We start from the raw sequence: 288358 nt of genomic DNA on the forward strand, positions 1-288358 counted from the left end.
CCTTCTAAGAAGTATTTCCTGAAAACCTTTTGGCATATCTATCCTACATTCCACTGGTGAAATCTCATTCCAAAATTCAGAATTCTTGACCCTCACCTAACATGCTAAAAATGCTAGTTCCAGCCCTTTTGCCTGGATGTTGATGAATTAATTAACTTACTCTTTTGTTAATATAGATTATAGAAGACCCATGCAGGACCTTCCATCACTCTTATCTTAATTTGCCATACCACCCTCGTTCGGCAACGTATGCTACTTGTGCAAATGACTTTTTTCCGGACATGTTATCTCTGTTACAAAATAACATTATTATGTAAATTAAATTTGAAATACCCAACATACCAAAAATACAATACAGCTTGAGAATAATATTATGAAAATAGTTTATCATAAGAATTTTTCAACAATGCTTGAGAAACACTTTTTTGCACAAACTTTTCTCAAATCTGTCCTTTGTTGACAAATTTGTTTTGATTTTTTTGTGAAAATTGTCAACAAAAAATTATTTTCTTTGGTTAAATTCAAAATCACGCGAATTTAGGACCCATTTCCGGACGAAACTCTAAGGTAATGATGAATAATAAAGCTGGGAATCTGTAGTATAAATTATTTCAATCTCATTTCAGAATGGAGGCGTCAAAAAGTTGCAGGAATTCAACAGAAGTGAAGAATAAGTGGAGGAGATACAGGAGCTCAAATAAGGGGAAAGAAAGCATCTAGGTATCAAGGCAACAGGATGCAGTGACAGCTGGGATGGCAATCAATGAATGAAATGTGTAAAATAATTAAAAAATGAATAAATAAATATTTTTTACCATTGAAAAAATAAGCTTTATAAAATATTACTTTCGTAAGCTTATTCTGCAATTACAAGAATAAGCTTATGAATAAGGGTTCCTTTTCGATTATTCTATAATTGTTAAACAAACATTTCTCAATACATTCTCAAGATTTTCTCAAGCTTTAGGCTTATGTTTGTAAGCTTATTAAAATATTATTCTCAAGTCAATTTGGTATGTTGGGTATTCTCGAACTCACACACACACCCACACCTACAAATACAAACACACACAATATGTCAGCTAATGCGTTTGTAAGTGTTCGCATATTCAAATAAGTGATGATTATTTTCACAGAATTATTGCCATCATATGGCATGGCATGGCAGGCCATGAAATAAAACAAAAAGTTAGAACAATAGCAAAACAAAAAACATTTCCCACATAAAAAGTGATGTTATTTGAATAAATTGATATCACAAATGTTTTTGACATTTGTTGTTTTTATTTTTTCGTTTTCTTTTCATTTTGTTTTTGTTCTCCAATAAAATGTAGATGATAACTGCATGGGAGTCGATGCCAAAATGAAATGTCATTTATTTGATGACAATTTTTGTGGTCTGACGAGAATTAAGTGTTAGAGAGCCAAATCAAAGCATTGTGACAAAAAGTTGGCTGTAAATGAAGAAAAAAAATTTACGATAATCTAATGATGATGGAGATTGAAACCATCAAAAAAGGCACGATGGCTTTCTTATATTCATTTGTGGTATCAAGTTTTTTCTAATATGGAATTGTGCAGATTTTTTAACAACGACGAGGGCAAAAATTATACTTTTCTAAAGATATACTTTTAAAAAACATACTGGCCAAGAATCGTTGAATTATTCAAATATTAAAAAAAAAACTTTCCTGCCCAAAAATCGCGATGTATATATATATATTTTACACAAAATATATATTTAAAAAAAAATCGAAAACATTAAACAACTTTCTGTCCAAGAAACCTAGATATTTAAAGCATATTTTCTAACAATCGTCTGGGCAAGAATTACGGGTTTATAAAATATATTTGTTAAATAAGATCCTGGCCAAAAATTATGAATAAAAAAACTATTTATTAATAATGCCCTAGACGAGGATAATGGATTTTACAAAAGATCATAACCAAGAATCGTGAAATTAAAAAAGTATATTTTTAAACAACGTCCTGCCCGAAAACCGTGCGTTTATTAAATTAAAATAAACAAAGACCAATTTAAGAACTTAGAACCTAATTTTTTATCTTTTTATTTATTCTTTTTCGAAAACTTCTTGGTTTATAATCCTAGATATTTAAAAAAAAGGTTCAATGACTTTTGGGTTACAGAGTGAGATAAAAAAAAACTGCAACAAAGTCAAACGCCATATTTTTTACATTTTTTTAATTTTTATTTAATGAAAGCAAAAATGTCGGAAATATCATCAAATTTTAGAATCGAATTGGTCACCTTGGCACGAATGATGACCTTCATACGGCCAATGAAACGGTCACACGCTGCCCGAATGTTGCTCTGCGGTATTTTGGCTCATTCCCGGCAAGGCGCTTTTAAGTCTATTTTCTTTCTGTTGCGGTGTACTCTTTGGAATTTCAATGGGTTTATCCCGAGCTCATTTTTCAATATTTTCCGAACGGAATATTGCAATATTTTCAGCTCACGAACGAACTTTTTTACTTTTTGAACCATTGCTGCTGATGATGCTGGTTTCTTCCGTTCACTTCTTTGACGTCGGGCTACGCTACCAATATCACTGTAACGAGCAATGGTACGAGACACAAAATATTTATTCACATTTAAATGCTGAAGTGCTCTAACGACAGTAACTTGTGGTTTTCCAGCCCAATATAAAGAAATCACACTACCACGCTTGAATTCCGTCACAAATAACCTTTTTTCTGGAAAATTCTCACCAAAATGCTTTTGTACGCTTGTAAACAATATAATGAGCTGTCACTGGAATAATTTTAACATCTGTCGGACGAGTGACTTATAAATGACAGCAGTCAGAAGTTGGTTGAAGATTTTTCATCTCACCCTGTATATCATTCGACACGGCCAAAACGTACCTCATCGAAATAACTGTTTTAGACCTTTGAGTGGACATTTGGTGCCGATCTAGAGGTATCCGTCCGTTTGTTTAGCTGGTGCAGACGATAACTCTCGAAAGAAGTTTTCGATTTGGTCCAAACATGTTACATCCTAATATTATTGTCAAACTTAGATGGTTCACGATCCACTTTTTTTGGTGCCTCCTCCACAAAAGGGTAACAATTTTGAATAATTGAAATATGGTATCTTATAATATTTATATCAGACTTAGGTCAGATGCATAATGAACAATATTGCCCCATTCTTTCGGAACCAGACAATTCTCTCTCAGGGTGTAAAGTACTCACAAGGAGCAACTTGTGCGGATTTTAAGACATTTCCATTGAAAAATGTGGCTAACATAATCAAAATACCGAATATCGGGGGGTACAGTTATTTTTCATTTCTTTTTCTGGGGGTTAAATACTCACAAGGGACTCCGTTTGTGAAATTTCAGACACTTCCATTAAAAAATGTGGGTACCGTTATATGGGGGCTATACGAAGGCGTGGACCTGCACAGACAATTTTCTGGAATGGGCTGAAGTTTCCACTACGAACTTCACATCCGAAATTTGAAACAATCCCGGTAAATAATGTCGCTAAAATCATCAAAATACCGAATATCGGGGGGTACGGTATATGGGGGCTATACGAATACCTGGACCTACATGGTCCATTTTCTTTTGTATGCGGAAGTATCTATTACGAACTTCAAATACCAAATTTAAAACGATTCCGTTCAATAATGTCGCTAAAATCATCAAAATACCGAATATCGGGGGGTACCGTTATATGGGGGCTATACGAAGACGTGGACCTGTACAGATAATTTTCTGTCTTAGGTTGTAGTATCCACTACGAACTTCAAATGCCACATTGGAAACAATTCCGGTGAATAATGTCGCTAAAATCATCAAAATACCGAATATCGGGAGGTATCGTTATATGGGGGCTATATGATAACTTGGATCTACATGGCCCATTTACGAACTTAACCTGCCTACTGGAAAAATATACATGTGTGCAAAATTTTGGCCTTCTATCTCAATTTGTTCGAAAGATAGCGTGATTACAACAGACATACAGACACACAGACACACAGACAGCAAGACGGACATGGGTAAATCGTCTTAGAATTTTACGCTGATCAAGAATATATATACTTTGTTGGGTCTGACATGAGTATTTCGAGGAGTTACAAACGGAATGACAAAATTAATATACCCTCCATAGTATGGTGGAGGGTATAAAAAATGTCAAGAAAAAATTTTAAAGACAAAACATCGTGGGCATGTTCGGAAAATAATTTAAAAGGACTCCTGGCCAAACGTAGTTTATTTTTAAGAAACATTTTAACATAATCCCTGGAGACAAAATTGTGATTTTTTTAAAGTCTTTATTTCAAAACAAATATTTTTAGAGAACACTATTGAATGATGAAGATCCTAAGATTTTCTGGATCATATATTGGACTTTCTAACGACCTCCGTACCAAATATTTTGAGTATTTTTAGATTTTTTTCATTTCTAAATATTGCCGATTTTTTCAGGATATCTAGATCAATTATTAAACTTTTTACTTAACATTGGGTACATTTTTAGGCATTTTTTCAAATGCCAAATATGGTTTCTTCTTCTAAATAAAAGGCGTTTTCAAGGACGTATGGATCAAATATCTTGGACTTTTTAAGAACTTTTTTATGAAGGACATACGGACTAAATATTATGGATTTAAAGCAGAATATTTTTTCAAGCACCTTCGGACCAAATGCCGAACTAAATATCGTATTTCTTTTTTTTAAAAATAATTTCCAAAGGCTTTTGCCTTATGAAACACCGTGGATTATTGAAGAAATTCTATTTTCGGACCCTTGGACTAAATATAATCGATTCTTTTTAAGGATCAAAGGATCAAGAACAAATTCAAGAAAAAAATCAGAGGAACTCCAGATTAAATATCACGGATTGTTTTCCATGATAAAGTTTAAACGACCCCTCTACCATGTGCCGCGGATTTTTGTTTTTCAAGAACTTCTCGGCTATTGTGATGGATTTTTTAGAAACATTTTTCTCGTCGGAACAAATATCAAGGACTTTTAAGAGAAAATTTTCAAAGACCTACAGGCTTAATGTTTGGATTTTTCCTCCGCTAATTTTTTTAACGACCTCCGTATCAAACATCGCTGACTTTTTTAAGAAAACGTTTCAAGCATCCCCAGATCAAGTATCAAATTTTGCCACGGACATCCGTACCAAATATTTTGTACAAATATCAGTGATCTACGGATCAAATGTCATACATTTTTAATGTTTTCTTTTTGAGGACGTACGGACCACACATTGGGAATTTTTTGAAAATTGTTTTCCAGATAATATTTTCAAGGACCTTCGTTTTTTCATGCCTGGATTTTTGAAAAAAAAAATCCTTTTAGAACCTTCCGACAAAATCGTTGGTTGAAAATATTGTGGATTTTTTAAGATAAATTTTCCGAGTACTTTTTAAATTTTACCCTTGACAAAGGGCGCTTTACTGTCGAGGTGACAATTAAGGACGTATGTTATAAAGTGGTGGCAAGTTTTAACGCAATCAGGTACTTTTATTCATCGCATTGGAAAAGAGAATTTCAACAAAATGGGAAGAGAGAGAAAAATTTACCACTTTCTCATTATTTAAAGATTAAACAAAATATTTCGAGGTTTTTTACAGTTCCGGACTAAGTATAGAGGCATTTAAAGGATATTTTAAGATTTTCTGTCAAAAAAAAGACTTTTACAAAAATATTTACAAAAATGTATAACAAATGAATTGTCGAAGGATTTCATGCAATATTAAGAAGGTCTTCTCATACGAAACTTGATTTTTTTTTCTGGAAAATCCGAACCAAAAATCATTTAATTTTTCAGATCCTGTTTTAAAGACTTCCAATAATCGGCCAATGCAAAAGCCCTTTAAAATAATTGTTCTTACCGACCCATTTCTCATAATGTTGTAGAATATAAAGAAAAGTTGATTTCGACATTTTAAATACTTCTTCGAAAATTTCATAATAATTTCCGTTTAAAGTAACTCCACATTATAATCCCCATATTCCAATTTAGCCATATTTTACTAACATCCAACTCAGACCTCTATCATCTAGTGATTTTCATTTCCACAACACTTTCAAATGTTATAAATAATGTCAAAGTGACAACTTGACAGATTTACTTTACACCGCACGCTTTGATTTCATTCAGCCATCAATCTTCAGCTTTTTTCCAGCAACTTTATGCTTTAAGTAACAATTACACACACACATTTCCCGACAAGGACAGAGGGGCGGAGGGCCTGTAACCATCAATTGAAATATTCAATGTTAACAGCAGATGTTATCTCGCGACAGCGGCAACTGCAAAAACAACAAAAATATGTTGAAAAATAATAACAACAATAACAACGACAGCAACGCCCAACCCCTCGCTGTTCAATAAAGAACTTTTAACGGTATAATTTTAAAACATTTTATGCCACTTCAATTTTCCAAAAAGTACTTTTGAATAATTTATTATAACAAAATATTCTCTCTCTGGTCGCTCGTTCCTCTTTGCCATGGCAGCCATGTAGAGGTAAAAAATACACATATACATGTATATACACATATACATGTACAAAGGAAAAGCGACACACCTGTTTATGCCCACACACACACAAATAAATGCAAACCATTGCAAAATTCATATTGATGCCGACGACCTACCTGCCCAACAGCAGCATCACAAAACTGCCAGCGAGCCACCTTTTGACTTTGGGCCACAGTGCAAAACGCCAGAAAATAAATTTAAAATATAAAAAATCTGTGAACAGTGTTCTGCAACCAATTTTAATTTTCGTACCCACATTTATGAGGAACAAGGTAAATAGTATCAATCAGATTTGCCGACAGATGTATACCCCCAGCCTTGGGTTATAATTCAAACGGGTGAGAAGGTTCCGAAGCAGTTGGCCGATATTGTTCAATTCAATTAATTACATTTTTATATCAGAATTCTGGATAAGGAAAATATTTAGATTGAACAAGTTGTATAGAATCGCCGACTTTCATTGCAAGTCATGACAAATATTACTATTGAAATTGTGACCCTTTGTGTAAATATCATCTTCACAACAGATTTTGTGTTATCAAAAATGTTTCGATGTGTGAAATTTGAAGAGAGTTGGATGCTTATTTCCTGTATTGTTTTTCAACATTTTCACCCTTTATGGGGAGGTACCAGAAGGAATGGATCGATATATCACATTTTAACAGGAGATCTTGTGATATAATGGGATGTGTGAAATATGAAGAGAACAAGGTGCTTATTTCGGCATTAATAATATTTTTGGTTATTCGAAACTTTGACCCTTTGTGGGGAGGTACCAGAAGGAAACGTCCGATCTGTACCATATTTATAAAAGATCGTGTGTTCATAGAAATACTGAGATGCGCCAAGTCAGAATGGAATCGGATATCAATTTTACGTTTTATGAGCTTCATGGATATTCAAAATTTTAACTCATTGCGTGGCAGATACCAGAAGCAGTCGACCGATATATTACAGAACTTTAGTTTATAAAAATAATTGTGATGGGTATTATTTGAAGACAATTATAATAATTATTCAAAATTTTGACCCTATGAGAGGGAGGTACTTAATTGAGTAGACCGATATTGTCCATTTTTGCACCTGACCTAGTACTGATGCAAATATTAGGATTTGCAAAGTTGGAGCAACATCGGATTATTCCTTCTCTTTCTGTGCAGTAAAATATTTGCTTTGAAAATTTGACCTTTTGTAGGGGAGTTACAAGAAGGATTAGACCGAAATTGCCCATCTCTGAACTCGATCTTGGTTTGATAATAATATTAGGATGTACCAAGTTGGGACCAAATCGGATACTCCCTTCGTAAATTATCGTGGGCACTAGCCAGGCAAACAAGCAGACAGACTGACGGACGGTCATCGTTAGATCGACTCTAAATGTCCTGAAACGGATTGGGTCCAGAGACCTAGGGTCAAAAACCGTTATTTCGATGAGGCACGTTTTGGCCTTTGATATATACCCTCTCTAGCCATATGGCTGAGAGTATAAAAAGAGCACTGAAATCCGACAGTTATTTCAATGACTGATCTAGAATCAACAACCAAAAGAAACGGCTGAAGCAAGAATCTTGACATTTAGCACTAGGATCAGTCAGGAAACTATCTACTAATTGTACCAAACGTACTATATTTGGTTGAAGTGAAAGAGATAAAAATCTGAAATTCGATATGTAGATTAATGATGGTATCTGATATAGATGCCACTTTTGGTGTCTGCGGCCAAGACATGATGTGGTTTTGGAAGTGTGTACAGTAATCGTACGAAAAATACTAAATCGTACTAAATTTGGTATTGGGTGAAGGGATAGAGCTGAAATCCTGAAATTTTTTATTGGGGTATCTGTTGGTATCTGGAAATTTGATATTGAGGTCTCTGTTTGAATCTGGTATTGAGAAATGAACGTGATTTTAGAAATGTGTACTATAATTGTTCGAAAAGTATCAAATGGTATTAATTTTGGACTGTTGGTGTCTATTTTGGAGAGAGGTAGATCGTTTTGAACATGCGTACTGAATGTTACTAAATTCAGTATTGGGTGAAAGGATAGAGCTTAAATTCTGAAATTTGATATTGAGGTCAGTGTTGGTTTCTAGGATTTACATATAGAGACGTTGAAATAGTTTTGGACAGAAAAAATTAATAAGGGTCAAAATGAAATGGAAAAACATTCTCCTATTATTTTCCTAAAAAAATCGGAAAACTATAGTATGAAATTTTGATTAAATACTTGTGTCAAACAGGACTACAATCATATCTTTTTTTAAATAGTCTTCAAGGACTCCTGGCCAAGAACTTCTAAACTTTTGGACCAAGATTTTTAAAAAATATTCTTCAATTTACATAGTGTAATGTTAATCATTAAAGTGGATTTTTTATAAATACTTTTAAAGTCGAAACTGAACTGTTAAAAAATATTTTTCAACGACTAATTGATTTTTTTTGAAATTTTCCAAATTTCAGACTTTTTAGGAAAACATATATTTTTTTAAATTAGTTTTCATGGTCTAGTCATGGTTTTTTCAGTGAATTTGAATCAGGACTTTTATTAAAAATATTATTCAACTATTTCCAGGCAAAACTAATGAAATAAGCTTGATTTATGATCAAATCGGCTATTCTCCAAATTCCTAATAATTTTAAACTTTTTTTAAATTAGTTTTCAAGGACCAGTCATGGATTTTGGGCTGATATTGCATATATTTTGGGCAAACAATAACCGTAAAATCCGACGAAGATGTATATCGATCTGATCTCGATAAAATTTGGCAGAGGTATTTTCGAGCTGCATCTGATATCTGATATCCGGTATCAATTATCATTGTTGTGGAGTGCATATTAAGCATATTACGCATGTTGTGGAGAGCATATTACAAATGTGACGGATGGAACTTATATATGGGAGCTATAGCTGAACCGATTTCCTCCAAATTTGATGTACTTGCTTCTAAACTGAATTCGATCAGATATGCCAAAATTCAGCGGATGGGATAATAAATGACACCTGCATTTTTCCCAAAAATACATGGGCAGACGGACGGACTGACATGCATAAATCGACTCAGAAAGTGATTCTATAACTATCCTCAAAAGAAACTTTGCTTCCTTCCCCATGTTACAACCAAATGCACAAAGACATAATACCCTTACCACTATGTGATGTTGGGTAAAAAAATCCAAACCGAAGGGGGGTTTGAGGATAAGTTCAGGTGATGGAAAGTTTCCAAGAAAGATGTGGAAGGAAACTACATTTCGCTAATATTTCGCCTTTGGATAAGTCAACGTTTCCAGACATAACGTGGAAGAAAATAAATGTCCTTTGAGATTCTCTCGTCGAAAATTATATTAAAAAAAAGGTAAGCAGGATAAGTGTTTCAGAGTGAGTCTATTCAGATATCCTGTCCTTGCGACTCCAAGATAAAAAATTAACGATCCCTGCATGAGATAATTTGAAATAGTTTAATGCAAATAGTAATAATAAAACAATATGTGAATAACGTTTTTTTTTTACAGAAATCAAAAAATAAAACAATTTCCTGGCCATCACAAGGATATGGGAAAATGTCTTCACTAGAAAAGTAATAGACTCAACTGCCATGATAATAAGTCAGTTTCCTCAAGCTCTTTTCCAATTCCACCCCATTCTCAAACACCGATCACACTGTGCCTGCCACCATTGTAATGCCACACCTTTGGCATCGTTTGCCCATCAGCATTGTTGGTGAACTTTATGTAGATTTGTTGTTTTACCTTTTTCGTTGTTGGTTACTTTAAAATGTATGATTTCGACATATTTTTAGGCTCTTTTACTCGTGATAGCTCATATTTCAGTTCGTGGCCCTCCGCTCACCTCTGCTGTGTATTTAGGATGTGGATGATAACACAAATATTCCCTTTGCACTTCGACTAATGCCGTCGAACAAAAGCTTCGGCACGCACATTTATCTGGCATATATTTTTTTAAAAGCTGTATGGTGGTATAGCCACAGCTGATGTTTATGATGTTGGTGGTGCTGTTGTCGTTTCTCCTGTTGCTTATCAATTTTGTATGCCTACCAGTCAAAAATCTTCTGCTGCACCCACAAACGCGCACACACACACACACTCATATCCATTGCAAATAGCCTGCGGCAGCAGTTGTTGCGGTAATAAACACAACGATTGTAAATATAAACACACGGCAAATATTTTTGAGAAAATCAAATCAGAGAGAGAGAGAGAGAGAGAAGGGGTAAAGTCGGCAATAACGAATTTGTGTTAATTTTGAGAGACCCGTAGAGCTTTTTCTTTGATTTTAAGGACATTCCACTAATGTTGGGAGGCAAAAAGCGGCGAAGTTTAAGTTAATGTTTAAGAATCTTAGACGAAATAGTAACTAATGTTTGCATTTCCTAAATGGTATTTATAGATGACAATGCCACATCCAAGCTCGAACTTTGATAACTGAAGAAAAGGAGTTTGTCGCAGTAAAGAGAACTACGACCCTTGTTTGCTGACAAGATTTATTTATATGGTTTTAAAAAATTTAGATTTTTCACACTTTTTTAATAAATCCTTATTGTTATTGGGAAATGTTTGAAAATTAACAATTTTATTGGAGATGAACTCCTAAACAAATTTCGGTCATAAGGTCTCTAAAAATAAAGATTTTTCGGCCGAATAATTTAAAAATCAAATACTTTTTATCAAGATGTTTAAAATAATATACGATTTTTTAGCCAGGCATTTATAAAAGGATCAACATTTCCGGTCAGGTTATGCTTAAAAATTTAAAGATATTTTACATGGAAATCTGAAAAAAGTCCACGACTTTCTGTCAGAAGATGTTTGAAAAATATAAGTATTTGCTTTTTTATCTTAAATAAGTCCACGATTTTTTGATAAATAGTTAGTTTAAAATGTATATCTTTTTAAGAAAGAATTCTTAATTCTGTGATTTTAGGTCAGGAGATGCTCCCAAAGAATTAACGACTTTTTGACCAAAAATCTTAGAAAATTTAAAATTTTTGTTTAAAAATATTTGTATGGGCAAGATTACCTGAAGATTGAACATTTATATCCAATTTTATGCGAAAATATAAATTCCATATCCACCCCAGGTTTCCGCTCGAGAAAAATATTTTGATATAGCAAATTGTAAAGAATCGCTGTCTTGTTTCGCAAGTTATGACATATATAAATAATATTTTGAGATCGTTTGTGGGTGGGGTACCAGAAAGGGGTTCGCACACATGATATGATATGACATGATATTCACAAATGATTTTTGTATGTGTGTAATTTAAAGAGAGTTGGAAGCTTATTTCGATTTCTTTGAGCGTTTCGTTTTTCAAAACTCAGATCCTAGTTGGGGGAGGTACCAGAAGAAGCGATCCGATCTCTATCATCTTTATAACAGATCTTGTGTTGGTGGAAATATTGAGATGTGCCAAGTCTGAATGGAATCGGCTGTTAATTTCGCGCTTTATGAGCTTCATGGTTTTCCAAAATTTTGACCCTTTGGGTTAATAAAAATACAGGGTGAGATAAAAAACTGCAACAAAATAAAACTCCATAATTTTTACCTTTTTTTTAATTTTATTGAATGAAAGCAAAAAATGTCGGAGATAGCTTCAAATTTTAGAATTGTTGGAAATGGCCATCTTTGGCACGAATTATAGCCTTTAAAAGGCCAATGAAATCGTCACACATTGCCCGAATGTTGCTCTGCAGTATTTTGTTCCATTCCCGGCGAAGCGCTTGCTTGAGGTGATCAACACTCTAGTATTTTTTAGTGCCAACCTTGCTTTCCAAAATACTCCAGACATAATAGTCCAACGAATTGGTATCCAGAGATTTTGGTGGCGGATTACGCGTGCTGAGTCCGTTGGAATGTTCAAGTTCTGCGGCCAAAACGTTTGCGTGCCCAAGACTTTCTACACCCTCCAGAATATTTTCGCGATTATATTCGGCATTTATTCTAATGACACGGTCGATTAATACGAAGGCGGCCCACACCATCATCATGGCCGGCGCTTGAATTCTGGAGGCCAACCAAAGGTGCACATTTTCAGCAGACCTCTTTGGCAAGTAAACACCATCATCACCATAATTTTTGTTTGTTTACAAGGTGCTGGACAACGAATGTTGTTTCATCGGAGAAAACCAAATTCGGCAGATAACCACTTTCGGCCAAGTGAAGCAACTCCTTACCTCTTTAGAGTCTATTTTCTTTCTGTTGCGGCGTAAATTCTTCCACTTTTTGGAATTTCAATGGCTCAATGAGCTCGGGGTAACATTTTCAACATTTGCCGAATGGAATATTTTGATATGTTCAGCTCACGAGCCATTTTCGGCCACTGCGACGCGGATTTCGATCATGTCGCTTCTTTACTTTTCGAACCATTTCTGCGGATGTTGCTACCAGTATCACGGTAACGAGCGATGGTACGAGACAAAAAAAGATTTATTCACATTTAAATGCTGGAGTGCTCTAACGATAGCCACTTGCGGTTGTCCCACCAAATATAAAGAAATCACACTGTCACGCTTGAATTCCATCACGAATAACATTTTTTCTGAAATGTTCTCACCAAAATGCTTTTGTACGCTTGTAAACAATATAATGAACTATCACTGAATAAATTTAACAGCTGTCGGTTGAGTGGCTTAGAAATGACAGCAGTTGGTTGCAGTTATTTCATCTCACCCTGTACGTGTGAAATTTGAAGAGAGTTCCAACTCTTTTTTGTTTTTCAAATCTCAAGCCCTATGTAGAAGCGATCCGATCTCTATCATCTTTATAACAGATCTTTGTGTTGGTGGAAATATTGTGATGTACCAAGTCTGAATGGAATCGAAAGTTAATTTCGCGTTTTATAAGCTTCATGGTTACTAAATTTTTTGATTCTTTATGGGGGAGGTACCAGAAGGAATGGTCCGATACATGTCATCTTCCCAGCAGATCTTGTTAATGAAAATATTGAGATGTTCCAAGTCTTAATGGAATCGGATGTTAATTTTGCGTTGTATGAGCTTCATGGATTTTCAAAATGTTCACCCTTTTTGGGGGAGGTACCAGAAGGAGTGAACCGATATATACAGCAGATCGTGTCTTAGTAAAAATATTGGGATGTGTGATATTCGAAGATAACCGAATGCTTATTTTGGATTTTATGATCGTTTTGGTTATTCGAAAATTTGACCTTTGTGGGGGAGGCACCTGAAGATATTTTCCATCTTCACTCCAGACCTTGGGTTGATAAAAACAATGTGATGTGCGAAATTTGATGAGGACAAGATGCTTATTTCGGATTTTATGCTCTTTTTTTAATTTAAAAATTTGATCCTTTGTGGGGGCGTTACCATAAGGAATGGTCCTATCCATACCATCTTTATAACAGAACTCGTGCCGATAGAAATATTGAGATGTGTCAAGTCTAAATAGAATCGGATGTTAATTTTTCATTTTATAAGCTTTATGGATATTCAAAATGTTTACCCTGCGTGGGGAATGTAACAGAAGAAATGGACCATGACATCCCATCTTCACTAAATACCTTGAGTTAATAAAAATATTTTGATGTATCTAATTTGAAGACAATAGGACCCTTACATCATATTTTATAAGAGTTATTATACTTATACTTGATGAAGTGTACCGATATTGCCTATATTTGCACCTGACCTAGCACTGATGCAAATATTAGGATTTGCAAAGTTGGAGCAGCGTCTGACTATCCTTTTTTTTTTCTGAGCAGAAAAGTATTTTTTTTTTTTTTTTTTTTTTTTTTTTTGAAAAATTCGAAAAATGAAAATTTCCAGAAGGAGTCGACGGATATCGCCAATCTCCGCACTCGATCTACATTTGATAATAATATCACGAAGTACGCAAGATCGACTCGAAATGTCCTGAAATGGATTTGGACCTAATGGATTTGGGTCTAAATCGTTATTTGGATGTTGCACGTTTTGGTCGTATCAAATTATATGGCTAAGGGTATAGAAGTTGTAAGAAAGTTCTTGAAAAATATTTATTAACATGGACGCAATTCTTGTCTTCATTTTTGGCGATGAAATCCTTGAAAAGGTCTCGTTTTAACATTACTTTATCGAAAAATATAAAAAATTCGGAAAAAATTGAAATTTATGATTTTTTCACATATTTTACCATTTTCCGGGACGATAATTTAAACGAGTAAACCTATACATTATCCTATTTTGGTAAAAAAATATGATATAGGTTGATTTAATATATGTATCCAATATTCTATCACAGATATTTAAGTAACTTTTTCAGTTACAAACAATTCCAAATACCTCATATACCCATCAATAAACTACGAACAAACAAACTACAATTCCCCAGCGGTACTTTAAAACATACGAAAAAACATTTACCCAATCTGCTGTGGATGTGAAATATGAGTGCGTGCATGTGTACGTGTGTGTGATTAGTCCCGTGGAGCGATGAAAACGTGTTTATCTTTGACTTTGCCACCGTTGAGCCTTTCAAAAAATATGTCAAAAGTAATTTTTTCTCCAAAAGGGAAATATCTGTAGGCCTCTTAATACATACGAGCACATGCGAATGTGTGCATATGTGTGTGTTTACATATGGAATGATGTGGCTGCGGCTGTAAGCATTTGCATAAATAAAGTCGAACTTTGTTGCTAGCTGGTGGGAGTAAAAGTTAAAAAGGCACACCGCAGGACTCGGTTTGAAGCTGTAGGCAGAACACTAAAAATTGGGGAGTGAAGAGATCTACTCCAACTTTATGAAATTCGAATGGAAATGTTTCTTTTCGTTGTAAGTGGCAGAAATTCTCCTAACAACGATTACGGACGAAATGAAGTAAGTAGTCATATTCATGTTTGGGTTTGAGACGTCAAACCTGTCAACAAGTTTTCATGTTTTTAGGCAAATGCACAAACACACATGATTTTACCTTAAAGTTTGTTTTGTTGGTAACACCAAATTAAAAGTTGACTGCTTAGTTTTGTAGCAAAACTTTGGGATGTTATTAATTTTTGATTTGGAATTAATTGTACCCTCAGCCATACAGTGTGAGATGAAAAACCTGCAACAAAGTCAAATTTCATAATTTTTATTATTATTTTTTTTTTTAAATTTTATTGAATGAAAGCAAAAATGTCGGAATAGCATCTAATTTCAGAATAAGTTAAGATTTGTTCGAATTTGTCACCTTTGTCACGAATTATGGCTTTCAAACGGCTAATGAAACCGTCACACGCTGCCCGAATGTTGTTCTTCGGTATTTTGGCCCATTCCCGGCGAAGCACATGCTTGAAGTGATCGACAATTTGGTATTTTTTACTCCTGACACAATAGTCCAACGGATTGGTATCCGGAGATTTAGGTGGCAATTGTGCGCTGGAAATGAAGCGAGGAACCTCATTTTGTAACTTCTTGGATGTGCGTGCTGAGTCCTGTTGGACTGTCCAAGGTCTGCAGCCAAAATGTTTGCGTGCCCAAGGCTTAAATACGCCCTCCAGAATATATTCGCGATAATATTCGGCACTTATTCTTATGCCACGGTCGATTAATACGAGCGGAGAGCGAACATCGGCTGTAAGGGCGCCAACACCATCACCATGGCTGGCACTTGGTGGCCATCCGAAGGTGGACACTTTCAGCTGACCTCTTTGGTCACGATCACACGATCATTCTGTTTGTTTACAAACTGTTGGATAACGAATGTTTTCTCATCGGAGAAAACCAAATTCGGCAGTTCACAACTTTCGGCCAAGGGAAGCAACTCTTTAGTTCTAGTATAGTAATATTAATACGATGTACCAAGTTTGGACCAAATCGGATACTCCCTTCTGCTACCTCCCTCACAAAAGGTCGAAATTTTCAAAAAAAAAAAAAATATATATATATTTTACTGCACAGGAAACAAGATGATCCTACTTTGCAAATCCTAATATTTCCATCAGTGCTACGTTAGGTGCGAAAATGGACAATGTCGATAGACTCCATCAAGTCGTCCCCCACAAAGGGTCACAATTTTGAATAATTAAAACTCTTATAAAATATGATGCAAGAGCCCGATTAGCTTCAAACTTAACACATCACTATATTAGTATTATCTCAAGGTCTGGTGTAAAGATGGAATATATCGGTCCACTCCTTCTGTTACCTCCCCCACAAAGGGATCACCATTTCAAGTATATATGAAGGTCATAAAACGCGAAATTAAAATCCGATTCCATTCAAATATGGCATATCTCAATATTTCCATCAAGACAAGATCTTTTAAAAAGATGGTAGAGATCGGACCATTCCTTCTGATACCACACCCACAAAGGGACAACGTTTTGAATAAGTAAAACGGTTATAAAATCCGAAATACGCCTCCGGCTCTTTTCATATTTCACACATTCCATTATTTCTACTAACACATGATCAGCTGTGAAGATGAGATCTATCGGTCTACTACTTCTGGTACCTCCCCCACAAAGGGTCAAAATTTTGAATACCCATGAAGCTCATAGAACGCGAAATTAACATTCGATTCCATTTAGACTTGGTACATCTCAATATTTCCATCAACACAGGATCTGTTATAGAGATGGTAGAGTTCGGGCCATTTCTTCTAGTTCCTCCCCCACAGGGGGTTCAACATTTTAAAAAGAAAAACGCTCAAGGCAAGCGATATAAGCATCCAACTCCAATCCAACTTCACAAATTTGGTGCACAAATCGGTTGAAGATATATATGTAAGATATATCCAAATCTGAACCGTTCTTGATAAAATTAGACAGTGGTATTTCTGTGGTAGAGTTCGGGCCATTTCTTCTTGTTCCTCCCCCACAGGGGGTTCAATATTTTTTAAAAAACAAAACGCTCAAGGAAAGCGAAATAAGCATCCACCTCCAATCCAACTTCACAAATTTGGTGCACAAATCGGTTGAAGATATATATGTTAGATATATCCAAATCTGAGCCGTTGTTGATAAAATTAGACAGAGGTATTTCTGGACTGTATCTGATACCAAACATACAGCCAGTTCCACGATATCGAAAGAACACGTTCGCACAACTTTTACACGACAAACAGCTGATTTCCGTTCCACTAAAATCAACAGAACGAAAATTTGCACGAAAATCAAAGCGAACAAAAATCAAAAACGTAAGCATTTCAGTGTAATTTTGCGTTCCACTATATTTTTTCTTTCGTACGCATGCGAACACAAATGTCAAAATCAGTCACTTGTGTGTTTGCTATCGTATAATAACAATTAAGGAAAATTGTTTGACCATAAACATTGCTTGATTGAAAATGGAAACAAAAATGTAAGTAAAAATAATAAATGCAATTTAATATGTGAACAACAAATATATATATTTTTTATTTTCTCAATTCCAGCACGAAAAAATCATCAACTACACAGCTGCGGGCACTAGTTGAGTATATGGAGGAGAATCCTGTGTTCGCCAGAGGAGTGCCAATTTTTGGAAGCAGCAGAAGAAGTTTTATATCGGGGCGGATTTGGGTAGTTCTGCAACCGGGCACCCACTTCTCTTCCATCATATCCAAAAGAGCCCGAAAACTTCTTTCGACACACGAAAATTGGCCACAAACCTAGAAAAAATCATTTTTTATTATTTCAAAAATGTAAAAATACAATCATACTTACTGGTTGTTAGGTAGGTATTTCAAATAAATTCGAAGCATCTCTGAAATGCCTCCGTGGCACATTTTGAACCTCCTCCACATCATCCATAAAAAAATAGAGCTACGGAAATATTCTTTTTTTATTTTCTAAGAGCACAAATAGTTTGAACACAATCACTAGAAATTTTATTTTGTTTGTTTATTTACAATTTGTTTGTTTACAACTGAAATGTCAGTTGAGACAGAGCCACTGCTGCTTTTTCGCGTTTAAATTAGACATTTGACGCTTTTTTTTTGCCTTATTTCGCGATTAATTTTTCCAAAAAAATATTTAGCAACACTGAATCACGTAAGGCTATGCGAAAGAAAGAACGAAAGTTAGTGGAACGCATTCTTATACGAAATGGAACGTATATATGGGAGCTATAGCTATATCTGAACCAATTTTCACCTCATTTGTCTTACTTGCTTCTAGACTGAATTCGGTTTAATATGCAAAAAATCAGGTCGTTTGGGCTTATATTGGCCATTTGGTGTACAATTAACTCAAAATCGGTTGAATATATATGGGAGCTATATCTAAATCTGATCCGATTATCACCAATTTCAAAAGGGTTCGTCCTTGGGCCAAACAAATATTGTTTCCAAATTTCATCTCAATCGGATAATAAATGCGACCTGCATTTTTTTACAAGAATACATTTACAGACCGACGGACGGACAAACAGGTGGACTGACATTCACACATCGGCTCAGAAAGTAATTCTATGAGGTATCAGTAACTATGGGTCTATCTCGCTTTACATGCCATGTTACAAACACATGCGCAAAGACATAATACCCTTACCACTTTGTGTACAGGGTATTAAAATGAAATACTTCGGTCAACCTCACGAACCTTTTAACATTTAACTAAAAATTGTCAAATATATAGTCCAAACCTGGTATGCCGCAATATTTATATCATATTTATTTAGGTCCGATACGGAATGGACAATATTGGCCCATTAGTTAAGAACCTGCTCCATACAGGGTGAGATGAAAAAACTGCAACCAACTTCTGACTGCTGTCATTTCTAAACCACTCGTCCGTCAGTTATTATTAATCCAGTGACAGCTCATTACATTGTTTACATGCGTACAAAATGACTTTGGTGAAAATTTTCCAGAAAAAAAGTTATTCGTAATGGAATTCAAGCGTGATAGTGTGATTTCTTTATAATTGGCTGGAAAACCAAAGTGCTTATCATTAGAGCACTCCAGCATTTAAATGTGAATAAATCTTTTGTGAGCTCGGGGTAAAGCTATTAATATTCCAAAAAGTGCAGGAACTTATACCGCAACAGAAAGAAAATAGACTCAAAAGAACTAAAGAGTTGGTTCGCTTGACCAAAAGTAGTGAACTGCCGAATTTGGTTTTCTCCAATGAGAAAAAATTCGTTGTCCAGCAATTTTTAAACAAACAAAATGATCATGTTTACTTGCCAAAGAGGTTAGCTGAAAATGTGCACCCTCGGTTGGCCACCAGAACTCAAACGCCGGCCATGATGATGCTCTGGGCCGCCATAACAGGCGATGGTTACTCTCCGCTCGTATTAATCGACTGTGGCATCAGAATAAATGCCAAATATGATGTCAAAAATATTCTGGAGGGTGTATTAAAGCCTTGGGCTTCCTTCGTTTCGAGCCATCAAATATTGGGCTGAGAACCCAAAGCCCTCTTGTGGTTGGGCTTTATTTATCAAGTACCGTAATACCTGAGTGGCTTTTGCACAATCAAGCGCTGAAAGCTCAATATTTCCAAAGGAAATATTTTCTGGTTGAGAACTAATTTAAATATATCCTCCCCCCGTTCCTCCGCACTCAAATTTCACCCACTTTACACATATTGCCAAAAATTCCACCAAAAATTTATGGGAACATTTTAAGCAAAAAACCGAACACCACTTACTCTGGCCAACCAAAATCTATTATCGAGGTTAAGTGCTTCAGATATATTTTCTTTCCGACTTTTTTTCTGTGGCAATTTTTATTCATCCGGCTCTATGGCTTAGTTCAAAGCAAAAACATTAATAAATAAAAATGCTTAATATACCAAACTGTAAAGCAGAAGGCAAAAAAGAACCTTTTGAATAAAAGAATCTTTCGCATACACCAATACTCACACCCAAACACATACACTCTCACAAATACATAATGAAATGGAAGAACACACCATAAATTCAATGTTGTCCTTCGGGGATAACCAATATTTACCTTAGAGCTTTACGGATAAACCGCATATAGATAGAGGCAGGATCCAGCATGCACACATAGATGGGAACACACACACATACAAAGCGATTTTCACAGAAGAGGAAAAAAACCTAAAATGCTCACTTACAAAAGGCAATGGATAATGGACCACAAAAAGACGAAAGCTAACTAATAAAGTCTATAAATTGAATGTAAAGGAAAATTATATGCATGTCTCCTCCGCACACACACACACACACATATTTACACATTGACTTGGCAAGACAATATAGGATGAATTAGGTTTCAAAGAAATGAACAATCTTTACTCTGACTATAATTTAACAAACCTGTGGTGGTTTTTGAGGAAGAAACAATTTAAGCTGCAGAAGATACACAGGTGGACGGAGTAGACTTTCGGAGGCCTTAATGAATCGTTGGATATTTTTTTCTAGGCGTACATTTTAAGCTGAATAGGTTCTTTACATTACTGCAAGCCAACTCTCTTAGACGAAGGGATAGTAGTGCGTTACTCCAATTATAACAAGTTAAATAGTATCAGTGGGATTTGTTTATAGATGGGGGAAGTTCCGAAGAAGTGGGCCAATATTGTCCATTTCATATCTGACCTAAGTTTGATATAAATATTCCAACGTGCCAGATTTGGGTCATATCGTATACTTTCTTCACATTTTATTAGGTAAGTGAACATTTTTGGAAAATGTAGAAATATGCGTGAGGAGCCGCATATAGTGAACCGAAGTATCCTGCTTCATCTAATACTGACAAAAATATAGGTGTGTGCAAAATTTAAAGAAAATCGAATATTTGTTTCCAATTTCATGCGAATGAATGATAATACAAATGTTCAACTTTTGTGTGGAAGGTACCAGCAACATGGAGTGAGGCCACAGATCCCTTATTCACATCAGATCTCTGGTTGAGAGAGATAATTAGATATACCAAGTTCGAAAAGGTATAAATGCTGACAATTTTGAACCTTTGAGGGGGAGGACCGATATCTATTATCTTCACGCCTGATCTTGTGTTAGTGGAAATATTGGAATGTGTGAAGTTTAGAATGAATTAGACGCTCTTTCTTTTTTATAAATGTTTTGTTATTCAAAATGTTGACCCCTTTGTGTGGCAGGTTGCAGAAGGATTGAGCCGATATTTATCATATCCATAACAGATATTGTGTTAGTAAAAATATTGGAATGTGAGAAGCTTAGAATGAATCAAATGCATATTTCGTGTCTTATAATAGATATAGGTATTCCAAATTTTAACCCGTTATGGGTGAGGAGCACGACGGAGTAGAAGCATGTATCCCATCTTTATACCAGGTCTTTTGTTTATAAAAATATTGGGATCTGTGAAAATTGAAGAGAATCGGGAGCTAATATCGCATTTTCTGAAACATATGCAAGGTGTGATAACAGAAAACAGCAACAAAGTCAAACGCCATAATTTTTACTCTTTTTTCAAAATTTTATTGAATGAAAGCAAAAAATGTCGGAAATAGCATCAAATCTTAGAAAAAGTATAGGTTTGTTCGAATTGGTCACCTTTAGCACGAATTATGGCCTTCAAAAGGCCAATGAAACCGTCACACGCTGTCCGAATGTTGTTCTGCGATATTTTGGCCCGTTCCCGGCAAAGCGCTTGCTTAAGGTGATCGACACTTTGGTATTTTTAGTGCCAACCTTGCTTTCCAAAAAACTCCAGACACAATAGTCCAACGGATTGGTATCCGGAGATTTTGGAGGCCATTGTGCACTGGAAATGATGCGAGGAACCTCATTTTGGTTCGGGTGGCGCGTGCTGAGTGCGATGGTGCTGAGTCCTGTTGGAATGTCCAAAGTCTGCGGCCAAAATATTTGTGTGCCAAAGGTTTTAATACACCCTCCAGAATATTTTCGCGATAATATTCGGCATTTATTCTGATGCCACGGTCGATTAATACGAGCGGAGAGCGACCATCGGCTGTTATGACGGCCACACCATCACCATGGCCGGCGCTTAAGTTCTGGTGGCTAACCGAAGGTGCACATTTTCAGCTGACCTCTTTGGCAAGTAAACACGATCATTTTGTTTGTTTACAAACTGCTAAGCAACGAATGTTTTCTCATCGGAGAAAACCAAATTCGGCAGTTCACCACTTTCGGCCAAGCGAAGCAATTCTTTAGCTCTCTTGAGTCCATTTTCTTTATTTTCTTTTTACCCCGAGTTCATTTTTCAATATTTGCCGAATGGAACATTAGGAATATTACGATATGTTGAGCACACGAGCCATTGTTCGGCCACTGCGACGCGGGTTTCGATCAAGCCGCTTCTTAACTTTTCGAACCATTACTGCTGATGTTGCTGTTTTCTTTCGCCCACTTCCTTGACGTCGAGCTACGCTACCAGACACAAAAGATTTATTCACATTTAAAAGCTGAAGTGCAAAATATAAAGAAATCACACTATCACCCTTGAATTCTAACACGAATAACTTTTTTTCTGGAAAATTCTCACCAAAATGCTGTTGTACGCTTGTAACCAATATAATGAGCTGTCACTGGAATAATTTTAACAGCTGTCGGACAAGTTGTTTAGAAACGACAACAGTCTGAAGTTGGTTGCAGTTTTTTTCATCTCACCCTGTATATAATTTAGCTTTAGTAATTGATGGTAGTTATATATAAAGTCTTGACCCAAGTTACTTTCGTCGGAACTTGTACCTCTACTTAAGTTAATTTGCAGTGAAGTGAATTTTGTCGTACAGTGTAATTAGAAGCAGGTTAGTAGTTTGTGACACTTTTACCACTTTCCATGTCACAAACTACATCTAAAACCAAATAAACATAACACATTTTTGCAGTAGGTCACAAAAACTCGAGTAGACACTACTTCACCAAAAAAAATGGAGTACATGAATGTGACATAGATAAGAGATATTTGACTGTTGTTTCTTCACCACACAAAAACACACAAATAACAACAGCAACAACAAAAAATGACAGCAGCAGCTACATGGGCCGCAATAAGCTTTCAAAACAACACTAATTAATTCAAAACACACTGCTCTTAACAATTTTCTTTTACACACCATTTTTTCTTTGTCATGGATGTCTTTTTTGGGCAAACATTATTTTGAGGGGAAAGGACAGTGAGCAACATAACACAAAATTCGGAAATTATTGTACAAAAGTAAGGTTACTGAAAATATAAATAAATGCATTTCATTGTACCTCCTATTTCTATTTAGTTCTATTTCTGTTAGTCTTTTCCTGATCTATGAAGTACAACTCATGGCTCTCCTTCCTTGGAAATTTGCTTGGATCCATATTTCGATATACAATGTTACTAGCAAATAAAATGATACAGATTTATTTTACCGACTGTAACCATAAAGAAATGTCGATCTGGAGCCAACGAAACTTTATCTCCCCATAATACAACACAGCCACATTTTGTTACTCCCCTAAATAGGCTTAGTGTATTTCCCTTTTTTTGCTACTTTACTTGGTTTTTGCTTTGTTTTTTTTTTTTTTTTTTTTTGACGGTTTTCTTGCCTTGTTTATGGGCTCCACTCTCTAATGAATGAACAATGGCCAAGAAACACAAAACACACGCACAAACAAACAGAACAACAAAAAAATCTTAAAATGAGTTTTTCATTAAACATTTTATCATGTGGTTACCAAACAACAAGAACGAATAGCCAGGAAACTAGTAAACAACAAAGTAAAAGGACACCACCAACGTTCTCAAAGATTATGTTTGGGACTATGCTGAGATAAAAGGGCTATACGATAAGGATTCAATGTTTTTAGTTTCGATAAAATTATATTGGGAAGCGCAGCTCGAGGGCTGTCAAAAAATAAAAATCTAAGACTAAGGTGCACCCAATATACAGGGTGAGCTACAAAAAACTACAACAAAGTCAAAAGCCATAACTTTTACGTTTTTTATTAAATTTTATTGAATGAAACCAAAAAATGTCGAAGATAGCATCAAATTTTAGAATAAGTTTAGATTTGTTCGAAATGGTCGCCTTTGGCACGAATTATGGCCTACAAACGGCCAATGAAACCGTCACACGCTGCCCGAATGTTGATCTGCGGTATTTTGGCCCATTCCCGGCGAAGCGATTGCTTGAGGTTATCGACACTTTGGTATTTTTTTAGTGCCAACCTTGCTTTCCAAAATATTCCAGATACAATAGTCCAACTGATTAGTATCCGCAATTAGAGTGGCCATCTTGCGCTGGAAATGAAGCGAGGAACCTCACTTTGTAACCATTCTTGGGAGGAGCGTGCTGAGTCCTGTTGGGATGTCCAAGGTCTGCGGCCAAAATGTTTGCATGCCCAAGGCTTTAATAGACCCTCCAGAATATTTTCGCGATAATATTCGGCATTTATTCTGATGCCACGGTCAATTAATACGAGCGGAGAGCGACCATCGGCTGTTATGGCGACCCACACCATCACCAAGGCCGGATTATATGAGATAGAGGGTGAGATGAAAAAACTGTAACCAACTTCAAATTGTTGCCATTTCTAAGCCACTCGTACGACAGCCGTTAAAATTATTCCAGTGAAAGCTCATTATATTGTTTACAAAAGCATTTTTGTGAGAATTGTCCATAAAAGCACTTATTCGTGATGGAATTTAAGCGTGATAGTGTGATTTCTTTATATTTGGCTGGAAAGCCACATGTGGCTATCGTCACAGCATTCCAGCATTTAAATGTGAATAAATCTTTTGTGTCTCGTACCATCGCTCGTTAGCTCGTTACGTGATACTGGTAGCGTAGCCCGACTTCAAGGGAGTGATCGGAAGAAAACAGCAACATCAGCAGAAATGGTTCGAAAAGTAAAGAAGCGACTTGACCGAAACCCGCGTCGTAGTGGCCGAAAAATGGCTTGTGAGCTGAACATATCGCAATATTCCATTCGGCAAATATTGAAAAAGGAGCTCGGGGTAAAGCCATTGAAATTCCAAAAAGTGCAAGAACTTATACCGCAATAGTAAGAAAATAGACCCAAACGAGATAAATAGCTGCTTCGCCGAAAGTGGTGAACTGCCAAATTTGGTTTTCTCCGATGAGAAAACATTCGATCTCCAGCAGTTTGTAAGCAAATAAAATGATCGTGTTTACTTGCCAAAGAGGTCAGCTCAAAATGACTACCAGAGCTGAAGCGCCGGCCATGGTGATGGTGTATGTGTCTGGAGTCTTTGGAAAGCAAGGTTGGCACTAAAAAATACCAAAGTGTCGATCACCTCAAGCAAGCCCTTCGCCGCGAATGGGCCAAAATACCGCAGATCAACATTCGGGCAGCGAGTGACGGTTTCATTGGCCACTTGAAGGCCATAATTCGTGCCAAAGGTGACCAATTCTAACAAATCTAAACATATTTTAAAATTTTATGCTATATCCGACATTTTTTTGTTTTTTTTAAATAAAATGTAAAAATTATGGCGTTTGACTTTGTTGCAGTTTTTTATCTCATCCTGTATGTGGTAATTTTTAGAAAATGTTAAAATCTGCGTGACCTGCCAGATATAGTCGACCGAAACATTCCATTTTGATACTTCATCTAATATAGATAAAAATATTGGTATGGGCAAAATTATAAGAAAATCGAAAATTCATATCCAATTTTATGCGAAATCAAAAATTTCATTTGAGAAAGTTGGATGCTTACACGAACAGTTTGAACGAATCTGAATTTTTAGGGTGTGACTTTTTGCTGGAGAATCTTGCAACGATCTCGTTTAATGGGAGTTTTTAACCATATTTTGAAAGACGGAGAAGACGACTCGCATGAGGGTTAACATTTGCGACCAAAATAATACTTGTATTTTTAGCTGTAAAATTGCCGAAGACACTATGTTCCTAAAATTTACGGTTCTCAAGGAATCTTAGCCCGAAAATTTCAAAAAATGTGGAGGAGGGGAGACCTTGCACCTCAGAGGTGTCTTCTATATTTAGCTCTACTATGTGTGTTTCCATTTTATTACCCTATTCCTCATTTTGCTTTAATATTTGTTGGCTTGCATTAGTTATCCTATTATAAACCACAGAACATTGCACGAATGTTGGAAAACCCAACAATGTTCGAGATGATAAGACATTTTGTTGCAACTCTCCGACAAAACATAAACTAATTATTTTTACACAGGCTACTGCACTGACAAATCTAAATATTTGCTTCCTTATCAAAAAAGTCAAAAGTTTAATGGAAGTGAAATATTTAAACATAGATAAATATCAACATACATTTTGACTTACCAATTTTTCTGGATAATATCTGGAAAAACAATAAAAAATAAATTAAAAATATAAAAAAATAAAATAAATTAAATTTAAAAATAATTCAAAATTAATTGCAAAATTTAAAAATAGTAAATATTTGTCAACTTTGCTGCGGAAATCATAGAATGCAAACATAAAACTAAGCCTTGCAACAGTAGAAATAAAAAAAAATATTTCTCTCCATTGCTACAATAAATTAAATAACTTCCTCCCGATTTTAAAATCTGCCATTTTCGAAAATCATCTTAACTCAAATTGCTTTATTAATTACTTTATTTTTAAAAATATTTTTTTTTATTTCGGAAATAAAATAAATTTTCGAAATCCATTTATTTTATGGCAAACTAGGTGGAGCTACTGTTGGTGTCCACGTCCATTGAGACCATGGGACACAAGCTCTGGCCGATTCCAAAAATCCTTGATTATATGGACAAAGTTCCATGGTAGCAGCCACACCCACTTCACTACATCTCCAGAAGGCTCGTTTATTGCGGAAATGGCGATAGACACCAACGGTCAATTCCTCATTAGTTTTACATCCAGGCTGTCCGGAATATTGTGGGGCGAAATAAGCGTGTACTTGGCCATAGGCCAAAATCGCAACTAAAAGCACAGCGAGGAGAGTAAAGATTTTCATGCTGCTTCTTTGTGAATGAAGTTCAACAGTCAACTGTTGCTGGTAGAGATTACCAAAGGCGTTTATATATATTATTACGATAAAGTGCGTGGCCTACATTTTGTCTGCATGATTCAGCGATAATAAAATATTTGAATTCCGCGAAAGATATTCTTGGAGAATAATCATAGATACATATTTGATGTTCTATTAAATAATAATTTTCTAAAATTGCTTAACATTTTATTATAGCAGATTATCTTTATGGTAATATTATATACTCTGAGTCACTTCATTCAAAAATTTTTACTCATACGCAAAATACAAAAGTTAGCCAAAAATCCATGAGATTAAAGCCATGAGACACCCTAGGCAATATGGTAGGTCAAACTGTCTCCATATATGAGCTGGAGGACCAGGGAGTATCCATGCGCGAACTGAAGCCCATATGGTTACCAAAGACGACCTGGTGACCACAGTGAATCCTTTGGCTAGCTGGAGAGCCAGAAAATCTCCCTATTTAAGCTGGAGGACCAGAATGTCTTTATAGAAGAGCTAGTAGGCCACGGGGTCTGCATAGAAAAAACTGGAGGACCAGCGAGCCTCCATGGACGAACTAAATACCAAGAGGTCACCAAAGACAAGCTAGAGACCAAGTGGTCACCATAAAAATGTTTGAGGTCCACTTGGTCTCCGTAGACTAGATGGAAGTTTTTCTATACTAGCTGGAGGCCTACGGAGATACGTGCTGGTGGGCCAGGGAATCTCCATAAACGTTCTGGTGGGCCAGGACGCCCCCATAGACGTGGGCCATAGAGCATCTATAGACGGACTATACACTCAGAAGTCTCCATAGATGAAATGAAGGCCAGGAAACCTTCACAGATGAGCTGGTGGGTCGGAGAGCCTCTAAAGACGAGCTGAAGGTCAGGGAGACTCTAATGAACGCTAGGAAGCCTCTATAAATGAACTGAAGGCTAGGAAACCTCCACAGATGAACTGGAGTCCAGGGAGACTCCACAGACGACCTGAAGCCCAGGAAGCCTCCACAGATAAGCTGAAGCGGGAGCGTGTAAAGACGGCTTGAGGCCAGTGAGACTCCTTAAACAATCTGGAGGCCAGGAAACCTCCATAGACGTGCTGAAGGGCCAGGGAATCTCCATAGACGTACTGAACGGCCAGGGAGTCACCATAAATAAGTTGGAGGGTCAGGAGACTTCATAGAAGCTGCAGACCAAATGGTGGAAGTAGAGAAGCAGGAGACCCGCGAGCTGGCCGCGCTGAAGGCACATCGCTCAATTTTGACGAAATAAGTCCCGGTAGACAATATTGAAGATCTGAAGGACCGCTAAACAATATAGACGAAGTGAACGTCATTCGGTCAATAATGTCGAAAGACCACCTAAATAACATTGACGGTCTAAAGGACCGCTGGTTTATATTACCGACCTAAAGGCCCGCTGGTCTATATTGAGGATCCGAAACGCAGCTAGTCAATATAGAAGGCCCGTTGGTCAACATTGTCCAGTTCAATATCGGACAGCTGGAGACGAGGTGGTTCATATTTATGAGGTAAAGATCCGCTGGATCTGTAATCTAGCTATTCCGTTTTGATAAGCTAAAAGCCTGCTGGTCAATATTGTCGAGCTGAAGGACCCCTGGCTAGGTAAAGGTCCACTGGTCCATATTGAGGAACTAAATACCAGGTGATCAACAAACTGATGGCCCGCTAGTCAATATTGTCGAGTTGTTTAATATCACCGAGAGGAAATCAGCTGGTCAATATTGACGTGCTGAAGGGCCGGGGAATCTCCATAGACGTACTGAAGGGTCAGGGAGTCACCATAAATGAGTAGGAGGGTCAGGAGTCTTCATTAGAAGCTGGAGACCAAATGGTCGAACTAGAGAGCTGAAGGCACATCACTCAATGTTGATGAAATTAACGCCCGGTAGACAATATTAAAGATCTGAACATCATTTGATCAATAATGATTTATATTACCGACCTAAAGTCCCACTTCTATATTGAAGAGACGAAATGCAGGTAGTCAATATAGAGGGTCCGCTGGTCGCTATTGTCGTGCTTAATATCGGACAGATTGAGACCCGATGTCCATATTTATGAGCTGAAGATCCGCTGGTCAATATATACTACCTGAAAACTAGCTATTCCGTTTTGATTAGCTAAAAGCCTTCTGGTCAAAATTGTTGAGCTGAAGGACCCCTGGCTAGTATTGGTAAAGGTCCACTGGTCCATATTGACGAATTGATCAAAGGCCCCCTGGTATATATTGTCGAGCTGAATGAAAATTGGTCAATATTGGCGATCTAACGGCCCGCTGATCAATATTAAGAAGCTAAGGCCCGCTTGTCAACATTGACAAACTGAATGTTCATGGTTTAATATTGACGAGCTGAAGGCCCGCTGGTCAATATTGATGGCCTCTAGGCCCTCTGGTCAATATTGACGGGCTTAAGGCCCGCTGGTCGATGTTAGCGTGTTGCATGTCCGTTGTTCAATATGGAAGATCTGAAGGCCCAATGTTCAATATTAACGGGCTTAAACCCTACTGGTCAATATTGATGAGCTAAATGCCAGCAGGTTCATATTGAAGAGCTGAAGGATCGGAGGTTAGTATTGACGAGCTCAAGTCCAGCTTGTCAATATTGACGAGCTAAAACTCCGCTGGTCAATGTTGAGGTAATGAAGGCCCAATGATCGATATTATCGGGCATAAGACCTACTGGTCAATATTGACTAGCTAAAGGCCAGCAGGTTCATATTGGGAAGCTGAAGGACGGTAAGTCAATTTAGACGAGCTAAAGCCCGCTGGTCAATGTTGACGTGTTGAAGGCCCTTTGATCAATATGGATAATCTGAAGGCTCGAGTCAATATTATGGGCTTAAGACCTACTGGTCAATATTGACGAGCTGTGGGCCAGGTTCATTAAAGAGCTGAAGACCCTCTGCTCAATATTGACGAGCTCAAGGATCAGAGGTTAATACTGACGATCTGTAGTCCAGCTTGCCAATATTGACGAGCTGTGAGCCGAGTGGTGTTTGACGAGTTACAATCCCTTTGGTCAATATTGACGATCATTATTCAGGAGTTGAAACCCCTCTGGTCAATATTGACAAGCTAAAAGCCTACAGGTAAATATTGCCGAGCACCAGGAAGTCTATAGAATACCTGTATTTCAATTATTTTCAAAATTGGAATTGTTAAGAACCTTTGAAAATTCATAGATTAGGAAGTGTTCATAGGTTTTGAAACAGAATGTACAAGCAAAAAGATTTTTGTGGTTTTTAAGTTTTTTTTTTATTTAAATTTCATTAAAAAGAACAATAAATATTACATGAAGCCAATTTTTGTAAACTATAAAATAAATCAAATATCAACAAAAAAATTAAATATCAACAAAATCACTTTGAAATTTCAGATCACAAATTTAGAAAACAATTTCCATTATTTCCCTAAAGCCGAATATGAGAAAATAGGTAAGCACGATCAACCAAAATCTACTGAGGTGGAACATCGGTGACATCAGCAACTGGATAACTTGGTGGGGCAACAGTGGGTGTCCAATACCATTGAGACCATGGAACACAGGCACGCGCAGCTTCTAGGAATCCTTGAGCAACGGGACACAATTCCAAGGTGGCAGGCTGACCCAACACTGAACATCTCCAGTAGCCTCTCTTTACGCGGAAATGAGGATAAAGTCCAACCGTTACTTCCTCTTCAGTTAAACATCCTGGTTGTCCGGTATATGTGGGATCAGTTGGGTCTTGAACTTGGGCCAATGACACGGCAATGATGGCAAAGACAATCAATACTATGGCGAATACTTTCATTTTGGACGAGATGGGTTTTTTCTTTCTACTGCAATTCGTTCGATTCGATTAAAGAGTTGTAGGAAAACTGATGCCAGTTGCAAATTTGTTACATCTTTTTATAGTTCAGCTGTTGTTTTTGTTGACCTGAATAGATAGGGGTTTTATCTTGTTGTTGAGCGCAATAATAATCTGTAATATTCCATGTCAGGGGGTTTGTAAATCTTCAGCCGTTTCTTTTCATGACAACAGAATGCATTAATTGTTTGTTGTACTCAAAACGTGAAAAATACAATAAAATATACAGGGTGAGATGAAAAAACAGCAACCAACTACAGACTGCTGTCATTTCGAAGCCACTCGTCCGACAGCTGTTAAAATTATTCCAGTGATAGCTCATTATATTGTTTTCAAGCGCACAAAAGCATTTTGGTGAGAATATTCCAGAAAAAAAGTTATTCGTGATGGAATTCAAGCGTGATAGTGTTATTTCTTTATATTTAGCTGGACAACCACAAGTGGCTATCGTTAGAGCACTCCAGCATTTAAATGCGAACAAATCTTTTGTGTTTCGTACCATCGCTCGTTACCGTGATATTGGTAGCGTAGCCCGACGTCGTGGTAGTTTACGGAAGAAAACAGCAACATCAGCAGAAATGGTTCGAAAAGTAAAGAAGCGAACCCTATGTGGGGCAGGTAGCAAAAGAAATGGTGCGATCTCTACCAGAAGGAGTGGACCGATATATTCTATCTTAACACAAGAACTTGGGTTAATATAAATATTGGGATGTGTGAAATTTGAAGACAATCGAAATGTTACATTAAATTTGTGGGGGAGGTACCAGAAGGAGTGAACCGATATTGTCCATTTTCACACCTGACTTAGCACTGACGCAAATATTAGGATTTGCAAAATTAGAGTAAATTTAGATTATTGCTTCCCTTTCTGTGCAGATTTTTTTTTTTTTTGCAAAATTTGGACCATTTGTAGGAGAGGTACCAGAAGGCGTGGACCGATTTTGCCCATCTTAACAAAAGACTTTGGGTTAATATAAATTTTGGGATGTGTGAAATTGGAAGACAATCGGGCTCTTACATCACATTTTATGAGAGTTATAATTATTCAAAATTTTGACCATTTGTGAGGGAGGTACTTGATGGAGTGGACCGATATTGTCCATTTTTAAACCAGAACTGGCACTGACGCAAATATTAGGATTAGCAAAGTTGGAGCAAAATCGGATTATCGTTTCTCTTTCTGTGCAAAAAAAAATTGAAAATTTCGACCTTTTGTGGGGGAGGTACCAGAAGGAGTGGACCGATATTGCCCATCTCCGAAGAAATTTGACAAAAATATTACGATGTACCCAGTTTGGACCAAATCTGATACTCCCTTCGAGAGTTATCGTGCGCACCAGCCAGCCAGACAGACTGACGGACGGACATCGCTAGATCGACTCCAAATGTTCTCAAACGGATTTGGTCCAATTTCGTGCCGTTATTTCGACTAGGCACGTTTTGACCGTATCAAATTGTATATACCCTCTGTAGCCATATGGCTGAGGGTATAAAAATGTAAAAATTATGGAAGTTTTTTTTATCTCACCTTGCAGATTGTTTTCCTGCTTACTCAGTTTTCTTTGTTTTTCTTGGTTGGTTTATGTGGACCTAATATAATGTATGTTGAAAATATTAACCCAACTTTTAGAAGTCTGTTATGTAGATTTTTCTCATGAACTAATAACTTCCTAATTTCCTCATTTCCCAACCATTTGGTTACACCGCCAAACACATCAACGACACACAACACTGCAAACATTTTAAATATTTTGTCAAAAATTTCCTAACATCAACTCCACCAAAAACCACACCACAACCTCGAAAACCACATCAATCAGTTTAAAAGGTGGTTTTCCATTATTCTCGGTTTAGGAGATAAAAATGTTTACATTAAAATATAATTAAACTTAACCTTTTGCCACCTAGAGCAGAGAACGAAACACACACACAACCACACCTTGAAATACCAATGTGCATAGCAGTTAATCACCTAAAGTGGCCTAATTAAAACTACTTACGGCCAAATTCTTTTGGCCAATCAACCACCAGCCATTCATAAACACAAACACACACACATACCCACACACACACATACAATGACGACGACAAATAAATAAAAATAGTTAACATTTCTTTATTTGCTCTACGCTTAGATTATAATCTCGACAAATTTTCAAAATTACCTACCGTCCAAAAGCCGATAAGAAATGACAATAATAATGAAGCAAGTTAATGGCTAACCACACAGAAAATAAAGATATCAAGCCGATTACATATGTATGTGTGTATATGTAATACAATGCGGTGTTACATTATTGGAAATGCATATGTTTTGGTCTGTCCAACAGAGACAATAGCAAACAATACACTTGAGTGTAATTATTTAGAAATTACAAGAGTTGTGTTTGTTCTATTGATGAAATGCGGTAGAAATTGGAAAAGCAATTGGTCAATTGTCTGTTATAACAATGTAATAACCGGAAAGGCATAAATTTGGTGCGGCGGGACAAATATATGATTATCACAGGCTTAAAGCACTTAGGTTTTTTATTTTTGTTACATGCATCGTCAATTTATTATACCATCAGTCATATGGCTACAGAGAGTATTTATCATTTTATACGGTCAAAACGTGCTTCATCGAAATAACCCTAGGTCTCTTTTGACCAAACCCATTTCAGGACATATGGAGTAGATCTAGCGATGTCCGATTTCGTTCCAACTATGCCAATCCAAATATTTGCATCAGTGCTAGGTCAGGTGCGAAATGGGTCAGAGGGTCAACATTTTGAATAATTATAACTCCTATTAAATGTAATAAAATAGTCCAATTGTCTCCAATTAAACACATCCCAATATTTTTATTAACCCAAGGTCTGGTGTGAAGATGGGATATATGGGTCCACACCTTCTCGTATCCCCCCACAAAGGGTCAAAATTATGAGTACACATGAAGCTCATAAACGAGAAACTAATAACCGATTCCCTTCAGACTTGCTATATCTCAATATTTTCATCCACACCAGATCTGTTATAAAGATGGTAGGGATCGGACCATCCCTCTGGACATACGTATACAGGGTGAGAACAGCAAAAAAATCAAACGCCATAATTTTTACATTTTTTATTTAATTTTATTGAATGCAAGCAAAAAATGTCGGAAATAGCATCAAATTTTAGAATAAGTTTAGATTTGTTCGAATTGGTCACCTTTGACACGAATTATGGCTTTCATACGGCCAATGAAACCGTCACACACTGCCAGAATGTTGTTCTGCGGTATTTTGGTCCATTCCCGGCGTAGCGCTTGCTTGAGGTGATCGACACTTTTGTATTTTTTAGTGCCAACCTTGCTTGCCAAAATACTCCAGACACAATAGTCCCACGGATTGGTATCCGGAGATTTTGGTGGCCATTGTGCGTTGGAAATGAAGAGAGGAACCTCATTTTGTAACCATTCTTGGGTGGCGCGTGCTGAGTGCGATGGTGCTGAGTCCTGTTGGAATGTCCAAGCTCTGCGGCCAAAATGTTTGCATGCCCTAGACTTTAATACACCCTCCAGAATGTTATCGCGATAATATTCGGCATTTATTCTGATATCACGGTCGATTAATACGAGCGGAGAGTGACCATCGGTTGTTATGGCGGCCCACACCATCACCATGGCCGGCGCTCGAGTTCTGTTTGCCAACCAAAGGTGTACATTTCTAGCTGACCTATTTGCTTACAAACTACTGGAAAACGAATGTTTCCTCATCGGAGAAAACCAAATTCCGCAGTTCACCACTTCGGCCAAGCGAAGCAACTCTTTAGATCTTTTGAGTCTATTTTCTTTCTGTTGCGGTGTAAGTTCTTGCACTTTTTGGAATTTCAATAGAATGAAATATTACGATATGTTCAGGTCACGACGCGGGTTTCGATCAAGTCGCTTCTTTATTTTTCGTACCATTTCTGCTGATGTTGCTGTTTTCTTCCGTCCACTTCCTTGACGTCGGGCTACGCTACTAGTATCACGGTAACGAGCGATGGTACGAAACACAAAAGATTTATTCACATTTAAATGCTGGAGCGCTCTAACGATAGCCACTTGTGGTTTTCCAGCCAAATAAAAAGAAATCACACAGTCATGCTTAAATTCCATTACGAATAACTTTTTTTGGAATATTCTCACCAAAATGCTTTTGTACTCTAGTAAACAATATAATGAGTTGTCACTGGCATAATTTTAACAGCTATCGGACGGGTGGCTTAGAAATGACGACAGTCCGAAATTAGTTGCAGTTTTTTATCTCACCCTGTATATACAATGTCTCGCTACCGAAGATAAAACCATTGCGAACCACAAATACCAATTTTTAGACAAATCCGTGGAGAAATGTGGAGAAATGTACACAGAATATCGGGAGGTACCGTTATATGGAGGCTATACGAAAACGTGAACCTATATATACGATGTTCCATTCCGAACTACAAACACCAATTTTAAGACAAATCCGTGAAGAAAAGTAAATGCTACATTCATCAAAATAGCGAATATCGGAAGGTATCATTATATGGGGCTTGTACCGCCACCGGAGCCAGAACCTATAATGAACTACGAATACCATCTTTAAATCGATTTAGAATTTTATGCTGATTATGAATATATATACTTTATGGGATCTACAACGAATATTTAGGGATGTTACAAACGGAATTATAAATATAATATACCCCCCTTTTCAAGGTAAAGGGGTAAAAAATATATCATAATATTTTTAAAAGTGTTTTTGAGGGTTACTAGCCGGAAATCTTTATAATAAAAAAATTTATTGAACTTCTTCATACCAAAAATAGTTTTTTTTCTTATTTTGCAAGAACATTTATTTTAAAGCCTCTTGGCAAAAAATCGTAAATATAAATGAATTTCTTAAAAAAGAGATTTTTTTGTACTTTTTAAATAATACAATAATTTTCGTTCATATTTTGTATACTCGTAATGCTTAGGGCATATCCTTTGATAAGTCCATTAAAGCTTTCGAAATATTTCTATACTAACACAAGGTACTTTTGATAAATATCAATTCAATATTATTTTATTTAATAATTTTGAACTATAAAAATTATTAATATCGTGTTTTTTCTCATAAAATAAAAAACAATATATATTTATTTTTACAAAATTTGTTACCAAGCCAAGATTACAAAAATTTAATTAACGAATAGCTGTTAACTTTTTGCCGGTAATAAATTTTAAATCCTAATTCTTTATTTACCCGTTGATCTACAGTAAATGGTTAGTTACACTCTTGTTTTCAATTGTAATGTTGTTTTTCTTTCTACCATCGTTGTAACTGCAAATATTTTTACATGGGATTTTCCAGATCAAACGAGGTTGCGGATGCAACGACTCACGTGTAAAAAGTAAATAAACAAATTCATAAAGATAACCCAAAGAAAACAACAACCACCCACAAATAACACTCCTCTATTTTGGAAACTATAAAAAACAAAGGTGTGTCCGCAACGATATCAGTCGAAATCAAAACTTTAAGCCTAACAATATTCCCACAGAGAAATTATATTCAAATATATCGATATGAAATTCGTTGTCGCCTTAGTTGTTGTTTTTGTGACCCTTGTGGCATTGATTGAAGTTGAAGCGCAAGGAAATCCCTTGTTTACCGGACAACCAGGATGCCTGACCGAAGAGGAGTTATCTGTTGGTGTTTATCGCCATTTCCGTAATAAGCGTGCCTATTGGAGATGCAGTGTTTTGGGTGAATCAGCTACATTGGAATTTTGTCCACTTTTGAGTGGATTTTTGGATGAGGCCAAGGCATGTGTACCCTGGGCTCAGTGGTATTGGACACCAACCGTTGCTCCACCAAGTTCCCCCGTCGCACCCACTGCTGCTGCTGCTGAAGGTTCGGGACAATAAAATCTTGAAAAAGATTTGCTAAACCCCATTAAAGGAATTTCTTTTGTAAAATTGTGGTAATAAAAGTGCTTTATAAACGCAATATACCGTTTTTTAGTTAAAATCCAAGTGAAAAAGTGATTCATTGAGTTCTACAGAAATCAACATGAGAAATGTTGATATCTGTAGATATGCTACTCTTTGAGTAAATAAGCGATATGCATATAATACCGTATTCATGGAAATGGAAAAGTGAAGATTCAGGAAAATAAGAGTAAAAACTTCGAAAAATTGTATGAGAAAAGTGGGATAATGCAGTATTTTTCGAAATATGTACTTTATTCTGCAAAAAGTACTAAGGGTACTAAGTACTAATAGTACAATGTTGTTATAAATCAACTTCTAAATTTTGCGTGTAGATTACTCGTCGGATAGGGAAGATAAAAAATGCAAGGGGTTTGAAACTTCGCTTAATCGGATGCTCATTTCGGCGTTTTATGAGCTTCATAATTATTCAAAATGTTAACTTCTTTGTGGGGGAGGTACAACAAAGTGTGGGCCGATATATCCCATCTTCACACCAGATATTGTGTTAATAAAAATATTGTGTGAAATTTGAAGAGAATCGGATGTTTTTTATAAGGTTTATAAATATTTAAGATTTTAAACCTTTTTGTGGGAGGTACATGATGGAGTGGGTCGATATTTTCCATTTTCGCATCTGACATAACACTGTCACAAATATTGGGATTTGCATAATTTGCACAAAATTGGATGATCCTTTGTTATTCTATGCAATTTTTTTCTCTTAAAATGTTAACTTTTTTGTGGGAGGTACCTGATGGAGTGGACTTATGTTGCCCACCTCCGAATTCGATCTAAGTTTGGCAATAATATTATGCGGTACTAAGTTTGGATCAAATCGGATACTCCATTCGAGAGTTATCGTGCGAACCAGCCAGACAGACGGACACCCCTAGATTGACTCCAAATGTCCTGAAACGGATTTGATCCAGGGTTTGAAGCCGTTATGTCGAGTAGGCAGGTTTGGGCGGTATCAAATGATATTTACCCTCTGTAGCCATATGGCTAAGAGTATACAATCCGTCCTTTTTGGAACCTTCAAATTGGCCTAAAAGTACTCTATGTGAAGGAGTAGAGTAAGGGTTCAAATATTTGCCATGAGTGTTACTCTTCGTGTAAACGGCTCAAAATCCTAGGTACTATCTAGTAATTTCTTCGTACATGCCAATATTGGTATTGAAAAGATGATGGTAATTTTTTAGAAAGTTGTACCAAAACAGTACATGAAAGTTTTAGAAAGTGTCTATCATTTTTTGCTTTTAAAGCTTTGAAGCTTTTCATGTTGTTCATTAAAGGCGCGGGACACAAGATATTGCAGTTTTTTTTTTAATTCTTGCTAAGAAGTACTATGTACTTTGCTCTTATGTCGAAAAGTTTTTTTCGTCTTATGAAATTTGAGCGTATATATTTCACAAAAAGCAAACGGAGTATACATATCAAATATAAACAGACCCCTCCTTCTCATACATTCTCATTTTCCAATATCTGTAGTAAAATACAAAATTCTTAAAATTTTACAAATTCTAATATTCATACCAAAAATAAATAATAGATCACATAGGAAGCGAAGGAAAAATTTTGAATTGGTCCAAATTTCTCAATTTATAATATTTGAATCACACTGCGATAATGGGCAAACACAGTACACTCCTTTTGGTATCAGAATATACAGGGTTGTCCATATTCGACGGACCCATCTGGCAACGCCATAACTTTTGACAGAGATGTCACATCGCTTAATGACATACCGCGTTTGAAGCGTCAGTCCAAGCAGATTTTTACCATGAACCAATACACGCCACGCGAAATAGTTGAAATTTACATTCAACAGAAGAAGTCAATTGTAAAAACTCAACGTGATTTTAAAACATTAAAAAATGTGAGAAGTGCGCCTTCCAAGAACACCATTAAGCGTTTATACGAAAAATTTTCGACTGGTAAGGCTCTTTCTAATCCGAAGAGGCCATATAAAAGTCGACCAAGGCGATCGGCCGAGAATATCGCTGCCGTACGAGCCAGTGTTGAGAGGTCCCCAAGAACATCCCAAAAACGCCGTTCTCAGCAGTTGGGCTTGGCTCGGTCCACTTTACAACGGATTATTCGCATTGATTTGCATTTGTTCCCGTACAAAATTCAATTGACGCAAAGAATGTTGCCTGCGGACAAGCCTCGTCGATTGGAATGGGCCCAAAGAGTCATGGGTCCGTCGAATATGGGCAACCCTGTATGATAAATCCCCCTATTCCAATATATCCACAGCAACGGTTAAATTAAAAAAAATCGGTTTCGTCCAAAATGATTTTGTTTTCAAAAGTGCAAACAATGTTGAAATTTTAAATTAAAAAAAAACAACAACAAACCGTTTATGAATAAAATCCAATAACTCGTGTATTTCATTTATTTCTTAGTACAATGAATTCTACTGCTGGTTGAATACCGGTAATTGTGACACAACAACGACCGGTGAACTTGGTGGAGCAACAGTTGGTGTCCAAACCCATTGATTCCAGGGAACACATTCTTTGACGGTATCCAAAAATTTATGAGTTTGGGGACACAGCTCGAAAATGGCAGCGACTCCTAGAACTTGGCATCGCCAATAGGCACGGGTATTGCGAAAATGACGATAGACTCCGACGGTAAGCTCTTCTTGGGTTAAGCAACCAGGTTGTCCCGTAAATAGAGGATTACCTTGTCCTTGACACAGGACGGCAAAGGCGATGAGAACTAGGGCCACAGCGATTTGTGAATGCATTTCTGTAAATTTTAGTTTTGAGAGGTGTTGCGGAACTTTCTGCTGTTTTGTTGTTGATTTCTTTTCTACAAAGACACACCTCCGCTTTTATAGGTTGTTGTCATTCTTACATGGAGATTTGTTTATTTTAACTTATCTTTATTGGATTGTTTGTTTTTTTTTTAAGGGGTTTTAGAATTTATTTTTTACATGGAAAATTTGTTTTTTTTTTATTTCTGTAGAGATGAAAATATGCCTCCGCTACTATGCGGTGTTTATATTTGTCTTCATCTCTTTCCTAGAGATAGAGAAATAAGGAAGCGGAAATCTAAAGGGATTAGACAGGCTAGGCACAAAACGTTGAAAATCACAACATGGGTAAAACTATCCAGCACATACATACATATGAATTTTGAATCCATTTCATGGGGTTCAACCTTCACAAATTTACGAATTTTCAAAAATACAAAATATATAAAAGAGTAGTGAAACAATTGACTGACTGACTAATAATCATCGCCCAAATATAACGGCTGAAGCTAGGACCTTGAAACTTTTTGAACGTGGGTCAGCCAGTTCGTACTAAAAGTGTACGAAAAGTACTAAAAATTGAATACTTTGTAATTGACAAACGGAATAAGTCACTTATGGAGTGCAGGATAGATGCAGCAAAGGGTTTTTGGAAAAATTGAACTTTAAGGTTACAAAAAGTTTTAAAATGGTACACAACTTCTAAAATATTTGGTATTATTGAAAGGATAGAGCTAATAACTTGAAATTTGGTATGAGAATCAATTTCGGAAATGTATACAATTACTATACGAAAAGTACAAAATCGTACTAAATTTGGAAAAGTTTAATTTAGGATGAACGGCTGAAGCTGGAATTTTTAAATTTTGTATTTGAGTCCCTGCTGACGATAGGTTTGTGAAAAATAGGTTGTTTTAAAAATGTGTGCTGCAAATACAAGAAAAGGACTAGATCGTACTATGTTTAGTACAATTTGGAATTGGGCGAACATATACTGCTTGAAATGTGAAATTTGGTATTAGAGTCGCGGTTCATGTGTAGCCTGGACATATGGGGGTTGTTTCGGAGATGTATACTAAAACTGTACGAAAAATACTAAATTTGGTATTGAGCTAAGGTATAGAGATAAATTCATCAAATTTGATATTTAGATTACTGATGGTATCTGATTTTTAGGTTTGGCGGTGGTTTGGAAATGCCTCCTATTTTTGTACGAAAAGTAATAAGTGGTACTAAATTTTGTATGGGATAATAGGGATAGGCAGAAATCCTCAAATTTGTTATTGAAGTCTCTGTTGGTAGCTGGAATTGGGATATGGGGGTGATTTTGGGAATTTTACTAAGTTGTACTAAAGTAGGTTTTCGGGGAAGACATAGAGCTGTAAACCCAAAGTTTGATATTGAGGTCTTTTTTGGTATTGAGATATGGGACTGCTTAAGTAGTACAAAATTTGGTATTAGGTGAAGCAATAGAGCTGAAATTTGATATTGATGTCGCTATTGCTGCCTATGGTTGAAAGAAGTAGCTGTTTTTGGATATAAGTACCACAGGGAGAGATACGAAAACAAAGTCATACGCCATAATTCTTACTTTTTTTTAAATTTTATTGAATGAAAGCAAAAAATGTCGGAAATAGCTTAAAATTTTAGAATAAGTTTAGATTTGTTCGAATTTGTCACCTTTGCCACGAATTATGGCCTTGAAACGGCCAATGAAACCGTCACACGCTGCCCGAATGTTGCCCCATTCCCGGCGAAGCGACACTTTGGTATTTTTAAGTACCAACCTTGCTTTTCAAAATACTCCAGAAACAATAGTCCAACGGATTGGTATCCGGAAGTTTTGGTGGCCATTGTGCACTGCAAATGAAGCGAGGAACCTCATTTTTTAACCATTCTTGGGTGGCGCGTGCTGAGTGCGTTGGTGCTGAGTCCTGTTGGAAATGTTTGCGTGCCCAAGGCTTTAATACATCCTCTAGAATATTTTCGCAATATTATTCGGCATTTATTCTGATGCCACGGACGATTAAAATGAGCGACCATCGGCTATAATGGCAGCCCCTACCCTCACCATGACTGGCGCTTGAGTTCTGTTGACCAATCGAAGGTGCACGTTTTCAGCTGACCTCTTTGGCAAGTAAATACGATCATTTAGTTTCTTTACAAACTGCTGGACAACGAATGTTTTCTCATCGGAGATAACCAAATTCGGCCAAGCGAAGCAACTCTTTAGCTCTTTTGAGTCTATTTTCTTTCTGTTGCGTTGTAAGTTCTTGCACTTTTTGGAATGTCAATGGCTCTACCCCGAGCTTATTTTTCAATATTTGCCGAATAGAATATTGCGATATGTTCAGCTCACCAGCTATTTTTCGGCCACTATAACGCGGGTTTCAATCAAGTCGATTCTTTACTTTTCGAACCATTTCTGATGATTTTGTATTTTCTTTCGATCACTTCCTTGAGAAGATTTTTTCACATTTAAATGTTCTAACGATAGCCACTTGTGGTTTTCCAACCAAATACAAAAAAAAATCACACTGTCACGCTTGAATTCCATCACGAATAACTTTTTTTTCTAGAAAATTCTTACCAAAAGGCTTTTGAACGCTTGTAAACAATATAATGAGCTGTCACTGGAATAATTTTAACAGCTGTCGGACGAGTGGCTTAGAAATGACAGCAGTCTGAAATTGGTTGCATTTTTTTCATCTCACCCTTTATCTATATATTCATCTAAATACCTATCTAAAGGCCTCTCAAAAGTTATAATATTTATAGTATTGTGCAAGATATTTTTGAAAGTTCTGTCAATATTATTTATTGGATATCAATCATAATGGGTTTCAATTAACTTTTTTTATTTAACAACAGTATTTATTTCTTGAAGACACCATTAAAAATATTATACAAATTATAAAAAAAACACATTAAAATTTTCCACACTTTTTTGAGGTGAAATCTAAACCACCAAATTTGGTATGCATTCCACTTCGAAATCAGGACAACTTGGTGGCATTTGGGCAATTTCCCATTGCCAAGATGCAAACGAGACACAAGTTTTAAATTTCGGTTGAAAGCCATAGCCATTGGGACAGCGCAGTGAAACGGCATCAACACCAATTGCCAGACAACGCCAATAACGTGTCGAATCGAAGAAATTCGCATAAACATTACCGACCTCCCCCTGGGTCTTGCAGCCGGGACGACCATTGAAACTGGTAGTTTCGATATTGCCGCGGTCACACCAGCCAAGACTGGCCCAAACTCCGACCACCAGCAGAAGGATATCTGTGTGAATGCGAGCAAATGAAATAAAAGAAAATTGCCTTAGTTGATCTGCCTCCTTTGCTTGCCATGCAACTTGGACTTGGACAACTTACTGAAGTAGCGCATGATGACGACAATGAAAATAGTTCCGGCTGTGCTTGCGACTGGACTGAATGGTTTGGTTGGATGTTGTTGCAGTTTAAACTTGATTGATTTTAAAATAAGAAATGACATTGATTTATATACTCGATACAGAGTGGAGTGTCGTCTGATGAAGATTCTTATCATATCGATGTGGAGATAAGATGTTAATCTTGCAAACTGATTGCCAAGAAATCGAAAGTTCAGGGTTATTTGAAATGCAATTAAATGGGGGAATTTTATGTTCGCTAGGAAATAAGACTATATTATCAGCAAATATATCTTTTGTACTTTTTCATAGATAAGTTATAAGTTTAAAGGCTCTTCTCTCTTGTAGAGCGAATTATATATTGACCATATATTCTATATTGACCATGTTCTACAAGAGCAAGTAAAAGAAAAGTATCAGTCGGTTTAGCCGACTCATGTATGCCCTCAGCCAATGCTCAATTACTTAAAGATATTTGACTTTTGTTATTATTTTTCAAATTGTTGACCCTCTATGGAGTAGGTTCCGAAGAAATGAGCTAATATTGTCCATTTCATATCGGACTTATATAAATATGCCGACGTGACAGGTTCTGCATATATTGGCTAATCCCTTCACTTTATATGAGATATGTGATCATTTTTTTTAGAAAATGTTAAAATGTGCATGAGGTACCAGATATAGTCGACCGAAGTATTCTGTTTTCATGTTTCATCTAATACATATAAAAATATTGGTATGGGCAAAATTACAAGAAAATCGAACATTTATATCAAATTTTATGCCAAATCATAAATTCCATATTCATACCAGGAATCTGGGTGAGAGAAATATTTAGGCATATCAAGTTGTAAAGAATCGCGGACTTGTTTCGCAAGTCCGCGAAACCCAGAAGGGGTTCGCAGATATATATCATCTTCACAACAGATCTTGTATCAACAAAAATGTTTGTCAGTGTGAAGTTTGAAAATTTGTGTATAAAGAGAACCTAATGCTTATTTCGCGTTTTATGACCTTCACGGATATTCAAATTTTTGACCCTTTGTAGGAGAGGTACCACGAGGAGTGGTCCGATCTCTACCATTTTTATAACAGATCCTGTGTTGATAGAAATATTCAGATGTGTTAAGTCTAAATGGAATCGAATGTTAATTTCGCGTTTTATGAGCTTAATGGGTATTCAAAATTTCGACCTTTTGTGGGGGAGGTACCAGAAGGAATGGACCGATGTATTACATCTTAGCAGCAAATCTTGAGTTTATAAAATTATTGGGATGAGTGAAATTTGAAGACAACCGGACTCTTACATCACATTTTATAAGAGTTATATTTATTCAAAATTTTGATCCTTTGTGGGGGACGTACCAGAAGGAGTGGACAGATATTATCCATGTTCGCACCTGACTTAGCACTGATGGAAATATTATGATTTGCAAAGTTAGAGCAAAATCGAATCCTCCTTTCTCTTTCTGTGCAATAAAATATTTTCTTTGAAAATTTTGACATTTTGTGGGGGAGGGGGGGTGTACCAGAAGGAGTGGACTGATATTGCTCATCTCCGAACTCGCTCTAAGTCCAAACTTAATGTATCAAGTTTGGACCAAATTGGATATTACCTTCGAGAGTTATCGTGCGCACCAGCCAGCCAGACAGACGGACGGACGAACATCGCTAGATCGACTCAAAATGTCCTGAAACGGATTTGATCCAAAGAGACCTAGGGTCTAAAACCGTTATTTCGACTAGACACGTTTTGACTGTATCAAATGATATATACCCTTTGTAGCCAGGACCGGGTCTAATTATTGTTACCCTTCAACATAAAGGAATAAAAATATCTAAAAATAAGTCCGAATTAGTGTTGAAAACTGACTTTTGCTCGAAATACAGGACATTCTACTACTCCCTAGCACTTTTTGGTTTTTGTGTTGTTGCAGAAGACATTTAAGTATTTTTCATCATTTTTGGCCTTGCGGTAATGCAGACGGACCCAGTGACACATTGGTAACCCCTAATACTAAACTACGGCCAAGTTGCCCTCGATTGCCTTTACCTTGCGTGCCTTCAAAATACGTGAAAATGGAAAACACCGTTACATGGATATTATACCAAAGGTATATTAAAATATCGAAATATTTCACTAAGAAAAAAATATAGCGAATCCCGTGGGAAAATGTGGTCAAAAACAGGAGGTGATATAGTCCCTTCAAATCTAGGTGAATAGATCAACATTTGTATAACCTCAGTCGTATTTGGTACATAATCAAAACTTGGTACATCGTCATATGTTTACCAAAATCGGAGATGTTTATTAAGGTCCACTCCTTCTGAATAATAACTCTCGGAAAATGTAAAATCAGAGAACACTTTTAAACCTAGAAAATCCTAATATTTTTGTGTTAGCTACACCTAGTAACATATGCAAAATATTTGAATATATCGGTCCACTCTTTCCGGCACCTCCACCAAAAGAGTTCAATACCATTTGTACAAAATACTTTGTACATACTTTTGAGTGAGATTGAGGCGCTGGGAAAATCCAACAATTAAAAATAAATATTTCCAAATTATCAGTTTCCCAGCGGTCATAAAATATCACATGTGTAGAATTAAGTGATCTTGTGCGCTGTCGCATACGATAATGTGTAAGATAATAAAGGTCATGACCCACACACACAGTATCGATGCGTACAGTGGATAGCCAAGACCACTTGAATGAAGGGACAAGCACCCATGCAATGTTTCTTTTAAATCTAATAATAGATAAGAACAATTGTGTGGCTGCGACTAGGTTAAGTTAGATTAGTTTCAGTAGTACGTAAGGAACATATTTTAAAAATAAAATTAGAATTGAAATAACACCCTAACGAAGCGGTCGTGTTTCTTTTCTCAGTGAACACAGAATAGAGTTGACAGTCGAAGAGGGAGATTGGACTATATTCTTATCATTAAAAACATTGATCCTCCGAGCAGGATCCAAAACAGAATTGAAATAACGCACATACGATACGGTCGTGTTTTTCTCTTCTCCCGCTTACATATGGTCAATCGAGCCTTCACTTTTTTATAAAGTGGAAATAACTAGCGGCCGTAAAAAAAAATTGTAGGAGTTTTCCCCCACCAGTGGTAAGAGACTCACTACAAGCAGAAATAGATATTCGCCAGAAATAGAGGAGAATTTCTACAAAAAACAAAGTCCGTTAAGGCATTTTAAATATAAGACCATAGGGGCATTTTGAAATAGCCGAAGGGACTAATTTGAATAAAAAAGCCATAGGGGCAAAATAAAAAAAAAGCCATAGGGGCAAAATAAAAAAAAAAGCCATAGGGGCAAAATAAAAAAAAAGCCATAGGGGCAAAATAAAAAAAAAAGAGCCATAGGGGCAAAAACAAAAAAAAAAAGCCATAGGGGCAAAAATAAAAATAAAACGAAAAGAGGACAACAGAAGTCCCAAATAAAAAAAAAAAATATATATACATAGTTTTGAAAAGAGGACAAAGAGTCCCATCTAAAAAATTTTAAATTCATTCAAAAATGTTCAAAGACATAGAAGAAGCTGTCACCACTTTGGCAGACTATTTCGAGGTGTTAACGTCGACGTCAACCTTTGAAAAAGTGAAACACGTCGAGGCATGGAAAGTACTGGTAGAAAATACATATTACCAGTTACGACGGTACTTGAGGATATACCAAAAATATCTTCCAAGCCATATGAATGCATTACCATGTGAGGTGGATATGTGTTTACTGTCGGCAATGAAACTTCTAACAACTCGGAGTCGGAAATCCACAGATATGTACATCGATGATGAAATCGAAGAGTCGATGAAACCTCCATTAGGATGGATGCTCTCCGTAAAATGTGACTATTCAACTTGGGAAGAACAATTGGAAGAAAGCAGACAATTAAACTACGTAGAAAAAAAGGAAGATTACGACAGAGAATTGGAAGATGGTTTGCACGGACAAATGCGAGCCTATGAACACAATTTACAATCTCTGCAGGGGCAAGTAATCAAACTGCGTTCTCAAATAAAAATCGAAGTTGAAAAAAGTGAACGGATATTGAGAAATGCGAAGGCCCACGAAAAATATCTGCTCGCCCAACATGAAGAAAACATGCGGGCCAAGGATGAAGAATTGGAAGAGAAATATCGTGTTCATAAAGGTCAAGTGCGACATCTGGAAACCAAGTTAGAAAATATGAATGAAAAATTAGCTAGTTTGGAAGGAGCGCGGCAAGTCGTCGAAGCTGAGAGAGATGACCTGCCCAAACAACTGACAAATTTAAGAGAGGGACTTAATGCTGATAATCTAAAACAGATTCGCTGCTTAGAAGGTAATATTGTGAAGTTTTTCCCGCCGGCAAGTCCTCAATTTGAGGAACAAGATGATGGAGGAAATTCAGAGGTCGAATCCGCCCCCACCAATGAAGCACTCGGTGAAGAACGAATGGATTTTTACGATGACAACGAGAAGATTGATAATGGGGACTACCTAAATATACATTTGGTAAGAGAAGAAATAAATAATCTTGTTGCAGAAGAGACAAAAGAAGGAAAGCCGTTATGCACAAAAGGCCCCAACATTTACGGCGAATATAATTATTACGACAACGATTCTAACGGAAAAGAACGCATCGAAGAAGTGGGAAAAGCCGAACAAATTTCTCTGGCTCCGGTTCCGAAAGAAATCAATAGCAAACCGTCAATGGCCATTAAAACAGAAGACGACAAACCGAAACTTACCATAAAACCATTGCCAATACTTTTCTACAGTGATGATGACAGTCTGCAACGATGGACTATCAAATCGGCAGCATGGACAATGAAGCCGGCAGATAAAGGTGGCGGTATCGACAAGAGAGACTGGGCAAAGAAATGGAGTCGTTTCCTGAAAGCGGTTACTTAACGAGACATTCATATTATTTTACATAGTATATACATGTTTATATATAGATTATATTTCATATTGTTATATTTGAATATTTCGTGCCAATCATTTTATAAAAAAAAAAAAAAATACAGTCCACTATAAAAATATACACATTTAAGCCGCCCGGGAGAATGTACAAAATACTTTGTACATACTTTTGAGTGAGATTGAGGCGCTGGGAAAATCCAACAATTAAAAATAAATATTTCCAAATTATCAGTTTCCCAGCGGTCATAAAATATCACATGTGTAGAATTAAGTGATCTTGTGCGCTGTCGCATACGATAATGTGTAAGATAATAAAGGTCATGACCCACACACACAGTATCGATGCGTACAGTGGATAGCCAAGACCACTTGAATGAAGGGACAAGCACCCATGCAATGTTTCTTTTAAATCTAATAATAGATAAGAACAATTGTGTGGCTGCGACTAGGTTAAGTTAGATTAGTTTCAGTAGTACGTAAGGAACATATTTTAAAAATAAAATTAGAATTGAACCAACAGCCATACGATACGGTCGTGTTTTCTCTTCTCCCGCTTACACCATTGTTAAGGACCGAAAATGGGTAAAGGCAACACTGGTCAACACATTCCGAAAACATATTACACACCCACCCACTCCTAAAGCGTAAACATTTATGATAAAACCCTCTTAATTGGAAAAACAGTGTTTGATTTTCCATATGCCAATATTTTTGTCTACATTAGAGCTAGCCTGAAAATAGACGATCGCACGTTCTGGTGTGAAGATGGTATTGATCCACTCACTCTAGAACCTCCGTTACAAAGCTGTAAACATTTTGAACAATGTTTATGCTCATGAAGCGCGAAATGAGCATCCGATCACTTTCCAGCTCGGCACATGTCAATATTTATACTAACACACAATCAGCTGTAAAAATTGTATATATCGGACCTCTCTTTTGGCAGTTCCCCAACAGCGCGTCAATATTTTGAATAAACTGATCCTCATAAAATGTAAAAAAATATTCCATTCTCTTCAAACTTCACAGATCCCAATATTTTTATTGGGATACCCCTTCGGGCAGCTCCCCCACAAAGAGTCAAAACTTTAAATACTTCAATCTCTCATAACTTGTGAAACAAGTCAGCGATTATATGCAAACTTGGTATATCTAAATATTTATCTCAACCAAAGATCTGATGTGAAAATGGAATTTATCTTCCCACTCCCCCACAAAGGCTTAAAGTTTTAATTAACAATTATTCGCAAAAAATTGGAAATAAATGTTCGATTTTCTTTAAATGTACACGCCCCAATATTTTTTCAGTATTAGATGAAGTGGAGTTATTCGGTCCACTATATCTAGTACCATTACCATTTCAACATTATCCAAAATATCTCATATGAAGTGAAGGAAGTAGTCGATATAGCCCAAATCTGGCACGTTGTAATATTTATATCAGAGTTCGATGAGAAGAAATGAGAAGTGGATAATATTGGTCCACTTCTTTGAGATCTCCTCTCCTAGGCTGAGGGTATACATCAACATTTTTTAAAATCCATACCGGTTCGGTTTAAACTTTGCATATCTCAATATATTTATCAACGCCAAATCTAGAATGAATATGAAGCAAATAAATTCGGTTCTCTATATCGAAGGAAATGTTCCATTTGGTTAAGACTTTTAACATCATTTGGATTTATATCTCTCATACTGTCAGCGCATCCACAAGAATCACAATTTTGAATAATTGCCAAATCTTCAATTGTTCCTCGGATTTCCTAAAACGTGGCAAATTATAATATTTCTTCCAACACAAAATCAGAAGCGAATATTAAATATTGGAACCTTCACCCATTAAGCTAATACCCTTTGACCACCCAATGAATCAAATATCCCCCAAAAAATCATTCATAAATTTCGTGCTAAACAACTTAAAGATATAATATCATCCAACCGTATCATAACGAACTGACAATGTGCTGCTTCTTTCCTGTTTCTCTCCACCATTCATTTGTTCCAATCAAACATCAAATTATAATTTTATTGATAAGGGACCAGCGGATGAGCTCAGCTAGTTGCTCTACACTATCATCCTCACAGCACATTTATTCGATTGACTGCACTTGAACTTTCCGACTTGAAAGTTAATCAACTGCTTTGTCGATAATGTTATCCTCTTCGTTTTCGTAGTTTTTTTTTTTTTTTCATGCTTATCTGATCTGTTTGTTAGCGTTTTATATTTTTATTTGACTTATTCGTTGTAAACTTATCTTAACCAATTTGTAAAGAAATGATAAAAAAAAGAAGCGAAATGAAAATTCTGACTGATGATTTCAAACAAAAGTGGCCTCAAGCGGCAATGCATTTGCAGTGTTGCCACATTGGTTTTGGGTTTAAATATGACCAGTAAAGACGAATAGAATTCCGAGAGAAGGAATCAGAGAATGCATTGTATAAATACCAAATCGCGAAAATAATATAAAAGTCTCGCACAGTGGCGTGAGTTCTTCAAAAATGGAGATTAATTCATTGAAGCATTCTTTCATTTTCAAATTTTGATCAGATATTTATATTTCCCCTGGTATAGGACATATCGGTCCACATTTTTCTTTGCTAAATTTTGTGAAGAAAGGTCCACAAATAATGGCACTTCTAAATTTTAAATATTTTGATGATCTCTCCCTTCAAAATTTTGTAAAGATAAGTCCACTTTTATATAGGCCCTATATAACTTTATATTCCAATTCTAGGTATTTTGAGGGTTTCAGACAGAGATTTGATTACAAACGTATTGTTTAATATTTGGTTTCTCAATGGATAAAAACTTCAACAATTGTCAATATAAATCCACCCTTAAGGTGGGTTTTTGTAGAGCCCAATGGGATTATATCCCCAAAAACAGAGATAAATTCAAAGGAAGCATTTCGTTACTCCCAATCATTTGTTTCCTTCTCAATGTTCTTATATTAATCATTAAAAAGATAACAAAATTTGAGTTAATCCGGAAAAAAAAACATAAACTTTGGAAAACCTGAAGCTGAAGACAAAAGACTATAGATTTTTATTAGAAAGGGATAATTATACAAAAAAAAAAAAAAACAAGTTAAAAAGTATCAGTCGGTTTTGCAGATAGATGTATACCCTTAGCCAATGTTTGATCATTTAAATATATTTTGACTTCTATTATGATTATTCAAATTGTTGGCGTAGGTTCCGAAGGAATGGGGCAATATTGACCATTTCGTAGAAGAAATGGTTCGATCTCTACCATCTTTATAACAGATCTTGCGTCGATGAAAATATTAATGTATTAAGTCTGAATGGAAGCGGATTTATGAGCGTGTTTTATGAGCTTCATGGATATTAAAAATTGTGAGCCTTTGTGGGGGAGGTACCAGAAAGAGTGAACCGATATATCGAATCTTCACAATAGATCCTGTGTTAGTAGAAATAATGGGATGTGTGAAATATTTTCACATTTTTTAAATATTTTGGTTATTCAAAACTTTGACCCTTAAAATGGGGAGGGTACCAAAAGAAATGGTCCGATCTTTAACGTCTTTATAACAGCTCTCGTGTTGATGGAAATATTGAAATGTACCATGTCTGAATGGAATCGGATGTTAATTTCCCGTTTATGAGCTTCATGGATATTCAAAATGTTGACCCTTTGTGGGGATGTACCAGAAGGAGTGGACCGATTTATTCCATCTTTATAGAAGATCTTGTATTAGTAGAAATATTGATATGTGTGAAATGTGAAGAGAACCGTATGCCTATTTCGAAACTTTAACCCTGTGTGGGGAAGGTACCGGAAGGAATGGTTCGATCTCTATCATCTTTATAACAGATTTTGTGCTGAGAGAAATATTGAGATGCACCAAGTCTGACTGAAATCGTATGTTAATTTCGTGTTTTATGAGCTTCATGAATATTCAAAATGTTGACCCTTGTGGACACTTACATCACATTTTATAAGAGTTATAATTATTCAAAATTGTGACCCTTTGTGGGGGAGGTACTTGGTGGAGTGAACAGATATTGTCCATTTTCGTAACGGAGCTAGCACAGATCCACATATTAGAATTTTCAAAGTTGAAGCAAAATCGGATTATCCATTCTCTTTCTGTATAGCAAAATATTTTCTTTGACAATTTGAACCTTTTTAGGGGAGGTACCAGAAGGAGTGGACCGATATTATCCACCTCCGAACTCGATCTAAGTTTGATAATAATATTACGATATACCAAGTAGCCAGACAGACTGACGAACGGGCGAACATCTCTTAATCGGCACCAACCTTTTGGACCTTCTTTCCGGATTTGGAGAAATATGGACTTATTTTGAACTAATTTTTAAAATGTTTTACAGCACTGCCTTTAAAACCTTTTTATTCTAAACATTGAACTACCTGTAGTCGATTTTTCCATTTTAAGATTATCACTTTTTAAGATTTTGGTTTAGTAACATAAAATTGCCCACTCTTAGATCTGCTCATTTCTCCCAAAGTAAATTGTTGTCAACATTTTACGAAATTATTTTCCATACCATTTCAAAATTATCCTTTGATATTTGGCAATCCTAAATAAATAGTTGAAAATACATTTGTTATTGGAATTAATATCAGTTTGCATTCAAGCCAACAAACAGAAAGACAGACTTTGATGACGAAAAAGATATCGGAAGCAAATTAACAGTACTATCCATTTCATATTGTGTTGCGGATGATGATTATTTCAAGGCCATAAACACCAAAAGTCTTGCTACATGTTTGTATCAAAAACAAGTAAAGTAGTATCAGTCGGTATTGCCGACAGATGTATACCCCTAGCCTTGACTTATGATTATTCAAACTGTTGACCCTTTATGGGGAAGGTTCCGAAGCAGTATTTTTCAATATTCATATGTGACCTAAGATTGATAAAAATATTACAACTAGCCAGATTTGGACTATATCGACAACATCCTATACTTTATATGAGATATGTGCATTTTTTGGAAATATGCGTGAGGTAACAGATATAGCGGACCAAGGATTCCATTTTTCTACTTCATCTAATACAGATAAATTTGTTGAAAGTTGAATACGTATTTCGCTTTCGTGGAGCGTTTTGTTTTCAAAAATATTGAAGTAGTCCGATCTTTACCATTTTTATAAAAGATCTTGTGTCGTTGGCAATATTGAGATGTACCAAGTCTGTTTTATGAGCTTCGTGGATATTCAAAATGTTGACCCTTTGTGGGGGAGGTACCAGAAGGATTGGACCAATATATCCCATCTTCACACCAGACCTTGGTTTAATAAAAATATTTTGATGTGTGTAATTTGAACAGAATCAGATGCCTATTGCGGATTTTATGATTGTTTTGGTTATTCAAAACTTTGACCCTTTGTGGGAGTGAACCGATATTGCTCATCGCCAAATTCAATCAAAATTTGATAATAATATTACGGTGTACCAAGTTTGGATTAAATCGGATATTCCCTTCGAGAGTTATCTTTCGCACCAGCTAGACGGACGGACATCGCTAGATCGACTCCAAATGTCCTGAAACGGATTTGATCTAAAGAGACCCGGGGTCTAGAACCATTTTTCAGATTAGGCCCGTTCCGGCCGTATCAAATGATATATACTAGCCATATGTCTGAGGGTATAAAAAAAATAAATTAAAAAAATGTCTATTTTGGAACCCCTGACTTCATCCTGTCTTTTAATAAAAAATTCGAAAGCTGTTTATTTGAATAATTGACTACTCGAGTCTTAAGTAAAAATATATACTCCTAATTTACATCATTGTTTCAGCATTAGATGTACCTTTTCGTTTCCGGTATAAATCAGCTGGGGAATAGGCAAAAAAACGAAGGCTTAAACTTGGCATTCCGTCATTATGCATAACTTAAGTCAGGTCCTCCGGGGGCCAAAAAAAATACTAAACAAACTTTCCGATTAATACTTCCCCCAAAAGAGTAAACCTAACAATCAACATGTCCGTGCTTTGACATTTCCATAAATATTTCAAATTCATCGAAAATCCACAATAAAGTATCAGAGAAAATAGTTTTATCGTTAAATGCGTCACCCAAAAACCTAAAGTAGCACAAAAACATATAAATTATGTATTTTCTTCAATCGAATGAGATGTCCTTTTCTGTGTGGACAAGGAAGAAATAATGCTTTGCTTAGCTCCAGAATGGTTCGTGCCATTCGTTTGGAAACCAAAAAGACAGGAAAATCAACATTTGGCCGGATAACATTGATTCTACTTTATTTCAAACATAAGTATTACGTTGCGAAGCAGAGAGGAGCAGCAGTGCGGTGCAGTTACGTACATATGCACTCCAAGGAATTGCAAGGAAAGAAAGAAAACATGGGCAAACTGGATAGTTTTCTTGTTTATGTGACAAACTTTAATATACGATGACGACGGACGGACGGACAGGCGACCGAACAATGCAATAGAACAATTCCATTTGGGTATGTTTTCTTTGGGATGCTGTGACATTTTTTCCATTTAGTTTATTTGGTAATGAGGGAGGCTGAGATGGTGTGGTAATTTCGTGAAAGAAGGTCCTTTCCATGAGAAGATCCTTATGTGAAGACCCGGTATGAAGAGCTCGTGTCATTCTAGTGAAGACATTCTAGTCTTCTATGAGAAGACCTTCTCGTCTTCTATGAGAAGACTTTCTCGTATTCTATGGGAAGACCTTCTCGTCTTCCATGGGAAGACCTTCTCGTCTTTTTTGTGGAGACCTTCTCGTCGTCTATGGGAAGACCTTCTCGTCTTCTATGGGAAGACCTTCACGTCTTCTATGAGAAGACCTTCTGGTCTTCTATGAGAAGACATTGTGGTCTTCTATGAGAAGGCATTGTGGTCTTCTATGAGAAGACATTCTGGTCTTCTATGAGAAGACCCTCTAGTCTTCCATGAGAAGTCCTCCTGCCAATTTATGAAAAATCCTCCTGCTCTTCTATGAGAAGTCCTCTTGCTCTTCTACGAGAAGACCTTTCTCGTCTTCTATGAGAAGACCTTCTAGCCTTCTATGAGAAGACCTTCTCGTCTTCTATGAGACGTCCTTCTTGTCTTCTATGAGGAGGCCTTCTGGTCTTCTACGAGAAGGCCCTCTGGTCTTCTATGAGAAGACCTTCCGGTCTTTTATGCGTGGACCCTCCGGTTCTTTTCATAGAAGACTATGAGAAGACCCTTAGCTCTACTATGAGAAGATCTTCTGTTCTACTGTGAGACGACCTTCTCATAATCCACGTTGTCCTGAACAAACCACCCCTCGTATCATTGAAAAGTATGATACATCAGAGAATTGGACATTTTGTTTATTTGCCTTTGTTCGGTGGTATTGGAGTATGTTCTTTTTTTACAAAATTGTTTACTTCGTTTCTTGAAGGGATCTCATTTTGAGATTTCTTCTATTTTTTTTTCCATCCTTCTTTCTTTGCTGCTCGATTTCTTTTTTTCTTCGAATACCATTCACTAAATAATGTCAAAAGGATGCAAGTGAAATGTATATAACATGGTGCCGGCGTATCAGCAACAAGAAAGCAAAGAAAAACGTTAGCACACCCATAGAGAGAGAGAGAGAGAGCGAACATAGAAACCCCAACACGTAGACAATAAAATCTATGAACTGGACACAGATGGATGCAATGGTGCCCCGGTTGAACAAACAACCAAAGGGATCCACAACAATGGTCAAAACGGGTCAAGTGGTATATTGGTGTTTATCGACAATACGTATGTACATATGTAAGTACACAACACATGAAACAAATGCAATTGTTCCATTTTCGTAGCGAGTGGAGGTGGTGGTTAAATGCAAACAAAATTTGTGGGGACAAAGAAACAAATCAAAGAAAAAAACTTGTGAAGTAAAAATAGAAATTGTATCGGATGGCGATGCCAATAGTTTCCAAATGAAAAAATCCAATATTGAATTTTGAAACCTTATGGACATTATAAGAATTTTATGTATGAAGAGTTGATATTAAAACTTGGAAGATTTTTGTTTACTGCAATCCGTCAATCTGCAACGATTTTACCAAAAAGAAAAAAATACGAATAAAATCGTTCTTAAAACAGTTTAGGGAGAGCCGAAAACACAGAACCTTCTTTTGACAAATGCAGTTAATTGGTTTTTAATATGAGAATGTAATATATGAAAGGTATATCTAAATCTAAACTGATTCGGGTTAATTTCTGTGACGCAAGGTCGCCAAAAATATTTAAATCACTTACAACTATCTTGTTTTCTTACAATGTGAAAAGGGAATCCAAAACGAGCAGCTTGGATTCCGGATTGACTCCGAACAACATCTCAATATTTCATTTTCAGAAATGAAAAAATTAATTTCAGAGATCCAACATTCAATTGGGTGCCTTGGCATCCCTGAAGCAGTAAATCATGGTAGGAAGGTTTTTTATTCATGGTATTTATAAGCAAAATCCCACAACTGGTTCGGCTAGATTTGTCAAAACGGTTGCATTAGGAATACTTCAGTATAGCGAGAAAAATTAATTTCGGAGGTCCAACGAGCAATTGGGTGCCTTGGCATCCCTGAAGCAGTATATCGTGTTATTAAGGTTTTCTTATTCATATTATTTAGTAACAAAATCCTAGTAACAAATTCGGCAAAACGGTTCCGTTAGGTACATTTCATCATATCAAAAAAGGATCAAATTTCTATCTCTCTGAGACATACATATCTCCCATGAACAAGGCTCTGGCATCCATTGGTTGTATTTATGGGCTTGATATTATTGGCTTGATATTGGAAAACTATTAAAGTCTCTCACCATGTAATGGACCATTAGATCATTGACCATTTAACATAGACCAGAAAGGATCAGTGAGGACATTGCTAGGATGACATCAAAGAGGAGTCATACTGACCGATATTACTTCTGTCAGCACTCTTAAGTCATTGCCTTCTCCCCATCATCAGAGGTAGCAAGCCAGTGGCTGCACATAAATATGGGCTTTATTACCAATCAACAACTAGAAGACTCATAGAACAGCGTTAACGGTCATGCCACATTGTTCGAGGACGTCGAGGAAAGCCGCAATTAAAAAACCGCGGGGCGTAAGTCGCAATCAAGAAGCGCTTGAAATAAAGCGAAGTTTCGTTCCGGTTGTAGTAGTATGCAGTAAATTTAAATGGGAATTTTCTGTCAAAGGAAGGAATATACACTGCAAACTTTAAACTCCGAATTTGAAAGAATTCTGTTATCAAGACACCCAAAAAACCTTAGATCTGCCGGTACAGTTATTCAAAGATCCCATATAGCCCTGCAGATCTAATACACATATGAGTAAAATTATATCAACCTATTTATTTGTGAGTGATTTTAGTCTTCTATTTAACTGAAGAATGCCTGTTGGCTTAATATCGTAGAATGAAAACAGGTCGTGATCTACCTTTAAGTTTCCACCTCATCTCGACACAGCGAGTAGGAATCGGTGTTGTCGTCATCTGACTTGGAAGTCATGGCCCTTAAGTTACAGTGATCTTTGATTATTCCCACCTTAAGTGTCGGGAAATTTTTTTAGAGGCATTACATCCCCTTTCATTTGCCAGTTATGTTAGAAATTGACGGAATATAATTATTATCACTCGGAAAAAGTTAACCAAGGTTTATTGTCGATCTCCAAACGCATTCCTACACTGCAAAACAGCATAGAATTAATGGTACGTAAAGTTAGAGCTTTCAGGGTCCCTTGAATATCAAATCCATTTGCCTGGAATATGCTGCAGTTGTTAAGTTTGACTGGGGTTCGGACTTTCAAGAAGAAGCTTGCACCCGTTTCTCTCTCTATATTTGAACCATCGGTATAGATGGCTATACCGTTTAAAAGTTTGCTGTTAAGGGTTCAGATGTCCCTGTGAAGTATTTTGTTGTCAGTAATTTGAAGTTCAGCCTTGGTGATATTGGTTTTGAATCCATCTTCTATGTGTTCCACATGCTTTGTTTGATTGTTTGCGGTTGCAATACCAATCTATTATTCCCACTGACCAGGAAGTATATGGAAATGAAAGCCTTTCTAAATTTGGAATTAAAACCTAAATGTAATTTGCAGAGCAAACATCTCAAATAATACCATTTATCGAATTTTTACACAAAGCCATTTGATTTTATTCAAAAGGCAATTTAATCAAGTAAAAATGCCGTTTAATTCATACATTCTAACATTTGGAAAGTCGATCTTTGGAAAATTAAGTGTCGAGAGATATGGTTACAATAATAAAATACCGCACAGGCACGGAAGGTACTGTTATATGGAGACTATACGAAAATTAGGAACTGCAAAACAATTTTGTATCAGAGGTTAATAAATCCATTAACAATTTTGACACACATGATTAAAACACCGAATATTAGGAGATTTCGCTATATGAAGTCTATCCGAAAACGTGAATCTGTATTAACATGTTTCTGTCGTAGGAGGCGGTACCCACTTTAAAACAGTTCCGATGGAAAATACGTATAAAATCATAGAAATACCGAACATCAGTGATAAAATTATAGGGGACTCTCAAGAAACTTATATAAACAATCTAATGCAAAAAATGGTATTACCTATCGCGAATTTCAAATTCCATCTTAGAAATAATTCCATTTAAAAAAAGGGGTAGTCATTAAAATACCGAATATCTGGAGGGGCCGTTGTAGAGTCTATAACCCAAAATGGACGTGTATGAAGCGTTTTTCAAATTAATCTGGTATACATTCCAAAAATACTTTAAATCGGGCGGTAATAGTATATAAGTTGTCTGGGTTACAATTGTTACTTCGGACAGTTATAAGCGGAATGGCAACTTTATATATTCTCCATACTATTGTGGAGGGTATTATGCTTGTAGTTCTCTTGTCCTTCATAGACATCGAGCAGTAATTGGTGCATCTCTACCACAAAGAGACAAGTAAGACATTAAATTAATTAAAAAAGGAGCTGCGATATTCCAATCATTGTGGATACATAAGATATTCTTAAGGATATGCTACATTATATAGTGAAAGAATTCTATAAATCAAGTATTTTTATCATAGTATTTAATATATGACAGACTCAATTACGTGCAGCGAGAATTCGCAGTCCAAATTAAAACTATTTGAAAGTAGTTCTTAAAGGAACCCAATACCTAATAGCACGTTGGAGTTTGATCTGACCAAATGCGTGCCAAGGTTTGTCGGTTGTACAAAAGTTTTATAGAACGTGGCAGAGATCGCTTATAGCAAATGACAAAGTTTAAAAGAAATGTATTTTAATCGAATAAATGAAGGGCCATTGTTTCTAGTTTTGCATGCAAACATCTCCAATTTGCAATCAAATCTTCTAGTAGCTTGATATTAATATCAACTCCATGAAAGCTTGAGATGTAGATAAAAATCCAAATTTTCAATATCTATTTACGCATGCGCAGGCTCTAACACCGTCAATAATCTGAAACGGTATTTCATTATTGTTAACCCGCGTTGAAATTGTATTAATTTTATAACATAAAGCGGAAATTATATAATTAAATATATTAAAAAAGTGGAAATTGCTTGGAGGCTGTTCCATTTCTGCTAATTTATTGCATTTTAACAAGCAGTTAGTGTGCGGAATTGGATATGTATATATTTTTACAAACAGCACTGAACAGAACCAAAACCACGGTTCGAACTGCCTTAAAAGCCATTTCAAAAACCGAACTCTGGTTCAAAGTAATATCTGTACTATTTCATTATCATCAGAGGTTTTCCCCCAATATATTTGATTTTTTATTTGTTCCCGTACAAAATTCAATTGACGAAAAGAATGTTGCCTGCGGACAAGCCTCGTCGATTGGAATGGGCCCAAAGGGCACAAAGGTCCGTCGAATATGGGCAACCCTATATAAATTATTCCATATCATGCTTACCTCTGCTCCCGTAGAAAGTGTGTATTTCATTCGCCTGAAAGAAGAAATCATCGATTAGTCTTAATGTCATTTTCATAATAATATATACTTCACCTTCATGCCACAGGACCCGCACTGTCCTCAATTTCAGGTAAAAGAAAAAGGTGCGGCCTTTAAGGGAAGCATATAATGGGTAAAGGAATAAGAACGTATTAACCCTGTACACATGTATATTTTACAAGTCCTTGGGGCATAGTTCTTAAATTGTTTATCCCTTTGAATACTCATGAGTCTCTCCCTTGGAAGGTAAAACGATTGATACCTGGACCTAATAAAATAAACAAATACGTGTTAATAAAAGTAGCCATAGATAATGATGTCCACTCACCAGAAATATATATTTGTTATTCTGTTTCCAGCACCCACTAACAAATAAATTCAAACATTTTTCCTGTTAATATGTTTTTTGCACAATTTTTTTTTTGTTGACATTTCAGTGTCGCATTAATCTGTTACAATTTCCCTTTTGCAAACATTCAATTGCAAGAGACGCCGCAAAACAAAATCTTGTGCAACATATGTATCACGTAAAAATATGATTAACACTTCACTTTCCCGGTACCATTGTTATGCGTAAGCATTTCCTTCTACATATTGCTTTTTTTATAATTTTATAATTAAAATTTTCCATTTTTTACAAGTTGACAAAATTAATTTCTGCGGACAACTTCACCGACCAAACGATAAGGTCACACTAAGCACGAAATTAGACTAACAGTCTGTTGGTTGATCTATTCCAATTTTTTGGATAAAATTTCAAACAAACCACGTCAATATATGTTAAAATCATTACTTTTTCAGTATGTATGATAATTCATAATTTTTTAAGTAATTTTTCTTCTTTATTCTACTTTTTCTTATAATTGAAAATACATTATTTCTACAATTTGACGAACTATTTTCGTTGTCAATTTTACCGGCCAAACAAGAAGGGTGTACTAAGCACGAAAACGGCCCATTGCTCAGTTGTTATAACGGCTCTTTAAATTATTTACTTAAATGATATTTATTAAGTCCTATATTTAGGAAAATGCGTCTTAAACTTTAAAAGAGGAACTTTCCGTTATGTGGGGTCTGTACTAAATAGTGGACCTGTAATGAAATATGGAAGGGGTGGGGATGGTGAAGACACCAATTCGACAGGTTGAGTTACTAAGATATTGACATGATGGGTAAATCCATGGTAGAAGAATACAGGTAGATGCATCAACACTTAGGAACATTGATTGAACATTGCTCATTCATTTTTAAATAACTGACATTTTTTAGGCATTCTTAGTATAATCATTAAAAGCTGCCATGGTCACATTTAACTTTTAACACAAAGGGTAAGAACACGAATTCGAAGTGTGGCTTTACTTTTAAAAACTTGCATTATGGAGATTATTGTATTTTTTACGTGATACAAACCGCTGCTTCTAGTCGTTAAGATTTCAAAGGTGTGTGTCTATGCTATTCTTGTTATATGAGGAGTGTGTCATGAATTACTAAGTTGTTATTGGTAGCACTTTTTGTAGTTCTGCTTTGAAGTATTTTTCTTGCTTACTCTTGTATATCGATAGTCAAAACTCGATCTACTTATCCCTAGAACTGTGTACAAAATTGAAGGCAGGATTAATAATTTCCTCATTTCGTATTTCGGCGGAAACAAAATAAAGTTATTTCGTTGCACACGGAAAAAAACTACAAAATCCGAGAATTAATTAAAAATTATAACTAATTACAAATAGTATCTAAGCAATCGAAACAAAGAAAAAACCAAACAAAAGTCATTTGTCATGCCTTTGGGAGCGACCGATGAAAAAAGAATATAGTTGTGCAAGAATTTAGCATACAAAAATGATTATTTAGTGAAAATTCAAGAATTTCATTGAAAAGCAATTAATCCAAAGCTAACTTAACAACGAAATGGAAGTCTTTCAAACGGATAACTTCTACATTTTTGTAAAGCGAGAGAAGAGTCTTTGGTGGAATAGGACAACATCGGAATTTGCCATTAAAGCAGGTAAAGACATTTATTCTAAACAAAGATTTTTTAGAAGGGAAAATTATACCCTATGCACACGACTATAATTAAGTAATAACATTTATAAGTTACTCTACAGAATACAATAATAAAACATTAATTCCAACATAAACAAATGGAAATATGACCGCTTGGTTAATAAGAAACTGTTTGCAGATTTTATTGTTGCATGACTCACACATATTGGTGGCAAGCCAAAGCAAAAGGCAGCTTGTGTCGAGATTTTTTTTGTTGAACTTGCAAAACGGGTTGTATTTAAAACAGCAACAACAACCCAGTATCACAAATAAACAATTTTGATTGCTGCCATCCAGACAAACATTCAGTATTCTTTTGTTTAATTTATTTGAAAGGCGTTAACCCAATGCCTAATTGTTTTCAACCACAGCTTTCATCCATTGCCTTTGTTTTGTTTTTGAAATCAGTTCCACATAATAAAACATAGAGTATTGTATATACAAATGTTTTTTGATGACCATAGTGGCAGTGTTTTTGGCGCATAATTGATTCATTCGATTAATTGGGTGAAATATAATACCGGATACCTATTATATGGAATACATTTCATTTCAAACTCAGTAACAATTCATGATGCTACCCACGAGCTAAACTAAACGCCTTAGTCTTAGATGATACTTATTTATAGATAAGTTGAGATGTTGAGGTTGAAATTGCAAAGTCATGTTGCAACTTTGAAAAATTAGTTAACGCTTGTTTGATGATATCGTCCAATGAGGAGAATATTGAACATAAGATTCTAATAAAATCCCTTATGAATTTCAAATAGCTTCCCAGCAAATCATGTTGGTTCAACCACGGTCAACTTTCGAAATGTTTTTCATTGAAACTTTTTTTCTCCTGATTATAAATTATTTTTGACAGTTAGATGTCGGAAACTATATAAACGGAAAAGGATGTTGGTCCCGTCCAATTTAACCTTTACTTACTCTTTTTCTTCACTTTATTATATATAACTTCTAATCTGTGGTGTGTGTGGCTAATAGTTGTGTTTGGAACATAATGATTAAAAAAAATCTTGTGATATATTCATAATAATTTATAAATAATCACGAGAAAAGTTGAAACGATTATAAATACAGGGTTACATAAAAAAACTGCAACAACTGATTTTGTAACCATTCTTGGGCGATAGTGCTGAGTTATAGCAGCCCACACCATCACCATGACCGGCGCTTGAGTTCTGGTGGCCAAACGAAGGTGCAAATTTTCAGCTGACCTCTTTGGCAAGTACGAATGTTTTCTCATCGGAGAAAACCAAATTCGCAGTTCACCACTTTCGGCCAAGCGAAGCAACTCTTTAGTTCTTTTGAGGCTATTTTCTTTCTGTTGCGGTGTAAGTTCTGGCACTTTTTGTAATTTCAATGGCTTTACCCAGATCTCATTTTTCAACATTTGCCGAATGGAATATTGCGATATGTTCAGTTCACGAGCCATTTTTCGACGCGGGTTTAGATCAAGTCACTTCTTTACTTTTCGAACCATTTCTGCTGATATTGCTGTTTTCTTTCGTCCACTTTCTTGTCGTTGGGCTGCGGTACCAGTATTACGGTAACGAGCGATGGTATGAGACACAAAGATTTATTCACATTTAAATGGTGGAGTGCCCTAACGATAGCCACATGTGGTTTTCCAGCCAAATATAAAGAAATCACACTATCACGCTTGAATTCCATCACGAATAACGTTTTGCTTGTAAATAATATAATGCGTTGCCACTGGAATAATTTTAACAGCTGTCGGACGAATGGCTTGGAAATGACAACAGTCTGAAGTTTTTTTTTTCATCTCACCCTGTATGTGGTTTATATTTTTTCTTATATATAAAGAATAATGTTCATAACCAATCAATGTACATTCTTTGATTCATATATTTTGCTACTGTTACCTTTGGTTTTTAAATTTAAACATCTGTACTATTTTTAGAAAGTTTTCTGCAATTATTTGAAAATAAAAAAAAAAATATATAATGGCCTTATGTGTTTATATCCTTACCTTCTCTTGATATTCATACTCACACGCAATTGCAATTATCCATTTTAAATTTGAATGCTTTCAGCTTTCCATCACATCACAGTGACGGGCAGCATGAAAAGTGTCAAGCAATCATAAAGGCTCAACTGCAATTATTGTCACGATTAGTTAGGATATTTTGCATATGAAACAAATGCTATGGGGATATTTAATATTATTTTTTGTTTTTGAACATAATATCAACTTCATAAAGAATTATAAATCATTTCCTTAAGAAATTTTATCAAGCTGCTATGACTAAGCTCATGGGAAATTCTGTTTGACGTATGATAATGCAATATATAAGGTCTTGTTCAAATACATATATGATACAATCTGCAATAATAGAATGCGTAAACTTTATTGGATACAAAAAGAAAACTGCCATATATGGATGAATGATTGTATAAGTTAAACAAAAGTTTCTACAGTCATACTTCTTCAAGAACAATGTTGATTTTTTTATATATTTACAAAATAACTTTGGAGGTTTTTAAATTTATGGTCATTTTGGTTTTCACTTTCTTGTCTATCTCTCTTTTTTGTAACATTTTACATTTCATCATATTGGCTATGTGCCAATTATCCTTTTGAATTCTATTCTTATCCAAATTATAGACAATAGATTTGCTTGCGTAACGTGTGCTTTATAAATTATGCGTATGAAAATCATTTGTTGGAAGCAGTATAGACACCATTAGATGACGTCGTCTGTTGAAGGCATAATGACGATATCATGGAAGTAGTATATAAGGTTACGGTTTTTAGGCTCAATCAAAAAGCCCAACCATATATTTATACCCTACACCACTAGATGGTCAGGGTATCATGTCTTTGTGCATTTTTTGGAAACAAGATAGACCCATAGTTCCTTTTGATGATCTGCATAGAATCACATTCTAAGTCGATTTATGCATGTCTGTCTGTCCATGCATTTTTGTAAACAAAGTACAGGTCGCATTTATTGCCCAACCCAGATGAAATTTTGCACAAATCATTTGTTTGACCCAAACCCTATTGAAATTGGAGATAATCGGGCAAAAATTAGATATATATCATATACAGGGTGAGATGAAAAAACTGCAACTAACTTCAGACTGCTATCATTTCTAAGCCACTTGCCCGACAGCTGTTAAAATTATTCCAGTCACAGCTCATTATATTGTTTACAAGCGTACAAAAGCGAGAGATGGAGAGAATTTTCCAGAAAAAAAGTTATTCCTGATGGAATTCAAGCGTGATAGTGTGATTTCTTTATATTTGGCTGCATGACCACAAGTGGCTATGGTTAGAGCACTCCATCATTTAAATGTGAATAAATCTTTTTTGTCTCGTACCATCGCTCGTTACCGTGATACTGCCAGCGTAGTCCGACGTCAAGGACGGAAGGAAACAGCAACATCAGCAGAAATGGTTCGAAAAGTAAAGAAGCGACTTGATCGAAACCCGCGTCGCAGGTGGCCGAAAAATGGCTCGTGAGCTGAAAATATCGCAATATTCCATTCAGCAAATATTGAAAAACGAGCTAGGGGTAAAGTCATTGAAATTCCAAAAAAAGCAAGAACTTACACCGCAACAGAGAGAAAATAGACTCAAAAGAGCTAAATAGTTGCTTCGCTTGGCCGAAATTGGTGAACTGCCGAATATGGGTTCCTCCGATGAGAAAACATTTTTTATCCAGTAGTTTGTAAAAAAAACAAATTACCATGTTTACTTGACAAAGAGGTCAGCTGAAGATGTGCACCGTCGGTTGGCCAACAGAACTCAAGCCCGGACATGGTGATGGTGTGGGTCGCTATAACAGCCGATGATCTCTCTCCTCTCGTATTAATCGACTGTGGCATCAGAATAAATGCCGAATATTAACGCGAAAATATTCTGAAGGGTGTATTAAAGTCTTGGGCACGCAAACATTTTGGCCGCAGACCTTGGACATTCCAACAGGACTCAGCACCATCGCACTCAGCCCGCGCTACCCAAGAGTGGTTATAAAATTAGGTTCCTCGCGTCATTTCCAACGCACAATGGCCACCAAAATCACGGATACCAATCCGTTGGACTATTGTGTCTGCAGTATTTTGGAAAGTAAATTTGGCACTAAAAAATACCAAAGTGTCGATCACCTCAAACAAGCAATTCGCCAGGAAAGGGCCAAAATAACGCAGAGCAACATTCGGGCAGCGTATGGCGGTTTCATTGGCCGTTGGATGGCTATAAAGGTAACCGATTCGAACAAATCTAAATTTATTCTAAAATTTGATGCTATTTCCCACATTTTTTGCTATCATTCAATAAAATTTAAAAATATGTAAAAATTATGGCGCTTGACTTTGTTGCAGTTTTTTATCTCATCCTGTAGATAAGGATAGAGCTTTTAGGCTCGGTCAAAACTACTATTGGCTTTGTGAATATGATCCAAACAGTGGACTTTGTTCGATTTCGAATATTATATTTTACTGGTAACTCCCCCCGTCAGTGCTTTCATTAGCTATGTGTGAGTTCGACCATATACCTTATACTAAAATATAATTTTTTTTATCAATTTGTTCCTAATTACCAATCTGCCAGATAGGGCAAGCATTTCCCTGAAGGCAAATAATATTCATTATACGTGCCTAATGTAATTGTGTAGAGTATTAGAGAGCCAATCCTATGCTGTCTGCGTGCTTTCTTCTTTCATATCTTTCGCCAATTTTAATATAATTTAATCTGTTTGTTCTAAAGACATGAACTTCTGCTCACTTTAAGTGTAATCTCTGCATTTGACGGTTGTAGAGCAAACCACTTTAGGATTTTTTTCTTATCCTTGGTATATGTGTATGTCGTACAATGTATGGACGAAAGAGTAGCAACGCATAGCAACTATTAATGGTGTTGTGATTTTTTCTACTATCATTTTCTAAATAAAAACATATATGAGGGTGGTCTGAAGAATCATTTTCCTTGAAATTGAGAGAAGAGGATAACACATTTGTAGATAGCAATTTATTTAATAACTCATAGTGGAAATTCTCAATTTCCGTTCAAATTATAAAATATAGGAAATTTATTTTTCGTAGCAACCTATGTTATAGACCAAAAAGCTATCAACAAAACAACCCTTCTCCATGTTCCTTCAATATAAAATGACCACCATTTCGCAAGCTCATATTATTCGCTAGAATGGATGCAATAAAAATAGAAAACATTTTTGCAAAATATTAAACGCATAAAGTGAACTTGTGTGCAGAGGTATAAACCTTGAAGCTGGTTTGTGGAAAAAGGGCTGCTATACACATAGCAATCATTGCAATATTCTTACACTATTGCGGGCAGGGATTAAAATGCGAAACTATCTGTATTAATTAACAAATACAATGTTAAAAATTTCTTGCAGCAATAATTTTTTAAGGGTTATAAACTAGACATTTTTAACTTTCGGGTAGCAGATGAAAATTAAACTTTATCACTTTTGCATTATCTGGATTTGGACCTACGGGTCGAATACCTTGAAAACGATGGATTTCAAGATAAGCAAGAGTATCTACTAACTTGGATGAGTATGGCGCATAAACCTGGAGAACTGGAATCCAAGACAGTAGCTCATCATATTATCACAGGCTTACGGACAGAGTATATTCGAAGTAAAGTTTAAGTTATTTAGAAAAAATAGCTGAAAAGCCGAATATCTCATTCATTATCTTTTAGCTTAACAGCCAATTTAAATTGGATAATTGCAGCCCATGTCAAAGAAACCTGCAGGAATCCGCATCTGAATCAGTCTTAGAAACCAAATATCTGCTATAATTTGAGGATTGCTAGTTGCTTTTTGGAAACGATGTCTAAAATTATGGCCAGCAGTACGTTTTGATATTCTAGTTCTATGAGGCGATTATTAATCACTGTTCGATCTGAAAGTCAATTTTGATGGGGTCATTTTTGCTGGATCGAATGAGGTCGCTAAGGCGTCCACACCGAAATCCGGCGAAGATGAATTTGTATTTTTTGGAAATGTTTTCAATTTATTTTTGTTTTCTTGGGGAATAAGGTCGTCCATGGCATAGCCTCCATACCATGGCATGGACTCCGAAACTAAATCTCATACCCGTCCCAGGCACCCAGGTATCACGTAACACCTTCTGAATACAGTCGGTACCCTGACTGCAAACCTGCAACACTGATAGGCGGTCGCAAAACACCGCAGCGTTAGTGGATCCTCTTTATGTGGGATCATCACAGAGACTTAACTACAACGTGAGATAAAAAAACTGCAACAAAGTCAAACGCCATAATTTTTACATTTTTTTTTAAATTTTATTGATTGAAAGCAAAAAATGTCAGAAATAGCATCAAATTTTAGATTAAGTTTAGATTTGTTCGAATTGGTCACCTTTGGCACGAATTATGGCCTTTAAACGGCCAATGAAACCGGTACACGCTGCCCGAATGTTGCTTTGCTGTACATTGGTCCATTCTCAACGAAGCGACAATCGAAAGTGCACATTTTCAGCTCACCACTTTGGCAAGTAAACACAATAATTTGGCTTGTTTACAAACTGCTGGACAACGAATGTTTTCTCATCGGAGAAAACCAAATTCGGCAGTTCACCGCTTTCAGCCAATCGAAGCAACTCTTTAGCTCTTTTGAGTCTATTTTCTTTCTGTTGCGGTGTAAGTTCTTGCACTTTTTTGGAATTTCAACGTGGTAGCCGAGCTCATTTTTCAATATTTGCCGAATGGAATATTGCGATATGTTCAGCTCACGAGTCATTTTTCGGCCACTTCGAGTTTTGAAATCAAATCGAAGACAGCAGTGCACAAGAATGTCAGCGAAGCTGACTCTTACAGGACGATGCTGCTTTTGTCGCAAGTACCCAAGTCTCACGAGGCACCACACTTTTCTCGCTTCAATGTGGGTGAATTTACCTCCTTGCTTGGGTACCTCTTAGGAACAGTCTCCATTACGTGATTAAGGCGGCTGCAGCTTTGATGATGTCGCGGAGAAACCTTTCTGATACCCGAACATTAAAAGGGTAGGGTTAAAAGGGTAGTCCTCTCTGAAATCTCGCCAATGAGCATTTTTATTTTTAAGGAAAGTCCGGCGTTTAAAGGTTGTGAGATAGTCTCATTCAAGAGAAATTATGGTTTGCCAAGTCACGTAACGAACTGTGACACTCTCCTCTTATCCTCATTTACCGTGTCGAATGACGGCAATCAATATGCTCTGCCAACGCTGCCTGTTGGTCGTTTACCAGGAAGAATGCCTAGCGGCTATTGCTTTCCAAAAACAAACTACTGCCATTTTTTAGTGAATTGTAAACTTTTCAATGCATTGTTAAAGCGTGTATTTTTCTTTTTGTAATAATGGTGTATTTTCGACTTGTCAAATATCGGGTAATTCGAGAGCAACACCCTTGCTGGCAAGCCTTAAATATCAAACGTTCACTTGTCACTCAGTTAATTATTCATTTCAATATTAATTTCCAACCCTTTTGAAAATATTTTAGTCAATATTTAACTTTTTGAAAGCGTAAATAATTTCTTTGATTTCCGAGAAGACCAATGTGTGATAAATTTATAAATACATTCAGCAACAAATGTGTTGGCTTCAAAAAACCATTAACTTAATTTGAAATATTTGAGGTGGTGAAATTAATATTTTATTGCTTTTAACTACTGTCGAAGAAAACTAATTTATAAAGCCCTCGTTGCGTGACAGCTTTGTTTTTTTTTTTTTTTTTTTTTTTTTGGGAAAACAAATAATCAACAAAATAATGTTGTGATTTCTAATAGTTTCAAATTAAGCAGCCAATTGTTGGCCAGTTTAATGGCAATAAGAGTCCAGTAATTAGCAGGAAATTAAAGAATTAACCCACTTATTATTGAGCCTCAAAATGGAATACTTGGTACTACTTAATGCTCCCAAAAACCAAATGAAGGCAAAGACCAAAATACTGCTAAAAGTCAAACGCCATAGTTTTTACATTTTTTGTTAATTTTATTGAATGTAAGCAAAAAATATAGGAAATAGCACAAATTTTAAAATAAGTTTAGATTTGTTCGAATTGGTCACCTTTGGTACGAATTATGGTCTTCAAACGGCCAATTAAACGGTCACACGTTGTATGTGTGCGGTCTGCGGTATTTTGGTTCATTCCCGGCAAAGCGCTTCCTTGAGGTGATCGACAATTTGGTATTTTTAAGTGCCAACCTTGCTTTCCAAAATACGCCAGACACAACAGGCAGTTCACCACTTTCCTTTCAGTCTATTTTCTTTCGGTAGCGGTGTAAGTTTTTGCACTTTTTGGAATTTCAATGGGTTCATTTTCTATATTTGCCGAATGGTATGTTGCGATATGTTCAGCTAACGAGCCATTTTTCGGCCACTGCGATGCGGGGTTTGAACCATTTCTGCTGATATTGCTGTTCTCTTTCGTCCACTTCCTTGACGTCGGGCCATGCTACCAGTATCACGGTAACGAGCGATGGTACGAGACACAACAGATTTATTCACATTTAAATGCTGAAGTTCTCTAACGATAGCCACTTGTGGTTTTCCCGCCAAATACAAAAAAAGCACACTATCACGCTTAAATTCCATCAATTACACACCAAAATGCTTTTGTACGCTTGTAAACAATATAATGAGCTGTCACTGAAATAGTTTTAACAGGAAATTGAAGAATTAACCACCATGTTATTGATCTACAAAAGCTTAACCAGAAATATCTATATTTATTTCTGATTAAGCTTTTGTAGCTCAATCACATGTCGGACCATAATATTTGATTAAATTTGTCGCCGTTTATTACAGAAAAAATAGCTTCTCTGTATTTTAGATTACCTATATTCATTTTAATTAAAATTGTAGTTTGCATAAGATGATATGCAAACTTTTATTCCTTTGGGAATAATGATGGAATGTTCAAAAATGTGTACCTTACAGTAGTTGCCTGTCCCTCCCTCTTGAGCCTTTCGTTGGCTTTAATAATCATTTGTCATTTAAATCTTCTTTTGGAGCAGCATTCTTAATTTCAATATTCAATTCTCACCAAATTAAATATTTTAATATTGTTATTATTTTTTTCTTACAGGCTGGGATCTCTCCTCTGTCGATGATATTGAATGCATTGGCATAACGCATGGTATTGTAGGCGTTATATCCCTACCGAATGTCTATGAACCGCATCTTGTGATAATTAAGGAGGCTACACCAGTTGGTGTACTTTATCCACCACATTTAGTGTATAAAATTAAGTCAATATGTATTTTAAGTGCTGACGATCCGGACACTAGCCTTACACCATGTACACGCCATTCAAGGAGTTCCAATACAACGCCGACACATTCTAGAAACTCTTCAACATCATCGTCATCAATTGCTGCGAACAATGCAAGCAATGCGAATGTCAATTCCGCGACATCAACATCGTCGTCACGAACCAAACTATTTGAGGGCAATCAGCTGATGAATAAAACCTGGGGTGCTGTCAAAAGTGCTGGAACAACCATCAAGAATACAACACAACAAGCCGCTGCGTTGGCCTCAAATCAAGTTAAATCTTCGGTGGGCATTAAGGATCCATCGAGAATTGAGAAACGTATTACAGAGGAGTTACACAAAGTATTCGATGATACGGATAGTTTTTATTTTTGTTTTGAGCATGATATTACCAACAATTTGCAACGTCATTTGCCGGCCGGCTCAACAGATCAGCAGACGCCGGATGAGAGGTTCTTTTGGAACATGCATATGTTGGAAGCAATTATGAAATTGAATGTAAGTAGAAAATATTCTCTTAATATACATGGAATTGTACTTAATATATTTTCCCTTTTCATTTGTTACAAAGGACAAAACATGGATCTTGCCCATTATTCAGGGTTTCGTGCAAGTCGAGACATGTGTCATTGGCAATGAATGCTTTAACTTGGCCTTGGTTTCGCGCAGATCAAGACATCGTGCTGGCACGCGTTACAAGCGACGTGGTGTCGATGAAAATGGAAATTGCGCCAACTATGTTGAGACCGAGCAAATACTCACATTTCGCCATCATCAATTGGCCTTTACTCAAGTTCGGGGATCTGTACCAATTTATTGGTCCCAGCCAGGCTATAAATATCGACCTCCACCTCGTTTGGATAGGGGTGAACAAGAGACCCAAGAGGCCTTTGAGATACATTTCAACAAAGAACTCGACGTTTACGAGGGCGTGTGCATAGTAAATTTGGTCGAACAAAGCGGCAAGGAGAAGCTAATTGGTGATGCATATGCTAAGCATGTTTTGAAATACAACAATGATCGTATTGTCTACATAACTTTTGATTTTCATGACTATTGCCGTGGCATGCGTTTTGAAAATGTCTCGGCACTGGTAGAGGCTTTAGCCCCGGAGGCTGGTGCAATGGGTTTCCATTGGCGTGATCAACGTGGTGTTATTTGTAATCAGAAATCAGTTTTTCGTGTTAACTGCATGGATTGTCTGGATCGTACAAATGTGGTGCAAACCGCTTTGGGCAAAGCAGTATTAGAGTCACAATTAGTTAAATTGGGTATGGCTCCGCCGTATACACCCATACCAGAGGCTTTGAAATCCCCGTTTATGGTATTGTGGGCGAATAATGGTGACATTATAAGTCGTCAATATGCCGGAACAAATGCATTGAAGGTAATAAAAAACAACTTAAACTGCATAAGAAATAAAGAAACCATATTTTTCTTTTAGGGTGATTACACACGTACGGGTGAACGTAAAATAAGCGGCATGATGAAAGACGGCATGAATTCAGCTAATCGGTAGGTTATCAACTGTTTAAAACTTATATGTTCTTTATTATTTTGTATCTGTTTAGTCATTCTTGTTTTGTTAATAGTTTAGAAAAAAAAAAAAAAAAAACAATTGTTGAAAATATTTTGCCAATGCTTTTTCTCGTAAAAATTTAAATGGGATTGTTGACAACATTTTGTGAATATTTTCGTTGGGCTCTATCACTTTTCTTCTTCTATTCCATTTTGTTCCACTAATATTCTACATTTATTTACAGCATGCTTTTCCCAAAATATTACTAATTTTACAATAGAATTGTTTTCAAAGACATGTTTATGGATATGTGGGTAGAATAAGATCATTATACATTTTTTAGAACTCCATCAAAAGACTTATTGCAACACTTCCCAGTTGCCAACGAACCAACGCCTATTACATTTGTGAGACAACAATCAATTATTTTTATTCCCTCCACCATACAATACCTGACCTGTCCAAATGTTCGCCGGAGACCCGATAAAATGTATTTTAAATTGTATGTATTATGTTAAGTATTGATAATGACCCCTCATTTAGCGGTAACTCTTGATTTTGACAATTTAAGCCATATGTTCTAAAGTTCGGGATTCAGTGTTCGTGGTGGTTTCTTCCACCTCTGGCAAACATTTTCTTGCACTCCAGTATTTCGATGTATTTCTGCAAATTTGTCAACAAATGTACAGGGTGAGATTAAAAAACTGCAACCAACTTCAGACTGCTGTCATTTTTAAGCCACTCGACCGACAGCTGTTAAGATTATTCCAGTGACAGCTCATTATAATATTTACAAGCGTACGAAAGCATTTTGGTGTGAATTTTCCAGAAAAACTGTTACTCGTGATGGAATTCAAGCGTGATATCTTTATATTTAGCTGGAAAACCACAAGTTGCTATCGTTAGACCACTCCAGCATTTAAATGTGAATAAATCTTTTGTGTCTCGTACCATCGCTCGTTACCGTGATACTGGTAGTGTAACCCGACGTTAAGGAAGAAAACAGCAACATCAGCAGAAAACTTGATCGAAACCCGCGTCGCAGTGGCCGAAAAATGGCTCGTGAGCTGAACATATCGCAAAATTACATTCGGCAAATATTGAAAAATGAGCTGGGGGTAAAGCCATTGAAATTTCAAAAATTGCAAGAACTTACATTGCAACAGAAAAAAAAACTCAAAAGAGCTAAAGAGTTGCTTCGCTTGGCTGAAAGTTGTGAACTGCCGAATTTGGTTTTCTCCGATGAGAAAACATTCGTTGCCCAGCAGTTTTGTGAACAAAAAACAAAGAAAATTATCTGCTTACTTGCCAAAGCGGTCAGCTGAAAATGTGCACCTCCGGTTGGTCACCAGAACTCAAGCGCCGGTGATGGTGTGAGCCGCCATAACAGCCGATGGTCGCTCTCCGCTCGCATTAATCGGCCGTGGTATCAGAATAAATGCCGAATATTATCACGAAAATATTCTGAAGGGTGTATTAAAGTCTTGGGCACACAAACATTTTGGCCGCAGACCTTGGACATTCCAACAGGACTCAGTACCATCGCACTCAGCACGCGTTACAAAATGAGGTTCCTCACTTTATTTCCAGCGCACAATGGCCACCAAAATCTCCGGATACCAATCCGATGGACTATTGTGTATGGAGTATTTTGGCACTAAAAAATACCAAAGTGTCGATCACCTCAAGCAAGCGCTTCGCCGGGAATGGGCCAAAATACCGCAGAGCAACATTCGAACAGCGTGTGACGGTTTCTTTGGCTGTTTGAGGGCTATAATTCGTGCCAAAGGTGACCAATTCGAACAAATCTAAAATTATTTTAAAATTTGATACTATTTCCGACATTTTTAACTTTCATTCAATGTGTAGCTCGAAAATCATTTAATCCCGACCTCCCAAGCTCCTAGAGACATTAACATTCAATGGCATGTTAAATTCGAACGTCGACTGCCTAGACCAACCAAGGTAGCTTTGGCCTAATTGGTGTTGCGTGCGAATTGGTAAGGATGTGCTAAATGGCTGTCTAACGTGTGATACAGGTCCGCACAATACGCTGCACCCTTTTAATTGTCCATACAAACCTGCCTACTTCACTACTAAAAATGTAGGATGTAGCCTAAATCCTGAAAGGGTAGCCGATTTTTTTTTTGTTACAACAACAGTTTTTTGCTAGGAGCACAGGGACTTCTTATGAATACTGTGCTTTGCTGTTTTCTTATCCTTCCTGTTCAATCGGATCATGGCCCTTTGTGTCGCATGGAGTTTAATCCCAGTTTTGAGTAGGAGACAAAAAATCACCTTCTTGCCATACATATTAACGATTATCCTCTTGATATTGTTGGTATTTTCCTGAACCTTCTATATATATATTTTTTGGTTAATAGCCAAAAAATATAATTTTCAAATTAAATCAGACAATTACGTTGTCAAATATTACCAAAAATCTCTTTGAAAACAATTCTATAAAAAATATCATTTGTAATATAAAATAATTACTAATGCCTTTACACATTATATCGAACATATACTTCTCTATTAACCAGCAATGAAAACATTTTCACAGACATAATGCCACATGGTTTCTCAACACTCAATGTTTTCTTGTTTTTGTTTTTCGTTTCGATTGTACACATCCTCAAACTCTTCGTATCTTTGTTCTTTCTCTTCTTTTTTTATTCGTAGTTTTTTCATACAAAATTTTGCCGACACATTTCGTCAGTGCATGATTGATTTAATGCAGGGCCAACTGAATGATGCCCAGCAATTGAAAGAGGATGAAGTGTTGACAACAATACTACAAATCTTGTGTCCCTCGGTGCCAGCGCCAACAAGGGGCTATTATTATGCGGGTGTTTTGCAACCGGAATTGCAATTATTGGAAAACGTCATTTATACCAGGTGGCGTAGCAATAACAATCACCATGGCGAAGATGGTGGTGATAATCACGACATTGATGCTAGTAGCAAACTTGTCGCCAACAGCAATTTTAAATTGCAATTAGATATTTTCAACAATTCCATATTTCAACATTTTTTAGTTATGCCTTTCGTTTCAATTTGTTTTATTTTAACATTGCAAAAGGTATTGATTATTTTTGAAGTTATTTGTTATTATTTTACATGAGTTTGATTTTGGCAATTCTTTAAATCGTATCTTTGTATTGTCTCTTGTAGTTATTACTTGGCACGTTTTAAGGACAGCTATCGCCAAGCCACCATAGATTTAATGTTAGGAAATCCCGTGACCTCTGAGTCTTTAAACGCATTGGGGGGTCAAGCGGCCCCGGACGACACCGATGCTTCGGAAGGCGCCGAACACGCAAAATTGCTTGTGGAGGATTGCCGTAAACTGTTATTGGGCTCAGCTCAATATCCGGTTGGTGCATGGGGTCTGATTGATGCCGATCCAGGGTATGTTATTTGAATAAATTACATATTCGTGTTATTTTAATTATTTTACATTTTGTTTCAGTTCTGGTGACATAAATGAAACCGAAGTTGATAGCATATTATTGTTAACTGATGATAGTTATATAGTAGCCGAATATGATTCACATTTAGATAAGATTGTACGTTTTGAAAAGGTGCTTTTGGAAAACATTGTTATGATTGAATTGGGCATGTATCAACAATCGAAAATGTTCCAAGGCTCGACGCCAGCAATGCTGTGTCTGCGTATCAACTACACAGTTGATGGTGTTGATGGATATTTCCATATGTTTAGATCGGCAAATATTCGATTCTTTAACAATATGGCATATCCGATTAAGACACAAGAGGAAATATCTGGTAAGTTGCTTTTGTGAAACACTTTGAAAAAGATATAAATACGTTTTTTCTTTGCCTTTGCAGAATCCATGCAATCGATTGTGGAAATGTTTCGCATAGCTTTGGATACGGCTGGCCGTCCCGATGTGAAATTTATTACAGGTGGTGTCTTACAAAGACGTAAGAGTCGAAATCCCCTATTGGAAGTACCAAAGGTGAGTAGATGTTATCAAGCATTAGGAGGAGCAAAAGTCAAACCCAGCATCCACAATGCAGAAGACTCCAATAGTGCATATTATAGAATATAAGTATTTCAAATAGCCAGCCAAAGTTTAAAAGACCTTCTAAAGGTCTGTTATAAAATATAATATCTCTAAAGGTCTTCTTTTGATTTGAGAGCTTTGAAACAGACAGAATAGAAGATATTCCGAATTGATACATAATGTTTTTTTTAAAGAATAGAAATAGACCGAAAGTCACTCTTAAGAAGGTATAATACAAATGCAACGTTTAAGTCGATCTCGAACCCTGGAAAAGAAGCTGGACTGAATAGTATTCACTCTAACGCGGTCTCAGAAGTCTTGGAAGGATATATAATAGTGAATACTGTACTATGGGACCATCCCCTTCCCATCGAAGCAGAAGAGCGGGAGCTGCCCCGACAAACCCGAGTAGTTTTCGCTCAGTTGTCCGGATGGTGCAGCCGTCTTAATTCCTATTGGTCCGGATTGACATCGCTGTTAAGAACAGGTCCACAAAACACACTGCACATATTTCGAAGCCCAGCCAAACCAACTAATTCAAGTTTCGTTTTGGATCCAACCCGTAAAGGTTGCATTCTTTTTAAGACTGAACCCGATTGAGAGAAGTCAGAAAGAACACAGCAGCATAAGCTGCTACATATTAGCTAAGAAATTGAGAATTTTGAAATATTTATTTTTAGTTGTACAATTTTTCTGTCGGATCAACCGTACTCAAAAGCATGTAAAGAAATCATTGTACAGTATCTGTTATCACCATCACAAAAAAACCAACTATTTACTGTTTCTTATTGTTTTAGGGAATGCCTCGCAATCTCTCCGAATCTCAATTGCTGCAAATAAGTTCAAAAGCGTTTTCCAATGTCGCTGGTCAATTCTCGAAATTAGGGCAAACGCTCAATCCAAACAAAAATAAGACATCGAATGCTCCAAGCACATCAAATAAAACCGCTCAAATTAATCCTCAAGTAATGCGTCAATCACAAACTTCCATAGACAAGTGTATGGAAGCGACAGAGAAGCCAATATTTACCGTGGGTAAATCATCAAAACTCTCCACCAGTGGTTCGGATTCAGAGGAAAATGATAACAGTATTTTTGAACCTGATGTAGATTCTGATACCGAATTGGCCATATCGGCGGCAACAAATTTCAATTTTAACAACGATAACAATTTCTTACCCTCGGTGGGTATTGTCATGGGTAATGCCCAAGAAACTGTGGAAATACAATCGCCCGGTTCAGATAATATGCAACAGTTGAGAGATAAGGATAATGCCGTCAAACATACGGAAAATGTCAATTCAATTTCGATTTCATCGGTGGCTAATAATGTCACTTTGCCAACAGGTCTATTGGAAAATGCTCCACCGTTAAGACCCATTACACCCAATCCACAAATATGTATACAAGATGATGTGGCTTCGTCGTCGTCATCTGTTGCGCCTGAGAATCAATCAAGGTCGGTATTTTATATGTGATTTTCTCTTTAAGTTTTATCGTACCCAACATATGGTGGTGGCTAGCGTGCCGTTTAAATTGTAATGTTTTTAATTTTAATTTATTGCAAAAACAAATTTATTATTCCAATTTTTTAGTTAAATTTTCTCCGACATACCTCATACAATGTAATGTTGTTTTATAGTCTTATCATTATGTAGTTTTAAGTTGAGTTAAGTGTTACATATAACAGAATTTTAAAACACCATTAGGTTTGTCCTTTTACTCTTCTAATAAAATTTAACCAGTGAGTTATGTTCATAAATTTAAATAGTAAACTCTCATAATCTAACGGAAACTTTCAACTTAACTTGTTTTTTTTTATAAACAAAAATTAGAAAAAAAATCTTTTGTTAAAATTTGATAAAAAAAAAATACATGTACAAATTGCTATAATATTTTGAGTACAGACACACAGATTCAGAATCAGAGTGCCTTTCTTTAGATGTTTGATTTTATTTTTTTTTCGTTTTTGGAAATTTACAATGAAATATTTATTTGTGATTTTATTATGTGTGCTATCTATAAAAAAGTATGCAAATATTTATTTAAAATATTTTATTTTTTATTAAAAAACTTTTTATTTGCATTCAATTTCAATTCATTTCCATTGAATAATCAAAAACTTGCAGGAAAGCTGAGGAATCCACGTTCGTTTGTATGTGGAACATTTAACTTACATTTGATCCTTTACATCTAAATTAGACATTTTTTGTTGTGTTGAAGATGTATGTATGTATTGTCACATTTGCTGTTGTTAATGGTTATATGTGACAATCCAGCCTTTTTTCAATTTATTTATTTAGTAAACTCTTTTTGACCTCCGAATATTTTGTGACCGAATCAGCTCCAAATAAAACTCACTTTCTACTGCTTGGAACCTTGCTGCCTTTGTAAAAATATAGGGATCTGTTGAATGAATGAAGCTCTGCGTTGACTGTGATTTGCGTTTTTAATCTATGAAGTTGGGAGGTTTAACTTTCGGGTATTTTTGGGTTCACCATTGATAAGGCATGAACAATCATTGATACCAGCTAAGATCGGTGACCTATCACACAGATTTGACATTGAAATCGGCAAGAAGTAATGTTGGATGCTTGAGACTATTTATTTTGAGTAAAAGGTATTTAACCTTTTATCTATTTTAGATGGGATCAATGTGACAACAGTATTGAAGGGCATTTTAATATAGACATGGAGGTTGATCTTATTAGTTCGAGGGTTTTCCTAAGATTCTCCTGAATACACGTTTTGAGTTACCTTTCCGATTGTTTGGTTTGATTCGATAAGGATGAAGCACCGTATTCAATTTTAGATCTATTTAAGGCTTGGTAAAAGTGTAATATAACAATGTAATTAGATCAGTTACTGTTTGGGGGCGTGTATACGACAACAATGCTGAAGGTATTTTTAATATTAATAATAGAAATACCAATTAATTCGTTTTCATTGTCCAAATTGATTGATGAGAATTTGTCGATACCTACAACACCGTAACCATGATTCCTTTTCTTCCCGTAAAAGTTGTAATTGCAAAGATTAGTTGCGACATCGATTTGTTTGTTCTCATGGAAAAGTTCCAGGAGTTTTTTGTTTTCTATTTTAATTATGCTTTTATGTTATATTGTAGTATTTTCAGTGTAGGGAGTAGAATAAGGATGTATGGTTTAAAATACAAAGGATTAGCCAAAAGTCATTAAAATGGTCAAAAACTCATTAAAGTATCAAATTACAGTCTGTCCGTCCGTGTATGTGTCAACACGTGCGCTTTTGTTTACAAATAGTGTGTGTGTGTGATCCTCCGTTCTGAGTATGGCAATTTATGTATGTGCGTGTGTGTGTGATCCTCCGTTCTGAGTATGGCAAAGTATGTGTTTGTGTGTGTGTGTCTCCGTTCGCAAACTGTGTTGATCGACGTGTGTGGGCGCGCTCTTGACCTTGAGCATGCCAATGTGTGTGCGTGTGTGTGTGTCCGTTCGGTTTAATAATATTAGGGATGGCAAACTATGTGAGCATGCGCGGAGCTTACCGAAATGTTTACATTCATCACGCAATGGTAATTTTGTTATGGAATATCCACCACATCCCAATTCCTTGACCTCTTCATCCCCCAAAGATAGAAACCTCGATGGCAAGTATAGTATTGCGTCATCCAATTTCAGGACAATCCTTACTCCATATTTCGTATGTGTCCTGTAGGCTCCATTAATTATATATTCCTGGCTGTCATCCATCTCCTTCACCCTCATAATTTTTTTGTAGTTGAAGGAGTTGAACAAGTTTACTAAATTTGTATTTGACATTATTCCTTAAGTATTTATTCCAGACTAATTTTCATATGAAAATTAGTCACTATTTATACCAAAACCCTACCCCATGAATTCAATTTGTATTTTTCTTCCATTTTTACTCTCCCACTCTCTCTGGAAAATAATAGTAATTACATTTATCCCACACACATTACTCAATCATCAACTATCAACCAAATTAAAAAGAAAAAACAATAAAACGAATATTTTTTTTTTTTATTTTTTTATTTAGTCTTTATTCTTTATAAATGTTAAAAAAATGTTTTAATTTTTTATTATCTTCACAATTATCGAATTTAGAAACTATTCTTAAATATGTTTCTATATTTTCTTCAATATGTTTATCAATATCTCGAATTATTTCTAGTAATTCGGGATTATGTATTACTTCAACAGAAAGTATTGTTGGTTGATCGGGAAAATTTTCCCGAATTCTATTAATCATCATACTATCAAAATTTTCTCCTGCCGTTATAAAAATATCATCGTCGACGTCGTCCAGGAAAAAGTCCATGGTATCGTCCCGTTGAATATGAATTTCCCGGATGTCATCCTTGGCATACCTTTCTTCACTGATAGCAGTAACTTTAAATAAAAATTGATTTTCTCCAGAGCTTTCAAGCTTACTACGTTCCTTTATTAAAGGTGACTCCATTTTATTATTTAAAAAGTTTGGCTGAAACTGAATAATTTCTTCAAGCCTCAGCCCGTTTTAAAGCCTTTAAATGTTTACATTAAAATCCTTCTGATAAGGAATGTATTAGAGAATACTGCGTGCAATAGGAAAACAAATAAATCTGCTAACTCAACATAAACATTTTAATGGATTTCTTGTATTTAATTACCCTGAATGCAAAAGTGGGTTTTGCTAGCTCAATATTAAATTTTCCATTTTAATCCCCACACAATGGTATTCATTTACAAAGAAACATTGAAACAGTGAATGGCAACAATTATAATCATTCTTAATAGTATTATATTTTTTAAAAACTAAAGTGAGTTTCCTCCCTTTGGCGAAACTCGCGTTAAAAAATAACACGTCAATTAAAGTTTGCTGCTGGAATAGAACTAAATCTTTATTTGTGAATGAGTGCAATATACATAATTGTTTATTTTAATTCTAGATACATCGTATGATTATTTATTGGTCTTTTGATTCGATCGTATGATTTGAAATACGATCGATTGTGTGATTTGCAAGAAGGGTGTGGCTTTTTTTTCTAAATGACAGATGGTACGATAATTGTAATATGAATACGATAATTGTAATATGAATATATTGCCAAGTCATTGGAAAGGCATTTTGGTTTGGGTTATAACACCCCCGGACGAAGACTCTTTCCCGTGTTCCAAAGGAGCTGAGGGGAAGGGCATAGTTACTTTTACTTTTACTGTGCTTGATCTATATTTTACATACAGATACAATGCTATAATAAGTATAATTACAGCTGTCAAGACTATTACTGTGTAATTAGTTACTTTCTGTTCAAATTTTATTTCTGATATGAATTCGGTATTTTTAATATGATGATACTGTATTTCCTCTAAAGAATCATATGAATCATTTATCATATGTATGTCTCTGTAGGGATTTGGAATTATTAACATGTTTTGAAACATTACTTTATTGTACCATTTGTCCAATTTTACTTTGCAATTTTCTATGATCAGCATGTGATTTCCAGATAATTTTAATGGGTATTTGTTACATGTATGATTAACAATTTGATTAGTATTTATAGCAATTATAATATTTAAGCCAATTTCGACAACTTTTGGTTTAGTATTTTGTATATAATGACATTTCATGAGCTTATAATTAAACAGATTGGATATACAATCATCCTCAACTTCCCTTAGATTTGGTGTTTCATTAACATCATAATAAATTTTATTATCTTTTGTGATATACAATTTTTCTGCAATATTAATTTGCATTTTTTCTTTATTAGGTATTGGTTGAATATATACTTCTTGGAATATTTTAGGATTATATTGGGGTACTTTTAAGACAAATACTATATTATTTTTGTAAAGGGCTAAATTCATCTTAATTTCTTTCATTTTATCTATGGTTATATTATATATTCTAATTTCTTCATCACTCAGGATATCTCGAGTGAGAATATTTAATTTGGAAGCCAAGATTAGGTCTCTTACTTTATCTAATAATTTGCCCATATGATCAATTTGGTATTTAAGACGGTAAACTTTATCAGCTTTTGCTGTGTTATCTTTAATTGATTTAACGTTTGACATGCTCTTAATCAACAGTTTTGTTTGGTCATTATATAATTTTGTTAAGTTAGCTAATTGATTGTCAAATTGTGTATTTATGTGTATTTGATTATTAGTTTGCGTTATTATATTATGTTCATTCTTCTCCAAATTTTGCAGTTGTCTTTCAATCTCTTCTCTATCATTATTATCCATTGTACCATATAGATATTTTAATCCTGTACCAAAAAGATTAATTAAACCTCTTCTATTTCTAGCTTGATGGGGAATAATACTTTTAAGTCGTAAATGTATGTGCTCGATTTCATGCGATAAAAATGAATCATTAATATGCGAAACTTCCTCTCCCAATTCATTCAAAAAATCCATATATTTTGTGGTGTTAAATATGTGAAGAATTTTAATATAGTCATCTATTAACATTTTGTCATTAAGTTGTATCATTGCATATCCGTTGCCTTTATTCAAATCGACTACCTCGAGCTTCTGCGCTACCACTGGGGATATCATCAAGAAAATCGCCAGCAAGGACTTCCAGAGACCTGGAAAGACATTTCCTTTTAATGAACTGGTCTTTATGAAGTATTGTATTTCGGTTATCTAATTTATATTTTTTGTCATTAATTTTCCGTGTAGTCAACTGTTTTATTTTAGTCTCGGTCTTATGAGGGATTGCTGTTCTTCCAAATTTAGGATTAATATCTTCATCCTTTCTTTCTTTATTTCTGTATTTTAACATCTTTTCCTTTGCTGTTTCAATTTCATTATAAACTTTTTCCATATGAATATCTGAGTTATAAAAATGAAGGTCAATGGGTTTCTGTTTCGTAGAAAGATGTAAACTATTGTTGTATGCCTGTAATGCCTGCAAAGGTAAATCATAGTTGTATGCTACATCATTATTTTCCTCCCTAATTTTTAATATTCTAATATTCTCATTTAAACTGCTATGAAAACGTTCAATGTCCGAATTACCAGTATGTCTATGAGGTGTTGTAAAGTGATACTGAATATCATTATCTTCAAGGTGTCCCGTAAATACTGGATTAGAAAACGTCGGGTCATTATCCATAGTAATCTTTTGGGGTTTCTTCATGATGAGGAACAATTTATTTACAGCTTTTATAGCCTGTAATGGTGTTTTGTCAGATAATTCTTCCATTGCTGCATATTTTGTAAATTTGTCAATCATGGTCAAATAAAATATTTGGTTATTAAGATACCAAATATCCAAGTGGTAATGAACATAAGGTCCATGTGGTGTTTCCGTTTTCTCGAATGGTAATTTGACGGGGTTTCTTTCTATTTTGAAATTACATATAACGCAGTTATTTATAATTTTAACAATTTCCTTTTTCATATTCGGATAATAGTATTTCCTTTTTAATTCAATATATGTTTTATCTATTCCTGGATGATTGTTTTCAAATCGGTGGTGTCTATTTATGATTTCTAGGAGTTCTTCGTATCTAACATCTTGCAGAAATTTAGTTGTTAATATGATTTCAAATTGTTTTGTATTTAAAGGATTATCTTTTGTGGTTTTATATTTTTCCTGTAATTTCAATAAAATTTCCGTATCCTCACAATACAATGCTGAAAGATTATTTTCCATGGCTTCATTCAATATTCGTGATATTAATTCGTCGTCGAATGTTTCATAAGCGTATATTTTCCTATTCCTATCAAATATCCGTTCATGTGTCGTCTTATTGTCCTTGGAATTGTCAATTTTTATTTGGTTCTTGTAGTGCTGAAGAGGTTTCTCTGATATCTTAAAGAAATTATGGCCATCTTCGTCAGCACTGTGTATTGTAGAAGTAGGTGAAGGTGGTCTTTTCTTTAAATGTTCATCCAAATGTTTCCTAAGCAGATTCTTCTTACTAAACATTTTATTACATATCTCACATTTATGTTTTCTTTTAGCTGTGATTGCATTAACTTCTCTAATTCTTGAGAGAGCATCAGCTACTTTATTATCCTTTCCTTCTACATGTTTGATGTCAAATTCGTATTCATTTAACCTTATTTTCCAACGGATTAGTTTGGAATTAGGGTCCTTAAGATTTGCCAGCCATATAAGGGGTTTATGATCGGTTCTTAGTTCGAATTTCCTACCGTAAAGATAATGTCTGAATTGCTTAACTGCCCAAACAATTGCAAGTAATTCTTTTTCAACTGTGGAATAATTAATCTCATGACGGTTTAAAGTGCGTGAAGCAAACGCTATTGGTCCATTGCTTTGTGACAGGACGGCTCCTAATGCATAATTACTAGCATCGGTAGTCAGAGTAAAACTCTTTTCAAAATCCGGGTATTGAAGTACCATATCGGACATCAGAATCTGTTGTAACTTCTTAAATGCTTGTACATAGTCAGCATCTTCAGTATTAATTATTGCATCTTTTTTAAGTCTCATGGTCAAGGGTTTTGCAATTTTTGCATAACTTGGGATAAACTTTCTGTAATAACCCGTTAATCCCAGAAAACTTTGTATTTCCTTAACATCTTTTGGTATGGGGAACTCCTTAATACATCTTATTTTATTCGGGTTTGGTTTTATCCCATTATTAGTCACTACATGTCCTAAAAATTCAGTCTCTTTTTTCAAGAAGTCTGATTTATTTAAGGATACTTTTAGATTTGCAACTTCTAATGTTTTCAAAACTTTTCCCAAGTTTTCCATATGCTCCTGTAATGAAGTCGAAAATACTAAAATATCATCCATGTATACCACACATATCCTGTTTATATGCTCTCTGAGCACGTTGTTCATCATTCGCTGAAAAGTTGCCGGAGCATTCTTTAGACCGAATGGCATTCTTATAAATTCATAATGTCCATTTGTTGTAGAGAATGCTGTTTTTTCCCTATCTTTTGGATCTACCTCAATCTGATAAAATCCCTTTGTTAAGTCCAATGTTGTGAAATAGTTAGCTCGACCTAGTTTATCTAGTATGTCGTCAATTACTGGTATTGGATATCTATCATCTTCAGTGATAGCATTCAATTTTCTATAGTCTATAACAATTCTCCATTCCTTGTTTCCTACTTTATCTTCCTTCTTGGGTACTACCCAGATAGGAGAATTATATGGAGATGAACTATGCTTTATTATACCTTGTTCTAGCATTTCATTCATTTGTCGATCTACCTCTTCAGTATGTATTGCTGGATACCTATATGATTTCGTATATACAGGGCCATGATCTCCTGTTTCTATCTTGTGCTTTATCTCATTGGTAAAGGTCAGATCATCTCCCGGATGGTAAAAGGCATTTTCATATTTAGTTATTAATCTTTGGAGCTCTGATTTTTCTTCTGTATTTAGGTGGTCTGTCCTTAGCTGCTCAGTAATTCCTAGTATGTTAATATGATGGAGTTCTGGCAATGTTTGTAGTGAAAATTCGTCATCTTCAGAATCTCCTTCAAAATATATCCTGAACTTTTGACCGTTAATACTTACTTCTTTTTTCCTATAATCAATTACAGAACAATTTTCTTGTAATGTTTGGTTGCCTAATATTCCATCGAAGAATTTGTGAAAGGTATACACCCTAAATGTTGTACCTGAATTAAGGGGAATCTTAATAGAATTTTTTGGAAAATGGGCATTGCGGTCAACCGTAATGACACCTGCTGCAGTTTTAATGTATATTGGAGTGTGAGAATTTTTTATATACTGTGGAGGACAATGATCTTTACATATTAGATTTTCTGTGGAACCCGTGTCAATTAATAATCTTGTTTTCCTTGATCTTCCTTTGAGTATGATATAGGGAAGTCCGGTGGCTCCTTGTAAGGAACTAACCGAAAATTTTCCGCTTTGGCTTCAAAATTTTCATTAGTACCATACTCATATTCAGAACTGTATTGATCTTCTTTATTATCCTGATATACACTGTCTTGATACAAATCATATTGATACATTTCGCTTATCTCTATTTTATTGTTAATACCTTCTAAATTCTTACATGATTTCTGCTCCTGGTGGTGTGTCTGCCTTTTTGATTGTTGAGATGCATCAACATCCATTGATTCATGCTTTTGTTGATATGATGTTGGAGGCTGTTGTCTGATTTGTGGTTGCTGAGGCTTGTAGTAAGGTTGTTGCGATCCATGTTGCTGGAAATTTGGTTGTACAATTCTCGGCTGCCAATGTTGTTGTTGTTGGTAATGTGGCTGCATTATCCTTGGTTGCCAATGTTGCTGTTGTTGGTAATGTGGCTGCATTATTTTTGGTTGCCAATGTTGTTGTTGTTGTTGGTAATGTGGCTGCATTATCGTTGGTTGCCAATGTTGCTGTTGTTGGTAATGTGGCTGCATTATTTTTGGTTGCCAATGTTGTTGTTGGGGACTTGGTTGTGGTTTGTCTTTCTTCTTTTCGTTATTCAGGAATCCCGCAGAGCTCAATTCATGCAAAGCTTCCTCCATACTTTGTGGTTTTAATGTGCATAATACAGTCCTCATATGGATTGGAAGACGTGTTATAAAAGTCTTCAGACCAGTTTGGATATTCCTATCGACTTCATCCAATCGATTCTCCTGACCACATTTTTGGTTAAGAATTGCTAGTTTGTGTTGGATGTGGTTGTAGAAATCCATAGTATCTCCTTTATACTGCGCTGCTCTCAGTTCCTGATATAATTGGTCCACAGTGGCAAAGCCACCAAAGTTGGTATTTAGCATCGCTTTTATGTCAGTCCAAAGGGTCAAATGGGGATGAACCTCCATTGCTCTTCTGGCGTTTCCAGTTAGTTTTGATTTTACGATGTTCATACACATTCTTTGAGCTTGTTCGTTGTATAACATTAATGTAGGAATTATGTCATCTACATTTGTTATGAATGTTGTGAGGTCTTCCTTCTTCCCATCAAATTCCCTTAATTTTTCAATATATGTAAGGGGATTGATGTCTAGCGTACGTAATTGTATGTTGTTTTGCGCTGGGTTAAGGGCTGGTTGATTTGCGTTATTCATTTTGTTTCAATTTTTTTATAATCTTATTAATGTTCCAAATTTCACTTCGTTGCTATTTTTTTGGCTATTTGTAAGTCTTTTAATGTTTTTTAGTTTTCCTCTAATGTTTTACCACTTTCACTTTTTAAGTTTCGTAATTATTTCTTATATTGTAATTATTTGCTTTTTTAAATTTGTAACAATTTGTTAATCTTAAAAATTTATTTCTCTCTTATTAGGATGTGATGTCCACTTTTAACTTTTCCTAGTTTTCTTGTTTAACGTAATTTTGTTAACTTGTTTCTTTTTTACTATTCACTAAAATGTTTCTTTAATCACTAAGTTTATTGTCCCTTTCCGGAGGACTTATCCTTTTACGTAGGATTTCGTTTCACGGACTACCAAACGATCATGATTATCCTACCGACTGCGCCAATTATAATCATTCTTAATAGTATTATATTTTTTAAAAACTAAAGTGAGTTTCCTCCCTTTGGCGAAACTCGCGTTAAAAAATAACACGTCAATTAAAGTTTGCTGCTGGAATAGAACTAAATCTTTATTTGTGAATGAGTGCAATATACATAATTGTTTATTTTAATTCTAGATACATCGTATGATTATTTATTGGTCTTTTGATTCGATCGTATGATTTGAAATACGATCGATTGTGTGATTTGCAAGAAGGGTGTGGCTTTTTTTTCTAAATGACAGATGGTACGATAATTGTAATATGAATACGATAGTTGTAATATGAATATATTGCCAAGTCATTGGAAAGGCATTTTGGTTTGGGTTATAACACAACCATATTTAATATGATCATAAATAAACATGACTATGTTTTTATTAACATACATTTTATTAGTTTTAAATTCCATAATTTCAATCAAAATATTACTAACAATCAAACCATGGGTCGTTGGGATCTAATGTCCATAAGGATTGTCCTTCTGGTATATATGTTGCCAGTACATAATCATCTGCGTATTCCCCCGCCTTTAAAATAGCATTATCACTATCCTCATCCATTAAGTAATCCATGTAATTGTCACCTTTCATATTTCTTTCACCTTTGCTATCATCGACCATATCTTCATCATTGATAATAATGTGGCGGATACCATCCTTTAAATATTTCTTTTCTGATATCTTCGTTACTCTCACTAAAAATATATCCGCGGCTGCATCATACGACATGCTTTCTTTGTTGTTGATTCCATTTTATTCCAAGTCAGGTTTAGTTAAAACTGAATAACTTCTTCAACTCTAACTCCGCTTTTAAACATTTCAGAACAATTTACATTGACAGTGGACTATATATCTCAAATCTTCTTGTAATAATTGAACTTGATTAAGAAAAATAATATTTTCATGTAGTTGTGGAACACTCAATCAATATACTCAATCCATATATTCGTTGCAAACAAATCATTGAAGCTGTCCTCCATATTCCTCTCCCCCTTTTCCTCTTGTAGCCAAACATTTCGTAAACACATATTTGTTCCTGTCTTTCCCCTTTTTACTCCTAATCATAGTTGCATAAGATTGCGAAATTCATTATGCTGTTTATCATATTTCTGTCCAATGGTTTTTATCAACAAGTGTTCGCCTCTTTATTTTTGGCGCCCATCAGTGTTTAAAATCATACAAATCCATGCGCCTGTCTCCTAATACCGCTGACCATTTTTACCGATACAATTGATGCATGTATGTTGTTGTTTGTTGATATTCTCAATAGTCCCTATAGTTTGTTTCCCATATTTGCCCCCTTCCCCTTGTAAACATTTCAGAAAGCTCCGCGCATGCCCAACACTCAACAATGCACGATTTAACATAAACACATTGGTATTGATATGATCAGAAATAAACATAACTACGTCTGTCTCTTCATGCCGCTGACCATTTCTCTCGCTAACCATGCTGTTGTTGTTGTTATTCCCTATATTTTGTTCCACATATCTGTTCCCCCTTCCCCTTGTAAACATTTCGGTAAGCTCCGCGCATGCCCACATAGTTTGCCATCCCTAATATTCTTAAACCGAACGGACACACACACGCACACACATTGGCATACTCAAGGTCAAGAGCGCGCCCACACATGTCGATCAACACAGTTTACGAACGGAGACACACACACACACACACACAAACACATACTTTGCCATACTCAGAACGGAGGATCACACACACACACGCACATACATAAATTGCCATACTCAGAACGGAGGATCACACACACACACACGCACTATTTGTAAACAAAAGCGCACGTGTTCACACATACACGGACGGACAGACGATTTGTTTACTGTAATTTGATACTTTAATGAGTTTTTGACCATTTTAATGACTTTTGGCTAATCCTTTGTATTTTAAACCATACATCCTTATTCTACTGTAGGGGTAATTTTATGTGTCGGAGGAGATAATCTCCTGGATAATACTAGTATTTTTTAGACTTCCTTTCGGGGTTGACGAGAATAACATTTATGTTGAGAATTTCATTCAATAGTTTATCTTTAATTTTTTTAAGGTTGCAGTCTGAACTTCATTCAACTTTCCAATTTATTCCGAGGCTAGTTTATTGATGTTTTCAAGGACCATGTTCAGAATTTCTAGAGTTTCGTATTTCAGATCCATTGGGAGAAGAGAAAATTTCCCCCTTTCTCCAAAATATCTTTGTATTCTCTCATGTTTCTTTTGGTGGTCTCTTGCTCTCTAATTCGGTTCTTATTTATTTTCGTAACTTTTGCATACAAAGTTTTGGCATGAATATAGCCAGCAGACTCAACATATTTATTAAAAGTGTTACTTTTATCGTCGCCGATGGGTTATACAGCTCGTCTAATAGGTTTTTTTTTAAAATTGGAAAAATTTTATCAATGTCTTCTGCTAATATGCTGTATGTATTGAAGTGTCCTGCATATTTGTCTCTGGCTTTCTTTTTCGATATATTCTCAATTGTCATAATACGTTTTTTTTCGAAGGCTCTCTGTCTAGCAAGACAATTCCTTTCTATTGAAGTGACCTGCATATTTGTCTCTGGCTTTCTTTTTCGATGAATTCTCAATGGTCATAATACGTTTTGTTTCATAGGCTCTCTGTCTAGAAAGACAGTTCCTTTCTAAGGGACTTTTATGAATGGATAATTTAAAAAAAATGTAATTCTTTTTTAATTGGAGCGTCTTTATTTATCAAATTCAAAAGTAGAACTAAAACTTAAATTATTACAATTTTATAAATGCTTAAAACAATGCTCTTTTGAAGTTTTATGGGAACGAAAGTTCCACGCTCTTAAACGATAGACATATCGTAAGCATTTATTCGTGTTATTAAGGTGTAACTCTCTTAGGCTTTCTATCGTCAGAATGTTTTATAATGTTATTCTCTGATGGCGTAGGTTGCAATATAGCTGGAATGGTTTATAATTCTTCATTAGTCAATAGAATTTTGACAACATATAGTATAATTGAGTTTCGATATAAAAAATTTACTGTGGCATATTCCATTGCCTCTTCGTTTGTTGCAAATGCCATTTTTTCTTTATTTAATTTCTAGTTTATCTAAAATTATAGACTTTATTATACCTTTTTTTGAATGGCATAATGTATATTAATTAGTTGCTCATTTATGACTTTGCAAAATTAGAGCAATTTCATTATTTAAGTAACTATTCTTGCCTATGGCATTAGATATTTTATTAACTATTTTTGTTACATTATTTAGTCTATCATCCAATATTTGGTTAATAACGATTTGTATGTTATTATTTTGATTTATTTTATTTATATTAAATTCCAGCATTTTGAAGTCATCATGGTCTGGAGTGTCAGCGATGTACTTCCACGCAGTGCCAATAATATTGAATGATCTTTTATTTCTCTTATAGTTACTTTTTTCATTTTCAACATCCTTATTTTCATAATTATTATGAGAGTTATTATTATATTGAGAAACAATAGTTTGAATTAAGTCCAAAGCTTGAATCTTTTCCTCAATTAGGATGGGATGAAAGGGATTGGTTTTTGGGATATGCCGTTCAACGAATAAATTGGTCTCTGTCACAAAAGCGTCATATTTCTTCATATCTATTGGATGAATTATTCTAAAGATTCCATTCTGGATTTTACTTTGTCCGTCGTTAATTATTATTATATGAGCAGATGTAAAATCAATTATTTGAAATTTAGCTTTACAAAGTATTGTAATGGATAATACAATAATTTTCTAGAATATTATTATCAGCTCCTTGCAGCTCTGTTGATTGTGATTGTTTCTATTTACGATGCAGCGTTATTGTCCTTTTTATCTTAAAGTTAGAGCCTTCCAATTGAGAGCACAAAAAAAATAATTTTTAAAGGTGCAAATCACTGCACCGGAAAAGCTTTTATTTTATTTATTCACTATTTAATAATTATTATCTACAATTGTACAATTTTTAATGACTTATTTAACTCCAACCGAACGTGTTAACTACTCGGCCAAGACTGCCTGTTCTTAGCCAACTTTGTTGTCTCGTTAGCTTCATGGATCATGTTGCACCAACATGCGTCAGTATGCAGATGCTGATCACGCAATTTTTTTCCACTCGTTTAGGTAATTGGATCGGAAGCGCGAGATAAGTCGTTAATTATGTTAACAATTAAAACAATGTATTTTCTTGGACATTTGTCCATTTACAACTTGTTTATTCAATGTCTGAATTATAATTATTACAATTCTTTAATATTCTTACTTATATCTAGTTTTAGTATTGTAATATGAAGACTTAGGCTGAAGACATGTGTCGTCTGAACCTTGTGAACTTGTTGCCGTTGAATGTTGGTGGGAACATGCCTGATCAGCATGTTTATGTTGGCGTGTGTGAGGTGGTCAATGTAACTAACCTGTTGCCGTTGAATGTTCGTGGGAACATGCCTTGTCCCGTGAAGTGGCTGATGTGTAACACCGTCCTTTTTCCTATTCTCGATAGATACTTAGGAGCCTCGTTCTTCACAACTTTTTTCGCGGGAGTTCCAACGGCGCGGACACCGATTTAGCACTATGAATTCCTTTAATTCAATTTTCGAGTTTAATTTAATTGGGTCCCTGCTCGGGCGCCACTTATTAATGGGAAATGGTGAATTTTTTGGGAACGGAAGTTCCACGCTCTTAATCGATAAACATACCGTCAGCATTAATTTTAAAATTTTTTTATTTTTGTTTTGTTTGTTGCTTTGCAAACGCAAGTATTTTGATCACCACATGGTTGATTTTGTTCATGAGTAGAGAAATACTTTTTACACGATTCAATTTTCTGCTTACAGTGTTCAGCCGTATGTTCGTGCCTATAGCATCTGAAGCATCTACCCAATTCTATGAAATGCTGGACTTCTTTTTTATAATACTCGTATATTTTCACTGTTTCAGATAAATCAAGGTCTTTGAACCATATTTTGACTCCCTGCGTAGGCATACGTGTACCCTCAAACATCCTGGTCACTCTCATCATTTTAATTATTTGTACTTCTGATTTGATGGCAGCAGTAAGTTCCTCGAACATAATTAGCAAATACAGCATGTTAGCAGTTAGCTTACCTTTTTAGAGGAATTTTGCGACGGCCAAAGCCGATTTTTTTTAATATTGAATGTCTGCATTAAAAATGGTTCGTAATACACGGTCACTATCTTGTTTGATTTCATGTACATATACCACATAGGGATCCTTATGGTCTTGTTTATAAAAAAATTGATTAATTAAAACTATTAATTGTTGATTGTTGAGATGCTTCTAGAAGTATTTATGTGTGATTCACTAGGGCTAATAGCTAGTGCGTCGTTGTATTTCGTTGACAATCTTTCCTGATGTTCGCCATCTTCCAAACGTTTTTGCTTATTGACATCGATTCTATTTCCACTTCGGCTTTGATTTTGTGGTTGTAGTTTGCCTACGCGACGACAAAGGTGGTGATGCTGAAATCCTCTTTGCTTTGTTTCTTGTAGCTTTTCTATATACTAAGGCTGCACTGGTCCCGTTGCTTTTACAAATACAGCCAACAATTGTGGCTTGGGTGATTAAAAAATGTCAACACGTGTGTTGCAAAAAAATTGAAATCAAAATAATTTATTTATATAAAAATCACACTCTTTAAAAACGTCACTTAGTAATTGATTTGTGGCGGCATTGAAATAAAAATTACGAGGACTTTCTCCGAGATAATGTCTCTTGATTTTTATGATTTTAGTTACTTTGGCGTATAAACTTTAAGCACGAATAGAGTTTGCTGAGTTTGTACAGTTTATGGTGTTTCTTTATCCATTGACCTCTTGCTTCATTCTAGAGAGATTTGCTATTGTCATAATCGTAATGATACTCGTAAATGTGTCTTCCAACATCTTTGTAACTCTATTCGTTTTAATTTTTTACAGTTCACTTTGTACAAAACTTTTTCTTTACTAAGTTTCTTATATTACATCACGGCCGCTGATCTATTTTGAGACCACCGGTTTACCTCTTGTTTTCTGAGAGGTTACTAAGGCGCGATCCGCGATCTATTTATTGTTTACCGGAAAACCCTTTTCCCGATGCCTTATTTTACGAATAAGAACCTTTTTAAGGGTCTCTGCTCGCGCGCCAATTATGATTTTAAAAGTTTTAAAAAAATATATATTTTTTATGTTTGTTAACTTATGGTTAACAAGACAACCTTTTTATGTTTCCGTCGTTAACGTATATAAATTAAAACTTTATTTGTAAGTTTTTATTAAAAAAAATATGTTGTCTCGCAAGCTAGCGCTTTTGAGCAACATCCGTTTTATTTGAGATTCAAAGTTAAAAAGCGAATAATAACTAAAACTACCCTAAACTTATACTCATCGCACTGCACCGTTGCTACTGCACTTTGCATGTTCCCACACCTGTATTGTTATTGGACACCGGCTCGTGTGTCGTCTGGAATACCTTCTGGTCATTCTGTGGGAAACTGCATGTCAGCATTATAACACGCGCATTTGATTTAGTTATTGCTGTTGTTGTTGTCGTTGCTGTCCATGATGATACATTTGTGAGTTTTGAATATTTGTGGTGTTAACTCCTCCCCTCTTAAATACAATCGTCCCGATTGTCTAGAACGAATGTATGTTGTAGATGCTTGAAGCTTTGGAGTCCTTAGAAGTGGTAGGTTGTTTTACTTCAGGACCTTCCCCATTTTCTGTCATCTCGGTCTCATCTGGGGTAGCGATGGTTTTTCTGGTAGGTTTATGAAGTTTTCCTCTCAGCAGGAATATTGTTATTATCATCAGAACAGATACAGCGAAGCCACATATTCCAATTGTTGACAGATTTCTTACTTCCAGGATATCCAATCTTTTTATGTTTTTGGTGTTAAGTTGTTTGAGAAGTTCCAGAGATATCACTTCTTCCACCCTTTCGTCAAAACTCTTTGGTTGTAGGAATGCAGGAAGGGGTTTGTTACCAGTAATTTCCTTTGAGTAATATTGTCTGCCATCTATTTCGATTGTGCTGTTGAAGTGCTTGATGAGATACGTCCCGTTCAAATAAGTCATCTCTTTGTTTAAGCTGATGGTGCCTTGGTATTGGTTTAGGAGTATTAGATCCGTTCCGATCTCTTCGACCGCAGGAACATGCTCGTTGTTGACTTGAGTGCAATTCCCTATTCTATTTTTAAACAAACTAGTTATACAAAAATCATCTCTTAATTCTATTAGGTTATTTCTATGACATATTGTCAGATCATAGTATTTTTTTACATTTATCCTTTATAGCAAATATTGAATTGTTACATTGTAATATATTTTGGTATTCTATTTTATCTATCAGATTTCTCGACTTAACTGCCTTTGCTAAATAAACGTTACAAACATCCTTCATAGTTATTGGAATACTTAAGATGTATAAAATTTCTTTTTTATTTGTTACAATTTTTACGCTTCCAAAAGTTAGTAGTTCTTCTATATTATAAACTGGGATATTATAATTTTTGAAAATGTTATTAATTTCTTCTATTTCAATCTCCGAAAGGATAAAAGTGTTAATTATATCGGCCTTGGCCCACGGAATAGCTAATTCAATATTTTTTAGTTCTTTTTCTATCAAAATTAATTTTCTTTCAAGATTATTGGCAGTTTCGTCATTCCATCCTTCCTTTTTTCTTTTTATGATTTCATTTGTGACATTTGTAATTTCTGATATTCTTTCTGATACGAGCCTATTTATAATTAACTGCCTGTTATTATTTTCCAAAATGTTCCCGATCTTTTGCTCCAAGACTTCGAAATCGTGGCTATCGGGAGTTCCCGCAATCAATTTCCAAGCACTGCCGATAAAGTCTATCGACCGCTGCTTCCTGCTTGGACTAAGGCGATTTAGGATCCCATTGATATCATTTATCTGTTGCCTTATAAACGGACGAAGCGGATGATTATATGTAACGTTTTTGTCAAGCAGGTATTCAATATCCAAGGTAAGATTCTTGTACTGCGTAATGTCGATTGAATGGATGATCTTGAATGTCCCATTTTGTCTACGAGCAATTCCGTTCTGAATAGTTATTAGTCTTGCGTTTGAATAGTCCATAATGCTGAAGTCGCCCAAGGCGCGTCCAAGTAGTAGTCTGTAATAATTATTGGTGGTATTAGTTCCTAATGTGGTATTTGTGAATAACCCTGCCGCTTTCGGTCAAAATAGTGGTATTACGGTTTTCTTTCACTACTTCTTCTCCAAACCGATCACTCAATTTTGTACCTAATCGCTTATTCCTTTTCACATAAACTACTTGTCCAGGGACATATTCCTTTGCTGGATGTCTGTTTCTATTATGATATTCTAAATCCTTAGCCTGTTTCGATTCCAGTCGCTCAATAGTGTTCCTCCTTACGGTTTCGATATCCTGTGGTGAAAAATCTACCGTTCGTCCGAAATACAAATCAACGGGTTTCCTATTCACTGTAGAGTGAACAGAGTGATTGTATTCGTTGACGGCCCTTTCCAATAGCTCTTCAAAACTTCTAGAAGTTCCATCGCTTTTCAGACAGCGCATGATTTCTGTGAGAGTCGAGTGGAAACGCTCTATCTGACCGTTTACCTCACTTTTATACGATGGGGTAGTGAAAACATCTATTCCCATTTCGTCTCTCATCATGAAAAGTATCGAGCTGGAATTCAGTGCGGGTTCATTATCCATCACTACATGCTTTGGTACACCATAGGAGAATAAGAGTTCCCTAAGAGGTTTCCTTATGGCCTCTGTTGACCTACTGTCCAATAATTTCACCTTGACGTATTTAGAAAACTTGTCAAGCGATGTCAGAATTAGTCTCTTGTCGGTGCAAAAAATATCAAGATGAACAATATGTCCCGGATATCGAGGTATGGGAGTCTGACCCAGACAAGGTTCATTGGGATGCCTCTCATACTTGCTCTTCTTACATGTAGAACACAGTTTAATAATCTTTCTTATTTTGCTGGACATTCTGGGGAAATAATATTTTTCCAATATTTGAATCTTGTTTTCTTTATCATTCCTATGTGCTCTGTTATGGGTATCGATAATTATTCTTTCCTGGTCCGCTTCTGAAATAACGTCGTCCACGATTCGTTGAGTGAATCGGCATTTGTACTGAAGGAAGTGGTTTGGATAGACGTTTTGAATTCTTCCCATCACGTTTTCTGGTGTTTTAATACCATTGATAACTGATGGATTCAAGTAACGTTTGAGAATATAGAGCATTTTCTGTTCGTCATAAGAAGGTTCTGTAATAATATGACGATGGAAGCCTGGGAAAACAATCTTAAATTGGTATGTCGAACAATCATCAATGTTCAAAAGTATCTGATTCTTGAATACATTGATGGGTGACTCTACGCTCGGTATAAGGTTCTCGGGAGAGCTCTCGGAGCTATGCTGAGTAGGTGTCAAAGTGTTAACCTGGGAAGTCTGTGGTAATCTGGATAAGGCATCAGCCACGACGTTCTGTTTCCCTGGTTTATATCTCAGTTCATAGTCATATTCTTCGAGAATACACTTCCATCTTTGAATTAGTATTCCTGCTGCTCAGCGCGTAAGTCAGGGGCTGGTGATCGGTATAAATGATCACTTTTCTGGTACCGTATAGGTAATTTCTTAAAGAAGATAGAGCCCATATGATTGCCAGCATTTCCCTTTCATTTGTGGCATAATTCTCTTCCGATTTACTCAGTGTTCGTGAAATAAATGCAATGGGTTTGCCTTTCTGACTAAGCACTGCACCCAAAGCCACATTAGAAGCATCGGTAGTTAATTCGAATTCTTCCTGAAAATCAGGATACGACAATAATACTTCCTGTGATACTAGTGCATTTCTTAATTCGTTGAATGCCCTTATAGCATTTTCACCCAAAGTTACGGGAATTTGGTTGGAGGATGCTTTAGAAATTCTTCCTTCCTCCCCTCTCAATAGTTCGGTCAATGGTTTGGCAATATCTGCATAACCTTTCACAAATCTCCTATAATATCCTGAGAGGCCCAAAAAAGAACGCAATTGCCTAAGTGTTCTAGGTATTGGAGAATTAAGAATTGCCTCGACTTTCTTGGGATTTGTCCGGATACCTTCCCTGGACACAACGAATCCCAGAAATTCTACTTCCCTTCTGAAAAATGTGCATTTATCGAGTTGGATCTTCATGTTGGCCGACTCTAGGGTCCTGAAAACCATTTCAATGTGTTCGACGTGAGACTGCTCATCCTTGCTGAAAATAATAATATCGTCGACATATACGAAACATATATTTCCGATCAATTCTCTGAGAATATCATCCAGCGTGCGCTGAAATATCGCCGGTGCGTTCTTTAACCCGAAGGGCAATCTATTGAACTCGTATTTTCCATTATTAATGGAGAATGCGGTTTTCTGTTTGTCTCCTTCTTTCAACGGGATTTGATGAAATCCGCTTTTAAGGTCTACGACGGTAAAGAACTTATTTCCGCCGAGATTTGATAAAACCTCGGTTATTTCGGGAATGGGATATTTGTCCGAAATTGTAACGGAGTTAAGTTTCCGAAAATCGACCACTAGTCGATACTGTTTGTTTCCGGAACTATCATCCTTTTTGGGTACAACCCAAATCGGTGAGTTATAGGGAGATCTAGATGGTCTTATTATGCCATCATGTAGCAGACGGTTTATTTCTCCCTCTACGACATCTTTTAATGCCAAGGGATAAGGATAACTCTTTGCATAAATTGGGGACTCGTTATTAGTCCGGATCTCACCCACTACCATGGTAGTGTACGTCAATTTTTCGTCCGGTTCTGAAAATAGATTCCGGTGCCGACTTGCAATCTCGTAAATGGATTTTTTCTGTGTCTCAGATAGATCATCCATCTTCAGCTCTAAATTGTTCACATTTTGAGACATACGTTGTTTAACAGCAATTTTCTTACCTCCCTTTACCACAAAATAATCCTTTGAAGTATGAATTACAACTGACAGTTCTTTCATACTGTCATTGCCTAAGATACCATCAAATGATTTTAAACCGGGCAATAGGAAGAATTTAATCGGAACATCATCGATACCAAACATATTTATGAGAGTATGTTGTGAAATTTCCACATCTCCTCCCACGGATTTTACTTTAAATTTATCAGCGTTTGATTTAGGATTATTCACCAGTCCGGGTTTAATATAATTTTTACTACTTCCCGTGTCTAATAAGAAGTCTAAAATTTTCCCGTTCCTCGTTTTAGCCTGGAAGTACGGCAACGAGGAACACCCTAATCTAAAAAATGAATGTCACTGAAATTAGCGGGGACGTCGTCTGTTCCTTGGTCCTGGTAGTCCTCTGTGGTAACGTTATCAAGGCACTGCATGAAATACTCGTCGCAACTTTCGGTCCTGGTCTCGTAAGGTAAGTCTGTATTGTCACTGTCAATAAGTGAATCATTTTCAGGATATCCAACATTCACATGGAAGTTTCGTTGAACTTTGTTCACTGGAGCCTGGATAGAAAACTGTGCTGATCTCTTATAAGGTTGGATTTGTTTTTGTTGAGGTCTCATTTGTGTGGACCTGTCGACGTCCATGGGTTCTGGACGTTGATTACTGTAATTGGGAGTTTGACCTCCGAAATTATTTTTATGGAAAAATTGCTGTACTCCTTGAGGAATAGTCGCTAATTCAGGATAAAATTTCATTCCTGTATTCAGAGACTGTCTCGCGTCCAGTTTCATTGCTCCCTTGTGGGCGTATTCCCGTCTAAAACTCATATTATCCAATTTCAAGCAGAGGTGTAAGGCCTGTGGTAGTGAAGTTGGCTCTTTCACACTTAATAATGTAGGAAGGTCTCCATTCAATCCCCTAATAAACGTGTCTAATGCCTTTTCCCCATATGTGTCAGTCATTGCTCTAAGACTCTTTTCCTCCAAATCGAGACACGATACTTTATCCAAAATAAGGGAAAGTGTTTGGTACACTTGTTGATAGAACTCTGTTACGCTCTTATGTCCTTGGCACAGGACGTTCATCTGGTACTCTAAAGTACCGATGTCCCTTTTATCGGAATAATGGACCATCAAACATTTGCGCATCCGCTGCCAATCGAGCGGAGTTCGATATGATTCTAAAGCAGTATCTGCTTCGCCTACAATCTTTGTACGTATTGTGTGCAAAATGGCATAATGTCTGCCGGTTCCCTTGAGGGATGAATAAAGGTCTAACACCCTATCTACGGACTTTCGCCATGAACTAAATTCGCCTGGCTTTCCAGAGAATTCTCTAATAGATTTTACAAGATCTGGGACCTTATCTAATTCTTCCAATCTTGGAGACACAGTACCTATCGGAACATTTGAACCTTCATCTGAAACTGAATTTTGGCCTGACAGTAGGCCTGAAACAATACGAACAATTTCCTCACGTTGACTGTCGTTGAGTCCGGAATTTCTTGAACTACTGGTTGGATTCATGGTAATATTATTTAGTTTCAATGTCAATTCTTCTAATTCTTCATTCATAATAGAGAATTACGAAAAAATTTTAAACGATTTTCCTTTTTATCTTTTTTCTTTCAAACAAAATTCTCAATTATTTTCTTTGCTTTCTTTTTTTCAAACACGATAAAATAATATTATTTATAAGTTTATAGCTTAATATCTAATTCTTACAAAAAAATCAGCATCTTGTTGATTAATGGTGCGTCCAATCCGTTGTTGTGTTATCAGGTTGGCTCTTCTTATTATGGATTTCTTCTTCTGATTATGGATTTTTCTCTTATTATTATAGATTTGTTCTTCTTTTTATTGTGGATTGTCAACTGGTTTATTTACTTATTTTTCCTTTTTTTTTAATTATTAACTTTTTCACCAGTTCCAGTTTTCCTTTTTTAGAAGTGTTCATTTATTTTGTAATTTTTATATTTAAGTTATTTTTACTTTTCTTCAAGTATCGTTTGTTAAATGGTTCTTTTCTAATTTAATTTTTTTCCTTTATTCACTTTTTCACTTCTTCTCTTTTTCTAAGGAGTGTTTTACTGTTCACTTATTTTAATATTCTAGTTACTTTTCCTTCGAGGATTATTTATTAAATGGTTTTTCTTATTTTTTTTTTTTCAAAAACTTTATTCTCTTTTTTCTAAGGAGTGTTTAACTGTTCATTTATTTTTTTCACTTGTCAACTTTTTAATATTTATATCTTTTATTTTTTATTTAAACTCTTCACTTTTTCATTTATATTTATTTTTATATGTTCTTATTCAACTTATGTTCTTCTATATTTTCCACGTCACAGGCTTCGGGGGCTGCAACATAACGTTGCTCCTTTTTCACAGTTAAGGTACTAAGGGGCCCTTCCGGAGGCTTTATTTATATCACTTATTATTTTTCCGCGTCGCGGGCTTCAGGGGCTGCAACATAACGTTGCTCCTGTTTCCACCGAAGGTACTGAGGGGCCCATCCGAAGGCTTGACTTAATACTTTAATCTCGAATCGGGTTCAGACCAGTCTGACGCTGGTCCCTGCTCGGGCGCCAATTAAAACTTTATTTGTAAGTTTTTATTAAAAAAAAAATATGTTGTCTCGCAAGCTAGCGCTTTTGAGCAACATCCGTTTTATTTGAGATTCAAAGTTAAAAAGCGAATAATAACTAAAACTACCCTAAACTTATACTCATCGCACTGCACCGTTGCTACTGCACTTTGCATGTTCCCACACCTGTATTGTTATTGGACACCGGCTCGTGTGTCGTCTGGAATACCTTCTGGTCATTCTGTGGGAAACTGCATGTCAGCATTATAACACGCGCATTTGATTTAGTTATTGCTGTTGTTGTTGTCGTTGCTGTTCATGATGATACATTTGTGAGATTTGAATATTTGTGGTGTTAACTTATATTGTTAGGTACAACATCTTCAGTTGCTTCAACCTCGAACCATGTGTTTGTTTCCTTAGATGTTTTTCCTTCATCAGCTCCCTCGGAGGACATTTTGGTCTTCGTTACGGGTTCCTACTTCAACCATCCATATTTTCTAAATCCAGAGCTAAGGTATGGATAATTAATCCTCTGGCAGCCGAATCCTTATCCAATTCCGCTAAATTTTCTGTCACTGTTCGACATCTCTGCGGATGTGTATTATCACATAGAGTAAACGTAGTGCGAAAACCATGGTTTACCGAATTAACTGCTCTGATGGACAATTATGTCGACCGTAAAATGGACGGAGCTTGCGGTGAACTTCCCTGTGAGTCCTTTCTAATTGTTTTTTGTTCTTTATTGTTTCACATTCACTATCAAATCCTTCTTCGGATTCATATATAAAGTCATAAGTTTCACAGATTAATGTTTCCATAGTATTTATCGATAGATATGATGTATTCAGATTATTTCTCATAAAATGTTCTTCTATCGCTTTAATAAAGGCGTGAGATACCTTTTTATTGGAAGATCATTTTTAGGAGACTTAATTTTTATGGCGTACTATCCTTTATACAAGTTAGACCATTCTGAGTTAAGGTCTCAAAAAAAAAAAACGAGATACTTGTCAAAAGTACCACGGACACTGTCTAAATTAAAACAAAGGTTTAATTTTGGTTTGTCGAAAACCGCGACTTGACGTTTATTCACGAAGTTCACTGACAGAGTGATTTCGTTATCTGTTTATTATTTGGAAGAGACTTATTTTAATACCAATACAAGTTTACATTATTTTGCTTACGATACTAAATTCATTTTCATTTAATTTATTAAATTTCCATTGAACCTGATTTACTGTAATACCAATACATGCTTACATTATTTTGCTTACGAAACTAAATTCATTTTCTTTTATTTAATTTATCATATTTCCATTGAACGTTGCGAAAGCGTTGCAGTTAACGTTTTTGCAATTCAAGCCAGATATTGCACTTTTAATATAGAACGAAAATGTGTTTGAAATGAATGAATGAAAATGAAAGAAATTCGTGGTAATTCTGTCTGCACGCGACAAGTGTAATAAGTTACTTTTATGTTTTGTTGGCTTGCTGATAGAGCAAGCTTGATGGATGTCAGCACAAGTCTGACTTCTTTATTTTTCCTTTTTGTATTTATAATAAAATTCTTAATTCTAACAAAAATTCTTAAATCTAGATATCACTCAATACTCTTTTCTGTTAACCAATCAGAAAAGAGTTCTTACAAATCTATTTTACAACGAAGTATATTTGTATGTGTGTATGTGATATTTTTTACATATGTTGTCATGCATTTCATATTTTCATTCATACTCATATTTTGGAATTTCACTCAATCAAATTTACTATTGGGATATTCTTCATTCCCATTGGCCGAACTCTGATTCATTACAATAGTATTTGAGTTTCCAATTGGAAACTCTAAACTGTCGCCCAACATATGAGTAAGCATGAAGCAATGAACTTCATGTGAGTAGCGCTTTGAAAACAAAGAAACAATGAAAGCAATAAACTCGTTGTGGCACTGGCCAACTCAACAAAACAAAATACTGAACATCAAAATGCATGGCAACATAATGTGATGGTGACACACTACACAAGTATCTCTTGGGTTTAACAGGTTAACTACCGGATGTGCAACTTTGAGTTGATGAAATATTTTCGTGTGAACTGTATTTACATGTGCCAAATATCTTTTGAATTTTTAACATATTGTGTGTTAACTTACATAAAAAGAGATATATTTTTTTGCAATGGCGTGGTATCCTTATTTTGAGGAGGCCTTAATAATTTTTAATATTTCACTTTTCCGCATATTATATATTTTATGCATTTTTACGGAGTGTCCTCTAAACATTTGAGCGGCCTTGCTAGTTGGGCTTCAATTAACGTTTTTCAATCCGAGTTAGTAAAAAAAAAATAATTATTATTGAGATTAAACACATTGCAATATTTATACGTTAAGGATTCGTAAGCCGACTTTTTAGAAAGGACTGAAAATTTGTTCCTTTCGCGAAACGCAGTTTTTAAGGTGTAGGTGTAACTGGTGTTCAATTTACAATTTATTATCGCTTATTTTAAACGTAGAAATGAATCATTGAACAAAAGCATTCGATACAACGAATCACATGTTCATCTTCAATCAATTTAATATGCTTTTCATTCCACAAAATTTATATGTATTAAGTTTTAGTACTTCAATTTGTACTAATATGGTTTTTTATTACTTTACTTATTGAAATAGACATTTAATATTTCTATGACCAGGGAGTCGTTTATGGTTTTAAGTCACAAGATATAAATTATCATTAAACCTACATTTAATAAAATGCACATGGAATATGCTCCTTTACCTTTTCCATTTTACTTCCCCAATTGTTCTCATCTTCTGGTACATTTTCTTATATGCTCTCAGAGTCAGCATAAAAAACAAAAGTTGATTTTTCGATTTTCTTATGATTCACGAATTTCAACACAGCATCCTTCTTATTTGGTAGGTTACAAAATATTTCTCTGCTGCTGCTTTGTGTGAGTCTTTATTTTGCTTTCGTCGTGAAAACATTGTAAGCATACATATTAACGAATGTACGTTTGATTGTAAAACTGAATAACTTAATCTAAAATACATTTAATAAACTTTAAATTTATTATAGTAACCGCTGACACTCTTCGTGTGTGGTGTTGAGTTTCATTAAGTTTGTAGTCAGAATGCTGATGTTGCTACTCTTGTGGATTATTGCATTGCATTCTGTTGGATATTCATAAACAACCATTCCGTCTGGGATATTAGGGTGAGACGACGGAGATTGTGTTAACTCCTCCCACACTTAAGTGAGGGCCGTCCTCGGACCACTTGTAGCTCTCGATGACAGCTTCAATATCGATGTTCTGCACCACTCGTTTCTGGCGAATTTTAGAACAATGAAAGACCAAAAATTAAGATTGAAGTTGCCAGCCCCGAAATTGCAGGACCTATCAGTGCCTTTGCCTTTACGTCGTTGATATGCTGTAGATTTTCTATGCTTGATCTTTGTAGATAAGGAAGACTTAGTATGTCTTGATGACCCGTGATATTGAGAATCGCTATTGAGGCTGTCGCAGGTTTTTTCATTATAACACCTTTCTGATTTCTGTAAATGGACCCATTAACGATAACTTCGTCCTCAAAGGTAATTAGAAATGTACCGCAAACCGTGATTGTAGAACCCTGGGTGTCTACAAGCATGGGGTTAATTATTTCTACCTTTGCCAAGGTGACTGACAATATTAATGACTCGATTTCGCTAATTATTATTCGATTTCTAGAAAGTATGGTCTCATACAAATGATCCGTGCTGGTTTGTTTAGGATTTGTCATTGAAATAATTTTGTTGACTGTTTCTGTCAATTTATTAATTTGTTCCTGAGTTTTTGTTTTTATTGATATTTGTCTGTTCATAGCGTCATAAAGTTTCATTATCCTGTCTACACTTTTTTCCATGAACTGTATTCTGTCGCGTTTCCCGAAAATTCCCTCAAACTTCGGACTACGCCTGGGACCTTGTCCAGGTCAGAAAGGTCATTCCCATAACGTGCCTCGATTATTTGATCTGTGCCTGAAATGTCTGCACTAGGACTAAGAAATTGCCTAATAGCAATTTGGCACTGTTCGGATCCGGGCGATCGTTTCCTGCATTTGTCTGTTCTGTTCTTCCGTATTAGAAATATTAATGACCGGGGGTCTAATTAAATTTGCGGCTGGATTTGAGATTATGATAGAAAAATTGCTTCAAATATTTCAAAGATTTAGTTTTAAAAAAATATTTTTATCTGTTTCATTTACTTAAAAATTGATTCAAATGCTTCAAATATATTTTTTCAATAAAAACTATGATTTAGTTTCAAAAAAATATTTTTATCTGTTTCTTTAACTTAAAAATTAATTCAAATGTTTCAAGTATATTTTTTCAATAAAAAAATTTCCTTCACTTTAATTGGATATTTAATATAAACTATACTTTAGTTTTCAAAAAGATATTTTCTTTCGGCCTTTCTTTTCACTTAATTCATTTACTTAGAAGTTAATTCAAATAACGATTATTTCTCAATATAAAAAAAATTTTAACACTTTTCTTAAGTCACAATAGTTTTATTTTTCTTTTAACTTACATTACAATCAATGCGAACGTCCTCATGGTCCCCTTTCCTTTTGTACTTAGGGCTGGAAACATCCACTCCAGTCTGTCCGAGACTCGTACTGTTAATTGATTTATTGGGTTTCTCGGAGCCTATGGGGACCTTGCAGCCTTTTTGTGGAGCCTATGGGGTCCTTTTCTGCTTGTTTAGGGTTCCTTGCGGCCTATTTGTGGATTTAAGCTATTTGTTATTTAAAGCAAACCAGCTTTATTGAGTCTCATTAATAAATTTGACTGATTTCTTTATTAAAAAAATGGTCATACAGTGGTCTTATAATTATGCTTACATTAACAAGTTTGGTATTCTAAAGAGTCTTTCACATTTTATTTTGTTTTTACTTGCTTGACATATTTCATATTTTGTGGATGGTGGTGTCATATGACGTTGGTTCGTTGACACAGTGGCGTGTGCAACGGGAGTTATGAGTTAACAACAGTGGCGTGTATGTTCAAGAATTATGGGTTAACATATAAGTTAATTGTGATCAGATATCTTCCTGATTGTTATTGCGGCGCTATGCACCTCTTTATTTAGAAGTCAAAGTTAATTGAAATCAAAAGTCTTGTTAATTGCTTTTGCGGTGCTATGCACCTCTTTATTCAGAAGTCAGCTTAGGATTAATTATAATTGTGTCTTATAACTATAATTGAGGAGTGCTGTGGCGATTACGCCACTTGCACAAACTGCTACGTTGGCTAAATGCTGTTCCCACCGTTCAGTAGAATATGATCCTCTTGTTGAAGGTTGATTGAATTCGCTGGACTGATTTTGTGGTGTCAGCGGAAAGTTGGAAGTGGTTTTGGTGTGACACAGTGGTGTGGTTGGACTAAGGTGTTAACTTATATCTTAAATCTGTTTAAATTAATTCTATATCAAACCCGTTTAAATGTTTATTTTGTCTTTCTAGACCGTTTATTACATTTGTCTTTAACATAACATAACATAACATAATAACATTCTTCTTCCATGGTTGAGATTTTATTCCCTATAATATTTTTGAGTTTCGTTAAGTAGTTTCCAATGATGTTCTGCTGGTAATTTATGTGATTGGATATATTCTGGATTTGAGAGTACATTATATTGCTTATATAAGTTAAGTTATTAATTTTGTCTGTTAAATTGTTATCGTTCGCTCGCAGCAGCTGAAAGGTCTCATTAATTTGTTTTTCGTCGTCGCTGTCCATTGTGCCAGCAATAATTTTTAAGCCTTTGCCTAGGATATTTAAGAGAGCCCGTTTCTTTCGAAAAAGTGGGTTGAGGTTTTCTATTTTTGCCCTTAAATATCATAAAATTTTTGTTTACTGTATCTAGTAACCTTTTTGATTCGGTATTTGATGTTTTTAAAATGCCAATATTAGTTTTGATTATTTCCAATGTTCGTTCGTATTCTGTGGTGTTTATTATATGTAATATCTTGTAATATCTTGTAATATCTTGTTCAATGGTTTTGGTTTCTCCTGTCTTGATTGGTATGTATCCGTTATTGTTCGATAGCTCTTGTATGTCGAGGGTTTGGGCCTTGGTTGCTGTAGTAAATGCAACCATTATTATGATCCAGTTAATCATTTTGAAATTTGGTTGTTGGTGCCAAGGATTGCGGGTTCACTTTCTTCTTAGTAGTAGGGTCTTCCACGGTGCAGTTCTCGGCATGAACTGTTCTTTAACTTATTGGCTTGTTGGTAATGTTATTTCTCATTTTTTTATTTTGTTCCGTTTGGTTTTTAGTTATGTTTAAGGATATATTTTATAGTTTTTTATTTTTGATTTTAACTTTGTTAAATTTTGAGTCCGTAAAATTGTAAATTATGTTATACGCATATTTATATCGTTTCTTTGAAGTTTATAATTCACTATAGTGTTCGAAGGAGTATCCTTTTTTCCACTAGGTTCCCTTCTGACACAAGGATGTTCACCAAAAGGATAGATCTTTATATCTTTTTCTGGTTCCACTAATTTGTACGTCGCCAATATTTAAAAAATAAATCTTTTTCTCCTCTCTCTTTTCACTAATATTTATTAGTCACAGGGATATTTCTTAATATCCTTTATACTTTTTTTCTTCATGAAAATTTGTGTATCCTTTAATCTTATAAAGGATATTTCGAATACCGCACTAAGGATTAAAATCCTAGTTCTATCACGCACAATAAAATCTGTTTTATTATTTTTTTACGTTGGATTGGACTTTGCGGAATCCTACCGACTGCGCCACTTTTATTTGCGGAAAAAACTTTGGCTAAAAAAAAAAAACGTTTGGTGTGGTTTGGAATTATAACTTGCTTCTTTATTTTTCACTGGCTTATATACTAAAATTCTGTTTATTGCTGCATTTTCGTTGTTGGAAATGCAGCTGAAAAGAAAATACAGTTTTAAGCTAATATTAATATTTAAGTAAACAATTCTTTGGAAATTTTTCTGGAATAAAATGCTGGATTTGCATATAAATATTTTAATAAACAATTCTTTGGAATTAAAAATAAAGTATTAACGAATATTTATTCTTTGGAAATTTATTTAATAAAATGCTGGATTTGCATATCAATATTTTGGTAAACAATTCTTTGGAATTAAAAATAAAGTATTAACGAATATTTGTTCTTTGGAAATTTGTTTGAAATAATAAAATGTGGAACGATTCTCATTAAGGAAATAACGGGAGACACTATCGTTGAGGGAAATTAGTAGGTGATACTATAACATTTAAGCACAATGTAAGAAATTCAACCACGGCACCGAACTTCTACTTCTATTGGCTTCTATTCAACAACTGACTCTCATCCTCGGATCTTTAGAACATACGCAAAAGGGGGTTGCCAGAGTGTTAAGTTTGTTTCCCACACTTGTGTCATATCTTTAACTGTATTAACTAGCAGACTGTCTATATTGGATAAATCTATATAATTATCGTCTTTATAATAAATAATTAGCACATCCGCTTTATATTTTATATTTTGAATTTCTAATATAAGTTCACTTATTGTTTGTACCTTTTAGTTTGCGATGACTTTATAGAGTTGATGTGGCTCGATGTTTGGCTTGTATCGCAGCTTTAGCGTCTCCTTGATAAGTTCCCAGTTGTCTGGTGCGGGTATATTGATCAGGACATCCTTGGCTTGGCCCTGGATTTGTAGAATATTGCCCTTATTACATCCTTCTTCAGATTTTCGTCTTTGATATTTGATAATAAGTACTCCGTGCTGTTGAAGAAACTGTTAAAAGGAACTGTGTTCCTTTTTTATATATATGTTCATATATATTGAGTCACTGCACTTTTTATTGGTGGTGCCCTTTTTCATATTTGTTTATTTAAAATTACACTGCACAAATTAACGTTTCAAATTCGTTTCACTCGATCCTTTATTTTAAAAGGATCCTACCGACTGCGCCAATAACATTTTGACCTGAAGTCTTTGGTTTTTTAAAAAAAATAAAACAAGTTCTTAAGTGAACTTCACAAATTGAGTGTTGATTTCAGACAGGAAGTTGTATTAAGTTACTGTCTGCCTTTTTTCAGTTATGGAACTGATGAAGTCGTCGAATTTATCTTGTTGTTGGTGTGTTTTTGCATATGTAACTCGTGCGAGCATGTGTTTCAACAATGTCAAAATCAGAACGACAGTTGTCGTTGGACATATGAACGAAATATGCCATACGACACCAAGAGGTATTTGAGTAACATGAATGAAGTCAGTGTGAATAATGGATGGTGAATAATATCAAAGTATAATGCGCTGTTTACATTTTGATATTGAAATGGATGAAGTTAAATAATATAGACATTTATGATACACGTACACTACACCTTCCCTTTTTAGAAGAATGATGATACAATATGAAATTGGATTATCATTCTTTAACATAGTTCGTTTTATGCTTGGTATTTTATTTGTGTTTTAAATGTTTTCTTATTATTTTTTTATATTAACGTATTCCATATTTTATTATAGTAAACATTTAAATTATAATATAACTTGTATTATGGTTTCTTGTTTTTATTTTTCTTCTTTGTCGGTTTCTATATTCTTCGAGAGTAATAGACAGTGGACCCTCTGTTATTGTCGACTTTCTATTCATAGCAGTTTCCTCTTTTAGTAGGCAATTTTTTCTTCTTCAGTACGGTATTGATTTTTGATGTTGTCTGTATTGTCATCGGCCTTGGATTAGTCCTTACTTCTACCCTCGGAATGTATTGGACTGCCCCGTACTGGTCTCGGCGATGTCTTCAGCGAGTCTGGTGTATTCGCCGCTTTTGAGGGCAACGAAAGAGAACAGAATTATTTTGGTGCAGTGCAGATAGAGCACTTTTCACAGTCACTGTTCATTTTTTATTACTTTAAAAATTTTTATTATTACCTTTACATTTTCTGTTTTACTCTCCCAATTGATCTCATCTTCTGGTACATCCTGTTGTATGCTCTCAGAGTCAGCATAAATAACAAAAGTCTGTTTTTCCGTTTTCTTATGATTTACGAAATTCAACACAGCATCCTTCTTATTTGGTAGGATACAGACTACTTCTCCACACTGCTTTGTGTGAGTCCTTATTTTATTTTCGTCGTGAAAAAATTGTAGGCATCCAATACAAAAATAAGCTTTCTTCTTAGAGACCGCAAAAGACAGGAAGAAAGAACAAATACATTATAATATATGTATTTAAATTAATAATTAAATATTTTATTACCACGACATATCCATAACCCAAATGTAATGGACATTTTCTTCATTATGGAAGATTAACGTGATTGGTTTATCTTCTTTGTCAGATAATATGGTCCAATGAATGACTTATTTTCATTTTAAAGAGACAGTGGGAAATTTATTTTTTTGAAATTTAGTGATACTCTAGACTGTGGAATTATAACATCTTGGTTTATATCTATGTTAAATGACGATGTTACACTTAGATCTCTATGTGCTGTTCTCATCTTCTGGTACATTCTCTTGTATGCTCTCAGAGTCAGCATAAATAACAAAAGCCCCCTTTTTTCGTTTTCTTATGATTTACGAAATTCAACACAGCACCCTTCCAAACTACTTCTCCACACTGCTTTGTGTGAGTCCTTATTTTATTTTCGTCGTGAAAACATTGTAAGCATCCGATACAAAAATAAGCTTTCTTCTTATGGTTTGTTAGCTGAGACCGCAAAAGACAGGAAGAAAGAACAAATATTATTTATTACCACGACATATCCATAACCCAAATCTAATGGACATTTTCTTTATTATGGAAGATTAACGTGATAGGTTTATCTCCTTTGTCAGATAATATGGTCCAATGATTGACTTATTTTCATTTTAAAGAGACAGTGGAAAATTTAATTTTTTGAAATTTAGTGATACTCTAGACTGTAGAATTATAACATCTTAGTGTATATCTATGTTAAATGACGATGTTACACTTAGATCTCTATGTGCTGTTCTCATCTTCTGGTACATCCTCTTGTATGCTCTCAGAGTCAGCATAAAAAACAAAAGTCGATTTTTCCTTTTTTTTATGATTCGAGAATTTCAACACGGCATCCTTCTTATTTGGTAGGGTACAAACTACTTCGCCACACTGCTTTGTGTGAGTCTTTATTTAATTTTCGTCGTGAAAACTTTGTATGCAAATTAATCAAAATGAATGGATTAAACTATATTCATTGAGTATGAGTTAAAAGCTGAACTTACAATAATGCTGTTACTTAAAACTAAACCACCACATTATGCTGCGCCGCTGTCGCTCTGCCAACGTTGCCATTGCATTTCTTGCTGACACAGTGGCCCGTGTAGAATATTGGGCTATTAACCTGCAGTGGGGTGTTGAATAGGCGGCTCGTGTTACTTGTGGGAATACGGGAGCATGAAGGTTTCCCATGAATGGTTGTAAGTAGTTGGTTTGGGTGCAACCAAATGAATAAGGTGTTTAATGCGCTGACTTAGCAGCTCGTGTAGGGTTTTTGGTTGCTTTAGTGCAGCCAAACTGTGGGAATACGGGAACACGATGGTTCCTCATGATAACTCCTCCCCTTCTAAGTGGGGGCCGTCCTCGGTCCTCGTAATAGCGTTTTTGATTGCATCTTCAACTGACCTGGTTATGATGATCTTCTTTTTTGTGATGGTTCTTCGTCGTAATAGGTAACCTGCCAGTCCCACAATCGCAAAACCACCAATGGTTGATAAACCTGCGATTTGGCCCTGATCGACCAAACGTTGTAAATGGCGGATGTGTTGGAGGTTCCGTTGGTTCGCGTGGTGCAGATAGATGCTATTAATTGTAACAGGAGCTTCATTACTTTCTTCTACTATTGCCAGTTGGTCATTTATGACTACCAATCCATCGCCTATTGGTGTAATCGGCGTGAGATTGTTGAATGTGGTGCTGCAGCTTGCAGTGTTACGTGTCAGTAGTTGTAGAGCGCATGATGTGGCTGATGACGGTAGGCAAAAAGTTGGTATCGTGTCGCTGCAGTTCCTTACCGCAAAGGTACGATTATGGCATACCGCTAAGGTAGATTCTTGTAGGTGGAGCATTTGGTGGCCGTGAGCTACTGGTAAAATAGTAATTTTCTTACATCTAAGCTTAGGAATAGGATATCTTATTAGGAAGTAAATTACATTATCGTATTGCAAAATCTTAATATTAGCTACAGCCATAACATCGGCCACGGAGAGGTTCGTGAAGTGCTCATTTTTTATTATGAAGTTTATTTCGTTACTGTCTAAAAGGATGGGGTTCAAGACTCCAATTTTTGCGAATGTGATAGAAGTGATAAGATTGTCTAAGTCTGTTATTATTGCTCTGTTTCTAGCTAATAGAATATCGTAAAGGTGGCTAGTGTCTATTTCTCTGTGTTTTTCTGTCTTCAAGATTTTATTTACTGTAATGGTGAGACTATTAATTTCTTTCTGTACCTCCGTGTTGATAGTAAACTGTCTGTCCTGGGAGTCGATTAGTTGTTCTGCCTTGTTTGTTAGTCTGTCAAAGTCGTCATGGTCTGGGGTCCCTGCAATATAGTCGTTCGTACAGAGTCAGGTTCGTAACATGTTTGATGTGTCCATAACTTTCCCAGATAACAAGGTCACCACCGGTCACCGGAATGTATCCTGCATTTGAGTAGTCTATTAGTCGTCCAGATGTTGCTGATACCAATATGGCTATAACCAATTTCATTTACTTAGAAGTTAATTCAAATAACGATTATTTCTCAATATAAAAAAAATTTTAACACTTTTCTTAAGTCACAATAGTTTTATTTTTCTTTTAACTTACATTACAATCAATGCGAACGTCCTCATGGTCCCCTTTCCTTTTGTACTTAGGGCTGGAAACATCCACTCCAGTCTGTCCGAGACTCGTACTGTTAATTGATTTATTGGGTTTCTCGGAGCCTATGGGGACCTTGCAGCCTTTTTGTGGAGCCTATGGGGTTCTTTTTGCTTGTTTGGGTTTCTCGGAGCCTATGGGGTCCTTGCAGTTTTTTTGTGGAGCCTATGGGGTCCTTTTCTGCTTGTTTAGGGTTCCTTGCGGCCTATTTGAGGATTTAAGCTATTTGTTATTTAAAGCAAACCAGCTTTATTGAGTCTCATTAATAAATTTGACTGATTTCTTTATTAAAAAAATGGTCATACAGTGGTCTTATAATTATGCTTACATTAACAAGTTTGGTATTCTAAAGAGTCTTTCACATTTTATTTTGTTTTTACTTGCTTGACATATTTCATATTTTGTGGATGGTGGTGTCATATGACGTTGGTTCGTTGACACAGTGGCGTGTGCAACGGGAGTTATGAGTTAACAACAGTGGCGTGTATGTTCAAGAATTATGGGTTAACATATAAGTTAATTGTGATCAGATATCTTCCTGATTGTTATTGCGGCGCTATGCACCTCTTTATTTAGAAGTCAAAGTTAATTGAAATCAAAAGTCTTGTTAATTGCTTTTGCGGTGCTATGCACCTCTTTATTCAGAAGTCAGCTTAGGATTAATTATAATTGTGTCTTATAACTATAATTGAGGAGTGCTGTGGCGATTACGCCACTTGCACAAACTGCTACGTTGGCTAAATGTTGTTCCCACCGTTCAGTAGAATATGATCCTCTTGTTGAAGGTTGATTGAATTCGCTGGACTGATTTTGTGGTGTCAGCGGAAAGTTGGAAGTGGTTTTGGTGTGACACAGTGGTGTGGTTGGACTAAGGTGTTAACTTATATCTTAAATCTGTTTAAATTAATTCTATATCAAACCCGTTTAAATGTTTATTTTGTCTTTCTAGACCGTTTATTACATTTGTCTTTAACATAACATAACATAATAACATTCTTCTTCCATGGTTGAGATTTTATTCCCTATAATATTTTTGAGTTTCGTTAAGTAGTTTCCAATGATTTTCTGCTGGTAATTTATGTGATTGGATATATTCTGGATTTGAGAGTACATTATATTGCTTATATAAGTTAAGTTATTAATTTTGTCTGTTAAATTGTTATCGTTCGCTCGCAGCAGCTGAAAGGTCTCATTAATTTGTTTTTCGTCGTCGCTGTCCATTGTGCCAGCAATAATTTTTAAGCCTTTGCCTAGGATATTTAAGAGAGCCCGTTTCTTTCGAAAAAGTGGGTTGAGGTTTTCTATTTTTGCCCTTAAATATCATAAAATTTTTGTTTACTGTATCTAGTAACCTTTTTGATTCGGTATTTGATGTTTTTAAAATGCCAATATTAGTTTTGATTATTTCCAATGTTCGTTCGTATTCTGTGGTGTTTATTATATGTAATATCTTGTAATATCTTGTAATATCTTGTTCAATGGTTTTGGTTTCTCCTGTCTTGATTGGTATGTATCCGTTATTGTTCGATAGCTCTTGTATGTCGAGGGTTTGGGCCTTGGTTGCTGTAGTAAATGCAACCATTATTATGATCCAGTTAATCATTTTGAAATTTGGTTGTTGGTGCCAAGGATTGCGGGTTCACTTTCTTCTTAGTAGTAGGGTCTTCCACGGTGCAGTTCTCGGCATGAACTGTTCTTTAACTTATTGGCTTGTTGGTAATGTTATTTCTCATTTTTTTATTTTGTTCCGTTTGGTTTTTAGTTATGTTTAAGGATATATTTTATAGTTTTTTATTTTTGATTTTAACTTTGTTAAATTTTGAGTCCGTAAAATTGTAAATTATGTTATACGCATATTTATATCGTTTCTTTGAAGTTTATAATTCACTATAGTGTTCGAAGGAGTATCCTTTTTTCCACTAGGTTCCCTTCTGACACAAGGATGTTCACCAAAAGGATAGATCTTTATATCTTTTTCTGGTTCCACTAATTTGTACGTCGCCAATATTTAAAAAATAAATCTTTTTCTCCTCTCTCTTTTCACTAATATTTATTAGTCACAGGGATATTTCTTAATATCCTTTATACTTTTTTTCTTCATGAAAATTTGTGTATCCTTTAATCTTATAAAGGATATTTCGAATACCGCACTAAGGATTAAAATCCTAGTTCTATCACGCACAATAAAATCTGTTTTATTATTTTTTTACGTTGGATTGGACTTTGCGGAATCCTACCGACTGCGCCACTTTTATTTGCGGAAAAAACTTTGGCTAAAAAAAAAACGTTTGGTGTGGTTTGGAATTATAACTTGCTTCTTTATTTTTCACTGGCTTATATACTAAAATTCTGTTTATTGCTGCATTTTCGTTGTTGGAAATGCAGCTGAAAAGAAAATACAGTTTTAAGCTAATATTAATATTTAAGTAAACAATTCTTTGGAAATTTTTCTGGAATAAAATGCTGGATTTGCATATAAATATTTTAATAAACAATTCTTTGGAATTAAAAATAAAGTATTAACGAATATTTATTCTTTGGAAATTTATTTAATAAAATGCTGGATTTGCATATCAATATTTTGGTAAACAATTCTTTGGAATTAAAAATAAAGTATTAACGAATATTTGTTCTTTGGAAATTTGTTTGAAATAATAAAATGTGGAACGATTCTCATTAAGGAAATAACGGGAGACACTATCGTTGAGGGAAATTAGTAGGTGATACTATAACATTTAAGCACAATGTAAGAAATTCAACCACGGCACCGAACTTCTACTTCTATTGGCTTCTATTCAACAACTGACTCTCATCCTCGGATCTTTAGAACATACGCAAAAGGGGGTTGCCAGAGTGTTAAGTTTGTTTCCCACACTTGTGTCATATCTTTAACTGTATTAACTAGCAGACTGTCTATATTGGATAAATCTATATAATTATCGTCTTTATAATAAATAATTAGCACATCCGCTTTATATTTTATATTTTGAATTTCTAATATAAGTTCACTTATTGTTTGTACCTTTTAGTTTGCGATGACTTTATAGAGTTGATGTGGCTCGATGTTTGGCTTGTATCGCAGCTTTAGCGTCTCCTTGATAAGTTCCCAGTTGTCTGGTGCGGGTATATTGATCAGGACATCCTTGGCTTGGCCCTGGATTTGTAGAATATTGCCCTTATTACATCCTTCTTCAGATTTTCGTCTTTGATATTTGATAATAAGTACTCCGTGCTGTTGAAGAAACTGTTAAAAGGAACTGTGTTCCTTTTTTATATATATGTTCATATATATTGAGTCACTGCACTTTTTATTGGTGGTGCCCTTTTTCATATTTGTTTATTTAAAATTACACTGCACAAATTAACGTTTCAAATTCGTTTCACTCGATCCTTTATTTTAAAAGGATCCTACCGACTGCGCCAATAACATTTTGACCTGAAGTCTTTGGTTTTTTAAAAAAAATAAAACAAGTTCTTAAGTGAACTTCACAAATTGAGTGTTGATTTCAGACAGGAAGTTGTATTAAGTTACTGTCTGCCTTTTTTCAGTTATGGAACTGATGAAGTCGTCGAATTTATCTTGTTGTTGGTGTGTTTTTGCATATGTAACTCGTGCGAGCATGTGTTTCAACAATGTCAAAATCAGAACGACAGTTGTCGTTGGACATATGAACGAAATATGCCATACGACACCAAGAGGTATTTGAGTAACATGAATGAAGTCAGTGTGAATAATGGATGGTGAATAATATCAAAGTATAATGCGCTGTTTACATTTTGATATTGAAATGGATGAAGTTAAATAATATAGACATTTATGATACACGTACACTACACCTTCCCTTTTTAGAAGAATGATGATACAATATGAAATTGGATTATCATTCTTTAACATAGTTCGTTTTATGCTTGGTATTTTATTTGTGTTTTAAATGTTTTCTTATTATTTTTTTTATATTAACGTATTCCATATTTTATTATAGTAAACATTTAAATTATAATATAACTTGTATTATGGTTTCTTGTTTTTATTTTTCTTCTTTGTCGGTTTCTATATTCTTCGAGAGTAATAGACAGTGGACCCTCTGTTATTGTCGACTTTCTATTCATAGCAGTTTCCTCTTTTAGTAGGCAATTTTTTCTTCTTCAGTACGGTATTGATTTTTGATGTTGTCTGTATTGTCATCGGCCTTGGATTAGTCCTTACTTCTACCCTCGGAATGTATTGGACTGCCCCGTACTGGTCTCGGCGATGTCTTCAGCGAGTCTGGTGTATTCGCCGCTTTTGAGGGCAACGAAAGAGAACAGAATTATTTTGGTGCAGTGCAGATAGAGCACTTTTCACAGTCACTGTTCATTTTTTATTACTTTAAAAATTTTTATTATTACCTTTACATTTTCTGTTTTACTCTCCCAATTGATCTCATCTTCTGGTACATCCTGTTGTATGCTCTCAGAGTCAGCATAAATAACAAAAGTCTGTTTTTCCGTTTTCTTATGATTTACGAAATTCAACACAGCATCCTTCTTATTTGGTAGGATACAGACTACTTCTCCACACTGCTTTGTGTGAGTCCTTATTTTATTTTCGTCGTGAAAAAATTGTAGGCATCCAATACAAAAATAAGCTTTCTTCTTAGAGACCGCAAAAGACAGGAAGAAAGAACAAATACATTATAATATATGTATTTAAATTAATAATTAAATATTTTATTACCACGACATATCCATAACCCAAATGTAATGGACATTTTCTTCATTATGGAAGATTAACGTGATTGGTTTATCTTCTTTGTCAGATAATATGGTCCAATGAATGACTTATTTTCATTTTAAAGAGACAGTGGGAAATTTATTTTTTTGAAATTTAGTGATACTCTAGACTGTGGAATTATAACATCTTGGTTTATATCTATGTTAAATGACGATGTTACACTTAGATCTCTATGTGCTGTTCTCATCTTCTGGTACATTCTCTTGTATGCTCTCAGAGTCAGCATAAATAACAAAAGCCCCCTTTTTTCGTTTTCTTATGATTTACGAAATTCAACACAGCACCCTTCCAAACTACTTCTCCACACTGCTTTGTGTGAGTCCTTATTTTATTTTCGTCGTGAAAACATTGTAAGCATCCGATACAAAAATAAGCTTTCTTCTTATGGTTTGTTAGCTGAGACCGCAAAAGACAGGAAGAAAGAACAAATATTATTTATTACCACGACATATCCATAACCCAAATCTAATGGACATTTTCTTTATTATGGAAGATTAACGTGATAGGTTTATCTCCTTTGTCAGATAATATGGTCCAATGATTGACTTATTTTCATTTTAAAGAGACAGTGGAAAATTTAATTTTTTGAAATTTAGTGATACTCTAGACTGTAGAATTATAACATCTTAGTGTATATCTATGTTAAATGACGATGTTACACTTAGATCTCTATGTGCTGTTCTCATCTTCTGGTACATCCTCTTGTATGCTCTCAGAGTCAGCATAAAAAACAAAAGTCGATTTTTCCTTTTTTTTATGATTCGAGAATTTCAACACGGCATCCTTCTTATTTGGTAGGGTACAAACTACTTCGCCACACTGCTTTGTGTGAGTCTTTATTTAATTTTCGTCGTGAAAACTTTGTATGCAAATTAATCAAAATGAATGGATTAAACTATATTCATTGAGTATGAGTTAAAAGCTGAACTTACAATAATGCTGTTACTTAAAACTAAGCCACCACATTATGCTGCGCCGCTGTCGCTCTGCCAACGTTGCCATTGCATTTCTTGCTGACACAGTGGCCCGTGTAGAATATTGGGCTATTAACCTGCAGTGGGGTGTTGAATAGGCGGCTCGTGTTACTTGTGGGAATACGGGAGCATGAAGGTTTCCCATGAATGGTTGTAAGTAGTTGGTTTGGGTGCAACCAAATGAATAAGGTGTTTAATGCGCTGACTTAGCAGCTCGTGTAGGGTTTTTGGTTGCTTTAGTGCAGCCAAACTGTGGGAATACGGGAACACGATGGTTCCTCATGATAACTCCTCCCCTTCTAAGTGGGGGCCGTCCTCGGTCCTCGTAATAGCGTTTTTGATTGCATCTTCAACTGACCTGGTTATGATGATCTTCTTTTTTGTGATGGTTCTTCGTCGTAATAGGTAACCTGCCAGTCCCACAATCGCAAAACCACCAATGGTTGATAAACCTGCGATTTGGCCCTGATCGACCAAACGTTGTAAATGGCGGATGTGTTGGAGGTTCCGTTGGTTCGCGTGGTGCAGATAGATGCTATTAATTGTAACAGGAGCTTCATTACTTTCTTCTACTATTGCCAGTTGGTCATTTATGACTACCAATCCATCGCCTATTGGTGTAATCGGCGTGAGATTGTTGAATGTGGTGCTGCAGCTTGCAGTGTTACGTGTCAGTAGTTGTAGAGCGCATGATGTGGCTGATGACGGTAGGCAAAAAGTTGGTATCGTGTCGCTGCAGTTCCTTACCGCAAAGGTACGATTATGGCATACCGCTAAGGTAGATTCTTGTAGGTGGAGCATTTGGTGGCCGTGAGCTACTGGTAAAATAGTAATTTTCTTACATCTAAGCTTAGGAATAGGATATCTTATTAGGAAGTAAATTACATTATCGTATTGCAAAATCTTAATATTAGCTACAGCCATAACATCGGCCACGGAGAGGTTCGTGAAGTGCTCATTTTTTATTATGAAGTTTATTTCGTTACTGTCTAAAAGGATGGGGTTCAAGACTCCAATTTTTGCGAATGTGATAGAAGTGATAAGATTGTCTAAGTCTGTTATTATTGCTCTGTTTCTAGCTAATAGAATATCGTAAAGGTGGCTAGTGTCTATTTCTCTGTGTTTTTCTGTCTTCAAGATTTTATTTACTGTAATGGTGAGACTATTAATTTCTTTCTGTACCTCCGTGTTGATAGTAAACTGTCTGTCCTGGGAGTCGATTAGTTGTTCTGCCTTGTTTGTTAGTCTGTCAAAGTCGTCATGGTCTGGGGTCCCTGCAATATAGTCGTTCGTACAGAGTCAGGTTCGTAACATGTTTGATGTGTCCATAACTTTCCCAGATAACAAGGTCACCACCGGTCACCGGAATGTATCCTGCATTTGAGTAGTCTATTAGTCGTCCAGATGTTGCTGATACCAATATGGCTATAACCAATTTTAAAGCGATTCTGAAAACGTAAGTTATAATTTTTTTTTTAAATTCGTCTCCCGCTAATTGTGAAAGGAATTCTAGAAAGGAAGAAAATTCAGCGGAGATTGTCCTTATGGACCCTCCTCCCCCTTATGAGAACGGTGGTACCCAGGTCTTTTCCAACTTCCTCTTCGGTGTAAAGAGGTGTAAGTTTATTACCTACACCCAGAGAAAAAATGACAACATCCGTGTATGAAATGACCACATCCGTGTATGATAGTGTATCAACCACGTTTGGTGTCAAAATGAGCACGCTGTTGTCATTTTGACACCGAGATTTTGGCAACGATTTCAACAACAGATGTGCATGAAATGAGCACATACGTGGTCATTTCGAGCACGCCCCGTTGTCAGATTGTCAACGCTTCGTTGTCAGATCGTCAACGCTTCGTTGTCAGATTGTCAACGCTCCGTTGTCGGATTGTCAACGCCCGTTGTCAGATTGAAATCAATGGTGGTCATTTTTTGATATCCGTTCCTTTTCCATTTTATACCCTTAGTAGAAGAAACGACATTTTTTGAAAAGTATTTTATTGAACGAAACCAATTACATAAATTCAATATAAATACATATTTGATTTAACAAAACAATTCGAATTACATATATTCAATGTATAGAAACAAATTAAATTAACTTAAATCTGAAATAAACTTTTCCATTATTCATAGGATATAAGTGAAATGGGTAAGTAATAAAATCTAAAATTGGTATTAAAAAAATTGTATCCTCATTCAGAGAACCAACTTCATACGATTGTAAATGGTAATCAAAGTTTTTAACTTTTACTTGGTTACATAAAATGTAAACATTTTCATTTTCAATTATTAAATGTTTAATTTTGAAAAGTTCAATTGCGGCATTATTTGTTGCTAAATAATAGTTTTTTTTATACCTAGTTCCCTTAAAAAAAATGTCATCAGACACTTTGCAATTTTGGTAATTTAAAACTGGCTTACTTTTTTTGTAACAATATTCCTCTTTTGCCAAATCTTCGATGGTATGCGTATTAATGATAACATTTGGTTCTAAGTTATCTTCGTGTTTTAATAAAAAATTGGAAAATTTCAATCCAGACTTAATAGATAATGAACGACAGGGATTTACTCTTGATGTAGTATTTCCTAAATAGGCTTTTGCTTCCTTGTGTTTAGCTTCGAATCTCATGCTCCAGAGATATTTAAGGGGACCACATTTTCGGATAGCTGTGGGATAGTGGACAAGAAAGTGGTGTTTCGGTTTTAACGAACCGTATAATGTTATATAAAGTGAATGGTGATCTCTAATTAATTCTTCCAATTTTATTAAATCGTCTTCTATATAACTTGGTCTTAAAAGTAAATCGATTATTTGTAATAATATTATAAAAACTTTCCAGTGATCGTTGGAGAAAGGAATTAAATCGCCTACCATTAAAGGTAAAAAATTAGTAAAACACATAGTTTCACTAGCTGTCATTTTTAAGTTATAGTTTTTCAATCTACATAAATCTAGTGGTCCAGATTTATTTCCCACTTCAATTTCTCCAAATTGGAATAAAGATTTTCTGCTGTTAATACAATCTAACGTAACAATATTTTCTTGAATCAGCCCGAGAATTACATTAGACATATCGTAGACACATATGCCCTCGAAAATGTCATGCATAATATCAAAACAAAAATTTTCAGTGACGTTAAAATTTGGTAAAGATTCGAAGATACACTTGTTTTTAATACCTGTTTCTTGAAAATTATTTTCCAATACATTTGAGTTGTAATTCTCTTGGTTTCTTAAACTATCTAAATGCTGAATTGCGTCGAATTGCATTTGGGACTTTTTTCTTCTACATACCCGGCAAAATCTTTTAGAGTTAAATGATTGCACGTAGCCTAAAATACTATTAACTGCTAAATTATCTCCAATAATTACACCTAAAATAAAATGCACCTTCTGAACACTTTGTTGAACACAAATTTCAACCCCTTCTTCTAGAATTTTTAACTCTTCTACAAGATTGTGAAATGAAACTTCATTTCCACGTTCTTTTAAATCCTTTGATGGTATAAACGCAGCAGTTAATATATAATCAAGTTTTGACAACAAGTGCTGTGGCATTGAAGGAAAGCTAATATAACAACCACATATGGAAAATGTATGGGTTCCAAGAGGATTATTAATTTGAAAATCATCCATGTAAAGGACATAGGGAATAACTAAATTGTACTGATATTTTAATAATTTAGTTTTATATAACTCACCGTTTGTAAAATTTTGTAAAACAGGTGAATTTAGGAATTTTTTGGAGTTTTCTAATGTCAAATCTAAGAGATTTGGAATTTTAAAAAGGGCACTTATCATGAATTTCAGTGGCATTATATAAATATTGGATAACTTTGGACCTAAACTGGGATTTCCGCTGATAACAATTTCCGAGACTTGATTGCTAATTACATAAACCTTTGGATCATCATAAAAGTTTAGTTCTTTTAAAATTTTTAAAAGTCTATATTCCGTTCTAGTTTCTTCGAAAGGATTTTTACAAAAGTTTAGTAAGTACCTTAAGTCTTCATAATTTGGATGATCAGTTATATATTTTTCAATTGTACATGAAATGGATGAAAGCAGAATTGAAACAGAATGTTGTATTTCTATAACATGATTTCTAGGCATATAGCTTTGACCATGTAATTGTAAAGACAGATATAAGGTTTTCTTTTTCAAAACATTTAAATCCTTTTCTATTGTATTGTTGTTAATAACAGTTTCACTGTTTGTATAATCATTTTCTTTTGATGATGACATTTCAACTGGCACATTAATGGCTTTAACCATTGGTGGAGCTTTTGTGTGATTCTTGTGAAGTTTTTCTAAATGAATTCTGAATGACGTAAATTTTGTAAATGTTTGCTTACAGTTGTCCTGAACGCATTGTACTTTTAAAAATTTAGTGGACATTAAATGGTCTGTTTTCAAATGAGCTATTAAAAGATTTGCCTTATCAAAATGCTTACGGCAACGAAAGCAAATATACATTTTGAATTGTACTTTAATTATTGTTGCAGAAATTAATAAGTGAAGTCAAATTAACTGATTTTATATCATATACAGTATTAATTTCATAAAAATATTTTTGGATAAAAATCCATGGAATTTGGCAGGCATTTGGATATTTTAAAGAAAGTGCATGAAAAATTTTAAAACATGTATCTAAACATTCGAGGAACGATTGAAATTTTAACAAATTGTGGTTAAAAAAAACATAAAAACCTTTTATATTGAAATCGGACAAACCCTCCACAATTATAAATGGCTGTATAGTTAATCCAGCATTGTAATACTTTTCAGTGACTGTATCAATTTGCCTTTTATAATCGTTAATTGTCGGTAGTCGCAGTACGAAACTTTCCTGCGAATCAGCTATTGTTACTTTTTTTCGTAATTTACCGTTTCCACATTTAAACCTAGCAGGTGATGGTAAAACTGAATTCAACAGTATTGCGTATATATAATCTTGAGCATCTGCAACCGAAATATAAAATAAATATTACTTTTAATGTTTATGATAAATCAGGAATTAAAATTTACCTATGCTGCTTGCCGTCAAAACATTTGCGAAGAGTTGTTTGCAATGTTCGTTATGAATATTTTTCCCATAATAATTGTAAATTTTTTTCTTAAATTGGTCCCATTTAGAAAGTAGAAGATTGCCTTTCTGTGGATACATAATATCGAAATCAATGTTGACCTAAAACGAAACATTAGTATCCATATACAAATAAATAGCTCATGGCTACTTACCAATTCTGAAGCTCTTGCATCGGACAACTTCGTCCATTCAAGGAGAAATGTATGGCTACTTAAATTTTTTATATCTCTTTGCCGTATGTTAAAAGATCTTTTCCATTTTTCGCAGATCGATCCCCAATCATTACATTCTCTTAGTAAGGAAGCTTTCAATGAATTTTCAACTGATTCATCAATTTCGGGAACATCTTTGTTACAAAAATTAGGAGATGTGTGAGTTGCTGCTTTGCTTGTGCTAGGCTCGGAAATCAAAAGCTTTATTCTTTTGGACTTCTTGTTTCTATACTTGGCATAAAGTTTTCCGCTTGCGTTGTTCTTTCCTTTTCTTGAAATGTAATAATAATCCTAAAAATAAAGACATATTATAAGTTAAGAAACTACATAATCAGATACGTTGTTTATATTGTTAATCTTACCCTCATTTCGTTTTCAAGAGGAAAAACGGAACAAATTTCATCCAATATGCGCATATAGTCTTGAGTGTAAAGAGTAACATTGTTGGTTAAAATATCTTCAATAATTATATTAATTATATCATCTCTTTGCTCGTCACTTAATTTCTTATTAACGCTACTACATTCAAGCGCTAGTTTCCCCTTCGAGGTATGTGTTAACAATTCCGTTAGATCCTATATTAAATAAAAAAACTACATTAACTATGCTTACACAAATATTACTCTTACCTTACCTCTGACAAAATTCCTTTGGCTTTTGAGCAGTTCGAACCTGTAGTGTCGGGAGTACCAGGAGTACTTGCAGGTGTCTCGTTGCGTTTCCACCATTCACCTATTTTAGATGGAACTGACATAGTTTCGTCATCAATCCCGAGCTATTGTTATGACAATATTAATACTGAGTTCAACTCTGTAAAACAAATAATACGTACCTTTCGTTTTTTCCAAGCAAAGAGCTTTTCTCTGAATTCAACACGCAGTCCCAATGGTGGCACTGCTTCCTTTAAATCTTCTTTTTTCAAGTACTGCAAGCTGCGAAATGTTACATGTGATGCTAAAAGAACAAAAAAGAAAATTCTTTGTTAATTACACTGATTAACTGAAAAATTCATTTTTATTTACTTACCTTTTAATTGTTCAAAAAGCGACTCCATATTTATTCCTTTTAAGAACTCCCTTAACATATAATCGTCCTCATTGTTTTCCGCATCTTGACTGCTGCAATGGTTTGTATCGCGAACCACAACAATATTGCCATCGATTTCTAACAACTCACCAATGATATTTTGAGGATCTTGCGAATTATTATTCATTTTCAATAAATTTTTTGCACAATGCGTCCTTTCTCTTTCAATAACACGGAAAAAATGGTAAATATGCAGCCGATTGCACACGAGTAAAAAAAATGACAACGGTGGTGCATGATTCATACACGGTAGTTGCTAAAATGGCAACGATCGTGTACGATTCATGCACGTCGGTGTACAAAGTAACAACGGTGGTGCATCATTATGCAGGTGGTGGTGCATAATTCATACACGACCGGTGTCATATTGACAACGACCGTGTGTGAATCATGCACCACCGTTGTCATTTTTTACTCGTGTGTAATCGGCTGCAATTACCAATATTACAAATGGACAAATTAAGCACGGCTGTTGTTGGTACCGAAAGTTGACCACGTCTCGGTGTCAATTTGAGCACGTTCGTGCACAATTCACCAACAGCCGTTGTTGAAAAATATAACAACGGGTCGTTGCGAAAATGACAACATACGTGCTTGATTTCGCAACGGGATTTTTCCCTCAGTGTAGTCTTCTGTTATTTTTTACGAACACTTTCTCCCCAACGGCAAAATCCCTATCTTGCCTATTCTTATTGTGCGCTTCTAAGTTTTTGATCTGAGTGTTTTTTATACGCGATACTATTTGTGCGTCGGCCTCCGAGGAATGAAAGGCTGTAATAGGTTTCGTCTCAGTTACCGAATGTATTGACCTGTTATATTCGATGGTAGCCAAAAGAACTATCTCTTCGATATCATCTAAATTTTTGTCAAGTTTAAGACATCTAGATATTTCCATCAGTGTGTTGTGAAATCGCTCTACCTGTCCATTTGAGGTACTGTGCAAGGGTGGAGCGTTCGCAATATCGATGTCGAAATGGTTCTTTAACGTGGCCTTGATGCTATGTGAATTGAGCGACTTCTCGTTGTCACAGTAAATAGTTTTCGTATTTGAAAACACATTGAGCAACTGCAGAAGCTGAGGCTTAACGTCTACTATCGTCCTAGACTTTAAAGACTGTACTATTGCAAATTTTGAAAATTTGTCAATGCAAGTCAAAAAATATTTCGACCCTGTTGAAAATATATCAATGTGGAGAATTTCTCCACAATATGTGGGTATGGGCGTTTTAGCAATGAGCTGCTTTTTTGGATGGCGGTCATACTTCGCTTGAGAGCATACGCGACAATTTGCTACAAATTGTTTAGTCTTCTTTTCCATTTTTGGAAAAAATAGCCTTCAATTATTTGCTTCACGTTTTCCTGGGCTGCTCGGTGTGCTCGACTGTGTTCGGCTGCGATAATTTCTTGTTGTTCGTTAGGATCTGATATATCAATAATTAACTTTTCTGTGTGCCTGAATTTCACGGTTGGAAAGAGTTCGATCAATTTATGCTGGAATCGTGCCAATGTGTGCAGATCACACTGCAGAGCATTTACTACATCTACGTTCACGGCTTCCTGTAGATTTTTAATTAAATCATCATTGGTTCGAAATGTAATCAAGTGTCTCGTCTTTTTCCCAAAAATAATGAAAGTTCTCTTGTGGGGTTCTGTGCCTTCCTCAACAAGTATCTGATTACGGAAGCAATTTACCGGCTTATCGGTTCTCTTAATCGTGTTGGTAGATGATTCTTCGCTGTGGATTGTTTCAACACTCGCATTGTCTAAAGCATTAATGTGCTGTCTGGACAGCGCATCTGCAATTACGTTTTCCTTGCCTGGTTTATAGATTAGCTTTGCGTTGCATTCATCAATGAAAGCTTTCCACCTTTTAATTTTAGAATTCGGATTTCTGTCCGAAACGGCAAAGGTTAATGGTTGATACACCATAAAGGTAGTTTCTAAGCGTTTTAAGTGCCCAGACAATGGCTAATAATTCCCGTTCATTAGTAGCGTAATGTTCCTCGCTAATTGTCAAAGTGCGGGAAATCATGGTTATAGGTTTTCCCTCCTGTGAAAGGACAGCACCTATAGCATGGGAGGATGCGTCTGTGGTTAAATCGAACGCTTTTTGGAAATCTGGGTATGTTAAGGTTACGTCTTCGGAGGCAAGTATATCTTTTATTTTAATAAAGGCTTTTTTCTGTTCACTAGTCAAATCAATCTTGATATTTTCGACTGTGTTGCAGTAACTCGGCCGTACTCTCCTCTCAGTATGTTTGATAGTGGTTTCGCAATCTTGGCGAAGTCGCGTATGAAGCAGCGGTAGTATCCCGCTAAGCCTAAGAATGACCTTACACCTCTTAAGGTGCTGGGCTCAGGAAAATTTCGAATTGTTTCATCGCATGTTTTAATTCCTCCTTGTGAAACTAAGAACCCTAAGTATTCGACCTCGGTTTGGAAAAATTTTGATTTTTCTGCCGATACCCTCATATTGGCCTCGAATAGACTTCGCATCACTACTTCCGTATATTTTAAATGGTCTTGCTCGTTTCTCGAGAATATAATGACATCGTCGACGTAGACGAAACATCTCTTACCGATGTGTTCTCTTAACACATCGTCTATCGCCCTTTGGAAAATGCTGGGCGCGTTCTTCAGACCGAATGGCAGTCTGCAGAATTCATATTTTCCGTTTTTTACAGAAAGTGCAGTTTTTTCTCTATAGGGTTCAGACAACTGAATTTGGTGGAAACCGGATTTTTGGTCTAGTGTAGTGAAGAATTTACTCCCACCAAGGTTGGATAGAGTTTCCGTTATTTCTGGAATCGGGTACCTATCACTGAGAGTTTTATCATTAAGTTTTCGAAAATCTATAACTAATCGCTTTTTTTCCTGTCCATTTTCATCAAAGCCCTTTTTCTTAACGACCCATATTGGGTTGTTATTGGGGGACCTAGACTTTCGAATGATACCGTTTGCCAGTAAATCCTGAATTTCTTTATTAACAAAATCCGCAACGCCCAGTGGGTACGGGTACAGTTTTGAGTAAACTGGGTCTTCGTTCTCCGTGCGGATGGTCGCAACCACATTCGTATTGTATGGGAGTGCTTCATTGGGGTCTGCAAATACTCCGTTTACGTTGGCAATTACTCTAAATAATGCGTCTTTGAACTCCCTTGGTACCGACTTAGCCTGAAGTTGTAAATGATTTATATCCTGGCTGGTAATAAATAAAATAACTTCTTTTCCATGGTCATGTGTAATTGTATTAGTTTTTAAATCAATGGATGCGTGTACCTTATTCAATAAATCAAGGCCAATAACGCCATCAAATGATTTCAACTCGGGTAAAATAAAAAAATCTTCTGTAACGCCGAAAATTTTAATTTTGCATTTAAGTTTGATGGGAGTAACTCCATGAATTGATTTTACTGCAAATGAATTTTGGACCTCCTTTATTCCCTTTAGTTCCGGTAAGGGTTTGATGTAACTCCTTGCAGCCCCCGTGTCGACAAGGAGTTTGATTTCTTTCCCTCCTATTGACCTCGAAATCCAAGGCAGGAGGGACCTTCCCCTAAAAAATTAAGCTCGTCGCTCTCAATTTCGTCTACGGCCTGTTCCGCATCTTCATCATACGTTGGCTCGTCCATTGATTCGTGTTCTTCGCTAAGATGATTCACACGTTGTAGTTTTGGTCCTGTGTATCGCCCTGAATTCGACGCTCGTTTCTGTGTATTTCCCTGTGACCTGTCATTATAGTCGTGACTTTGGTAGTTTATTTTTTGTCTATATTGGGATAGGGAACGGTCTACTTCCATAGGTTCGACACGTCTATGATCGGCGAAGTTACCACTGGTGTGTGGCTTTTGGTTATTTAAGTTGTTCTGTGGTTGACCAGCCTGTTTCTGTTTGGTAACCGAATAATGTGGGTTCTTCTGTCCCACATTGTGATCCGTATTAGGGGAATTTTGGGCAGAACTTGCCTTTCTGTTGCAAGAACTATCAGATCTGTTTGCGAAAATTTTCGCGAAAGCGTAGCGCTCGTTATTAGCGTCTACTTCTTGTGCTAAGACCAATGCAGAAGGGAGGTCTGTTGGTCTTGAGGCAAACAGGATATCACAAAGGGGTTTCCTTAAACCTGATATGAAAACCCTAAGTGCATCGGCTCCGTATTTTTCGTTTATAGTGTCTGCTACACTATTTTTATATGACATGATTGTCTTATTGGCTAACAAGGTTAATTTCTTTTCTACCTCATCGTAGAAATCTAGTAACTGCATCGAACCCTGCCTCAGCGTGGACAGTTCTTGTTCGATCAGATATATCGGACGTTTGTCCGCGTAAGTAAAATCGAGACGGGCAATGATTGCTTTAAAACTTAATACCGTGCTAAAGGATGAAAGTACTGCATCGGCGGCACCTCGCACTTTATTTCTAAGAATAATCACCGCTTGATAGTGGCGTTCGCTGCCATCGTATTTTTCAAATAACTCGTATGCATTGTGCGCTGCTTCGCGCCATGACACATAGGTGCCTGGCTGTTCGGAAAATTCCGGAAGAGACTTTATGGCATCTAAGGTGATATCACAAGGTACCAGCGGATTTATCCGAACTTTCGTAAACTTTTCAATTTTAGGTTTGTCAGTAGCAAGTCTACTGTTAATCGCAGTTATTTTCCTGTCGAATTCTAATTTTTGAGCGGCCAATGCTCTGCTCACTTCTGCTCTAACTAGCTCACTTACTTGTTCGGCGTTCATGGTTTCTTTTGTTTCTAAACTTAATTTGCCTAATAAGTCTTCTAATTCCTGACTCATAAATTATTCGCAAAAATGGAGTATTCCCAAAAAAAATATATATATATTTGAATGAATTTGGTTAAATTTCCTCCTTTTTTATTTCAATTTTCACTTTAAAACAAAAAAAAAAAAATGGCAGGTAAATTATTTAAAATTAATTTCTGTTGTTGATCTTCGGTAGCTTCTTCCACTTCTTGGCTCGGGATGTGTGTTTCTTGATGAGCCTTCTAATTGTTTTTCACTTTCTTTCGCCTCCCAAGGATATTCGTTCCTTGGTGATTCTGTAGATCGTCTTCGATTTTGCCTTTCGCTGCCCAAGGATATTCGTTCCTTGGTGACTTAAGCTTATTTTCGAACACAATTGAGTCCTTTTTTCTTAAGGGTATTTTGGTACAGTTTTGACTGAGTTTTCTTTCCTATTTATATTTTTTTCATCACAGGATTTTTATTTTATGTTTTGTAGTTTCACTTTTCACAGTTCTAACTTTTTTAGAGTTCTTTTCGCGAAGTGAACCACGTACGTTTTTACTTTTCCTTTTTTAGGATTTGTATTTTTATTTTATATTTTGTAGTTTCACTTTTCACAGTTCTAACTTTTTTAGAGTTCTTTTCGCGAAGTGAACCACGTTGGGCGCCAATTAATCAAAATGAATGGATTAAACTTTATTCATTGAGTATGAGTTAAAAACTGAACTTACAATAATGCTGTTACTTAAAACTAAGACACCACATTATGCTGCGCCGCTGTCGCTCTGTAGAATATTGGGCTATTAACCTGCAGTGGGGTGTTGAATAGGCGGCTCGTGTTACTTGTGGGAATACGGGAGCATTAAGGTTTCCCATGAATGGTTGTAAGTAGTTGGTTTGGGTGCAACCAAATGAATAAGGTGTTTAGAATAAGGTGTTTAATGCGCTGACTTAGCAGCTCGTGTGGGGTTTTTGGTTGCTTTAGTGCAGCCAAACTGTGGGAATACGGGAACACGAGGGTTCCTCATGATAACTTACATAAGTTAAGAATTATGATAATTGTTTATTTAAAAACTTATGTTTATTAATTTAAATTCATATATTTATATCGGATTCGGCGACTCGCCTGAACCGTTCTATTAGTATGGAGTTGTTAAACTAAATCTTTCCGTCCATCACATTTGTTTTGCTACTTCACCATCAGACCGTTGTCGCAGTCGACGTTTGGGCACTGCTGATCTTGCGTCACCATCCGACCGTTGTCGCAGTCGACGTTTGGGTATTGCTGATCTTGCGCCTCGTGCAAAATATTGTTTGCAGCCAAAATAACTAGTATGTAGGTAGAAATATACTAGTTGCTTTTTGCTTCAAACTAGTAACATATCTGTCCTTTTTCCATATAACGAACTGTCGATTTTAACATGGGGTTGTCATATACGCCTAACTAGTTCATTTGTATACAATTAAAGTACTAGAACCTATACTAGTTAAATACATACTAGTTGTTATGTAGTACTGTAAACTACTGTGTTTGGACTAGTTTTATGTGGACTAGTGCACACTCTAGTATTCTTCATGGTAGTTTTATACTACTCACATCTTTTCTAGTTGTATATCAATTCATCATTACCAGTTTCGCACTAGTTGGTTGTGTATAATTAAATACTAGTTAATTTTATCGTTTTTTATTTTAGTTTTAAAAAAGTAATATAATAATTTATAAAAAATTAAATTAAAAATCCATATCCACATTTGATGTATGTATAAAAAATAGTTCACTCAAAAATTAATACTAAAATTTAATTCACATCAATATTTTCTGTTGACTCCAGCTCGATCTTTTTATTTTCAGAATTCTTTCTGAATTGCTTCTTTTTGCATAATTGCATTGCCTGGCGTAGTAGCTGTTCCGCATTTTTTTCCCCTAGGGATGGTAGAGTTTCTATGGAGTCTGGAAAATGTTTAAAAAATTGTTTAATTATACAAATTTTACGTTAAAATATTCAACTTACCAATTAAAGCTTTGTAGAAAATTTTATATTTCCTTAAAGAGCGTTTTCCATGAGTACCGTCTACATTATAATCCATTTTGACTTTAGAATCTAGTATATTCTCTCTATTTTTTCCGACACAGTTTCGCCACAGCTTGTTCATTGTAGAGACCTAAATGTGAATGATTAAATTACTATGTTATAAAAATTAAGAAAATATTTACTTTATTCCTAATTCATTTTCGATATATTACTATACAAATAATAAGCACATTTTTGTACTTACGTAAATATCTCGGTTGTCACAAGTGATTTTTTCCTCCATTTTTTGCAACATGATTTCAGACGATATTGGAAAGTCATTTGTAGCGGTGCTGATTGACGTTTCTTGTCGAACTAATTTTGTTGTGACTACGTTTATTTCGGCAAATGCGGACATAATAGCCTCACTGTTTTGTTGGACAGTTTTAACTAAGTCGTTGATGGTTTCTGAAAGTCGGCAATTTTAAACCAAATTAGTACAGGAAAATTGAATTGAAAATATTATTTAATTAAAAAACATAGTTCAAACAGCGATAAAAGTAGTGAATCGGCGATATCCCAATATTTGTATAAAATGTTTTTTTGTTTGAATAAGAAAGCATTGAGCTTATTAAATAATATGAAAAGAAATATTTCAAATTTCACGATCCAATAAAATCTGTTCCGGCACTGTGTAGTATACACTCTTAATAATTCTGGAAAGTTTTTTGCAATTTTTGCATGAGTTGTTTTCAGTACCTGAAATGAAAGAAAATGCATACGAATTTATAATATATTTCATAACTGGTTTATTATGTAAGTTAGACCTTTCTGAGTTAAGGTCTCAAAAAAAAAAAAACGAGATACTTGTCAAAAGTACCACGGACACTGTCTAAATTAAAACAAAGGTTTAATTTTGGTTTGTCGAAAACCGCGACTTGACGTTTATTCACGAAGTTCACTGACAGAGTGATTTCGTTCTCTGTTTATTATTTGGAAGAGACTTATTTTAATACCAATACAAGTTTACATTATTTTGCTTACGATACTAAATTCATTTTCATTTATTTAATTTATTAAATTTCCATTGAACCTGATTTACTGTAATACCAATACATGCTTACATTATTTTGCTTACGAAACTAAATTCATTTTCTTTTATTTAATTTATCAAATTTCCATTGAACGTTGCGAAAGCGTAGCAGTTAACGCTTTTGCAATTCAAGCCAGATATTGCACTTTTAATATAGAACGAAAATGTGTTTGAAATGAAAGAAATTCGTGGTAATTCTGTCTGCACGCGCCAAGTATCTCTTGTGTTTAACAGGTTAACTACCGGATGTGCAACTTTGAGCTGATGAAATATTTTCGTGTGAACTGTATTTACATGTGCCAAATATCTTTTGAATTTATAACATATTGTGTGTTAACTCCTCCCCCTTTAAAAACGATTGTCCCCAATCGTTAGAAGTAAGGTAGATCGCCTATTTTTTGTGGCCTCGGCTCGTGCAATTTTGTTCGAGCAACTGGGGCTTGTATTAATTTCTGGGTAGGAGCTATTGTATGAATAATTACTTTTTCTCTTTTTTTTTGAAAGAGCCTTATTAGAACAAGGCAAATAGCAAAAAGGGTGAATAAAGAGAACGTGGTATATTTAGTAACAACAGAGTCTGACTTGAGTTCATGGATGGACTTGGTATTATTAATATGCAAGTGGTTTAACATTTCCAAGGATAGTAGGCTTATGAATTCATCTTCAACCGGCGTTTGTTGAATTGTTGGTGGAGAAACTTCCAAAAGTGGAGCTTCTAAATTTCTGTAATATTTGTCGTTTATTCGCAATGTAGCGTTGTGGAATTTGATTAAAAATGTTCCATTATCCGTATCATTGTTTATTGTTCCAATAAAATCGTTAAGAAGAATGATAACGGGTGAGATATTTTCTATTTGGGGTATATGGTAGCCGTGTGCCATTGGGCAAGATGAATTCATTCCGTTTAGTAACGGAGGGATGCAAGTATCGTTGGATATGTTTACCAATTTGTCACTTTTACAGATTTTTACATTATTTATTATTGCACATTCACTTTTAATGCCAAATATTTTATGGTTATTTTTCATTATTTCATTAAACTTGGTACTTATGATTCTATTATTTCTTTTTACAGGTTTAATTATAACATTATCGAATTGTTCTTTGCTAGTAAGCGGGATTACAATGATATACAAAATTTTTCTTTGATTGTAAAGGACCTTAATGTTTGCAAACTTGAGGGCTTCTTCTATTGATGTGAATAAAATATTGTCATCAGTTATTTTCTCCAGTGCTATTTTTATTTCTTTTTTATTTAACAAAAATGAATTTATAATATTTTGTTTTGCCCATTGGATTGCGAATTTGATATTAGTTAATTCTTCTTTTATGAATCTGAGCTTAGTTTGCATGCTGAGTGCAGCCTCGTTTACAAAATCTTTATTATCTTTAATTGCTTTGGTTATGTGATTGGTAATTTGGGTAAGGTTTTGTAATCTTTCTGTAAAGATGTCATTTATAACTACTTGTTGGTTATTATTTAGGATAGTTTGATCCAATGTATTTTTTACTGTTACAAAGTCATCGTGATCTGGTGATCCGGCGATGTACTTCCAGGCAGTACCTAATATATTGATAGATCTCTTTTTCCTGGGAGGTTCCATTGGTTCTATGCATTCTAGGATATCATGAATTTGGGATATTTCGTGTGTTAGGAGTGGGAAAAAGGGATTGGATTTAGGGATGGTTTGTACGATTTCCTTCTGTACATCGTCAACGAAGTTCTTGTATCTGTCCATTTCTATAATGTGGATAATGTTAAATGTGCCGTCCTGTATTTTTGCAGGTCCACTAAAAATAGTTACGAGGTGTGACAGTGTGTAGTTCAAAATTTGTAGCTCGGTTTTCGAAAAGGTGAAAAGAGTTAAAAAGATTGATAAAAAAGTAGAGTCATCTTCATCTTGGTAAGTGTATCCTGATGTGGTGTATTCTGATGTGGTGTCCTCGTTGTATAGGTTGGATTACAGATGATGATGTCACTTTCACTTTGTTTTAGATTAGATAGATTTTGTTATGATTAGATAGATTTTGTTGTTCCTTTTTTTTCCATTTTTTTTTCTTTTTGTATCGTATTATCGAGTATTTTAGAGTTCACTGTAGTAGCTTTTTTTGTTTTGTTATGATTTCAATTAATTTTCGAGGTCAGTCTCTTTTTTTTTCACTAGTAAAGCGGCTTGCGTTCAAACGCGTTCTTTTTTTCCGTAAGGATACTTGGGGGCCTCCTTTACATTAGCGCGATGGGTGACTTAATTACCCAATTTTCGAGGTAAGCCTTTTTTTTCTCACTAGTAAAGCGGCTTGCGTTCAAACGCGTCCTTTTTTCCGTATGGATACTTGGGGCCTCCTTCTTTACATTAGCGCGATGGGTGACTTAATTACCCAATTTTGCTCGGGCGCCAGTTAGACCTTTCTGAGTTAAGGTCTCAAAAAAAACGAGATACTTGTCAAAAGTACCACGGACACTGTCTAAATTAAAACAAAGGTTTAATTTTGGTTTGTCGAAAACCGCGACTTGACGTTTATTCACGAAGTTCACTGACAGAGTAATTTCGTTATCTGTTTATTATTTGGAAGAGACTTATTTTAATACCAATACAAGTTTACCTTATTTTGCTTACGATACTAAATTCATTTTCATTTATTTAATTAACAATTCTTAGTAAAACAGGCCACAGCTGAGCTCGAGAGCTTTTAAATAAGGGCAAGCCATCAATATTTATATCAATTATTATTTTGTCTAATCCCAATAATAATTTACCAACTTTCTGTAATTGACTTCTTATGCCTAAATGACAATACAGGCCGGGACGCACTTTCCTTATAATGGGTTTCTCAACAATTTTCGGCAATAATGTTTCTGCTTTCTTTGGTACATTTAAATTCTCTTCTCTTAAAATGCACAAAAGTTCTTCAAATGCTTTCCTGGAAATTTTGTTTCTTATGTACCACTTCCCTAACTTATCAGTAAATAGCTCTTGCTGAACATTGTGGTTTCTGGTGTTAAAATCACTTTGCTCATCTGACAAATCTGTGGTTAAAACAGCAGGCTTATCATTTATATTTATGTTTTGTGTTTCTAGATTAGAACTATTTCTTAATCTATTAATGTATTCTTCACGTTGTTTTTTTATTAACCGGGACATATTTCTTTTACTCATTTTACTTACCGTGTTGAATATATATTTTTTTTCACAGAGAAAGCACAGCACGTCCACTTTACACAAAACCACAGACTGAATGATCTACAAACAGTTTATCTTTGATTCATTTAAAAAAGGGTTGCCAAAATACGTAAATATACCATTTTCCCATGAAATGTTATATTGCAAGCATTACCAAACATTACGATTTGCTGAAAAACTTAATTTGTCAACCCTGTAATCGAAGCACAAACTAACGGGAAAATGACAATGAGTGGGATTGAATGATTGTCGTCCTCCTATTCTATTTTCCTCTTTTAGTAGGCAATTTTTTCTTCTTTTTGATGTTGTCTGTATTATCATCGGCCCTGGATTAGTCCTTACTTCAACCCTCGGAGTGGGTTGGACTGCCCCGAACTGGTCTCGGCAGTGTCTTCAATGAGTTTGGTGTATTCGCCGCTTTTGAGGGCAACGAATGAGAACCGAATTATTTTGGTGCAGTGCAGTAGAGCACTTTTCGCAGTCACTGTTAAATTTTTATTACCTTAAAAATTTTTATTATTACCTTTACCTTTTCCGTTTTACGCTAACAATTGTTCTCATCTTCTGGTACATCCTCTTGTATGCTCTCAGAGTCAGCATAAATAACAAAAGCCACTTTTTCCGTTTTCTTATGATTTACGAAATTCAACACAGCATTCTTCTTATTTGGTAGGGTACAAACTACTTCTCCGCACTGCTTTGTGTGAGTCCTTATTTTTTTTTCGTCGTGAAAACATTGTAAGCATCCGATACAAAAATAAGCTTTCTTCTTATGGTTTGTTAGCTGAGACCGCAAAAGACAGGAAGAAAGAACAAATATTATTTATTACCACGACATATCCATAACCCAAATGTAATGGACATTTTCTTCATTATGGAAGATTAACGTTATTGGTTTATCTCCTTTGTCAGATAATATGGTCCAATGACTGACTTATTTTCATTTTAAAGATACAGTGGGAAATTTAATTTTTTGAAATTTATTGATACTCTAGACTGTGGAATTATAACATCTTTTTTCGTTTTCTTATGATTTACGAAATTCAACACAGCACCCTTCTTATTTGGTAGGATACAAACTACTTCTCCACACTGCTTTGTGTGAGTCCTTATTTTATTTTCGTCGTGAAAACATTGTAAGCATCCAATACAAAAATAAGCTTTCTTCTTGTGGTTTGTTAGCTGAGACCGCAAAAGACAGGAAGAAAGAACAAATACATGATAAATACATAAATTTAAATTAATAATTAAATATTTTATTACCACGACATATCCATAACCAAATGTAATGGACATTTTCTTCATTATGAAAGATTAACGTGATTGGTTTATCTCCTTTGTCAGATAATATGGTCCAATGACTGACTTATTTTCATAACTAAAAACATTTACGCTAATCCCTGAGTTGTTCATTTCAATTTTTTTATGTGTTAAAGAGACAGTGGGAAATTTAATTTTTTTGAAATTTAGTGATACTTTAGACTGTGGAATTATAACATCTTGGTGTATATCTATGTTATATGACGATGTTACACTTAGATCTCTATGTGCTGTTCTCACCTTCTGGTACATCCTCTTGTATGCTCTCAGTGTCAGCATAAAAAACAAAAGTCGATTTTTCCATTTCTTTATGATTCAAGAATTTCAACACGGCATCCTTCTTATTTGGTAGGGTACAAACTACTTCTCCACACTGCTTTGTGTGAGTCTTTATTTTATTTTCGTCGTGAAAACATTGTAAGTATACATTACAAAAATAAGCTTATGACCAGGTTGTCGTTTATGGTTTTAAGTTACAACACATGTGTAATCATTAAACCTACATTTAATAAAATAGCTAAATGTACATGGAATGTGCTATTTTCATGATCAAAAACATTTATGCCAATACCTGTGTTGTTCATTTCAATTATTTTTAGGTTTTAAAGACAGTGGGAAATTTAATTTTTTGAAATATAGTGATACTTTAGATCGTGGAATTATAACATCTTGGTGTATATCTATGTTATATGATAATGTTACACATGGTTTTAAATGTGCTTTTTCTCCCAATGCGGCAACCATACACCACTTAAAACAATAGTCATCATAGATATTGATGTTAAGGCATGCTCCTTTCTTATTAGTCAATGATTTTGGAGTTGAAATGAAATGTGACCCACGGGTAAAGATGGCTCTGTACACATTTATATGGAGTTTCAAACGTATCTCCAGGGCCCACTTATACCCTCTTTCTTGGAATTCTTCCGACTTAGTTATTATCTCGATTATAAAACAACCTATTATAAATCATCTTCCATGATTAATAATGTTGTTTTTGAAATGTGGTTAAAAATGTTTTTTGTCTTCAACTCTTTGGAAGTTGAAGGTTCGTCTTTATCATTGTCGTTTTTCAAATATAGTCCTTGGAGTTCCATATTAAATATTATGACCGTTTTCTCGTTTAACTCATTTTTGAGTTTCTAATTATTTTAAAGCCATTCAGCAAAATATAATGCCATTATAGACTAGAGACATTTTTTGTAATTTTTATTTGCTCCGGCATTTAACGACCGAGTTCTATAGGGTACTTTTCAGACTGAATTTATTAACTCACACGTAATTCAATTCAACATGAGTCAAACCAATATATGGGTTCTAACGTAGATTTTTTTTTATTTTTTTTTTATTTGCACTTATTTCTGTAAAACAATCACATTTAATTGTTAGTGGTTGTTATTTATACAAACACCTTTCTTGTTTACTATTATTATTTCTTGTTGTGGATTTTGGTCGTAGTTTTGTCGTCCAATTTAGTATTCTTTAGTCTTGGGTTAAATGTATTGTGAGTTTTCCTCATAAATTCCTTGTTTCTTTCCTGGTAAATCTATGACCAATTTTAGTTGGTTCTTCAAAATTAATATATTCCAATTTACTATTTATCTTTATTAAGGTAACTTCATCTCTTGATAATATAAATGAGTTTGAAATTCCTACTTTAGACCAATTGATGGCAATTTTCATATTAAATATCTTTTGTATTTTCATATTTTATTTACAATTATGACCAATGTGTTCGCCTTTATTACGTTAATTACATTTCTATTTACAAAAAAAAAAAAAAAAAATTGTTTCGCAGGTCTTCTTTTTTGAATCAGGTTAAAGTTGATAAGTTTGTTGGAAATTTTTTCTATTCTCTGACAATATTTTAGCAAAGACTAAAATGTCATATTTGCTTTTTTTATTTAAAAATTCAATGAAGATTTCTTTAGAATGAAAGGATTGCATTCTAAATTGAAGAATTTTACCTTGTCCATATTATTTGTTGGATTTGAAGAAAAATTCAACACAGCACCCTTCTAATTTAGTAGGATACAAACTACTTCTCCACACTGCTTTGTGTGAGTCCTTATTTTATTTTCGTCGTGAAAATATTCTAAGCATCTAATACAAAAATAAGCTTTCTTCTTATGGTTTGTTAGCTGAGACCGCAAAAGACAGGAAGAAAGAACAAATACATGATAAATACATAAATTTAAATTAATAATTAAATATTTTATTACCACGACATATCCATAACCCAAATGTAATGGACATTTTCTTCATTATGGAAGATTAACGTTATTGGTTTATCTCCTTTGTCAGATAATATGGTCCAATGACTGACTTATTTTCATTTTAAAGATACAGTGGGAAATTTAATTTTTTGAAATTTATTGATACTCTAGACTGTGGAATTATAACATCTTGGTGTATATCTATGTTAAATGACGATGTTACACTTAGATCTCTATATGCTGTTCTCATCTTCTGGTACATCCTCTTGTATGCTCTCAGAGTCAGCATAAAAAACAAAAGTCGATTTTTCCATTTTTTATGATTCACGAATTTCAACACGGCATCCTTCTTATTTGGTAGGGTACAAACTACTTCTCCACACTGCTTTGTGTGAGTCTTTATTTTATTTTCGTCGTGAAAACATTGTATGTATACATTACAAAAAGAAGCTTATGACCAGGTTGTCGTTTATGGTTTTAAGTTACAAGACATGTATAACAAAATAGCTAAATGTACATGGAATGTGCTATTTTCATAATCAAAAACATTTATGCCAATCACTGTGTTGTTCATTTCAACTATTTTTATGTTTTAGAGACAGTGGGAAATTTAATTTTTTGAAATATAGTGATACTCTAGACTGTTAAATTATAACATCTTTGTGTATATCTATGTTATATGACAATGTTACACTTGTTTTTAAATGTGCTTTTTCGCCCAATGCGGCAACCATACACCACTTAAAACAATAGTCATCATAGTTTTTGATGTTGAGGCATGCTCCTTTCTTATTAGTCAATGATTTTGGAGTTGGAATGAAATGTGACCCACGGGTAAAGATTGCTCTGTACACATTTATATGGAGTTCTAAACGTATCTTCAAGGCCCAATTATACCCTCTTTCTTGGAATTCTTCCGACTTAGTTATTATCTCGACACAGTGGTTTAAAACAACCTCTTCTAAATCATCTTCCATGATTAATAATGTTGTTTTTGAAATGTGGTTAAAAATGTTTTTTGTCTTCAACTCTTTGGAAGTTGAAGGTTCGTCTTTATCATTGTTGGGTTTCCAATATAATCCTTGGAGTTCCATATTAAATATTATGACCGTTTTCTCGTTTAACTCATTTTTGAGTTTATAGTTATTTTAAAGCCATTCAGCAAAATATAATGCCATTTTTAATTTTTATTTGCTCCGGCATTTAACGACCGAGTTCTATAGAGTACTTTTCTGACTGAATTTATTGACTTACACGTAATTCAATTCAACATGAGTCAAACCTATATATGGGTTCCAACGTAGATTTTTTTTATTTACACTTATTTCTGTAAAAGAATCACATTTAATTGTTAGTCGTTGTAATTTATACAAACACCTTTCTTGTCTACTATTATTATTTCTTGTTGTGGATTTTGGTCGTAGTTTAGTCGTCCAATTGAGTATTCTTTAGTCTTGGGTTAAATGTATTGTGAGTTTTCCTCATAAATTCCTTGTTTCTTTCTTGGTAAATCTATGACCAATTTTAGTTGGTTCTTCAAAATTAATATATTCCAATTTACTATTTATCTTTATTAAGGTAACTTCATTTCTTGATAATATAAATGAGTTTGAAATTCCTACTTTAGACCAATTTATGGCAATTTTCATATTTAATATTTTCTGTATTTTCATATTTCATTTACAATTATGACCTATGTGTTCGCTTTTATTACGTTAATTACATTTCTATTTACAAATTGTTTAGCAGGTCTACTTTTTTGAATCAGGTTAAAGTTGATAAGTTTGTTGGAATTTTTTTCTATTCTCTGACAATATTTTAGCAAAGACTACAATGTCATATTTGCTTTTTTTATTTAAAAATTCAATGAAGATTTCTTTAGAATGAAAGGATTGCATTCTAAATTGAAGAATTTTACCTTGTCCATATTATTTGTTGGATTTGAAGAAAAATTCAACACAGCACCCTTCTAATTTAGTAGGATACAAACTACTTCTCCACACTGCTTTGTGTGAGTCCTTATTTTATTTTCGTCGTGAAAATATTGTAAGCATCTAATACAAAAATAAGCTTTCTTCTTATGGTTTGTTAGCTGAGACCGCAAAAGACAGGAAGAAAGAACAAATACATGATAAATACATAAATTTAAATTAATAATTAAATATTTTATTACCACGACATACCCATAACCCAAATGTAATTGACATTTTCTTCATTATGAAAGATTAACGTGATTGGTTTATCTTCTTTGTCAGATAATATGGTCCAATGACTGACTTATTTTCATTTTAAAAAGACAGTGGGAAATTAATTTGTTTGAAATTTAGTGATACTCTAGACGGTGGAATTATAACATCTTGGTGTATATCTATGTTAAATGACGATGTTACACTTAGATCTCTATGTGCTGTTCTCATCTTCTGGTACATCCTCTTGTATGCTCTCAGAGTCAGCATAAAAAACAAAAGTCGATTTTTCCATTTTTTTATGATACATGGAATGTGCTTATTTCATAATCAAAGACATTTATGCCAATCCCTGTGTTGTTCATTTCAATTATTTTTATGTTTTAAAGACAGTGGAAAATTTAATTTTTTGAAATTTAGTGATACTCTAGACTGTGGAATTATAACATGTTGGTGTATATCTATGTTATATGACAATGTTACACATGGTTTTAAATGTGCTTTTTCTCCCAATGCGGCAACCATACACCACTTAAAACAATAGTCATCATAGTTATTGATGTTGAGGCATGCTCCTTTCTTATTAGTCAATGATTTTGGAGTTGGAATGAAATGTGACCCAAGGGTAAAGATGGCTCTGTACACATTTATATGGAGTTTCAAACGTATCTCCAGGGCCCACTTATACCCTCTTTCTTGGAATTCTTCCGACTTAGTTATTATCTCGACACAGTGGTTTAAAACAACCTATTATAAATCATCTTCCATGATTAATAATGTTGTTTTTGAAATGTGGTTAAAAATGTTTTTTGTCTTCAACTCTTTGGAAGTTGAAGGTTCGTCTTTATCATTGTTGTTTTTCAAATATAGTCCTTGGAGTTCCATATTAAATATTATGACCGTTTTCTCGTTTAACTCATTTTTGAGTTTCTAATTATTTTAAAGCCATTCAGCAAAATATAATGCCATTATAGACTAGAGACATTTTTTGTAATTTTTATTTGCTCCGGCATTTAACGACCGAGTTCTATAGAGTACTTTTCTGACTGAATTTATTGACTTACACGTAATTCAATTCAACATGAGTCAAACCTATATATGGGTTCCAACGTAGATTTTTTTATTTTTTTTTTTATTTGCACTTATTTCTGTAAAACAATCACATTTAATTGTTAGTGGTTGTTATTTATACAAACACCTTTCTTGTTTACTATTGTTATTTCTTGTTGTGGATTTTGGTCGTAGTTTTGTCGTCCAATTTAGTATTCTTTAGTCTTGGGTTAAATGTATTGTGAGTTTTCCTCATAAATTCCTTGTTTCTTTCCTGGTAAATCTATGACCAATTTTAGTTGGTTCTTTAAAATTAATATATTCCAATTTACTATTTATCTTTATTAAGGTAACTTCATCTCTTGATAATATAAATGAGTTGGAAATTCCTACTTTAGACCAATTGATGGCAATTTTTATATTAAATATTTTTTGTATTTTCATATTTCATTTACAATTATGACCAATGTGTTCGCCTTTATTACGTTAATTACATTTCTATTTACAAAAAAAAATTGTTTAGCAGGTCTACTTTTTTGAATCAGTTTAAAGTTGATAAGTTTATTGGAATTTTTTTCTATTCTCTGAAAATATTTTCGCAAAGACTACAATGTCATATTTGCTTTTTTTATTTAAAAAAAGATTTTTTCGATTCAGTGGAAAAATAAATCAGGGTACTTTTAAATACAGGGGCTTGAATTAGAGTATTGGTGTAGTTAATAGATTTTGATATCTGATATTAAGCCAATATTAAAACAGCAGCACTTTATAACAGGGTATGTGAAACTAAAAGTAGAAAATAATTAAACTATAAGAGAGCTAGAATTCTATCTTTGTACCGACTTTGAACAAAGATTGTACCTGGTATAGAGTTTTGCCAATTGATTTGATTTATTACCCAAAAGTTTTGATGTTAACGAGATGGGTCTGGATTAAAATTCAGAAGAATGTGGCAGACGATGAAGCATCCAAGTTTAACACACATCTAGCAAATATTGATACAATCTTAAAAAACATGTACTTTCTGTACAAACTCAACAAAACAAAAGAACAAATCTTTTTCTGACATTGCACAGAATTTCCTCCAAACTTATGATTATTCAATGGAAAATTATTTTTAGTATTATTAGTAGAAACATTTTTTTAAGTTATTTGTTTATCATGATTGTATTATTTGTCACTTAAAGCTTTAAATGCACTTTATTTTATGTAAAATGTTTCGTTTTTGTTTAAGTTTGTTTCCCTGTACCACATTATGATAATTGTGAAATTTTCTTTTATTAATAAATAAAATATAAAACTTAAACCAAACAATGTTCTTTGATTTTATCTTTTTGTCCAAAAAAAAAAAATCCAAAAATATATTTCTAAAAAAAAACTTCGCCAGCAGATCTATGTCCCCCAAGGATCTTAAACTACCCATAGATGCGGGTAAATTGAAACAATTAAAATCAATGACTAGCCCCTTATCGAAAATCGCCAAAGGAGTACAAAACATTGGTATGAATTTGGATCCTAGGAAAATTGCAAAGGTATTTATATACAAATATTTAAACATAATTACAAATAAAAAATATGTTTCTTCCATTTAAGTCCGGCGTCCTAACACCAACTTCCACGGGCTCGGCTGACAATACACCGCCCGAACGTAGTCTCAACAACAAGGTGCAACTAGAAGAAATGTGGCTGGAGCATAATTGCAAAACCAAACTAATAGCTTTGTAAATTCCAAAATTGTCCAAAACGAATAGGGAACATAAATATTTTTATTTCAAAACCAAAGGTCACACAAATAATACAATAATTATTGTTTTAAATTTATGTTAAAATTATTTGTAAACAAAAAACTAAAAAACAACAACACTTTAACACTGCTACAATTCCAAAGTTCTAAAAATATATATATTTAAATTTGTAATCTACACACTATGAATTAATGCAATTACCCATGATCCGACATAGCTAACCGTAAACATCCTGACGAATATTTATATATATATAGTACAAACAGTCGGTGTTGAAAGGCACACAAACTCAAAAACGCATATGTATTTATATTGAATGGTTGTTAAATGAACGAACAATTAGTTTGCTTAATTTATGTTTAGTTTTAGAATAAAAAAAAACATACACATCTTGAAAGTATCCTTGTGAATCTAAGTTCAAATGCGATAATGTATGAGTTTAAACATTGTATTGAATTTAATTTTTGATAATGTCCACATTTATAGACCTGGGTAGAATTTGATGTAACCTCTTATGAAAACCAGAGAGAAATAGCTCCAATCCCACAGCTGCAGGTTCTACGATACCGGATTGACCCGAAATAACAACAACTCTGGTGATAGACAACATCCGCTCAAGTACGTCATTAAATACCTTTTTGATATAGAGAGATAGGTCCAGAAGTATAAAAGAGAGACTCTACATCAACACACCTTTTAAGCAGAACTGAAGAGTATTCACTTTGACTCGGTCTTAGAAGTCATGGAGGAATATAGATAGAATACCGTACTAAGAAGAAGAAGAGCGAAAGCTGCTCGCCTCACCGGATCCTTGTAAAGCTTCGTTCAAAAGCAATGATGGTTGATTTTAAAAATTGTCTTTATTTTACTAGTTAATTATGTCCTCAGTGTAGATCAGAGAGAAAAAAATAATGTAACCTCCCGTGAAAGCCAGGGGAAAATAGTACCAATCCCACGACTGCGTACTCTACGATACCGGATTGACCCGAAATAACAACAAATCAACTATTCACCATCTGATAAATAGGCCAAATTCTAGATAGAAAGAGAGTGCACAGAGGTATAAGAGTGGTAAGAGAGCTTCTAGATCAACAGGCCTTTCAAGCAGGACTGATTGGTTTTCACTCTGACGCGGTCTTACCAGTAATGGAGAAATATAGACTGAATACAGTACTAGGACTATCCCCCTACCATCGCAGCTTAAAGCGAAAGCTGTCCTACAAACCCAAATAGTTTCCGGTTGGTGCATCCGCCACAATTCGTATTGGGCTCAGCATGTGGTACAGGCTCAGCATGTGGCACAGGTCTAGTTCACTGCGCAGTCAAACCTACTCAACTAACTCCATTGTCGTTGGAGCCCAAACTAATATATTGCATTCTTGGATGGCAAAGCAGAATTTGGATGAATTACGACGGACACAGCACTAGGAGCTACAACAAAAACAACAACAACTCGGTTTTGGCAAGCGGCTGCCACATAATATGTAAACGTGTTCGCGTTTGTTTATTTCTCTGTTCTGAGATTCTTTTGGTCCGTGTCGGAAGCGTACAAACCTCGAATCATGGTTCTGTTCGTTTTGCCAGAACATTAGATCACCCTCTGTGGAATTCTTCGGATTAACCCGGTTGCGAGAATAAAAGGAAAGGGATGCGGTAGCGTTACGTCTTCGACTGAGTAATTGTCTTAATCGTGGGAACTCCACCGCCGTCTCCGGAACAGCAACCTCTCCTTCAAATAGCATCCATTTTTTTTTTGCAATTCAAATTCAGCTCTTCCGCTCTGACACTGGCCAACGGCAACCGATTTGGTTTCAAAGTGACCCCGACAAGATGTGAAGGATGCATGATGGTGAGGCAGAGAGTTGATATTTCCTGATCTCTTGAACGAGATACATTTCATGTGACTAGGGGACTGGAACACCTAGTGACTTATATTCACGTCTAGCTCAAAGAAACGTACTAAGGAGTCCTAAACAACACACTTATCATACGTTTATACTCATACACACAGAGTAAATACATTCATCAAAACTATTCGCACTAGTGCTCGACGACGGCCGAAAGCGCGACTACCGAACCTATGGAATCTAGATTCCGGAAGTCAATTTAAAAAGGACGTGAGTACAAGATATGTAGCCAGTTCTTGACTGCTGCTCTACGCCTAGATGCTTCTGTTCCAGCGATGTCTTGTCAACAAGTACCCCAAGTGAAGACTTATATTGCTATCTAGATGACAGAATTTATCACAGTCGAGATTTGATCGTGGATACTTATTCTATGCACACCGTCTACTACCCAGTCAGAAGGTAGACCCGTCATGGCCAAGAAAGACACTTTTGCACGAATCACTTCTACATCGAAGGGTAGTACACCCAGTAACACATACATGGTCTCAGTAGACACTGTGCGTTTGTGCAAACAAACCAAGCCATCTTTCGACACCCCTAGCCTGACGCTGTCGTTGTTGAGAGATCCGCATACACAGACCTAAACACACGACGAATTTCACCAACAGTACTGCACATTTTCTATTTTAAGCGATCTACGTGGGGAATGAAACTCATCGTCTTGCCCATTGTGATGTCCAAGTATGTAAATTCATTCGTATTATTAAAATCCCGTTCATTAAATATGAAACTGGGATGACGATTACGTGTCAGGGTGCCCTTGAACAACATAATCAACCGTCTTCCCCCTGTCCACTTCAACACCAACTTGTAGATGAGAACAGAGCTGAATTTTTCTGGTCGAGTTACCTTTAATTCCTATCACGAATCAGCCGAGGCATGTTCAAATCGCGTAAACCAATAAATTGAAAGTAGGAACAAGGTCCTCAAGGCACTAACCGGGAACCCTTGGGTGTGGACAAGTTGACCTTTTTATAAAGCTGTAGGTCGTCCTGTGGTCAGATATCTGGCCCCTGTGTTGTCTGCGAATATTAATGCTACGCAGAGAAAGAATACCCACACTTGTCAAAATGCTGCTCTGAGAACTTTAAATGAGTTCTTCCTCATGACACCATCTACACGTGGAAGTGAAGGTCGTCCGCGCAAAGCACATATATCTGCAATAAATTGACAAGGACAAGGAGATCTTTTTGAACTTTTATAATGCGATAGGATGACTTGTGGTCAGATATGCGGCTCAGTGTGGTCTACGAATACTTGTGCTATGAAGTGGAAGAATATCCACAAAATGTAGCCCTGAGAACTTCAACTGTGTGCCTCCTCATGACACCATCTACACGAGGAAGTGGAGGTCGTCCATCATATAATGGATAAAAACTCCCCCAAATAATGTACCCATCTCATATATGAATTATGTTTTAACCTTTCCCAGAAATAAAAAGGATGAAATGCTACTATTTGGCCTCCACCTTTAAATACTCCTCCCCGTTTTACGATTCACTTTGGTATACCAATAAAAATAATGTGATTTATTTGTGTTATATAACGAAAGAAAGGGAAACGAATGGATTTCACACTGGCTGTTATTGTCGATTTTTATTATTATTAACAGTATTGATTACAATTGTTTTTAATTACACTCTAAATGTTTAGAATGATTATCGTCGAAAATAAACAATACGTCGTGCTTTAAAGATATACTTTTTATGTGTAAAACATACAAATTATGATAATAGCGAAATAATAAAAATAATAAGAAGAAAAAAAAAAAACAATAAATATTTATGCATGATTGATTGTAGGGAATTTACAAAAAACCTTAATACTATAAAATACATGTGTAAAAAACCAAAAGGCTACCATTAGATATTAAAGCATGGACTATATTTTTGGTTATTTACATAATTTAGATATAAATTATTTTTTTATGTTTTTTTGAGAGAATGCTTTGTTGGTATCAATCGCAGGTTGAAATATTGTCAAAGGACAAGTCTACAATCGGCCCACATGGTACTTCTCACATAAGCAGCCCATCACAACTTCATATATGGGCACATATTTACACACTGAATGATTCTAACAACGAGTTTATATATCAACCATTGCTAATTTCTGGTACAATATTCACATTTAAAAGACATCATAAATCAAGAAAGCGGTTAGAGTCAATATCCTTTAACAATTCAAAATTCCATAAAATATGAAAATATAACAAGTAAATAAGTAGCTAACTTCAGCCGGACCGAAACTTTAATACCGTCCACTATTGGATTCTCCCAAATGGTGGACGGTATTACAGTTTCGACCCAGTCCAAAATTGCAATATTTGCTGTCATCAACAACTTTTGGGGCACTGGAGAGTTGCCATCAGACCTTAAGGAAGGTCTAATAATCCATGTACCAAAAACTCGCGATCTTTTTTCAATGCTCAATGTTCAGCCGAGCCGAAACGTTACCGTCGACAGAGTAACCTCTGTGGGATAATCAACAAGTTCAAAATTGCAATACTTGCTGTCATCAACAACTTTTGGGGCACCAGAGAATTGCCTTCTTAAAAAAGATCACCTCAATGCTTAAACTACAGAGGCATAATTCTGACAGAAACAAAGCAAGTGGTTAACAACAAAAATCATATTTACTGATAGATATTTGCTGATTTGCGTTATCCATTAAATTAAAAAGGGTAGAAAGGAGACAAAGAAGCTACCCGCCAGCAATGAAAATTCCAACTAACTGAATTTCTTTACTACTGTACTAGTTCTAAGCCGTACTAGTACAAAATGTGTCTCTAAGTATTGCGAAGGGAACCAATTGACATCTTTTTGCGCCAAGTAAAGGGAAATGCGACAGATGCAAATAAATAATATACCACCCCCAAAAAGCCAAGTAACAAACAGTTAATCGAACCGTAAACACAGGACTAGATAGGTGTTAGTCTTTTTTCACTGGTATATGACTGTAAATATGGAACTAGTATCGTACCGTCTACTGGTAATGAAAAGGTAGTCAATTGGTTACCTTGTATAACATCCCCATTTTAAAGTTTACTGTTGTTTGCACTATCTTAAGTGGATCTAGTAACTGTTACCCTGAGAATCGACGAGTTTCCTGTGCCGTACTAGTCCACGTTGTTAGCGGGTGTAAACCGATATGTAGCTGCTAAAATCTTCGCTTAGCAATTAAAAAATTCACAGAAAAAAAGAAACATGAGATCTCCCATATAACAGTATTACAAAGAAAATTGGAAATAGAAGTGCTATACCAGGGATTAAGGGATTTAAGGTTGGCTTTTTAGTTGAAACTCCTTTTCCGAAAAGTAACAACAGAAGAGAAATATTTCCGAAAATATTAGCCACCTACCATTAATGAAGTCATAGAAACCCGCAAAAAATTAAATAAAAGAAAGTTTTAAAGCCAGGTAGAATCCCAAACGGAAATAGTTTCTCTTGTTGGAACAACGTGGTCAGAAATATTACAACATGTGTTCAATCAATGTATAAGAAAAGGCAAGTTTCAAGTAGCCTGTGCTACACCAGAGATAAGTAATCCGCAGAAATATTTCTCGAACAACAGCAGAGAAATTATGAGCCTCCTACCATCACTGAAATCATAGAGACCTGCAAAAATTAAATAAAAGGAAAGCATTAGGACCAGATAGAATCCTCAGCCGAAACCGTTTTTCTTTTTAGAACTGCAAAAAAAATTAAATAAAAGAAAGTTTTAAAACCAGGTAGAATCCCCAACCGAAATAGTTTCTCTTGTTGGAAAAACGTGGTCAAAATTTTACAACATGTGTTCAATCAATGCTTAAGAAAAGGCAAGTTTCAACCAGCCTGTGCTATACCAGAGATAAGTAATCCACAGAAATATTTCTCGAACAACAGCAGAGAAATTATGAGCCTCCTACCATCACTGAAATCATAGAGACCTGCCAAAAATAAAATAAAAGGAAAGCTTCAGGACCAAATAGAATCCTCAACCGAAACAGTTTTTCTTGTTAGAACAACCTGACAAGCAATATTTCAGCATGTGTTCAGACAAGGTTTAATGAAAGGCGAGTTTATCAGCTTGTAATATGCAGCAGTTAGTGTTTCTACATAGGAATGAAAAACAATTAGACAATCCATTGTCATAAAGACCGCTTTCCCTGCAAGACACATTGGACAAATTTCTACAAAAATTATTGTTGAACAGGAGTAGTGGGGGAGAAATAAATAAGAAGTAGTAAAAATAAGCAATGGTCTTTCGCCAATGCAGTTCTTTAAAGGAGAAAAAATGTATGAATCAAATAAGTTACTGTGCCAACAACAAGGATGCATAACATATCGGTATATTTCATCAATATTATCGATAGCTACCTGGAAAATAGACTTTGTTATGTAATACGAGGGTATCAAGTAGTATAAAATAACATCAGGCGTCCCTTAAGGTTCCATGTTGGCGCTATTTCTTTGGACGCTTATGTATGATGACTTACTAAACATAATATGATGCAAAAATAGTTGGGAATGCTCTTATCGTCGACCAATCATCAACAGAATTAATGAAAACCATTGCAAACGACAGTCTGTCAAGGACCTCAAGATGGCTCCAAATTAGTTAGCTAAAAGTTGATGGATATGACATTAAAATGGAAAACAAATTAAAATATCTTAGAGTAATTCTCGACAATAGGTTGTCGTTTACCCAACACGTAAAGGATCAAATCAAGTTACAAGGAGATTAATTGCCTCTGTAGCGTACGCTGGAGTTAAGTATGCAGCCTTAATCTTAAGTGATGTCATATCAAAAAACAAAAATCTACGTGGTCTCCTTGAAAAAGTGCATCGTTTGTGTGCATTACAAATTGTATCTGCGTATTACATACGACCACACAAACGTTGCCTACCTCTGCTGGAGTTCATCCTGTTACTCTAACACTATGAAAAGCGAAAATTATTACCAATCGGATACACAAAAAGAGAGTTGTCATAAATAAACCAGTAAAGAAAGTCTTAAAGTCGGGCGGGGCCGACTTTATGATACCCTACACCACTTTGCTCATTTAGTAGAGCTCCGCATAACAAATAAAAGTTTTTATGGGAGAATTCAATCATACGCGCTATGATTATAATTATAATTGAAAGTTATGCCGAAGTATTTGTATGTTTTAAATTCGGACTTGTGTTGCCCATTTGGTGCACAAATAATTTAAAATCGGATAAAAATATATATGGGAGCTATATCCAAATCTGAACCGATCTTGATAAAATTTGGCAAATATATTTCTGAGCTGTATTTGATATATGTCCCTGAATATCGTTGTTACGGAGTTTATATTACGGTTGTGGGTAACAAATACAACAAATCGGATGAACAATATATATGGAAGCTATAGCTATATCTGAACCGATCTTCACCAAATTTGACATACTAGATTCTAGACTCAATTCGGCCGTAAGTGCCAAATCCCATTTAGACAAATATTAGACGTTTAGTGCACAATATAGGGTAAATCGGACGAAGTTATATATGGGAGCTATATCCAAATCTGAACCGATATCGATAAAATTTGGCAAATGTATTTCCGAGCTGTATTTGATATATTTCCCCAAATATTGTTGTTGCAGAGTGCATATTACGGCTGCGGAGGACAAAAATAACAAATCGGATGAACAATATATATGGGGACTATAGCTATATCTGAACCGATTTAGATCAAATTTGGCATACTTATTTTCAGGCCTAATTTGGGTGTATATTCAAAATTCCATACAATTCGGGCTGATATTACACGTTTGGTGCACAATAAAAGGTAAATCGGACGAAGATTAATATGGGAGCTATATCTAAATTTTGACCGATTATCTCCAATTTCAATAGGGTCCGTCCTTGGGCCAAACAAATGATCTGTGCAAAATTTCATCTGGATCGGACAATAAATGCGACCTGTACTTTTTTTACAAAAATACATGGACAGACGGACGGACATGCATAAATCGACTCAGAATGTGATTCTATGCAGATCAACAAAAGGAACTATGGGTCTATCTCCTTTCCTTTTTCCTGTTACAAACAAATGCACAAAGACATAATACCCTGACCAAAGGGTAGGTGGACTTTCAAGATAATACCTCAATTGGAATGTTGGATGAAAAGAAAATAAGGTGAACTAAATTTCTATTTAACTCAAGTCTTCAGTAGTCATGGATTTTTCGATAGTTACCTGAAAGCAAAGACAATGTGTGTTTTCCAACTTTTCTGGTGCAAAAGCTGGGAGAACGAAATGAGCATCTTTAATATATCGACTCAGTTGTCCGTTGAGGATATCGTTAACTACAGCAGTACTCAATGATCATTGAAAAAATATTGACGAAAGAAACGAAATACCCAAACATATATAAATGGAACGCCCAAGCAAAATTGAGTGGACAGGCAAAATGGAAATAAGCTGAAAGTTATTCAACCATGAAAACAAATTCAAAAGAAAAAAGTTTTCATTTGAAAAATATGTTTCCATAACAAGTTCTTCTGTGAAAATGGAAATGGAGTTTTGGAAGAGAAAAAATAATCTTTAGTAAATTTTCTTGAGAAAAATATCGATCTAGCGAAAGAGAAGTAAGAATAATTTTTAACAATTTCCGTTTCTCTCACATATATGTTAATCTCATATTCTATATGTACTTAATAAATATGTGCTTAGTAAAATTTTCAATTCTGTACAAATTTGTAAATTAGTTGCACGTACCTTTGTTGTTATAGAAAATAGACTTTTATGTTACATCTTAACATTAACCTATTATATTATTTAAAAAAGATATTTAAAATATTTTGGTTTAATATTACCCTATTTTATAGTTTTTTTCATGTATAGCTTTAAAATGTTATGAATAATTTTAATAAATAATTTAAAAATTTCAATAAAAGTAATACACACAACAATAAACAAACAGATATTTTATTTATTCACAAACAAACAAAAAACATTTAGTGCTTATGAAATATATGCACACAAAAATTATGCATACATGGCTGCTATATAATACGATATGATATATTAGCAATTATTAGAAATATTACTATTATGTAGCAATTAACCATTTGATATTTACAAAAGTAATAAAATTATTTAGAGAATTTTTTTGATGTTTATTGACACCAATAATACGCAACAACAACAACAACAACACAAAAGACTTACAAACGACGTTTCACAACAACAATATTTCAATACCAGCAGAAAAGGTTATATACACTAACGAATAATCTTAAAGCAATTATTAATAGCTCTGAATATTGTCCTTTAATCAACGAATTATTTGTAGATGAATTTGGAGAATATTTCCTTTAACAACAAACTATTGTTATTTATTAGAAATGAAAAAAAAATACGATAAATTAAGCAATTAAAACAAATAATATTCAAATAAAAATATACATCTTAGTTGCTGTTATTCCACCGAGTGCCAAATTTTCGATATTTATTTCTTTTTTTTTTATTTTAAAAAGGAAATTTTAATGGAAATAACATTTCTCCATTAATGCGACAAATACTGTTTTGGACTATTTAAAAAAGTATTAAACCCATATTTTCGGAGCTGGTTTGTGCCGTTGCTAAACAGGTAATGTCTACACCAGAGTGGATGATGAATTAGCTACAAGCATACAAAATGGCCGCTTGAGGGACAGTGTACGAAACTTTTATAATTCTGTGTGATTTAGTTTCAAAAAAAAGAAGTGGAAGACACATACAGGGAGTATTAGAATTAAGAATGTATATCGCGGCTACTTAATACAGTTGTTAAAAGGAGACCCTTTAGAAGGACCTCGGTGATGTTTACAAAAAAAAGCATAATATCCTAGTGAGGTTAGCTCAGTATGGCAACGATTTTAGGTCTAATAATTCCCAGAAAAATTTGTATTAAAATATCCATCAATCGAAAGTGCCCGGTACTTACTTGAGCACCTTTTTATACCATCCACCATAGTATGGAGGGTATATTAAGTTTGTCATTCTGTTTGTAACACCTCGAAATATACATTTTAGACCCCACAAAGTATATATATATTCTTGATCAGGATAAAATTCTATGTCGATTCCGCACGTCTGTCCGTCTGTGGAAATCACTCTAGCTTCCGAATGAAATGAAGTAAGTTGATAAAAATTTAATCAAATGTGTATTATGTCTCCAGGACTTTTGGTATTGAAAATGGACCATGTAGGTCCACGTCTTCGTAAAGCCTCCATTAAAATGATACCTTCCGATATGCGGTTTTTTTATGATTTTAGCGACATTATTTACCGGAATTGTTTTAAATTTGGTATTTGAAGTTCGTAATGGATACTACAGCCTAAGACAGAAAATGGGCCAAATAGGTCCACGTCTTCGTATAGCCCCCCATATAACGGTACCTCGCGATATTCGGTATTTTGATGAGTTTAGTGACATTATTTTCTGGAATTCTTGCAAATTTCGTCCGTAGTGGTTACTACAGCCTATGACAAAAAATTGTCTGTGCAGGTCAACATCTTCGTATAGCCCCCATATAATGGTACCTCCCGATATTCCGTATTTTGATGATTTTAGCGATATTATTCATCGGAATTGTTTCAAATTTGGAATTTGAAGATCGTAATATATACTACAGCTAATGACAGAAAATTGTCTGTGCAGGTCCACGTCTTCGTATAGCCCCCATATAACGGTACCTCCCAAAATTCGGTATTTTGATTATTTTATTCGCCATATAGTTTGAAATTACGTATTTAGAGTTCGTAATGGGAACTACACTCTGTGACAGAAAATTGTCTACGCAGGTCCAGGTCTTTGTATAGGCCCCATATATGTACCAGTACCTTCCTATATTCGGTATTTTGACGATTTTAGGTATAATACTCACAGAAATTGTTTGAGATGTCGTATTTGTAGTTCGTAAGGGATACTACAGCCTGTGACAGAAAATTGTTTATGCAGGTCCAGGTCTTAGTATAGCTCCGATATAACGGTACCTCCATATATACGGTATTTTGATGATTTTAGTTACATTATTCACTTTTTTTTTCAAGTTTCGAATTTGAATATGGTAATGGCTTATTACAAACAATGCCCATGTAGGTCCATGTGGTATAAACCCCAATATAATGGCTATATTCAGTATTTTTAAGATTTTAACGGATTTTATTTTTTGGAAATTTCCAAATTCGTTCCAAATAGTGGAGGGTATTCAAAGTTCGAACTTACTGCATTTTAACTTGTTTGTTAATCAAAATGCACAACTTGTACAGTTTGAAACAGTTTTTAATCAAAACTTCATACATAGTCCTAAATTTTTAGACTTTCAAGGTTTTATACGGGGTGCGATGAAAAAACTGCAAACCAACTTCAGACTGCTGTCATTTCTAAGCCACTCGTCCAGCAGCCGTTAAAATTATTCCAGTGACAGTTCATTATATTCTTTACAAACGTACAAAAAACATTTTGGTGAGAATTTTCCAGAAAAAACGTATTCTTGATGGAATTCAAGCGTGAGAAATCACACTTCTTTATACTTGGCTGGAAAACCACAAGTGACTATATTTAGAGCACTCCAGCATTTAAATGTGAATAAATGTTTCGTGTCTCGTACCATTGCTCGTTACCGTGATACTGGTAGCGTAGCCCGACGTCAAGGAAGTGGACGGAAGGAAACAGCAACTTCAGCGGAAATGGTTCGAAAAGAAAAGAAGCGATTTGATTGAAACCCGCGTCGCAGTGACCGAAAAATGGCTCGTGAGCTGAACATATCGCAGTATTCCATTCGGCAAATATTTAAAATGAGCTCGGGGTAAAGCCATTGAAATTCCAAAAAGTGCAAGAAATTACACCACCATAGAAAGAAACTAGACTCAAAAGAGCTAAAGAGTTGCTTCGCTTGGCTGAAAGTGGTGAACTGCCCAATTTGGTTTTCTCCGATGAGAAAACATTCGTTGTTCGTGTTTACTTGCCAAAGAGGTCAGCTGAAAATGTGCACTTTCGGTTGGCCACCAGAACTCAAGCGCCGTTCATGGTGATGGTGTGGGCCGCAAAAACAGCTGATGGTCGCTCTTCGCTGGAATTAATCGACCGTGGCATTAGAATAAATACCGAATATTATAGCGAAAATATTCTCGAGGGCACGCAAACATTTTGGCCGCAGACCTTGGACATTTCAACAAGACTCAGCACGCGCCACCCAAGAATGGTTACAAAATGAGGTTCCTTGCTTCATTTCCAGCGCACAATGGCCACCAAGATCTCCGCATACCAATCCGTTGGTCTATTGTGTCTTGAGTATTTTGAAAAGCAAGGTTGGCGCAAAAAATACAAAGTGTCGATCACCTCAAGCAAGCGCTTCGCCGGGAATGGGCGGAAATGCCGCAGAGCAACATTCGGACAGCGTATGGCGGATTCATTGGCCGTTGGAGGGCTATAATTCTTGCAAAGATTATCAATTCGAACAAATCTAAACTAATTCTACAATCTGATGCTATTTCCGACATTTTTTGCTTTCATTCAATAAAATCAAAAAAAAAAATAAATAAATAATAATATAAAATTATGGCGTTTGACTTTGTTGCAGTTTTTTTTTTATCTCACCCTGTATTTTGACTTCTGTTATGATTATTCAAATGTTTGACCATCTTTGGAGTTAGTTCCGAAGGAATGGACTAAAATAGTCCATTTCATATCGGACCTAAACACGTGCCAGGTTTGGACTATATCGACTACTTTATATGAGACATGTGATGATTTTTAAAAAATGTTAAAATGGGTGTAAAAATATTGGTATGGGCAAAATTACAAGAAAACCGAACATTTACATCAAATTTTATGCGAAGTCATAAATGCCATATTCATATCAAGTTTCTGGTTGAGAGAAATATTTATATATAGAAGTTGTAAACAATCGCTAACTAGTATCGCAAGTTTTGTGGGTGAGCTAACAGAAGGGGTTCGCAGATACATATCATCTTCACAACAGATCTGGTGTTAGCGAAAATGTTTGTATATGTGAAATTTGAAGAAAATTCTATGCTTTTCCCTCAGTGTGGGGGAGGTAGCAGAACAGATCTTATGTCGATGGAAGTATTAACATGTATAAGTTTGAGTGGAATCGGATGTTAATTTCGCGTTTTATGAGCTTCATGGATATTCAAATGTTGACCCTTTGTGGTCAACAGACGAACGAACACCGCTAGATTAACTCCAAATGTCCTGAAACGGATTGGGTCCAAAGAGACCTAGGGTCTAAAACCGTTATTTAGATGAGACACATTTTGGCCGTATCAAATGATATATACCCTCTGTAGCCATATGGCCGAGGGTATACAAATTGTTAAAAGTCCACAATTGACCATAAAACCATTGAAACAAGTTAAGAAGTATCATTCGGTTTTTTCGACAATATATACCCTTAGCTTATTTCTGAAATTAAAATATATTTTTACTTGATTATTTGAAAGGAGTGAGCCAATATTTTCCGCTTAGCATATGATCTAAGTGTGACACCATTTTTGCGACGTGCTAAGTTTGGACTTTATCTACCACATACTCCCCTTTATTTGAGATAGTTGTGCATATATTTTTGAATGAGGCTGTTCAGAAAGAGAAGAACCAAACAAAGAAAATACTGTATTATATTTTGGGGGAGGTACCAGAAGGAGTGGACCGACATATTCCATATTTACATTACATCTACGGCTTGTTTTGGTTAGAAATCTCCCAGTATCTAAAAAATCCACTATAATCCCAAAATTCATTTATCAAGAATCCTTCAATTCAAGAAAATAGTTTTCCTACACGAATCATGATTAATGTCTCATTTGAAAATTACCAAAGACATGGATTACAGACGGAAAACCAAACACACCTAATCAAACGCGTGTCGTCTTGAACTTGAAACTATTTAAATGATAATTGAGACCTTAAACGTTGTGTCACAAGTAATTTTGTCATTATTTGGTCAATGCATCGACGTCACCTGAGCAATTATACAACCGCCCTGGATGACCTAAGATAGACAAGTATAGAAATTCGAAATGGAAGGAGAGAACGACAGCACTTATGAATGAAAATGGAAGTATAAGAAATTGACTGAATACAAAAGGATGTGGGGGAGGGTGTGTACCGCGACACCTTATTACAACAAGAATATCATCTATACACTTTATTAGGTTCATCTGACATATGCAGACCATAACAGTCTTACCATCACAGACACGCTCACACGCGCACACCACAACACTCAACATAATCCACACTTACTATATTACGTGGTGTCCTTAGTGTAATTCTGACCTTCAGTCAGTCATTCAGTCATAGTGTAACGAAAGTTAGCAACCATTCACGGTTTCAAGTTACAAATTAAAAACTCACGCTTAATACCTGTTCCACTGAAATTCGAAATGGAATACTGAATGGTGATTGACGGCCTCGTGGACTGTGTGTCTGGATCGGTAATATAGACGCCAAAGAATGCATTATTAAGATGACATCTAAATCTAGAGTTCATTTACACTCGATTTGTGATTAGTTATGGATAAAGAAGATTTGAGGAGAACTAATTTAGGAGTGGGGGTTTGTATTGTCATTTGTTTAGGGGTGGAAGGTAAGTGAAACACTACTTGGACTTGAATTTAGTTGCTGTAATATGGAACGATGATGTTATCGAATGAAATGTGTCTGCACAACAAATCAAGGGGAAGTAAATCGAAATAATTTAAGATTTTGTAATAGAATGACACTGGATATTTCATTAAACGTAAAATATTCTAGAGATTAACATTGATTTTTGACACACTCATTTTAATTAATGAGTTTTTACTGAAGTCGTGTTTAAGAAACTGTCAGATTAGTTATAGTTTTTTTCTAGTTCCAATTTTTTTTTAATTATTTTCTACATGTGCTAACAGCTAAAGCTAAAATCGTGGAATTTTAATAATTTTACTAGAGAGCAGATCGACTTATGATGAGGGGCCCCTATAAACGCAGAACGATATAATGGGTTTTAAGGTATTATCAGTAGGGGATATTATAATGATTTTCCTGAGGCTACCAAGGCTGTAATCAACTTTTAAATTGTTTTTAAGGACTGTCAGGGCTATAACCCTGAATTGTGAATAATTTTTTTACCAGAAACAAACAGACCGTTGTTTTAATATTTACTTTTTACCTAAAATCAAGGATTTTTTAATAATACTTTTCTAGGATTTTTGAATGAGTTTTCCCTCGGCACTACAGGGGTACAATGGTTCACTTTAAGTGCATTTTTCTAAAGACTATCCGGCCACTTTGATGTCACTTTGATTTTTTAGAAACTCTATTTATTAATAGGGGCTATATCGGGCATTTTTATTATTTCTCCCATTGGTCAAAATATCTAGAGTCTCTAATTTTTAAAATATATTTATTTTGCTATTAGATCCATAGTTCTAAAAGACTCTGAAATTGCAAAAAGTACAAGAACTTACACCGCAACAGAAAGAAAATAGACTCAAAAGAGCTAAAGAGTTGCATCGCTTGGCCGAAAGTGGTGAACTGCCGAATTTGTTTTTTTCCGATGAGAAAACATTCGTTGTCCAGCAGTTTGTAAACAAACAAAATTATCGTGTTTACTTGCCACAGAGGTCAGTAGAAAATGTGCATCTTCGGTTGGCCACTAGAATTAAAGAACATTTGGCCGCAGACCTTGGGCATTCCAACTGGACTCAGTACCATCGCATTCAGCACGCGCCACCCAAGAATGATTACAAAATGAGGTTCCTCGCTTCATTTCCAGCGCAAAGTGGCCACCTCCAGCGCAAAGTGGCAATCTCCGGATACCAATCCGTTGGAATATTGTATCTGGAGTATTTTGGAAAGCAAGGTTGGCACTAAAAAATTCCAAAGTTTTGATCACCTCAAGCAAGCACTTCGCCGGGAATGGGCCAAAAATACCGCAGAGCAACATTCGGGCAGCGTGTGACGGTTTCATTGGCCTTTTGGAGGCCATAATTCGTGCCAAAGGTTACCAATTCGAACAAATCTAAACTTATTCTAAAATTTGATGTTATTTCCGACATTTTTTGCTTTCATTCAATAAAGTTTAAAAAAAAAATGTAAAAATTATGGCGTTTGACATTGTTGCAGTTTTTTTCTATCTCAGCCTGTACATATGCCAACCACTTCTGGTACCTCACCCACAAAGTGTCACAACTTTCTATACTTTTATCTGTCATAACTTGCGAAGCGATCCTTTACGACTTACTATATCTAAATATTTCTCCCAACCAGAATCTTGAGATAAATATGGAATTTATGATTTCGCATAAAATTGTAAAATGTTCGATTTGTTGTAATTTTTTTAATACCAATATTTTTTATCTGTTTAAAAATGGAACACTTCTGTCGACTATATGTGGTACCTCATGCACATTTTAACATTTTTTAAAAATGATCGCATATCTCATATAAAGTCATCAATATAGTCCAAACCTGCACATTGCAATATTATATCATATTTATTTAGGTCCTATACGACAATACTGGTCCATTACTTCAGAACCTCCTCCAGAAATGGTCCACAATTTGAATAATCATAACAGAGGTCAAAACATACTTAAATAATCGAACATTGGCTGATGACCAATCTGTCGGCAAGACCGATTGATACTTTGTAGCTTGTTTAATCAATACTTAATAAATCGTACTTAATTTCCAGTTTTTTTTTCTGTCATTCAAGTTTTTACTTTTTCGGAAAGTATAATGGGGAAATGTTTTCCTTTTACACCAAAATGACACAATGAAAGCACATCGAATTTTTCTGTTAAAAACAGTTTCAACGTGTCCATATGTAAACCCTAGAAACCAACAGTGACCTCAATGTTGAATTTCAGATTTTCAGCTCTATTCCACCAACCGAGTACGCATTTGCAAAACCACAACCAGATATAAAAAAAACCTCATATACCAACAGTGACAACTATATAAAATTTCATGATTTCAACTCTATTCCTTCACCCAATACCAAATATAGTACTAGTTAGTACTTTCCGTACAATTATGGTACACATTTCCAAAACCACCTCTATATCTCAATTGCAGATATCAGCAGGGACCTCAATATACAATTTCAGTCCTATCCCTTCACCCAATACTATATTTAGTACCATTTAGTACTTTTGGTACAAATGTAGGACGCATTTCCAAACCACCGCCAAATATCAACCTCAGATATCAACAATAATATAAATATCAAATTCAGAATTTCTTGCACTTGTAGTATACTTTCCCTTTGTCTGTTTGTTAAGTACTTGTCGTACGCTTTCAGTAAGAGTTTCCAAACGGCCTTATCACACTCCTACGCACCAAGAATGACCCTCGTGGGAAATTTCATGATTCTAGCTTAAGTCGTTTTGTCGGTACTTTCATTCTCGAACAGCCAGTTAGTTATTTCAATACTCCTTTTTATACATCGATCCTTAATGATTTTTAAGATACTATCAAGACCACAATTGTGGATTTTTTAAAGATTTTTAAGCGATTATTAGCCTAAAGTTTAATGATATAATGTTTTGGATAAAATTATTTTTTTCTATTTTTCCTTTTCTTTGGCCATAATGTGTGTTGATCATATATTTTAAAACATTTCATGTGTTTAACAATAAATAAATTTTCAAATCTCTGCTAATCCCAAAAATCAAACCACAATATTTACTATGTCCAATGGAATAAAAACCCTGCTAATCTCCAACACACGTTTTCCATCATTCGTAAATGACATTTTCCGGCAATAAATCATATTAATTGCCAGTGATTAATCATAAGTCTGGATATCATAGATTTTCCGAAGAATTAGATCGATCGCCAGACACACAGTAGATAGTTCACACAACAGTTGACACTCTAGAAGACAAATGCCATACACGCCTTATGAAAATATTTTAAAATTGTTAATGATAACTAAACTACAAATTTGAACAAATAAATCATGTCAACCCCCAAAAAAGAGATTTGATTTGTTGCGCGGGGTGTGAAATGAGAGAAGTGTGATCGTAGATATGGGATGTGTAAGGAACGTTTCGCTTGAATATAATGCAAGAGATTATCATTTAGCGTAATTGAGAGAAAATAACGATGTGAAGCAAATAGGTGTGATTTTAAATGTGACATCGTAGGTGGCGCAAAAGTAAACTTCCGATGTTTTTAAAGTGTAATTAAAAAAATGAAAACCTTTGATTCTTCCTGTGGATTATTTTTATTTGGTCTTTTAGTTTTTTCATCAAGTCGAGAATATAAATGGCATTTGAACCCTTTTTATTGCATTTTCCATCACTTTGGCCAAAACTTCCGGCGATAGGTCATCACATTCTTGACGTATGTTGTCTTTAAAAGCTGAAAGAGTCTGAGGCTTTTTGACATAAATCCGCAACATCAAAAAACCCCACAAAAAGAAGTCTGGAGCGGACAAATTAGGTTATCTTGCTGGCCAGTGCAAATCGCCAAAACGGGAGATTTGGCGCCCAGAAAATGCATCCTTCGGAATATCGATTGTGGCACGTTCAGAGTGGCCGTTGCACCGACCTGTTGGAACCACATATTTTCCAATCCCAACTCATCAAGTTGCGGCAAAAAGAAGTCGTCGATAATTGCTTCGTAGCGCTCACCATTTACCGCAAATGTTTTGCCCGCGACGTCTTCGAAGAAAAAAGGTCCGATGACTCCTACAGCGAAAACAGCACACATGGAATTATTCTTGATGAAAAATCATCTTCTTCTTGGTGGTGGTATGTTAGACGCGATTGGCGGTCAGTTGCCAATCGCGTCTAACATACCTGTTGCACTGTCTGGACTTTGTGCGGGATCATTTTCAAATTTGTATAGGGTGAAATGAAAAAACAGCAAACAAGCTTGAGACTGCTGTCATTTCTATGCCACTCGTCCGATAGATTCCAGTGACAGCTTATTATATTGTTTACAAGCTTACAAAAGCATTATGTGAGAATTTTCCAGAAAAAAAGTTATTCGTGACGGAATTCAAGCGAGATTGTGTGATTTCTTTATATTCGGCTGGAAAACCACAAGTGACTATCATTAGATCACTCCACCATTTAAATGTGAATAAATCTTTTGTGTCTCGTACCATCGTTCGTTACCGTGATACTGGTAGCGTAGCCCGACGTCGAGGAAGTGGACGGAAGGAAACAGCAACATCAGCAGAAATGGTTCGAAAAGTAAAGAAGCGACTTGGTCGAAACTGCCGTCGCAGTGGCCGAAAAATGGCTCGTGAGCCGAACATATCGCAATATTCGATTCGGCAAATATTGGAAAATGAGCTCGGGCTAAAGCCATTGAAATTCCAAAAGTGCAAGAAATTACTCCGCAACAGAAAGAAAATAGACTCAAAAGAGCTAAAAAGTTGATTCGCTTTGCCGAAAGTGGTGAATTGCCGAATTTGGGTTTCTCCAATGAGAAAACATTCGTTGTACAGCAGTTTGTAAACGAACAAAATTATCATGTTTTCTTTTCAAAGAGGTCAGCTGAAAGTGTGCCCCTTCGGTTGGCCTCCAGAACTCCAGCGCCCGCCATATTAATCGACCGTAGCATCAGAATAAATGCCGAATATTATCGCGAAAATATTCTGGAGGACACGCAAACATTTTGACCACAGACATTGGACATTGCAACAGAACTCAGCATCATCGCACTCAGCACGCTCTACACAAGAATGGTTACAAAATGAGGTTCCTCGCTTCATTTCCAGCGCACAATGGCCACCAAAATCTCCGGATACCAATCCGTTGGACTATTGGGTCTGGAGTATTTTGGAAAGCAAGGTTGGCACTAAAAACTACCAAAGTGTCGATCACCTCAAGCAAGCGCTTCGCCGGAAGTGGGCCAAAATACCGCAGAGCAACATTCGGGCAGCGTGTGGTGGTTTCATCGGCCGTTTGGAGGCCATAATTTGTGCCAAAGGTGACCAATTCGAACAAATCTAAACTTATTCTAAAATTTGATGCTATTTCCGATATTTTTTGCTTTCATTCAATATTCAACATTCACCCTGTATTTATATTCCGGATCAGTGAAAAGTTCTAATACGATCTAGCGATGTTCGTCTGTTTATTGTAATCACGCTATCTTTCGAACGAAATTGCATACAGTAGCATACATGAATAGTTTACCAGTAGTTCGTAAATGGGCCATGTCGGTCCACATTTTCGAATAGCTCCCAAATAACGGTATCCCCCGATATTCGATGTTTTCATGATTTTAGCGACATTATTTACCGGAATTATTTCAAATTTCGTATTTGAAGTTCGTAATGGGTGCTACAGCCTAACAAAAATTATTGTATGCAGGTTCACGTCTTCGTATAGCCCCCCGATACTAGGTATTTTTAACAAATTTCGTATTTTAGGTTCGTAATGGATACTACAGTCTATGAGAAAAAAATTCGTATGTAGGTCCACATTTTCGTATATCCCCCATATACGGTACATCCCGATATTCGGTATTTTGATGATTTTAGCGACATTATTCACCGGAATTGTTTCAAATTTGGTGTTTGAAGTTCGTAATGGTTACTACAGCCTATGACAAAAATTTTCCCGTCCACGTGTCCGTATTGTCTCCGTATAACAGTTTTCATTTAAGTGGTATTTTCAGGAAGTTTTTTGAACACTTTCAAGTTTCTTCCAAATGGTGGAGGGTATTAAAAGTTCGGCCCGGCTGCTTTTTTACTTGTTCAGGCTTGGTTTAAATACCACATATATTTTCCAAACATTTATATGGTTGTTTACAATGTAAGGGTTTTTCTACGATTCCCATATTTTATTTACATCTGCCCAAAAACTTTTTTGATCCATTTTAGTAATCCGAAAAAAAACTGTTACCCAATATTAATATCACAGCCCATTCCATTTCAATTTCTCTGATATTTGACCATTAAAATGCAATTATTCAAAAAATATGAAAGCGGTGCACCACAATCTTTTATTGGATGTCAATAACATGTGGCCGGGATCTGCTGCTAACAGTAGCCGGCATACAGCAGCAGTAGCACATGGTGATTATCACTGTTTACACAAGTGATAAAACACAAACTTCATGTCACTCACACACACACATCCTGCCACACATCCTTACCCATACCCAATTGGATCATCGGAAGCAAATGTCCAACGAAACAAAAAATCGATATGGAATAAGAATATTTACTATTGAAGAGTGAATGGAGAAGGAACAGCATCCGGGTGGGGAGAGAGTGAGAGATAAATCCGAAAAGGACCAATAATGGCAATACTCATCAAAAATCCATTAACCACAATGGTACGTATGCAGGCACACAGATACACACACTCAAATACTTGAGATACTCGATTCGATTATGGTCATCATCACATATGGAGGACAGGCACCACTCATGGCTGTAGGAGTGTGTGTGTGTTGTGTGCGTAACAGCCAATCACAGAATAAGGACTTTTGATACGAATTTAATCATATTTTGAACTTTTACCAAAAGTGGAATATTGATTTCTTTGCCTTTTTATTGTTGTTGTTGTTGTTTTTGTTATTGGCAAACAACTGCTGGCATAGATCAAAAATGATGAGGGTTTATTGACAATATAATGAATGGCCATACCAACCGACCATCATAAGTCGAAAACGATTGTTTTGTCATCAGGATAAAAGAAAATGCCGAACTTGTGAAAAGACCCAAAAATTAGAAAACACATCAAAAGGTCAATCAATCATGGGGTAACATTTTCCTTTTATCTTACATTTTGAGGTGGAGAAGACAGTTATTAAAAAGTCTTTAGGAAATAGTTGCTATTGAGCTTTGAAATTTCACACAATAATTTCTTTTATCTCCTGAATTTTTGGTATGGAAAATGAGATATACAATATCCACCACATTCTGTATTTTGATAATGCCGGACAAAATTATTCACACAGCAGAAAATTTCATGTTCAGTCCTTAATCTTTTTGAAATAAAAGCCGACAGCCGAGTAATATATCCATCGATATTTTGTATTTATATATGAAATAACTACAGGGTGAGATGAAAAAACTGCAACCAACTTCTGAACATATCGCAATATTCCATTTGGCAAATATTGAACAATGAGTTCGGAGTAAAGCCACTGATATTCCAAAAAGTGCAAGAACTTACACCGCAACGGAAATAAAATAGACTCAAAAGAGCTAAAGAGTTGTTTCGCTTGGCCGAAAGTGGTGAACTGCCGAATTTGGTTTTCTCCGATGAGAAAACATTCATTGTCCAGCAATTTGTAAACAAACAAAATTATCGTGTTTACTTGCAAACGAGGTCAGCTGAAAATATGCACCTTCGGTTGGCCACCAGAATTCAAGAGCCGGCCGATAGTCGCGTCCCGTTCGTATTACTCGACCCTGGCATCAGAATAAATGCCGAATATTGTCGCGAAAATATTCTGGAGGGTTTTTAATTGCTTCTATAGATCTTCTATGCATAGACAACATTTGATGAATATTTACAAAAAAAAAAAATAAAAAAAAAAATATTTTAAAAACGTCTCCAAAAATAGTCTTCCAGAATATACTTGGGATGTATATCGAATTGATTTCCTCCCAATTTGACGGAGGCTCGTACCAAATAACATTGCCATAGAGTGCAAAATATGACGTCAAAAAAGATTATTATATATTAGCAATATATCGCAGTGATAGATATGGGAATAAATGTCGTATTTGCTTTCAGTACCAATTAAATTTAATATGCAAAAATCCACTTCATTTGGGCTGATATTAACCAATAACCGTCAGATCGGTTGAAGATATATATGGGTGATACATCCAAATCTGAAGTGATATTGATAAAATTTGGCAGAGACATTTCTTAGCTGCATCTTTTATCTGGTACCAAATTTCATTGTTATGGAGTGCATATTACGAATATGAGAGACTTAAACAGCAAATCGTATGAAACATTTATATGTGAGCTATAGCTAAATATTAACCGATTTTCACCAAGTATTTGCTTTTGAGCTGAATTCGATTGGATGTGCCGAAAGCCGTTCTGTTTGGACGAATATTACACTCATAGAGTCAAAAAAAAAAAAAAAAACGGACCTCAATATATGGGAATCCGAACCGGATCTGAAAACTTATTAAGTCGGACGACATTTTATATGGGAGCTACATCCAAATATAATTCCGTTATCACCAATTTCGCTAGGGTTTGTCCTTGGGCCGAACAAATGATTTGTCGAAAATTTCATCTTAATCCGACAATAAATGTACCTAAATAAATGGGAATCTGAACCGTTTAAAGAGATTTTTTACCCGTATTTAAAAAGGACAATCAAGAAAAATAGGAACAATTGACATTTGTGTTTGTGAAAATTGACAAAAAAAAAAAATCCGTAACACATAAATGATCAAAATAAATCAAATCGTGGACCTACACATGCAATGTTTCGCCAAAGGTGCTAGAACCCATTATGACCTACAAATACCAATTTTCAGACAAATCCGTGAAAAAATATGGGAAAAATCATCAAATTACCGAATATCGGGAGGTACCGTTATATGGGAGCTATACCAAACCGTGGACCTATAATTACAATAACTCGTCACACGAACTGGGACCCATTATGATCTACAACTACCAATTTTCAGAGAAATTCGTGAAAAAATGTGTCAAAAATCATCAAAATACCGAATATTGGGAGGTACCGTTTAATGGGGACTATACCAAAACATGGACCTAACATACAATGTTTCGCCACACGAACTAGGGTCCATTATGACCCACAATTACCAATTTTCAGACAAATCCGTGAAAAAATGTGGCACAAATCATCAAAATACCGAATATCGGGAGGTACCGTTATATGGGGACTATACCAGAACGTGGACCGATATATCTCATTTTCAACACCAACCATCCTAGACACAATACAAATTGCTCTGCTAAATTTTGGCGCTCTACGTCAAATAATATCGTGATTTCAACAGATAGACATACGGACATCGTTAATTCGACTTAGAATTTTATGCTGATTATCAATATATATAATTTATGGGGTCTACGACGAATATTTAAGGATTTTACAAACGGAATGACAAAGTTAATATACCCTCCTTTCCAAGGTGGAGGGTATAAAAATGTATCTAAAGTGAAATAGTTAAGATTTACGTATAACATAGTGTATTTGATAAGACCATGGAAGAATAATCCTACAAGCACAGGCGACTAAAAACACTTTTCCCGAATCGGATAATGTTTTGAAAGGTAGTTTTGTGTCGCCAGTACTAAACTCTAATTACATTACAATTAGTTCATGTTTAAATGAAACTAAATTAATATCAACGAGTTTAAGTATTTGATTTGCAGGTTATACATAAAAATAAATGAAAGTGCTAACTTTTTTACTATGTGTGATTTACATGCAGAGCAGCCATTTTTGCCGATTTATCGGCATTTTGGAAATGTCGATTTTTGCCTCAAAAATGACAATATTTTTATGAACGACACAAATTGTCTCACATTTAAATTTAAAACGGCATTAAACGCTGCCAAAGTAAGTTTTAAACACCTAAACGAAACAAATAAAATATACCTATTTTAAAGTATATTCCCAAAATTATTAATAACACAAGATATTTAAAAAAAATCAACCTAACCTACGCAACCAAATGGAGTTACTTTTTTTAGAAGCGTTTTAAGTAATTTAATAAACACTTTTTGGGTACAAAAATATGCAAAAAATATTGTTTCCTAACCAAAATGTCTCACATATGAATTGATATATTGTCATTTTTGAGGCAAAAATCGGCATTTTCCATTTTTAATGTGAAAAATCGTCAAAATGACGATAAACCAGCAAAAATGGCAGCACTGCACGTAAATCACACATAAAAGCAGAGGTTGTAATTAGATGTAATCTTACCTGTCAAATTTCTTTGAAACAGCATCCCAAATGTTTTTTTGGCATATAGTTTATTATGGAGCAAAACTACAAAACACATAAGCAGCGAACGAAAAAATCAACGGCGACGATGACGATGACAACGACGTTTTTCACCGACCGAGGACAAACAAAACAAACACGAAAAATAACTTGACTCTCTCTCTCTCTCAGTGAGTACGCATTGAAATTTCTATAATTGAAAACATCACAAATTGGCAACGTACAAAACAAATCATTTTTAATTTAATAAAAATCACAAATATTGCATAAAATATATATTATTATACATATTTTAATATCACTGATCACTTAAATGTTAAATTAAAATAGGCGAAAATGCCAAATTCGCGAAACCGACAGGCAAAAAGACCGCACACAGCCGATCGAAAGAAGAACTTAAAGAAACTAAACAAAATGAAGAAATAGAGTTGCCAAGTCCCAAACAATAAGAATAATATAGAGATTATGTTAAAAGTTGGAGAAGGTGTGAATAATGGAACAGGGTGGACTCTGTCAAATGAAAATTCTGATTTAATTGATGGATATTTTTATATAACATGAATCAACAAGATTAAAATGCCTTCATGGTCAACATCTTACTTTCAAAGTTAAATAATAAAATGTCCTCTGTCGAAACGACAAAAAATTTGTGTTCTGCGGAAAAGATTATAATACTGTTTATTGTATTATGGCATGTAAATATGTAAGAGTAGTAAAAAACTAACTGACTGAAGCGACAATCTTAAAATTTCGCAGGAGCGTGCGAAGAAATTTACCCAGAGTTAATGAAAAAATATATTTTTTTAGCTTGAGTTTTAATTAATATTTTTCTTTAAGTCACTAACGTAATATTGTCGTGGGTTTTTTGAAATTTGTACTAAAGATGTACGTAAAGTACTAAAAATTGAATACGTTGTTTTGGACTAACGGAATGAGTTAGAAATTTTAAATGTGAGTCACTAATGAAGTGCGTGTCTCGTACCATCGCTCGTTACCGCGATACTGGTGGCGTAGACCGACGTCAGAGAAGTGGACGGAAGAAAACAGCGACATCAGCGGAAATGGTTCGAAAAGTAAAGAAGCAACTTGATCGAAACCCAAAAAATGACTCGTGAGTCGAACATATCGCAATTCGGCAAATATTGAAAAATGAGCTCGGGATAAAGCCATTCACATTTCAAAAAGACCAAGAACTTCACCGCAACCGAAAGAAAATATACCCAAAAGAGCTAAAGAGTTGCTTCGCTTGGACTATTGTGTCTGAAGTATTTTGGAAAGCTAAAAAATAGCAAAGTGTCGATCACCTCAAGCAAGCGCTTCGCCGGAAATGGGCCAAAATACCGCAGAGCAAGATTCGGACAGCGTGTGACGCTTTCATTGGCCATTTGAAGCCAATAATTCGTGCCAAAGGTGACCAATTCGAATAAATCGAAACATATTCTAAAATTTGTATTTTCGAAATTTTTTGCTTTCATTCAATAACATTTAAAAAAATGTAAATATTATGGTGTTTGACTTGTTGCAGTTTCTTTATCTTATCCTGTACAATGGATTTGTTAATATAAATTTTTGACAGTGAGATTTTGTTAAATGAATAATTTAACCCTTAACTGCAGACGTCATATTATACGTACGTTAGTACCGACCACGGGATTTTTACCGGTTATATAATATAACACATAAAATTTCTGTAAAACAATTGAAAAATTTGTTTAATATATATCTGTTATATATTTTTTGTATATCAAGATCTTAAAAAAGTTTTAAAACTATTTATTTTAATAACACCGCAAAAGTTTTTTAAAGCAAGATATATTCAGTTATCCCCGAAGTTGAAAAATCGTAAATGCTTATCGGTAAAAAATACCGATCATCTGTAGTTAAGGGTTAAAAAAAAATTAAAAATATGATTTCCTGACATTACCTTCTTAATTCTACCATACATCGTATAAAATTAAAAAAAAACCAGTAAAGAAAGTCTTAAAGTCGGGCGGGGCCGACTTTATGATACCATACACCACTTTGCTAATTTAGTTGAGCTCCACAGAACAATTAAAAGTTTTTATGGGAGAATTCAATCATACAAGCTATGATTATAATTATAGGACTAATTATGCCGAAGCATTTGTGTCTTTTAAATTCGGATTTGTATCGCCCATTTGATGCACAATTAATTGGAAATCAGATAAAGATGTATATGGGTGCTATATCAAATCTGAACCGATCTCGATAAAATTTGACAAAGATATTTCTGAGCTGTATTTGATATATTTCCCTGAATATCGTTGTTACGGAGTGCATATTACGGCTGTGGGTAACAGATATAACAAATCGGATTAATAATATATATGAAAGCTATAGCTATATCTGAACCGATCTTCGCCAAATTTGACATACCAGCTTCTAGACTCAATTCAGTCGCAAGTGCCAAATTCCATTCCATTTGGACAAATATTAGACGTTTGGTGCACAATAAAAGGTAAATCGGACGAAGTTATATGTGGGAGCTATAGCTATATCTGAACCAATTTCGATCAAATTTGGCATACATATTTTCAGGCCTAATTTGGGTGTATATGCAAAATTCCATACAATTTGGGCTGATATTACACGTTTGGTGCACAATAAAAGGGAAATCGGACGAAAATATATATGGGAGCTATATCTAAATTTTGACCGATTATCTCCAATTTCAATAGGGTTCGTCCTTGGACCAAACAAATGATCTGTGCAAAAGTTCATCTGGATCGGGTAAACAATGCGACCTGTACTTTGTTTACAAAAATACATGGACAGACGGACGGACGGACATGCATAAATCGACTCAGAATGTGATTCTATGCAGATCATCAAAAGGAACTATGGGTCTATCTCGTTTCCTTTTGCCTGTTACAAACAAATGCACAAAGACATAATACCCTGACCACCTTGTGGTGTAGGGTATAAAAACTAACGCAATAATTTTAACAAATTGTATGTGCTGCAGATCTTAATTTGTTCTAATAATATTATGTCATAAAACTAACAAATAATTTGTCCAATCGTAGCTACGATCTTTATGACTTGGAATCAATGTACGAAGTAATGCTGCTAGTACTTCAACTACAAGAAATGTATCTGTAATTTAGAGAGAACAACTAACATCTACAGACACATACCCATAATAGAGTTATCCTTGTTGGTAGCATGGCAAAACACAATGGATACTTAATGCCTGATTGGTTATTGTGCCACTTAAACTACAGCCGTAGTAGCAACAACACCAACACTTTGCTACTGCTGTTGTCAGTTCCAAATTGTTAGGGTCTTTTCTTTTGCACGATTTTCGCTTAACTACAGACACAGTCGCCTCGTACACACATACCCACACCCAAATATTTTCTGTACATACTAAATTACATCAATGGTTAAAGCTCTTTTCAAGCGTAGAGGACGTCATTATATTATCATCATCAGTTTGCTGCTTTTACGGCCATGCTAGTCGTCCTTTTTTCTTCGTCTTGTTTTTCTCCTGTGGAAGCATTCCCATTGTTGAATGTTTCTTTGTTCGTTGTAGTTGTTGCTGTTTCTCCGGCAGCATGTTCTTCCAAAGACCATAACTTTTATCTTCATTCCGTGTGTGTGTGTGTGTGTGCCTGTCTGTGCTAAGACTTGGAAATTGTCTTTTGAATGTTTCAATTACACGCCTTCTTAAGCATTGCACTGCTTGAACGCTCAACGCTCCGACACTAGGATAAGGCATGCAATATATTGTCCAGGCAGAGATGGGAAACGTTTGGCGTTTAAAATAACGACTATGAACTCTGAAGCCAATTTAGAATGAAAAATTATTCAAATTTGTAGAAACTATTGAAAAATGCATATCATGCAACAATTGGCGTCGTATAAGAAAACTTATTTTTGAAAAAAAAAACATTTTAAATTTTTTGACAAATTAATGTTCCCGAGTGTCCATGGATGAAACAATATTGTCCCTCGATCTTGAATTCAATTTTGTGGAATAACCTCAAATTTCCATTCATGTTTCAAGATTACCTTGGTAATTGTATCATGCATGTCGTGCGACGACATTGTCCATCTTCATACTTGTCCTAGCTGAGCCAAAATTATACTTTGAAACAATATTCAGCCATTAACAAAGTACATGAGACACCACATAGTGGTAAGGGTATTATTTCTTTGTGCATTTGTTTGTAACATGGAGAAGGAAACGAGATAGACCCATAGTTTCGGTTCGGAAAATCGGTTCAGATATAGCTATAGCTCCCATATATATGTTTCATACGATTTGTTGTTAAATCCCTCACATTCGTAATATGCACTCCGCAAGACTGATATTTAGCACCAGATATCAGATACAGCCTAGTAATTCATAATTCAAATTTTATCAAGATCGGTTAAGATTTGAATATAGGGTTTGGATTAGGTTTTAGTTTTCTTGTGCACCAAATGGCTAATATCAGTCCAAATGGTGTGAATTTTGCCACTTCAGAACGAATTTAGTATAGAAATAAGTACTTAAAATTTGGTGCAAATCGGCTCAGATATAGCTACAGCTCCCTTATATAAGATTCATCCGGTTTGGTGTTTAAGTCCCTCAGATTCGTAAGACGCACGATACAAGAATAACATTTGGTACCAGATATCAGATACAGCCTAGCACATAACACATATTTTCTTTTCACTCTAATTCAATTCACAAGATTATTTATTAACAGACGTGACTTACGACTATATATGTACAGATAAATCTTGTCTTTTTTCAACACGGCCAATCTAACACCAGATTGCATAAAAAAGTTATTAAAATAAAAAAATCGCATTTTTTCTAGAGAATTTTCAGCATTTTCTTATATTTCAGTTACAAATCACTGGACTTCCTTCCGTGCTCCAAAACATAAATATAGAAAAGGGGTGTCCATTACCTGGTCGAAGACGTTTTTACGTGCAAAGTGGCAAAAATCTTAATTCTTATATCACAGGAGGGAACATCTAGCTATCAGTACATTTTCTTCGACCACGGACACCAAACACAATCAGATTCGTAAGACGCACGATACAAGAATAACATCTGGTACCAGATATCAGATACAGCCTAGCAATTCATAATTCAAATTTTATCAAGATCGGTTCAAATTTGGATATAGCTCCCATATATCATTATCCGATTTCAGGTTTATTGTGCACCAAAAGGCTAATATTAGCCCAAAATAGAGTGAATTTTCGTAACTCAACCGAGTTTAGCATAAAAGCAAGACTTTTAAATTTGCTCCCATATATATGTTTTATCCGATTTGGTGTTTAAATGTCCAACTTTCGGAATATGCACTCTGTCATAATGATGTTTTGTACCAGATATCTCATAGAGCTCAGAAATTGCAATATAAACCTTTCTTTTACGAGTACTCTACTAAATATGCTTAGTGGTGTAGGGTATCATATAGTCGGCCCGCCAGACTTTTGAGCTTTCCTATGGAAGGCGTTAAAATGAGAAAATATTTGCTCGGAATAAATTTAAATTTCATACCAGCTGGACGTTCATATCATGGTAGAATTAATAAGGTACAATCATATGTTTACAATTTTTTTATTCATTTGACAACATCTCATTGTTAAAATTTATATTTATTTCCTTAACTAAGAAACGAATTGTGAAGGCATTTTATATTTATATGATGTCACAAATGACCGGTCAGAAATTGTTATATATACTTTTCCAACTGAAATGAAAACTTGAATAAAAACGTCAACTGTCAAATGAAAAATTTTATAGATACTTTTAATTACATATTTTCATAGAACAAAAATTCTACCTCATATTCAAGGTCTACATTAAGGTCGTCAAAGAAGACTACTTTTGAATACAATTTGACAATATGAAAGTAGTTTCTGCACTATTGTAATTTGACTCCGATGGGTTTAATGGCCGGCCTTATGTAGGCCATGTTCAGGTTTTAAGCTCTCTAATGTAACTTTGCCCGATTTGGTAGATTAACACAAGGAAACTACCATTACTGTGATCAGCTATGATTTAATAATACCACATTAACGTTTATCTATAAATTCGGGATGTATTATGCGAGATATTAAAATATTCCAAAAGTTTATAACGTTTTATAATTTGTCTACGTCTTATGCAGGTATATGACGTTTTCGATGTTTACAACGTTTCAATTGTCGAAAATTTAAAACACTGTCAAACAAAACACTTCTGTATAGTATAGTCAAACATTTCCCATTCTTCACACTTCTTTCGAATTTCATTAGAATCTTTTTATTTTTCTTATTAATTGTGATTTGGCAACTCTAATTCTTCATTTTGCTTAGTTTCTTCAAGTTTTTCTTTCCATCGGTTGTGTTTGATCAATTTGTCGGTCGGTTTCGCGAATTCGGTACTTTTGGCTAATTTAATTTAATGTTTAAGTGGTCAGTGGTATTAAAAGAAGAATAGAAATTTTAATATTTATATACATTTTATGCAATCCATGCACATTTTTATAAAATTGATAATAATTTGTTTTTCTTTCGAATGTCTTCAATCACTGACATTTCAACGCATACTCAATTAGAGAGAGAGAGAGAGTGAGAAAGTCAAGTGTTTCTCTGCGTTTGTTTTGATTATCCTCGGTCGGCAGAAAACGTCGTCGTCTCTTTTTTCGTGCGCTGCTTATGTGTTCGTTAATTTTACTCGGTAATAAATTACATGCGCATGTATGTATATGCATTTAAGCTTTCGGGAGCCGGTTTCAAAGAAGTTATCAGGTAAGAATTTTAATCACAACTACATATTGATATTATGTGTGATTTTCGTGTATGTTTTCTAGTTGCGCCAGTGTTGTCAATATAGAGGTTTTCTTATTTTTTTTTTTCTTAGCTCCTATTGGACCTAAATAAATGTGTTATAAATATTACGACGTGCCAGGTATGGCCTATATCGCTATACATGAGATATGTGATATTTTTTAGAAAATGTTAAAATGTGCGTGAGGTCGACCGAAGTATTCCATTTTTATATCCTGCATCAAATAGTGGTAAGGGTATTACGTCTTTGCATTTATTTGTAACATGGAGAGGGAAACAAGATAGACCCATAGTTACTTTTGAGGATCTTCGTTGAATCACTTTCTGAATCGATTTATGCATGTCAGTCCGCCCGTCCATCTGTCCATCTTTTCTTGTGAACAAAATTCAAGTCGCATTTATTATCCCATTGAGACGAAATTTTCCAAACAGCATTTGTTTGGCTCAAGGGCGAGCCTTATTGAAATTGTTGAGAATCGATTCGAATTTAGATATAGCTCCCATAAATATCTTCAAACAGGGTATATAATTGTCGGCAAAACCAACTGATACGTTGTAAGAGGTTTTATCAGCCATATTATAAAGAAAATCCAAAGATTGTAAAAATAAATTGTATCTCCAACGGCACACTTTCAAATTAAGTTTGCCCATCCCTGTCACACTACAAGACACTACATTTCCATTTCTTTTTTTTGTCGTCCTTCACTAAAAGTAGTAACGACTACAACAGATTTATATGTAATCAATATTACCGTCCTTTGGCCGGTCAAACACATTTAACATATGTACAAGTTTTTGCGCTCCGTATATCTTCACTACATTAGTCACACTACACCATTACAACGACGTACGTATGTCTGTACCTCGTTCAAGGATTCTCTTGTGCTCTCTGCATAATCTTAACATCTTTATGGAGTAATTTTTATTTCGTTTTTCTCGTTTTTTTTGTCGTCCCTCATCCTTAACAGCAGTTTTTTTTTTACATTTGCATTGTCACTTAAGTCCTTCGTGCTGGGGACAAATTTGCAATACATTGAAGTGGGGGTATATGTGTATGTGAATGAGTGTGTGTATTTGGGGTGGTACTCTATTTTTTTTTTTTTTCTTAAAAGAGACATTTATTGGATAATAGTACAAATTACCAACATAAAAGCCAGATAATTTACTACATTTGCCAGTTGTTTCATTTGTAGTTGCTTAAAGGTTGTAAGTGTTAAGGGGGGTCTAGGAGAAGCCTTTGAAAGGGGCGGGGGTTATAAAGAAATGGGAATATTTTTAAGAAATTGTTTGAGAATAAATGTCAGACGCTGGGGACCTATTTCGACTGCTGATACAGTCTTTATATTGTATGACTGGGTTTGATTTGTGTGAGAGACCTAGCAGTGGATATAGGTACTTCCTCTATTTTTTGTATATCCTCCACCTTATATAATCGTAGACCATTAGTATTATACATAGTTACATACATTTATTCTGAAATTTAAAATTAAATTTGGATAAAATATTTCTGCTTTTAAAAACCCCCGTCTAAAACGAAGTTTTATGTTACTATTTTGCTTCAACTCAAAAGAAGCCAAAAAAGTCCATAAAACATATTTTCACGTGAAAAAATTTTTTTTTATATAATGGAAATATAAATTCAATTTCTTTGGCGACATATAAAAAAATTATGAGAATTATGCTCAAACTGATGTAAAGCATGACCTTAATCATAAAATGCGTTCTTATACCACCATAAAATGGAGGGTTTAATGAATTAGTCATTCCGTTTGCCACGCCACAAAATATTTTTCGGAGACCCCGAAAAGTATATACAGGATGAGATAAAAAAACTGCAACCAACTTCAGACTGCTGTCATTTCTAAGCCACAAAGTCAAACGCCATGATTTTTACATTTTTTTTTCAATTTTATTGAATGAAACAAAAAAAATTGGGAAAAAGCATCGAATTTTAGAATAAATTAAGATTTGTTAGAATTGGTCACCTTTGTCACACGCTGCCCGAATGTTGCTCTGTGGTATTTTAACCCATTTCCGGCGAAGCGCTTGCTTGAGGTGATCGACACTTTAGTATTTTTGTAGTGGCAGCCTTGCTTTCCAAAATACTCCAGACACAATAGTCCAATGGATTGGTATCCGGAGATTTTGGTGGCAATTGTGCGCTGGAAATGAAGCGAGGAACCTCCTTTTGTAACCCTTCTTGGGTGGCGCGAGCTGAGTGCGATGGTGCTGAGTCCTTTTGGAATGTCCAAGGTCTACGGCCAAAATGTTTGCGTGCCCAAAGCACCCTCCAGAATACTTTTGCGTTAATACTCGGCATTAATTCGAAGAGTGACCATCGGATGTTATGGCGGCTCACACCATCACCATGGCGCTTGAGTTCTGGTGGCCAACCGAAGGTGCACTTTTTCAGCTGACCTCTTTGGCAAGTAAACACGATCATTTTGTTTGTTTACAAACTGCTGGACAACGAATGTTTTCTCATCGGAGAAAACCAAATTCGGCAGTTCACCACTTTCGGCCAAGCGAAGTAACTTTTTACCTCTATTTTATTTCTGTTGCGGTGTAAGTTCTTGCTCTTTTTGGAATTTCAATGGCTTTACCCCGAGCTCATTTTTCAATATTGCTCACGAGCCATTTTTTTCGGCCACTGCGACGCGGGTTTCGATCAAGTCGCTTCTTTACTTTTCGAACCATTTCTGCTGATGTTGCTGTTTTTTTCCGTCCACTTCCTTGACGTCGTGCTACGCTACCAGTATCACGGTAACGAGCGATGGTGCGCGACAAAAAAGATATATTCACATTTAAATGCTGGAGTGCTCTCACGATAGCCACTTGTGGTTTTACAGCCAAATGTAAAGAAATCACACTATCACGCTTGAATTCCATCACGAATAAATTTTTCTCGAGAAAATTCTCACCAAAACGCTTTTGTACGCTTGTAAACAATATAATGAGCTGTCACTGGAATAATTTTAACAGCTGTTGGGCGAGTGGCTTAGAAATGACAGCAGTCTGAAGTTGGTTGCAGTTTTTTCATCTCACCCTGCATATAAAAAATCGGATTACACTATATTTTGCCGTTTGGTATTTTTTTGGAGTGGGAGGCTAAAATATGGTTACTAATAGTAATAAATAAAGCCCCAATCCAATTTTAAATTTGATATTTTGTACAACATACCATCAAATTAGAAAAATGTGATTTTCACACCTAATAATCTTATCTAATTATTCCATTTGTAACCGAATACTTTTGAGTGAAACACATCCCTTCATTATTCAATTTCCGTCATAGAAATTGGGAAAATATCATTCGAAAGGGAGGGAATTCCCTGTTGCACAGCCTGCCAGTCAGTGACATGTGATATTTTATGTTCCCCACAGTCGATGGTGGATGATACCGCATTCAAAATCAAAGGAATTCAATTGAAACAACAACAATCCAACCACATGACGTTAATAACAAGAACGGCAACAGCAACGACTGGTATTCGTTACTAATCTGCTATTGTCCAACATCTTGTAATGGTCAAGTGGGAATTCCATGACAACATAGACGCCAACATATGACCACTGTGGGGGCGGTCAGTCGTATTGCAAGGCCAACTGATGAAATGGAATATTCTCTTCCCCTCCCCCATCGCTCGGCCTTATGACACGCGATGTGAGGTTAAAGAATTGTGCCGAAACAATAATTGAAAAATTGCCCTTAAACGTTACAACAGCGGAGCTTTTGATTGAAAATAATGTCATTAGAATTTGAAAAAGGACACAGCCGTTGGCGTTTTGTAGAAAAAGAAAAAAACTGCAGTGGCTGAGGAATCGAACACCCTCCTGTGGTTTGCGGCCGACGGAAAATAAATACGAACACCAAGGGGACCTGGTGTAGTACATACTACGTACCGTACAATCAATTTGCTGTGATTACATTACCCAACAAATAGTATCCATTTCCTATGCCCATCTCATTGTTATTGTCATCTGACGACACACATTCGATCCCTTAGCCATGCAACAACACCCCTATGACCAGCAGCATTTCTCCCATCCCCTTGGCTGGCGAGTGAGTGCCAAATGGTCCATAGGACAAACCTTCTTAGGGGTCACCAATGTTTAGCCATCTGGAAACATGGCTACACGTTTGTCTCTTTGTTTGTTTGTTGCAAATTTGTTGCTATTGTTGTAATTGATGATATTTTATTTGTCAGCCCATGCCACCGGGCAAATCGAACATTTTATAATTGAATTTGAAATTGAAGATGACACTCGATTTCCAACTGCATCCATGGGTGTTACCTGGTTGATGTTTTTAATATCCAAATAAAACCCGAAGATAAAACTCTGAAGAGCTGCTACCATATAAAAAATGTACGACAATTTGTGATATTTGCATATTTGGCCTATGTCTATAGGTGAGTATTTTGATTGAAAACCACGGAAACGAGGGCATTTAAAAATTAGGGACATAGTATGTTTTTGTTGGATTGGCAACAATTTAAGCTCCTTTCAATTTGTTTGTCATAGAAATTGAGTTCAGTGATTGCCCAGGAATTTAAGGACAAAGTCCAATTTTTGAATTATTCCTAGAATTTAGCAAATATTGGCCATACAGGGTGAGATAAAAAAATGCAACAAAGTCAAACACCATAATTTTTACATTTTTTTTTTAAATTTTATAGAATGAAAGCAACAATTTTGGAAATAGCATTACATTTTAGAATACGTTTAGATTTGTTCGAATTTATCATTTTGGCACGAATTATGGCTTTCAAACGGCCAATGAAACCATAACACGCTGCCCGAATGTTTCCCTGCGGTATTTTCCCGGCGAAGCGCTTCCTTCAGGTGATCGACACTTTGGTAGTTTTTAGTGCCAACCTTGCTTTCCAAAATACTCCAGACACAATAGTCCAACGGATTAGTATTCGGAGATTTTTGTGGCGATTGTGCGCTGGAAATGAAACGGGGAACCTCATTTTTTAGCCATTTTTGTGTGGCGCGTGCTGAGTGCAATGGTGCTGAGTCCTGTTGGAAGGTCCAAGGCCTATGGGCCAAAATGTTTGTGTGCCCAAGGCTTTAATACACCCTCCAGAATATTTTAGCGATAATATTCGGCATTTATTCTGATGCTCCACAATATTTTCGCATTTATTCTGATGCCGATTAATATGAGCGGAGAGCGACAGCGGGTGTTGTGGTGGCCCACACAATCACCATGGCCGGCGCTTGAGTTCTGGTGGCCAACCGAAGGTGCACATTTCTCTCTCTGCTGCGAAATAAGTTATTGCACTTTTTGGAATTTCAATGGGTTTACCCCGAGCTCGTTTTCAATATTTGCCGAATGGAATATTGCGATATGTTCAGCTCACGAGTTATTTTTCGGCCACTGCGACGATGGTTTCGATCAAGTCGCTTCTTTACTATTCGAACAATTTCTGCTGATGTTGCCTTTTACTTCCGTCCACTTCTTTGACGTCGGGCTACGCAACCAGTATCACGGCAACGAGCGATGGTACAAGACAAAGAAGATTTATTCACATTTAAATGCTGGAGTGCTCTAACGATAGCCACTTGTGGTGTTCCAGCCAAATATAAATAAATCACACCATCACGAATAATAACTTTTTTTCTGTAAAATTCTCACTAGAATGTTTTGTACGCTTTTATTCAGTATACAGAGCTGTCATTGAAATAATTTTATCGGTTCCACCCGATATTCAGTATTTTGATGATTTCAGACACGTTTTTAAATGGAATTGTCGGAAATTCTACACAAGGAGTTCTTTATGAGTACTTTGCCCCCTAAAAGAGTCTATATATAGGTCTATATAGGTCCAGGATATCGTATATCCCCATATAACAGCACCCCCCGATATGCGGTATACCCCCCACCATTTGGAAGAAACTTGTTCGGCCCGGCTGAACTTAGCTGCTTTTTTATTTGTTAAAAGAATACGATTTTTAGAGGTCCTTTTAAACGGTATTCGGTTCATATATGGCTTTGGGAGGGTATATGCGTTTGGAACGTATTTTACAAAATTTTCTTACAAGAAGTATTCGGTTCATAGAAAGGACTTAGGCTTATACTGGGCCTTTTAGAAAATTTTTTGGTCCATATATGGTCTTTCGAATTGTCGTTGAAAAGATCTCTTTAAGGGAAGTTTTTGAGAGATTCACCGTCCATAGAAAATCAGGAATAGTGGAAGGTCATTCGTTTGTGGAGGTTATCTACCCATAGAAGGTATTTTGCCTATAGGCTCATTTTCGGTTAAAACGTCTACTGTCGTCAGAAGGCTTTTGAAAGGTTTTCGGTCCATAAAGGACAATTTGCATATTTTTCGAAGACCTTTTGATGCTCTATTCATATGTGGCCTTTTGAAGGATATTCTGTGGTTTTAAGGACTTTTGAAATATATTCAATCCACAGAAAGCCTTTGAAAAGCATTAGTTGATAGGACATCTTTAAAAGAAGTTGTGTATTTTAACGTAATTTTTTCAAGACATTTGGGTCCATAATTTGTATAGGGTCCATAAAAGGCTCTTTTGTCCACACCGGACGTTTGGAAGAAAATTCCATTCAAATAAGACTTTATAAAATGTATTTTGTCCTTAGAAATCCTTTGAAAGCGTTTTCTTCCATAAACGGCAATTTGAAATGGATTATATCCCCAGCTGTCATGCCTGAGGTATTTTGTCCACTGATATTTCGTTCATGAAAGACCTTTGGGAGGGAGTTTAGTCCATACCATTGGAAAGGATTAAGGGAAAAGATCCTGTGAAATGTATCCTGTCTATAAAAGACTGTTTGGTAGGTTCTGGGTCCGCAGAAGTCATTTTTAAAAATCTGCTGCACCTAGGGAGCCGCACTCGGTTTATAAAGATTATTTGGACAAGTTTTCAGTATCTGGCTGGCCTTTACAAAAAACGGACAAAAAAATCTTTTAAAGGAAATCGGTTTTGTAGAAAGGTTCGGTTTGTAGATAGCCTTTTAAAATAGTCTAATGTTCAATTGAATATATTTTCGATGGCCTTTTCCAAACTTAGATATTTTGCAAACCCGAGGCCTATTCATAAATTTCATCCCCACCCTCGTATTATGTAATCTATGATATATTCGACCAGATTTCAATTAACTTTCAAATTGAGAAAATATATTTAGCTAGATGCAGGACAAAATAGAAAAAGTCAGCCGCACATCATGAGGTATGTTTCTTTCTAAAATCTTATATTGCTGTTGGTATTGGAATTTATAAATTTATTTTATAAAACCACAAAAACAGATTTACAAGACAACAACAGCAACACACACAGCCGGACATCCATTCAATTTTACAATCGATGGAAAATTCTCATTCTGACCATATGCAATTTTCTATTTAATTGACTCAAATGTTATGGTAATTTTTAATCTTCGATATCGGCATTTTCAGGGATGAATGGAAAATATTGCTGCTAGTGTTTGTTATTGTTGTTGGCATTTTGGTGGTTAGATATTGATTGTTAAGGCATATTATCCTGGATGTGTGTGCGTTTGAGTGTCTGATGGCCACATTAGTTGACCATTGTTAGCTACATTTCTCCCCCGCCTCAAAAATGTTATCATAATTTTTCAGTGATTATATTGAAATTTTAGCAAATAACAATGTGTCATGGGTCATTTGCTAATTGCGGATTATTCATGTGATTTATTCAATTTTCCTCGATTTCCTTTTTTCGATTGAAATGATAATTGCAGCCGTGGCAGAGGTTGTAATTTATTTGATTTGATTGCATTTTTATGTTTATCTCCATGTGTGGTAAATGGTGACCAATGTCCACTCGAATGCGTTTCCATGAAGTGGTTAGTTTACATAAATTTTTGAAAAAAGAAAGAATTGAAATTGTAAGTAGTGTAAATGATTTGAAAAATATGTTGGTCATTTGAATGATAAAACTAATTTGGGTAAATTGTCATTGTATGTATATTTGCATAATTGCGGAATGTAACGCCCTCATAGAATTCTTGATATTGATAATGAGTCCTAAAGAGTAGTGAAATAACTAACTGATTGATCTAGGATCAACGCTCAGACGACGCTAGAATCTAGAAATTTTGATAAGGTTGAGTTTTTGGAAATTCGTGCTAAAAGGATACGAAAAGTACTAAACTGTACACAAAAATTTAATACTTTGTAGTGGACAAACGGAATTAGCTAAAAACAAGTTAAAAAGTATCAGTCGGTATTGCCGCCAGATATATTCCCTCAGCCTATGTTTGATTATTTAAATATATTTTGACTAGTGTTAGGATTATTCAAACGTTTGACCCTCTATGGAGCAGGTCCTGAAGGAATGGGCCAATATTGCCCATTTCCTATCGGACCCAAACATATGATATAAATATTGCGACAGATGTGTCAAGTCTAAATGGAATCGGATGTTAATTTGGCCTTTTATGAGCTTCATGGGTACTCAAACTTTCAATATTTTTTGGGGGAGGTACCAGAAGGAGTGGACCGATATTGTCCATTTTCACACCTGTCGTAGCACTGACGCAAATATTAGGATTCGCAAAGTTGGAGCAAATTCGGATTAGCCTTTCCCTTTCTGTGCAAAAAATTTGTTTTTTTTTTGAAAATTTCGACCTTTTGTGGGGGAGGTACCAGAAGGAGTGGACCGATATTGTTCATCTTAACACCAGACCTTGGGTTAATATAAATATTGGGATGTGTGAAATTTGAAGACAATCGGACTCTTACATAACATATTATGAGAGTTGTAATTATTCAAAATTTTGACCATTTGTGGGGGATGTACTTGATGGAGTGGACCGATATTGCCCATTTTCACACCTGACCTATTTTCAGACCTGACCTATTAGGATTTGCAAAGTTGGAGCAAATTCGGATTATCCCCTCTCTTCCTGTGCAAAAAATATATTTTTTGAAAATTTCGACCTTTTGTGGGGGAGGTACCAGAAGGAGTGGACCGATATTGCCCATCTCCGAACTCGATCTAAGTTTGACAAAAATATTACGTTGTAGCCAATTTGGACCAAATCGGATACTCCCTTCGAGAGTTATCGTGCGCACCAGCCAGCCAGACAGACGGACATCGCTAGATCGACTCCAAATGTTCTGAAACGGATTTGGTCCAAATAGACCTAGGGTCTAAAACCGTTATTTCGACTAGGCACGTTTTGGCCGTATCAAATGATATATACCCTCTGTAGCCATATGGCTGAGGGTATAATTATGAAATTTGGAATGAGAGTCACTAATAGATCGCAGGATAGATGTACAAAGGAATTCGAACTTTAAGGTTACGAAAAGTTCGAAAATAGTACTAATCTTTTAAAATGGTACCATTTGGTGCTATGTGAACGGAATGAAATTTGGAATGAGAGTCACTGATAGAGTGCAGGATCGATGTACAAAGGGTTCGAACTATAAAATTTTTAAATAGTACCATTTAATACTATATAAATAGTATGGAAATCGAGGTTGACAAGTAAGGTTTATATATGAATGTGATTTTGAAAATTTGTATTAAGTGTGCGAAGTGTACTAAATGGTACTAAATTAGGAAAAGTTTGGTTTTGAGTCATTGGGTTACGGTTTGGTCCCTGTTGGTGGTATGTTTGTGAAAAAGAGGCGGTTTTGGAAATGTGTACAAGAGTGTACGGAAAGTATTAAATAATGCTATATTTGGTACAATTTGGCAGTGACAGAACAGATAGTGCTTGGAATCTGAAATTTTATATTAGAGTTGCTGTTCATGTGTATAGGGGGACTGTTGTCATTTCTAAGCCACTCTTCCGACAGCTGTTAAAATTATTATAGTGACAGCTCTTTATATTGTTTACAAGCGTACAAAAGCATTTTGGGTAGGAATTTCCAGAAAAAAAGTTATTCGTGATGGAATTCAAGCGTGATAGTGTGATTTTTTTGTAATCACAAGTGGTATCGTTAGAGCACTTCAGTATTTAAATGTGAATAAATCTTTTGTGTCTCGTACCATCACTCGTTACCGTGATACTGGTAGCGTAGCCCGACGTCAAGGAAGTGGACGGAGGAAAACAACAACATGAGCAGAAATGGTTCGAAAAGTAAAGAAGCGACTTGATCGAAACCCGCGTCGCAGTGGCCGAAAAATGACTCGTGAGCTGAACATATCGTAATATTTCGTTCGGCAAATATTGAAAAAAGCTATTGAAATTCCAAGAAGTGCAAGAATTTACACCACAACAGAAAGAAAATAGACTCAAAAAAGCTAAAGATTTGCTTCACTTAGCCGAAAGTGGTGAACTGCCGAATTTGCTTTTCTTCGTTGAGAAAACATTCGTTTTCCAGCAGTCTGTAAAAAAAATGATCGTATTTACTTGCCAAAGAGGTCAGCTGTAAATGTGCACCTTCGGTTGGCCACCAGAACTCAAGCGCCGGCCATGGTGATTGTGTGGGCCGCCATAACTGCCGATGGTCGCTCTCCGCTTGTATTAATCGCCCGTGGCATCAGAATAAATGCCAAATATTATCGCGAAAATATTCTGGAGGGTGCATTGAAGCCTTGGGCACGCAAACATTTTGGCCGCAGACCTTGGACACTCCAACAGGACTCAGCACCATCGCACTCAGCACGCGCCACCCAAGAATGGTTAAAAAATGATGTTCCTCGTTTTATTTCCAGCCCACAATAGCCACCAAAATATTCGGATACCAATTCGTTGGACTATTGTGTCTGGAGTATTTTGGAAAGCAAGGTTGACACTAAAAAATAACAAAGTGTCAATCACCTCAAGCAAGCGCTTCGCCGGGAATGGGCCAAAATACCGCAGATCAAAATTCGGGCAGCGTAAGACGGTTTCATTGGCCGTTTGAAGGCCATAATTCATGCCAAAGGTGACCAATTTGAACAAATCTAAATTTATTCTAAAATTTAATGCTATTTCCGAAATTTTTGCTTTAATTCAAAAAAAAAAAAAAAAAAAAAAAAAAATAGAAAAAATAAAATAAAAAATTAAAAAGATGTAAATATTATGGCGTTTGACTTTGTTGCAGGTTTTTATACTCATCCTGGATGGGGCCTATACAAAGACCTAGACCTGTATAGACAATTTTCTGTCGCACGCTGCAGTTGCCATTACGAACTCTAAATACGTAATTTGAAACTACTCCGGTGAATAATAACGCTAAAATCATTAAAATACCGAATATTGGGAGGTACCATTCTATGGAGGCTATTCGAAGAATATTGCATTCGCAATATTTTGTCATAGGCTGTATTACCCATTACGAATTCTAAATACGAAATTTTAAACAACTCCGGTGAATATTGTCACAATAATCGTCAAAATAGCGAAATTCGCTGGTACCATTGTTATGGTGGACAATACTCTTCCAGGGGTAAAGTACTCAGAAGGAACCTCTAGTTTGGATTTTCGATGCAATTTCATTGAAAAATTTGGCTACAAACATCAAAATATCGAATATCAGGGGATACTGTTATGTGGGGGGTATACGATATCGTGGATCGATAAAGCCCATCTTCGAACTTCACCTGCCTGCAGACAAAATACTGATCTGTGCAAAATTGTAGCTTCCTATCTTTGTTCGTTTTGACTCTATCGTGCTTACAACAGACGGACAGAGCTAAATCGTCTTAGAATTTTACGCTGATCAAGACTATATATACATTGTTGGGTCTAAAATTATTATTTCGATGAGCTACAAACGGAATGACCAACCTAATATACCCTCCATACTCTGTGTTGTGGAGGGTATACAAATAAAATAAAAAGAAGTAAGAAAAGGCTATAGTCGTGCGGGGCCGACTATGTTATACCCTACAACACTACAATATGTTAGAAGCCCCCTTATTTCCAAATCCATATAGGAAGATATCGCTTTTGAAATTAGTATTTTGACTAGGGACATATGCCCAACATTTATGCACTCCGTCGGGCGGTTAGTTATTGTAGTCCATTTTACAGATAAATATAATCCAATGGTCAACCAAAATACTAGAATTCTTCCCTGTCCTTAACTCTCTTCACAGGCGTGTCTTGGCTTCAATTGTGTGATCGGAAAAACATTTCAGTTTTTGGTTATTTTGAACCCCTAAATATTTTGCAATCATCTCCAAAAGCAAGAAGCCCCTCCGTATCTACATCTAGACTCATCTATATGATTTGCTTGTCTATGATATTTGGCTATATTCGTCAACGAAATCAGCATAAAAAAGCCAGAAGTTAGTGGTCCATTTTACCCACTGTCCTAACTCTAACTTTATGCGAGATTTCGTGTCCTTTGGTTTCTATTTGTGACCTTTATAACGGCTGCAAAATCAGGAAAATTTTTAGTTGTTAGTCCATTTCAACCCCCAAATATATTGCGGACATCTTTGAAAACAATAGGCCTAGCCCTTCTGAGCCCAACCCTACCCTTGTGAAAATTTTCGTGAGGATCGGACGATATTTGCAATACTTATATAATATCCCCAACATGTTTTGTAAGGTGAAAAAATATTGCAAAATATATTGAAATTCCACCTTTCAGGCTCTATAATTCAGTAGAAAAAGAATTCTAAACAATTGACGTTTCAGCCACTTATCGTCTTTCAAAAACCAATTCTGGGAGAATCTTCGTTTGAGACCTCAAGGAAAAAATATATTTTAGAAAATTGATTCTAAACAATCTACTTTTTAAGGCCTGAAATCATTCAAAAATGTTCTTGATAAATTCAAACCCAAAGTCATGGCCCTTGAAAGTCCCTGAATGTCATTGCAAAATTTATTTTAAAAATACAAAAAAAAAAAAAAACATGAAATTATTTAAAACAAGTAAAAAGGCTGTAAGTCGGGCCGAACTTTGAATACCCTCCACCATTTGGTACAAATTTGGCAATTTTCAAAAAATTAAATCCGTTAAAAATTCTGTACGACGACGTGGACCTGCATAGGCAACTTTTGTCACAAGCTATTACAATATTCAAATGCGAAATTAAAAAAAAAACTGTTTATAATGTAGCTAAAATCATCAAAATTCCGAATATAGGGTGGAACCATGGGAGTTGTAAAACGTGGACCTGCGCAGACAATTTTTTGTCATAGGCTGTAGTATTCATTACGAACTTCAAATGCGAAATTTGAAACAATTCCGGTAAATAATGTCGCTAAAATCATCAGAATACCGAATATCGGGAGGTACCGTTGTAGGGGGGCTGCACGAAGAAGTAGACCTACATGGCCCATTTTCCGTTTTATGCTGTAGTATCTATTACGAACTTCAAATACCAAATTCGAAACAATTAACAATTTAATTAAACAATTAATTAAAATCATGAGAATACCGAATAGCGGGGGGTACCGTTATATGGGGGCTATACAAAGAAGTGGACCTACAAGGTCCATTTTCTGTTTTATGCTGTAGTATCTATTACGTACTTCAAATACTAAATTCGAAATAATTCCGGTAAATAATGTCGCTAAAATCATCAGAATACCGAATATCGGGGGGTACCATTATATGGGGGCTATACGAAGAAGTGGACCTACATGGCCCATTTTCAATACCAAAAGACCAGCAGACATAATATACATTTGAGTAAAATTTTATCAATTATTAAAAATATTCGCGGTTTAATGGAAAATTTGAATTGTATTTATCACAAATGTTATGGTCTATTTCAACCACTAAATATTACCCGATGACCATCAAAATTGGAAGACTTCCGCCCAGTCCTGAGCTCTAGCCCCACGCTAACTTCCACGTCGATTGGCGACCTGTAGAGCAACTGTAAAATCACGAAATTTTTCAGTTTTTGGTCCATTTATTCTGACCTTAGCCCCACCTCCATTCTAAATTTCGTGAAGATCGGGCCATAATTGCGACCTGTAGAGTGATTACAAATTAACATGCACAGACGGACAGACGGACGGACGGACATACATAGCTAGATCGACTCAGCTCGGCGAGATAGGAAGATCCATATATACTTTCCTATGTGGGAAATCAATATTTCGAGGCCCAATCAAACTTATAATACCCCCAACACATAGAGTTGTAGGGTATAATTAGAAATCAACAATTAAAATTATGATTGAAAATACATTTTCCTTCTCGAATTTTTCCAGTTTCCAGATATAAATTTCAAATATGTTCTCTATTTTTTATATTTAGCCAATACACAATACACTGCATCAATTCTTAAAACGGACTCACAATTTTTCTTTTAACACAATTGGACTTTTGACAACACAAATCACACCAAATTTAAGACATATGGACATACTGACATTTATAAATGTAAAGTACGTTTAACAGAATCAGGCCTCGGGCCAAAACGCATTTATGAACATTCGGCCAATTTAAAAACATGTTCGCTCATACCTTAAGGACCTCATTTCTCTGTGCGAGAACAATGAACTGAAAAATGAAAAACCCATTGGTAAACAGTCGCATACACACACAAGGGAGAAAAGCAATCTCCTTTTTAAAAAGCCAGTAATGACGCCTTGAGGGATGAGTTAAATGGTGGTTAATTTTCTACACGTTCGACGAACATTTTTATTACCTTCTTTTACGCACTTCAGTAATGAAGTTCTGTAATTTTTTACTTTCCTTCCTTCCTTCCATGGCTTCGTTTTTTTTTCGTTTTTAATTGATGTCAATATGTAGAGATTTGTTGGAAGGATGTTCGCTGTGGCAAGGGAGTAGAGAGAGAGGGGGAATATAATGTTAGCACAGGATAAATAATTGCCAAGGTTGGATATGTAAATACCATTAGAGGGGAGTTTCTAAACTACGGTTCTTGTTGTTTTTGTTGGCATAATGCAGAATGACAAGGCTGATAGTTTGTTTTTTGTTTACACAAGGCACATTTTTTAATTTAAATGTAATTTGTAAAGTCAATTGATGACTGCTGTTCTAGAGGCTTATTTTAGTTGCGTACAAGAGTTTTGTTTACGCTTTACTTTGCACATTCCGGTTTATCCTTATCCATTGCGGAGTTTTGTTTATTGATTAATTTTTTCATACGTACTTCGAAATTCCGGAAAATAGAGTTAGAGGTTCGATGTGGTAATAACTGTGAATACTGAAAAATTTATATACCCTCCACCATACAATGGAGGTTATATTAAATTTGTCATTCTGTTTGCATCACCTTGAAATACTCGTAAAAGACCACATCAAGAGATTTAGCGATTTCTTTCCGTCTGTCTGTTGAAATCATGATAGAGTTCACATTATTTAATCTAGAGCTTTGAGATTTTGCATAAAGATTTATATTATATGCAGGTTGATTGATATTGAGAATAGGCTATATTGGTCTTCGTTTTGGTAGAACGGTACCTTCCGATTTTCTGTAATTTGAAGGTTTCTGCCATTATTTCTAACCAAATCAGCTAAAACTTGACATTTGGGGTTCTTGAAAGGTAAGTTTCTCTTTGCAAACAATACCCGGCCAAACTTTAAGCCCCTTTTAATTTTTTTGGCTTACTTTCTCAACAGAAAGTTTTTCGGTTATATGGGTAACTTAATTCTTTATAAAAGTTATATTAAAACCATACAATAATTTTCTGTAGGTTCTACCGGCAGATGTTTACCCTCAGCCACTGCTCGTTCATTCAAATATACAGGGTGAGATAAAAAAAACTGCAAAAAATCATACGCCATAATTTTAACATTTTCTTTTAAATTTTTATTGAATAAAGGCAAAAAATGTCGGAAATAGCATCAAATGTTAGAATAAGTTTAGATATGTTCGAATTTGTCACCTTTGGCACGAATTATGGCCTTCAAACGGCCAATGAAACCGTCACACGCTGCCCGAATGTTGCTCTGCGGTATTTTCGCCCATTCCCGGCGAAGCGCTTGCTTGATGTGATCGACATTTTGGTATTATTTATTGCCACCCTTGCTTTCCAAAATACTCCAGACACAATAGTCCAACGGATTGGTATCCGGAGATTTTGGTGGCCATTGTGCGCTGGAATTGATGCAAGGAACCTCATTTTGTAACCATTCTTGGGTGGCGCGTGCTGAGTGCGATGGTGCTGAGTCCTGTTGGAATGTCCATGGTCTGCGGCCAAAATGTTTGCGTGCCGAAGGCTTTAATACACCCTTCAGAATATTATCGCGATAATATTCGGCATATATTCTGATGCCACGGTCGATTAATACGAGCGGAGAGCGACCATCGGCTGTTATGTCGGGCCACACCATCACCATGGGACATTTTCAGCTGACCTCTTTGGCAAGTAAACACACACATTTTGCTTGTTTACAAACTGCTGGACAACAAATTTTTTCTCATTGGAAAAATCCAAATTCGGCAGTTCACCACTTTCGGTCAAGCGAAGTAATTGTTTAGCTCTTTCGAGTCTATTTTTTCTCTTGCGGTGTAAGCGAAGTTCTTGCAATTTTTGGAATATTATTGGATTTTCCATGAGCTCATTTTTCAATGTTTGCTGAAGGGATATTGCGATATGTTCAGTTCACGAGCCATTTTTCGACCACTGCGACTGGGGTTTCCATCAAGTCGCTTCTCTACTTTTCGAACCATTACTGCTGATGTTGCTAACAGTATCACGGTGATTTTCTAGCCAAATATAAAGAAATCTCACTATCACGCTTGAATTCCATCACGAATAACTTTTTTTTTTTGGAAAATTATAACTAAGAGGCTTTTGTACGCTTATAAACAATAGAATGAGATGTCACTGGAAAATTTTTAACAGCTGTCGGACGAGTGGCTTCGAAATGACAGCAGTCTGTAATTGGTTGCAGTTTTTTAATCTTACCCTGTATTACGATGTACCAAGTTTGAATCAAATCGGATGCTCCCTTCTAAAGTTATCGTACGCACAAGCCAGACAGATAGACAGGTGGACGGACGGATGTCGCTAGATCGGCTCCAAATGGCTTGAAATGGATTTGGTTCAAAGAGACCTAGTGTCTAAAACCATTTTTTCGATGAGGCACGCTTTGATCGTATCAAATGATTTATACCATCTCTAGCTATATGGCTGAGGTTATGAAAATTCGTTCACAAATTTTGAAACCCTTAAGACACCAGTTAAAACTCAGAATGTACGATTTAATTATTTTATGCAAACATGCTCTGCGTTCGCAATCAAACAGCTTACATGAGTGATGTGTTTACAAGCTAATGTTGAATTTTTCATTACGCGGTGATTATCTATTATGAGTACGATCGGTTTGATTCTTCCTTGTAAAGTGAGTGATTTGATTTGAAAAAAAACTTCGGTCTTTTCGCTTACAGACAGTGTATAGTTTCTACTTGCAACAACTTCGTCGCACTGAGTGTTCCATTCAATTCGACGCGGAAACGCTCTTTTCATTCAACGACCAAACTCAACGACTGCATCAAGAAAAATAATATGAGAGATCGAGTATGATTGAATTCTTCATATTCTCTGCAGCCCTCTTGGTCCTTACTTCATCAAACGGGCTGGAATTCCTTCCAAGGTAGGTCATTGGACAGGATTTCTTATAGCTTGAACGAAGAAAAGAACACATGTTCAATCTCTAGACATTCCACAAACTGGTATACCAAATATTACGGCTCTGAAAAAAATAATTTGAGTTCAAATAAAAACTCAATTAAATTAACAAATATTTTTAGGTGTTGCAAAATTAAATATATCCCCACCTTATTTTGAAATGTATAAAACTATATACCTCATTTGGGATACCTTGGGGAACAACCCATTGTTGGGACATTTTGTTACATTACGTCTTTTGTTTTAATAACAATACAAAAAAAAAAAAACATTTCAAAAATATGTGACCAATAATGTAATGTCCTGCAGCCCATTCATAAGAGGGACCAAAAAAAGGAACTTTAAACACCATTATCCTTCTCCATTATACTTGATTGCGCTCGCAACCTTTCCACCGCCTTTGGCTACTGGTGCCAGGCTAGCTGGCATGTGTTAACTGCGGGTAATTGTAATTTAATTTTTTGTGTTCATTTTTTAAAACACCAACCAACAACAACAAAAACATGAAAAATCTGAACATTTGTTTTATGTTGACTGTGTGGCCATTTATTTCATTCCCTCATTTGTTTGTTGTTGGTGTTTGTTTTGCGGTTTATGAGGGTACGAAATTTTTCATTTCATTTTTAAACCGTCATCATCATCAGCGTTATGGCAATCGCTATCACAATCATTGGCATTGACATTGTGTTTACACATTTTGCGTCCTTTGCTTGGTAGCGAAGAGTGAGGGAGATAAACATCTTTGAAATTCAGTTTTTTGGTGATTTTTTTCACTGTGATTTACCACTTTTTTAATATTTTTTTTCTTTTTAATATTTACCACCCAATGGCCATTAACTTGATTGGCTTGCGCCAACAATTTAGATTTGTTGTAATTGATAAATGTGTCGAGATTTGTGAGAGAATCGAAAATTATTTGATATTTTTGTGAAAAAAGGGGTTTTACTTGCGTTTATGATAAGAATAATTTTCAACTGAAATGTATGAGATGGGGGTTGCGGAATTGGTAAAAAAAATTGGTTGGTGGATTCTGGAAAAAAGTAAATAATGAAGGGATAATAATTATAAATTATTATTACACAATACCCTTATATTTTTTTTTAAATTTACTTATATTAAGCCATTTCCAAAACAGTAAGGAAAAGTAAAAAGTCGGGAGGGCCGACTATACGATATCCTTCACCACTATGCATATTTAGTAAAGCTCCTTTAACAAAAGAATTTATTTGAAGTTTGTACCTCCCGTCATCATTTGGATCTAGAGCAGTTATAGTTTGCCATAGAGTGCATGATATCACTTGGAAAAGGATTTTATTAAAAAAATATATATATCGGAGCCGAGTTGAACAAAATTGAAACGTACGTCCCGAAATTCACTCCAGTTGGACTGATATTAGTCATTATTTGCATAATAAACCTGAAATCGGATGCAAGTCTAAGCTGTTCTCGATCAAATTTGGTAAAGGTATTTCCAAACTTTATAAGATACCTGGTACCAAATATCATTGTTATCGAATGCATATTACGAATGTGAGGGACTCAAACACCAATTCGGATGAAACATATGTATGGTAAATATAGCTATATCTGAACCGATTGTCTCCAAATTTGATATACTTGCTTCTAGACTGAATTCAGTCGGTTGTACCAAAATTGGGTACTTTTTGAGAGATATTGACCATTTTGTGTACAATTAACCCGAAATCTGTTGAAGATGTATATGGGACCTATATCCAAATCTGAACCGATCTTGATACAATTTGGCAGAGGTGTTTCTGGGCTGAATCTGAGAACTGGTACTAAATATCATTGTTGTGGAGTGCATATTACGTATGTGAGGAACATTAACACCAAATCGGATGAAACATCTCAGACTGCTGTCACTTCTAAGCCACTCGTCCGGCAGCTGTTAAAATTGTACAAAAGCGTACAAAAGCATTTTGGTGAGAATTTTCCAGAAAAAAAGTTATTCGTGATGGAATTCAAGCGGGATAGTGTGATTTCTTTATATTTGGGTGGAAAACCACAAGTGGCTATCCTTAGAGCATTTCAGCATTCAAATGTGAATAAATCTATTGAGTCTCGTAGCAACTCTCGTTACTGTGATACTGGTAGCGTAGCCCGACTTCAAGGAAGTAAACGGCAAAAAAACAGCAACATCAGTAGAAATGGTTCGAAAAGTAAAGAAGCGACTTGATCGAAACCCGCGTCACAGTGACCGAAAAAATCGCTCGTGAGCTGAAGATATCGCAACATTCCATTCGGCAAATATTGAAAAATGAGCTCGGGGTAAAACAATTGAAATTCCAAAAAGTGCAAGAACTTACACCGCCAGGAAAAGAAAATAGACTCAAAAGAGCTAAAGAATTGCTTCGCTTGGCTGAAAGTGGTTAACTGCCGAATTTGGTTTTCTCCGATGACAAAACATTCGTTGTCCAGCATTTTGTAAACAAGCAAAATTATCCTGTTTACTTGCCGAAGAGGCCAGCTGAATATGTGCACCTTCGGTTTGTCACCAGAACTAAAACGCCGGCCATGGTGATGGTGTGGGCCGCCATAACATCCGATGATCGCTCTACACTCGTATTAATCGACAGTGGCATCAGAATAAATGCCGAATATTATCGCAAAAATATTCTGGAGGATGTATTAAAGCGCTGGGCACGCAAACATTTTGGCCGCAGACCTTGGACATTCCAACAGGACTCAGCACCATCTCACTCAGCACTCGCCACCCAAGTATGGATAAAAGATGAGGTTCCTCGCTTCATTTCCAGCTCACAATGGCCACCAAAATCTTCGGATACCAATCCGTTGGACTATTGTGTCTGGAGTGTTTTGGAAAGCAAGGGTGGCACTAAAAAATACCAAAGTGTCGATCACTTCAAGCGCAAGCAAGCGCTTCGCCGGGAATGGGCCAAAATACCGCAGAGCAACATTCGAGCAGCGTGTTACGGTTTCATTGGCCGTTTGAATGGTTGGTATTGAAAATGAGATATATCGGTACCTCCCGATATTCGGTATTTTGATGATTTTAGCGACATTATTCACCGGAATCGTTTCAAATTTGATATTTGAAGTTCGTAATGAATACTACAGTCTATGACAGAAAATTGTCAGTGCAGGTCCACGTCTTCGTATAGCCCTCATATAACAGTACCTCCCGATATTCGGTATTTTGATGATTTTAGGCACATTAATTACCGGAATTGTTTCAAATGTGGTGTTTGAAGTTCGTCATGGATACTACAGCCTGTGACAGAAAATTGTCAGTCCAGGTCCACGTCTTCGTATAGCCCTCATATAACGGTACCTCCCGATATTCGGTATTTTGATGATTTTAGCGACATTATTAACCGGAATTGTTTCAAATTTGGTATTTGAAGTTCGTCATGGATACTACAGCCTATGACAGAAAATTGCACCACGTTTTGGTATAGACCCCATATAATAGTACCTCCGTATATCCGGTATTTTGATGAATTTAGCTACATTATTCACCGATTTTTTTTCAAGTTTCCCGTAGGAATATTATGATAAAAGTTGCCTATGCAGGTCCATGTCGTCGTATAGACTCTAATATAACGTCTACATTCGGTATTTTTAAGATATTAACAGCATTTTTACGGTTTTTATATTGTGAAAATTGCCAAATTCGTTCCAAATGGTGGAGGGTATTCAACGTTCGGCCCGGTCGAACTTACAGCCTTTTTACTTGTTTTTATCTCAACCTTTATATATTTTGTTATATCTAAAATCATTATTTCGAGGAATTACAAACGGAATGACGAACTGAATACATACATACCCCATACCATGTATTGTTGTGTTTGGTTATTTTGACTCGTTGTGGGGGAGGAGTGGTCCGATAAATTCAATCTTCACACCAGACGTTGTTTTTCGCGGTTTTTTGAGTTTTGTGGGTATTCTAAATTTAGACCCGTTACGGAAGAGGTACCAACAAGAGTTATCCAGTCTATCCGTTCTTCATATCAGATTTTGTGTTGGTAGAAATACTGAATTTTGCGAAATCGGACTCTTATTTCAGATTTTGTAAGAGTCATAATTATTCAAAATTTTGTCCCTTTGTGGGGGAGGTGCTTGATAGAGTGGATCGATATAATACATTGTAGCACCTATCACTGATAAAAATACTAGGATTTGTAATATTTGCATGCATTTGGGTGACCTTTTCCAGTTATGTGTGGTAAATTATTTTCTTTGAAAATTTTGCCCTTTTGTGGGAGAGGTACTACTAGAAAAAGTGGACCCTTCGATTATTATCGCGCACACCAACCAAGCAGAAAGACAGACGAACAAACACCCTTAGATCGACTTCAAATTTCTTGAAATGGATTTGGTCCAAAGATACTCCCTTCGATTATTATTCTGCGCACCAACCAAGCAGACAGACAAACATATGGACGGATATCCTTAGATCGACTCCAAATGTCCTGAAATGGATTTGGTCCAAAGAGTCTTAGAGTCTAAAATCGTTATATCGCTGAGGCGCATTTTGGCCTATCAAATGATATATACCCTCTGTAGCCATTTGGCTGAGGTTATAAAAATCGACATCATATTTCCAATTCCTTCTTTCTTCCTTCTATTGTGTTAAAGCAAAAAACCTTTCAGAGCATTACAAATTGTTGTCAAATAAATTATAGAAATTCAAAAATGAAATGAAATCATTTGACTTAAATTAACATTGAGTGGCTGAATTATTATTTTATTGTTTGCCGCACAAAAGGCAAACATTTAAAAATAAGAAAATCCCTAAAGACCATCATCATAATCATCATTTCAGTTGTGTGGCACAATGGGCTGCAGGATCGGAAAGCAAACAAACCCTCAACCAAAAAAAAGGCAACAACAATAATAAACACAACGAATGTTGAGAATAAAACCTTAACACTACCAACAACAACAACAACAAAATAACAATCATATTTTTCATAACTATACAACAAACAACAGCAACAATAACAATAACAATGGGGACGACTACGACAATTTCCCCCAGAGAATTCAAACCGGAAAAAGGAAACACATAACCATTTTTTTGTTGTTGTTGCTGCTGCTGTTATTTTCTGTTTGTCTCGACCGACCATTTATGAAATATTAAAGTTAAGTGGATGATGTGGAAGGAGAATGTAGTCTGTCCTTCATCTTTTGTGGTCGGTGGGGCGCCAGGGGGGTGGTGGTGGTTGAAACAGCAAAAATATAAATGGGCCACAAGCGGGCGGAGCACCAAGAATGTAAAACTCATGGCAGTGTATTAACCGCAATCATAAAAATAACAATCAAAATATAATAACCACAAATATTGTGCTTTTAATAATGAACCCCAAAAAAAGTGGAATGGAATGGCAATCAAAAGCTCAGCAATGGCTCTGAGAAATTGTTCTTTTGCTGGTGTGGTTGGTTGACTGGCTTGCCGACTTTCTAATAAATGAAAGAATAACACCCCCACGTTTTCGAACTGGTGTTTCGTATATGTTTTCCCCTTAAGAATAACTGGTGCTGTCTTGATTAGCCCTTTATGGAGAACAACCCTTAACTTTTAAGGCACATCCTTGAATTGTGATTTTTAGACTTAACAGAACATATTTGTTAAATTACTACCGTAATGAATGGTAGCAATGGGCAATGGAAGTTTGTGATTTGTTTTCATTAACGAATGACTGTCAAAACAAATGATTTATTACCCATACACCTCAAATATTCTTGTGCACATAAAAATTGTACATTTTCGATTTTGGGAAGTAATGTCGTGAGATACTTCTTGACATCGACGTAAGTTTGGATGGAAATGATTTAAACGTACCTTACAACAAATTGTCGAAATATTTTACATCCCATTAGATTTCATCATAAAAAATCAAAATCATAATTAGGTGCCCCACAACTTTGGCCACAGACGACATGTTTGGACCTGAATGATAAAATTGGATAAAGTGCTGCGATAAGGATTAGAATGGCGGGAGCTCGGCTCATTTGAAAGTTCTTTGCCTAGTTTGTTTATTTAATTCCCCATATTTTACGCTGTATTAATGAGAAAAAAAATTAAGGCAACAAATTAGGTAGTATGATAATGGAAGTATCGGTCCATTCCTAGTATTTCTGTCCAATGTTATATAATTCAGTCAAAACATCTCGAATATGCAAAACAAGTTACTTGTTGTAAATTCAACATTCTGTTTTCAATAGTTATTTATATAATACTAGCTGGCCCGGTCCGCGTTTGCCGGACCGTACTTTTAGTCTTTAATGCTTATTTTTTAAAGCATAATAAATCAGAGATCTGACATATGTAAGTGGCAAAAATTATAATAGATGTTCACCTACCGTCGGTTTTTGATATTTTGCATAGCCTGATCTTATTTTTTAGCCATAAGCTTTAATTTGAGTGTTAAAGACCTATGTGATATAGAACATCTACTCCTTTGGAAACAAAAATGCCAAATAAGGGCCAAAAAATGAAAAAAAAAACAAGACCCCTAAAATTAAAAAAAAAATTTAATCATATAATAGTTTTACCAAAACTTGATAATTTTTTGCAAGGATGGTTTCTTCTTATATTACAACAGTTGCCGAAATTAGTATAAACAAGTGAAAAGTATCCATCGGGTTTGCCGACAGATGTATACCATCAGTCAATGTTCGATTATTTAAAAATTGATTGACTTCTGTTATGATTATTCAAACTCTTGACCCTCTATGGAGTGTGTTTTTAAAGAATGACCCAGTATTGTCCATTTCGTATCGGACCTAAATAAATATGATATAAATATTGCGACATATCAGGTTTAGACCATATTGGTAACTTCCTTCACTTTACATGAGATATGTGATAATTTTTAAAAAATGTTAATATGTGCGTGTGGTTCCAGATATAGTGGACCGAAGTATTCCATTTTCATGCTTCATCTAATATTGTATATATTATATCAAATTTATGGAGAATCATTAATTCCATATTCTTCTTTGGATTCTGGTTGAGTGACATATATTTAGATATAGCAAGTTGTAAGGAATCGCTGACTTGTTTCGCAAGTTATGACAGATAAAAGTATTGCAAATTGTGACCCTTTGAGGCACCAGAAGGGGTTCGCAGATGTACAGCATCTTTACAACAGATCTTGTGTTAGCAAAAATCTTTGTATGTGTAAAATTTGAATTTCGCTTTCGTTTTCGGGCAGGTAGCAAAATAAATGATCTGATCTCTGCCATCTATATAACAGATCTTGTGTTGATGGAAATATTGAGATGTACCAAGTCTGGAATGGAATCGGATGTTGATTTCGCTTTTTATGAGCTTAATGAATTCCCAAGATTTCGACCTTTTGTGGGGGAGGTACCAGAAGGAGTGGGCCGATATATTCCGTCTTGCTACCCAATCTTGGATTCATAAAAACAGTAGGATGTGTGAAATTTGAAAACAATCGGACTTTTACATCATATTTTATAAGAGTTATAATTATTCAGAATTTGGACCCTTTGTGGGAGAGGCACTTGATGGAGTGGACCGATATTATCCATTTTTTGCAAAGTTAGAGCACAATTAGATTATTGCATCCCTTTCTGTACAGAAAATATATATATTTTGGAAAATGTTGACCTTTTGTGGGGGAGGTACCGGAAGGATTGCACCGATATGCTTCATTGAAACCGGGTTGTACCCTTATCAGGCGGTTATAACCCATATCATGATCCTCAAAACGATTAAAGGTATCATTAAAGTTTAGGAAGAATTTCTGGAAGGATAGAAATCCTTTTCTTAATAAATGTCCAATTCTTTATTATATTTTGAACCCTTAATATTCGGTATTTCACTGATTGCAGTCCCAATGAATTTTGCATTTTGAGTTCTCATTGGACGGGTTATTGTCATATGAAAGAAGTAGGTCCACGTTTTGAAATGAGCCCCATAACGCTTTGTCGCCAATTTTGTTTGTTAAGATGTGTTCGCAACATCCAGTTGAAGCGATATGTAGGTCCTGGAGTTGAAAGTTAGATGCCAATTTTAGACATGAAAGATCGCCATTTTACATTGTATTGCGCACTCATTTCATTTTTTATATTATTCATTCAGAATTCAAAACAATAAAAAATGTACACTTCAATATAATATGTTAAATTGAAAAAAATTCACACCAAAAATATTTTTTTCATTCACATTTTTATTGGCATATTTTCACGGGATTTTTTTTTGTCAAGATGCCATTCGAAAATTGTATGAATTGTTAAGATCCGTCAAAACGATCTCGAGTTTTAAGCGTAAATAACATAACTTTCTTTTATATGGTGGGCATAAAAGTACCTTTCTTATATTTGGAATTTGTGAATTGATCTTTTTCCTTTAGATAGGCAACATTTTTTTCAAAAATGCCACCACTATCTAAAAAGTCAAATAGCTGATTTAACCCTTTCAGTGTCAATGAAAATTTTTGTCGAGATAAAAATCTGAAATTCCGTACTAATTTACTAAAATGTGCTCAGAAATTCGAAAACGAAACTAATAGAATAGAACTGCAATATTTTTAAATAGCGAACGTGTCTGTTATTAAAAAATATCAAAAATAACGGTTCGTAAGAAAAACAAAAAATGGCAAGGAAAGAGAGTACTTTTAAATGTCAAATATATTTGACAAAAACACTGAAAGGGTTAAAAAACCTACTTAATTTAGAAAAGTTGGCCAAAAAGCACAAATAAAAGCAACTGCCGACTCAAAACTATTTTTTTATTTGAGTAGTTTTTAGATTATTTTTTATATTTTTCTCAAGTTTTGGTGAAATTGGTAAAAAATGATATTTTTCATTTACTACTATAAAATATTTCTGATTCCAAAAGTATTAAATTTAATTTACTTAAATCGATTATTAAGTTGACGCCACTACTATTTTTTTCTTTACAAACAAGCACTATCGCACGTGTTGGAAGACACACACTGACGAAAGCCGTAATTCTCTCGTAATAAATGATCGGAGCTCATTGTTTTTTTACAGAAAGAGAGCAGAGAACACTGTTAACGTTTTTTGGCAATTATTTCATTATTTGGTCAATTCTATTCTTAGTTATTTCAGTTTAAATTTCAAAATTGCCGACTACTGGGACATGCCGAACATAGGCGCACTCACCCTATATAGATAATCCAAAATAGTAGCCTGAATAAAATAAAATACCATTGCCATTGTCATGGAATCATTCAATGTTTCGAATTGATGATATGAATGATATGGATCAAAAATAATAAACCAGTAAATAATTACATATAATTATAATTTTGCTTTAATAATTGGGATAAGATAATTGAATTTTCCAAGGTATTTATCAACTGAATTTTGTGTTCACATAACTCAAATTCTACTCGTCCAGCCCCCTTCATTTAAATAGAATATCGAAAATACTTCCCATTCTTCTCTCCCGCTTTATGAACATGTAAATAATCTTATTTTTATTGTCGCTTGTCGCTCTTGTTTGCCTTCTGGCACAAATGATAAATTATTAAATTAGCCGGAGTATGCAATAAACCTCTGTTTTGTTGTTTTCTTCGACGGTACTTTTATTGCTATTCATTTTGTATTCTAACACATCCCATTTTGTGTGTGTGATGTTCATTCCTTCCATTCTCCGTGGTGTCAAAGTGCAAAAGGAAAAATATGAACATAAGTAACACCCCAGATTTGCCACTCAAAAATATCCCCTAAATTGTGGTGTTCCAAATGGATGTGTTTTACAATGCACGGTATGTAGTTTATTAGCTGTGCATTGGTATTGGCGTCCTGCTGTTAAACACTCCACACTTGTGATTTATCCTCACGAAACGTCCTTTGTATGCAAACATAACAGCAGGGATGTGCCACTGATGCTTGGTTTTAACGCTGCGGGGTATCATGTCATTCATTACAAAATGTGAATCTTTGCCGATTTAACTTCTTTGAAGAGTCGGCATATTGTCCCAGTCTTCTAACGACAAGGCGTTCTTTCTATAGATAATGGATGTTTATTGTCAAAGTGACCTTTTAGGTGGAATGTACAACACAAATTATTTCATATGTAGATTGGATGTATCGCTTCAATCAATTTCAGCTATATGTCCCAATAACTCTCAGGATTTTTAGAAGACGAGTCCACATGACCACTAAAACTTTGTATCATAACATTTGTATCTTAATTATACACATGTTCGTTCCTAATATGAGGTGTAAATATTAAGGGTTTAAATCCTGAATAATCATAACACTCAAAATACACGACTTGAGTCTCTTGGTTTCTTTATACCTCGCAAGTCCAAATGTTATTGCCCACATTAAATGAGTTTTCTGATCTCAAACTTTCTACTGAAATTAGATAGAGTGCTGTAATAGGATGTACAAATTCACTCCTATTTCTTATCCCTCCACAAAAATAAATGTTAAAACAATTTTAAATTTTGAATTATGCGAGTTATAAATTATGCAAGTTTTGAAATTAATTTAGTTCTTGAGCACACTAGGTGTTTATCGAACTATGTCATTTTTCCAATGACTTCCTCGTCAAAATCTGGAAATCTGGAATCTTGGAATTATAGAATATATATATAAGGACTTCCTGATAATGAAAAGTGAATTTTTAAAACGAAGGTTTTCAAAAATATTTTTCGGGTCTAGAATGACTGAATTTTTTAAAAAATATTTTCAAGGACTTGGTCATTAATAACGAATTCTTTAAAACCTTTTTCGTTTTAAACATTTCTGGTCTGAGAACTCTTGTTTTTGAAAATTATTTTCAAAAACATCCTGAATGTATAAAACAATTTATTCAGAAACGTCTGGCATAGATTAGTTTAGCATAGATTAGATTTTTTATAACAAATGTTTCCATACACTATCGGACCTAGTATCGGGATAGTTTTTATATTTTCATGAATTTCTTGATCAAATAAATTGGACTTTTTAAAATAATTTTTTCAAAAACTTGCGTTCATATAAAAATTCTTTATAAATATTTCATGAACAAGAATGGCGTATTTCTAAAATAAATTTTTGAACATTTTTCAATAATATTTTTTAAAATAGAATAATTATATTTTAATATTAGTTTTTAAAAATATTTTTATGGATCTCGCGAGTTTTGTAATATTTTCAAAACTTTCTTGGCTATACAAAACGGAAATTTTTAGAAATATTTTTATAAAAATTATGATTTTTTTAAATTTATTTTTAAGTACCTCCTGTGTTTGATATCGATGTGTAGGTCATGATTTTTTTTTAAAAGTGTTACATGTTCCTTTTTTTTGGAAATATAATCTAGACAAAAATCTTGTTTTTTGTGAAAAATGTAAAAATTTCTAAAAATATTTTTATGAAGTTCCCTGCTACATACAGGGTGAGATAAAAAAAATTCAACAAATTTAATTGAATGAAAGCCAAAAATGTCGAAAATAGCATCATCCGAATGTTGCTCTGCGGTATTTTGGCTCATTCCCGTCGAAGCTTGAGGTGATCGACACTTTGGCATTTTTAGTGCCAACCTTGCTTTCCAATATACTCCAGAGAGGAACCTCATTTTGTAACCATTTTTGGGTAGTGCGTGCTGAATGCGATGGAGCTGAGTCCTGTTGGAATGTCCAAGGTCTCCGTTCGAAATGTTTGCGTGCCCACGGCTTTAATACACCCTTCAGAATATTTTCGCGATAATATTCGGCATTTATTCTGATGCAACGGTTGATTAATACGAGCCGAGAGCGACCATCGACTGTTATGGCGGCCCACACCATCACCATAGCCAGCGCTTGAGTTCTGGTGGCCAACCGAAGGTGAAAACACGATCATTTTGTTTGTTTACAAACTGCTGGACAACGAATGTTTTCTAATCGGAGATCGGAGAAAACCAAATTCAGCAGTTCACCACTTTCGGCCAAGTGAAGCAACTTCTTTGCTCTTTTGAGTCTATTTTCTTTCCGTTGCGGTGTAATTTTTTGCACTTTTTGGAATTTCAATGGCTTTACCCCGAGCTCATTTTTTAATACTTGCCGAATGGAATATTGCGATACGTTCAGCTCACGAGCCATTTTTCGGCCACTGCAACGCGGGTTTCGCTCAAGTTGCTTCTTTACTTTTCGAACCATTTCTGCTGATAATGCTGTTTTCTTCCGTCCACTTCCTTGACGTCGGGCTACGCTACCAGTATCACGATAACAAGCAATGGTACGAGACACAAAAAATTTATTTACATTTCAATGCTGGAGTGCTCTACGATAGCCACTTGTGGTTTTCCAGACAAATATAAAGTAATCACAGTATCACGCTTGAATTCCATCACGAATAACTTTTTTCCTTGAAAGTTCTCACCAAAATGCTTTTTTTTATGCTTGTAAACAATATAATGAGCTGTCACTGGAATAATTTCAACAGCTGTCGAACTTAGTGGCTTAGAAATGACAGCAGTCTGAAGTTGATTGCAGTTTTTTCATCTCACCCTTTAATTCCCATCAGAGATTCGACAAATTCCCATCACAAATGCCGACTGGAAACTGTTGTTACACAGATGGCTCAGTTCTAGGGGGAAGAGCGAAGATCCTTCTATTTTTAGGCAAGAAAAAGATTGGTGAGGTAATGGGCATCCTTTCGGGGCATCTGGGCCTGCAAGCTCAGCTATATCAGAAAGACGTGCAGATAACAGCATATTAATCAGATCGCGGTAAATGAAATAAAAAAGTTAAGGAATTTTGTTAAGGCAACTGAATTTCAAATATAATAGACTGTAAACTGTCCATCTTTTTTCAGAAACCTCTTAGTCTAGAGACCACAACCGGCCTATACTGGCTTAAGTGTATATCCACCAGGACATGTGGCGAACATTTTTGTCCCTCTTTTCAACCTAACCTGTTAGAAATTTCAATACATTTTGTTTTTCGTTACTTCTTACCAATTGAAACCACGATACTTTAAAACACACATTACACTAAAAAAAAAAACTCAAAATACTAGAATATTTAACGGAATTCGAAAACCTTTCTTTAATTCCACATATGGGGGCAATAAATCAAACCAAATCAATGCAAACAGAATTAAGGCGATGTGGGGATGCCAAACAAAGTCAGACAAATAAATCAAAACCACTTCAAGTGACATTTTCGATTGGCGTTTGCCAGAGGGCAAATAGGAAAGGATTAAAATCAATTTATTTGAATAATCGTTTGTTAACAACAACAACAACTAGAAAACAACATCGTTGAGCAAAAAAGGGGGAAGGGTTGTTGTCATCAACATCAAAGTCAAATAAAATCAAAATATTTTGTTTGGTGATAAATTTCAAGAACTAAATGGGTGACAGGGAAATAAATTGCTCCATTACAACGTATTTTTTTTTTTTTTTTTTTTTTTTTCAAAACACAAATATTCCAACTCAACCCTTTTAATCATTTTGATATGCAGTTTCATTGTTGTTTTCAAATAATGACAAATTCGAATCAAAACTACAAAACATGCATATTGCACACCAAACATGACCTTTGGTTGAGAGAGAGACCCCTAAAAGATAACGGCTGTTGCAACAACCCCCTCTGCCTAATTGTACCATCAATATGCCAACATTTGTACACTTAATTATCTTTCTTTTATTTTCCGCTATTGTGTGAAAAATTTAAATTTATTTTGCACTTCATTCAATTACATATGTCACAAGGATATTTTTAGGAAATGATGCCTGCAAATTAGCATCCAACCACCCATTCCATTAGTGAGGCAGTTATGTTTCCATTGCTCGCAGATATATGTGATTTGTAAATGTTCACATTTGTTCCAGGTGACAATGCAAGGACAATAGGTACTGAAGTATTTTAATGTGAGTAGAGAAAATGTGTAATTTATTGCATTTAACAAAACCGTTTCGTATTTAAATTATTTTAAATTTGGCATGTAAAGTCAGGACATGGTAATGTGGGGTTGTTAAAATGGCTACACCTCTTAAGTTTGGAAATAGATCGGGCTTTTCAAGGAAATATGGTAGAGATTGGAAAATAAAGTCGAAAACTATCTAGATTAATAAAGAAGTAAGCAAAGGCTATAGTCGTCCGGAGCCGCCCATGTGATACCCTACAACACTACAATGTTAGAAGCCCCCTTATGTCCAAATCCATTTTGAAATATTTCGCTTTTGAAATTATGTCACGGAGCACTGCCCAGATATTTCCCTTAGCATTTTGACCAGGGACATTTGAGCAATATTTATGCACTCCGTCGGGCTGTTAGTGGTTGTGGTCCATTTTAAAGCTAAATATAATCCAATGGTCAACCAAAATGCAAGAATTATTCTCTGTTCATAACTCTCTTCTCAGGCTTGTCGATTGGCTTCAATTGTGTGATCAGGAAAATTTTCCGTTTTTGGTTCATTTTAACCCCTTCGGAGCCTAACCCTACCCTTGTGAAAATATTCGTGAGGATCGGACAATAATTGCAGACTGTATATAATAACCAAAACCTGTGTTGTAAGGTGAAAAAATATTAAAAATACTCTCTTATGCCAATGGGGAATTCTGAAATGACAAAATTTGTCAAAATCAATCCAGCCATTCTCGAGATATAAGCGTTCTAGCTAACATCCCCTTCCTTTGTATATATGTATTGTATAGATATCGCTATATATATCCGATATATTTACCATCGGCATCTACGTAACGGTCCGGATTGACCTGTTCGTCTATTTGTGATTTCGCCGGGATTAAAAATATTCACGGCTTAATGGAAAATTTGAAGTTTATTTAACAGAAATGTTATGGTCTATTTCACCCACTAAATATTACCCGATGACCACCAAAATTGGAAGGCTTCTGCCCATCCTGAAGCTCTAGCCTCATGCTAACTTTCGCTTCGATTGGTCCATAATTGCGTCCTGTAGAGCAACTGCAAAATCAGGAAATTTTTCAGTTTTTGGTCCATTTCAACCCCTAACTATTATGCGATCATCTCCAAAAGATATAGAGTTCTAATCTGGCTCTAGCCCGACCTCCACTCTAAATTTCGTGAAGATCGGGCCATAATTGCGATCTGTAGAGTGGTTACAAATTAACATGGACAGACGGACGGACGGACATAGATAGTTAGATCAACTCAGCTCGGCGAGATAGGAAGATCCATACATACTTTCCTATGTGAGAAACCAATATTTCGAGGTGTTACATAATTGTTGGCCCAATCAAACTTATAATACCCCCAACACATAGTGTTGTAGGGTATAAAGAGTAAAGTAATTGACTGACTGACTGATCGATTAATTCATCAACGCTCAGACATAACGTCTGAAGCTAAATTCTTGAAATTTTGGGTGAGGGTCACTCTTGGTTCGAAGGGGTCAGATTAGGCTGGGTTTTTGAAAATTTGTGATACGAAAAGTATAAAAAGGTACTAAATATGGTACCCTTTGTATTTTAGGAAGCAGTAGAGCTAGAACTCTTAAATTTGGAATAAGGTTCACTGATGGAGTGAGTGATTGATGTGCCAAAGGGATTTTGGAAACTCGCATCATAAGTATACGAAAAGTACAACCAGTAAAGAAAGTCCTAAAGCCGGGCGGGCCGATTTTATGATACCCTAGACCACTTTGCTAACTTAGTTGAGCTGCGCATAACAATTAAAAGTTTTTATGGGAGAATTCAATCATACGCCATATGATTATAATTATAATTTAAAGTTCAAAGGACTAAATATGCCGAAGCATTTGTATCTTTTAAATTCGGACTTGTATTGCCCATTTGGTGCAAAATTAATTTGAAATCAGATAAAGATATATATGGGAGTTATATCCAAATCTGAACAGATCTCGATACAATTTTGCAAAGATATTTCTGAGCTGTATTTGATATATTTCCCTGAATATCGTTGTTACGGAGTGCATATTACGGATGTGGGTAAAAAATATAACAATTCGGATGAACAATATATATTGGAGCTATAGCTATATCTGATCCGATCTTCACCAAATTGTGCATACTAGCTTCTAGACTCAATTCGGTCGTATGTGCCAAATTCCATCCCATTTGGGCAAATATTAGACGTTTGGTGCACAATAAAAGGTAAATCGGACGAAGTTATATATAAGAGCTATATCCAAATCCGAACGAATCTCCATAAAATTTAGAAAAGGTATTTCTGAGCTGCATTTGATATATTTCCCCAAATTTTTTTGTTGTTACAGAGTGCATATTACGGCTGCGGAGGACAAAAATAACAAATCGGATGAAAGATATATATGGGAGCTATAGCTATATTTAAACCGATTTCGATCAAATTTGGCATACTTATTTTCAGGGCTAATTTGGTTGTATGTACAAAATGTTATAATATTCGAACTGATATTTCACGTTTGGTGTACAATAAAAAGCAAATCGAACGAAGATATATATATGGGAGCTATATCTAAATTTTAACCGATTATCTCCAATTTCAATAGGGTTGGTCCTTGGGCCAAACAAATGTTGCTTGGAAAATTTCATCTCAATCGGATAATAAATGCGACCTGCATTTTGTTCACAAGAATACGTGGACAGACGGACGGACGGACTGACATGCATAAATCAACTCAGAAAGTGATTCTATGCAGATCATCAAAAGGAACTATGGGTCTATCTCGTTTCCTTTTGCCTGTAACAAACAAATGCACAAAGACATAATATCCTGACCACCTTGTGGTGTAGGGTATAAAAATGTACTACATTTGGTACGATTTCGTATTATGTGAACGGTTAGAGCTAAAAACTTGAAATTCAAATTGGGAATGGAGGTTGAGGAGTAAGCTCGATGTAGGAGGTAGTTTTAGGAGTGTCTGCTCATTAATACGAAAAGTACTAAACGGTACTAAATTTGGTACAATTGTAATTTGAAGGAACGAATGGAACTTGAGTCCTTAAATTTGGAATTAGCATTGCTGGCGGAGTGTAGGATTGAGGACTGGACGTTATTTTCAAAGTTTGTACTTATGTCCCAGAACGGTACTAAATGGTACAAAATTTGGTACAATGTAGATTTGGGTGAACCGATATAGCTGGAATCTTAAAAATTTGGAAATATGATTACGTTGCATTGTAGAAATAGGGTTTGTAGGTAGTTTTTGAAATGTGTACTTATGCGCACAAAATAGTACCAAACTTGCTCATTTTAAAATTTTTGGAGAACCGATAGAGTCGGAATTCTGAAACTTGGAAATAAGATTGCAATTGCATTCTAGGACTGAGAAATGTAGTTAGTTTTGGAAATTTGTACTTATGTGTACTAAATTTGGTACAATTTAAATTTTGGGTGACCCGGTAGAGTTTGAAGACTGAAATTTGAAAATAAGATTTCTATTAGATTGTATGATATAAGTAGTTGTGTAAATTCGTATTTTCGTGTACTATATGGTACTAAATTTGGTACAATTTGGATTTAGGTGAACCGATAGAGATGGAATCCTGAAATTTGGAGTTAAGGTTACTGTTGGAGTGTAGGATTGGGGTATGTAGGAAGCTTTGGAAATTAGTACTATATTGTTCTAAATTTGGATTTGGGCGCATCGATAGCTGGAGTTTTGAAATTATTTTTGGAAATAAGTACTTCAAGAGTACAAAATTTAGTATGGATCGTATGGATAGTTAGTTTTTTTGAGTTTTGGTGTTTGGGTCAGATTTGGTGGTATTGGGAATATGTACCTTAGATGTATGAAAGGCACTGAAATGGTACTGAAATTTTAATTGTGGTCGCTATTGGTGTGTAAGTTTGAGATATAAAGTGGTTTGGGAATTACGAACTAAAAAGTGGTACTAACTTTGGAATTTGGGCAAAGAACTAAGTTGGAAGTCTAAAATTTGGAATTAGGATCACCTTTTGTGTGAATTGGTTGATATATGGCGGGGAACTTAGAAATACTTACTAAAAAGTACGGAAACTACTAAATAGTTATAACTAGAGCAAGAATTCTGAAATTTGGAAATATAAGGAGGCGATTTTGTTATATGTGGGATAGTGCTTGAAATCTCAAATTAGGGTTGATTTAGGGTTGGGAGGTGGAAGTTATTCTTGATATTAATAAATTTTGGTCATTCTATTTGGGGTAATTCTCTTAACATAAATTCAGTTAATTTAAATTTTTTATTCCGCATACGAAGTAGCGGGGCCTTGCTAGTATTCTAATATTAAAAAAAGCGGTTGGAGGAGTCGAGCATCAGGATCACTATCCACAATTATTCATAACTCATCAATAGCTTTAATTCTGGTACTCCAACAAATTTTTACACTCAACCATTATTTTATTCCAAATAGAATTTTGAAATTCATTGGTACATAAATTCAATTATAACAAAAACTGAAAAACATCAATCTATATTCGTATATTTTTATTATTTTTATGTATGTATATGTTCGTTTCGTATGAATGAATGTTTTTCTAAAATTGCTTTAGAATTAGAAACAACCCAACTCAATTTCCAACAGCAGCTATGTCATGTCTTTTTTTTTGGGTTTTTTTATTGCTGCCGTTTTTTATATAGAAATTTATGTCCTTTTGGAAACTCGTATTTAATTGGTCTAGCAAATTGTATAGAGGCCACAACAAAGAGGCTAAACAACGAAAATTGTGATGGTAGGATACACTGAAAATATTAAGTTCCAAATTTTCAAATAATAGAAAAAAAGAAAGATGTTTCCAGAGAGGACAAAAATGTACTCGTATAAAAGACTGAAAGGTCTTCTTATATAAGACTGGAAGGTTTTCTCATAGAGGACTGGAAGGTCTTCTCATAGAAGGCCCCAAAGTCTTTGTGTAGAAGACCATGAGCTCTTGCTATAGAAGGCCACAAAGTGGTCTTCTTATCGAAGACGATAAGTTGGTCCTCTTATTGAAAAGCAGACGGTGGTCCTCCCGTAGAAGACTAGAAGTTTTCCTATAGAAGACCAGGAGGTGGTCTTCTTATAGAAGAAGTCCTGAAAAAGACCAGATGATCTTCTCATAGAAGACCAGAAGGTCTTCTCTAAGCAGACAAGAAGGTCTTCTCATAGAAGACAAGAAGGTCTTCTCATAGAAGACAAGAAGATCTTCCCATAAAAGACAATAAGGTCTTCTCATAAAAGACAAGAAGGTGATCCTATAGAAAGTCCGAAGGTGGTCTTCCATTGAAAACCAGGGGGTGGTCTCCTCATAGTAGACACCAGAAGTTGGGTCTTCTAATAGAAATTCAAAAGGTGGTCTTCTCATAAAAGACTAGATGGTGGTCTTCCTATAGAAGACCAAAAGGTGGTCTTCCTATAGAAGACCAGAAGGTGGTCTTCCTATAGAAGACCAGAAAGTGATCTTCCTATAGAAGACCAAAAGGTGGTCTTCCTATAGAAGACCAGAAGGTCGTCCTACAAAAGACCAGAAGGTGGTCTTCTTATAGAAGAGCAGAAGGTGGGCTTCTTATAGAAGGTAGGTGGTCTTTTTATAGAAGACCAGAAGGTGGTCTTCTTATAGAAGACCAGAAGGTGGTCTTCTTATGGAAGACCAGAAGGTGGTCTTCTTATGGAAGACCAGAAGGTGGTCTTCTTATGGAAGACCAGAAGGTGGTCTTCTTATAGAAGACCAGAAGGTGGTCTTCTCGTAGAAGAAGACCGGAAGGTGGTCTTTTCGTAGAAGACCAGAAGGTCTTCTCATAGAACACCAGAAGGTCTTCTCATAGAAGACCAGAAGGTCTTCTCATAGAAGACCAGAAGGTCTTCTCATAAAAGACCAGAAGGGAAGACCACTTTCTGGTCTTCTATAGGAAGACCTATAGAAGACCTATGGAAGACCAGAAGATGGTCTTCCTATAGAAGACTAGAAGGCGGTCTTCCCTTAGAAGTCCAGAAGGCGGTCTTCCCTTAGAAGACCAGAAGGCGGTCTTCCCTTAGAAGACCAGAAGGCGGTCTACCTATAGAAGACCAGAAGGTCTTCTCATAGAAGACCAGAAGGTCTTCTCATAGAAGACGAGAAGGTCTTCTCATAGAAGACGAGAAGGTCTTCTCATAGAAGACGAGAAGGTCTTCTCATAGAAGACGAGAAGGTCTTCTCATAGAAGACGAGAAGGTCTTCTCATAGAAGACGAGAAGGTCTTCTCATAGAAGACGAGAAGGTCTTCTCATAGAAGACGAGAAGGTCTTCTCATAGAAGACGAGAAGGTCTTCTCATAGAAGACGAGAAGGTCTTCTCATAGAAGACGAGAAGGTCTTCTCATAGAAGACGAGAAGGTCTTCTCATAGAAGACGAGAAGGTCTTCTCATAGAAGACGAGAAGGTCTTCTCATAGAAGACGAGAAGGTCTTCTCATAGAAGACGAGAAGGTCTTCTCATAGAAGACGAGAAGGTCTTCTCATAGAAGACGAGAAGGTCTTCTCATAGAAGACGAGAAGGTCTTCTCATAGAAGACGAGAAGGTCTTCTCATAGAAGACGAGAAGGTCTTCTCATAGAAGACGAGAAGGTCTTCTCATAGAAGACGAGAAGGTCTTCTCATAGAAGACGAGAAGGTCTTCTCATAGAAGACGAGAAGGTCTTCTCATAGAAGACGAGAAGGTCTTCTCATAGAAGACGAGAAGGTCTTCTCATAGAAGACGAGAAGGTCTTCTCATAGAAGACGAGAAGGTCTTCTCATAGAAGACGAGAAGGTCTTCTCATAGAAGACGAGAAGGTCTTCTCATAGAAGACGAGAAGGTCTTCTCATAGAAGACGAGAAGGTCTTCTCATAGAAGACGAGAAGGTCTTCTCATAGAAGACGAGAAGGTCTTCTCATAGAAGACGAGAAGGTCTCCTCATAGAAGACGAGAAGGTCTCCTCATAGAAGACGAGAAGGTCTCCTCATAGAAGACGAGAAGGTCTCCTCATAGAAGACGAGAAGGTCTCCTCATGCAGTCTTCCTATAGGAGACCAGAAGAAGGTGGTCTTCCTATAGAAGATCCAGAAGTTGGACTTCTCATAAAAGACCAGAATGTGGTCTTCACATAAAAGACCAGAAGGTGGTCTCCTCATAGAAGACCAGAAAGTGGTCTTCTCATAAACGACCAGAAAGTGGTCTTCTCATAAACGACCAGAAAGTGGTCTTCTCATAAACGACCAGAAAGTGGTCTTCTCATCGAAGACCAGAAGGTCTTTTTATCGAAGACCAGAGGGTAGTCTTCTTAGAAGCTGATCTGCTTATCGAAGGTCAGAAATTCTTCTCATGGAATTCCGTTGCTCATAGGTCTTTGCCGTTTCCAAGTGTATTGCCATTTTTTAACTTTCATCAAAGCAGTTTGTTGTTGCTTTTTTATTTTGGTTTTTTTTTTCAAATGCCTATCCAGATTGGTGCTGTTGCTGTTGTTGTAGCATATTCGCGCACGCGAATATAAATTGAAGTTTTTATCAGAGCTGTGATGTGTCAAATCTCGTTTAAATTAATGAGTTCATGCTCTTCCAATGTTTTGTTCTAAAACCCAGTTAGGCAGAGGAAGGACGATGTACGCACACACAGACACACACTCACACCTATGGTATTGGCTAATGCATTCATGTGTGAAAATGTATGCAACGGATATTTTGTGGATGGGCTGTGGAAACACAAGTGGTTGGGAAATGAATTTAGAAATGTGTGGTGGTGGTGATGGCTATGACGATCATGACCATGTGTTCATCGAGTGGCTCTCCAACAAAAGTGAATACTTTAATGATGCTGTAAATTTCATAGATACCAATATTCTTCCTGCCATGGCATTAGTTCTGCTGGGAGTTGGCGCATGAAAGGATATTTTTTCCTTCAAGGATATTTGATTTGACACTAAAACATATTTTAATTAAACCATGCAAAATTATGGTAATTTAAAACCGTTTTCTTTCTCTTTACTTCGTTACACACCAAAACAAATCTCATCATTTTTTGAGAATGGGAAATATTGTTCCGGTTTCATATTCAAATTATAAATGACAACGAGGACGAGGACGTGACATCCTGTAATGCTTATGTGTGAAAATTTTGAAAAGGTGCCGCCGCCTCCAACCACTCACCGTCGACATCATTATTTCCAATAATATTTGACATAATTGGTTGAGCTCCACCCCTCCTCTCCAAACCCCCTTGCTCGCTGAGAATTATTGGCAGCCCGAGTTTACAGAGTTTAGTCAGTGGAAACGCTTAATTAGTTGACACGATACTCTGATGCCACATCCACATCCCCACAACTTACTTGCCGAGCAACCACAACGCTTGGGGGGAGGCGGAGGTAATTTGAGTAACAAAATTTCATTTTCAAAATTTTTGTATGGATTATGGAAATTCGCCACAGTTGTAGAAAATTACGATGATGCTTGTGGTGGAAGATGTGTTTGAAGGTTTGGGATACGGGGGGTGGTTGTCGGAATCTGATGTTGGTAATTAACTTAACGCAATCATAAATTAATGTGCTGATACTTTGAACCTTGAGGCAAAGTATTTAAAAGTTGTGGAAATATTTTGGGAGATTTTTGTTGTGTTTGTGTTATTTTGTTGGTAGAAGTTCAATAGGATTTTGTAAAGTTTATATACCCGCACAGAAACGCACAGTGATGTACGATCTGATTTCAATGGTTTCAAACATTCGTCCCAAAAATTCTTAAAAATCTAATATTCAAAATATCCGTGATAGTAAGCTGTTCATGACCCTCCTAAAAATTATGAAAAATTGCACGACGTCGTCAAATGTACGTTTCGTCGATCCTTAGAAATTCTTAGAAAAATTAAAAAAAAAAAATTATATTAACCCTCCCGACTGTCCATCCAGGTAATTCAAATTCATCATTAAAATCATATCCAAGACTTTTTTTCACTATTGTAGAATTTTCCCAGGGTATATTGTGTATCGCTTTGAAAAGGAGGGTATATTAACTTTGTCATTCCGTTTGTAACATCCCTAAATAAATTATAATTCAAGTCGAATTTACGCACGAAATGGATTCAAAATTAGTATTTAACAATATTTCGTAGATGACAATACTTGAAGTGTAAAATTATCTATAGAGGTCCGCGTTTTGGTATGGCCCCCATATAACGGCCTTACCCACTTTTCGATCTTTGAAAAGTTTAACAGCATTATCCAAACGGTCTTACTGGTATTTGTAGTTTAAAGTGGAACACTTTTTAATCCTGATACTTTTATATAAAAATACTTTCTTAACCCAATGGTAGAGGTTATTAAATGTTCGGCCCGCTGAACTGAATGTTTTTACTTCGTTTCAAATAACTTCACCTACCTACAAAAACTTTTATTATCACTGATTGTTAACAAATGTCCTTTCCTGATGAAATGTGGTGTTTTATAAAGTGTCAAGCATTTTCATTACATTATATGCTAATATGATAAACATTTTTAATTAACTTCCTTCTTTGCCCCTTCCTTCGCCTCTGCAACTCATTACAAATTGGGCTGTTGAAAACTATACCAAAGAAAAGGTAAAGCATTAAGAACAACAAAAACAAGACTATAAAACTTTGTCAACATAAAATTCCTTGGAAAAAGTTTATTTTCTAGCCACAGAGAAATTAAGAAAAACTAAATATTAAAGTTAGGTAAAGGGAGACAGTGTTCAAAATACTTCCTCCATTATTAGTGGGACAAAGATTTCCTTTGGACCAGGAATTTACATTCAGAGGATATTTTGAGGGAAGTTAAACTTCAAAGTAATCGAATCGGATGTGGAATCGGAATTGGTTTAAACAGAAAATTTGGGGGAAATTTTATTAAGGGGCCTACCGCAGTCGTATCTTTATTGAACTTTCATATGCGGGTTTTAACTAAAATATAATGTTTTAAAAAAGAAATGGAATATCCAAGATTGTCGTAGGCTGTTAGTGAATTCCGGTATATCTGCAGCCAGTTGTTATTAAGGGCAATGGAACTAAAAAACTGAATTTTTCAGGGCAAATTTGAGGTATATATATGCAGTCGAATTGTCTATTTCAATCCACTCAATTTTCTTAGTCTAGCACGTATTTAATTTATAAAAAATAAATAATATCATGGAACCTGTATGTTACAAATCAGGGTACATCAAAGACAAACGGAAATTATATAAAGTAGTCTATTATATTCAGAGAAATAATTCGAGATCCACGTTGGGCGCCACAAATGTCTCTGTATTTTTTGTTGGTCTTTGCTACTCATAACATTATCGGCCAACAAAAAGGAATTGCCGGATTTGAGGTATAATATAATATAATAATTTTGTGGTTGTGTTATATTTTGGCCCTTTATAATGGAGGTACCGTCGTGTACAGACTAAATTCCAAATTCTAATCCTTTATTGTTTACTTTTGTGTCTGGTCTATGTCTGACACGCAAGTAAAGATTTACAAAGTTTCAAAAAAATGTATACTTGTTCTTTCGATTTCTTTGAAAAGGTTTGGCGTCTTTATGAGAGATGTCAGAATTGGTCCACTACTTCTGACATCTCTCATAATCCCTATGCGCGATAAATCTAATATTGGGACATACAAGGTTTTTAAAAATTAGGGGAATCATTCCACAAAAAATTCGAAAAAGCTCCTGATTCACTGAAGGTCACATATCCCAATATTTTTTAACTTGCACAACAAGCTTGAAATATCTTAAATCTTAATATAAATAACGATCTGGTGTTAATGTATAATTTATCGGCCAAATTCTTCCACAAAACACACGTAAAATACAGGGTGAGATAAAAAAAATTGCAACAAAGTCAAACGCCATAATCTTTACATTTTTTTAAAATTTTATTGAATGAAAGCAAAAAATGTCGGAAATAGAAACAAAATTTAGAATAAGTTTAGATTTGTTCGAATTGGTCACCTTTGGCACGAATAATGGCCTTCAAACGGCCAATGAAACCGTCACACGATGCCCGAATGTTGCTCTGCGGTATTTTGGCTCATTCCCGGCGAAGCGCTTGCTTGAGGTGATCGACACTTTGGTATTTTTTAGTGCCAACCTTGCTTTCCAAAATACTCCAGACAGAATAGTCCCACGGATTGGTATTCGGAGATTTTGGTGGCCATTGTGCGCTGAATATGAAAATGGAGGAATCTCATTTTGTAACCATTCTTGAGTGGCGCGGGCTGAGTGCGATCGATGGTGCTGAGTCTTCTGATGCCATGGTCGAATAATACGAGCGGAGAGCGACCATCGGCTTTTATGGCGGTCCACACCATCACCATGGCCGGCGCTTGGGTTCTGGTGGCCAACCGAAGGTGCAAATTTTCAGCTGACCTCCTTGGCAAGTAAACACGATCATTTTGTTTGTTTACAAACTGCTCGACAACGAATTTTTTCTCATCGGAGAAAACTAAATTCGGCAGTTCACCACTTTCGGCCAAGCGAAGCAACTCTTTAGCTCTTTTGAGTCTTTTTTCTTTCTGTTGCGGTGTAAGTTCTTGCATGTTTTGGGAATTTCAATGGCTTTACCCCGACCTCATTTTTCAATATTTGCCGAATGGAATATTGTGACATGTTCGGTCATTTGCCATTTTTCGGCCACTGCGACGCGGGTTTCGATCAAGTTGCCTTCTTTCGTTTCGAACCATTTCACCTCACTTGCTTGACGTCGGCCTACTCTACCAGTATCACGGTAACGAGCGATGGTACAAGACACAAAAGATTTATTCACATTTAAATGCTGGAGTGCTCTAACGGTAGCCACTTGTGGTTTTCCAGCCAAATATAAAGAAATCACATTAGCACGCCTGAATTCCATCACGATTTACTTTTTTTTTTCTGGAAAATTCTCACCAAAATGCTCTTGTACGCTTGTAAACAACATAATGAGCTGTCACAGGAATAATTTTAACAGCTGTCGGACGAGTGGCTTGGTTATGACAGTAGTCTGAAGTTGGTTCCAGTTTTTTCATCTCTCCCTGTATACATATTTTGAACTAATTTCGTTTATTTGATGCAGCAAACGTGATATGTATGTTCGATTCCAATGAAATTGGGTATGTGTGACAGGATTTGACTAGAAAGAAAATTTGTCGAATTATATTGAAATCGGTTCAGATTTAGATATAGCTCCCATATATATTTTTGGCCGATTTCGTTTATTTAATTCACCAAACACGATATCCGTTTCCACTGAAATTTGGCATGAATGACTAAATTTGGTACATAAATAAGTTTGTCAAATAATATTCAAACCGTTTCAGATTTGGATATAGCTCACATATTTATTTTCCACCGATTTTACGAATTTGATGCACCAAACACCGTACGTACCTCCAATTTCAACGAAACATGGAAGGTGTGACGGAATTTGGTGTAAAAGTAATTTTTTTCAAATTATATTGAAATCGGTTCAGATTGGGATATGATTTTATTAATAAGCATTGACCCATAACGCCTTTGCAATGGTATTAAGCCAACAGTAAAAAAACCACACAACAATTTAATTGAGGATACGATTATTACGGGGAAGTACGTTGCTACCTCGAATTCTCTAATTACAACAGAAATGCCACTCAACTTCAAAAGATTGCAGTTTCCTGCACGTTTGGTATTTGCTATGAAATTAATAAATCCGAAATATAAATACCCTTTGTGTATGCCGACTAAATTTGTCATGTTCCTGCTTTTCTCTTTGTCGTCGGCAAACCCCATGATACTTTTCAACTTGTTAGGTATCGCACTTGTTCCTTGTTATTTGAATAATATTGAGAGAAAGTCAAATTATTACCGATCACAGTTGAGGCACTTATGCTAAGCAAACAATTGCGTCTCTCAGCATACGCTACAGAAGAGTGCTTGTCCTCGAAATCCGATCACTTTAGGATATGACACATTAAAGGACAATAAATTCTTTCATTTTTTAAGGACTCTTCTTAGCAGAAACAACAAACAAACAATAAAACTAAGTCAACAATCGCTAAATTTTCAAATACTCAACAAATACAACAAACATCCGTCTGAAACAACAAACCAGGGGCGGGTTGAAGAGCGAAACCATAAATATGTATTTCGAATTGCTGCTTCTTCAAATGTGTGTGACAGGCAACATGACATTTATTTGTGTTTATTCAAATGACAGAAAATCCCAAATGGAAGGAATAAATGGCAGCAGGGCAAAGTTCAAGTGTTTCAACCCCCTAATTTTGAAAATCATTTTCATAAAAAAGATTGACTTTAACAACAATTAGATTTAGATTTTGAAATCATATTTTACCAATCTGCAGATTTTCAACACCTGGGCATTTTTCTTCTCCTTCATCTTCAAAGATAAGCAAAATCAACACAAACCCGAAGGATAAACCTTTTTTTTGGAATCTTTATTGATTTGTGCTGGCATAACATTTAAGCTCACATAAAAAAGGTGAAGGCAGCTTTTAACTTTATTTATTTTTAAGTAGCCAATAAGTAGTCAATAAGACGATAGAAAAAAGGCATCACAAGGAATGTCGTTTTAGAAAGACAATTTTTTTCGGCCTTCACTTGTGGGCCAAGGAAACGATGCGGCCGCTACGTGACATTTTGTGGTCAAACAATTGGCCAGGGCATCCGGATGGCATCCGGAATGGCGACAGCAGCAGGATAACAAACAAGTGGCCAGCTAACAACGTTTAATCCGACATAAAAAATGTATTTCTGTGGTAACACCTTGTTTCAGTGAGGGAATTATTGGATGTGGCTACTTGCCAGCTGAGTAGGAATTTTAATACAACTCCCCCCTCTCCCCATTCTCATCACTTTGCTTTGTTTCACAGTTTTTGTTTTTTATTTTATTTTCTAAGAAGGGTAGTTATTTTCTGGTTTTTGTCCTTAATCCCTGAAGGCTTTTTAAGTAAAATGTGTGAGTAGCGGAGTTTGCCAACACATGGCCAGCACCCACTGACAGAATCCCATTAAAATGTTACATTTTTGGGTGTAAAATGTTGTAGAAAAAAAGAGATACTTTTAATTTCGGTTTTTTTTTTACTTCCTGCTATCCTTCCACCTTCTGATGGTAAGAAAATGCGTAACCGTGCAAGTTTCAAATTATCAGCTTCCTTAAGTTTTAATGGAGTGTCCGAAAATAGCAATATCCTTATAAAAGGATTAATGTAAGTGTTAAAGAATTTTTTGGGATTTTATGAGTTCATGAAGAAAGCAGAGAGGAGGGAAATGATTGGGGACATTAGGTTTGAAAATAATGATGTTTATTGAAACCACTTTCTTTAAAAGATAATTTAGTTTTTTCTTAAAGCACAATTTAGAGGCTGTACAAGGAAAGTAAACATTTGGGCAGAAAAATATATCAGAATTTATTAATGGACTGGTCCACACCCGAAATAATGGAAATTGTCTAGGTTTATTATATAACATCTATCAAGAACTTATCATAACCCTTGGATCAGACTAGATTGGATCTGCCTAGTTTAGTAAACTGACTGAAGCTTGCACATTTTTAAATTGGTTGAATTAAAACAAGTAAAAAGCAGCTAAGTTCGGCCAGGTCGAACTTCTAATATCCTCCACACTTTTGAAGGAACCTGACAATTGTCCATGGAATTCAGTCGAAAAGTACCGCTCAATGGAGAATCGTTATATGGGGGCTATACGAAGCAGTAGAATCCATTTCGAACTTTAAATAAGAAGTTTGAAACAATTTCATTAAAAATATCGCCAATATCACCAAAATACCGAATAATTGAAGGTGCCATTATATCTGGGCTATATGAAGACGTGGACCTACATAGATTATTTTTATAGTACTCATTGTGAGCTTCAAATACGAAATTTGGAACAATTTCGGTGAATAATGTCTTTTAAATCATCAAAATACCAAAAATTTTGAGGTATCGGTATATGGGGGATATATGAAGACGTGGGCCTAAGAAATTTTAAAACGAAATTCTGGTCAAAAATTTCGCTAAACCCATCAAAATACCAAATTTAGAGGGAGGGAAATATACGATGTCGTGGATCTATATGGGCCAGGGTGTAAAGTAGTCAGAAGAACCTCCCTGTGTGGATTTTCAGATAATTCTATTGAAAAAACGTGGCTAAAATCATGAATACAACGAATATCGGGGTATACCGTTATATGGGGGATATACGATATCATGGATCTATATAGACAGGGCGAGAAGCGGAGTGGAACTCGTCGTGTGGATTTTCAGACAATTCCATTGAAAAAATATGGCTAAAATCATCAAAATAGCGAATATCGTAAGGTACAGTCATATGAGTGCCATACGAAATCGTGGACCGATATAGCCCATCGTCAAACTTGACCTACCTGCAGACAAAAGACTGATCTGCGCAAAATGTTACTATTGCGTGATTACAACAGATGGACATACGGGCGGACATGGCTTTGTTAGGTCTAAAATTATTTAAACCAGTTACAAATGGAATAAAGCACTTAATGTACCCTCCATAGTATACAGGCTGAGGTGAAAAAACTGCAACCGAATTCAGACTGCTGTCATTTCTAAGCCACTCGCCTGACAGCGACTTGATCGAAACCCACGTCGCAGTGGCCAAAAATTGCTCGAACATATCGCAATATTCCATTCGGCAAATATTGAAAAATGAGCTCGGATTTAAGTCATTCAAATTCCAAAAAATGCAAGAACTTACACCGTAACAGAAAGAAAATAGACTCGAAAAAGCTAACGAGTTGCTTTGCTTGGCCGAAAATGTGCACCTTCGGTTGCTACCAAAACTCAAGCGCCGGCCATGGTGATGGTGTGGGCCGCCATAAAAGCCGATGGTCGCTCTCCGCTCATATTAATCGACCGTGGCATCAGAATAAATGCCGAATATTATAGCGGAAATATTCTGGAGGGTGTATTAAAGCCTTGGCCACACAAACATTTTGGCCGCAAACCTTGGGCATTCCAACAGGACTCAGCACCACCGCACTTACCATGAGTCACCCAAGAATGGTTACAAAATGAGGTTTTTCGCTTCATTACCAATCCGTTGAACTGTTGTGTCTGGAGTATTTTGGAAAGCAAGGTTGGCACTAAAAAATACCAAAGTGTCAATCACTTCAAGCAAGCGTTTCACCGGGAATGCGCCAAAATACCGCAGAGCAACATTCGGGCAGCGTATGACAGTTTCATTGGCGGTTAGAAGGGCATAATTCGTGCCAAAGGTGACCAATTCGAACAAATCTAAACTTATTCTAAAATTTGATGTTATTTCCGAAATTTTTTGCTTCATTCAATAAAATTAAAAAAAATGTAAAAATAGGCGTTTGACTACTTTCATCTCACCCTGTATATGTTTCATCTAATTTGGTTGTTAAGTTAATATGCATTCGACAACAATGATATTTGGTACCAGCTATCAGATACAGCCCAGGAATACCTCAGCCAAATTTTGTCGACGTCGGTTCGGATTTGGATATAGGTCCTACACATATCTTTATCCGATATCAGGTTTATTGTGCACCAAATGGCTAATATCAACACAAATAGACTGGATTCATCCTATAAACCTCAAGTTCCTCACAAGCGTAAAAGCATTTCATAACAATGATCTTTGGTACCAAATATCAGATACAGCTCTTAAACAAGTGTAAATAAGTGGATGGCCAATATAAGTCCAAATGATCTAAGTTTTCACACATCCGACCAAATTCAGTCTAGAAGCAAGTAAATCAAATGTGGAGAAAATCGGTTCAAATATAGCTATAGCTCCCATATATATGCTTTATCCGATTTGGTGTTTAAGTCCCCAACATTCGTAATATGCATTCGACAACAATGATATTTGGTATCAGATATCTTATAAAGCTCGGAAATACCTTTACCAAATTTTATTGAAATTGGCTAAAATTGGATGTAGCTCCCATATATATCCTTAATCCGATTTCAAGTTTTTTTGTGCAAATAATATCTAATGCAGGCCAAATTTCGGGAGGTACGTTGCCATTGTGTACAATTCGGCTCCGGTATATATAAATTTTTTTGTTTTTTTAATATTATCCTTATCCAAGTGATATCATGCACTCTATAGCAAACTATAACAGTTCTAAAGCTAAATGTTTATAGGTGGTATGATCTAATTGAAATAAATTAGTTTCTTACGGGAACTCTACTAAATATGCATAGTGGTGTAGGGTATCATATAGTCGGCCCAAACCGACTTTTGACTTTTCCTTACTGGTTTATCCGTGTTTTTGATTTGGTGTATAATACCCGCAACATATAGCAATCTTTGTAGTCGAAAATTGTTTCCGCTTTCGTATGGCCCCATATTATCTCTGCATATTAATCTCTCAAAAAATTGGTCATTTTTGAAAACTTACATATTTATTGGATATTTTTTCTGTGGCATGGTTTTCTAAAACTTCTCTTGTAATACGTTCTTAATTAGCTGGAGACAGAAGTATATACAGGGTTGCCCATATTCGACGGACCTATGGGCCCATTCCAATCGACGAGGCTTGTCCGCAGGCAACATTCTTTGCATGAATTGAATTTTGTACGGGAAGAAATGCAAATCAATGCGAATAATCCGTTTTAAAGTGGACCGAGCCATGCCCAACTGCTGAGAACGACCTTTTTGCGATGTTCTTGGGGACCTATCAACACTCGTACGGCAGCGATATTCTCGGCCGATCGCCTTGGTCGACTTTTATATGGCCTCTTCGGATTAGAAAGAGCCTTACCAGTCGAAAATTTTTCGTATAAACGCTTAATGGTGTTCTTACAATGCGCACTTCTCACATTTTTTAATGTTTTAAAAGCACGTTGAGTTTTCACAATTGAAATCTTCTGTTGAATATAAATTTCAACTATTTCGCGTGGCGTGTATTGGTTCATGGTAAAAATCTGCTTAAACTGATGCTTCAAACGCGGTATGTCATTAAGCGATGTGATATCTCTGACAAAAGTTATGGCGTTGCCAGATGGGTCCGTCGAATATGGGCAACCCTGTATCTATTCGAGCTATCTGACGCTCAAACATAACCTGTACAAAAGCAGCTTCACTTTTTATGTTACATTCTTTACATTACGGCTTCATTTTAAATTTCTATAACAATCATATGTGTTTCCACACCTTTTCCCTTCTTATAATCCTTCGTCTTCGTCACAAGAAAACTACTGGTCATTTAAATGTCCATTTAATTTCTCACATACTTTTTTTTGTGTCCAGAACAAAAAAAAAAAAACTTTTTCGAAAACTTTTACTTTACAAATTATTTTGTTTTAATTATTTCAGACGGGCAATTTGTATTTGCATGCGTATGTGTGTGAGCTTTTTAGCCGTGTACACATATATAGGCAAAAAAGGCACAAGTTTAGGGCCATCACAAAGTGTGAGTAATTGAAACATTTATGCTGTTAATTGTAAATGTCTGGAATGGTTTCCACTTTTTTCCCATCGTTCGGTTGTTGTTAAAGTACTTATGTTAATTAGTATTCGTAGAAGTTTCTAAACGATTTGTCTGGCAGGACGAACCAATAACAAAAAACAAACGGCTATATGTTTAATGAGTTTTTCTTCGCCATGTCTGTTGTTAATTAAGAGGATCGATAAAATGAATTGAAAATACATAAACTTAATTGGCATTACAGAGGAATGTAATTAACTCGTAAAAAATGGAAACAAATTTAAGTGGATTTTGGAAGAAGAGAATACGAAGAGGAATAAGAAATGTGAAATTTGTGTTGATAAAGCGAAATATGCACATATACAGGGTGAGATAAAAAATGCTGCAACAAAGTCAAACGCCATATTTTTTATTTTTTTTTTTATTTTATTGAATGAAAACAAAAAATGTCGGAAATAGCATCATATTTTAAAATTAGTTTAGATTTGTTCGGATTGGTCACCTTTGGCACGAATTATAGCCTTCAAACGGCCAATGAAAAGCGTCCCGAATGTTGTTCTGCGGCATTTTGGCCCATTCCCGGCGACGTGATCGATACTTTGATATTTTTTAGTGCCAACCATACTTTCCAAAATACTCCAGACACAATAGACCAACGGATCGGTATCCGGCGATTTTGGTGGCAATTTTTCCCTGGAGATGAAGCGAGAAACCTCATTCTGTAACGATTTTTGTGCGGCGCGTGCTGAGTGCGATGGTGCTGAGACCTGTTGGAATGTCCAAGGTCTGCGGCCAAAATGTTTGCGTGCCCAAGGCTTTAATACACCCTCCAGAATATTTTCGCGATATTATTCGGCATTTATTCTGATGCCATGGTCGATTAATACGAGCGGAGAGCGACCATCGGCTGTTATGGCGGCCCACACCATCACTATGGCCGGCGCTTGAGTTCTGGTGACCAACTGAAGGTGCACATTTTCAGCTGACCTCCTTGGCTGCTGGATAACGAATGTTTTCTCATCGGAGAAAACTAAATTCGGCAGTTCACCACTTTCGGCCAAGCGAAGCTAAAGAGTTAGCTCTTTTGAGTCTATTTTCTTTCTGTTGCGGTGTAAGTTCTTGAACTTTTTGGAATTTCAATGGCTTTAGCCCGAGCTCATTTTTCAATATTTGCCGAATGGAAAATTGCGATATGTTCCGCTCACGAGCCATTTTCGGCCACTGCGACGCGGGTTTCGATCAAGTTGCCTTCTTTCTTTTCGAACCATTTCTGCTGATGTTGTTGTTTTCTTCCGTACACTTCCTTGAAGTTGGGCTACTCTGGCAGTATCACGGCAACGAGCGATGGTACGAGACATGAAAAATTTATTCACATTTAAATGCTGGAGTGTTCTAACGATAGCCACTTCTGATTTTCCAGCCAAATATAAAGAAATCACACTATCACGCTTGAATTCCATCACGAATAACATTTTCTGGAAAATTCTCACCAAAATGTTTTTGTACGCTTGTAAACAATATAATGAGCTGTTACTGGAATAATTTTACCAGATGTTGGACGAGTGGCTTAGAAATGACGGCAGTCTGAAATGGGTTGCAGTTTTTTCATCTTTCCCTGAAGCGACAAAATATGGTACTAAAATACAATATTCTATGCAATATCCTAAAAAGAAAAACAATTAAAAATCACACTAAGTTCGGGCGAGAAAAATTGAAATATGGAAATTATTTCTTTCTAAAAATAGTGTTACTGACATGTCTGTGTCAAAGAGGCATAAATTAACACTTCACTCCATGCCCAATAAATTTCAAAATAATTGCCTAAGATTTAGCTGCTGTATCGAAAGTCAAGTGAAGCGTTAAATAAGGCACAACACTGATAGCGTATTAAGCTTATTACGCTGCAGCCCTAGTGTCATAAATTGACGCGTGCTTGAGCTTTCAGATGAACATAGACAATAGCTTCTGCTCATCAAATGGGGGGTTGAAGTAGAATTTGTTGTTGACAATGTGCTGATAACTTTGACAAGTTTATAGAAGACAAGTAAAAAAGCTATAAGTTCGGCCGGGTCGAACTTTGAATACCCTCCACCACTTGAAACGTATTTGGCAACTTTCAAAAAAAAAAAAAACCTAATAGAGGTAGGTATTGTTATGGGGCTATACCAAAACGTGGACCTGCACCAAATTTGAAACAATTTCTGTGAATAATGTCGATAAAATCATCAAAATACCGAATATAGGGAGGTACCGCTACATGGGGGCTATATCAAAACGTGGACCTACATGGTCCATTTTCAATACCGAAAGTCCTGCAGATAATATACATTTGAGTAAGATTTTATCAACCTACTTCATTTCGTTCGAAGGCTAGAGTGATTTCCACAGACGGATAGACACACAGACAGACGGACATCGCTAAATCGACATAGAATTTTATGCTGATCAAGATTATATATACTTTGTGGGGTCTAAAATGTATATTTTGAGGTGTTACGAACGGAATGACAAACTTAATATACCCTCCATACTATGATGGAGGGTATAAAAATTTTGGAAGAATACCCCTCAAACGAAGGCAATTATCATACAATATTGTGAAGTTCAGAGTTTGAAAATAAAAATGTTGTATAATCAAATTTTTCTTCTCCTTCCGTGATTGAACCCTGAAATATCCAAAAGTGCTAAGATTGGCGGCGAATTATTATAAGATTTTATAAAAACCAATAATATACGAAATTTTGAAAATTTGTTGACAGCTCCCAGAGGGAGTGGACCAAAATGGTCACACTTTTTCGACCGTCCCAACACATTTTTTCAGACCTAGGTAGAGTGCTAGTATATACAATATAGGATTCAAATTTTGAACAATTATAACTCTCATAAAAGTGCGAAATGTCTTCCCGACTATTAAAATTTGTTATCGCCATTAAACCCGATGATCCCATCATCGGCCACAATTAGATTTAGTTTTTGAAATCATATTTTACAAATCTCCAGATTTTCAACACCGGGGCATTTTTTTCTCCTTTTCTTCAAAGATTAACAAAATCAACACCCTCAAATGTAGTGTTGGGGGGTGTAAAAATTTAGAAAATCTACAATTAAAATTGTAAGTCAAATTAAAAAAAATCGCATGCGATAAAAAAATATGACAAAAATTGAGAAAAATCGACAAAAGATATTCACATTTTTTATGGGTATATTTTTCCGCGATTTTCTTAAATGTTATCGTTTTCTGGCAAGAGGCCATTCTGAATTGATGGGAATTGTGAAAATAGGCCCAGTTGTTCTTGATTTATAAGCAGAATAAATAAGATCAATTATTTTACATATATATTGTACCTATTTTGCTGTATATCCGATTTCTTGGTTATTAGCATCACTGTAATGGTCAGAATTGATCTTTTATGTATTTGTGATTTGGCTGGGATTAAAAATATTCGCGGTTTAGCGGAAATTTTTCTATTTTCTTACATAAAAGTTTGGGTCTATTTTACTCGATAATTATTGTCCGATGGCCGCCCAATATTGGTAGGTTTCTGCCCACTCCTAAACTCTAACTCCGTGTAAATTTTCGCGTCGATTGATTCAAAATTGTGACCTATAGAGCAACATGGACAGACGGACATACATAGCTAGATCGACTCATCTCGACGAAATAGGAAGATCCATATATACTTTCCTATGTGGGAAACCAATATTTCGAGGTGTTACGTAATTTTTGGCCCAATTAAACATATAATACACCCAACACATAGTGTTGTAGGGTATAAAAAGGCATGACAAAGAACGACGGTTTTAAAAGACAATTTTTTTCGGCCTTCACTTGTGGGAAACGATGCCGCCGCTACGCTACGTGTCGGAAAAGCATATTACATCAAAATGTAATATGCTTTTCCGACTACTCAAATTTTTATCACCATTAAACCCAATGTGAAGATGGGATACATCGGCCACCTCTTCCATGTGTGGATATGGGCATTTCTTCCTTCATTCTTGGCACCTTCACCAAAACGGCTTAAAATTACTTTACTTTTTTGGTACCTTTTTCACAAATGGTATAAAATTTAAAAAAAAAATCAGATATTTAATACAGACCTAGCCCATATTTCAATCACATTATGTCACTTGAAAAAATGTAAAGTTGAGGTATATCGAACAAAGAAAAAACCAAAGTGGGGCCTGGCCGATTTTATGATACACTACACCACTGGGCATATTTAGTAGAGCTATCCCTAACAAATATGGGGACTTTTTGAGAATAATATCATTCCAATTATGGTCATTTTTTATTGTTTAAAGCAGTTATAATTTAAGGACGAAACGAAGTAATATATGGAAGGTATATTCTCCTCATTTGTGTCTGAACCGATATTGCTTAAAATCCATCCTATTTGAGGTGATATTCTATTTTTAGGCACATGAAACGAGAAATCGGAAGAAGATATATATGGGAGCTATATCCGAACCTGAACCGATCTCTATAAAATTTAGCTGGCACTCTATTTGATAGCTGGCACCAAATATCATTATTGTGAAGAGTATTTTACGGGTGTGAGGGACTCAAATACAAAATCGAATGAAACATATATATATGGAATTTCACACATGTTGTTCCAGGTTGAAGTCATTCCTATGTGCCAAAATATATTCAATTCGGGCTTATATTAACCATTTGGTGTGCAATAATCTTAAAATCCAGTAAAGACTTATTTATGGGAGCTATATCCAAATCTGACCCGATCTCGATAAAATTTGGCAAAGGTATTTCTGAGCTGTATTTGATATATTTACCCGAATATCGTTGTTGTGGAGTGAATATTATGTATGTGGAGGACAAAAATAACAAATCAGATGTATGGGAACTATACATGGTGAGATGAAAAAAATGCAACCAACTTCAGACTGCTATCATTTCTAAGCCACTCGTCCGACAGCTGTTAAAATTATTCCACTGACAGCTCATTATATTTTGTTTACAAGCGTACAAAAGCATTTTGGTGAGAATTTTCCAGAAAAAAAGTTATTCGTGATGTAATTAAAGTGTGACAGCGTGATTTCTTTATATTTAGCTAGAAAAACACAAGAGGCTATCGTTAGAGCACGCCACCATTTAAATGTGAATAAACCTTTTGTGTCTCGTACCATCGCTCGTTGCCGTGATACTGCCAGAGTAGCCCGACGACAAGGAAGTGGACGGAAGAAAACAGCAACATCAGCAGAAATGGTTCGAAAAGTAAAGAAGCGACGTGATCGAAACCCGCGTCGCAGTGGGCGAAAAATGGCTAGTGAGCTGATCATATCGGAATATTCCATTCGGAAAATATTGAAAGATGAGCTCTGGGTAAAGCCATTGAAATTCCAAAAACTACAAGAACTTACACCGCAACAGAAAGAAAATAGACTCAAAAGAGGTAAAGAGTTGCTTCGCTTGGCCGAAAGTGGTCAACCACTTTTAATTTTCTCCGATGAGAAAACATTCGTTGTCCAGCAGTTTGTAAACAAACAAAATGATCGTGTTTACTTGCCAAAGAGGTCAGCTGAAAATGTGCACCTTCGGTTGGCCACCAGAACTCAAGCGCCGGCCATGGTGATTGTATGGGCCACCATAACAGCAGATGCTCGCTCTCCGCTCGTATTAATCGACCTTGGCATCGGAATAAATGCCGAATATTATCGCGAAAATATTCTGGAGGGTGTATTACACAAACATTTTGGCCGCAGACCTTAGACATTCCAACAGCACTAAGCTCCATCGTACTTAGCACCTAAGAATGGTTACCAAATAAGGTTCGTCGCTTCATTTCCAGCGCACAATGACCATCAAAATCTCCGGATAGTAATCCGTTGGACTATTGTGTCCGTAGTATTTAGGAAAGCAAGGTTGCCACTAAAAAATACCAAAGTGTCGATCACCTCAAGAAAGCCAAGAATGGACCAAAATACCATACAGCAACATTTGGACAGCGTGTGACGGTTCATTGGCCGTAATTCGTGCCAAAGGTCAATAATTCGAACAAATCTTAACTTATTCTAAAATTTGATGCAATTTCCGACATTTTTTTTCTTTCATTCAATAAAATGTAAAAAAATTTAAAGATTATGGTTTTTGACTTTGTTGTAGTTTTTTTATCTCACCCTGTATATCATAAAATAATTAAACTCTTTCTTGACTAATTAATCTATATCAATCTCTGCCTCCTAGACCCAGAAACCACAACCTCGGGTCCTATTGGATTTTCGCCTTTTGCACTGAGTTTCCATCCTCTAAATTTTAGGTAGTACTTCTGTTTTTTATTTTAACGAAAATTGTATTTGGTTGCATAGAATAATGTAGATAAAATATATACATTTGAGTTAAATTACACATGTGGTACATTTACATCAGTGCATTGATTCATGGCCGGAACATTAGCATCCATTATCTTTCACGAAATTAGGAATGAACCCCAAACTCTAACCATTAAAACTTGTGCTCTTTTTTTAACTCACTGCTAATACATTTTGAGGGTAAATTGTTCACTTGAATGGATATATGAATGTCGGTCTGTCTGTCTGTCCGTTCGTGTCACCACATGCACAAATTCCCAAACTCTACTTAAGTGACTGGCAGCAGCAGCAGCAGTGGCGGTAGGTGTGAGTAATACATTATGGGATTTTTCTTCGACTCAGTTTTCCAGTCCCAAGTAACGCATTCAAAATATTTTTGCTTTTTGTGAGCTTTTTTCTCCTTCTTTTTCTGCAAAGAAAAAAAGTGAAGAAAAAAGATTAAGGAAACCCCCTCACAACAAATGGAACTTGGCAAATGCCTCGAAGGTGTTTTATGAAGAACATATAACTAAAAAATATATATTTTCTTGAATAAACACAAGTTCGGTATAACGGCATGCCTACCACAAGCTCGGCAACTAAGGAAAGCAGATCCAGCGAAAGAAGAACGTAAAGAATGTGGGAAGAGGAAGAAGAAATATTTACGAAAAAATTCAATTTCACTTAAGTATCCCGTTTCAGTTGCAATTTATTCAAACTTAAAAAAACGTACGATTTTTCATCTACTTTCAATAGCGTTTTGGGTGGGCGATGCAGCATGGGTGGGGGAGGTTGTGTGATTAACCATTACCACAATGTATATGCATATGTATGTATGTATTTATCAGAGTACTTGTGGCAACTTCTCAAACATACATATATACACACATAGACATCCATTGCATCAGTGTAGGAACGTCTGTCTAGTCTAATGGTGGTAGCGTCATATCTCTCCCATTTTCCATCCTGATTTCCCTTGGCTCCATCCATCGACATTTCAACATCAATAATGTACACAAATGCTCGATTGGAATATATTTCTATGCAAATTTCTGTTAAAATGTAACCAATTCTTTGGCAAACTATTATGTATTTGAATTATCAAATAGCTGACCGAATATTCGGCCGGCTATGAAATATTCGGTTTTAATTCTCAAATAGCATGGTACAAAAGCTAAAGGAAAATGTTAACGGCAAATGTATTAATTCAGTAAAATAAGAAGACTTGCATGGAGGTTGGAGGTGAGAATTAGCATCACTTTTTGTACGGCTTGGTTGATGAATGGTAGGAGATTTGCAAATACGTACTAAATAACGAAAAACACAAAATACAGGGTGAGATAAAAAAACTGCTATAGAGTCAAAAGCCATAATTTTTTCTTATTTTTTTTAATTTTAATTAAATTAATTTTTCTTTAAATTAAAATCGGAAATAGCATCAACTTTTAGAATATGCTTAGATTTGTTCGAATTGGTCACCTTTGGCACGAATTATGGCTTCCAACGCTGTCCGAATGTTTCTCTGCGGTATTTTGGCCCATTCCCGGCGAAGCGCTTGTTTGAGGTGATCGACACTGGTATTTTTTAGTGCCAACCTTGCTTTCCAAAATACTCCAGACACAATAGTCCAAAGGATTTGTATCCGGAGGTTTTGGTGGCCATTGTGTGCTAGAAATAAAGCGAGGAACCTACTTTTGTAACCATTCTTGGGTGGCCAAATTCGGCAGTTTACCACTTTCTGTCAAGCGAAACAGCAACATCAGCAGAAATGGTTTGAAAAGTAAAGAAGCAGTGGCCGAAAATGGCTCGTGAGTTGAACATGTCGCAATATTCCATTCGTCAAATATTGAAAAATGAGCTCGGGGTAAAGACATTGAAATTCCAAAAATTACAAGAACTTACCCCACAACAGAAACAGAAAGAAAATAGACTCAAAAGAGCTAAAAAGGTGTTTCGCTTGGCTGAAAGTGGCGAACTGCCGAATTTTTTTTTCGATGAGAAAATATTTGTTGTACGGCAATTTGTAAACAGACAAAATGATCGTCTTTACTTGCCAAAGAGGTCAGCTGAAAATGTGCACCTTCGGTTGGCCACCAGAACTCAAGCGCCGGCCATGGTGATGGTGTGGGCCGCAATAACAGCCGATTGCAACTCTCTGCTTGTATTAATCGACCGTGGCATCAGAATAAATACCGAATATTATAGCGAAAATATTCGGGAGGGTGCATTAAAGCCTTAGGAACGCAAATATTTTGGCCGCAGATCTTGGTCATTCCAACAGGACTCAACACCATCGCACTCAGCACTCGCCTCCCAAGAATGCTTACAAAACGAGGTTTCTCGCTTCATTTCCAGCGCACAATGGCCACCAATATATCCGGATACCAATCCGTTGGACTATTGTGCCTGAAGTATTTTGGAAAGCAAGCTTGGCACTAAAAAATACCAAAGTGTCGATCACCTCAAGTAAGCGCTTCGCCGGGAATGGGCCAAAATATCGCTAAAATTAGATGCTATTTCCGACATTTTTTGCTTTCATTCAATAAAATTTAAAAAGAAAAAAATGTAAAAATTGTGGCGTTTGACTTTGTTGCAGTTTTTTATCTCACCCTGTATGTCAGACTTAAAATAGTGTCAGACCCCCCTAAAATAGTAATAGTAAAATTAGAAATCAGTTTCAAAATTAACATCGTGTTTAGTTAGACCACAGAAAACGTTAGATTATTTTCCCAGCTCACTTTGAAGTTTGCAAATTGCAATATTTCTGTTAAAACATGATTTTGAGTAAAAGGCTTTTCCGAACTTTCAAGTCCTGAGGGTTTATATTTGCCGGAACCATACCATTTTGTATATTTTGAAACTTTTCGTACAGACTTATCTCACCCGAAACTGATTATAATGCAAAATTGGAAAAATCTAGATTAATTTCCACCATATATCTCGCGAAGCAAAAATTGATCGGCATTCAAAAAATTACAGTTACAGATTAAAAAAAATGACATAAAATGTTAAAGCTTTTAGTACCTTTCGGGTACAAGAATCTTAAATCTAAGCTTTTTACAAAATCTCTTCTTTCCCTGCACCCCTAGACAAAGGTTTCTTTTCATTCAAAATTGTAACTCTTATCGGTCGACCAATAATGTCGCACAATTTTGTTCCTCTCACGTCATTAAAGCACAACACTTCTTGTAACATTGGAAGACTTTAGATTCAATCATTTTGCTAGGCGAAATGAGTCAACCACTTCAATCTTTTTGACTATCAACAGTCAATCAGTGTCTGATCGATGGCACCTTCTCACTTCCCACGACATCATCATAAAATTTAGTCTTCAACTGAAATTCTTCAAATTACTACAAGCTTTCTATAGAGACTTTTCCAAAATCGTTCAAATGCCCCGAACGTTGTCAAACTAGTCCGGAATTGATCGTCGGATATAAAATTCATAGTAATTGGACAAACTTAGAGTGGTTGATGCATCTTTTCTTCACATCAGAGGAAATCACGTATGGGAGCCGTATCTATATTTATACCCTACAACACTATGTATTGGGGGTATTATAAGTTTGATTGGGCCAAGAATTTTGTAACACCTTGAAATATTGGTTTCCCACATAGGAAAGTATATATGGGTCTTCCTAGCTCGCCGAGCTGAGTCGATCTAGCTATGTATGTCTGTTCGTCCGTCTGTCGGTCTGTCCATGTTAATTTGTAATCAAGCTACAGGTCGCAATTATGAACCGATCCTCACGAAATTGAAAATGGAGGTGGGGTTAGGGTCAGAATAGAACCCTATTGTTTTTGGAGATGATCGCACGATATTTAGGGGTTGAAATGGACCAAAATTTGCATTTGCTCTATAGGCCACAATTATGAACCGATCGACGCGAAAATTTACATGGAGTTAGAGTTTGAGACTGGGCAGAAACCTACCAATTTGAGCGGCCATCGGACAATAATTAACGGGTAAAATATATCCTGACTTTTATGTTAGAAAATTGGAAAATTTCCACTAAACCGCGAATATTTTTAATCCCAGCCAAATCGCAAATACATTAAAAGATCACTTCTGACCATTACAGTGATGCTAATAGCCAAGAAATCGGATATATAGCAAAATAGGTACAATACAATAAAATCGGCCGCTGTGCCGATTTTCACAATTCACATCAATTCGGAATGGTCTCTTGCCAGAAAAGGATAAAATCAAAGAAAATCGCGGGTTAATATACCCATAAAAAAGTTATATCTTTTGTTTGATTTTTTTCCATTTTTGTCATATTTTTTTATCGCATGCGATTTTTTCAATTTGACCTACAATTTTGAATTTTAAATTTTCTAAATTTTTACACCAACAACACTATGTTGTGAGGGTCGCAATTATCGTCCGATCCTCACGAAATTTTGCATGGGGTGGGTCGGAATTGAAGCCTATTGTTCTTAGGATGTGCATTTAGAGGTTTAAATGGCTAAAACAATTTAAATTTTTCTAATTTTGTAGTCGTTCTATAGGCCACAATTGAAAACTAATCGACACGGAATTTCGCATCGGAAGAGAGTTGAGGACAGAGAAGAAGTCTGGCATTTTGGATGACCATTGGATTATATTTAGCTGTAAACTGGACCACAACTTTCGTTTGCATTTGTTTTGAATACTTCACAATACTACGGAGAGCGTAAATATTGGCCAAATTCTCCGGGTCAAAAACGTAAGGGTAACCTCTGGGCAGGGCTCTTTGGCATTATTTCAAAAACGAATTCTTCCAAAATGGATTTGCATATAAAGGGACTTCAAACATATTGTAGTGTTGTAGGGTATCACATGGTCGGCTTCGCACGACTACAGCCTTTGCTTACTTGTTTTAAATATCATTGGCCCTTGAGTGCTTACTAAAATTTGTATAAAACATTTTTACATTAAACTCATGCAAGTGACAAACAAAGAAACGTCCAAAGAGAAAAAATAAGGTCTGACAATTTCGTGGTGTTTCACCGAATTCCAATCTATTCAACCGAATAATATTGATTTCTCCCTTGAAATTGGTTACAAATTCGTTCTTTACTTAAAACTCACCTAGAAATGGTGTGGAAAGCAGACGACAAAATATTTCCAAAATTGCTATGTACATTTTCGATGAAATCAGAAGAGAGGAAAAAAAAAACTTGTCTCACTTAAGTGCGGTTGCAAATGTCAATTGAGTTACGAAATCTATACGAGTTCTTAAGATTTGGCCCAACTACAAGGCCACACCAATCACGACCCCCTCCCAACCCTTTCATGAAATTTGTTAGTGGATGGTACTGCGGTTTATTGTTGTTTTCTTTTGCTGTCATCTGGCATTGATTCATTTCCATCGGCAGTGGGAACACCATCCTCATCCATCTATTCCCCAGCACCCTCCACATCCCAACAAAACTACCCAAAAACTGTTCAAAACGAAATGCTTATTTACCACCAGAGTAGGGATATTCAATTTGGTGCGGCTTTTGTAGTCGTAGCCGTAGTCGCATTGAGAATATCCCAAATCGAAAATCGATCTCCGTTTCTTATTTACATTAAAAATCTGTTTGTATTCACTTAAAAGGGATAAGCAATGTCCTTTTAATGGGTTTCAAATTGAATAAAGGATTAAGTTGTTAGTTTTAAAATTGAATTGCGTTTTCCAAGTGGAAATTGCTTTAGTGCTCAAGTGGTTGTTCTATCAAAAAGCTCAAGTGTGTGTTTGTGTGTGTGTACATATTGAATGCTCACACACATATACACACACTCAACTTACCTACTTAGATAAAAGCTAACAATTCGTTCGAAATGATTACGTTTCTTGAGCTCTTCTAAGAGCAAGATTTTCAATTCTCCAAAATGTTATCGGGTGAACTGTGAGGATTTGACGTGTATGTATGTGTGTGTACCTAAGAAGAAAAAAGTTAATTAAGTGAATGGAAATTGTTTTGTGGTACTTTTGGGTAATTGTATTGGTACGATCATACAATCTTAATGAAGAGAACAATACATTTTGTGTAGAAGGTCAAAGGATTGTTTATTATTTATTTGAAAAGCACACAACTACAATTTTGTTATTTTTTGGCACCAAAAATTACTCATTTCAAACTAGCATCATAACTGACAATTGATGGAAAAATGGATTAATTTGGAAAAAAAAACATAAAACACAAATTTTTTGTTGGGAAAAAGAGATTTTTTGGTACCAAAAGTAAAAAAGTGAAAAGGTAGCTAATTTGAGCCGTCCTAACGTTTACTACCCTCCACCATTTTTAAGAAAGCTCGCAAAATATAGGGACGCACATTAACAGGTGAGATAAAAAAAAAACTGCAACAAAGTCAAACGCCATAATTTTTACTTTTTTTTAATTTTATTAAAAAATGTCGCAACAAGTTTTAGAATAAGTTCAGATTTTTTCGAATTGGCCACCTTTGGCACGAATCATGGCCTTCAAACGGCCAATGAAATGAATGTTGCTCTGCGGTATTTTGGCTCATTCCCGGCGAAACGCTTGCTTGCGGTGATCGACACTTTGGTATTTTTTAGGTACTAACCTTGCTTTCCAGAATACTCCAGACACAATAGTCCAACGGATTGGTATCCAGAGATTTTGGTGGCCATTATGCGCTGAAATTGAAGCGAGGACCCTCATTTTGCAACCACCCTTGGATGGCGCATGCTGAGTGCGATGGTGCTGAGTCCTGTTGGAATGTCCAAGGTCTACGGCCAAAATGTTTGCGTGAACAAGCCTTTAATACACCCTCCAGAATATTTTCGCGATAATATTCGGCATTTATTCTGATGTCACAGTCGATTAATACGAGCGGAGAGCGACCATCGTCTGTTATGGCACACCACACCATCACCATGGCCGGCGCTTGAGTTCTGGTGGCCGATCGAAGGTGCACATTTTCAGCTGACCTCTTTGGCAAGTAAACACGATCATTTTGTTTGTTTACAAACTGCTGGACAACGAATGTTTTCTCATCGGAGAAAACCAAATTCGGCAGTTCACCACTTTCGGCCAAGCAAAGCAACTCTTTAGCTCTTTTGAGTCTATTTTCTTTCCGCTGCGTTGTAAGTTCTTGCACTTCTTGGAATTCCAATGGCTTTACCCCGAGCTCATTTTTCAATTTCTTCCGAATGGATTGTTAGTATTTGTTCAGCTCACGAGCCATTTTTCAGCCACTGCGACGCGGGTTTCGATCAAGTCGCTTCTTTACTTTTCGAACTATTTCTGCTGATGTTGCTGTTTTCTTCCGGTAACGAGCGATGGTACGAGACACAAAAGATTTATTCACATTTAAATGCTGGAGTTTTCTAACGATTACCACTTGTGGTTTTCAAGCCAAATATAAAGAAATCACGATTGAATTACATCACGAATAACTTTTATCTGGAAAATTCTCACCAAAATGCTTTTGTTCGTTTGTTAACAATAAAATGAACTATCACTGGCAAAATTTTAACAGCTGTCGGACGAGTGGCTTTGAAATGACAGCAGTCTGAGGTTGGTTGCAGTTTTTTCATCTCACCCTGTATCGTTTCTTCATTTAAATACTTAGTTTTTATGTTGTCTGACAGTATACCATTGTTGGTAACATTTGCACCAGCGACGTGCCCCATCGAAAGTACCGTTTTAGGCATTAAGTTTCCTTGGACCAAATCTTTTTCAGGATATTTGGTGTCGATCTAGGGATGGCCGTCCGTCTGTCTGTCTGTTACGCACGATAACTGTCGAAGGGAGTATCCGAGTTGGACCAAACTTGGTAAATCGTAATATAATTGTCAAACTTAGATCGAGTTCAGAGTTGGACAATATCCATCCAATCCCCACAAAAGGTTGAAATTTTCAAAAAAAAAAAAAAAAAAAAAAAAAATACTGCACAAAAAGGGAAAGGATATTCCGATTTTGCTCCCACTTGTCGAATCCTAATATTTGCATCAATGCTACATCAGGTGCTGTGAAAATGGGATGTATCCGTCCACTTCTTCTGGTACTTCCCCAACAAAGGATAAACATTTTGAATATCAATGGCGCTCATAAAACGCGAAATTAACATCCGATTCCATTCAGACTTGGTACCTTTCAATATTTCCATCAACGCAAGATTTTTTAAAAATGGGATGGGAGGATCGGAACATTTCTTCTAGCACATCCCCCACACAGGGTTCAGGATTTTTGAATAAATTAGCATCCAAATCTCTTTGAATTTCACACATACAAACATTTTGCTAACACAAGGTCTGTTGTGAAGATGATATATATCTCACCCGCAATGGGTCACAATACGAAATGGTCAATATTGGCCCATTCCTTCGGATCCTAAGCCAACAATAGACGGTCAACAATGTGTCAAAATATATTTACATAAACGAACATTGGCTGGGGTATACATATGTCGGCAAAACCGACCGATACTTTTTAACTTCTTATAGTTACAGTTAAACGCAAAATTGCGCGTCGATTAATTTATAATTGTATCTAGTAGAGCTACAGCAATATCAGGAAAATTTTCCTCTTGGTTTTTGGCCCATTTCAACCCGTAAATATTTTGCGATCATCTCCAAATCAATATGCTTCTATTCTGAAACTAACCCCACCTTCATTTTCAATTTCGTAAGGATCGGATCTGTAGCGTAATTGCAAATTAACATAGACAGACGGACGGACGGACATACATAGGTACATCGATAAGAAGATTCATATATAAGTCCCCTATGTCCGGGACCAATATTTCGAGGTGTTACATAATTTTTGGCTCAATCAAACTTATAATACCCCCAACACATAGTATTGTACGGTATAAACAAAAAATATATAACTCAAAAAGCTAATAACTTTCTAAACCACAGACAACCTGTACATTCTAAAAATTAAAAAAATGCTCAAGTAAATCGATAGTTATACATTTTCCGTTATTAATTAGTTTTCTATTTTTATTCCAGATTTTATAATATCCATATTGGAAATTTTTGTTCAAAGTAAGTATGAGAAAAAATGTCCTTTAAATGTTTATAATTATTAATTCTAGAGCGTTTTTTGTAACATCTTTCAAGGATGACGTGGAATATTCTTAATAATTTCAGTTTTTGTTACTGAGGAAAATAAGTCTCAATATTTTATTGTTAAAATATCCAAACCATAAATAAATATCCATAAACCATAATAAAATATCCTACACCACATAGCGGTGGGGTATTATGTCCTTGTGCATTTATTTGTATCATGGAGAAGGAAGCAAGATAGGCCCATAGTTACTTTTGAGAATCTTCGTAGAATCACTTTCTGGGTCGTTTCATGTATGCCAGTCCGTCCATCCATCTGTCCATGTATTTTTGTGAACAAAATGCAGGTCATATTTATGAACATTTTCAAACAATGTGTGTTTGGCCTAGGGACGAACAATATTGAAATTGTCAAGAAGAATTTAGACATAGCTCCCATATATATCTTCAAACGATTTCGGAACCAAACGGCCAATATCAGTCCAAATTACCTGAATTTTGTCACATTCGATCGAATTCAGTCAGAGGGAAGTACATACAATTTTTAGAAAATCGGTTCAGATACAGCTATAGCTCTCATATATATGCTTCATCCGATTTTGGGTTTAAAATCCCTAACTCGCGTAATATGCACTCCAGAACAATAATCTTTGGTACCAGATAGAGCTTAGAAATAAGTGTTTAACATTTTGTCAAGATCCGATCAAATCTTGGTGAAAATCGGTCCAGATATAGCTATAGCTCCCATATATAAGTTTTATCCGATTTGGCGTTAAAATCCCTCAAATGCGTAATATGCACTCCACAACAATGATACTTGATACCGGACATCAGATACTGCTCGAAAATACCTCTGCGAAAATTTTATCGAGATTGGTTCAGATTTTTATGTAGCTTCGACATATATCTTTATCCGATTTCGGGTTTATTGTTCATCATATATATAATATCCAAATTGAATTGATTTTTTGTATTCAACCGAATTTTGCGATTTGGTGAAACGCTGTCCGGTATATCTAATGCTCCAATAAATATTTTTTTAATATTATCCTTATCGAAGTCATATTCTGCATTATACAGCAACCTTTGTTGGATAATAGTCCACATAGACGAGCAAAAGTGTGTTGCTATAGACAAGTTGAAGGGAGTCGCCATAGACGAGCTGAAGTGAGTCGCCATAGGCGAGCTTATGGGAGTCACCCCATAGACGAGCTGAGGTGAGTCCTCATAGACCAGCTGAAGGGACTCTTCAGAATGATTACTTCACATAAATTCCCAATATAAACTTTTTTAGGGGAACTCTACTAAATACCAATAGTGGTGTAGGGTATCATATAGTCAACGCTCCAGGTGATATCTGTATAAATATCCAGGTGCTATCGGCATAAATAGAAACAAAAAATATGTTACCTAAAAAGCTAATAACTTTTTGAAACACATGGTGGCTTTCGACACCCCTTGTAGATATGATATTTTAAAAATGTAGGCTCAAGTGAAGGGAGCGAGAATCGTTTAGTGAAAAATATTTACAAATGTAATATGTCTCTAAATGTTGTGTTCTCATTGTCTCCGCTACCAACCAGTAAAAAACAATTGACTGCCTCGCATAAAACATTTTTTATCTATTGTTTCCACTTCCCTTGACCAAATGCCATTTTTTTTGTATCCCCCTAAGACAAATAATGTCATCCCTTCCTTATGCCATCATCATCTGTTATCAATTAATAGCAATGATCATAAAAAATATATATTCGAACATTATTTGCAATTATTTCTGCTCTGCAAATCATAATAGGTATTTGATGAAAATTGTCACACTCCACATTGTCCGACATAATGCGTGCAAAGAAACACACAGACAAACAGACATACACACACACAGTCATTGGTCGTTCCGACCAACACCATTACAGTTGAGATAATCTCTGGTAACAATTTTCCAGTTAATGACATAAATAAATTGATAATAAAACGGATAGCTTGTTCGCATTGCAAAAATTCTGCGAAGAGCAACAAACCAAAGGACGAGGGGGAAAGCGATGGGAGGGATAATACACAGCACACAATGTATTATTTTCAAGTCCATAATACTGAATTTGTTACGCCAATATCATCCGTGTATAATGCAAACAACATAATTATTACTATGTCGTAGGAAAGAGGGAGCAACAATAATAGTTAGCAAGAAACTGTCAACGTATCGATGTCCATAAAAATATGACAAAGGGGGGAGGAAATGTTACCAATGCCAGTCACTAAATTCCTGGTAGTGTTATGGTGTGAAGCTGGAGATCATAATTATTGTCGTTAGTGTCCCAGTTTTTTTCTGGAGGTTATGAGGCGTTTTACGTTGAGATAAGCTAAGGTGGCAAATGAATTACAAGGATGCAATCATTCTCAAGTATTTGTTCCCATATTATGAAACAAGGTTACAGAAATTATTAATAGGAAGTGATTTGTTGGATATATTTAGAAATAAATTATAATGTTGAAAAAATAGCACTTTTAGTAAGAAATAACTATTTATTTTGTGCAATAAACCCCAGCTAAAATGATAGCCTACATCAAGCTGAGGTACATAGTATTGCGTCTCTGTACATTTGTAACATGCAAAAGAATATAAGGTACATTCTCAGTTTCTTTTGATGATCTACATAAAATCACTTTTTAAGCCGTTAACAACTTGTCTGTTTTCAGGGTGAGATAAAAACCAGTAAAGAAAGTTTTAAAGTCGGGCGGGGCCGACTTTTGGGGTACCCTACACCACTTTGATAATTTAGGTGAGCTCCACATAACAATTAAAAGTTTTTATGGGAGAGTTCAATCATAAACGCTACGATTATAATTATAATTTAAAGTTCAAAAGATTCAATATGCCGAAGCATTTTTATCTTTTAAATTCGGACTTTTATTGCCCATTTGGTGAACAATCAATTTGAAATCGGATAAAGGTATATATAGGAGCTATATCCAAATCGGAACCGATCTCGATAAAATTTGGCAAATATATTTCTGAGCTGCATTTGATATATTTCCCTGAATATCGTTGTTACGGAGTGCATATTACGGCTGTGGGTAACAAATACAACAAATCGGATGAACAATATATATGGGAGCTATAGCTATATCTAAACCTATCTGCACCAAATTTGACATACTACCGTCTAGACTCAATTCGGTCGTAAGTGCCAAATTTCATCCAATTTGGACAAATATTAGACGTTTGGTGCAAAAAAGGGTAAATCGGACGAAGTTATATATGGGAGCTATATCCAAATCTGAACCGATCTCGATAAAATTTAACAAAGGTATTTCTGAGCTGCATTTGATATATTTCCCCAAATATTGTTTTTACAGAATGCATATTACGGCTGCGGAGGACAAAAAAAAAAAAAAAAAAAAAAACAATTCGGAGGAACAATATATATGAGAGCTATAGTTGAACCGATTTCGATCAAATTTGGCATACTTATTTTCAGGCCTAATTTGGTTGTATGTGCAAAATTCCATACTATTTGGGCAAAAATTAGTCGTTTGGTGCACAAAAAAGGGCAAATCGGACGAAGATATATATGGGAGCTATATCTACATTTTGACCGATTATCTCCAATTTCAATAGGGTTCGTCCTCGGGCTAAACAAATGATATGTGCAAAATTTCATCTGGATCGGGCAATAAATGCGAACTGTACTTTGTTTACAAAAATACATTGACAGACGGACAGACAGACGGACGGACGGACGGACGGACGGACGGACATGCATAAATCGACTCAAAATGTGATTCTATGCAGATCATCAAAAAGAACTATGGGTCTATCTCGTTTCCTTTTGCCTGTTACAAACAAATGCACAAAGACATAATACCCTGACCACCTTGTGGTATAGGGTATAACAAAAAGTAAAACTGTCAAACGTCATAATTTTTACATTTTCCTTTTTAAATTTTATTGAATGAAAACGAAAAATGTCGGAAATACCATCAAATTTTAGAATAAGCTTAGATTTGTTCGAATTGGTCACCTTTGGCACGAATTATGGCCTTCAAACGGCTAATGAACACGCTGTTCGAATGTTGCTATGCGGTATTTTGGCCCATTCCCGGCGAAGCGCTTGTATGAGGTGATCGACACTTTGATATTTTTAAATTTTGGTGGCCATTGTGCGCTGAAAATGAAGCGAGTAACCTCATTTTGTAACCATTATTGGGTGATGAGTCCTTTTGGAATGTCAAAGGTCTGCGGCCAAAATGTTTGCATTCCCAAGGCTTTAATACACCCTCCAGAATATTTTCGCGATAATATTCGGCATTTATTTTGATGCCACGGTCGATGGTGAAGAGCGACCATCGGCTGTTATGGCGGCCCACACCATCACTATGGCCGGCACTTGAGTCCGGCACTATGTTCAGCTCACGAGCCATTTTTCGGCCACTGCGACGCTGGTTTCGATCAAGTCGCTTCTTTACTTTTCGAACCATTTCAGCTGGTGTTGCTTTTTTTTTCGTCCACTTCCTTGACATCGGGCTACGCTACCAGTATCACGGTAACAAGCGATGGTACGAGGCACAAAAGATTTATTCACACTTAAATGCTGGAGTGCTTTAACGATAGCCACTTGTGGTTTTCCAGCCAAATATAAAGAATTCACACTATGACGCTTGAATTCCATCACGAATAACTTTTGTTCTGGAAAATTCTCACCAAAATGCTTTTAAGGCTGGGTTTTTGGAAATTCGTACCAGATACGTATGAAAATATTAAAAGATACTAAATGTGGTACCCTATGTATTTGAGGAAGCAGTAGATCTATGATTAATGAGGGTCACTGATGAAGCAGATGCACCAAAGGGTTTTTAGAAACTCGCACTATAAATGTACGAAAAGTACTAAAATATTCTACATTTGGTACCATTTCGTATTTTTTTGAACGGTATAAGCCATAGTTACTTTTGAGGATATTCATAGAATCGCTTTCTGAGTCTGTCAGTCTGTCCATATATTCTTGTGAACAAAATACATGTCGCATTTATTATCCGATTGAGATGAAATTTTGTAAACAATATTTGTTAGGACCAAGGACGAACCATATTGAAAAATAATCGGATAATCCGATCAGATCTAGATATAGCTCCCATATATCTTCAACCGATTGCGGGTTAAATGTGCACCAACTGGCCAATATAAGTCCAAATGACCTGAATTTTGACACATCCGACCGAGTTCAGTCTAGAAGTAAGAACATCAAATTTAGTGAAAATCGGTTCAGATATAGCTATAGCTCCCATATATAGGTTTCATCCGATTTGGTGCTTAAGTCCTCCATATTCGTAGTATTCATTCGACAAGAAAGATATATCATGCAGGTACCAGATAACAGATACAGCCCCGAAATACCTATGCCAAATTTTATCGAGATGGACTCAGATTTGGATATAGCTCCCATACACATTTTCAAACGATTTCGGGTTAATTGTGCACCAAATGGCCAATATCAGTCCAAAAGTCCCTAATTTTGGCACATCCGACCGAATTCAATGAGGAAGAAAGTACATCGAATTCGGTTCAGATACAGCTATAGCTCCCATATATAGATTTCTTCCGATTTGGTGTTTAAGTCCTCCATATTCGTAATATGCAACCTTAAAGAATGATGTTTGGTATCAGATATCAAATGCAGCCCAGAAATACATCTACCAAATTGTATCAATATCGGTTCAGATTTGGATATAGCTCCCATATATTATTTCAACCGATTTCGGGTTAATTGTGCAGCAAATGGCCAATATCAGTCCAAATTACCTGAATTTTGGCACGACCTACCGGATTCAGTTGAGAAGTACAGGGTTGCCCATATTCGACGGACCCATCTGGCAACGCCATAACTTTTGACAGAGATGTCACATCGCTTAATGACATACCGCGTTTGAAGCGTCAGTCCAAGCAGATTTTTACCATGAACCAATACACGCCACGCGAGCGCTCTGAAATAGTTGAAATTTACATTCAACAGAAGAAATCAATTGTGAAAAAAATGTGAGAAGTGCTCCTTCTAAGAACACCATTAAGCGTTTATACGAAAAATTTTCGACTGGTACGGCTATTTCTAATTCAAAGAGGCCATATAAAAGTCGACCAAGGTGATCGGCCGAGAATATCGCTGCCGTACGAGCCAGTGTTGAGAGGTCCCCAAGAACATCCCAAAAACGCCGTTCTCAGCATTTAGGCATGGCTCGGTCCACTTTACAACGGATTATTCGCATTGATTTGCATTTGTTCCCGTACAAAATTCAATTGACGCAAGGAATGTTGCCTGCGGACAAGCCTCGTCGATTGGAATGGGCCCAAAGGTCCGTCGAATATGGGCAACCCTGTAAGTACTTCAATTTGGAGAAAAACGGTTTAGATATAGCTATAGCTCCCATATATATCCTTAATTCGATTTCAGGTTTATTGTGCAGATAATGACCAATATCAGCCCAAATGGAGTGATATTCGGGACGTACGTTTCCATTTTGTGGAACTCGGTTCCGATATATATTCGTTTTTATATAATTCTTCTCGAAGTGATCAATCAATGTTATTAGGTATAAAAGATTAAAATGTCTCCCTCAAATTTAATGAAAATCGATTCAGAATTGGATATGCCATCCATATGTTAGTTCCCGTTTTTATATATATTGGTCCTGATGCATATTAGAGGGTCTTTCGATTTTTTTCTACTTTTTACTTCCAATATTTTTCTAATTTAGATTAAATAATTCCTATTGGGTTCGCTGCATTGTTCAACTTTCGTACATAATCCAACTGTTATTTCACGCTTATAAATGCTGTTGCCTCGAAACTAGCGATAATGATGTTAATGATTATGTGCAGGACACAAGACAATGGCTGCGTTTTTTTCGAGGGGGTGGGGGATAGCGTTCCAGTGTTAGGATGACAACAATAGCGGGCACTGTAACTAATTGCCAGAGCACAAATATCCAGGAAAATGTTCACTTCGGTGGCAGTCAATGGCAGTTGGTTGGTGGTGGTGATGTTAGTGGCAGTTCATGGGGTGACATTAATGATGATACCTTAACAATTATTTGCCAATTTCTAAACATGTTGCAAACAGTTTTGCAACACCATTTCATTGTGTGGGTATCGTGTCGTCCTCATCGTCATCATCATCATCGTCGTGATGAGGATCATCATCGCTATTATGGTTGCGACAGCCATTTGTGTGGGGACAGTAACCATGCTGTTTGGTGTCGTAGGTCTGTCATGGACGAGCAGTGAAAGCCAAAAACAATGCAAAGCAATGGAAATTGTCATAACTACCACATGGATGGATTTTTGAAAAAATGTGATTTTGATTTTGACATGAATACATGGATTTGGCTTTTGTTGGCCTGTGGGTGGCACAATCCAAAAGGATGCAGGATACTCGTAGATAAGGGATTTATCACAAGCAACAAAAAGTGGTATGCGGGTTGGAATAGGGGGAGAGGGATATGTTCACTTGTATTTTCTAACCTATCAGGTGTTGGAAACAAAATTCCTTTTTTTCGTCCTCCCATCCATCAACTGAGTTTTATCATGGCCAGAAATGAATGTTGGTAATTAGAGATTGGTGGGTTTCTGGCTTTTGCTCATTTCACAAAAAAATTTTAATTCATGCCATCCTTTTTTTGTTCTTTTTGGAAATGCTAGTGAATCTTTTTTCCCCTTTTCCTCCTCCTCCTCGGTGTTCCTCGTTATCCATTGTTTGGTTACATTTGTTGCTACTTATCACCGGGAGCGCTTCATGTCGTTTAATCACACAAGTGGAAAACTTTAATGAGCACATTAGTTTAGCTGACAACATTACCCCTGTTTAGCTATCCATTTTAATCTTCTCTCTCGCATCCTTCTTACTTTTACCTTGTTTGCTTTGATTATAATCTCCTTTAAGAGTCTTTTTTTTTTGCTTATGTCTTTGTTAGAAGATGAGAGAGGCATTGTTAGTTGTCTGTTTGGTATGTTGCCAGAAAACAAATCTCTGGTTCGTTATCGAGACCCTTTAAGTATTTGTTACTCAGGGAGTTCTGGTATTAAAAGGTTAGGAGTCGCGTTTAGATTTTGAGGCATCTAGATCAGTTAAAAAACGATTCGTTGAAAAAGAGTGAAAAATCTATTGTCTGTCTATTTTAACTCCTTGATTAATAAAAATATTTTGAAGACAAAATTTAATTTTCCCTAGAATAAATCGTCTTCTATTTTCAGGTAAATATAGGAATACCAGGCAAGGTCCCGCTACTTTATCAACCAAAAGTCCACCTTAAAGTTTTATATTCTTCTCAAAATTTTGTGTAAGACCTTTATAGTATTCCAAATGCACAATTTGTTCAGTTTGACAACATTTTTTAGCACAATTTCATATATTGTACTAAATTTTTAAACCTTCAAGGTTTTTTTATTTTATTCATTTTTTTATATTTTTTGGAGAAAATAATAGGATTTTTTTGCCTTTTGCACTAACAAGTCTTCGAAATCTTTAATTTTCAAGTTTACCGAGGAGGATATTAGTAAAACCATTGCACAATGGACCCACATCCAATTTTTCGGTTCAAAGTTATTTGAATACCTCCATATGTAAATCCCAGATACCAATAAGGACCTCCATAACAAATTTCAGAAAATCAGCTTTATTCCCGCACCCAATTAAAAAAAATTAGAAGCATTTAGTACTTAAATTAAAATTTTAGTACGCCTCCATATGTAACTACCAGATACCAATAAGGACCTCCATACCAAATTTCAGAATTTCAGCTTGATCCCCGCACCCAATAAAAAAATTAGTAGCATTTAGTACTTACATTAAAATTGTAGTACGAATTTCCAAAACTAACTCCATATCACAACTTCAGATACCAACAGTGACCTTAATATAACATTTCAGGATGTTCCGCTCCTTAATTACTCCAATTATAAAACTTGGAACCATTTTGTAGAATTATAGTACGCTTATACCAACCACCTCCATATCTTTACCACAGACACCAACATTGACAACCAAATTTGAGGATTCCAGCTCTATCCCTTGACCCAAATACAAGTTAATTAGCATTTCGAATATTTATAGTAGACATTTTCAAAACCACCTCCATATCTCATCTCCATATACCGACGGTGACTTCAATATCAAATTTGAGGATTCCAGCCCTATCCCTTCAACAAATACCAAATTTAGTACCATTCAGTACGTTTCATACTAATATGGAACGCTTTTTAAACACAACCCCAAATCTCAACCACAGATACCAAGCATAGAAATTATTAAGTTTAGGATTTTATCTCTATACATCCACCAAACAATTAATTTTCACATTTCCGAAACCATCTCCATATCACAATTTCAGATACCGACAGAGACATCATATCAAATTTGAGGATTCCAGCCCTATCATTTCACCAAATATCAAATTAAGCACCATTTAGTACTTTTTCGTACAAACATAGGACAAATTTCCGAACCTCCACCAAATCTCAAAAATAGATACCATCAGTAATCCAAATATCAAATTTCAAAATTTTATGTCTATCCCTTCCTAAAATACCAAATTTAGTACTATTTAATACCTTTCGTACAATTGTAGCACACATTCCCACAAACACCTCCATATATTAATTCCAGATAACAACAGAGATCTCAATATCAATCAATTCCAGATACCACCGGAGACCTTAATATCAAAGTTGAGAATACCAACCTTATCGCTTCACCCAATACCAAATATAGTATATTTGGAACAAATATAGGATGCATTTCCAAACCCAGTTCCAAATTTAAATCACAGATACTAACAGTTATCTATATATAAAATTTCAGAATTTCTATCCCTTCACCCAATATCAAATTAGGGTGCATTTCGCACAAAAATTGGACGCATATCCAAACCACCGTCAAATCTCACAGATACCAACTTCAGCAATATCAAATTTCAGAATTTTATGTTCATCCTTTCAACCATGCGCAAATTTAGTACATCTTGTACCATATAGCACACATTTTCAAAAATAACTCCATATCTTGTTTCCAGACAACAGCAGAGACCTTAATATCACATTTAGGGATTCCAGCTCATTCCCTTCACTCAATATCATGTTTAGTACCACTAAGTGCAAATATACTACGCATTTTCAAAATCATCTCCAAATCTCGACCTCAGAAATATAAAATATCAACCTAGACCAAACTTAGTACCATTCAGTACTTTTCGTACAAATATAGTAAACATTTCCAAAACCACCCCCATATGTCCAGGTTACACATGAACAGCAACCCTAATACCAAATTTCAGATTTTAAGCACTATCTGTTTACCCAATACCAAATTGTTCCAAATAAAGTACTATTTAGCACCATTCGTACAATCAGAGGGTGAGATAAAAAACTGCAACAAAGTCAAACACCATAATTTTTATTGAATGAAAGCAAAAATTGTCGGAAATAGCATCAAATTTCAGAATAAGTTTAGACTTGTTCGAATTGGTCACCTTTGACACGAATTATGGCCATCAAACGGACAATGAAACCGAAACACGCTGCCCGAATGTTGCTCTGCAGTATTTTGGTCCATTCCCGGCGAAGCGCTTGCTTGAGGTGATCGACACTTGGGTATTTTTTAGTGCCAACTTTGCTTTCAAAAATACTCCAGAAACAACAGTTCAACGGATTGGTATCCGGAGATTTGAGATCCGCAGGAAATGAAGTGAGGAACCTCATATTGTAACCATTCTTGGGTGGCGCGTGCTGAGTTGGATGCTGCAGAGTCCTGTTGGAATGTCCAAGGTCTGCCGTCAAAATGTTTGCGTGCCCAAAGCTGTAATACACCCTCGGCATTTATTCTGATGCCACGGTTTTTTAATACGAGCGGAGATCGACCATCGGCTGTTATGGCGGCCCACACCATCACCATGACCGGCGCTTGAGTTCTGGTGGCCAACCGAAGGTGCACATTTTCAGCTGACCTCTTTGGCAAGTAAACACGATCATTTTGTTTTTTTTTACAAACTGCTGGACAACGAATATTTTCTCATCGGAGAAAACCAAATTCGACAGTTCACATCTTTCGGCCAAGCGAAGCAACTCTTTAGCTCTTTTGAGTCTATTTTCATTCTGCTGTGGTGTAAGTTCTTGCACTTTTTTGAAATTTTAACGGATTTACTCCGAGCTCAGTTTTCAATATTTGCGGAATGGAATATTGCGATATGTTCAGCTCACGAGCCATTTTTCGGCCACTGCGACGCGGGATTCGATCAAGTCGTTTCTTTACTTTTCGAACCATTTCTGCTGATGTTGCTGTTTTCTTTCGTCCACTCCCTTGACCTCAGACTACGCTATCAGTATCACGGTAACGAGCGATGGTACGAGACACAAAAGATTTATTCACATTTAAATGCTGAAGTGCTCTAACCATAGCCACTTGTGGTTTTCCAGCCAAATCACGCTTTGAATTCCATCACGAATAACTCTTTTTCTGGAAAATTCTCATCAGAATGCTTTTGTATGCTTGTAAACAATGTAATGTGCTGTTACTGGAATATTTTTAACAGCTGTTGGGCGAGTGGCCTAGAAATGATAGCAGTCTGAAGATGGTTGCACTTTTTTCATCTCACCCTGGATTTGTACAGCATTTAAAGTCCCCTATTACCTTCTATGTTTATCCTTACTTTTCTTCATTTCTTCCCATTCCTCATTAAGGTATTATAATTTTTCTTAACATCCACCTTCATTAATTGTTCAAGGTTTGTGTAATTTTTCAATGACATTTCAAGTGATTTTACCGGCTGGCAACGATACCCGCCTGCGAGCAGAGAACTGTGAAACTTGGACGGCGTGGATAAATAGTTGCAAGACAGTAAGAGTTTTAGTTTAAATTATCTTCAATTTCTACCTGTTTTAGTTGAGCAGTCTACTTTTATATTTAGATAAATGTCTTAATTACAAATAACGTAATTACTGTTTTGGGGAAAAAGACAAAAAAAATATTTTTTTTCTAATGGTCTGCTTACTCTTCTCTACAAGGAACATTAACAATGTCCTTGGTGCTTAATATTTTGAGACAGTTGTCACAGCATTATTAGAAATATATAAGAGTAAAGGAGAAGGGGAGCACGACATTTTCATCTTCTTTTTTTCTGATTAAGACTCTTGGTTTTTAGATCAAGCACGGAAACTCTTTATTTAAGAAGATGAGGGAGTTGGAAATATTTGTCTTCCAAATCAGTTAACATTTTCAGTTATATTTGATAAAACAAATAGTATCTCAATAATATCTTTAAGGACATTATTTCCATGCATTAGTCCACAATTTCTGAAAATTACTTACTGAGAACTCCAAATTATAGTCGAACTTCCTTTGGATCCGATCTTAAACATTTTTAAAATTCTATTTTCCCAATAGTTTAGACCTATTAGACTTAAACTAAGTCCCATCTACTCCTCCACCATCGTAATTACTTAAGATTCAAACAGCCTCCAAAGCTGTTACCAACGTCATCATCATCTTTTGCAAATCTCCCAAAGAAAAATAAGAATAACTGGTGCCACAACAACATCAACACACTAATTCTTCCAGAAAGTTTCATTTCGTTTTAATTACTAAATAAGTTTCCCATGCCCCCTTATGGCAGAGTCCATCCATCGTCTTCAGGGATGATGTCCTGTATTTTGTGGCTGCCTCTTAAGTAAATCTCAATAGTATAATTTGTTAAGATGCTACAATTTAGTAATTGAGATTGTGGTTTTGCCGAAAAATTCAAAGTCTGTTAAGTCTACGGCCAACCAAAGGCTGTCGGTAAGCGGTGGAAATGAGATGTCGCCAAAAGAAAAACAAAGGGAGGCGGCTTAGTTACATGGAGAAAAAGGATGAAATGAGGATAACAAAGTTCTCTATACACAAATAAGGCTCAGGGAGTTTCTACAGGCGAAGTGGAGGGCAGCTGGTCTCTATTTCTTTAGGCGAGTTGAAAGGTAGCCACATTGCTACGTCGAAAATGTGCCTCAACGAAATTAAGATTCTTTTGGACGAAATTAGTTTTAGGACATTTTCAGTGGATCAAGTAATGTCCCACTGTCTGGCTGTCTGTGAAAGTTAAATCTCGAAGGAAGTGTCCGATCTCAATCAAGTTTAGTACATCGTAAACTTATATCGAGTTCGGATATGGGCAAATTCGGGCAACCCTTTGTGGTAACTATCCCCTTAAAAGGTCATAATTTCCAAAGAAAATAGTTTACCTTATTAAAAAGAAGTATCTGATTTCGTTTAAGCTTTGTACATCTTAATAAAGCAAACAGTCTAATTTCGAGTCTGAAAATGAAGAATAAGTTGACTGCTCATATCTCCGTCGCAATAGTGCAAAATTACTTCTTCTAGCACCTCGCCCATAAAGGGTCAGCATTTTTAATAACTCTCATAACATACAAAATAAAAATCAATTCCAAACTTTGTGTATCTCAATATTTCTACCAACCATATCTCAATTATAAATATGGAATATGTCGGGACGACTTTTTTTGCTACCTAACCCACTAAAGGTCAACATTTTGATTGGTAATTACTTACATGAAATTTGTAATGAATGTCTCATAAAATTTGTAATGGATACGACGTAATGGATATACGTGGCTACAGAGGGAGGGTATATATCATTTAATACGACCAAAAGCTGTCTCATTGAAATAACAATTTTAGACCCTAGATTCCTTTGGACCAAATCTGTTGCAGGACATTTGGAATCGATCTAGGAGTGTCCGTCCGTCTGCCTGGGCTGGTACGCACGAGAACTCTCCATTAAGTATCTGGTTTGATCCAAACTTGGTCGAACCATTCAAATACCTTCCCCACAAACACATTTTTTCAAAATTTATCCGAATTATGCACACTTTCCATACAAAGTTTAGACTATAATGACTACTTCGATTTAGTCCAAAGCTGGCACCTCGTAATATCAATATCAAATTTATGGATAATATTGGCCTATTCTTTCGGTACCACTACCATAAAGCGCCAATATTTTGAATAAACATCGTGCAGGTCGGAATATATTTAAAGAAATATACATACGCTGAATGTCTATTTGTTTGATCCTATAGATCCTTCTTAAAATATTTTTGAAATTTCACCTTTCAGGCTCTTAAATTCAGTAGAAAAAGGAATCTAAAAAAAGACGTTTCAGTCACTTAAAGTCCTTCAAAACCCAATTCTGGAAGAATCTTCGTTTGAGACCTCAAGGAAAAAATATATTTCAGAAAAATGATTCTAAAAAATCTACTTTTTAAGGCCTGAAATCCTTCAAAAATATACTTGATAAATTCAAACCCCCACCCAAAAGTAATTAATAGGGCCAGATTTGGGGTCCTGAAAGTACTTTAAAAATTTGATTAAAAAAATCTGAAAGTCCTTAATTAAACATTCTCCACTTTTGAAGACTGGAAAATTACGAAACAATATTCCAAAAAATCTACTTTTAAGGTCATATACTGTATTGTAAGATATTAAAAAAAAAACACGTCATGGTCCTTGAAAGTTATTTAAAAAAATATTTGAAAATTTAACACTTGAGTTCATAAATGTCATTGAAAAATTTATTTTAAAAAAATACAAAAAAAAAAAATATATTGATGAAATTATTGAAAAAACCATTAAAAGGCCATGTTTGACATCATAAAAGCTATTATAACATATTTAAAATGTTCAGATTTGGGGCTCTGTAAGTATGCGATAAAATAATTTCAAAAATTCAAGTTTGACGCCTTGAAAGTAATAAAATTAATTTTGAGGACTTGAAGCCATTTCCATTTTAGAGGTCCTGAAAGTATGTGAAAAAGTAAGTAAGGGCTATTGGCTTGCGGGGCCGACCATGTGATATCCTACAACACTACAATATGTTAGAAGCCCCCTTATGTCCAAATTCATTTTATGAATATTTCGCTTTTGAAATTATGTCATAGAGCACTGCCCAGATATTACCCTCAGCATTTTGACCAAGGACATTTGCCCAATATTTACGCAGTCTGTCGTGCTGTTAATTGTTGTGGTCCATTTTAGAGCTAAATATAATCCAATGGTCGTCCGAAATGCTAGAATTCTTCCCTGTGCTTAACTATCTTCTCAGGTATGTCATCAAGATTTCTTTTTGGTTGATTTGAACCTCTAAATATTTTGCGTTAATCTCCAAAGCAATAGGCTTCATTCTGGCTCTAGCCCCACCTCCATTCTGAATTTCGTGAAGATCGGGCCATAATGTGACCTGTGGAGTGATTACAAATTAACAAGGATAGACGGACGGTGGACATACATAGCTAGATCGACTCATCGGCTCAGCGAGATAGGATGGTCCTATGTGAGAAACCAATATTTCGAGGTGTTAAATAATTTTTGGCCCAATCATACTTATAATACCTCATAACATCGTGTAAAATTTACGTGCTATATGCCCGCTGATCTCTAATTTTTTAAGCGTTCTGAAGGCCAACAAGTCTGTTGAGACTCACTGGTCATCAGCTCGCCTATAAAGACTTTTTCAGCACATCTGAAGGTTTCCTTCGTCTTTCATATTATTTTCATGGCCATATATTCGCCTGAAAAAAAACTTCTTAGCTTTCCATAGAGACTTACTAGAATTAATTTCCTGCATTGGGACTTCATTGCATACAGCTATTCTATAAGAACTGCCAGGTCGCCTATAAAGCGTGGTTGGCCTTTAGCGACTCCCTGACCTCCAAGTCGTTTTTTCTAACGACTACCTAGCTAGCATCCACCTCGCCCTTTTAAACTCTCTGGACTTACGTTCGCCAATAGAGAAAATGTATTCTTTAGCTCTTCATCTGATCTTTACTCATTATAGAGACCAGACGTCCATAATACTCTACTAATGAATTTTTAGATAAAGGAATTACCTTACCGCTTATCATTGAAGAAATTAGAATCAGGAGATGTCGTATATGTCGTTTCTGGGGGATTTTCGATATATTTTGATAAAATCAAAAATACTCCATTATTTGAGAGCATTTTAAGAAAAGAAAATTAAATGTGTTTTGGAAGTCGAGTAGGCATCTGTCTTTATCATTATGTTGACCACGCCAAAGCGTGCTGAGAGCTTTGCTCGTTTTAAAGTGGGACCGAAATTCGTTCGAAAAGGAGCAGGTTCTACTCTTGCCGAGCACACTTTCAGTTTTTAGCATTTGTTGTTGTTTTTTTACATACTTGTATTTTTTCTTGCCTCTACTGTTTTTCTTAGCTCTGATGTTGTACATTATCAACCTCCTCCCGAGAGAGGAAAAAAAAACAGTACACTACTGGCCGTCTACTTGTCTATGAAGAGTCCGTGGCTTTCAGATCGTCTTAACGCTTTATTTTCGCTCACCTATGGAGGCTCAATTTCGCTAGGTTATAGACTCCCAGGCGATCAAATCGTTTCTGAAACTCCTTCACATACAGCTCGTCCACTGACACTCCGAGACTCCTCGTCCTTCCTTTTATAATCCTTGCCTGGCAAATTTCTCTCAGTGCACCCAATTTAAGTCGCCGCATTGGGGGGAATAGTTTCTTAAGTACTTATTTGTTGTCTGTAGGACTTCAATTAAATTTAAATTAAATTTGATAAATTACAGCACACAACTGCTGATGGCTTTATGTCTCTAATAATAATAACAATAACAACAACAAAAACAACGACATTGTGCTTCATCCAAACGGCATTATGCCAGGCGATAAACATATTTCGAACAAAAGGATAAATGTTATCTAAAGCCATGCCAAGTGTTTACCAAGGATATACAAAAACAAAAAAAAAAAAATCGAGAAAAATACTGAAACTGATTGCGGCATTATCCTTGGGGCCAACAAACGCACGTCCTGGGTCGAAGAGATACTTATGCACTTTGCACATTCAATGGATTGCTATCAGCTTCAAATTGTTTGAAAAGGTGGATGGGGGGTAATCGGTGGTCGTTGGCACACGTCTTCCGTATTGTGTTTTCTTATTTGTCCGCCCGCCGATCTAGCGCTCCATTCACGCTGTGGATAAACAACTCAATTGGCATTCAGTTAACCACGTAATTGATACACGTGTCAGTGTGAATGAGCGTACGGATGGCCGCCAAATACCCGAAAAAATGAATGGAGAAGAAAAATATTGTATTTGAAACAACACTGCCCTGTTGCGGTTATTATGGGGCGTAACCCGTAAGCATAGCGAATTTGTGACTTTGCTGATGTTACGGTTTTGTGTTGTTGTAAGCAAATGAAAAAAAAAAAAAAAATGGTTGGAAAAATCTCATTTAAACGTTACTTCACACTAATCAACTCAATAAACTGGCGTTGAACTACTGCCACGTTACCACTGTTAGTGGGCATCATAACCACCCCATTTACCCACCTTAGTCCCGTGGCCGCGGCTTGGTGTGAAAACACACATTCATCATTTCAGCCCAGCACACACCAAAAGACAGACGTACAAATTACACGCTCTGTACGTCAAATTTACTCACCGGCCGCCATCAGAACCATGGAATTTCATTAATTTATCATAAAAAAGAATCCGTTGAGTTGAGAACTTGGGATTTTGTCGAATCTCTTCCTCTGAGATTTGGTGATTTTGTTGCTTTTGTTATTGCAACAACGTAAATCTTTTTCTCACCAAAACGTTTGAAAGTATCCGATAAAAATTGCATAAATGTTATGCACATTAGATTCTCATTATCTCTGATTGTGTGCGCCAGTCCTGGCGGATGTTTTGTTCCATTCGCAACACTTGCTGGGAACGTAATTGCAAATTGTGAGGGAAAAATTGAGAATAATGTTAGATGCTCGTGGCCGGTTGAATATGATTGAATAGCCATAAAAATGAAAGGGGGAATTAGTATCGGTTATCAATCTATGCTAATATGAACGGGGGAAGCTTGTTGTGGTTGGTGTAGCGGGAAATTATGAAAGAAGGTTTCAGTTCACACGTTCTGTGGCTTCTCAAGATTGAGAATTTAATAGAGGTTGTTATTGGTTCCAACATAGGTTCATTTATTATACACTCAGCCATATGGCTAGAGACCCTAGGTCTCTTTTGACCAAATCCATTTCAGGACAGATGGAGTCTATCTAGCGATGTCTATCCGTCCGTCTGTCTGCTGGCGTTCACGATAACTCCCTAAGGGAGTATCCGATTTGGTCCAAACTTGATACATCATAATATTATTGTTTAACTTAGTTCGATATCGGTCCACTCCTTCTAGTATATCTCTAACAAAACGTACATATAAAAAAAAATATTTTACTTCACAGAAAAAGAAAGGATAATCCGATTTTAGTTCAACTTTGCAAATCCCAATATATGCATCAGTATTACATCAGGTGTGAAAATGGATATCGGTTTACTCCATCAAGTACCTCCCCCACAAAGGGTCAAAATCTTAAATAATTATAAATCTTATAAAATGTGATGTAAGGGTCGGACACATCAAAATATTTTTGCTAACACAACATCTGTTGTGAAGATGAATATCGAGTTCAGCTTCGGCTGTTTGGCTTCTAGAGCGGTCTTGTAAAATCAAACGTTGCCAATATTATATCATTTTTTTGTGAGGAAATTCGTTTATTTTTGAAGAAAATGGCGAAAAAATTACATAAGTCAGCACCAAAGAGTCCTTTTTTTGGATACACCGGCTTTTCATTGTAAGCAAGTTCCTCACATTTTGGTGCAAAACGGTTCTGATATAGCTATAACTCCCACATATATGTTGCATCCGATTTGGTTTCCCTCTAATGCGTTGTATGCACTCCACAACAATGATACTTGGTACCGGCAATCAGTTAGATCGCTTCAGATTATTATATAACTTCGGTATATACCTTCATCCGATTTTACGGTTATTGCTCACCATCTTTGTAATATCAGCCCAAATTGAATATTTTTTTTTTTAATTTTTAATCGAATTTTACCATTTGCTGAAACTTGGTTCGGTATATCTGTTGCTCCAATAAATATTTTTATAACCTACAACACATTTTTATAACCTACAACATGTGTTGGGGGTATTATAAGTTTGATTGGGCCAAAAAATATGTAACACCATGAAATATTGGTTTCCCACGTAGGAATGTATATATCGATCTTCTTATCTCGCCGAGCTGAGTCGATCTAGCTATGTATGTCCGACCGTCTGTCCGTCTGTCCATGTTAATTTGTAATCAAGCTACAGGTCGCAATTATGAACCGATCCTCTCGAAATTGAAAATGGAGGTGGGGTTAGGGTCAGAATAGAACCCTATTGTTTTTGGAGATGATCGCACGATATTTAGGGATTGAAATGGACCAAAAATAGAAAATTTTCCTGATTTTGCAGTTGCTCTATAGGTCACAATTATGAACCAATCGACGATTTATATGGAGTTAGAGTTTGGGAGTGGGCAGAAACCTACCAATTTGAGCGGCCATCGGACAATAATAAGCGGGTAAAATAGACCCTAACTTTTATGTTAGAAAATAGGAAAATTTCCACTAAACCGCGAATATTTTTAATCCCAGCCAAATCACAAATACATTAAAAAATCACTTCTGACCATTACAGTGATGCTAATAGCCAAGAAATCGGATATAGCAAAATAGGTACAATACATATGTAAAAGAATTGATCTTATTTATTCTGCTTATAAATCAAGAACCGCTGGGCCGATTTTCACAATTCACATCAATTCGGAATGGTCTCTTGCCAGAAAACGATAAAATCTAAGAAAATCGCGGGATAATATACAAAAAAAAAGTTATATCTTTTGTTTCATTTTTTTTTCATTATTGTCATATTTTTTCATCGCATGCGATTTTTTCAATTTGACTTACAATTTTGAATTTTAAATTTTCTAAATTTTTACACCACCCAACACTACGTTTTGGGGGTATTATATGTATGTCGCACTTATCGTCCGATCCTCACGAAATTTTGCATGGGGTGGGTCGGAATTGAAGCCTATTGTTCTTAGGATGTGCATTTAGAGGTTTAAATGGCTAACATATTTTAAATTTTTCTAATTTTGTAGTCGTTCTATAGGCCACAATTGAAAACTAATCGACACGGAATTTCGCATCGGAAGAGAGTTGAGGACAGAGAAGAAGTGTAGCATTTTGGATGACCATTTGATTATATTTAGCTGTAAAATGGACCACAACTTTCGTGTGCAATTGTTTTTAATGCTTCACAATACTACGGAGTGCGTAAATATTGGCCAAATTCTTCGGGTCAAAAACCTAAGGGTAACCTCTGGGCACGGCTCTTTAGCATTATTTCAAAAACGAAATCTTCCAAAATGGATTTGTATAAGGGGACTTCGAACATGTGTAGTGTTGTAGGGTATCTCATGGTCGACTATAGCCTTTGCTTACTTGTTTTAATATAATCCTAATCGAAGTCATATCATGCACTATACATCAATGTTATTTGGTTCATAGTTGGTATGATCTACGTACTTCACATGAATTCCCAATATAAACTTTTTTTTACGGGAGCTATACTAAATACGCATATTGGTGTAGGGTATCATATATAACGTCTGATCTAGACTCACAACAAAATACACACACACTACATACATGCGTGGCAATCTTTTTTCCTTCTCCATAATTTTAAATGCTGCCCACAAAACAACAACATAATTTTTTAATCGACCATAAAAACATCAAATTACTAGCATTTCGCACAAAACAGAAAGCAAACCAACAAAATAAAATATTTGTGAATTTTTATTACATGCAATTTAAAATATTAATAGACACAAAGGACCAGAGTCAAAGAGAAGAGAGAAAAAAAACAGGAAACCAATACCACCATTTATGGCCATACACATAAACCATAAACGAAGAAGAATTTCGAAAAGAAATGCCCAATACGAGGTCAGATAGAGGAAGGAAGTAGTTTTTTACTCTTTTGATAAACCACTTCGATGAAAATGTTTTAAAATTCCATTCCAGCCCTCGAATAACTCACTCAAGAGATTTCCACAAAAACGTACGAGTATTCTGCAAGGGAAAAAGGCCACCAGGGAATATGAAGGCAACCACAGACAATGACAATTTCTAATACTGTTGCTATTCAATATTACATGAGCCCAAATTGTAATTTAATCCACAGATGTCACCATTACGATCAACGTGCAATCATGGCATAATAAAGACCCACAACACCAACACCATTCCGCAAACAGACACACACATTCGGATCACCACCACCAAACAAATGTATGATATACACGCTTTCCTAAAAAAACCCGGAAAAGATGTGAGCATTTTCTTTGATGGTTATGATACACACCCCTTTTGTTCGAGGTTACAACGAAGGTCCAAAATGTATGGCAGCTAACTGGGAAGCAGGTTATTCTGCTGGAAGTCACAACAATTGGCGATAACCACTGCCAACAATATGGTCGTAGTATCTTTGGAGTTGAGATTTAAACAGAGACACGTGACCGGAATGAGGGTGCTTTATTTAACTGGGTGTTTGGCTCGAACCATGGCAGGTTGAGAAATGACACTAAAGTCATATTTAAAAAATCATCAAATTTGTAATTAGTCTTTGCCAACATCCTCATAAAAATAATGGTGGTTGGGAATTTTCTAAAAATGTGAAGAAACAGAATAGGTTCGGTCATGTTTTGAAATTTACAAGAATTTCTTCGCAACCAATAACAAAACATTGGAATATTCGAGGTGATATTATTCGGTTAGTATTAGGTTGGGGTTGCAGGCCAAACATTTTTAGGGTCCATTATATATGGCCGTATCTATACAAAAAGTGACTGAAATGTATTGTTCTATACAGGGTGAGATAAAAAAATGCAACAAAGTCAAATGAAATATTTTTAACTTTTTTTAAATTTTATTGTCGGAAATAGCATCAAATTTTAAAATAAGATTAGATTTGTTCGAATTGCTCACCTTTAGGACGAGATATGACCTTCAAACGGCCAATGAAACCGTCACACGCTGCCCGAATGTTGCTCTGCAAGCGCTTCGCCAGGAATGGGCCGAAAATTCCTGGCGAAGCGCTTGCTTGAGGTGATCGACATTTTGGCATTTTTTAGTGCCAACCTTGCTTTCCAAAATACTCCAGACACAATTGTCCAACGGATTGGTACCCGGAGATATTGGTGGCCATTGTGCGCTGGAAATGAAGCGAGGAATCTCATTTTGTAACCATTCTTGGGTGGCGCATGCTGAGTGCGATGGTGGATGGAGTCCTGTTAGAATGTCCAAGGTCTACGACCAAAATGTTTGCGTGCCCAAGGCTTTAATACACCCTTCAGAATCTTTTCGCGGTAATATTCGATCGATTAATACTGACCATTAATTACCGACCATCGGTTGTTATGGCGGCCCACACCATCACCATGGCCGGCGCTTGAGTTCTGGTGCCCAACCGAAGGTGCACATTTTCAGCTGACCACTTCGGCAAGTAAACACGATCATTTTGTTTGTTTACAAACGGCTGGACAACGAATGTTTTCTCATCGGAGAAACCCAAATTCGGCAGTTCACCACTTTCGGACAAGCGAAGCAACTCTTTAGCTCTTTTGAGTCTATTTTCTTTCTGTTGCGGAATTTCACGTTTTGGAATATCAATATTTGCCGAATGGAATATTGCTCTATGTTCAGCTCGCGACCCATTTTTCGGCCACCTCCGTCGCGGGTTTTGATAGAGCCGCTTCTTTACTTTTCGAATCATTTCTGTTGATGTTGCTGTTTTCTTCCGTCCACGGTAACGAGCGATGGTACGAGATAAAAAAGATTTATTCTCATTTAAATGATGGAGTGCTCTAACGATAGCCACTTGTGGTTTTCCAGACAAATATAAAGAAATCACACTATCACGCTTGAATTCCATCACGAATAACTCACCAAAATGCTTTTGTACGCTTGTAAACAATGTAATGAGCTGTCACTGGAATAATTTTAACTGCTGTCGGACGAGTGGTTTAGAAATGACAGCAGTCTGAAGTTAGTTGCAGTTTTTTTCATCTTACCCTGTATTCTGGAGGGTGAATTAAAGCCTTGGGCACGCAAGCATTCTGGCTGCAGATTTTGGACATTCCAACAGAACTCAGCACCATTGCACTCAACACGCGCCACCCAAGAATGGTTACAAAATGAGGTTCCTCGCTTCATTTCCAGCGCACAATGGTCACCAAAATCGCCGGATACCAATCCTGTGGACTATTGTGTCTGGAGTATTTTGAAAATCAAGTTTGGCACTAAAAAATACCAAAGTGTCCATCACCTCAAGCAAGCGCTTCGCCGGGAATGGGCTAAAATACCGCAGAGCAACATTCGGGCCACGTGTGACGGTTTCATTGGCCGTTTGAAGGCCATAATTCATGCCAAAAGTGACCAACTCGAACAAATCCAAGCTTAATCTAAAATTTGATGCTATTTCCGACATTTTTGTCTTTCATTAAAAAAATTCAAAGTTAGAAAAAAAGTAAAAAATATGGCTTTGTTGCAGTTTTTTCTCTCACCCTGTATGCATATCCTCCACATCATTAAAACTGCAGCAGATTGGAACACTTATCAAATGTATGATCCTCTACTATATATAATATTCCAAATGATTCTCAAGTGTTCGAAATACATTCAATGATTTCTCCCTGTGATTTCCATGACAACAATACAATACAGCCACTTGAAAATACTTGCGAACAAAGAGAGTCAACATTATGACAAATGTGACAATTATACAAATTAAGCCGATATGACATCTATCAAATTAATCCTTAATGACATTGCCTTTTCGTTCATTTCCTCTGTCGCCCGCTTGCCATTGTTGCTGGCTACAATTACACTCGATCAAACTGCCCAAGTGTTTACAACTTCCTAATGACAATTAAAATGCCTTTTTTTGTTGTTGCCGCGTTGTTGTCATTTAGTTCATGATACGCCACATCAACAGCATCAGAGCTAAGGGAAGGTAGTAATGTGGGACGTAGCAGGCAAATTTAACTGGATATCATAAGGCACACCAGCAGCAGTAAAAGCACCCGCACCAGAACCACCACCACAATCACCCCTCACCTCAAGTGGGCCAACAAGATCTTGGCATTTTTGCCAAACAATTTGAGCTCATATGTTTCGGGGGCTAGAAAATAAATTATCGTCGTATGACAACAAATAAAGTTGACATAAACAATGTCCCCAGAGAACGCTTTACAAGAGAATAAAAGTATCTGCAAATATTGCTTAAAAAGAGAGTCGGTCGGATGAGTCGTCGATGTTGTTTGTGTGTGTGTATGGACCAAAAAAGTATTCATCGGTGGGTGGTTGGTTGGTCGAGAGTACTAAAATGTCATTTTTATGACAGATTTGCCAGCTCGATTACAATACACTCTGCTGTCGTATATCAACAACAACAATAGCAACAACACACATACACATCGACGCCAGCAAAAAAATACAGATCGTTGTGCAAACACCATGTTATGGATAAGTGGAAACTATGAAAGCTTCCCTAAGAAGATTCCGGACTCTTTAACTGTGCAGGGTGCTTTGTTCTGCATGAATTCGGTTTTGGGCAGAATCTAAAACACCATCATGGGACCAAAGAAATTATCATCGCTTCAAAGTTTTTTTTTCTCTTTTCGGGGCACATGTGTTTTGACTTTGAGGTTAAGGGCGTAGAGTGACCGACTATGTGGCTGCGACTATGTTCTAAGATATTTAATGACAGGCCATGAAATTTGGTCGCAGAAAATAGGTTGAAAAATATTTTAGGAAATTGGTTATAAGGGTTCAAAGGAAACGCAATTTTATATACGAAGCTTAAAAATTAATTAGATTTTTTTTTGATTTTTTGCAGTTCAAGCCTTGAATTCGAACAAAGCTGAGTTCATTAAATTTGTCAGGACAGCAACTAAAATCACGTGGGTTAAAGGTAATGTTACTACCCTCGTAAATTTTATACTCAGAAAAAAAAAGACATGAGGTTAGATTAATTGGAAGTCGATCTAGTCATGTTGGCACTGACAGACACGCATGATAAGCCTCACAGGGCGTAATTGTTTCCTTCTGCTGCGTCCCTCACAAAGGTCGCATATGCTAAAAATGTCATACATCACTTATAGGGCGTAGGGTATATTCGATATAGTTCAAGACTGGAATATCGCAATATTTTTTCACTCTTACGTGGGGTGCAAAAATGTTACTATTGGCCAATTTCTTTTCGTAACTCCAGCAATAAATTCCACTGGGGGAGAAAATGAAATTTTTTACATAATTACAAGAAATGTTTATGAAAATAGAACAAAAATAAAAGAATTGTGTATCGGCGTTTTGAAACTTTACAGTTCCAACTAATATAAATAAAGGGGACAATTTCCCCTATCATCCTAACTTCTTGAAATTTTCGGATTAAGATTACTTGGAATCTTTGCATTTAGGTGTATGGTGGCTTTGGCCTAAAAACTGATAATGCGATAACAATGACAATGCGAGGATTATTCAGATTTTTGTTTTTCGGAGGTTCTAGGCTATATTTCCAAATCGATTTAGCTGAAGATCCAATTTTGTAGCGTAGTGTTACTTATTGAAATCCGATATGTTGGCACGAAACTCTTGACTTCGTCCATAATGAGTAATATTTTTATCAAACCTAAATCGAGTTCGGAGATGGGCAATATCGGCATATTCCTTTTGATGAGATTCTTATACCCTCCACCCTACATTGTATAGAGTGTTCATTAAGTTCGTCATTCCGTTTGTAACTCATGGGAATAATAATTTTAGACCTAACAGAGTATATACAGGGTGAAATGAAAAAACTGCAACCAACTTCAAACTGCTGTCATTTCTAAGCTACTCGTCCGACAGCTGTTAAAATTATTCCAGTGACAGCTCATTATATTGTTTACAAGCGTACAAAAGCATTTTGGTGAGATTTTTCCAGAAAAAAAGTTTTTCGTGATGGTATTCAAGCTTGATAGTGTGATTTCTTTATATTTGACTGGAAAACCACAAGTGGCTATCGTTAGATCACTCCAGCATTTAAATGTGAATAAATCTTTTGTGTCTCGTACCATAGCTCGTTACCGTGATACTGGTAGCGTAGCCCGACAACAAGAAAGTGGACGGAATAAAGCAGCAGCATCAGCAGAAATGGTTCGAAAAGTAAAGAAACTACTTTTTCGAAACCCGCGTCGCAGTGGCCGAAAAATATCGTAATATTCCATTCGGCAAATATTAAAATATGAGCTCAGGGTTAAGCCATTGAAATTCCCAAAAGGGCAAGAACTTACCCCGCAACAGAAAGAAAATAGACTCAAAAGAGCTAATGAGTTGCTTCGCTTGGCCGAAAGTGGTGAACTGCCGAATATGGGTTTCTCCGATGATAAAACATTCGTTGTTCAGCAGTTTGTAAACAAACAAAATGATCTCCGCTCGTATTAATAGATCGTGGCATCAGAATAAATACAGAATATTACCGCGAAAATATTCTGGAGGATGTATTAAAGCCTTGGGCACGCAAACAGTTTGGCCGCAGACCTTGGACATCAAGAATTGTTACAAAATGAGGTTCCTCGCTTCATTTCCTGCGCACAGTGGCCACCAAAGTATCCGGATACCAATCCGTTGGACTATTGTGTCTGGAGTAATTTGGAAAGCAAGGTTGACACTAAAAAATACCAAAGCGTCGATCACCTCAAGCAATCTCTTCGCCGGGAATGGGCCAATATACTGCAGAGCAATATTCAGGCAGCGTGTGACGGTTTCATTAGCCGTTTGAAAGCCATAATTCGTACCAAAGGTAGCCAATTCGAACAAATCTAAAGTTATTCTAAAATTTGATGCTATTTCCGATATTTTTTGCTTTCATTCAATAACATTAAAAAAAAAATAAATGATAGCGTCTGACTTTGTTGCATTTTTTTTATCTCACCCTGTGTAGGACTACTTCCTCTGGTAACACCCCCCCACAATGGTTAACAATTGGAAAAGCCAAAACTCTATAACTTATAATGCGAATTACACATTACATTTATTCTTCACATATTCCAATATTTTCAATGTGTATATCAAATACAGCTCAGAAATACCTTTGCTAAATTTTATCGAGATCGGTGCAGATTTGAATATAGCTCCTCTATGTCCTCTTCCAATTAGCCTTTTATTGTGCACCAAACGTGTAATATTAGCTCAAATTTGATGGAATTTGGCACTTACGACCAAATTGAGTGTGAAAGCAAGTATGTCAAATTTATTGAAAGTCTGTTCAGATTTAGCTATAGCTCCCATATATATTGTTCCTCCGATTTGTTATATTTGCTCTCCACATGCGTAATATGCACTCCGTATCAACGGTATTTGGGCAAATATATATTATACAGCTCAGAAATATTTTTTGCCAAATTATTATCGAGATTGGTTCAGATTTGCATATAGCTCCCATATATATCTCTATCCGATTTCACCTTTATTGTGCACCAAATAGTTAATACAAGCCCGAATCGAAAGTCGATTCAGAGGAGGATATTCCCCTCATATATTAGCTCCTTTGGACTTTAAATTATAATTATATCATAGCTGGTATCATTTAATACTCACAAATTCCCCATAAAAAACTTTTATTTGTTATGTGAAGCTCTACTAAATATGCAAAGTGATGTAGGGTATCATAAAGTCGGCCCGGCCGACGTTAGGTCTTTCCTTACTGGTTCAATATATGATATTGCAGTCAATGGTCAGTGTAGATAATTGTGGCTGAAACCTTCGAAAGTCTAGCAATTTGGCAAAGTAGACGCATAATTTTCTGCAGGGAATTTTTATGACATCCCAGAATCTGAGATGGCTTATAACAACTGATTTGGTAGGAAAATGCGTCTTAAACACCCAATATTGGAAAATGTTGACCTAATTTGTGATATAGACATATGGTTTCTTCATTGTATAAAGTTCTGATTTCCACGAATCTTCTTTTGTCTTGGTTTAGGACCAACTCCAATTTAGTTAAATTCAACTTCAACTCAAATTAATAAATTTCGGTTTCAAAAATAAAAAAAAAAAAAAAAAAAAAAAAAAGATAGACCCGGTTCCCATATACTTATTTCCATATCATATATATATATATATATATCATTTAAAATGTAATAAAAATAGAAATCAAATCCATTCACTGTGAGCTTTACATTGGCCTATATTTTGTGATCCCAGATAATGGAGACTTTTTCGACTTTTTGAGGATTTTATGAAAAATCCGGTTCTTTAATATCCGAAAGATCGGAAAACCAGTAAAAATACCACGGCGATGAGCCAGCCGGTGGTGAATTCGTTGTAAAATATCTATGTTTATGTGTACACTATATGACATTGTAAGTGTAAAACTTTCGGGTTGCACCTACTTTGTTTATTCGGTTTCCTTTCCTTCCTTCAAGAGTATCATTTCACATTTCCAAAAATTTTTGAATATTCCTCAAAAGTCAATATTTCAATCTGAGGCTGCTTAATGTTTAAAAAAAAAAATAATAATGAAAACATCTTACTATTCTTTTCCACACACACACAATTAAACATTCGCTACAATTGTCAATGCTGGCAAATGTGCAAAAACAGATAAACTCTGATCTGATACAGAAAATAATTGGAAAAGCTCTCCCGACTTTTTTTCTTTCTCTACAGCGCTATCAATCTTTTTTCAGCAATTAATTTCCACTTAAATAATACCAAATCTAATGTTGTGAACTCTAGCCCGACAATTACGTTCTCCCATCCCACCGAGGGTTGGCAGAGAGATACCAAGTTGCAGGACACTGATTCCTGCAAAACAATGACAGCAATTTTTGTTTACATCCAAACGACTGCTTTCATAGTTACGGCTTCTGCTTCGGCTCACACGCTTAGAAAAGTCACAGACAAAAAAAGAGTATTTAAAATTATCTCATCTGAAAGCGTTTGCTTACAGCTCACTGAAGAGAAAAAAGCAACCCCCTTGGCAGCAGTCGCATCAGCAGCAAGTGTTTAGTGAAGTGCTGCTTCTGAAAAGGGGGATTTGCCCAGAGACGTAAGTCGTAAAGCTTATAACAATCCAAATTCAATTAAACAAACACAATAACTTTTTCGCCGATAAATCCGTGCGATAACTACAGCAAACTAAACACATTCGCATAGACAATATTCGACAAGACAAGGAGAATGTAAAAAAAAAAAACAACACCAACAAGGGAGCAAGACGAAATATCAACTATGGATGAAGGGAATGCAAGAATTCTAAAACACTACTAGTAAATATTCAGTATGTTTTTGTGAAATTATTTGAGGGCATTTTTCAGAGCAAGTGCTTACACTCAAAGAAAAAACTGGGATTATTGATTTGAAAATCCTTCAGAAAATATATTTAAAAATTGACGATTTAATATAAAATCACAATTAGGAATCTGCTAGAAATATGAGAAAAATTCTCGATTACACTGTACGATACAAATAATAATTATGAGGAAAGTACAGCAGATTATGAAAGTAGCGATAAAAACATAATATATGCGATAAGGCGTGTATCGGAGTTTTGAATGACTTTTGACTATAGTAGAATTTTATGAGAAATAACTTGGTAGATTTTTTGAAGTTTCTACGGTAACGTTTAATGGACCTCTTTAACTATATTTTAAAAAAGTATTGAAAAGACGCCGTTGTTGACTCCTCTGAGGGGTAAGATCTTCGATCAAAGTAACCCTCGTCTTTTTATTTGTGATATTACCAAGGACACTATATACCCAAAATCAACGGATTATAAAGAAACTAAATCCGTAAATTTCAAAAAAAAATTTAAGAGGGTGGAATTTGTCCCCTTTGTTTAGATTACTTTGTGTTATGAATCTAATAATCCATCAAAAAAAAAAAAAAAAAAAAAAATTTAAAAGTATACTACTGAGAGCCTAATAATCCCTTAGAAAAATTCAACTTTAGATATCTGATAGTGTTAGTCCTTTTGAAATATTAGTCCTCGATTTTGAATCTGATATTCTTTCATAATATTATTTAAATATTCACGATTAAGAATCTGTTAGTCCTTCAATAATGTTTTCAAATATCCAAGATTTGGGTCCAATAGTTCTTTAAAAAATGTTTTTAAATATCCACCATTGGGGTTCTAATAGTCCTTCAAAAAATATTTAAAAAAATCGCAATCGCAAATCCATGATTAGGGGCCTAACGGTCTCTTAAAAAATATTTTTAAAAAATCTACGATTATGGGTCTGATAGTCCTTCAGAAATTATTTTTAAAAAATCCACGATTAAAGGTCTGATAGTCCTTCAAAAAATATTTTTAAAAAATCCACGATTAAGGGTCTGATAGTCCTTCAAAAATATTATTAAAAAATCCAAGATTAAGGGTCTGATGGTCCTTCAAAAAAATATTTTTAGAAAAATCCACGCTTAAGGGTCTGATAGATCTTCAAAAATATTTTTTTAAAAAATACACCATTAAGGGTCTGATAGTCCTTCAAAAATATTTTTAAAAAATCCACGATTAAGGGTCTTTTAGTCCTTCAAAAAATATTTTCAAGAAATCCACGATTAAGGGTGTCATAATGCATTAAAAAACAGCCAGCCAGTCCTTCAAAAAATATTTTCAAGAAATCCACGATTAAGGGTGTCGTAATGCATTAATAAATATTTAAAAAAAATCCACGATTAAAGGTCGTTTAGTCCTTCAAAAAATATTTAAAAAAATCCGCAATTGGGAATCTGATAGTATTAAAAAAATCCTTGAAAATATTCTTTAAAAATCCAAAAAAAAATATTTTTTAAAAATCCAAATTTGATCCTTGAAAAAATATTTTTTAAAAAATCAACTTTTGCAAAGGTCCTAAAAATATTTTTTAAAAATCCAAAAAACCAAATTTGATCCTTGCAAAGGTCCATGAAAAATATTCTTTAAAAAACCGAATTTGATCCTTGCTATGCTCCTTGAAAAAATATTCTTTAAAAAACCAAATTTGATCCTTGCTATGGTCCTTGAAAAAATATTCTTAAAAAAATCCACGTTTGCTAAAGTCCGTAAAAAAATATTTTTTTAAAAAAATCCACGTTTGCTATGGCCCTTGAAAAATATTCTTTAAAAAATCCACGTTTGCTATGGTCCTTGAAAAAATATTATTTAAAAAGGTCACGCTTATAATAGTCCTTAAAAAATATTTTAAACAAAATCCACATTAGCTATGGGCCTTGGAAAAATGTTCTTTAAAAAATCCACGTTTGCTATGGTCCTTGAAAAATTTTTGTTTTTTTTTTATTTTACTTTTGGTGTCCTTGAAAAGAGTTACTTTCTAAATCCCTGATTTTAGCTTCCATATCTTTTGAAGAATTTTATATTTTCCTCGAGTGTATAATTGTAAATTTTCCTTTGCGACACCCTCTTCCGTTATGAGAAAATTGTGCTCTGCTTTGGCGTTGTTAAAAATTAAACTTTTTTTGTAGCTAGAAAACAAAAGTCAATGGTGCAAATGAAATGCTTCCATGATATGGTCTACTCAAATGGTGGAACACCACCACAGTCTGCAGTAATGGAAGCTGTGATACACACATTGCTAGAATCCGGGAGCTTAAAACTGAACAACGTTTAAAAAACGGAGCAAAGGAAGAAGTCGGCTATCAGTAATCATTCATTTTCCATATATGCGACTGAAAAGCTTTCTCCTAAGACGACAGAACAGTCCTTACTCACACAGGCACACCAACTCTGCACTCTCTCCCTCTGTAAGTGTGCGTTTGTCTTTGTTTCAGTTGTGTTCATCGTAATCTTCATTAATTCAGTCAGTCAGCCAGTCGTCGTAGATACTTTATTTTGTTTTCATTTCCGTTTCAGAGTCACAAAAAGGAATCGCTGCTTTTTATTTTCCTCCGATTCGGATTTTGTCATTTTTGGAAAACAAATACGCGTGAATACGACAACACTGCCATAAAAAAACAGGACTTAATTGTCTCACGGATTTAAAGGCTGACAATGTCTGATGTTGCTGGGCTTCGTTTGTCGTTTCGTTTAATTTGGTAGGCGTGTTATTTTGGCATAAATTAGTTAGAGGGGCTTGTTGAGCACATTTAAATGTTGTAGTAGCTTTTGGTTTTTGTTGTTGTCGTTATTTGAATTTTCTTGTTAATGTTGATTGGAAAATGTACAACAATTTTATCAAATTGAAAAGCAATCGTTTGGATTGTTTTCGCTCTTCTTTGGCAACGAAGAATTCGAAACGTATTAACTTGTTGTTTTCCATTTGAATGCGAAACTTAATTAACGAAACAATGATGGGTTTAAAATTGCTGAGATTATAAAAGATTGGGACGTTAAACGATTTCAAAATTACCGCTCAGACTTTGCATTTTATTAACGAGATTCAAATTAAACGGTCCTTAAAAAATATTACTTGAAAAATTCCCGTTTGTTATAGTCCTTGAGAATATGTTCTTTAAAAAATTCTTTGGTAGGGTCCTTCCCAAAGCACTCTTTAAAATATACAGGGTGATATAAAAAAACTCCAAAGCCATAATTTTTCCATTTTTTTTTTTTGAATGAAAGCAAAAAATTTCGGAAATAGCATCAAATTTTAGAATATATTTAGATTTTTTCGAATTGGTCAACTTTGGCAGGAACTATGGCCTGCAAACGGCCAATGAAACCGTCACACGCTGCCCGAATGTTGCTCTGAGGTATTTTGGCCCATTTCCGGCGAAGCGCTTGCTTAATGTGATCGACACTTTGGTATTTTTTAGTGCCAACCTTGCTTTCCGAAATACTCCAGACATAATAGTCCAACGGATTAATTCGCATTGGATCCGGAGATTTTGGTGGCCATTGTTCGCAGAAAATGAAGCGAGGAACCTTATTTTGTAACCACTTATTTTGTGTGCTGAGTCCTATTGGAATGCCCAATGATATTTTTGTCATTAAAATTAGCCATTATTCAGGTCTTTTTCTTCAAAAATATTAAAAAACTCCATAGACTCCGGAACTGAATTAAGAGTACGCTGCAGATATACACTTTAGAAACACTGATCTCATATTTTAAGCTCTACTTTCATAAGATTTTAGGTTTTGCGTATAGTTTTGAAAAATAAATGAATTTGGTTTATAAAATCGAAATTAAGTACCGACTGTTTTCAAAATTTGCACAAAAACTTTCATCAGCGCTAAATATAGAGCGGAGATGAAGTATATCGATCCACTTTCCTCACTTTTAATCCACTCGGTTAAATTATAAACCAAACTGAATATGTTTAACAGTGAAACAAAAACCGGAACGAGCGTTATCTTTTTATACCCTACAACACTATGAGTTGGGGGTATTATAAGTTTGATTGGGCCAAAAATTATGTAACACCTCGAAATATTGGTTTTCCACATAGGAAAGTATATATGGATCTTCCTATCTCGCCGAGATGAGTCGATCTAGCTATGTATGTCCGTCCGTCCGTCTGTCCGTCTGTCCATGTTAATTTATAATCAAGCTACAGGTCGCAATTATGAACCAATCCTCACGAAATTGAAAATGGAGGTGGGGTTATGGTCAGAATAGAACCCTATTGTTTTTGGAGATGATCGCACGATATTTAGGGGTTAAAATGGACCAAAAAATTTTATGATTTTGCAGTTGTTCTATAGGTCACAATTATGAACCAATTGACGCGAAAATTTATATGGAGTTAGAGTTTAGGACTGGGCCTACCAATTTGGACGGCCATCGGACAATAATTAGCGGGTATAATAAACCTTAACTTTTATGTAAGAAAATAGAAATATTTCCACTAAACCGCGAATATTTTCAACCCCAGCCAAATGACAAATACATTAAAAGATCACTTCTGACCATTACAGTGATGCTAATAGCCAAGAAATCGGATATATAGCAAAATAGGTACGATATATATGTAAAAGAATTGATCTTATTTATTCTGCTTATAAATCAAGAACCGCTGGGCCAATTTTCACAATTCCCATCAATTCAGAAAAGCAGAAAATCTAAGAAAATAGCGGAAAGATATACCAATAAAAAAGTGAATATTTTTTGTTCCATTTTTTCAATTATTGTCATATTTTTTATCGCATGCGATTTTTTCAATTTGACTTAAAATTTTGAATTGTATATTTTCTAAATGTTTACACCCTTCAACACTATGTTTTGAGGGTATTATATGCGTGTCGCAATTATCGTCCGATCCTCACGAAATTTGGCATGGGGGTAGGGTCAGAGAGGTGCAAGTGGACTAAAAAAAATATTTTTTTCTAATTTTGTAGTTGCTCTATAGGCCACAATTGAAAACTAATCGACACGGAATTTCGCATCAGAAAAGAGTTAAGGACAGGGAAGAATTCTAGCATTTTGGATGACCATTGAATTATATTTAGCTGAAAATGGACCACAACAACTAACAGCACGACGGAGTGCGTAAATATTGGACAAATGTCCCTGGTCAAAATGCTACGGGTTATATCTGGGCAGTGCTCCGTGACATAATTGGAAAGCTAAATTTCTAAAATGGATTTGATTTTCCAAATGGATTGGGGGTTTTTAACATATTGAAGTGTTGTAGGGTATATTTGCTTACTTGTTTTTCTATGATTTATGGTACGTCCACCAAAATGGGTAGATTTTAATACAAGATCGTATATATTCGTTAAATTAACATTTTACACCGAAAAAATAACTCTCCTTCCTGTTAATGGGAATGTTAAAACAACAACTATTTTCATGGTTTGTTCAATTCAATTGAAATCGAAATGCGAAATTTATTTGTACATATATTGAAATGATATGTTCTTGAATGCAACACGACATACGTGGATTTATTAGGTTAGGTATAATGAAATGGTATATACGAATGTGAAGAAACCATTCTTTACTATTCTGTGAGCATGAGGTCTCCGGCGCCCCTTTCCCTTTCTTTAAATGAAGGAATAACATTTAATTTGTACCATATATCATCATTTAAAAATGTATTGGTTTGTATTCGACGCTGTAGCAATCATGTTATTTAAATCTGTCATTACCATAGGTGTATGTGATTCAAATGCCCTTCATTATACCAACACTTTAAAAAATCTTCCCTCCACCTTACTTGCTACCTTTTTTATGATTTATTTAAGAACTACGTTCAGTGTGTTTTTATTTAATTCACTCAAGTCGTTTTTTATGTGAAATACACACATCCGCATATATATAATATGTATGTACCCAGTAAACCAGATTTTAGGAATTATGAGAACTTCAAAACATTTTATATATTACCATTTTTAATGTTAATTTTATATAATTTTTACGAGCAAAGTGGGGGCTAGAAGCTCTTCCAATGACGGCTTTAAAAAAAATTGTTACTAAAAGAAAATCGAATATTAAAATTAAATTTTATGCGAAATCATAAATTCGAGGATTTTGTAACAATTTTTGGGTGACGCGTGTTAAGTGCGATGGTGCTGAGTCTTGTTGGAATGTCCAAGGTCTGCGGCCTACAGAATATTTTCGCACATTTATTCTGATGCAACAGGCGATTAATACGAACGGAGAGCGACCATCGGCTGTTATGGCGGCTCACACAATCACCATGGTCGACGCTTGAGTTCCGGTGGGCAACCGAAGATGTACATTTTCAGCTTACCTCTCTGGCAAGTAATCACGAACATTTTGTTTGTTTACTGACAACCAATGTTGTCTCATCATAGAAACTCTTAGTTCTTTTCAGTCTTTAGTTCATTTCAGTCTATTTTCTTTCTGCTGCGGTGTAAGTTCTTGCACTTTTTGGAATTTCAATGGCTTTACCCCGAGCTCAGTTTTCAATATGTGCCGAATGGAACATTGCGATATATTCAGCTCACGAGCCATTTTTCGGCCACTCAATGCGGGTTTCGATCAAGTCGCTTCTTTACTTTTCGAACCATTTTTGCTGATGTTGTTGTTTTTTTTCCTTGAAGTCGGGCTACGCTACCAGTAACGAGCTTTGGTACGAGACACAAAAGATTAATTCACATTTAAATGCTGGAGTGCTCTAACGATAGCCACTTGTGGTTTTCCAGCCAAATATAAAGAAATCACTCTTTCACGCATGAATTCCATAACGAATAACTTTTTTTTGGAAAATTCTCACCCAAATGCTTTTGTGTGCTTGTAAACAATATAATGAGCTGTCGCTGAAATAATTTTAACAGCTGTCGGACGAGTGGCTTAGAAATGACAGCAGTCTGTAGCCTGGTTGTTTTTCATCTCACCCTGTATATCATCTTCACAACAGATCTTGGGTTAGCAAAAATGTCTGTATCTATGAATTTTAAAGAGAGTGGAACGCTTTTATGAGTTTGTTTTTCAAAATTTTAAACCCTATGTGGGGTAGGCACCAGGAGAAATGACTCGACCTCTACCATCATTATAACAAATCTTGTGCAGATGAAATAATTGAGGTGTACCAAGTCTGAATGCAATCGGATGTTGATTTCCTGAACCTGAACCTGATGTTTATTCGGGAATTCATAAACGTTTTGGTTATTCAAAAGTCGGATATTAATTTCGCTTTTTATAAGCTTCGCGAGTGGACCGATATATTTCATTTTCACACCCGACCTTTTGTTAATAAAAATATAGCGATGTGTGTAGCTTAAAGACAATCGAACTCTTACATCACATTTTATTGACCCTTTGTGGAGAGATACTGGATGGAGTGGACCGATATTGTCCATTTTCGCACCTGACCTAGAACTGATGCAGATGATAGAATTTGCAAAGTTGGAGCAAAAACCGATTATCCTTACTCTTTCTTTGCAATAAATTATTTCTTTGAAAAAATTGACATTTTGTGGGGGAGGTACCAGAAGGAGTGGACCGATATTGTCCATCTCCGAACTCGATTTAAGTTTGATATAAATTATATTTGATATAAATTATATAAAATATACGGTGAACCAAGTTTGGACCTAATCGGATACTCCCTTCAAGAGTTATCGTGCGTACCAGCCAGACCGACGGACGGACATCGCTAGATCGACTCCAAATGTCCTGAAATGGCGTTGGTCCAAAGAGATCTAGGGTTTAAAACCGTTATTTCGATGGCGCACGTTTTGTCCGTATCAAATAATATGCACCCTCTGTAGCCATATAGCTGAGGGTATAATTATTTTTTTTTTTACTTTTGGGAACTGAATTGGAGACACATGACGACCAATTATTTAACATTGCGAAAAATGTTGCAAAATTTTTGTCAACTTGTTTGCTGGGAAATGTTTAAAGCTCACACACACACCCATCCACTGCTCATAAATATTCGCATACATATACATTTTAATCTTTACTTAAGTACTTTGCAATTAGTTTCTTTAAATCCCATTCGTTTGGTGAAATATATGCGGCATTAAGCAATGCCATGAAACAGTTGTATACTATGTGTGTGTGTGAGCGTGAATGTGTGTACGTGTGGGTTTACTTTTATCTGCATACATTTCTATTTAATGTTAATTTTCCAAGGATAAACGAACGACACATCGTTTTTTTTTGGTAATTGAACGAATAAGTAGATGTGTTAATGTCATCAAATGTATTTTTTGTGTGTAAATAATTAATAATTTTCCAACATTTGTTCCGCTCGTCTAACTTCATTTTAATATGGAAATCGTTAGAATTTTTAAATAAAACTGTTAACATTTAAACATATTATATGTAATGGAGAAATGTGTATTTGATGGAAATCAGAAGCTTTTAATGAATCAGAAGATTGAAGTTTTTAAGAATAAATTTAAGTAAATAGTAAATTTTTAAACAAATATTTTCAAGGACTAACATCGCCATGGTCTTGAATATATATTTTTGTCAAGGACCATTAGAGCCGTAGTCGTGGTATCTTAGACTAATTTTTTCAAGAACCCACAGAACAATTTTATAGCAATGACTACCCGGCTATTATTTTGGATTTCTAAACAATATTTAAGCGATTGATATCGAATCTATAACCATGTTTTTTATACCCTACACCACAAGGTGGTCAGGGTATTATGTCTTTGTACATTTGTTTGTAACAGGCAAAAGGAAACGAGATAGACCCATAGTTCCTTTTGATGATCTGCATAGAATCACATTCTGAGTCGATTTATGCATCTCCGTCCGTCCGTCTGTCCATCCGTCCGTCTGTCTGTCCATGTATTTTTGCAAACAAAGTACAGGTCGCATTTATTGCCCGATCCCAAGAACGAACCCTATTGAAGTTGGAGATAATCGGTCAAAATTTAGGTATAGCTCCCATATATATCTTCGTCCGATTTGCTTTTTATTGTGCACCAAACGTGTAATATCAGCCCGAATAGTATGGAATTTTGCACGTACGATCAGATTGGACCTGAAAATAAGTATGCTAAATTTGATCGAAATCGGTTCAGATATAGCTATAGCTCCCATATATAATGTTCATCCGATTTGTTATATTTGTTACCCACAGCCGTAATATGCACTCCGTAACAACGATATTCAGGGAAATATATCAAATACAGCTCAGAAATATCTTTGCCAAATTTTATCGAGATCGGTTCAGATTTGGATATAGCTCCCATATATATCTTTATCTGATTTCAAATTAATTTTGCACCAAATGGGCAATACAAGTCCGAATTTAAAAGATACAAATGCTTCGGCATATTTAGTCCTTTGAATTTTAAACTATAATTATAATCATAGGGTGTATGATTGAATTCTCCCATAAAAACTTTTATGTGTTATGTGGAGCTCAACTAAATTAGCAAAGTGGTGTAGGGTATCATAAAGTCGGCCCCGCCCGACTTTAGGACTTTCTTTACTGTTTTAAACTTCTCTTCATATATTCTCCGACTTATAATCGTTGATTTGTATACCCTCCACTATACATAGTATGGAAGGTTTATTAAGTTCGACATTCAGTTTGTAACTCAAGGAAATAATAATTTTAGAACTAAACAAAAGGACATATATTCTTGATCAGCGTAAAATTCGAAGACGATGTAGCACTGGCCGTCCACCCGTCTGTTGTAATCACGCTAGAGTCAAAACAAATTAAGATAGGAAGCTAAAATTTTGCACAGATCAGCCTTTTGTCTGCAGGCAGGTCAAGTTCGAAGATGAGCAATATATTCGGTATTTTCATTATCTTATTTTTTTAATGAAATTGTCTGAAATTCTGCACAATTAGTTCTTAATGATTACATTACACTCTGAAAGAGAATTATCTTTGTAGGTCTACGCTATTGTATAGCCCCCATATAACTCTATATTCGGTATTTTGATGATTTGCTACACTTGTCAATGGAAATGTGTGAAATTCTACACAAGAAGTTTTTTGTGGGTACATTAACCCATGGAAGAAGATTGTCTATATAGATCCACGATATGGTATAGCTCCCATACAACGGTACTCCCCGATATTCGCTATATGGGTGATTTTAGTGACATTTTTTACCGGGATTGTTTCAAATTTCATATTTAAAGTTCGTAGTAGGTTCACGTCTTCGCATAGCCCCCATATAACGATACCTCCCGATATTCAGTAATTTGATGATTTTAGGGACACTATTCAACGGAATTGTTTCAAATTTCATATGTGAAGTTCCACGTCGTCATATAAGCCACATATATCGGGACGAGATATAAGGTCCACGAAATCGTATATTTCCCATATAAGCTCCCGATATTCGGTATTTTGATGATTTTAGACATATTTTTCAATGGAATTGTCTAAAAACACACACAAGGATTACTTTACCTTCTGGAAGTACCCATACAACAGTACCCCCGATATTCGCTATTTGGATGATTTTAGCGACATTATTTTTTAACGAAATTGCTTCAAATTACTTATTTAAAGTTGGTAGTGAGTATTACAGGCCAGGACCACACCTTGGCTGGTGCGCTCGATAACTCTCGAAGGGAGGATGCGATTTGGTCCAAACTGTGTACATCGGAGATGGGTAATAACGGTCAACTAATTCTGATACCTCCCCCACAAAAGGTTGAATTAAAAAAAAAATGTTTGACTGCGCGGAAATTTAAAGAAAAATCCTATTTTATTTCAACTTGGCAAATCATCAGTGGTTAGGTACCTCCCCCACAAAGGGTCAAAATTTTGAATAATTATAAGTCTTATAAAATGTGATGTAGAAATCCGATTGTCTTCAAATTACACACATCAGAATATTTTTATTAACCCATGGTCTGGTGTGAAGATGAAATATATCGGTCCACTCCTTCGGCTACCTCCCCAACAAAGGGCCAATATTTTGAATAATTATAACCCTTATAAGATGTAATGTAAGAGTCCGATGGTCTTTAAATTTCACACATCCCAATATTTCTTTTAACCCAAGGTTTGGTGTTAAGATGGAATATATTGGTCTACTCCTTCTGGTACCTCCTCCACAAATGTAAAAAATCTGGAGTATCCATGAAGCTTATAAAACGCGACATTAATTCAGACTTACTACATCCCAATATTTCCATTAACACAAGATCTGCTGCCAAAATGGGATATATCGGTCCACTCCTTGTTATTCCTCCCCCACATACGGTTCAATATTTTGAAAAACAAAACGCTCGAAAAAAGCGAAATAAGTATCCAACTCTCTTCAAATTTTACATACACAAACATTTTTGCTTGCACAAGATCTGTTGTAAAAATGATATATATCTGTGAACCCCTACTGGTACCTCAACCACAAAGGGTCACAATTTTTTATTTCTATTATCGGTCATAACTTGCGAAACAAGTCAGTGATTCTTTACAATGAGCTATGTCTAAATGTTTCTCTCAAGCGGAAACCTGAGATGAAGGTGGAATTTATGATTTCGCATAAAATTGGGTATATATGTTCGATTTTCTTGTAATTTCGGCCATACCAATATTTTTATCTGTATTAGATGAATATTTGGTACCTCGCGCAGATTTCAACATTTTATAAAAAAAAACCTGACACCTCGCAATATCTATTTCATATTGGCCCATTCCTTCGGATTTCACTCCATAGAGGGTCAGAAATTTGAATAAGCATACCAGAAGTCAAAATATATTTTAATAACCGAACATTGGACGAGGGTATACATCCGTCGGCAAAATAGACCGATACTTTTTACTTGTTTTTGATACCCTCCACGATACTGTGGAGGGTATATTAATTTTGTCATTCCGTTTGTAACTCCTCAAAATACTCATGTCAGACCCAACAAAGCGTAAAATTCTAAGACGATTTAGCCATGTCCGTCTGTCTGTGTGTGTGTCTGTCTGTTGTAACCACACTATCTTTCGAACAAATTGAGATAGAAGGCTAAAATTTTGCACACATGTATATTTTACCAGTAGTAGTTAAGTTCGTAAATGGGCCATGTAGGTCCAAGTTATCATATAGCCCCCATATAACGGTACCTCCCGATATTCGGTATTTTGATGACTTTAGCGACATTATACACCGGAATTGTTTCAATTTTGGTATTTTAAGTTCGTAATGGATCCTAAAGCAAAAAATAAGTCATGTAGGTCCACGTCTTCGTATAGCCCCCATATACCCTACTCCCCGATATTCGGTATTTTGATGATTTTAGCGACAGTATTTACCGGGATTGTTTCAAATTTCGCATGTGAAGTTCGTAATGGATACTTCAGCCCATGCCAGAAAATTGTCTGTGCAGGTCCACGTCTTCGTATAGCCCACATATAACGGTACCCCCTATATTCAGTATTTTGATGATTTTAGCTACATTATAAACAGATTTTTCTTCAAGTTTCGCATTTAAATATTGTAATAACTTATGACAAAAGTTGCCTATGCAGGTCTACGTCGTCGTATAGGCATTCGGTATTTTTAAGATTTTAACAGAATTTTTAACGGATTTTTTTTTTTTTTTTTCGAAAATTGCCAAGTTTGTACCAAATGGTGGAGGGTATTAAAAGTTCGGCCCGGCCGAACTTACAGCTTTTTTACTTGTTTTTAATAATTATAGTTTTTTAATAATTTTTATTTTGATTATATAGACCCACAATCATTTATTTCTTAAAGATTTGTGTTCATGGATTTTTTTAGGATATTCTGTAGGACTTTTAGTTTCTTGATGGAGAATAATATTACGGAATTTTTATATGTGTCTGTAGAGTAATATGGTAATCAGGCGTTATGTGATTACCATATTCTTCTATATACCTATATATATCATACATCCACCTCTCCCACTCTCTCGGCGCATTAACAACTCCTTAAATCTTTCACACAATTGTGCAGTGATTCTCTTTCCCTTTCCCATTCCTACTCCCTCTGTCATTACCATTCCTCGTTGTCCTGCTCCCTTTTGATGTTTCTTTGTGGTCAATTCCTGTTTGGTGGTGTGTCACATAAGCCGCTTATGGAATTTTATTTATTCACTTTAACATAATTGGATGTTCTTCTTCGTCGGCACACTTGTCGATCTGTCTGCCAAAAAGTTCTGAATGACTGTGCGTACGGTTTTGCGCATTGTTTGTTTGGCTGTGTGTGTGTGTTTTTGATAAATCTGTAGTCGAGTTTGTGTTGCGTTTTTTTCTCTCTGTTGTGGAAGAGGAGCAATTTTAAAATTTTCCACTCGACTTATTTTCTGTTGTCAAACAATTTACTCAGTTTTTATTAAACAGATAATTTCACTTGATGCCAAAATCGTAATTATAAATGTGTCTGGAACCATTTGGTCGGGGGGTTTTGCGCGTCAGCGAGGTATAAGAGTTTGAGGATAAACGAAAATGGATGATAAGGGTTCCAATTAAAATTTACATATTAATACTTGATAGAAATTGGGCAAAGATGGAAGTGCATTTCAATTGGGAAGATAATGTTGAATCTATGGATTTTGTTTTGTAGTTAGGTTGGAATATTTTTTTTCACAAGTTATTGCCGATGGCTTTCCATCTTAAATAATCCTAAAAAAACTATATTGGTAAATAAGCAATACTTTTTATAAAATTATAAGTACGTCCGAAGCTATGATAAGTATAATTCAAAATTCCATAATGGAAAATATATTCATCAAGTCCAATATAGTTTTTTTTTTTTTTAAATATGTTTACAAAAATCACAATAGTTTCTGATATAAGAGTGTACAGAATTTTGAAAAAAAAAAAAAAAAAAAAAAAAAAACAATAAAAACTGGTAGAGTATTAGTTCCACAGTAGTCTTAAAGATACATTTAGAACCGCACTATTGCTTTGAAAAATGCATTTAATAAATGTATTTAATAATAGTTTAATAGTCTTGAAAAAAATATGTTTAAAAAATGCATTAACCCTTGCAAAAATGTCACAATTAAAGTCCTAGAAAACAAGTCCCTAAAACATATTCTTCACAAATTGTAACTCCTTAAAAATATATCTTTAAAAATGCACGATCATTGCCACCTGATATATCTGCGATCGGTTGCTCGAAAAATCCACGAATATACATATACTTAAAAATATTATGCTTTTACGATTATAACTCCATGAAAAATCCGCTATTATAGCTCCGTAAACAATATTTTTGATTACTATTGGGAAAGTATTTTTAAAAACAACAAGTAAAAAAGCAGTAAGTTCGGTCGGGTCGAACTTTGAATACCCTCCACTATTTAGAACGAATTTGAAATTTTTCGAAAAAGATAACATTCGCCAAAAATTCTGTTAACATTTTAAAAATACCTAATATTAACCTTATATTAAGTCCTGTACGACGTGCACCTACATAGGCATTGTTTGTCACAAGCCATTACCATATTCAAATTCGAAACTTGAAATAAACGGTGAATAATGTAGCCAAAATCATCAAAATACCGTACATAATGAGGTACCGTTATATAGGAGCTATACGAAGACCTGGACCTGTATAGACAATTTTCTGTCAAAGGCTGTAGCTTCCATTACAAACTTCAAATACGACATCTCAAACAATTTCGGTGAGTATTGTACCTAAAACCGTCAAAATACCGAATATAAGTAGGTACTAATATGTGGGGCCTTTACGAAGACCTGGACCTGCATAGACAATTTTCGGTCACAGACTGTAGTTCTCATTACGAACTCTAAATACGTATTTTGAAACAACTACGGTGAATAATTGACGCTAAAATCATCAAAATACCGAATATTGGGAGGTACCCCAATACCCCAAGGTACGTATGGGGGCTAAACGTAGACGTGGACCTGAATAGACAATTTTTCTGCCTTATGCTGTTGTATCTATTTCTAACTTTAAATACCAAATTTGAAACAATTCCGGTAAATAATGTCGCTAAAATCATCAAAATACCGAATATTGGGAGGTACCGTTATATGGGGGCTATGCGAAGACGTGGGCCTACATCACCCATTTTCAATACCAAAAGTCCTGCAAACATAATACACATTCGGGTAAAATATTATAAACCTACTTCATTTCAGACGGACGGACGCTAAATCGATATTGATTTGTATGCCGATCAAGAATATATATACTTTGTGGGATCTAAAATGTATATTTCGAGGTGTTAGAAACGGAATGACAAACTTAATATACCCTCCATACTATGGTGGAGGGTATAAAAATGTAACCAAAAATATTCACTTTTTATTGTCATATTTTTACGCGATCTTCGTAGATTTTATCCTTTTGTGGCAAGAGACCATTACAAATTGATGAGAATTGTGAAAATCAGTCCAGCGGTTCTTGACTTATATGCAGAATAACTAAGATCTATTTCTTTTACATATATATTGTACCATCATCACTGCAATAGTTAGAGGTGACCTTTTAATGTATTTGTAATTTCGCCAAAATAAAAAAATTTTCGCAGTTTAGTAGAAATTTTTGTTTTTTTTTTGTGTTTTACATAAAATTTAAGGTCTACTTTAACCGCTAAATATTTTCCAATGACCGTCGAATTTGATAGGCTTCTTTGCAGCCCTAAACTCTAATTCCATGCTACATTCCGCGTCGCTTTGTTTATTATTGTGGGCTGTGGAGCAGCAGCAAAAGCAGGACATTTTTCTGTTTTTGTTTTGCGATCATTTCCAAAAACAATAGTGTTCTATTCTGACCCAAACACCACTTCCATTTTCAATTTCGTGCGAACTGCGCTGTAATTGTAACCTGTAGCTGGATTACAAATTGACATGGACAGACGGACATAAATAGCTGAATCGACTCAGTTCGGCGAGATAGGAAGATCCATATACGGTTTCCTATGTCGGAGACCAATATTTCAAGGTGTAACATAATTTTTGGCCCAATCAAACTTATAATAATAATATAAATATAATATAATAAATATATAATTCCATGAAAGTAATTTATAGAATATTATTTTAAAATCCGCGATTGTAGCTTTGATTGAAAATATATTGTTTCAGACGTCTCTTATAGTTCTGAAATAAACATTCGCAGAAGGTATTGAAATATAGCCGTGATAGATCTTCAACAATTATACTTAAAATCATTGCAGAAATGTGTTTTATAAAGTTTTATTATAGAAATGGAATGTTAAACCAGTAAAGAAAGTCCCAAAGTCGGGCGGGGCCGATTTTATAATACCCTACACCGCTTTGCTAATTTAGTTGAGCTCCACATAACAACCCTATTATTATAATTATAATTTAAAATTCAAAGGACAAACTATGCCGAAGCATTTGTATCTTTTCAATTCGGACTTATATTGCCCATTTTGTGCAAAATTAATTTGAAATCAGATAAAGATATATATGGGGGCTATATCCAAATCTGAACCGATCTCGATAAAATTTGGCAAAGATATTTCTGAGCTGTATTTGATATATTTCCCTGAATATCGTTGTTACGGTGTGCATATTACGGCTGTGGGTAACAAATACAACAAATCGGATGATCAATATATATGGGAGCTATATCTGAACCGACATACTACCTTCTAGACTCAATTCGGCCGTATGTGCCAAATTCCATCCCATTTGGGCAAATATTAGA

The 288358-nt window shown here is 35.6% G+C and overlaps 6 protein-coding genes across 12 annotated transcripts; 1 reads left to right on the forward strand and 5 right to left on the reverse strand.

Moving 5' to 3' along the window:
• Positions 1 to 30632: 30632 nt before the first annotated feature.
• Positions 30633 to 31248, reverse strand: LOC101891208 (uncharacterized). The gene has a single exon (XM_011292126.3). The coding sequence runs from the start codon at positions 31162 to 31164 to the stop codon at positions 30829 to 30831; it is 336 nt and encodes a 111-aa protein (XP_011290428.1). The 5' UTR covers positions 31165 to 31248; the 3' UTR covers positions 30633 to 30828.
• Positions 31249 to 39553: 8305 nt separating this feature from the next.
• Positions 39554 to 39978, reverse strand: LOC101890863 (uncharacterized). The gene has a single exon (XM_005175060.4). The coding sequence runs from the start codon at positions 39939 to 39941 to the stop codon at positions 39606 to 39608; it is 336 nt and encodes a 111-aa protein (XP_005175117.2). The 5' UTR covers positions 39942 to 39978; the 3' UTR covers positions 39554 to 39605.
• A 2874-nt stretch (positions 39979 to 42852) lies between these two features.
• On the reverse strand, positions 42853 to 43537 carry LOC101891037 (uncharacterized). Its single transcript, XM_005175061.4, has 2 exons — positions 43331 to 43537; positions 42853 to 43238 (listed from the first exon to the last, which is right to left on the reverse strand). The coding sequence occupies exons 1-2, from the start codon at positions 43503 to 43505 to the stop codon at positions 42910 to 42912; spliced, it is 504 nt and encodes a 167-aa protein (XP_005175118.3). The 5' UTR covers positions 43506 to 43537; the 3' UTR covers positions 42853 to 42909.
• Positions 43538 to 61798: 18261 nt separating this feature from the next.
• Positions 61799 to 146078, forward strand: LOC101890568 (phosphatidylinositide phosphatase SAC2). 5 transcript variants are annotated; one of them, XM_059121171.1, is made up of 11 exons: positions 61800 to 62215; positions 71341 to 72026; positions 72100 to 72915; positions 72973 to 73043; positions 75730 to 75945; positions 76222 to 76458; positions 76520 to 76836; positions 76900 to 77030; positions 77876 to 78537; positions 145324 to 145468; positions 145530 to 146078. In XM_059121171.1, the coding sequence occupies exons 1-11, from the start codon at positions 62119 to 62121 to the stop codon at positions 145659 to 145661; spliced, it is 3510 nt and encodes a 1169-aa protein (XP_058977154.1). In that variant the 5' UTR covers positions 61800 to 62118; the 3' UTR covers positions 145662 to 146078. The 5 variants fall into 5 exon arrangements, with proteins under 5 accessions (XP_058977169.1, XP_058977168.1, XP_058977154.1 ...); XM_059121175.1 differs by having other exon boundaries at positions 61802 to 62215; positions 145327 to 145468; XM_059121186.1 differs by lacking the exons at positions 145324 to 145468; positions 145530 to 146078 and adding an exon at positions 132730 to 132881 and having other exon boundaries at positions 61799 to 62215.
• Positions 123703 to 126763, reverse strand: LOC131801979 (uncharacterized). The gene is made up of 7 exons (XM_059121195.1): positions 126073 to 126763; positions 125879 to 126000; positions 125681 to 125821; positions 125409 to 125621; positions 124987 to 125337; positions 124774 to 124933; positions 123703 to 124707 (listed from the first exon to the last, which is right to left on the reverse strand). Exons 1-7 carry the CDS (start codon positions 126374 to 126376, stop codon positions 124235 to 124237), a joined length of 1764 nt encoding a protein of 587 aa, XP_058977178.1. The 5' UTR covers positions 126377 to 126763; the 3' UTR covers positions 123703 to 124234.
• Positions 131764 to 170979, reverse strand: LOC131801980 (uncharacterized). Of its 3 annotated transcripts, none has more exons than XR_009341994.1 (4): positions 134014 to 136795; positions 133155 to 133357; positions 132890 to 133040; positions 131764 to 132828 (listed from the first exon to the last, which is right to left on the reverse strand). XR_009341994.1 is itself a non-coding variant. In XM_059121201.1 (4 exons), the coding sequence occupies exons 1-4, from the start codon at positions 170578 to 170580 to the stop codon at positions 132677 to 132679; spliced, it is 585 nt and encodes a 194-aa protein (XP_058977184.1). In that variant the 5' UTR covers positions 170581 to 170979; the 3' UTR covers positions 131764 to 132676. The 3 variants fall into 3 exon arrangements, 2 of the variants coding, with proteins under 2 accessions (XP_058977184.1, XP_058977187.1); XM_059121201.1 differs by lacking the exon at positions 134014 to 136795 and adding an exon at positions 170502 to 170979; XM_059121204.1 differs by lacking the exon at positions 134014 to 136795 and adding an exon at positions 133717 to 133997.
• Between the last annotated feature and the right edge of the window lie 117379 nt (positions 170980 to 288358).

Source organism: Musca domestica, unplaced genomic scaffold (genome assembly GCF_030504385.1).
Source record: "Musca domestica strain aabys unplaced genomic scaffold, Musca_domestica.polishedcontigs.V.1.1 1, whole genome shotgun sequence".
Lineage (NCBI taxonomy): Eukaryota > Metazoa > Arthropoda > Insecta > Diptera > Muscidae > Musca > Musca domestica.

Bases quoted from the DNA above. Each gene is read 5' to 3' on its own strand.
- LOC101891208 (XM_011292126.3), bottom strand. From the start codon at position 31,164: ATGAAAGTATTCGCCATAGTATTGATTGTCTTTGCCATCATTGCCGTG.
- LOC101890863 (XM_005175060.4), bottom strand. From the start codon at position 39,941: ATGCATTCACAAATCGCTGTGGCCCTAGTTCTCATCGCCTTTGCCGTC.
- LOC101891037 (XM_005175061.4), bottom strand. From the start codon at position 43,505: ATGATAAGAATCTTCATCAGACGACACTCCACTCTGTATCGAGTATAT. The intron at 43,239-43,330 runs GTAAGTTGTCCA...GCATTCACACAG, and splicing joins CGTCATCATGCGCTACTTCA to ATATCCTTCTGCTGGTGGTC.
- LOC101890568 (XM_059121171.1), top strand. From the start codon at position 62,119: ATGGAAGTCTTTCAAACGGATAACTTCTACATTTTTGTAAAGCGAGAG. The intron at 72,916-72,972 runs GTAATAAAAAAC...TTTTTCTTTTAG, and splicing joins CCGGAACAAATGCATTGAAG to GGTGATTACACACGTACGGG. The intron at 76,837-76,899 runs GTAAGTTGCTTT...TTGCCTTTGCAG, and splicing joins GACACAAGAGGAAATATCTG to AATCCATGCAATCGATTGTG.
- LOC131801979 (XM_059121195.1), bottom strand. From the start codon at position 126,376: ATGAATCATGCACCACCGTTGTCATTTTTTTTACTCGTGTGCAATCGG. The intron at 125,338-125,408 runs GTAAGATTAACA...CTTTATTTTTAG, and splicing joins CTCTTGAAAACGAAATGAGG to GATTATTATTACATTTCAAG. The intron at 124,708-124,773 runs GTAAATTTTAAT...TTTCGGTTGCAG, and splicing joins TTTGACGGCAAGCAGCATAG to ATGCTCAAGATTATATATAC.
- LOC131801980 (XM_059121201.1), bottom strand. From the start codon at position 170,580: ATGTGTTTTGTAGTTTTGCTCCATAATAAACTATATGCCAAAAAAACA. The intron at 133,041-133,154 runs GTAAGTACAAAA...ATTCACATTTAG, and splicing joins GTGACAACCGAGATATTTAC to GTCTCTACAATGAACAAGCT. The intron at 132,829-132,889 runs GTAAGTTGAATA...AACATTTTCCAG, and splicing joins TTTCTACAAAGCTTTAATTG to ACTCCATAGAAACTCTACCA.